At 42.6% G+C, this 288,358-nt stretch overlaps 3 protein-coding genes and 1 pseudogene across 6 annotated transcripts; 2 read left to right on the plus strand and 2 right to left on the minus strand.

Annotated features, from left to right (window-relative positions):
* Positions 1 to 13,481: 13,481 nt before the first annotated feature.
* Positions 13,482 to 22,195, plus strand: PTH (parathyroid hormone). The gene is made up of 3 exons (XM_068989408.1): positions 13,482 to 13,572; positions 21,724 to 21,814; positions 21,934 to 22,195. Exons 1-3 carry the CDS (start codon positions 13,482 to 13,484, stop codon positions 22,193 to 22,195), a joined length of 444 nt encoding a protein of 147 aa, XP_068845509.1.
* Positions 22,196 to 44,256: 22,061 nt separating this feature from the next.
* Positions 44,257 to 118,316, plus strand: BTBD10 (BTB domain containing 10). 3 transcript variants are annotated; one of them, XM_068988423.1, is made up of 9 exons: positions 44,262 to 44,381; positions 69,003 to 69,157; positions 96,729 to 96,925; positions 98,977 to 99,262; positions 101,610 to 101,712; positions 103,188 to 103,308; positions 111,304 to 111,501; positions 113,896 to 114,006; positions 117,361 to 118,316. In XM_068988423.1, the coding sequence occupies exons 2-9, from the start codon at positions 69,057 to 69,059 to the stop codon at positions 117,669 to 117,671; spliced, it is 1,428 nt and encodes a 475-aa protein (XP_068844524.1). In that variant the 5' UTR covers positions 44,262 to 44,381; positions 69,003 to 69,056; the 3' UTR covers positions 117,672 to 118,316. The 3 variants fall into 3 exon arrangements, with proteins under 3 accessions (XP_068844525.1, XP_068844524.1, XP_068844523.1); XM_068988424.1 differs by lacking the exon at positions 69,003 to 69,157 and having other exon boundaries at positions 44,257 to 44,381; XM_068988422.1 differs by lacking the exons at positions 44,262 to 44,381; positions 69,003 to 69,157 and adding an exon at positions 73,693 to 73,817.
* A 976-nt stretch (positions 118,317 to 119,292) lies between these two features.
* BMAL1 (basic helix-loop-helix ARNT like 1) lies at positions 119,293 to 227,561 on the minus strand. 2 transcript variants are annotated; one of them, XM_068988658.1, is made up of 21 exons: positions 227,475 to 227,561; positions 194,454 to 194,526; positions 154,838 to 154,966; positions 151,880 to 152,004; positions 151,033 to 151,179; positions 150,475 to 150,495; positions 148,762 to 148,800; positions 148,227 to 148,268; positions 146,774 to 146,931; positions 144,930 to 145,009; positions 140,067 to 140,159; positions 138,887 to 139,004; positions 136,174 to 136,323; positions 133,496 to 133,742; positions 132,053 to 132,159; positions 130,560 to 130,710; positions 129,692 to 129,780; positions 128,085 to 128,193; positions 125,024 to 125,117; positions 120,844 to 120,946; positions 119,293 to 119,888 (listed from the first exon to the last, which is right to left on the minus strand). In XM_068988658.1, exons 5-21 carry the CDS (start codon positions 151,170 to 151,172, stop codon positions 119,728 to 119,730), a joined length of 1,902 nt encoding a protein of 633 aa, XP_068844759.1. In that variant the 5' UTR covers positions 151,173 to 151,179; positions 151,880 to 152,004; positions 154,838 to 154,966; positions 194,454 to 194,526; positions 227,475 to 227,561; the 3' UTR covers positions 119,293 to 119,727. The 2 variants fall into 2 exon arrangements, with proteins under 2 accessions (XP_068844759.1, XP_068844758.1); XM_068988657.1 differs by lacking the exon at positions 150,475 to 150,495.
* Positions 227,562 to 237,645: 10,084 nt separating this feature from the next.
* LOC138093344 (small nucleolar RNA SNORA70) lies at positions 237,646 to 237,792 on the minus strand (annotated as a pseudogene).
* Between the last annotated feature and the right edge of the window lie 50,566 nt (positions 237,793 to 288,358).

The following is a 288,358-nucleotide window of genomic DNA, read 5'->3' on the forward strand; positions in this document are numbered from 1 at the left end:
ATGTTGTTGATTTTGTATCCTACAACATTCCTGAGTTTATTTATTAGCTCTTAACAGGTTATATGTGCATGTGTATGTTTGTGTTAAAAATTTTGAGAGTTTCTATGTACATGTTATCCATGAACAGAGATAATTTTACTTCCTTTGCAATTTGGATGCCTTTTAGCTCCTTTTCTTGCCTAATTGCTCTGGCTAGGACTTCCAGTACTATGTTGAATAAAAGTAGCAAATGCCAGCTTTTTTTTCCCCCCCTATTCTTAGAAAAAATGCTTTCTGTCTTTCATCTTTGAGTATGATGTAAGTTGTGGTTTTTAATATGTAACCTTCATTATGTTGAGGTAATTTCCTTCTCTCCCTAGTCTGTTCAATGTTTTTATCATGGAAGGGTGTCGAATTTTGTTAAATGCTTTTTCTGTATCAATTGAGATGATCATGTGATATTTTCCCCCTTCATTCTGTTAATGTGATATAGTAGTACATTAATTGATTTTTGCATGTCAAGCCATCTTTGCATTACCAAAATAAATCCCACTTAATAATGATGTGTAATTGCACTTTTATTTTTGGCTATACTGGGTCTTCATTGTGGCATAAGGGTTTTCTCTAGTTGTAGCTTAGTTGCCCCCAGGAGTGGGATCTTAGTTCCCTGACCAGGGATAGAACCTGTGTTCCCTACACTGCAAGGCATATTCTTAACCACTAGACCACCAAGGAAGCCCTTGAACTCATTTTTAAACTAAATCAAATTAAGGATTTTTATGCCCCTGCTAACTAGCTCTTGAGGAGCTCGAGAAGATCAAAATAATTTTAGAGATTAGAGAAACTGATTTATAAAGAAGTAAACACACTTTAATATACTATTCAGTGTGTATGTCTCTGTGTATTAGGGAGGGTAAGTGGACAGTATGTTACAGAACTCAGGTTCAGCTGCTGGCCACTTGGAAGGTATTGTTTAGAAAGGAAAGTTCACTTTATTTAGGTGGCTGGCAACCTGGGGAAAAGGAGGACTCATGCTCAAGAACCAACTCCAAAGATTCTACTTGACCAAGAAAAATTTTAAAGGGAGAAAGGGGGAAGTTAATCGCAGGGGAGGAGGTCAGAGTCTCTCACTTCCACTGTAGGCAGACTTTTTCGCTTCCGCTTTAGGCAGACTTTCTTCTGATAGGTTGGTGGGGAGGTAATGGAGCAGTGTTGAGCCTGCAGTTACTGTCCTCCACCGGGGTGGGGGCCTTAGTTCCTACAGAAGGAGTCAAAGATATTGTTATGTATTTCCCTTGAGGAAGAACTAGAACGCTGCTTTATCACTGCACTATTATTTCTTGCAAAGAGATAGAGGAAAACAATAGAATGGGAAAGACTGGAGATCTCTTCAAAAAAATTAGAGATACCAAGGGAACATTTCATAGATGGGCTCGATAAAGGACAGAAACAGTATGTACCTAACAGAAGCAGAAGATAATAAGAAGAGGTGGCAAGAATACACAGAAGAACCATACACAAGAGATCTTAATGACTCAAATAACCATGATGGTATGATCCCTCACCTTGAACCAGACATCCTGGAGTGCAAAGTCAAGTGGGCCTTAGGAAGCATCACTATAAGCAAACATGGTGGAAGTGATGGAATTACAGCTGAGCTTTCTCAAATCCTAAAAGATGATGCTGCTAAAGTGCTGCACTCAATATGTCAGCAAATTTGGAAAACTCAGCAGTGGCCACAGGACTGGAAAAGGTCTGTTTTCATTCCAATCCCAAAGAGAGGTAGTGCCAAAGAATGTTCAAACCACTGCACAGTTGCACTTATTTCACACGCTAGGAAAGTAATGCTCAAAATTCTCCAAGAGAGGCTGCAACAGTATGTGGACCGAGAAATTCCAAATGCTCAAGCTAGATTTAGAAAAGGCAAAGGAACCAGTGTGATCAAATTGCCAACATCTGTTGGATCATAGAAAAAGCAAGAGAATTCCAGAAAAACATCTACTTCTGTTTCACTGACTACACTAAAACCTTTGATTATGTGGATCACAAGAAACTGTGGGAAATTCTCAAAGAGATGGGAAAACCAGACCACCTTACATGCCTCCTGAGAAACCTGTATGCTGATCAAGAATCAACAGTTAGAGCCTGACATGGAACAAGAGTACTGGTTCCAAATTGGGAAAGGAGTACGTCAAGGCTGTATATTGTTACTCTGTTTATTTAACTTAAATGCAGAGTACATCATGAAAAATGCCAGGCTGGATGAAGCACAAGCTGGAATCAAGATTGTCAGGAGAAATATCAATAACTTCAGATATGCAGATGACACCACCCTTATGGTAGAAAGTGAAGAAGAACTAGAGTTTCTTGATGAAGGTGAAAGAGGAGAGTGAACAAGCTGGCTTAAAACTTCAACATTCAAAAAACTAAGATCATGGCATCCAGTTCCATCACTTCATGGGAAATAGATGGGGAAACAATGGAAACAGTGAGAGACTTTATTTTCTTGGGCTCCAAAATCACTGCAGATGGTGACTGCGGCCATGAAATTAAAAGATGCTTGCTCCTTGGAAGAAAAGCTATGACCAACCTAGATAGCATATTAAAAAGCAGAGATATTACTTTGCTGACAAAGGTCTGTCTAGTCAAAGCTATGGTTTTTCCAGCTGTCATGTATGGATGTGAAAATCGGACCATAAAGAAGGCTGAGTCCCAAAGAATTGATTCTTTTGACCTGTGGCATTGGAGAAGATTCTTGAGAATCCCTTGGTCAGCAAGGCAATTAAACCAGTCAGTCCTAAAGGAAATCAATCCTAAATATTCATTGAATGCTGAATCTCCAATACCTTGGCCACCTTATGGCAGAATGCAAAAAGATGCAAAGAGCCAACTCATTAGAAAAGACCCTGATTCTGGAAAAGATTGAAGGCAGGAAGAGAAGGAAATGATAGAGGATGAGATTGTTGGATGGTACTCAACCATCAATGGACATGAGTTTGAGCAAGCTCTGGGAGATGGTGATGGAAAGGAAGTGCTGCTGTCCATGGGGTTGCAAGGTCAGACAAGACTGAGCAACTGAACAATAGCAACAACATTATTTCTAGACTGCTCCTCCTTTGTTTCTGCGTTTCCTCCCTTCCTTGATTTGTTGTTCAGTTGCTCAGTCTTGTCTCACACTTTGAGACCCCATGGACTGCAGCATGCCAGGCTTCCCTGTCCTTCACCATCTCCCAGAGTTTGCTAATCATCTTCCTTGATTGGCAACTGTTTAAATCTTTCCTTTGGAACTCAGAGAAGGTCAAGGAGGCTAAATAGAAGCCTGTTTTCTACAAACAAGAAATAGAGTCCACAGAAAGGATTTATACTGGAAAGGGCCCCACAGATTCTCAAACATAATCACTCCTCTATAATCCTGTCCACTATAGTTTGGTAACCCCAGACAAGTTTTAAACTTATTTATGTTTCACATTTCCTCAGTTGTAAAATGGGTTAAAACAGTCCTATTTTAGGACTGTTGTAAAGACTAAAGATACAATGTTTATAAAGCACTTAGAATAGTTCCTGGAGTGCTAGTAAGGGCTCTATGAACACTGAGCGAAGGTTGCTCAGTTATGTTTGATTCTTTGGGACCCCATTGTAGTCCATGGAATTCTCCAGGCCAGAATACTGGAGTGGGTAGCCTTTCCCTTCTCCAGAGGAACTTTCCAACTCAGGGATTAAGCCCAGGTCTCCTGCATTGCAGGCGGATTCTTTACCAGCTGAGCCTCGAGTGTAGCCCAAGAATACTGGAGTGGGGTAGCCTATCCCTTCTTCTAGTGCAGTGTAACTATTATTATACTGTTACATTCTGACTAATGAGACATGGGAGTATTTTGCTGAAATTCAAATTTAAAGTCAGATTGCCAGCTAAACAATTTGGTGGAAAGGAAAGCACTTACAGCTAAAAAAACTATAGGCAGCAATATTTACACTAGATAAAAGATTGTCAGCTTTATCATTTGTGTGTGTCATCTTATTTATATCTGAAAAGAAACCAAGATGCCTATCCTTCAGTGTTCCTTCAGGTGAAAAAAAGTAATCTTCCAATCTGCAGAGATTGCATATAAGTGGAGGAGTCTGACCTTGAAATTTTTTACCACCAGAAGGAATGAGATTGTGGGCACATTCAAGAGCTACCTCTGCCTCCCCTTCCCATTCGAAATGGACCTGCTATCATTGTAAATTATAGTTGTCCGTCAACCACTGAGCCCCCTAACCCTCCCCACCACCAGCACATACCTAAGGTCAAGGTTCATGCCTGGCCTTCTCTATGATACCATCCCTTCCAACATCTTAGCAGACATGTTCTGGATTTAACTCCCTTCTTCCATTCTATTCACCTTTTATTCTCTGTAATCTGACAATGAGGAAAAAGCCATGGATATAAGAGATGTAGATTTAAATTCAAGGCCTCGTTCCTACACTAGCTGAGTAAACTTGAACCAGTAATTTCATAAGTTCAAGCTTCAACTTCTCACATAAAAGCTAGAAGTAATATTAACCTCAAAGATAATGTGAGACCCAAATAAGACAATGCATAATATAAAGTGCTATGAAAAGTGATAATAGATGAAAAAATAATCTTATTTGGCTGAATTTTGTGGTATCAAGTCGCCTATCTAGCTCTCAATTTACTTTCTAAACTTTTTTTTGCTTAAATTACCACTCGTTTATTTATCTTGGCCTGCCATATCTCCATGCGCTTTTTAAAAACTATTAGACTTTGAGAACTTCCTTGGTGGTCCAGCGGCTAAGATTCTACCCTCCCAATGCAGGGCGCTGGAATTCGATTTCGAGTCAGGGAACTAGATCCCACATGCCACAACTGGGAGTAACTAAGAGTTCACCTGCCACAACCACAACTAAAGATTGATCCTGCATGCCACAGTGAAGATCTCTCACGCTGCAAATAAGAGCCAACACAGCCAAATAAATAAATAAAAGAATTTAGGACTTTCCTGGTGGTCCAGTGATTAAGAATCTGCCTGCCAATGCAGGGGACATGGTATCGATCCCTGATCCTGGAAGATTCCACATGCCGGGGGCAGCTAAGCCACTACAGCATGAGTACTACGGCCCAAGTGCTGCAGCTACTGAAGACTGAGCGCCCTAGAGCACGTGCTCCGCAACAAGAGAGTAGCCCCTGCTCTCCGCAACTGGAGAAGGCTTGCGCACATTCACAAAGGCCCAGTGCAGCCGTAAATAGATAAATAAAATTTAAAGAGATTATGTTAAAAATTAATGGACTTTACTTCTTTAGAAGGTTTAGATTTACAGAAAATTTAACCAAATAGCAAAGGAGCATTTCCATAAATCCACCTCTATGCACAGCTTCCTCTATCATTAGAGTATTATATTAATATAGTACATTTGTAATAATCATGAGTCAGTATTGATGTTTTTATTAATTAAAAGACATAGTTCAAAATGTATCTCATTTAAACTGAATGATTAAATTATTTTTGTAATTTTGTTGGCATTTAGTAGTATCCAATTCTCTCACATTATAAAACCCATTGACTTCTCTTTAATAAATACAGTTAAAGAATCCTCCGTTTACTTGATGCATTCAAATACTTTCTAAAGAAAATGTTCCCAAAATTCTTATTGACTTTTAAAATACACCTTGAATGAGGCTTATTTATTTTTATACAAGTTTTCAATATTTCTTTAGCAGTCAGATTATGCAAATTAAAAGAAGAGCAGCAGTATTATTAAAGTGCTCCATTGCTTATAGGAACTTGTTAAATACGTTCAACAAAAATTGATTAAAAAAAATGTTTCCCTTTAAGAGTTTGTTCTTAAAAGGGATATCATTACTTATGAATAGGAAAAATAATTTTAACTTGAAGTGGACAATAATTATGGTACTTGCCATAGCTATCTTTTCCAGTGGATTTCATCCCTTAAAGGATTTGACTGTTTACATGAGTAGTCTAAATACTTATCCAGTATGGGAACAAGTGAAATCATCATGTGTAGACTGAGCGACTTCACTTTCACTTTTCACTTTCCTGCGTTGGAGAAGGAAATGGCAACCCACTCCAGCGTTCTTGCCTGGAGAATCCCAGGGACGGAGGAGCCTGGTGTGCTGCCGTCTATGGGGTCGTGCAGAGTCGGACACGACTGAAGCGACTTAGCAGCAGCAGCAGCAGCAGTGTTGAAGAAGAGGGGAATCAGCACTGATGACAATATTCTTTTTTGTCAGTGGATAAAAATTTTAAAAGTCATTGATCAAGAGATGAAACGTCATTCTGAAGAAAGGGAAAAGTAGTTCATGTGATGAAAGATGGTACCAAAAAAAGTAGTTCACACCATGAGCAAATTTGAAGAGAAGTTCCTGGAGTTTGTTTCATTCCTGTACAGATTCAGGATCCCCCCTTATATGAAAATCTTGAGCATTTTTTCTCATTAATATGTGTTCAATCCAGAAAATAATAAAATAATTTGGATGTAGTCACTATAGAAGCTATGTAACAATGTAGCTGGAACATAGACTGTAACTGCAAGAAATCGTACAAGCAAATTCTACAAAATAGAAACTATTAAGAAAAGCCAAATCATAAGGGAAATATAATTAAAGAAGGAGGTATGGAACTCAGATATTTATTTCAGATAAACACAAATAATTTTTACTACACACATGCCCCATGCAATATCCTTTTAAATTTCAGTATGCATTTGCATAGGTAATTAGAAATAATTCAAATTTAACTGGTTGTCCTGTGGATTTTTAAGTTCCTGTGTTGTTGTTGTTGTTAAATTTTTGGCCATGCCACGCAGCTTGTGGGATCTTTGTTCCCCAATCAAGGACTGAACCTGGGCCCTTGGCAGTCTGAAAGTTCAGACTCCTAACCACTGAACTGCCAGGGAATTCCCTAATTTTTTTTTTTTAATTGTAGAAAAATCATTTAACAGGAGATTTAGCCTCTTAATAAAACTTTAAGTGTAGCATACATTATTGTTGAGTGGTGTTCCTGTGTTTTTATTTTTGAATCTAGTGATCCTACTGATGTCAGGGTCTGAATTCAAGTCTTCTGACTCCAAATTTAGTGCTTTTTCCTTCCTTATAATTGATTTTATAAAATAACCAGCCACACGAATATATTTGGAACTGTTTCACAGTGACTTTTTCATAATTTACTGGTGCCCTGGACATCTGAAGAATGTCCCTGGCAGGGAAATATAAAATCTCATTTTCATGCCTCTCTTTGTACCCATTAGATTATTCTTCTGGACAGTTTGTTGAGTTAAACCATGCTGAAGATTCTCTTCATTGTTGAACGATGAAGTCAATAGCATTCTAGGTTAAGCCTTTAGATAAGCTCTGTGATGTTTGAAATGTCAGGCAATTAGCTTAAAAGGGGACACCAAAGCTGCAAACTGGAATTACACGACCTTAAAAGGATTTATAAAAATAATTATTGTTATTAATAGTTGTGATTTTAATCAATACCAGGTAAGCAGTTGACAAAATGCATTCATTATTCTATGTGATCCTCACAATAACATGACTTATCCTGGGTTTTACAATTAATAAGTGCCAGACCTTTGCCCTCATCTTCCATCTTCAAGTCCTGAGTGTTTTCACTGCATAGTGTTGCTAGATGGATGGATATGAGAAGATCATAGCTTCTAGGGCTGCCTGTCAGTTTAACTTGTGTTGGAATCCACTCTTCAACATTTTGTTGTACATTTTGTTACCAACAAAATGAAGATATGCTTAGTTTTTAGTTTAAATTTTACAATTCCTTGTGCAATTCGCAAATTTAAAATGAAATGTATGAACACCACAACCAGCTACTGCCTCAGAATTCTCTGCACTTCAGGGGGCTGGGCTAGTGGATCTTGGTGGAAGAGAGCAGATTGACTTCAGGAACTGAACACTGTCCATGTTTACTACTGGGGACTCCCAAAATGAGGCTGGATCTATGTGAGAGAATGGGCAAGGGACACTTTCCTTCCAGATTTAGATTCAATATGCATTTTTTGAATGCCAGTTACATGTAAAATACTTTCACATAAGATAGCTCATCTCTGAACGGGAAGGCAGTGTTCTACTTTGAGATGTTGTTGAATTTGAGATCTGAGAAAGTTAAGAAGCTCCAACTTTAAAAAAATCATGAGAAAACAAAGTTCAGGGAGAAGATTGTGATCAGGGAAATTGCTACTGTTGCTTAACTAGTTGATTTTAGGTGCTCAACAAATCTTTATTATGTTGGATTGAAATGGTAATTTAGATTGACATGTTGGCATTCCTAACTCAGACTCTTAAAGCTTCACTAATGAGAAATCAATACCCCACTGTCCTGCTATATTTCCCCCACACTATTGTAAAACATAAAGAAGGAATCAAGGTAGACAGCCTATTGGCTCCAGTTGACTATCGGGAAGGGATGTGAAAGACACTGTATTTTTTTCCCCTGATATCGTAAATTGTGTATGATATTCTACCAAGAGTAAAGGGAAAGTGGAGTGAAACGAAGAATCTATTTCAAGGGAAAATACACATTTACTGAGGAAATACTATATTTCTGGATTACTATAGCATTGTCTATACTCCAAATAAGAACCTTTGATCTGAAAAGTGTGAGTAAATTTATGAGATAATACAAAAAGAATATTTAGAATTAGCAGTGACATCAGTGGTCTTGTCAGCTCACTGAAGAGAGTCGTTAAAAATGTGAGACTTTACTTCTCCATTAAATTGTTATGGTTATCCAACTTCCTTATGGTTCCTAAATAAAAACCCTCAATTGAGCCTACATTCCCCCTACATCCATTTCTTTAAGAAACAGAGATTAGAAATAAATTAAATCTCAGGGGGCTTTGGAATGAGGAACACTCAAGGACTTGTTCTAATCTTTCACAAAAACATTACAGAGGTATCTGCACAACTAGAAATCTTTTCAATCAATAAAGATTCAAAGACTTCCTCAAGTGACACCCTGGTTTACACTGTGACAAGACAGAGACATTCCTCGTTGTATTTAGAAAAGCTGTCTCATCCCTGGCATCCAGAATCTTAGTATTTATTTACCCTCAGCCCCCACCTGTAGAGATGCCTCTTTCTGACTATGAAAACAGGGCATATCATCTTAACACTCCTGCATTCCAAATAAACATGGCAAAGGCTGTAAACACTTGCAGGGATGCACACTCACTAATAGAATGAACAAAAAGCAACAGCAGTATTTTATAACATTTGTGAAGGTAGCTGTACATTTCATTTGTGAATGGCTACTCAGGTATAATGGATCCCAGGGTTTATAACAGCTCATACATATTAAGGGATCAGTGGCTTATTAAATGCTGCCTATCAGAGAACCACACTCACAATATCCATCAATACAAGGTTATGGAAAAAGAAAAATGAAAAACTATTACCAAAAAACACATGGAAAATCCAACAGTTGCTATATGCTGTCCTTTAAAACATTTTTACTCATCTCTAACAGCAGAAAGTCTGGGGGCTGGTAAAGTAGGAGGGAAGAAAGTTGTTTCTGAAAGATCAAGGGCTCAGTGGCTCAATATCCCACAGGCAAGCTTGAAGCAAAAGAGTAGGTGAACTGTTAAGATAGTCATCATCTGATCTGTCAAAAACATGGAATTAGGAGACCTATAGTATTTTCTAGCCCTGGAAATTTCTTCTTGATGTTAAGTTCCCCCATAGTAATTCCTACTGAACAAACAGAAGGAAAAAGTATCAGTCTTAGATTAAACCTCTCACAATGCAAGAGGAAATAACACATGATCCTTTGTCCTTCCCAAATATGAGGAATACAGTAGGTTATCTGACCCAGGCTTCAGAGAATTTGAGAGCATTAAGAAAGGCTGAGCTTTTCAAAGGAAAAAGCTGTGCTCAGCTTTCCCCTGTCACTGTGACATCAGCTTCTTGTGCCCACATAGCCCTTAGCCCTCTTATTTCTAAATGGTTTCCTTCTAATGTCTGCAGTCCCAAAGGTTGATGGTTCAGATAAACTATGAACCAAATCATGGTAGCTATATCTCTTCTTTGTGGGAAGGTCAAAGTTATACTTTACATGTAGTAATTGTATGCCAGAGCCACTCCAGTATTCTTGCTTGGGAAATCCCATGGACAGACGAGCCTGGCAGGCTATAGTCCTTGGGTGGCAAAGAGCTGGACACATGAGTTTAGAAAGGACTACAAAATAAACCCCCTAGGCACATCACACAGAAGCCTTCCACAATTTGCACCACACTTACTATTTCAGGGTCATTACCATGTCCTCTCTCCTGCCATTAGCACATATTCAGTCCTCATGGCCTCCATGCCTTTGCACATGCTATTCCTTTTTTCTTTTCTAACTTTCTGTGATGGAAAACTCATATTCCTCCTTGAGAATACTTTAGCTTTTCAGTAAAACAGCTTCCAACAGCACCAGGAAATTAGTCACTTCTTCCTCTGTGCTTTTTATAAGCCTCTGTTAATGTGACTACTATAACACCTATTATATTATATTCTAATTTATATGTCAAATTTCAGGGCAGGGATTGTGTCTCAATAATGTAATGACTAACACAGTCTATGGCAGATATCTAGCAATGCATTTTTTGAATGAGTAAACCTTGTCTGTTTTCTTTATTTTCCTGTAAAACTAGTTTAATAATGTGATTGTCTTCAATATGGCAATTTATTCTTAAACAATTGTAATAAGAGGAAGACAGTGAAAACACTGTTTTCAATATTCCTGAAAGGTTGTCAATTATATCAAACTCACCCAAATAAGCAGAAAAAAATCTCCAAATTACAATGTTAAACGTGGCTTTATAATAATAATGAAAAAAATGTGCTTATGAAATCATTTGTTTTCCCAATTCTTCTTCTTCCCAACAGAGTATAATAAAAAACGATACACAAACATCAGGTTTAGACTTTACATCAGAAGACTTTTAAAGGACCAAAACAATAGTTTTTTTTTGTCAGTCAAAAAGGACCTCTTGGTTATCTAGTTCAATTTTCTGCTCTGTATGAATCTCTATGGTATCTCTGATAAATGCTTACTGAGCTTCTATTTGAATACTTTCAGTGATTGGGAACTCACTATTAGGAAGGTATTGATTCTTTATTTTAACAATCATAACATCCACGTTGAGCTCAAATTTGCCTTCCTGTAGTCTTTAGCCATTGGACTCAATCCTTCCTTCTTAAACCACAGAAAATATCCCTTCTTCCTTATGGAAACCCTATGAAGAATTAAAAACAGCTATATATATCATCATTCCAAGTCTTTCCCAGTTTTATTCAATTCCTTCTGAGATGTCATGTTTATCAACATTTTCACCAGCCTGGTTCATATTCTGCAGACATGTCATAGTAAGTCTCTAACTCTTCTGAAATGAAGCCTGGAACAACTTCAAGTGAGATTTGACCAGTGTAGAGGATTTCTCAGAGCAGCACTAACATGTGCCTTTCACTGTAGACTTTGTACAGGTATTTTAAATTTGGATTGGCTCTTCCTTGATGTAGAGTCAGACCTTGGCAAGAGTCAGCAGGAAAGAGGATAAATGAAGTAGGTGCACAGCTAAGAGAACTGATCCAATTCTGGGCCTTTTGTTGGGAGGCAAGCTGCCTAAATGAACCTTAGACATACCAAGGGGATTCAAGGGGTTTTGGTCAATAGATGGGAACCAGGCTGTAGCAGTATTTGAAATTAGACAGGTGGCCTCCATAGGTTTTAGAGCAGGTCCTCCATCAACAGGTGGGGAACATGAGAAACAAGACCCAGTTCCTGTGCAAAGAGGCTGCAAAGGGTTGGGCAAATTAGAGTGAAGAAGACTGGGGTTCAAAGAAGGGCTATATACTTTTTTTATGTTTTGTTTTTAATTGGAGGATAATTGCTTTACAATGTTGTGTTAGTTTCTGCTGTACAACAATGTGAATCAGCTATAAGTATACATATATCTCCTCCATCCTGAGCCACCCGCTCCATCCCACCCCTCTAGATTATCCCAGAGCTGAGCTGCACTCCCTGGGCCACATAGCAGCTTCCCCCTAGCTGGCTATTCTACACACGGCCGTATGTAGACGTCAGTGCTACTCTCTCAGTTTGGGCTACATTTCTAAGGGGAAACTGAGGTAATAAGAATCAAAATAGCTCTGGAGTCATAAAGACTTTGTTGAATTCTATCTTCTCCACTCTCCAACCCCAGTAGTTTCCTCAAGTGAAAATGGAGCTAATAACAGTATTTACTTTAAAGGATTGGTATGAAGACTTAGTTGGATAATATATGGAAGGTCTTGCATATGGTTATTGTTGCTTATTTGCACAGTCATGTCTGATTGTTTGCCACTCCATGGACTGTATCCTGCCAGGCTCCTCTGTCCACTGGATTTCCCAAGCAAGAACACTGCAGTGGGTCTGGGATACAGTTACTGCTTTTCAAGTGTTTTTATTGAAAACTAAAATTAAAAGGGATAAGAATATAAGGTAAATGAATTTAAAAATAGTTTTACTTTTGAAGCCTTTAAAATTATGTACTGAGAGCATATTCTCAAAATATTTTTAACACTTCCTTTAAGAAAAGCACTATACATATTTTTTTGAAACAAGATCAGGAATGATACAGACTGGTCCAATATGGCTTGTAAAGTAAGCATAATGTAATATGATTCATTATATCCTCATAATAATTGTGCCAATGTTATGGCTGTAAGAAATATACTTATTTTCAATTTCACTTTCAAATACAATAAAATGATGTGGTGGTGGTTTAGTTGCTAAGTTGTGTCCAACTCTTATGACCCCATGGACTGTAGCTTGTCAGGCTTCTCTGTTCATGGGATTCTCCAGGCAAGAATACTGGAGTGGGTTGCCATTTCCTTCTCCGGGGATCTCCCCGACCCAGGAATCAAACCCAGGTCTCCTGCATTGCAGGCAGATTCTTTACCAAATGAGCTACGAGGGAAGCCTGCAATAAGATGATGACTTAACCATAAATTTTTGAAATCTGACTTTTTTTTTAAATTTTGTTGCTGTTGCTCAGTTGCTAATTCATGTCCAACTCTTTACAACCCCATGGACTGCAGCACACTAGGCTCCCCCATCTTTCACTGCCTCCCAGAGTTTCCTCAGATTCATGTCCATTGAGTCTGTGATGCTATCTAACCATCTTATTCTCTGCCACTTCCTTCTCCTTTTGCTATCTTTCCCAGCATCAGGGTCCTTTCCAATGAGTTGGCTCTTCGAATCAGGCAGCAAAAGTATTGGAGATTCAGCATCAGTATCAGTCCTTCCAATGAATATTCAAGGTTGATTTCTTTTAGAATTACTAAAGGAATATATATAATATATTCCTTTTTGGAATATAGAGTCATTAATCCAATCAGAATTACAATTTACTATTTGTTAGAAATCTTTGCATAAACACTTTTCCCAGCCCATGCTGTTTTGCTTTTAATATCCAGTTATCTAAAATTTAAGAAGAATGAACACCGCCCCATGGGAGTGTATGTGCTGCTCTCTGATCCTATAGTTAAAATTCAGAGAATGGGGAGTGACGTCATCTGTAACAATAAAAAAGCTTCTCAGTGTGTGGAAGACATATATATAAAAGTCACATTGAAGGGTCTACAGCTCAACTTATCAGCTTTCTCAGGTTTACTCAACTTTGAGAAAGCATCAGCTGCTAATACGTTTGAAAGAAGATTGTGTCCTAAGACAGGTGGTGAGTAATTTTTATTTTCTCTTTTAAGTTTCCATGAGTTATTTTCTTACAATCAAGTAGTCATTTAATGTGTACCATTTCCTACTAATATCATGCTGTTTGTTAAAGGTAAAATGTTAAGGGAGAGTTTGAATTATATTTAATATTAAAATGCCACAATAAAAAATAAATTTATGCTACTAAAATATTGTTGAAACACTTGCTTTTGTGATTAAAGTATTTTGAGAGACCTTGCTATTTTTTTTTAACTCATTTGCAATTACACGGAAATAATTAAAATTTGGCATGATGTGCTTTAATGATATCTTGTTAAAATTTTGAAATAAAGCAGCCTAGTGAGAAATGAATAATCCTGATTTAAATAATCAATGTAAATTTATGTCTCTGAGTTAAAATTTCATTTTTCCCACATAATATCCTCACAGAGAGCTCAATCTGTGTACTGTAGTTGGAGAAACTGTTTTACTGCTGAATATTTGGTCCCTTTACATAAAACTTTCTCTCATTTTCTATCTGAAAACTATACATGAATTTTAAGGATGTTTTACACGTTTCTAATGACCTTCTTGTAAGAAGCTCACCTCTCAGTTAAGAATAGGAAAGAAAGACAGAGGCACTAGGTGTATGTGACAGAGCTGGGACAAACTCCTGTCCTCTGGCTACAGTGATTTTTTTCTCATATAAACCAAAAATGAAGAATATCCATTTGGTGCTCCTCCAATAGCTTATATTGCACAGTGAAAACAAATATAGTAGGTTATAATGGCCGTTATGCTACTTCTAAATGATGGAGTTTCCCACAGCCACCCTATGTGTATGTTAAAATGGAGAACAAGTATTAAGAAAAGGTACTTCTATCATGAAAGCTTTTGCAGTTGTTGAAATGCAGACTAAGGTAAGACTTGTCTATTTTGCGATAAAAAGCTTAAAAGCAAAAGACAAAATTCTAAACATTATACTCAAACAAAATTGTTAATAAAATGAGCTGAAAAGATAGAGACAAGCATTTTATATGGAATCAAAGCTCTAAATTTGTATAACAAGTAATTAACTAGATGATGCTTAAATGCTTTGACACATTCTTTTTAATGCTAGAGAGAACTCTGTGTTGTTAGTAAAAATCTCCAAATCAGAATCTATTAATTTGGCATTTATAGTTATCATGACATTGAAAGGAAGTTTACTTATGAAAAAGAAATTTGCTAAGTAAACAGACTCTGTTGACAATTTACCTAATTAAGAGAAGTAGCCATTTTCAAGCAAATTAGAAGCATTTAGTCATAATTAACACAAAATGTAGGAGGAAATTCTAAACAGTGAACTTTTTGATTCTTCACATAGCTTAAAATTCATATAACTTGCACAAGAACTCTCAAAAAGATACCTAAGAAAGTAAAACTCATCTGTCTCATTTCTAAGCCAATTGGGTTATACTTACTATATACTAATTATGTGTATATATATATAATTGTTGTAGCCACACGTTCCGGGAAACAAACTCACTCAGAAGGACAATGCAGATAGTGGAGTGCAGTTTATTACACCGGCGGGCCCAAGGCAGAGTCTCCTCTTAGTCAAGGACCCCGACCAGCATTTGTGAAAATCTGTTATACCCCATGTGTACGTGTCTGAATCCACCACTCCAAATTCCTGGAGACTTACATAAACCAAGGAAAATACAATCCCAATAACCCATCATTCACGTGCTATGTGCTCATGTGCTCAAACAGTCAAACAATTAGCCAATAATCAATAAACCTGAGGTTACACTCTGATAGACACAGAAAAATTTATGGCCTGTCTGGAGGAAGGGTGATTAGTGTATGTTTTCTCTTAGGCGATGAGTAACCTAGATACGATCTTCAAGGTTCCCCTGTCTGGAGGGGGTCTTATCCTTCTGTTGTTGTTTTCATAGGCACTAAACACAGAGTTCAGAGCCCATTGGAAAGGTGGCCGAGCATGATCAGCATGAACAGGCCTAAGATGGAGTCCAGGCCCTATGAATTCCTTCTTCATTCCCTCCTCTTAATGCTCTTAACTCATATTATGAGCACATTCATAGGGATATATTGCACCCTGGCTCTCCGACCGCCAATTTGGGAGAATGACATCAACCTTCGGGTTACTAAGTTCATAACACATTGTAAAATTCAGGGTCCACAAAGCAGAACTATCAAGACAACTATAACAGTGGTAAATATAGTTTTCCACCCTTCACCCAAGATAGAACCGAAGTCCAGAAAGGAATGTTTTCATTTGACGTTGCTTTTACCTGGTTTTTCATGTCATCTAAAGCAGCCAATACATTACCAGATAAGTCAGGAATGTATACACAACATTCAACCTTAATTATGGCACAGGTCCCTCCTTGAGCAGCTGTGAGTATGTCCAAAGCCATGCTATTATGAATCACCGCTTTTCTCATTTGGATTTGCTCTTCATTTAAGGCTTGGATGGCTTTTGTTCTATCTAGGAGGGCGTGTTGTGTGAAGTTAGTCAAGGCCTCTGCTTTAATCATGATATCTGTTGTCCCTATAGAGGATACGAATAGGCAGCAATAGACTCATACCATTGAAATACGGATCTTGTCCACCTTGCATGTAAATAAGGTAGATTTACCAGGGCTACCGGAGTAGATTTACAAGCAGGTTAGGCTTTTGTTACACTGGCATTTATAGCAAATGTAACCCCATGACCTGAGTCTATTGACTGTAGGTCTTACATCAAAAGAGCAAGGAGAGGTTATTCACAAAAGAGAGGAAGGTCTCTTTTTGTCATCCCAGAAAAGAGCAGAGTGGTTTAAAATCTCCTTGGCAGAGCGGTGACACCCACCAAGGAAGTCCATCCATCATTGACAGAGGCACAGCCCTACATAACCAGAAGCTGGGAGTGTGGAAGTCTGTGTGGGAATGTGCCCATGAGATGAAAACATTGTCCTGAGTTGAAACGGAAGTTAAATTCAAAATCACATTGATGAGGCCAAGCAGCAGGAGTTGGTTGTGCGGCTTTATCCTGAAGGGGCTCCTCCAGGATCTTCTTTTCCTTCTTCTTAAGGATGGTCTTAGTCTCTCGAGGGTCAGCGGGGTCCCTCTGTGTAGTCCATTCAGTGTTTTTTGGGTCTGCGTGGTATGTTCTCTTCACCCTCATATGATTGATCCAAGGGACAATACCTGCAACTTTAACTGCAGTAGGGGTAGTTAGAATAACATAAAGGCCCTTTCACCAAGAGGCTAGCAAATCATGTTTCCAATCTTTGACCCATACTTGGTCACCAAGCGTAAACTCATGAATCTGTTCCCGAGGGGGAACGGCACCCTTTCTTGTACAAACCTAGTTACCCAATTTATTACCTTACCCAGTTCCATCTGCTGTGAAATCCTATTCCCCCTTACCTGAGGCAAATTTGTTGATACCTGTTTTATTATCGGAAGGGGCCTCCCATTACAATTTCGTATGGAGAATAGCCTTGGGACTGTGGGGTCATCCTGAGTCTGAGCAGAGCTGTCAGAAGCAAGTCTACCCAGGAGCAGTCAGTCTCTATGATCCACTTGGAGAGTCTCTTTAATGTCCAGTTGGTTCATTCCACCATCTCAGAACTCTGGGCCTATATGCAGTGTGCAGTTTCCATTTGATGTTTAAAGTTTTGCTTACTTGTTGTACTAAATCAGCTACAAAAGCCAGGTCATTGTCTGAACCAATGCTGGTAGGAAGTCCAAATTTGGGAACTATTTCCCTAAGCAGGCACCGGGCTACTTCTGATTCTCTTTCAGTCCAGGTAGGAAAAGCTTCTACCCATCCCGAGAACGTACATACCATCATCAGCAGGTAAAGGTAGTGTCGGTGAGGTTTCATTTCAGTGAAGTCCACTCCCAGGTGTTCAAAGGGCAGCATGCCTTTCCGCTAAATACCCAGAGGTTTTTGTCTGAATACCCGAGAGGCAGCATTAACCTGTGAGCAGGCAGCATGGCCTAGGTGGGTCGCTTGGTATGTTTGGCTTACCAGATTGTGTGCCAGCTCCTCTGGTACCAATAATTTGCCACTTGGCAATTCCCACCATCCCTTTTCAGTCTTGTTGGCCCCTTCCGCTTTGGCTAACCTGACAGCCATTGTCCTTGTTTTATCAGGCTAGTGCCATCAGTATACAGGACCCAACTAGGGTCTGAACCTTGTGTCCTTCTTTAAAACAAACCCCAGATACCTTACCTCCTCCTTGCAGATCTGTGCCTTCTTCTTCAACACCCGGTAACCTGCTTCCATCAGCAGCTGGAGCAGTGCTTTTTTCCCTTTCCAGCATTTTTCCTTGGTCTCGGCAGCCAGCAGCAGGTCATCCTCGTAATGTAGGAGCCAACATCCATACTCTTCCGGATGGAATGAGTTCAGGTCAGAAGCCAAGGCTTCCCCAAAGATGCCTGGGGGGTTCTTAAACCCTTGTGGGGGAGTCCAGATGAGCTGTTGCTTGGTGCCCCCGACTGGATCCTCCCATTCAAAGGCAAAGATGGGCTGTGACGCTGGGGCGAGGCGTACGCAGAAGGCACCCTTGAGATCTAGCGAGTATAAACTTTAGTCCTCGGCGGGAGGAGGCTAAAAGGCATAGGGGTTTGGAACAGTGGGGTGTAAAGTCACAGTAGCCTGGCTGACTAGCCTGAGACCCTGTACAGGCCTACAGTCCTATCCTCCTTCCTTTTTGACTGGCAGGATCTCTGTATTCCTAGCCGACTGGCACTCTACTAGAGTGCCCACTTGTTTCAATCTATTGATATGGGGCAGTATGCCAGCCCAGGCCTCTGTCGGTAGCGGGTACTGGTGCTTTCTAACCAGGATGGTGCCTGGTTTGAGTTCTGTTATCACTGGGGCTTGATAGCCAGCCTGGGTGGGGAGCGGGGTTTGTCTTTCACTCAGACCTCAGGGAATAATTGAGTTAGCTCTCTCTCATGCTCTTCCGGCCCACCTGGTTCTTCCTTCGGAGGCTCATGCAACCTCCACTCATCTTGGGGTGGTATTGAGAGAGAGAGAGAGCAAATAAGTCATAGTCCATCCAGAAGGTGGGCCTCTCCTCAGGGGAGAAAGTCACTTATACTCCTAGTTTGGAGAGCAAGTCTCTTCCCAGCAGGGGTACTGGGCACTCAGGAATGTAGAGGAATTCATGAATCACTTGGTGCCCCCCATCTGACATTTTCTGGGCTGGCAAAATGATTTAATCATGTCTTCTCCCCATACCCCAGTTACAGCGGTAGTCTTTTCGGACAGTGGTGCCACAGGTTTTGTTACTACCGACAGTTCTGCTCCTGTATCCACCATGAAGTCAATGTTTTGGTCCCCCACTTTTAAGGTTACCATGGGCTCTCGGGGACCTGATATCTCTGAGCCCTGGCAGCCCTATTTAATTTCCAAGCCAGCAAGCCCCACAACTGCGGAAGCTTCCTCTTCCTTCCTTCCCTTAGGGCATTCATTCTTCCAGTGGCCAAAAGCTTGGCACCAGGCACACTGGTTTGGCTGTAATGGGGCCCGGGGCCTCCGTTGGGACCGGCTGAAGGATTGTCCTGTCCCTGGGGCAGAGGAGGTTTTCCGGAGGGCCCGAGATAGACTTTCCCAGAGCAGCAGCTAGCATTGCAAATCTCTTGTCTGTTCTCTTCCATTTCCTCCAGCTCTCTGGTAGAGCACAGTCTCTGCTTAATTCCAATGTCTCCCTCCCCTACTTGTCAGTACTCACCGGGAGAGATGGGTATAGCTTGGGCGGTTTGGCTGGAGCCGGATCCTGGAAGTGCTGGCCAGAGGCTCTGTCACTGGGATTGGAGCCTGCTGAGGTGGCAGCTCTACGACCTTGGGAAGAGCTGGCGGAGGAGCAGCGGCTGCTGCAGGACTTCACCTGACCCTGGACTGGGCATTAAGCCCGCCTCCAATCCTGGTGGAGCACTGAGGCAGGAGCGTCATTATCCAGTATGGGGGAGGGGTCAGGTCGTCCCGTCCAAATCCTGTAGAATTTCCTTTTTTATCATCAGTAAATTTTTGTGCCATTAATGTTTTCCCCTTTCTCTTCTGGATACAGAACCTTGTCCAAGCAGGAGGGTCTTGAGCTAACCCTAGCCATGAGTCAATATATGGATATCGATCCAGGTGCCCTGGCCCTCCTGTGACTACTGTATAGACTGCTTCCATTATTTTTAAGTTCATGGTGTTCTCTGGTGGCCATCCTACTCCCATAGGGGGCCATTTGACCTCACAGATTATGTGGAGGCTGTTAGGCTTCATCTTCACCCCATAGTCTCCTCCTAATCCCTTCTCAAAATTTTTAATCCTGCACTCCAATACAGTTGCCTTAGATTCACTCCTCCCACCTTGCTTACCTTCTCGGACCTTCTTCTACTTTTCCTTTTCGTTCTGTCTACGAAGTTCTCAGTACCCTCTGTACTTCTGATATTTCCACTCAATGACACTTAAACTGCCGTTCTGCCTCCTTCCTAATTGGGGTGAGAAGAGCCTTACCTGCCAGATCCCAGAGGGAGAAGGGATCGGCGTGCCTTCACCTTCTGGTCAGCACAGCCGAACCAGAACACCACGTGGTCCAAGACTGTTTCTCCCTTAAAGTCCGTTCTGCCTTGGTGGGCTTGATCAGGTGCAGATGAAAACACAGATGGGTTAAATATACCATGTACCAGGCCATCTCTGGGAAAGCCAATTCATACTCACTTATGTATCCCCTTCCTTCTAGCCTAACAATTCCGAGGGGGTCAAGAATTTCACAGCAGACGGGACACCTCCTGGGGGAGGGCAGAATATGAGCATACAAGGACAAGTTTCCTATCCTAAAAATCCCCTGGCAATTGCTGGTAGTAATATTCCCTGAGATGGCGTGGACATACCTCCTAAATGACCTTCACAAATTACCTTCCTAAACCGTAGCACGCTCGTTCACCTGTGTACCAAGCAATCGCTGCTGCCTGCCTATTCCAGGCCCCTGTGGGTCCGTGCCCCTTCTAGTCCCTCCCAGGGGGGTGATCAGGCCCCCTTTTCCACCCTGCCGGGTGGGTTCATCCTCATCTGAGCGCTCAGTTCCCTTGCTGCCATTCACTACCTGCCAAAGCGAAGAAACCTGGCGTTGAAAGGCTGAATTCTTCCAGAGGGGCGAGGCGCCTTCCCCCCTCTAGGAGATTGAAGCCACAAAGCCTCGGGGCGGCCTCAAATGAGACCTGTCTCCTCAAAGTGAGGAGTTTCCCAGCAAACACACCAAATGTTATAGCCACGCATTCCAGGAAACAGACTCACTCAGAAGGACAATGCAGATAGTGGAGTGCAGTTTATTACACCGGCGGGCCCAGGGCAGAGTCTCCTCTTAGCCAAGGACCCCGACCAGCATTTGTGAAAATCTTTTATACCCCATGTGTATGTGTCTGAACCCACCACTCCAAATTCCTTGAGACTTACATAAACCAAGGAAAATACAATCCCAATAACCTATCATTCACGTGTTACGTGCTCAAACAAACAGCCAATAATCAATAAACCCAAGGTTACACTCCGATAGACCCAGAAAAATTTGTGGCCTACCTGGAGGAAGGGCTGACTAGTGTATATTTTCTCTTAGGCGATGAGTAATCTAGATACGATCTTCAAGGTTCCCCTGTCTGGAGGGGGTCTTATCCTTCTGTTGCTGTTTTCATAGGCACTAAACACAGAGTTCAGAGTCCATTGGAAAGGTGGCCGAGCATGATCAGCATGAACAGGCCTAAGATGGAGTCCAGGCCCTGTGAATTCCTTCTTCATAGTATATAGTAATTATGTGTGTGTGTGTGTGTATATATATATATATATATATATATATATATATACACACTTATATAAACTGTAAAATAAAGAGACTGATTCCAAAAGTCTCTCACAAAAAAGAAGCCAATTAGTCACTGTCACACTCTGTGCAAACTTGTATGGTTATAAATATAAACTACTATAAACTTAATTGTACAGTTTGGAATATTAAAAGTATTTTTAAATACCTCCATTTTTCTTTTTCTTTTTTAGTTAATATGATGTCTGCAAAAGACATGGTTAAGGTAATGATTGTCATGTTTGCCATCTGTTTTCTTGCAAGATCAGATGGGAAGTCTGTTAAGTAAGTACTATAGCCTATTCTGCATGGTGAGGTCAGGGGAATTGGATTTTTAAGGTTGGCTTTATGATTTGGAAGAGGGGAACTAATGGAGTGATCCTCTCTGATTCTGTTCCCTCCAGGAAGAGAGCTGTGAGTGAAATACAGTATATGCATAACCTGGGCAAACATCTGCGTTCCATGGAAAGAGTGGAATGGCTGTGGAAAAAGCTACAGGATGTGCACAACTTTGTTTCCCTTGAAACTTCTGTACCTTACAGAAATGGTAGTTCCCCGAGACCTCGAAAAAAGGAAGACAACGTCCTGGTTGAGAGCCATCAGAAAAGTCTTGGAGAAGCAGACAAAGCTGATGTGGATGTATTAATTAAGGCTAAACTCCAGTGAAAACAGATATGATCAGATCACTGTTCTAGACAGCATAGGGCAACAATATTACATGCTGCTAATGTGTTCACATGCTATTAAGATTAAGTGCCAATATTTCTATGACAAACCTTTATTGCTAGCTGTGATACCTACAATTTTAATTGAGTATTTTGATTCTATTTTATTCATCTAAGAGCTCTTTTAATAATTCTATTTCCATTGATTCCAAATAAATGAAGTTAAGTATTTCTCACTTGTTATAAAAATGTCTTTTGGTTATGAGTAACACCAATATGTTAAAATTGATCATGACTAAGAGCAACAACACAAAATGTTTTTTTAACCATATGTTTCACGTTCTGATATTTTGAAATTATTCTTTTAATCTTATCAAAGTACCAGCTCCCTGAATCATTACTAGCTTGATACTATTGTCCTCTTCACTTCAGGAAAGGAATTGAAATGCTTGGCAAGGAGAGGCAGAAAGTGGTCAGAAACATGGCGAAAGCATTTGCCTATACACAAAGCCACTGAGCATATCCCTAGACTGGAAGTCAAATTGCAATAGAATAGAATTTTTGTATTTAAAAGAATATAGCTGTTCATTTGTCCTTCCTCACATGCATTTTTAATACAGTGAACTGACTTTACCAAAGACAATTTAGAATATCAATGGTCGTTATGGGGAACTTTTGAAATCCCCAAACTCAATCTTCTTAAAACCAATTTGGATTACTATAGCGCTAAGATTTCCAAAACTGAATTAAATGCCTATTTTGATTGGTATTTTGAAGCCTCTGAATATCACCAGCACCCTAAAATTGCCTCTTTACAAAGTAGGATTTTAAGATTAACTGAAGCAAACAAGCAACTAAGGAAAGATAAAGTGACTTCAGAAGCCTCATGCTCCTCCTTTTGGCTCCTGATGATCAGGCTTCACCTTCCCTTCTGTACTACGCACACCTTCTCCACACCCTCAGCTCCCCCATATTAATTCTCTCACTGAACTGTCCTATTTCTTTAAAACACTCCCCACTCCCTTTTCCTCTGAATTTATCAGAACCTGTCCTCTTAAAATTAAGCCTTCTGAGGACCCAACGGCTAAACCCTGAATTTCTTATATTCCCTGGACTAAAGGTGAATTATAAGCCATAGTCAAAGATTTTCCCAAAGTAACTGAAGATCTTCACAGATTTGCTGAGGAATTAAATATAGTTTTTCAAACTTGGCAATCTTGTTTCTCTGACTTAGTTCATATGCTTGCTGGTAAAGGCCAGGCCCACCCAGCACTGTGAAAATTGCTAATTGGAAAAGGAGAAGGAAGAGAAGGAGGAGCGGATGAGAAAGAGGAATAAGAATCCAGATTAGCACCCTTGGGAAGTCAAGGCTGTGGTGGGTAGAAGAGCGCACTTAAGGCTATTTCGGGTTGTCCGCCCTTGGAAATGAGCCCCAAGAAACAGGGCATGTAAAGCAGAAGACTACTCAGATTCCTGAAAAATAAAGTTTTTTGTTAAAAAAGAAAGAAAAGAAAGAAAATTCCCAATTGGAAATATCCTGAAAGGTCTCTAGAATTGCAACTGGAAGACCAGCTGCTAATTCATTAAAAGATCAGGCTTGGACAGTTGCTGAGTAACTTCATGGAGCAATTCCTAGGGCTTTTCCAAAGCCTGTTGATTGCAGCAAACTTTAGGTTTGCACAAAATATCTGATGAATCTGTTCATGACTATTACAATTGACTTCAGATTACTTTAAAGAAAATTCTGGTCTTCCTTCAGATGTTTATTCCATATTCCACCTGGGTAGCTTTAACTTTACGTTTATTAAGGAGTTGAACTAGAATCTTTCCTATCTAGTAAAAAGGATCAGGATGGAATGGGAAACTATGTCCACTCCAGCCTTACTTAATCTGATAAACTTGCTCTCTTGCACTCTAGATGATTCACCTAAAAGAAATACCGCTAGGGAGGGAATTCCCTGGTAGTCCAGTGTTTAAGACTCAGGGCTGCTTCCTTTTCCGGTAAGCGGCCTGAGGTGACTCCTAAAAATGGTGTGCTATTCACTTGACCCAGAAAGCCCCACAAAATCATGCAAATCAAGAGGTTCAAATCTTCGTGTACACTTTAAGAACACTCATGAAACTGCCCAGGCCATAACGGGTATGCATATCTGAAAAGCCACCAAGTACCTGAAGGATGTCACGTTAAAGAAGCATGTGTGCCATTCCGCCGCTACAACGGTGGAGTTGGTAGGTGTGCACAGGCCAAACAGTGGGGCTGGACTCAGGGTTGATGGCCCAAAAAGAGTGCTGAATTTTTACTACACAGGCTCAAAAATGCAGAGAGTAATGATGAACTTAAGGGCTTAGATGTAGATTCTCTGGTCATTGAGCACATCCAAGTGAACAAAGCCCCCAAGATGCGGCGCAGGACTTACAGAGCTCACGGTTGGATCAACCCCTACATGAGCTCTCCCTGCCACATTGAGATGATCCTTACTGAAAAATAACAGATTGTTCCTAAACCAGAAGAGGAGATTGCACAGAAGAAAAAGATATCCCAGAAGAAACTGAAGAAACAAAAACTTATGGCCCAGGAATAAATGCCACAAAAAATAAATGCAAATGAAAGTTTTGAAAAAAAAAAAAGACTCAGGGCTTTCAGTGCCATGGCCTGGGTTAGATCCCTAGCGAGGGAACTAAAATACTACAAGCCATGCGGAATGACCAAAAAAAACGAAACAAACAAAGCAAAATTAAGATTAATTTTTAATCTTCAAATCCAGCAAACAAAGACTCTGTAAACAAAACCCTTCTAGTTTCTATTATTGCAAAGAATTAGAACACTGGGAAAAGACTTTCTAGGTGGCACAGTGGTAAAGAATCTACCTGCAATGTAGGAGATACAGGAGACGTGGTTTTGATCCCTGAATAGGGAAGATTCCCTGGAGAAGGAAGAGGTAGCCTGCTCCAGTATTCTTGCCTGGGAAATCCCACTGACAGAGGAGCCTGATGGGCTAATACAGCAACTAAACGACAGCACCATACATTTAAGTGTTTCAGGCACCTTTGGCCTTCTGACAAGTCTTTCCAACATCCTCCCAGTCCTTGATGGTGGGGCTCTGAGCAACTACAGGAGCTTTTCCCAAATATCCATCTTAATCTGCTAGGAGAAATGTTTCTCCAGATTGGGTATAAATTTCTTCCAGTCCTAACTGACACCAGAACCACACTCTCTGCTGCTCAACTTCACTAATATAAAACAGCACCTGCCTCAAAGTACTAAATCAGTTCAAATGGTGGGGGGCGGGGGGAATCACTATTCAGCCTCAAGAGATACCTGTCTCCGAACCTGTTTCCTTTTGTTTGGCCCTTTGAGAGCTATACTCCCTTTTCTTCTTATTGCCTCAACCCCATTCACATATCAGGCTTAGATTTCTTAGAGAAGTATCATGCTGGAATTTCTTTCTTCCAGAAGGATAAAGGATAAATAATTCTAGAACTTGACAGTTGTCATTAAAGTAACCAACCAGGTGAATTAAATAACCCCTTGATAGCTCAGTTGGTATAGAATCACTTTCAATGCAGGAGACCCTGGTTCAATTCCTGGGTTGGGAAGATCCACTGGATAAGAGATAGGCTACCCACTCCAGTGTTCTTGGACTTTCCTTGTGGCTCAGGTGGTAAAGAATCCACCTGCAATGCAAGAGACCTGGGTTCAATCTCTGGGTTGGGAAGATACCCTAGAGAAGGGAAAGGCACCCACTCCAAGTATTCTGGCCTGGAGAATTCCATGGACTGTATAGTCCATTGGGTAGCAAAGAGTTGGACACGACTGAGTGACTTTCACTTCACTTTGATGTCTTTTACAGGGTGGGTGCTTATCCAGGACCTTTGACTAATAAACAGCTTTGTTGTCCCAACACTCATACACTGCTAATATTCATTCCTGCCGCGGCCAGCACAAGCAAGAGTCGCACCTGCAAAGGGAGAGAACGGAGCGTCCCCACGTGGAAAAATAAGAGAGAGACAAAAGATGGGGTTGAGAGGATCAGACCCACTATGTCTGATGCCTTCCTTTATTAGGCCACGGTATTTATAGGGTAAAGTACGTGACTTAAGACATGTACAAGGTTATTCTTTAATCTCCAAATACAATCACCAGACCCCTACCATTGTGTACAGAATTCAATAAGATAATCTATCTTTTATGATACGTGTATAAGATAATCTATCTTCTAGGACATGTTGCAGGAACAAGACATCCTGGAGCAAGACGACCTGGAGCCTTAAGGGCTACAAGAATTCTTGAGGGTGGCGGGACAGGGAGCTTAGGACAACGCCTAAGGCTCTGCATACCTGCGGAGCAGCTCCCAGGACTTAACCCTTCACGGGCGGTCCCCCGCAGCTCCCCTCTCTTTATTATTATTATTTATTATTATTATTATTTTTAAAAGCTCCATAAGGTGTCGGTGTTGCAACATGTTTTTATGTATCAGAATTTTTATGTGTAAGAATTCTTTAACAATACTACGAATAAGACAAGGAGCCAGACAAATCACGATAAACACAACAATCAAAACCGCGCCCATTGTAATTATGCTTCGCCATAGTGATTGCAGGCTAGGGAAGTTAGAAAATAAATTTTGCACAAAATTGTTAACAGCATCAGCAATATTTAAAGTAGCTTTAGGAGAATTTTCAATATCAAGAATTTCATTATGTAACTGCAATAGATCTAGAGAGACATTAGTATTAAACCAAATTCCTTGTAGATGTTTTTTCACCTTATCCCAAGGAAAGTCGGATGTATTATAAGCCTTTTTAGTAACACAGATCCATTTATAATTAGCATGACATTGAATTTTCATGCGAAAGCTAATGCTCTGAACTTGTTCTCCTAGAACTCTAACCACATCATATAAAGCTGATAATCTATCTTCTATTTTTCTATCTATATCTTCTTGTGTTCCCATTACTTTAGTAACATTGTATGATAAGGAATCTACAGTATGAGCAGCTTGAATGGATTGTGCTAGAGATACAGAAGCAGTAACAGCAGTTGCTATAAGGGTGATTAAGGATACTATACCCAGAATAATAATCAGGCTCACACTTCTTTCAGTGCGGCTAAGAGCCGTGTTAATGCGTTGTAGCAATTCTAAAGCAGTCTCGTCATACCAAGCTTCAGTTATTTTAACAGGTAACATTACAAAAGCAGGTTGTTTTACTATTAAAACTTGTACTCCTTTTGCAACACCTCTTATGCAATTGGTAAGTATGCAATTAGAACAATTTAAATGATAAATATTTGATGACAATGTTATTTCCATATGGCCTTGTATCAACATGAATGGGTAAGGGACACAAGCTCGGGGATATAAAAACCCCGTAACTCCTACATTACCATATTTACTCCCACTGATATTGGGTTGCAAATATAGACTATTACCATGACCAAAAGCAGCCAAAAGTTTCCACAGTTCTGTTTGAAATATCTGAGCAGTGTTTACAGAGAGAATGGGTGGATACTGTCCTCGATATTTAGGAAAATTAGGCTTTCCTCCAGGTGCCCAATCCCATAGAAAAGTGGTATTGGCATTGTTGATGTTGTACACCGACGCAACCCGGGCTCGACATAAAGTCCAAGGAGTGTCTATTCCTATGCGGATGCTTAGATGTTTGTCACAAAACGGAATGTCGAGAGGTCCCGCCCCGTCACGGTGCGATCTTTTCCCGGTTTTTTCATCGATGCCAGAAATAGTCACTCGAGGATATGATATATCAGCTGACACCTGTATACAGTGAGGATGCATTGATGTGCAGTTCAAATTCTGGTCGTGCCTCGGTAACATTTTGCACCCAATAGGCGTCAGAGGACCCGAAACCTTTGTCCTGACGATCTCGGTTAATTGTTCTTCCTTGTATAACTAATGGAACTAAAAGGAGTTGAGCTATACGTTGTCCTGCATTAATTACAATAATTTTATGAGGAGCGGAGGCTAATATTTTTATCTCTCCGGTATAATCAGAGTCAATTATACCAGGATGAATAAGTATCCCTTTTAAAGACGCACTGCTACGCCCCAAAAGCAGTCCAGCAGTTCCTGGAGGTAAAGGCCCAAACACCCCTGTAGCAAGGGTTTGAACCCCCATCTCCGGAGTTAATACTGTGTAGGAGGTGGCACAGAGGTCCAATCCCGCGCTGCCTCTTGTGGCTCGATAGAGGTCTGCAATGGTTCTTTGGGAACCTGCAGTGTTGCCCCATAACATTGTTTCGGGGCCAGGGGCTGGCCCCTCACCCAGTTTCCCGAAAGCGGAGGTAAGGGATTACCTTGAACATCCGTCTTAGAACGACAATCTCAGGCCCAATGCTTTCCTTTTTTACATCGTGGACATGGAGTAGGAGGATTAGCAGGAGTTTGTTGCTGTTGTTTTTGGGGGCACATTACGGCCCGATGACCAAGTTGGCCGCAAACAAAACAACCTGAATTACCTGGCTTTTGATATCCTTTTCTGTTCTTGGCTTGTTGCTGAAAAAGTACCTCTTTAATGCCTTTTCCTTGTAAAGCCGCTGCCATGGCGATGCCTTGCATGTAGGAGGGTCCAATGTCAGCACAAATGCGAATATAATCAGACAGATCTGCCTTCTTTCTATAAGGTCGTAAAGCAGCTTGACAAGCAGAGTTAGCGTTTTCAAAAGCCAATTGTTTTGCCAATACTATCCCAGCCTTTTCATCTGACATTATCTTACCTATAGTATCTAAAAGTCGTGCCACGAAGTCCTGATAAGGCTCATCAGGTCCCTGTCGGACTTTTGAAAGATCTTCTGTCTTAGTACTGGAGCTAGGAAGTTTTTTCCATGCCTGTCTGGCTGCGTTTGATATTTGTGGATATGCACCAGGCAAAAAATTAAGTTGAGTATTAGTAGCCTGGAAAGTGCCTTCACCAATCAACATTTCATAGGAGGTTTGTATACCTTGCTGCCGATTAATATCGGCTATGTGGGCACACTGTTCAAAATATTCAGATTTCCATAATAAATAATCTCCCCCCGAAAGACAAGCTCTAGCTATTTGTTTCCAATCATTTGGGGGTAGATTCTGAGTACCCAGATTTTCTATCATAGCAATAGTGAATGGAGCGGTAGGACCGTATTGTGAACAAGAGACCTTTAACTCTTTCAATTGCTTGAAAGGCAGTGCTTCATAGAAACGCTGGTTATTATTTTCAAAGACAGGAAAAGCAAGGGAAAAATCGGAGACAACCTCACCAAGTCGTTGTGCTTGTCTCAATGCCTTTTGTAGCGGAGACACCATCTCAGATGGAGGAGGAGGAGGAGGCCCCGGAGCGGGATCGAGACCAGCAACAACGGAAGGAGCATAGGCAGGAGGGAGAGGTGGAGCAGAAGGGGATTTTAAACTGTTACTAGGAAACTTAATTCCTAAGTTCTGCAAGGCAACAGTGAGATTTTTTATACATTTAACCAAATCATCTTTAGATGTTGACACCCCCTTTTCTTGTGCCAAAAAACCCCAATCTTCTTGATGGTATTTAGCAGCCTCTTCATCTAATTCTGCCTCATCTGTGGAGGAAAGTGAATCATCATTATCTGGCGGACGCGACAAGTTACAAAAGGGAGGGTCACCTTTAATTCCCTTGGGAACAGCATACGTGGGCTCCGAATCAGGAACATGAAGAGGATTTTCTTCCTGTTTTAATAAATTTCCTAAACGTTTTAATTCATCATTATCAAAATCCAAGCAATCCCGAATTAGTGTCCAAAAAGATAAAGTTTCTACAGGAACCTTTTCAGGGCCATGTAAAGTATAATGAGCCCGAATTTGTTCCCCTACCTTTTTCCACGTCTCTAAGCTCACCGTGCCTTCTCTGGGGAACCAAGGACAAACTTCTTCAATAAATGAAAGAAAATTGGTTAATTTAGGTTTAGAAATAGTAATTCCCCGGTGTTTTAACATTACAGATAGCATATGTACAAAGAGTTGACGACTATGCGTCTGTCCCATATTTATACTCTCAACGATATACCTTACTGCTCCTTCCTTGATAGTCGCTAGTATACTTATATACTCACTCTTTTCGACTTAATATGAGCAGTGGCGAGGAGAAGCTGTCGATCTCGGGCCCCACGTTGGGCGCCACCTGCCGCGGCCAGCACAAGCAAGAGTCGCACCTGCAAAGGGAGAGAACGGAGCGTCCCCGCGTGGAAAAATAAGAGAGAGAGACAAAAGATGGGGTTGAGAGGATCAGACCCACTATGTCTGATGCCTTCCTTTATTAGGCCACGGTATTTATAGGGTAAAGTACGTGACTTAAGACATGTACAAGGTTATTCTTTAATCTCCAAATACAATCACCAGACCCCTACCATTGTGTACAGAATTCAATAAGATAATCTATCTTTTATGATACGTGTATAAGATAATCTATCTTCTAGGACATGTTGCAGGAACAAGACATCCTGGAGCAAGACGACCTGGAGCCTTAAGGGCTACAAGAATTCTTGAGGGTGGCGGGACAGGGAGCTTAGGACAACGCCTAAGGCTCTGCATACCTGCGGAGCAGCTCCCAGGACTTAACCCTTCACGGGCGGTCCCCCGCACATTCCCAATGGAAGTGGTTTCTTTACTGTAATTGATTTATTCAGTGCATTCTTCAGTAGTTCAGCTGATGAAACTAGTCAACACCTTATTTACTTCACTTGAAAAACAATTCACATGGACAATAATGCCTTAGGACTTACCTATTGCTCACAAATGTTGAAGACTTATCCAGGTGATAAAAAGTTCCCTAGAAGTTCTATTTTGTTGTAACATGTGAATGAAATCTCTTTGCTCTCCTTCTCAAGCCTCTCCACAGGAACAGGCTAAAGCTTTCAGCTTTAAAGGGACATACAGTTGCCAAGGAAAGAATGCAGTTTGCCCAAACCCAGGTTTGGTATTTAGTTGGGCTTCCCCGGTGGTGTAGTGGTAAAGAATTCACCTGCCAGAAGACCTAAACAGACATTTCTCCAAAGAAGACATACAGATGGTAATAAACACATGAAAAGATGCTCAACATCGCTCATCATTAGAGAAATGCAAATCAAAACTACAATGAGACATCACCTCACACTGGTCAGAATGGTCATCATCAAAAAAATTGCTCCATTCATCCCACCCTCTCCTTCCCCTTTGTGTCTACAAGTCTGTTTTCTATGTCTGCATTTCCACTGTTGCCCTGAAAATAGGTTCATCAGTACCATCTTTCTAGATTCCATATATATGCATTAATAAACAATATTTGTTTTTCTCTTTCTGACTTACTTTACTCTGTATAATGGGCTCTAGTTTCATCTACCTCATCCGAATTGACTCAAATGTGTTCCTTTTTATGGTTGAGTAATATTCCATTATATATGGAATATATGTATCTTTATCTACAACTTCTTTATCCATTCATCTGTTGATGGACATCTAGGTTGCTTCCATGTCCTAGTTCCTTTTTCTCCACACTCTCTCCAGCATTTATTGTTTATAGAATCCGCCTGCCAATGCAGGAGAGACAAGAGATGCAAATTTGATGCCTGAGTCAGGAAGATTCCCTGGAGTAGGCAGTGGCAATCCCCTCCAGTATTCTTGCCTGGAAAATTCCATGGATGGAGGAGTCTGGCGGGCTACAGTCAATGGGGTCACAAAGAGTGGAACATGACTTAGCAACTGCACAACAACCTTTGATCCTAGTACTCTTCTCTCCACCACCAATGACATCCCTCATGACTGCTTAACACTGATGGGTCACCTCCTGACTCCTGGTGACAATCTACAGGCAATTCCTCTATGTAACACTGGTTTCTCATGGTTCACTGATGGTTCTTATTCAAAAGATGGCAGTGGCAAACATTGCGCTGCGTAGTCTATCGCAACTCCTTTTGATACTGATGAGTCTAGACCTAGACTTTGGCCCAACAGCCTGAATTGCACACTGTTACCCAGGCTTGTGCTTTAGTCAAGGGCAAAACTTCTAATATGCATACTGATAACAGAGATACTCTCAGAATAGCTCATAGCTTTGGAATGTTTTGGAAGCAACATGGCTTCCGTACTTCTAGTAGATATGAAATGTTAAATGGTCCCTTTGTTCAAGAATTGTTGGATGTAATACTTTTACCTGCCACTTTAGCTACTATTAAGATTCCAGGGCATTCTAAACTTGACTCTCTGGAAGCTAAGGAAAATCACTTTGCTGACATTTCCATAAGAAATGCTGCCCTTAAAGGAACCAAGAGAAATCAAATCTCTGTCACGATCCAGAGGGATATTTCCCCAAATATTGTCAGATTAGGCAACTGACTAGAGAAGCCCAATAGTTGGCCTCAGAAAAGAAAAAACAAGATTGAAAATACACAGTTTTTGGTTTGAAAAAAAAAAAGAGAAATCTCTGATTCAAACCAAATAACATCCTAGTCCTGCCAGAAACTCTAAAATTCCCACTGCTAACCACTATACGTGCATTAAACGATTGCTCTATTCACAAAATGATAGCATTCATGCATCATTGTTGGTGAAGAAACATTAACAAAGCTACAAAAAAGTCCCTACCCTACTTGTCCCACTTGTTCTAAATACAACCCAGGAACATTTTAAACTGCCTAATGGACCATTTGAGTTCTGGCCAATGGATTTAATACAGCTTCCTCCATCTCATGGATATACATGTTTTAGTAATGGTCTATATGTTTTTCACACTGGACTGATGGACTACTGCCTGTTCTGTGGCTAAAGTCCTTTGGGATAGGATTATCCCTACCTAGGAAACTGCTCTTGAACTTCATAGTAATCAAGGGACCCATTTTATTGGTCAGGTACTTCTACCAGTCTGCTCTGTTTGGCTGGTTTTGTAACAGCTTCATTGTGCTCAGTCCTCTCATTTGGTTTAATGTACACAGTGTTATTAAGATTCAATTGACAGGGACTTCTCTGGTAGTCCAGTGGTTAAGACTCCAGGCTTCCACCAAAGGAGGGGATGAGTTTAATCCCTCGTTGGGGAACTAAGATTCCACATGCCACCCTCACTCCCAATTCAACTGACAAAATTTGTAGAGGTCCTCCAAAGACCTTGGCCAAAAGCATTGCTGGTGGTCCTTCTAAATCTCAGATCCACCCTTTTTGGAACACATCAAATCTCACCCTTTGGGACAGTCACAGGATACCCAATGCATTTGGCTCCTGCCTCTTTTGACCCACCACTGATGAAAGGAAAGATACTCCAATATTGCAAAGATCTAGTTGCTTCTATTACAAATAATCACAGAGCATTCTTTTCACCACGCATTCCTAGAAGAGGAAGACCTTAAGCATCATACTTTGCCAACTGGAGATTTTGTCTATTGGAAAAGGCATCTCCACGAAGACCCTCTTTAACCTTGCTGGAAAGGCCCCTATCAGATACTGCAAAACCAATCTTTGTGCTACCAAACTCCAGGGAAAAGACTTGGAGATTCATGTGACACGTCTAAAGAAAGCACTGACCAGACCTGCACATTATCTAGTGATCTGAAAGTAAAGATTCCTGGAACTGAAGCAGACAACTTTTGATGAGATAGTTTTCCAAAGCTATCTGGACCACGCCTGTTGGAAGTCTGTCTGCCAAACTTGATGATGACATAATGCTTCAGGTGATCTCCAATGCCTAATATCTTGATAATATATAAACTTCAGAGAAAAAGTGCCTGAAAGTTCTCTCACTTACATTCTTTATTACTCAAATGTGACTTCAATAGGTTTCCAATTTGTGTACTTTTTCTGAGATGAGACACTATACTCAGGAAAAGTCTTTCCTGACATTGAGGGACAGGGAGCTGATAAAATCAGAAAACCTGACCCTTGATCAGTGATTTTTTTCACGGAGAGATCAAGATTAAAAGAGGAAAATGTTAAAAAAAAAATTAATAAACAGAAACGTCAAATCATCAGGAGACCAGAAGGGGGAGCTCTAATGCCCTGCTTCCAAAGCAGGGCCCAACTGGCAGATCTTTTCTCTCCTGCCAACAACTTGGCCAATGAAAAGTTCTGGACTGTTTATTATAGCTCTCCCAACTTCCGTTTCCCTTCTGTGAAAGGGTTCTCCTTCCCTTGCTGTGTGAAGACTTACATGTTGCTCACCATGGTTGCAGATCCTGAACTGTAATTCTTTTTTTTTTTGCTGGAGAAATGACTAACAGTTTATTTATTTTAGGTCAACACCTTAAATTATGAGCCTCTTGGGTTTAGTTCAGCTTCATCCCAGGCAAAGCCCAGTATTTAGACTTAGGTTTTAAAATCAATTATTTTGTTTTAGCAATTCTTATCCTAAGGCTTCATTTTCTGTTTAAAAAAAAAAAAAGATAATTTTCTCAATCATGTAAACTCACAGTAATATCAAAAGAGCTTGGGGGCATATGATCCATTATTTTCATGCTATACACTTTTCTTTTGGGATAAGAGATCACATATCTCTTTGAAAGGACTATGGCCAAATTTAAATATTTGTAGCTTTCTTGGCACAAATCTTCACAGGTTACATGTTTTTTTCCTGTCTTGGGATCCCAGGGGAAAAGGGTGGGTACAGGAGGCTCCAAGATAAGACATATTTGCGAAGATGTATAAATGAGAACCATCAGAGGCATTGAAGAATAAAATGGCTTTCAGGTTCCAATCCAGAAAAATCCTCATCTTTAAGTTTGAGCTCACATGGAGAATAGTCCTGGTTTCTGTACTGGCAGTGACGTAATGTCTCTGCCTGGGGCTCACAACTCAGAATCCCAGACCTGATAAGGTCATTCATGATATGCAGATTCCCTGCAAACAACCACAGACAATTTCAGCATTTATTCAACTTCCGCCTCCTAATAATGACAGCCAGAAGTGAAGCAGAACAACCGCAGGACACAAGCAGCAGAAATATATGTTTTGGCATCCGCTGGTGGTCTTGTCTGAAACTACCTCCTTCAATGCTCTGCAAGTCATTAAGAGAATAAGAGGAAGTTACTGTTTATAGCCAGATTTAGAGTCATTCTCACATAGAATCTCAGCACAGGCATCACCGCTTTGATCTCAGTCATCAGTTTCCTCAAGGCCATGTTGGTCTGGATTCTCTGGGTCCTGGAGATGTCCAGACACTGGAGTCAAGAGAACAGGCTGTCCTGATTACCCATCTCCAAGTGCCAAGGCAGGTAAGGCATAAATTCTGTTAGCAGAATGTCAAACAGGGATCTGGTCTTTTTCTAGTTTTTTTCTGCCATGGGCACATTTCAATACAGCTGTTATTGATTTTGTGCTTCTCTTGGGTACTGAGGGCTTCCTTGGTGGTTCAACTCGAAAAGAATCTGCCTGCAATGCGGGAGACCTGGGTTTGATCCCTGAGTTGGGAAGATACTCTGGAGGAAGGTATGGCAACCCACACCAGTATTCTTGTCTGGAGAATCCCTTTGGACAGAGAAGCCTGGCAGGCTGCAGTCCATAGGGTAGTAGAGAGTTGGACACAACTGAGCAACTAAGCCAGGGTACTGCAACTTCTTAACTGGATCCTAGACTTCTCATAAAGATACTTTGCTTCATATACTACTGCTAAATCAGTGTTTCTGTGAGGAACCAAGGGCTAGGACTTTCTATTCCACCATATTGTTGACTTTGCTAACAGAGGTTTATTTATTTATTTATTAAAGATATGTGTATTTATTTATTTATAGCTGCACTGGGTCTTTGTTGTTGCACATGGGCTTTCTTTAGTTGCATGGGCTTCTTGTGTAGTGGCTTCTCTTGTTGTGGAACATGAGCTCTAGCACATGCGGGCTCAGTAGTTGTGTTGCACAGGCTCAGCTGCCCAGTGGCATGTGGAATCTTCCTGGACCAGTGATCGAATCCATGTTCCCTGCATTGGCAGGTGCATTCTTAACAAATGGACCACCAGGAAAGTCCAACATAGGTTTGTTTTTGAATTCTATGTATTTATTGTTATATTGATGTATTTGCCTGTTCCTGCATACTTTATGTACACGCACACACATATTCTTCTTTATAAACCTCTATTTTACTATTCAATAGTTACACTGAGTTTGAGTTCTTTTCTAAAAAATCCAGCTGCAGTTTTATCTGGATTGTATTAAAATTAAATGTTAATTTTAAGAATTGTCACTTTATTATATTGTCCTATTCATCAACATAGTAAATGTTTTCACTCATTCTAATCTACTTTGGTGGTGGTGGTGGTTTAGTTGCTAAGTTGTGTTCAACTCTTGTAACTCCATGGACTGTAGCCCCCAAGGCTGCTCTGTCCATGGGATTTCCCAGGCAAGAATTTCAGTTCAGTTCAGTTCATTTCAGTCGCTCAGTCATGTCTGACTCTTTGCAACCCCATGAATCACAGCACGCCAGGCCTCCCTTTCCATCACCAACTCCCGAAGTTCACTCAAACACATGTCCATCGAGTTGGTGAGGCCATCCAGCCATCTCATCCTCTGTCGTCCCCTTTTCCTCCTGCCCCCAATCCCTTCCAGCATCAGAGTCTTTTCCAATGACTCAACTCTTCGCATGAGGTGGCCAAAGTACTGGAGTTTCAGCTTTAGCATCATTCCTTCCAAAGAACACCCAGGCTGATCTCCTTTAGCATGGACTGGTTGGATCTCCTTGCAGTCCAAGGGACTTTCAAGAGTCTTCTCCAACACCACAGTTCAAAAGCATCAATTCTTTGGCTCTCAGCTTTCTTCACAGTCCAACTCTCACATCCATACATGACCACTGAAAAAACCACAGCCTTGACTAGACGGACCTTTGTTGGCAAAGTAATGTCTCTGCTTTTGAATATGCTATCTAAGTTGGTCATAACTTTCCTTCCAAGGAGTAAGCGTCTTAATTTCATGGCTGCAGTCACCATCTGCAGTGATTTTGGAGCCCAAAAAACTAAAGTCTGACACTGTTTCCACTGTTTCCCCATCTATTTTTCATGAAGTGATGGGACCAGATGCCATGATCTTCGTTTTCTGAATGTTGAGCTTTAAGCCAACTTTTTCATTCTCCTCTTTCACGTTCATCAAGAGGCTTTTTAGTTCCTGTTCACTTTCTGCCATAAGGATTTAATGAGAGACCTGGGTTCCATCCCTGGGTCAGGAAGATCCCCTGGAGAAAGAAATGGCAACCCACTCCAGTATTCATGCCTGGAAAATCCTCGGACCAAGAAGCCTGGTGGGCTACAGTCCATCGGGTCGCAAAGAGTCAGACACGACTGAGCGACTTGACTTGACTTCACTTCACTTCAAATAGAGTTTAAACATTTTTTTTGTAGAAAAATCTTATGCATCCTTTGTTAATTGCTAAATTCTAAATGTGAAAGGTATCTAAATGTTTATTATATTTTCTAATTGGTTAATTTTGGTATAGAGAAACATTGTTCATTTTTCTAATTTTCTTTTATTACCAAGAAACTTGCTGAACTGTCTTATTAATCCTAATATCTTACTTATATTTGTTATTCTATGTAGATGATCACATAATCTCAAAAAATGACACTGTTCTCTCTTTTCTCCCTATGATTACACCTCTTTTGCTTTTTTTAATATTATTATCTGGTACTTCAATACCATGTTAATGAATGAATGTGCTTCCTTATCATATTCTGGACCTTAATAGGAATATACATATAATTTCTCAACAAGACAATGGCCTTTAAATATTGATGACATTCCCTTATGTAACTAGTTTTCTAAGGGTTCTTTTGAAATTATAAAAGAACCTTATAAAATGCTGTTGCTCAAAAAATATGTAACTTTTCACCTTTAGTTCATTAATGTAATAAATTAAATATTTTTGCATGCCTGGAATAAAATCTACTTTATATTGATGTGTTTTTACTTTTTAAAATAGTAAAATTTATTGTACATAGAAAATTTATTGTACATATATATAGATTTTTAAGGAAAAAAAATTTACTCACTATTTAGATCGGGAAAGAGAATTGTTACTACCTCAGAAATTCCTTGTAAGCCCTTCCTTAATCACATTCCCTTCATCCTCACTTTATCATTATTCCTTTGCTCTTCTTTATAGAAAATCAATATCCCTTAATTAGATTGGATGGTCTAATAAATATTTTTCATATTTATGGTCTGCATAGCAAAGGTTCTATTTTTCTAGCCTGTGGTGTCTATTTTCTCACTATCCATTATGGCTAAGCCCTTGCTCCATATTGTTAGGTTTTTACCAGTCACCTTTTTATCCATTTAAAGGTACTCATCTCTGAATTGGTTAGGGTGAGCAAATTGCTCTAATAGATCCCAAATATACACCCACCTAAATTAAATAGTATTTTATTTCTTGTTCACATAATATTACTGAAATGTTATACTACTAGGCAGGTGAACAATTCAGTAGGATAGCCAGGAACTCAACTTCTACCATGGTAGCCCTAACGGTCACCTATTCAGATAAGTGGAAGTGAAAAAGGAATGCCACGTGGGAAGTTTTTACTGGTCAAGCCTGGGAAGGTGACATCATCTCTTCATATTTCACTGATTATAATGTAGTCATGGAACCATACTTAATATTGTAAAGAAGGGTGGGACAGCTGAAAAATTAAGTCTCTGACTGGGTAGATGCTTCCTAGTAACAACTCTTTATTTTTTGTATAGTATGGTAAGTCTATATTTAACTTAAAAATCTCCCGAAATTTTTGCAAAGTGGCTGTAATATAATTATGTTCATGCCAGCACTGTATAAGGACTCTTCTCCCTATTTTCATCTACACTTGTGTCTGATATATTATATGCATTCCAGTGTGGATGTAGTATATTTCATTGTGGTTTTGATTTACTTTTACTTAATGACTAATGACATTTAGCACCCTTTCCTGTGCTAATTAGTTAGATATTTGTATGTCTGCATATAAATGTCTTTGCAAGTCTTTGCCATTTTTAAATTGGGTTGTCTTATTTATTAGCGAGTTGTAAGAGTTCTTTACATATTATGAGTACACATCCTTTGTATGATTTGCAAACATTTTCTCTCAGTCTATGCTTTGTCTTTTCATCCTCTTAATACTATCTTCTGAAGCATAAACTAAAATTCTACTTTAGTGAAGCCCAATTTCAATTTTTTCTTTTATGCTTTGTGATTTTGGTATCATATCTAGGAATTCTTTGCCTAAACCCAAACTGATCAAGATTTTCCCTCTAATTTCTTTTAGCAAATTTATAGTTTTAGTTTTTATATTTAAGTCTATGTTCCATTTAAAGTTAATTTCTTTTTGAAATAAGGATCTAAGTTTTTGTTTTAGTTTTTTTTTATACAGATATCTAACTGTCCTGGCATCAAACACCATGATTTTAAAAAAGCTATCTTTTCCTCGTTGAAGTGAATGGTCTTGGTGCATTTGCTGAAAATCAATCAACCATAAATGTAAGGGTTCATTTCTGGACTCTCAGTTCAATTCCATTGATGTATTTTGTTAGCTCATTGCCAATACCACATCATAAAAAAATTTTTTTTATTGTAGTACAGTTGATTTACAATGTTGAATATCACACTGTCTTGATTCCTATAGCATTGTAGTAAGTTTTGAAATCTTGAAGTGTTAAGTTCTTCAGCTTTGTACTTTTTCATAATTCTTTTAGCTATTCTGGAACTTTTACATTTATACATAAATTTTTGAATCAGCTTGTCAGTTTCCACAAAGAAAGCCTGAAAGCATTTGTCAAAAACTGTGAAAGATCTGAGATTTCACTCTATCACCAGCTAATAAGTTACAGAAAAAGTTAATAAACTTTTACTTTTAATCTAACATTCCAAGGTCTTTTTGTCCCAATTTCAATCTTCTTATTCTTTTTAATTGCTACTGTTCTCCCTACATAAGGGCTTTCCTGATGGCTCGATTGCTTGGCAGTAAAGAATCCGCCTGCAATGCAGGAGATAAGGGTTCGATCCCAAATGGGGAATATCCCCTGGAGGAGGGCATGGCAATCCACTTCAGTATTCTTGCCTGGGAAATCCCATGGACAGAAAAGCCTGGTGGGCTGTGATCCATGGATCACAAAGAGTTGGACATGGCTAAAGCATGCATGCTACTGAGGACCCTACAAAACATTGAGTTTAGCTATTTATATGCCTTTGTTGATCTTTCCATAGGAATGCCCTTTCCTACCATAGCTTCAAGCCAGACTCCTATCTGTTCTTTACAACCTCTAAGACAAACATTCTTCTTTTCCTCCCCTTTTCTGCACCTTTTTCATATTTTCAGTTGGAAATCATCTTTCCTATTTCTGACCTCCCATAGTGCAATTTCTCTATCTCTGTATGACCCAACTTGTTTTCCTTTTGTTATTTAATTACACATCTCTTTTTTTTTCAGTAGAACCTGTATACTGATAATGTCTGTCATCTCCCCTTACATTCTTATACACAGTCTTGATCAATAAATATATTTGCTGAATAGAGATACAGATTTTTTGTGTGTATGATTTTCCTGTTCCTGATGTTAGGTGACAGTGCTTAAATAGTACAAAGAAATCTAAGACTTTAAAGTTAAATAGGATTCTGGGTATGTGGCTTATCATTCATTCTCTGAACAAATATTCAACTAGAGGTCTACCTTATCTGCCTTGGAAACAACCTTGTGTTAGCATGCTATGAGGTACGATAATATAGACAACTGAAAAAACTTGTCTGTTCATTGTCTATGAAATTTCTCTATTTCTGTTTTGACCTCTTTGATATATAGATTGATATTGTGGAAAGAAGACTTGTATTAAGGGTCTGTACCTTAGCTCATTCAGTCAGCTAGCATTTATAAATTATTGTACAAAAGTTTTTGATCAATAGCATTATCTACTAGGTATAAAGCTGCTACTATGCCCCAAAAAGTTGCTTGTTTTAAAAAAATGACAATGATAGCTTTATTAGATTTTCTTTCTTTCTTTTTTTTTTTTTAAATAACAGAGTAAAATGAACTGTAGGTCCTTCAAAGCAAGGTAAAATGACTTGACCTGATTCTAAAATGGAATAAAAGTTCCATACTTCATCTGAAATCTTTCACTAATTCTTCCAGTGTTCTCTGGAAAATTCCTAGAACTTGGAATTGTTACTGTTTCAGTCATCAAGTCATGTCTGACTCTTTGTGACCCCGTGGAAGCCAGGCCTCCCAGTCCCTCATCAACTCCTGGAGTTTGCCCAAGTTCATGTTCACTAAAGTGGTTATGCCATCCAACCATCTCATCCTCTGTCACCCTGTTCTCCTTCTGCTTTCAATCTTTCCTAGCATCAGGGTCTTTTCCAGTGAGTTGGCTCTTTGCATCGGGTGGCCAAAGTACTGGAGCTTCAGCTTCAGCATCAGTCCTTCCCATGAGTATTCAGAGTTGATATCCTTTAGGACTGACTGGTTTGATCTCCTTGCTATCAAAGGGACTCTCAACAACTGTGTGAATTATGATAAGCAGAGCCCCTGACTGGCACACACAAGAGTCTGAAGTACTTTTTCTAAAATTTTTAACTTAAAAAATTGAGGTATAATTTATATTATTTTCAGGTGTATAACATAATAATTCAGCATTTGTTTATGACTTAGGCTTATTTGTATGGAGCGTAGGGTGAGCCAAATATATGTATAGTATACATATACATGTGTGTGTGCTCAGTTGCTCAGTTGTGTCCGACTCTTTGTGACTCTATGGACTGTAGCCCACCAGGCCCCTCTGTCCATAGAATTTTCCAAGCAAGAATACTGGAGCGGGTTGCCATTTCCTTCTCCAGGGTATCTTCCCCACTCAAGGATCCAACTCGTGTCTCCTGCATTGCAGGCAAATTCTTTAACCTGCTGCACCACCTGGGAAGGTTGGATAGTATGAAAATAATGTCTAAAGGGAGATTGGCAGAAATACTACAGTAGAATATCAGGGTCTCTCTTTAGGAAACAAAAAGTGAAAACTATTCAGTCATGTCTGACTCTTTGTGACCCCATGAACTGTAAGTCTGTTGGGCTCCTCTGTCCATGAAATTCTCCAGATAAGAATATTGGAGTGGGCAGCCATTTTTTTCTCCAGGGTATCTTCCTGACCTAGGGATCAGACCCAGGGATCTAACCCAGGTCTCCTGCACTGCAGGCAGATTGATTATCATCTGAGCCACCAAAGAAGCCCCTCTTTAGGCAATGATAGCTTTTATTTTGATACAGGGAAATAATTCCTGTTTGACAGATCTCACGAACCTTAACTTGGACTGTAGAATTTCTTCTCTTGATCTTGTCTTACAGAAGAAAGCCATGGGAATACATAAAGGTTAATGGGGTGTTTGTTGTTGTTTTGTTGCCTGAGGGTTTTCTTGAGGTTTCTTCATGAGATATACCTGTATTACAAAACTATTAGATTTTCTTTCTTAGAAATCTTTGAAGATTTCCACATTAGCAGAAGGTGGCAATGATAATTTGGTGTACTATGATAATAACCTGTTTCCCTGGTGGCTCAGATAGTAAAGAATCTGCCTGCAATGCAGGAGACCAGGGTTCCATTCATGGGTTGGGAAGATCGCCTGGAGTAGGGAATGGCTGCCTACTCCAGTATTCTTTCCTGGAGAATTCCATGGACAGAGGAGCCTGGAGGGCTACAGTTCATGGGGTCCAAAGAGTGGGACACGACTGGGAGACTAACACAACTATGACAATAACCTGTTTCCCTTAGGTCTCTCATATGTAGGTGGCCTGAGATGTGGAGGAGGATGTGCCCTATCCTCTACTGTGCAGGTCAACTGCTCATCTCCATGAATACTCGTTTGAAAAAACATTTTTGGTACCACATGAAGGAGTCACGGAGTTTTCTCTTCCCAACTAAACAGTGATTAACAGGTTTTCAACAAAGTTCTTTCCGCAAAATCTGTTTTCATAGCAAATTACTCAAACCCGGTCCTCTCCCTCTTCGCTTCCTCTGGGGAACGAATGCTCCTCCCACTCTTCTCAGAACTGGGGAACTCTTACCTATCCTTCAAGATTCAGCTCAAATGTCATTCCCTGGTGGAGATTTCCTCAACATGGCAGTCCAAGTCGGTTCCTTCCTCTCACAGCTTATAACTTGGCCTTTACCACAATTTAACATAGGACTTCCCTGGTGGTTCAGACGGTAAAGCTTCTAAAATGCGGGAGACCTGGGTTCGATCCCTGGGTCGGGAAGATCCCCTGGGGCAGGAAATAGCCATCCACTCCAGTACTATTGCGTGGAAAATCCCATGGACAGAGGAGCCTGGCAGACTACAGTCCATGGGGTCACAAAGAGTCGGACACGACTGAGCGACTTCACTTTCACAGTTTAACAGGATTATCTGTTTCAGGGTGGGTCTCGCTCCCAGGGCGTGAGCTTTGAGATCAGAGACCTTCTTTCATTTTTTTCCATTTGTGTAGTCCAGCATTTGAGAGACAGTAAAGATGAGTGACCGAAACCCTATGACTGGCAACCTTCTGCCGCAAGGAGCAATATGCCATCCACGTTGCTATAGATGTTCCATAGAGGCCCAGCTGCACAAGTTCCAGCTAGTACACGGATTCCCGCTCACCCAGTGTTTAAAAACAAACAGCTGCGGACGATAGGAAATAGAGGATGGCTCTGAAGAAAACCGTTCTTCCTTAAGTCAGATCGGTTAATAACTGCCAGCTGAGCCGGCAAAGGCGTTCGGAGTTCACCCAGTTGAGGAAAACGCCTTCCTTGAGTAAACTCAGAGTCCTTAGGTATTTCTCCAACTCTGGGATGTCCGCTTTTTTCTAACGGTAACAAGAAATCAAGGGAAAATGTGGTATTGAAAGATTTGGAGGTGACAGCTCGCAGCCACTCAGGCTCGAGGATCGCAGTAGATTCTGACGTCTGTGGACACAAGCGCTTCCCATTTTGTGGCACCAGCCCCCAGGCTGAACGCCCACCCCAGGCTGCCACTCCCTCAACCGCCGGCACCCTCTGCGCCCCGCCCAACTACATTGGGCCCCGCTCCATTCTCGCGACGACTCAGCTAATCTCGCCTATTCGATCTGAGGGATCTCGCGAGAAGCAGCCTGGAGCCGGCCTGTAACCTGCTGGGGCGGCTTTAGTAGCCGCAGCCGCTCGAGCGGCCGCAGCCACAGACACCTCTCTGGAGGGATCTAGTTGGGGAGGAAGCGAAGGTGTCGCTGGCCCTGGCCTGTGCCTGGACACTCAAAGGGGACTACAGGTTCGAGGGTGACTGGACTCAGTTGGGGAACTCAGTGGGGGCGGTGCCGGAGCCTGGGCTTGGTGGGGGCGAAGGAGGAAGGGGGCGGAGGACGAATCTGGGCTTGAGAGCTCAACTGCTGTGGCGGTGGTCTGGGCGTCCCAGATCCTGCTGGGAGACCGTGGGTGGGTTTCTGGGCTCCGGCCGCTGGCTCCCAGTTCGGAGATTCAGCGAAGGGACTTGGGTTTCGGGGGTGCTGTTTTTGGGTTGGAAGTTCTGAGGCCTTTCCCCAGAGATGAAGGCGATACCCTCAACCCTCTTTCCCAGGGCAGGGGAACCCTGTGCCCCGCCCCTTTTCTGTCATTCTGGGTTAACGCCGCCACATCCTGAGGAGGGCGCATCACAATAGGGGCTAAGTTGGCCCCAGTCTCGCTTTGGGTGAAGAGGAGTGAGACCCCAATAAGGTGTTGCGTGGTTTTATGCTGTAACGATATGACGTGCGGTAAAGATTTGTTTTCCCAAAATTCGCCCAGAAAAGCTGCTTATTTTTTTCTTCTTTAGATACAAGTCTTTTGACACCCTTTATCTTCTTGAATGGTGTGCAGGGAGGTTAGACATCACGTAGTAACTTGTAAGTGTGGGGACAGTATGACCATCATTGGGCCGCACAGATTTCCTGCTAATTTTTCTCTTTAGTACTTTGAGTCCGTGATGAGAAGTCACTAGTCCAAACATGCTAGAGTATTAGTCTCTTGTCGCTTTATGCATTTAACATACACAGTTTATTTAAACTTTTTTTAACTCTTTAAGAATCTTCATTTTTATTTAAATTAATATCAGAAAACTAACAGTATGTTGATTTTATTTGTACAACTGGTATCCCCACCCCCTTACACAAATTTGATCAAGACATTTTAGAGAGGGGGTTATAGATAAATTTTGAATGAAATAGACTGTAGAAATTGGAATAAGAGATATAATAAGGAGTGCAACTGTAAGGGCCAAAAAAGTTTCTATACTGGAGAACCCATCTAGGACTGAAGCCCAGGCTTTGAAAGTGAGGACTATAGTCATTAGAATACAAAACAGAAAACCGTAGAAATAACTCGGGAGAGGATTTGATGGTGAATAAAGACTATTAAAAAAGTGTGTGAGGAGAATTGTTTTTGAAGATGTATATGTGTTTTCATAAATTTCTGTTACATTTCTCAGAGTTTATGGCCTAACTGCTATTGTTATACATAAAGAGAAAGTGGGAAGGGAGGTTCTGAAGCTTGGAGTGTGACAAGGAACTGGAGTAACATAGGTTCAATTAGGAAAGCTTTCAGTGTCTTGACAAATGTTTTTGAATTTTTACCTTTTTTTTTCCTTCTAGAAAAACTTTCAGGTGGGCTTTTTACATTCTGTGTTACCCTTCCACCAGTCTGAATTTTTTTCTTTCTCAACGTTTCTTCTAAGTCTTGTAAAAAATTTTTTTATCGTTAACTGTGAAGTTGCAAACGAATATGTCCTGCTTTGTTGCTTTATACATTAGGTGACTTGTTGAAGTGATCTGGAAAATATGCACCTTTCAACAAACTTACATGCTTCAGATACTAGAAAATAAAAATGAGTGAAATACACTAGAGAGTTTATGCCTCATGTAGAGAGGAATATCCAGTTCTCAGGTTCACTTGATTAGTGCAGTAATGAATTTGGGCCCAGTCTTCAACCTTCTCAAGAGAATACAGGAAATCTAGATTTTTGCTTGCCATTCTCCTGACTTTTAAAAATATTGACAACTACTTGAAACAATTAAAAATAACTTCATGTGGCTCAACCAAACCAAACCTGTCAGTTATTGTATCCTGCTCTCTAGGTTTGGAGCATTGTTCTAAGTAAAAATTAATAATTGTACAACTAAAAAAGATTTTAAAGCAAGTATGCCAATTAGTTTGCAATTTCAAAACCAGGAGTACTTGGGGGGAAAATACCAGTTCTAACTGAAAGCAGTTAAGTTTAATAGCCTTTAAATATGGTTGGGCAAGTTGAACTGATGCTTAGTAATATTTTAAATAATTTAAATTTTTAAATATTTAAAAACATATTTCCTTGTATGGAAATAAGGGAAAAACTCTCAGTATATATGGTTTAATAACTGAGGGTTCTGAGCAAAGCTGATTTGTAGGTTTCTTGAATTGATATATTGAGAGGCTTTTTATTGTACTTGTGATTAATACATAAAATCTAGGAGACCCTCTACTCATCTGTGGTTTTGAATGTTTATTGTTTCTACCATCACTTGTTGTCTTCCCAGTCACTGACTTTTATTGTAAGCAATATTGATTCCTGGAGGATGGGGTAGGGAGAAGGGGCACTGAGATGTGAAGAAATGGGAAGAGAAGAGTGTGAGGTGAAGCAGGCACTCACATGCTTCTCTTTTACACTGTCCATTACAAGATTGATTTAACTAGTTTTCTTGTAAGAAGAATAGGTACTTTGATTAAACACATGGTGCCTTGTATGTAGTAGAGCAGAGCTTAATGATATTTGTGGAATTGAACCCTGTGGATTAAACCACATTTACCCATTAGAGGGAAATACTTTAATCACATAATCTGATTCATAGTTAGTTGGACTGTGGGGAATGGGAGTTTCGAGGTCAGTTCTAAGAAAGAAGTGAACCTCAGACATAAAGAGGGCAAGGTGAAGGTCTTCGGAGGGAGTAAGGTTGAGAAAGGCTAGGTGAAGGAAAGAGTTTTAAAAAGGAAGATAAAATGGTTAAGTACTACTTTATCTTCTGTGCAGCTTTACAAAGAGCTCTGCCTTTTACAAGACAGAGTTATTTATCATAACTTATGCAAAGACTGCATAGAATATTGGTTTTCAATCAGGTCTACTTTGGGAATTGGCAGACTTAGTTTTCTTTCTTTAGCCCAGTCTTTTTAGGTCAAGTTAGTCTAACACCTCTTCACCCAATCCCTGCCTCTCTCTGGTGCGGGAAGTGAAACAGGAGAAGATGGTATGTTTTCTGTGAGGTGTTCCTCTTTGAGAGTTTAAAAAACATCCTGAAGAATCTGTTATGTAGTTTTGGAGATTATGTTTGTTGAAGGAGGAACCATCATTTTCCTCTCTCCGTGTATCTACATGACTTGTAAAGTAAGGAAGTTCTCTCTTGGAAGTATTTTTCTCCTGTCTTTCAATTCCTTGAGTGAGATGCCTTCCCAAGGGAAGATTAGATGAGGCCTGTGAAGCAACTGAATATGCTTTTGCTCAATGCCTTCTGGTTCTATTTTTAGAGCCTTCAATTCTTAGGACATAACACTCTCTACTCCTCTGTATGGTAGATGCATCTAGGCAGGCTGGACCCTATGAGGGAGAAGGAAACGAAACATCTACAGTTCTAAGTTTAATTTACAATGAAGTAATAGGAAGCTTTTTTAGCCACTCATTTCAGCTGTATTTTTATCTTTGACTCGCTTTTTTGTTTGTTTTTTGTTGGTTATGAACCTACAGTAAGGGAGAAAGATGCTCATTAATGGAGGAAGAACTACTTTGAAATGTTTTCTCCTCTTGGATAGAATGTTTATTAGGGCTTAAGCTAATGTTGTGTTTTCCTACTATGGCTTTCTCTTGTTTGCTTTGTCATAAACTGAGTCTTGGCTTGTTAAGGAAGCAGAAATCTAGAGCTCAGCTTTGGAAGATAAGCAGTCAGAATTCAAAGAGATGCTCTTTGGGAGAGGATTAAGAAGTTGGTAAATGTTCCATGTAGAAATAATAGAAACTTGACATTAAAGGGGAAAGATATTATTTGGAATATGTGACCTTATGTCACAGATTTTTGAAGATTTGTAAAATGTTAAAAGTATGCCAATAAAAGAAAGCATCTTTACTTATCCTAATAGTTTAATTATATATTTCTGTTTAAAAAATGTAAGATATCTGATTACATGGTACTTGTTTTTATTTTTTTGTAGTTGAATGACCTATTAGTACTTTTGGTCATGAACTGAAATTAACATTTTTGATATTTGGTTGAGGGTGAGAGTCTGTCATAGTGAAATCACTAACTGAAATACTTGATTAGAAACTATTAGTAACACTTTTCTAAGCTCATTTAACATTGTAATCATACTTTTCTACTTGGAATACCTTATTTGGGATCATTTAGATCTGTATTTAAAGCTAACTGTTAGGTCTATGACGTAAAGGTTACTTAACTACTCGTTGGCTCACATGAAAAATGGAGGTTGAACATAATTGTCAGGAGTTTAATAATGAAATAAATTATGTAAAAGTGCTGTGTAAATAGTAAAGGGAATATAACTTGTTAACACTTTATACTGTGTTTATGCTCAGAAAATAACATACCTTCTGGTAATCTTAAGACACATCAGGGAAATTTATATTTACATCTAGCTGTCTCATTTGTACGGATAATATGGCAGTTCTGTTTTTAATTTTTTGAGAAGCTTCTATACTGTTGTCCATAGTGGTTGCACCAGTTAATATTCCTACCAACAATGTAACTTTACTGAAATTATTTGGTTAGTGGGTTTTAGTATTGTATTTAGGATTTTCTGTGCTTAGTGTCATATCATCTGTAAACTGGGACAGTTTTACTTCTTCCTTTCTAATTTGGATTTCTTTTATTTCTTTTTCTTGTCTGGTTACTAGGGCTAGGACTGCCCAACACTATGTTGAATAAAAGTGCAAGAGTGGGCATCCTTGTCTTATTTCTGATTTTAGAGGAAGTGCTTTCAGATTTTCACTGTTGAATATGGTGTTGGTTGTGGTTTTGTAATATGTGGCCTTCTTTATTCTTCAGCTTGCCAGTGTGGTATATCACTTTGATTTGCAGATTCTGAAAAATCCTTGCATACCTGGGATAAATCCCTCTCGATAACAGTGTGTGATCCATTTTATGTATTGTTGAATTTAGTTTGCTCATGTTTTGTTGAAGATTTTGCATCTGTGTTCATCAGTGATATTGGCCTATAATTTTCTTTTTTTGTGATACCTGTCTGGTTTTGATATCAAGGTGATGCAGGCCTTGTAGAATGAGTTAAGAGGCATTCCTGTTTCTTCAGTATTTTGTAATAGTTTAAGAAGGATGAATGTTAGCTCTTCTTTAAATGTTTTGAAGAACCTACCTGTAAATTCTGTCAAATCTGTAAAATCTACCTGTAAAATCTGGTCCTGGATTTTTGTTTGTTGGGAATTTTTTTAAAAAATTGATTCAATTTTATTATTGGTAATTGCTTTACTCAGATCTTTTTACTTCTTCCTAATTCAGTTTTTGAAGATTGCATATTTCTAGGAATTTATCCGTTTCTTCTAGGTTGTCCATTTTATTGGAATATATTTGTTCTTAGTAATAGGGTCCTTTGTGTTTCTGTGGTGTCGTTTCTATTTTATTTCTTTTCATTTCTGATTTTATTTATTTGGGCTCTCTTTTTTTCTTGATGAGTCTGATTAAAGGTTTATTAATTTTGTTTATCTTTTCAAAGAATTACTAATAATTTTATTGGTCTATTATTTTTTTAAGTCTCTTTCATTTACTTCTGCTCTAATCTTTATTATTTCTTTCCTTCTACTAATTTTGGGTTTGTTTTTTCTTTTTCTAGTTCCTTTCGATATAAGGTTAGGTTGTTTGAGATTTTCCTTGTTTCCTGAGGTAGGCCTGTATCACTGTAAACTTCCCTCATAGGGAGAGAACTGCTTTTGATGTGCCCCATTAGATTTGGATTGTTGTATTTCCATTTTCATTTGTTTTCAGGTATTTTTTCATTTCCTCTCTGATTTCTCCAATAAACCATTGATTGTTTAGTAGCATTTTTTTAATCCTTCTCATTTTTGTCTTTTATAGCTTTTTTCCTTGTAGTTCATTTCTAGTCTCATGCTGTTTTCAGAAAAGATATATATACTTTTACTAAGAAAAGATACTTACAATTTCAGTATTCTTAAATTTATTGAGAATTGTTCTGTGGCTGAGGGGCTTCCCTGGTAGCTCAGATGGTAAAGCAGCTGCCTGCAATGCAGGAGACCTGGGTTCGATCCCTGGGTCGAGAAGATCCCCTGGAGAAGGAAATGGCAACCCACTCCAGTATTCTTGCCTGGAGAATTCCATGGACAGAGGAGCCTGGTAGGCTACAGTCCATGGGATCGCAAAGAGTCGGACACGACTGAGTCATTTCACTTCACTTCACTTCTGTGGCTGAACTTTTGATCTACCGATTTGCACTGAAAAGGATGTGTATATTCTGCTGGTTTTGGGTGAAGTGTTCTGTATATATCTATTAAATCATCTGCTCTAATGTATTATATAAGCCCAGTGTTTTGTTACTGATTTTCCATCTGGATGATCTGTCCATTGACATAAGTTAGGTTTTAAAGTTTGCTGCGGTTACTGTATTACTATCAGTTTCTCCCTTTATGTTTGTTAATATGTCTTATATATTTAGGTGCTCCTACGTTGAGTGCATGTCTATTTATAATTGTTTATATCTTCTTATTGGATTGATAACTTTGTCATTATGTAATGGCCTTCTTTTGTTACAGTCTTTGTTCTAAAGTCTGTTTTGTCTGATATAAGTATTGGTATACCAGCTTTCTTTTCATTTCCACTTACATGGAATACCTTTTTCTAGCCCCTCATTTCATTTTGTGTATATCTGTAAATCTGAAGTGACTTTCTTATGTGAGCTTATGAAGTTAAAGTGTTAGTCTCTCAGTTGTGTCCGAATCTTCACGACCCCGTGGACTGTAGCCTGCCAGGCTCCTCCATCCATGGGGATTCTCCAGGTAAGAGTACTGGAATGAGTTGCTGTTTCCTTCTTCATGGGATCTTTCTGATTCAGGAATCTAACCCAGGTCTCCCGCATTGCAGGCAGACTCTTTACAGTCTGAGCCACCAGGGAAGAGCATAGGAACATATATATGGGTCTTTTTTTTTTTTTTCCACATTTCATTGGAGCATTTAGTCCATTTACATTAATTATTGATAGGTTTATACTTTGCCACTTAAATTATTTGCTGATTGCTTTCGTAGTTATTTGTAGTTCTTTTGCTCTCTTCCCTTGTGATTTGATGACTGTCTTTAGTGTTATACTTGAATTTCTTTCTCTTTTTTTGTGTATGTATCTATTACAGAGTTTTGGTTTGTGGTTACGATGAGGTTAATAAATGTATACACACATATATGGTTGTTTTAAATTGATAGATCTCTTAACTTTGAACAAATTCTAACCACCCTATATTTTTATCCCATATATATTTATTATTTTTGACATCATATTTAAAATCTTTTTGTATTTATTATGGCCATACATTATTTTATTACCTTTGTCTTTAGCCTTCCTGCTACTTGCTGCTGCTGCTGCTAGGTCACTTTCCTGGTGTTATAAAGCCAGTATATAGTAACTATTCTGGTTCTAAAATTTGCAGTCTCAATCATGATGCCATCCTGTCTCCAAATATTTGATTTTCTTTTCACCTTAGATTTTTAAAAAAATGAAACTGTTCTTTAGTGTGCCTTGTTAATTGTATTAAGGAGAATAGATGTCTTTCCTTAATACTTTGTCTATAAATTAGCTAGAGAAAGTAGGTTTGGCAAGGTAGCTAAGTCACTTTAGTCATGTCCAACTCTGTGCGACTCCATAGATGGCAGCCCACCAGGCTCCCCCATCCCTGGGATTCTCCAGGCAAGAACACTGGAGTGGGTTGCCATTTCCTTCTTCAATGCATGAAAGTCAAAAGTAAAAGTGAAGTCACTCAGTCACGTCCGACTCTTAGTGACCCCATGGACTGCAGCCTACCAGGCTCCTCCGTCCATGGGATTTTCCAGGGAAGAGTACTGGAGTGGGTTATAATGGTTGATCTATTACCTTTACTATATGTTTATCTTTAAAGTTGTTTTTTTTCTTTCATAATTTTCATATTTCTATCAGTGGACCTTTCTTTTCTACTTATAGAAGTTCTTTCAACAATTCTTATAAAGCTGATTTAGTGAGTGATGCTGACCTCTTTTAGGTTTTGCTGATCTCTAAAGTCTGTTCCCCTTCAAATCTGAACAATAACCTTGTTGGGTAGAGTATTCTTGGTTGTAGGTTTTTTTCTTTCTTCAGTTTGAATATGTCATGTCACTCCCTTCTGGTGTGCAGCTTCTTCAGAAAAGTCAGCTGATGGTCTTTCGGGAGTTCCTTGTGTGTGACTAGTTAGCTTTTCCTTCACTGCTTTTAAAATTCTCTTATCTTTAACTTTTGCCATTTTAATTATAATTTGTTTTGGTGTGATTAAAAAAAAAAAAGACCCATATATATGTTCCTATGCTCTTCCTGGTGGCTCAGACCGTAAAGACTCTGCCTGCAATCTAGGAGACCTGGGTTTGATCTTTGGGTCAGGAAGATCTCATGGAGAAGGAAATGGCAACCACTCCAGTGTTCTTACCTGGAGTGGACGTTCCATGCTTCCTGAACCTGAATGTCTTTTCTTTTCCTGGGTTAGGGAAGTTTTCAGCTATTATGTCTTCAAGTTCTCTGCCCCCTTTCTCACTCTGTCTTCTCCTTCTGGGACCCCTATAATGTTAGTATGCTTGATGTTGCCCCAGAGGTTTCTTAAACTATATCCTCATTTGAAAATTTTCCATTCTTTTTTTCTGTTCAGCTCAGGTGATTTACAGTACTGTGTCTTCCAGATTGCTGATTGGTTTCACTGTATTTTTATTTCATTTATTCTATATGCTTTGTTGTTCTTTGTATTTCTAGCTGTTAAACTTCTCACCATGTTTTATCATTCTTCTGATTTTGTTGAGTATCTTTATGATCACTACCTTGAACTTTTTTTTCAGGTAGATTACGTTTCTTCATTTAGTTATTTTTCTCGGTTTATGTCTCATTCATTCATTTGGAATATAGTCCTCTATCTCCTTATTTGGCCAAATCTTTGTATTTCTTTCAATGTCTTAGGTGGGTTATTTATGTTTCCTTATCTTGAAGTGGCCTCATGTAGGAGATGTCCTTTGGGGCCTGGCAGCACACTCCACTCTGGTTACCAGAGCTGTGTGCTCTAAAGGTGCCTTTTATGTGAGCTGCATGAACCGTTATGTTGTTCTGGAGCTGAGTACTGTGAGTGTGCTGCTAGGCAGTACTGTCCTCTGTCCAGTTAGCTGTGCCTTACGTGGTGACTGCAAGCCTCCTGGAGGGCAAGATAGGCTTCTTGTATGGCTCTTTGCAGGGCCTGGTGGGCACAGGGCTGCTGCTGGCTCATTGGAGGGTCGTATTAGGTCCCTGGCACTAATAGACTAGAGAGGACATTCCAGAATGGAGATTGCTTGTACTAACATTAGCATGGTAGGACCAGCTCCCCCAAATGGCTGTTGCCATCATTTTCTCCCCCAAGGAGTGTCCCATTTGCCTCCTGTCTCTCTGGGAGGCTCTCTAAGATCAGCAAATGGGTCTTGCCCAAGCTTCTTTCAAACTACTGCCTTTAGTTGGGGCTTGGAGCATGTTGAGATTTTGTGTGCTCCCTTGAAGAGCAGAATCTCAGTTTCCTAACGCCCCATACCTGCCTCTCAGGCTCCCAAACATAAGTTTTCCTGTTTTCAAAGCTAGATGTTCTGGGGACTTGTTTCCTGGTGCACAACCCCATGGACTGGGAAACCTCTTGTGGGCCTTGAACCTTTTTCCTTGAGGATGACCAGTTGTAATGTTTCTCCTATTTGTGGGTTGCTAAGCAAATGATGAGGGTCCTGACAATACAGTGTCTCCACCCTTCCTACCTTTCTCATGTGGTTCCTTTATGTCTTTAGCTGAGGAAAATCTTTTCTGCAGCAAGTTTCCTGCAGCAATCTAATCTTTAAGTTGTTCGTTTAGATAGTTGCTCTGTAAATAGTAATTTTGATGTGTCTGTGGATGGAGATGAGTTCTAGGTCTTCCTACTCCCACCATCTTGGCCACCTCCTCTATTTTCTGTAATATGAATGCCAGGTGGAAGGGTAGAGAAAAGGGAAAAGAGAATATACTGTAGAGAAAAATGGCATGACATTTTAAAAATCATCTCTTTGTTGACTACATTAAAAGTAAATTTTAAGCTCAGATACCTAAGGAAGTATTTCAGGTGCATAATTGTGATCATATTATTCAGGAACCCATTCTGGTACTTACTGGTCATTGCTTATTATTCTAGCATAGATGGTAGTTACAGCCACATTAGTTTAGTTCAGTTGCTCAGTCGTGTCCAACTCTTTGTGATCCCGTGGACTGCAGCATGCCAGGCTTCCCTGTCCATCACCAGCTCCTGGAGCTTATATGTCCATTGAGTTGGTGATGCCATCCAACCATCTCATCCTCTGTTTTCCCTTTCTCCTCCTGCCTTCAGTCTTTCCCAGCATCAGTCTTTTCCAGTGAGTCAGTTCTTTGCACCAGGTGGCCAAAGTATTGGAGTTTCAGCTTCAGCATCAGTCCTTCCAATGAATATTCAGGACTGATTTCCTTCAGGATTGACTGGTTGGATCTCCTTGCAGTCCAAGAGACTCAAGAGTCTTCTCCAACACCACAGTTTGAAAGCATCAATTCTTCGGTTCTCAGCTCAGCCACATATTGCTATTCAAATTTAAATGAATTAAAATGGAAAATTAAAAGTTCATTTCATTGGTTGTACATTTCAAGTGTTTTATAGCCACATGTGGCTAGTGGCTACTTTTTGGACAGTGCAGACATAGAACATTTTCATTATCACACAAAGTTCTATTGGGCAATATTGCAGTCGAGAGAGCTTGAGTCCTGCTTAAGGCCTTTTCTGTCTTATTCAATTGAGGGCAGTTAAATAAGCAAACATCTGAAAGGAATGGAAGGTAATGGAATAATGAATGGGTCAAAATGAAACAGCATAGTAAAAGTTATATGAAAAATATCATGTAACTTATTTTTAAAACCTCTCAGAGGGGAAAAAGAAGACATTGTTTAAAAGTTTGACTTTGTTTAAAGGATCATTGAGGAAAAAATAGAACATTGCTCAAGTCTGCCTTTGTTTAAAGGGTTCTTAAGGAATTGAATATAATCTCCTTTGATTTAGGTACTTCATCAGCTTATTGGAGATTTGCCTATATTAAATTTTATGTCAAGGTGATTTGCTTCAACTGAGATGTTTCTGGTTTTGAAGGCAATGCTATTTAGTCATAGAAGAAAAGGAAAAATAGGGACATACACATAGAAAATAAAACATTGATACTTTTTTAAGAAAATTAAAAAAAAATCATATATGCCTTTCAGTGAGTTTTAAGAATTTAGCACTGTAAACAGCATCTAGTTCATTATAATGCTAATTATGTAATATAGGCATTTAGAAAATGCCTAAGATAGAGACAGATTCTTCAAACATTGATTGAGCTGTTAAAGATGGGAAAAAAATAAATGGTTCTTGAAGTGTTAATGTCTTAAGAAGTTAGCAAAATTTCAATAGAAATTCTGTAAAAGTGATAAAATCAGTTAGCTCAGAGATTTTATCTGCAGGTCACCTCTGGAAGTTCAAGGAGTGAATATGAGCTGACTTTGGAAGTCTTACATTTTGGTGGATTTGATAAAGAAGTCTTTCAAATAGACAAAGTACCCTACTTTTAATGGAAAATTCATGCAATTTTATTAAATCTGTTTGTTAGGGTATCCCTAGCAGTTAGCAAATGCCAGGAAAGGTACTGAGTACTCAATGAATAGATTTTGAATGAAAACATAAGTCAATTGAATTTGATATCCTGAAATTATTTACATAAAATTTAGTCAGATATAATCTAGTATAAAAGTACCTGAATAAAATTCTCAGTTTTATTTACTTGCTTTATTTTAATTGTATCAAAATAAGAAAGAATGCAAGTCTTGACAATTGAAAGTGCTTCTGTGAGATTTAGACAGGCAGCTTTGAGGAATCTTTTGGGGAATATTAGGGGTCATTTGATAATATCTTTAAAAATGTTTACGGGAATGTTTGTTATGTTCCATCCTCTAACACCACTTTTTTAGTGTATAGTTCCTAAAAGTGAGTATTGGCATCAGTTAGTTTTTGCTCATTTGAGGGTAAAATTGGCAAGAGTGGTGGGTATGATTGTACAATACAATTCCTTTCAAAGATAAGGAACTAAGTTAAACTAAGTTAAAGTGAAAGTTACTCAGTCATGTTTGACTCTTTGTGACCCCATGGGCTATACAGTCCATGGAATTCTCTAGGCCAGAATACTGGAGTGGGAAGCCTTCCCCTTCTCCAGGGGATCTTCCCAACCCAGCAATTGAACCCAGGTCTCCCTCATTGCAGGCGGATTCTTTACCAGCTGAGCCACAAGGGAAGCCCAAGAATAAGTAAGTGTTAGTCACTCAGTCGTGCCCAACTCTTTGTGACTCAGTGGGCTGCAGCCCACCAGGCTCCTCTGTCCTCAGTCCATGAGATTTTCCAGGCAAGGATACTGGAGTGGGTTGCCATTTCCTTCTCCAGAGCCCAAGAATACTGTAGCCTATTCCTTCCCCAGCAGATCTTCCCAACCCAAGAATCAGACCGGAGTCTTCTATATTGCAGGCGGATTCTTTACCAACTGAGCTCTCAGGGAAGCCTAAACTAAGTTAAAGACTCTCTGTAAATCTTCATAGTAGTGTATTGTGTTAAATGAAAAGCGCTTTAGCTTCCTTTTATCTTAATTTTATTCATTAAAATATTTTGTAAAAGCTTACATACAACATGTACTAAGCTGTGGGAACACAAATATGAGTCATACTTTGTTCTTGCCTTAAAGGAGTCTTACAGTTTAAGGGAAGATGTTGCAGAAATATATTCTACCAATGCATAATGATGGGGTTCAGAACATGCTACCCCAAAGTATGGAACCTTCATATATGGAATATTTTAAGCTGAAGGAATTAGAACAACAGCATATACTGGAGGAGCTTTCTGACCTGCCTCTAAAGCAGGTTATAAAGTCCTCATGAGAAGTTTCTTTCCTATTCCCAGAGGAAAGGAGCATCTTTAGCTCCAAAGGTAAAGGAACGTAGAAATCTGAACAGCAGCTAATACTAGTAAGTTCACTGTACTCAGCTCATCCTCTTTGTCCTGTTGTATCTTTCCATGATTTTCTGCTTTTCATCAAACTTGGCATGAGAACACTCAGGTTTAATTGTTTCTTCAGGTGTTCATTTCCTTATGAAGGCTCCAGTGTCCAGTATTGGGTTGGCCAAAAAGTTTGTTTGGTTTTTTTGTAAGATCTTAAGAAAAAAAAACGGATGAACCTTCTGGCCAACCCAGTAAAACTTATATTAAATAAATTTGTATGCTTTTCTCTTGTTAATCTGTCTTGTTACAGGGCTCCCAGTTGAAAACTTAGGAAGGGTAGGGGAAAAAGATTTTTCCTCCCCTACAATATGTATTGACCATATTTAAGCAGTCAGAAACAAAAACGGAATTATAGGTAAGCAGTAAAATTAAACAAGACAGAAAATTTCTGTAACAAAGCCATCTCCAAATACTTAATCCCCCCTTTTCCAGTTTTGAAAACAATGTGTCAAATAGTATAAGAAGTACAATGAAAAGTAAAGTGTTAGTTGCTCAGTCATGTCTGACTCTTAATGACCCCATGAAGTGTAGCCTGTCAGGCCCCTCTGTCCATGGAATTCTCCAGGCAGGAGTAGTGGAATGGATAGCCATTTCCTTTTCCAGGGGACATCCCGACCCAGGGATTAAACCTGGGTCTCCTGCATTGCAGACAGATCTCTACCGTCCAAGTCACTAAGTCTCACTTCAGCCTTTCCTCAGAGGCAACTGATTATAAGTTTTATGTGATACTGCTAGACATTTTAAAAATATAAAAACATGAGTGAGTGTTTGCATACATATTTTAAGGCTATATTGCAGTGCACAATATGTATCTGTACCATGCTTTTTATTTTATTTATTTTTAAAAGGATTTTTTTAAAGATTTATTTTATTTATGGCTACGCTGGGTATTCACTGTTGCACATGGGCTTTCTCTAGTTGTGCTGCATGGACTTCTTATTGTTGCATAACATGAGCTCTAGGATGCTTGAGCTCAGTAATTATGGCTCATGGACTCTAGAGTACAGGCTCAATAATCGTGGCACACTGGCTTAGTTGTCCCATGGCATGTGGAATCTTCCTGGACCACCGATTGAACCTGTGTCCTTTATAATTGCAGATGGATTCTTTACCACTGAGCCACCAGGGAAGCACTGTTCTGTGCTTTTTAGCTTACCATTATATCTTGGAATATTTTTCTTATCAGTATCTATCTCATTTTTACTGGCTTCATGATATTGTGCAGATTTTTAACCAGTTCATTTCTGATGGACATTTAGATCAATTCTAGGTTTTGTTATGATAAATAATGCTGTGAAGTCAAGGAGATTAAAAAATGTGTTTTGTGTTAGTATAGTGATATTATAGTTCAGTTGCTCAGTTGTGTCCAACTCTTTGTGACCCCACGGACTGCAGCATGCCAGGCCTCCCTGTCCATCACCAACTCCCGGAGCTTGCTCAAACTCATGTCCATCAAATTGATGATGCCATCCCACCATCTCTCTGTCGTCGCCTTCTCCTCCTGCCTTCAATCATTCCCAGCCTCATGGTTTTTTCCAGTGAGTCAGTTCTTTGCATTAGGTGGCCAGAATATTGAAGCTTCAGCTTCAGCATTAGTTCTTCCAATGAATATTCAGGACTGAAAATTATTACAGTTAGCACTATACTAACACACGTACACACAAAGCACATACATTTCTTTTATCTCCTTGACTTCACAGCACTATTTGTTACAGCAAAAAGTGGTAGGTATGTATAATTAGAGGGCTTCCCAGGTGGCTCAGTGGTAAAGAATCTGCTTGCCAATGCAGGAGACTCCAGAGACATGGGTTCAGTCCCTGGGTTTGGAAGATCCCTTTGCATGGGCATTGTCAAGCCACTCCAGTATTCTTGCCTGGAAAATTCCCTGGAGGTCACAAAGAGTTGGACACAACTTTGCACACACACATGTGTAATTAGAAAAGGCTGAGCACACTTTTAGTGTTATAGTAAGGTAGAATGTTTTGGACAGTGTGGTGACAGACCCTAAGGTAGTTCCATGAGCCCTGCCTCCTGGTGTTTGTGCCTTTGTATAATCCCTTTCCCTAAAGAGTGAGCAGAATAGATGGGGAAACAGTGGAAACAGTGTCAGACTTTATTTTGGGGGGCTCCAAAATCACTGCAGATGGTGATTGCAGCCATGAAATTAAAAGACGCTTACTCTTTGGAAGGAAAGTTATGACCAACCTAGATAACATATTCAAAAGCAGAGACATTACTTTGCCAACAAAGGTCCGTCTAGTCAAGGCTATGGTTTTTCCAGGGGTCATGTATGGATATGAGAGTTGGACTGTGAAGAAAGCTGAGCGCTGAAGAATTGATGCTTTTGAACTGTGGTGTTGGAGAAGACTCTTGAGAGTTCCTTGGACTGCAAGGAGATGCAACCAGTCTGTTCTGAAGGAGATCAGTCCTAGGTGTTCTTTGGAAGGAATGATGCTAAAGCTGAAACTCCAGTACTCTGGCCACCTCATGTGAAGAGTTGACTCATTGGAAAAGACTCTGACACTGGGAGGGATTGGGGGCAGGAGGAGAAGGGGACGACAGAGGATGAGATGGCTGGATGGCATCACTGACTCGATGGACATGAGTTTGGGTGAACTTCGGGAGTTGGTGATGGACAGGGAGGCGTGGCGTGCTGTGATTCATGGGGTTGCAGAGAGTCAGACACGACTGAGTGACTGAACTGAACTGAACCAAAAGTATATGCTAAAGGTAATGTAATCACTGACTCAATGGACATGAGTTTGAGTAAGCTCTAGGAGTTGGTGATGGACAGGGAAGACTGGTGTGCTGGAGTTCATGGGGTCGCAAAGAGTTGGACGTGACTGAGAGACTGAACTGAATGTAAAGTTACTTCCCTAATTATGTTACATAAGAGTCCATTTTACTAGCAGACTTCCTATCTCTACATCATTGGCTTTGAATCCTCATGCCATAAGGAAATGAATTTGTTACAATCTCAGTAACCTTGGAAGTGGATCATTTCCCAGTTGAACCTCCTAATGAAAATTTAGTTATAGTTGACACCTTGGGTTGTAGCCTTGTAGGAGACCCTGCTAAACTATACTGGATTCCTAATCCGCAGAAGCTAAGATGGTGTTGTAAGCCACTGGATTTGTGATAATTTGTTATGTAGCAAGGAGGCTGTTACATCCCAATGAGAGAAAAAATTTAAAAATTTTAAGCTTCTTGGATACAGCAAGAATATGCTGATTAAAAATAACTGAAGGAATTTTCACAGAGGTTAGAAACTAGGATAATAGGTCTATTCTTCCAGAGATTACAATGTGCTTTTTTAAGCTAAGAGTATTTGTTTTACAGCATAGTTACTATAGGAACGATGTAAGGTTTTGATTTAGCTCCTAAACTGTTACCAACTATGATATCATATTCATCTTTTTATTCCAACCATCTAGCACATTACAGATGCTCAATAAATGCTTAGCAGCTATCTGGGAATTCTTGTTTCCAGTGATCTCAAAAGGCAAATAGAAAGTCATGAATGAACTAATGAAATATTATGCAAAATTTGTAATAAGTAGTCTACAAGAGAAATTCAGCAAGGTACCCAGCACTGTGTTACTATATAAGGTGTCCTGTCTCATTTATTCTTTATAATAATTTGATTGGCAGTTATGTTAGTAATAGATAAAATAATGGTAATGAGAATTGTATTTTCATCATTTCACATTTAAAGAAATTGAGCTTAGAGGTTAAGAAGCTTGTACCAAGTCATATAACTTAGTTTTATCTGATTCTAAAACCTTTTCTGTAAGTCAGTTATTATTGTGGCAGAAGTAGAAAAATTCTCACCAGTGTTTATGATTGAAAATTTGTATGTGTCTTCTATGGCAGTGGGAGGATGGTAAGAGAGGCAGTATGATGTGGGGGTTTTGATCAAAAAGCAGTTTAATGTCACGCTAATATATTTGATACTTGATTTAAACATCTCTGCTGCTGTTTTTTTTTCTTTTTAAATTTACACACAATAAAATTCTAGTGGGCCGTTCTCAGGAGTTTTGACAAAGACATACAGTTGTGTAACTGCCACCACCACAATTCAGATACAGAATAGTTCCATCGCCCCCCAGAATTACTTTGTGCTATGCCTGTGTAGTTCCCTCAGCTCTGACCTCTGCCTGTTTTATCTATAATCCCTACAGTTTCGTCTTTCTGTGTTATATAAATGAAATCATATGGTATGGAATCTTTAAGTTTGGCTTTTTTCACTTACCATAATGTTTTTGAGATTCCATTTTGTTGAGTATATTAGTAGTGACTGTAGTTACTTCTATGCTGTATCATTAGATGCTGTCTCATCTGTGTTTGCAGAGCTGTTTTTCTTTAATCTTTCTATTCTGTGGGTGGAGTGATTTCTGATGCTCTGTTTTTAGGTTACCTGAATTTTTTGTTGTTGTTCATTCCATCTGCTGTTGTGCCCATCTATTAGATTTTTCATTTTAGTTCTTTTCAGCTAGAGCTGAATTTTTTTTTTTTTCTTTTTTATTTCACTTCTCTATTAAGCTTACCTTTCTGCCACTCAGGGCCATTTTCTTATTCTGTACTTTGTATATACTTTCCTTAGATTGTTTACATTTATTTATAATATATGCTTTGAAAAGTCTTAATTTGCTAAATCCTACATCTAGACCTGATCTTGGAGAGGCAGCAGTGAGCAGTGGCATGAAGTAAGATCTTAATTTCCTGGCCAGAAATTGAACCTGGGTAGCCTGGATGAAAACCAGGAATCCTAGCCACCACACCAGCAAGGGCTAGAGGCTAGAAACTATTTTTCCCTGGCTCTTGCTCCCAGTGAAAAATACATTTCTCACAGAGGCAAAAACCATAATTGCAGGTACAAAGTTTATTATTAGAAACACAGCATAACAACAAATGACAGAGCACACAGAAACTGTTAAGATAGAAACAAGGCAGAGAGGCACATCCGGAAAGAAAAAGTGTGTGCGGCTTTCCTAATGAGTGCAGTACAGAGGTGGTTACATGATTTATATAGGGCAGTTCTTCTGGGTCTTTGCCTTTGGCCGATTATCTATCTGGTTTCTTTTTTCACACCTGCCCTTGCCCTAGGACCCTCCCCAATGCGCGTGTGCAACTTTTTTCCAAGATGAATTCTAGCCCAGAGGCCTATGGGACAGTCTTCGCATCACATATTATGGATTTTATGGGGTGGTGCCCCCTCCCTGCTTTTTGACCCCTAAGGAGCCTTTCTGCATGTGCAGTGTCTCCCTTACCCAAGAGTGTTCCGGAAGTATATGGCATCTTAATCCTTTACTCAAACAAGGTTTAGCCCCTCTCTATTCCTGCCATGACTGTTACCGTAAGGTATCCACAGGAGACAAAGCCTGTCTATTTACCCTGTTTCTGTTGTTGCTTTCATTTTGGAGGGCAAACAGGAGGCTGATTATAAATGCCTAACCTGGAGCCCACCTATCTCCTGTCTCAGAAAATGTAAACAAGAGCTAGTTGTATGTGTCCAGCCTGAAGCCCTTCTTTCTCTTGCCCTTAGAAATGTAAACAAGAGGTCAGTTGTAAATACCTAGTCTGGGGCCCAACTATCTCCTGCCTCAGACACACTTGGAGTCAGTTTCTATTGACTGCCTTTTTACTGTCTTGTTTGTTTGGATCTCATAATTTGGGGTTGAAATTTTTGGTGTTTTGTGAAGATTGTTGGGTTTTTTGGTTCTAGTGGACCATTAACTTGCCTGGACTCAATCTGCAAACTTTGTTTCCTACGCAGTGTGAAAGGGAAAGTGTTAGTGGCTCAGTCGTGCCCCGACTATTTGTGATCCCATGGACTGTAGCCCGCCAGGCTCCTTTGTCCATTGGATTCTCCAGGCAAGAATACTGGAGTGGGTTTCCATTTCCTTCTCCAGGGGATCTTCCTAACCCAGGGACTGAACCCATGTCTCCTGCATCGCAGGCAGACTCTTTACGGATGAACCATTGGGTAAGCTCACATTGTATGAGACAGTTGATACCTGTGCTCAGTTCTTTCTTTCAACTACTTGTCTTTTCACTTTGGTCTCCTAGAGAGTAGGATAAGGGTAGGGTTCTCTGTACCTGTGTAATTTGGTGGTCAGCTAAAAATTTGGGCAGAGTTTATAGTCAAATTTTGAAGCTCACCTTCTCTGTGGTTTCCTACTTCTGGGGATTTCCTCCTAATACCTATTTTGTTTGCCAGTAGTAATCTCTGTCCTCTGACACCTCCAAGCCAGTAAGGGCTTCAGCTTTCTGCTGCTTGGGCTGTGTATGGTTGGGGAATGCATTTGGTTTAAAAAGCATCAAACTTATATAGATCTTACGCCATGCAGCTTTCAATTCTTCTATGGTCTACTGTAGAGACTACCTGGGGTCTCCTCCGCACCCTCCCATTCATGTGTAATCTAACTGAGCAGAGTTTATGCTCAGATTTTTATGCTCTTGTGGTTCTTCCATTCCTGGTAAGTCTACCTTAAATTTCTAGCTGCACTTCAATCCCTGAACTGTTTTGTCTACCACTTTGAGCTTTGTGACTGCCTTCACCTTATCTGTCGGGGGATAGGAAGGGCCCTCAATAGAAAAACTTCAAGTTGATCTCATGATTCTGTTCCCTTCCATTTGGAGTTTTTCAAGAATAGACTCTTCTTTTGCTACTGTGTATTTTGGGCACTTTCCAAAAAATCCTTTAAAACAATTAAAAAAAAATTTATCCAGGTTTAAATAATTGTTAATTGCAGGAGACTTGCATGATCATTTCTCTCAACTGTGCAGGAAGTTCCTTTTCATCCCTCTGTTTCCTTTTTTTTTAAAGTTGCTTCCACCTGTTCTTTTTCTTTCACAGTTACATCTATATTATGTATTTTGTGCCTTTTAGATGGTACAGTCTCTCTTTTATGCCTATAAGAGGGAATCTCATCAAATGATCCCTCAAGTTTCTGGCCCTTCAGAAATTGTTCTTACATCTAGACCCCTCTGAATATGTCAGTGTTTAGGTGTTCGCTCTTTCAGTCTGCCAATCTCAAATGACTCATTTGCCCTGTGGGACTGTCACTCCTTTTGATCTTTTCCACCATAGGAAAGGTTACCTTAGGACATTTTACTAGCTCAGGTGCCTTCTTGACTGCCTTTTATTCAGTCTTTCCCACCATACCTCTGGATATTTGGCTTTCTGTGCAGCTGAAGACAGTCCTTGGTGATTGCCCTGGGTATCACTGTGTGATTCCGTTCTCTTCACTGGTTTCTTTCTCTTTAAGGTCTTCCTCTCCAATAAACACCTCACTTGAATTAGTTTGTTTGCAGAATTTGAGAGATAAAAACAATTTCACTTAACAGAAAAGCTCTTGTATAGTGTGACCCTATTTGGAGTGAGATCTCAGTAGTTTGGGAAAAGCCACAAGATGGCTGCCATTAAAAAGCTACATCTGTTAGCAATAAGGAGCAAATATATGAACTTCTGTGTACTTCGCTTATTATGTTGGAAAGAACATGGGCTTTCAGTTAGGCTGAGATTCTCATTTTAGCCCTAACATTTCCTCACCTATGAAACGGGGTAGTAATTTTGGGTTGTTTTGAGCTTTAAATAGGAGAAAGTATATAAACTTCCTAGCACATTGATAATAGTAAGGACAGAATAAATTGTATCCATATACCATCATGATTTTTTTTTTTAACGCTTCTCTGGGTCATTGCTGTCAAGTAATGCCTGGAAGTGGTGTCCTAGGGAGTGCTTACTTATGATACTATAGTTGTAAAGATTCTGGTTCCCTCCACAACTTTTTTTTTTTTAAAGATACTAATATCCAAGAGGAGAAGCAGTTGAATCACTTTTTTTCGCAATTGACTTTTGGCAGTGTCCTGAATGCATGTCTTTAGCCAATAGGCCCAGTTGATCTATACAGTTTATTTCTAGTTTATTTAGAGTTTACATTATTTCTGTCATACCTAAAAATAGTAATGAATTTTGTCTATTTGTTTCCAATCACCTAGTAATTATTTTTTCATGATTACAAGATCCCAACAAGGTCTTTATTTTGCCTAATATGAAGTAGACATTGGGGATGCAAATGTCAGATTTTAAAGAACTTTTTATGGTAAAGAATTTAGATCAGGAAATAAAGAGCCATTAAAAGTTTTTAGAAAGATAATTGTGATTACAGCAGAGCAAATGTGGAATTGAATGAGATAAAGAAGTCAACTAAGAGGTTTATTGATAGATGTTAAGGATTTAAATGAAGGCAACAACCTTATGATTGATAAGAGAAAGAAGGAGTCAAAAGAAGAATTTGAAGTTAGATTTGATGGTAGGAAAGGAGAGGTCAAGGATGACTTCCGGATTTAATTCACGTGTGTAAAACATGGTGTTTTCAAGGGTTTGATTCTTATTTCTTTGTCTGCTGTCTTCCTGGACCTAGCAGATGAAGATGGAATCCCAAAGAACATCCAAGATTTAATGAGGTTGAAGAATTGGGGTGATGGCACAAAATTACTCAGGTAGGAGAGATACAGGAGTAAATGGTATAGAACTGTTAGTGGAGTCTTTTTTCCCCCTACTACAGTGAACTTTTTGAGCACAAGAACAACGTCCAAGGGACTTCGCTGGTGGTCCAGCGGTTGGGAGTCTTCCTGCCAATGCAGGGACCTTGGGTTCAATCCCTGGTCTGGGAAGATCCCATATGTGGCAAAGCAGCTGGGCCTGTGCGCCACAACTACTGAGCCAAAAGTAAATAAATAAAATTTAAAAAAGAAAACAAAAACAACATCCAACTTGCTTTAGCATCTGTAAATTTCTTAGCATATCATATTAGGTGTTCAGTAAGTGCATGAATGAATAAATGAAATAAGATAAATATAACTTCATTGAGTATGGCACAGAGATTGGTTAAAATATAAAAGATTAGCATTTGAAAATATTAATAGTATATAATGTGTCATTTGCTTTTTTATCTATTTCTAGTTAAATCTGTTCAGTTCAGTTCAGTTCAGTCGCTCAGTCGTGTCCGACTCTTTGCGACCCCTGTAGTATTTAAAAATACGCTAACGTGTAGGCAAACAGGCATATTTTTTTCCAACTTCATTTATATATTTGTACCCTTACTATTGGGAATGAGAAGTGGAGGTGAAATCCTTCACATGGTGATACTCAAGTTTTATTAACAAATGAAATGTAAATATGATTTTTCAATTGACTTTTTCAGTAGCTTCATCTGAACATTCTTTACTTTCTTGTGGCTGGCTGCAATTTACATATTGTTAATTTCAGTAGGATTGATTTGGAATATATACTGATATTTTCTTGCTACTAGATATGTGCTTCCCTCTATAAAATAGTGGAAAATAAGAGTCAAAATTTACCTATTGATTCCTTGGGGTTGTATTTTGTAATCAGTGTCTCCCATGGCTTAGGATTGTTCTTTTTGTTCATTTGTTTTCTCTGCCATGTGGCATGTAGGATCTTAGTTTCCCCTGCACTGGGAGCATGGAGTCTTAACCACTGGCCCCCCAGAGAAGTCCAGGCTTATTATTACTTTACTCATTGGCCTTCTGTGGGTTTCCAGAAGGGTGTGTCTTATATAGTTAAGGGTTAGAAGCTAATGTGCCCCTTGAAGGAAATGCTAATAGCTGAAATAGCTTCCAGGAAAACCAGTAAGGAGAAAAAGCTCTTAAATCTCATTCTACAGATCGTGCTAAGCCTCTACATCTTTCTTTCCCCCCTTTATCAGTTTTCCTTACTATTCTTTTCTACCTTTTGGGTCTCTTTTGATCTGTGGCCATTATTTCCTATCTGAGTTTCTCTTTTATCTGATTTGTCCTCTTTTACATTTCTCTTTTGCCTCATCTTTTCAGTACAGATACCTAACTATAATACCAAATTGAAGTTTAAAAAAGTTTATTTAGTAAATACATTTTAATTTTTCTGATTAAAAAAATCAAATGAGTTTTTTTGTTTTCATAACAATTTTGTGGTTTTTATATTCATATATGACTGATTTTTAATCATTCAGCAATCTTTCAGGAAACATTTTCTTTTCCAGAAGTATTAAGCAGATAAACTGTGTGTCATTTGCTGAGGAATTTGAATTAGCTGTTGTATAATTTTATTCCTTCCCCCTTTACTATTTTTATTCCACTGTTTGAACTCTTTATTTTCATATTTATTATATTAACATGTTCATGTATTATTAGGTTTTTTCAGTTGTTTTAGAAAGAAAGTACTAGGTAACTATGCAGAAGAAAATTAAAACATAGCAAAATAGTTTCTTTAAAATTATCTCTTTTAATGAGCTCTGAGATAGACTTAATACTTTTCATGAGTTTATCTTTGGCATTTTTGGTGAAATTGTACTGGAATAGCCTATACAATTCAGTGAGGTACAGTATTTCCCCAATTCTGGATTCCCTTTGCCTTTGTTTGTTTGATGGAGAGTATGGGCATCCATCCCACTACCTCTCACCCCTTGTCTTTTACGCATAACTCCTACTTCCCTCTGTCAAATCCGACTCAGAAAAGTGTATACAAAGCATGCAGGAGTGGGTGTCTGGAAACCTGGATTCTAATCCAGTTTATATGACTTTTTAAAAATTGTTTACCCTTATTTGTTTTTTCTTTTGGTATTTGTGCAGTCTTTGAGTCAAATCTGACCTACTATTTTTAAACGAAATACTCCAGTCTGAGCGTTTGAATGTTTTTCCATCTTTCAGTATCAAGACTTTATTCTGTGTAGTAATACATTCTCATTGTTCTTTAGAATCCTGCCGTTTACCAGCATTGTGACCTTTGGCAAAGTTACTAAACTCTTTTCTCTTCTGTATTCGGGGAGTATAATGCCATCTTTGTAAGTTGATTGTGAAGATTAAATTGGATAGTGAATATACTTTAAAGTGCTTTGTTCAGGTATTTTGTAAAGCTATTGTTAAATGAGTTTTCTTATAATTTCAGATGACTGTAGTAGCACTAACAGTCATAAGCCTTACATATGAAAAGGCATAAAATACAAGAATCATTGATAAAATGTTTTTTGATAATTGCACTGTAAGGAAACATTAGGATGTTTACATACTTAATAGTTTTGAACAAATATTAAATTTTTATTCATGGTCTTTAACTTGGTTTAAGAAATAACAACATTGTCATCTTACTAGGTGTTTTGTTAAGCATCTTAAACTTTTAAGTAATTAAGAAATGTATTCCAAATGAAATTTTGTCTAAAAGAATCATTCTTTTGTGAAGTTGCTTTTGTCTTTTTGGTTGTATATTAATGTTTGGAAACATGAGGCATAAGGTACTAAAATGGCAGTTAAGTATATTTGCTAAATACAAATGGCATATTATTAAAATGTTGTACAGGAATGACACATTTAATCAGATAATCAAATGAAAAGTACCTAAAATGATGTTGGGTTTATTTGAATCTGATTTGTGACATTTTGTGTGTCTGATGTTTAATAATCCTGTTTATCACTTTAAAAAAATCAATAATATCAGAAAATATATACAGTTCTGTGACTGTTTGATTCTGCATGGAACAGATTTAAAGGCCCACCTGCTCTCTTGTGTAGGTGTGGGCTGCATGTGTGCTCTCAGAGCAGTAGTGTGAGGAAGCTTGCAGTGGGATGGCAGGACGGCCTCACCCCTATGACAGTAACTCCAGTGATCCAGAGAGCTGGGATCGGAAATTGCATAGTAGACCTCGTAAACTTTATAAACATTCAAGGTAGGTAGAAAATATGTATTTCACATATCAGAACTCTGCTAAAATTGATTTTTATGAATAACCAAGCTGTGTTTGGTTGTGGCAAAGCTTGTCAGAGGATGGGGGCCAATTTACAAAATACTATGAATATTTGCATTTCTCTTTAAATAACTTTTAGGGAAACATCTTCCTTTTAATTTTCTTAATAGTTCTCATTTGTATTTTTATGAATTTTTGTTTCTGTTTCTAAACAATGTTAAAATATCCTTAGTTGACCCCATTAATCAATGCTATAGTTAATCGGGAACTCTAGCAAGACAGAGTAATTCTTTGTATTTAAAACTCTCTAATATGAATTTATTTTATGCTCTAAATATATTGTGTATGATAATTTATAGGCTTTTGTCAGTCTTTGCCTCTGTACATATTTAACTGTGTGTATTTATGTTGGGTTATCATCCTGATCCTAGTGATAGAATCAGTCTATCTGCCGTGACTCACCTGGTTTATTTAAAGTTTGATGCATTAAATGAAACTCAGTTCAAAAGTTTCAGCCCTTTTATATATTATTTTTAAAGCTTTCTTTTTGTGCTGTGTGACTTAATGAGAAACAGTTCATTTAGAACACTTTATGATCTGATATTTTAAGGTGTTAACAACTCATAAACCTCACATAATGCAGGTATGTAAACATTGTTTTCATAGAGAGTTGTGCTTTATGAATATTTACTTGAGGAATATTATTAAACATTTAACTTACTTGAATGTAAAATTATCCTGATTAGGATAACGAATACCACCTTTCTTAAAGAATAAAACATGCAGTGATATTGAAATCCTTTTTGTAATTTTAAAGAAATGATTCAGCTACTTTTAAACCATACACATGGCTAGAAAATATGAGTGATGAGTACTATTCAAGTCTCCTGACAAGATGTATTTTTTATTGTGGGCTTTTAATGTGGTGAGGTCTAAAATGAAGATGTTGAAGATGTTGAGTTGATTTTAATTATAAAGTTCACACCAATGGTGTGAGTGTTTTTTGGTTTGTTTTTTTCGTGTGTGTGTCCTTCAGTTGGTGCTCTAGTTTTCTTTCTGCAGCCTGTTTACATGGATATTTATTTTGTTTTTGAGGTAAAGAGATACTTGTTTTATCTCATTAAATGTGGGGCTTTATTTATAGCTGATATATTGTATACATTTTTTTTCAGGTGATTTTCAACTTATCCTTGCTAGTTCTTAATATTTTTCTGATGTACAAAACTGCATTGTATATTAGGTGGTGACAAGGTAAAAATGAGCTGTTGTTTGCTTTATAAAAAGCAAATGTGCAAACAGTGGGAAAGATTTATTAAAAACAGTAGTTTTAAAATTCCTGTTATTTAACTTCAGTAACAGATATAGCTCTTCCTGATTTCTATAACATCAATACCTTTCTGATGCTCTTAAATATGATTGCAATAAAATTGGTTGCTTATGTGAATACAAATTTATTGATTTTTTTTTTAATGGAAAGATGAGGAAATCCTTTGACCTTATTTTAACTTCATTTGTGGAAAATCTGCCCGTGGGAAAACAGTTTACTTTTTGGGAGCTTTTGTTTCTATGTACTTATAAACATATAACTTAGGATGCTTTAAAAAATACTTCAGTTTGACTTTTTTAAAGTGGTAGTTTTTTAATTAATTGTAAATTTATTGAGCAGTATTAAAAACTAATAGTACAAGTATTGTTGAGACCCTGTGATCAGTTCTGGAAAGATTCAGCAGTTTGTCACAGTACAATCATGAAAGACTTTAATATCCAGGTATGGAACAGTTAGAGGACAAGAGGGCAATAAATTGTGGTAATGAGTTGTAGTAAAATAAGAGTTCAGAGAAGAAATCAGTGCCAGCCTGAGCAGGTAAAAATGAGACTTGAACTAATCCTTGGATAATTGGATAGATAGAGGGCATTCCTGCCAAGGACCTTCTGGAAATTACCTTGGCTAAATCTGAAGGTTGAACTCTATGAATAGTATTACTGTCTCCAATTAACAGATGGAAAAAATGAGGTCAATAAACTTGTCTAAGACTATCAAACTTGTAGATTACAAAGCTGGAATTTATAAACAAGCTGCTTATTCTTTTTATTTTTAAAAATTTTCAGTAACTTATTTTGGTGCATTTAAAATACATGTAAGAGAAAACAGTTATAATGAACCCCTATGTACTCATTCGCCAGCTTCAAGTTATCATTTCATGGCTAATTTTGTTTCATCTGTCCTTCTACATATTTTTGCATCTTTTTTTTTTTTTTGAATCTTGTGTATTTTATTTAGGGATATTTGAGTAAAAGCCAGAGTAAGCACTGGCTTAAGTTAGGGTGTTATTTTTTTTGTACACAGAAGTCTACAGGGAGGCATCACCTGATGTGGACTTAGTGTCTTAGTATCCTTAAGGATATTAAGGTCAAAGATCTTTGATTTTTCTCTTGTTGTTTCCTCATGATCACAAAATGGCTTACTATACAGTTCCAGCCATCATGTCCACCCTCCAGACAAGGAGGAATGGAGACAGGGATAATGGGAAAGAGGTTTCTTTTATATCAGGAAATTAAATTTCTCAAAAATTTCTAGCAGGCCTCTGCTTATAAATTATTGACTAGAACTATGTCATATGGTCATCTCTAGATCATGGAGATAGAAATGTAAGTGCTCACACACCTCAAACAGAATTGGGGATTTAAATCTACAAAAACTAAATGGCTCAGTCTGTTAGGGCTGTTATAACAGAATACCATAAACTGGATGACTATATTATAAACAGCAGAAATTTGTTTCACATAGTTCTGGAGGCTAGGATGTCCAAAATCAAAAGGCTGGCACATTTGGTGTCTGGTAAGGGCTTGCCTGCTGCTTCAGACTTTTTTTTTTTTCCTTCTGTGTTCTCACATGGTGTAGAAGGGACTGGGGATCTTTCTGGGATCTCTTTTGTTAAGGTATTAGTCCCATTCATGAGTGCTCTTCCCTCATGAGCAAATTACCTCACCTACAAATATTGTATCAGTATGTGAATTTTGGAACTAAAAACACTTAGACTTTAGCAATAAAGAAATAAGCATATTTATTGATACAGTTTTTGCAGTTTTTCTACAAAGTTATCTTTTTACATATTGGAATAGCCTGCTTTCTGAAATCCTTTTCCTTTGATTTTTTTTTTTTCTCTACTTTTCCTAACTGGCAAGGATAAAAATACATTTCTTGAATTACAGAAGTAGCAATAGTAATTACTATATTCATATGCTATGTTGGAGGTTTGAGGGTTTGGTGAATATTGAATTATGATTTCTCTTTTACCTAATACAATTAATAATACCTAATAATACTTTTCTTTTGTGAAGTTTCTTTGAATGTAGATTTCATAGGTATAACACTGATATAAAAGACAAGACAGGGAAGCTGATCTGGACATGGATGAAATTCAGGGTCCCTATGATTCCTCTGCAAGTGCATACAAGTTAGTTGAAAAATTACTCAACTTTTCTTTCTGACTAGTAGTTGTATAGTTATTACTTATATTGGGGAGTTTGGTAGCTTGCTGAGAAGTCAAAGATCATTTCATTTGAAGTTTATTTGGCCTGAATTGTGACACCTTTCTTTAAATTATAAATTAGAGGAGTTTTTGCTATTTAAAAAGGAAAAAGAAAGAGCACCTTATCTATATAACCAATGTTAAAATGCCCTAGAGTGACAACATGCTAAAAGCTCTTGCATGTTTGAATTGGGTCGAATACAGCTATTTAAAACTCAGATCTGCAGTCTGCTCAGGTTACTAAAGATAAATGCATCATACATTCAATATCAGACTTTGCCGCAAGGGTTCATTCCCACATAGAAGTACGCATGCTCCTTTCTTCTGCATGAAGATTGAGCTTTCCAGTTTCCTTTTTAAGTCACTCTTTAGTCCTAGCAGCAGTTTAGAAATGGAAAAGTTGGGTTGCTTTAAAGAGTAGTTCTTTTAGTGAGTCCTTAAAGTACAGATAATATTTTCTCTTTGGTTTTAAAGAGAAGCTTTATTGCCCAGAAAAGGTACATAATAAAATATTGAAAGGAAAAAAGAAAGGTAGCTGCCTCCTAGTTTTTTAAAACCTAGCAAGCTGGCAGAGCTAGAATTAGCTTTACAGATGGTATTTGGCAACATATCTACATATCACTAACCCTCATCTCCTGAGTTTTCTTCATCCTGTCTATCAGTTACAATATCCAATCACTGCACAGAGATGGAGAAATGGGATGATCACAGCTCACACGATGCTGTTTGGTTAGAAACGTCAGTGCTGCACAACCCACGGCTGAGTCAGTGTCTGTGAGAAAATGAACTGAATTAATACAGAGCGGGGGTTGTATCTCTGAATATTTAAGGCCAAAATAACTGCAATAGCATTATTACACAGTAGAGGGAGGAAAGCTAAAGGAAGTCTGTAGACAGGTGAGGTAGGGGACTAGGATATTTTTTCATTGTTCAAAGGATTTCTGAAGATGATGGAAATATCAGATGTGCTAAAGTTTCCTAGTAATGCCCAAGGATGCTGACCTGGCTTTCAGTGCTGCATTGTTTGAAAAAGCAGAGTCCCTTTATTCTCTGATTTCAAAATTTTTTTCTTGTTTTTGTGTGTCTGCCTTGGCATATACTAAAGTAAGGTGTGTATTCATTTATTACATGATAATATGCTGGGTTATAATTTTATAGATTTATAAATATGAGAGAGGTGGAGAGATATGTTTGGCTTTTGTTTCATTATGATCATTTATGTTTTTGAATGTTAAAGATCATATGTCTTGATTGTCAGTTTAATGGCACGTTATTTAAAATAGTATGTGTTTTTATTATATTCATGGATTTGAGGCTTTGTTTCCTATTTCATTTAAAGTCTTAGTAGAATCATGTAACTTGAGAATGCATTATGTTTGATCTTGTTTCTTATGAATGTCATACAAAATTTTATTTAAGGAAAAGCTAATTTTGAAATATTTTTTATATATTTGAAAATGAAATTCAAGATAAATGAAATAATTGAAATAATTTCCTAAAGAAGGTGAATGTAGTTTTACTTTTGGGTGAATTAAGGATTAGTTGATCCATTTTATATGTATTTTATAGAAATGAATGTATTTGAATGATAAAGTTTTAACTGGTGAAGATGACTTTTTTCCCTAGTCTTTTAGAACACGGACGCTGAGTAGATGATCTAGATAGTGCCATTGAAAGAGTAAATCAGATAAGTTTTAGGATTATTGCAAATTGATTTTCAATGAGAAAAACATTCCTAAATAAAGAGAATTATTCTTCCTATAAGATTTTAAGTCTTTACAGGTGACAGTGCTTACTTTATTAGGAAATTTTGGCACAATTTAGAATAATTTGATTAATGGTATTTTTCCTTTTGTCTTCATTATCCCTATCTACTGAGTCTTCATTTTGTAGAGATTTGGTGGGATATACAACATTTTAAAATTATTTTAAATGTTATTAAGTAGTTTGTAACATTCTTTTACTTGAAATGTGAGGAAGTTCTTGTGACTTTCCCCATTTAATTTCTGAAAGTGTGAACAATCGTTAAAACTTGTTTGTTTAGTTAGACTAACTGGTGGTATCTTGGTTTGGCCTTTTTTTTTTTTTTCTGGTTTGGTGTCCAGAAATGTTTTTCTAAGCTTGCTCAAGTATAAAGTTATAAAGGCAGAAGTCTCATGTTAGACTTTTTGGTCTCATACTTTATAGAATTTTTTTTTCTCTAGTTTGGCTGATTTTTAAAAAGATAATGCCTATGTTATTATAAGAGAATACATATTTATTACATAAATTTGATAAAGAAAAGCACATAGAATAAAATACAAATGTTATCAAAAGAAAAACTTTAAATATTTTTGTATATAACCTTTTTTCCTGTGTATATATAAAAATGTAAATTCATATGTATACACTTAAAAATGATTTAGGGATATTACTACATGTACCGTTATATAACCCCCCTCCTTTTTTTTTAATGAAAAGCAAGCTTAATCATGAACATTTCCTGTGTCATGGGGTAGTCTTCTATAGCATAATTCTTAAGAATTGCATAGTGTTTTCTGTATATATGTTTTGTAATGTATTGAATTTGAGTTTTTCTGGTTCTTGGTAAAAGATCAGTTTGATTTCACAGCATAAATTTCTCTAAAAAAGAAGAATATCTTAAAGAGTTCAGTAAAAATACAATTTTGATACTTTTCAGAAGGAAAAAGATCCTTAATGTGATTATACAATGAATTCTTTAAAGATATGCACATTATTTTTAAAACAGAGCAAATAAGATTGCCATAATAATGTATAGAAAAAATTTTTTAAACATCAAGGAAATGAGCTGAGACTTTTAAAAAATGCTATGGCCAGCCAAAAGAGTTTCTTATGTTACACTTTCAAAAGGTTATCAATGAAAGTGTAATACTAGTGAATGGGAAAGAGAGAAGAAAAAAAAAATCCATCAACTCTTATTTAGGAGCTTCTTTGGCAGAAAGGAAGAGCAAACTACCACCATCATCAATAATAATAGCAAACACATTTCTAGTAAAGAATGAAACCACCATTAATATAGAGATAAGTAATGTATCTGGCTAAATGAATTGTCTTCTGGAACATCTTATAGTTAAAAAAGAACCTGACTGTAAAATCTTAAAATTATTGATATTATTTGTAGTCTTTAAAAGGTTTTAGGAGAATACAAGAAGTACTAAAAGATGGGAGATCCTAGGCCTGATTTTGAAAAAGATAGGAGATTTTAGAGCAAAAAACAAAAGATAGTTTATGACTAACTTGAAGGAAAAAACAGGTTAAAAATTATCCAGAATGGGTTTGCTAAAAATAGATTGTCAGAACAACTTTAATTTTTCTCTGATGCAGTTGGTAGTTCAGTAGCAATATATATTTGTACTTCACCTTTGTTTTAACTTAGTTTTTGGTGAAGTCTTTATATATATCTCCCCTTGGGTGAAGAAAAATGAGTTAACCATTAGTAGATTGTGTTAATCAACACAGTTTTCATTTTGAAGGACCCTGTTCAGAGGTTATTGATATTAGAAGGTGGCTGTGTTCATTGCTTTGTCTTATTGCTTATGGAGAAGGAAAGTTCTTAAATTTATAGGGAACAGTGAAGAAAGGATAGTAAATAAAAACCTAATGATCCAAAGTGATTTCCAAATCTGATTTGTTGAACTAAATTAAAATGAACTTCTGAAGAATATAAGTAAGAACTGAAAAGCAAATATATATTGTTAGCAGGACTTTATAGCATCACATTTGGAAAAGAGGGGTAGGTAGTTGTTGGCAATAAACTTGATATAAAACAAAAGTACAGTATGGCTGCCATCATCCCATCTTTTCCCCTACCACCGCTCCCGTTAGAAACCATCATAATGAATGGGAAAGAAGGTTAGAGCCACTTCATTACACCAAAGTATTGTCTTTAGTTCTGTGTAAATTCAGAAGGAAGGATGTGAGTACACTGGATGCCTTATCAGCTTAGGAAACTGAATTTTCAGAGGTCTTGGGGGCAACTGTGATAGATGTTAAGGAACCTCACAATAAGAGTTGTGTCTTCAATATGTGAAGGTGTCTTCAATATGTGAAGTTGTCTTCAAATACGTGAAGAATTGTCATTTGGAAAAAAAACTAGACTCACATTTGAGTCAGACTTGGTTAAGGTTAAAAGCATGAACTCTAAAGTTGTGCTTCTTAGGTCACATCTCAGACCTGCCACTTGCTTAGCTACATGATTTTAGGTAAGTTGTTTAGCCTCTAAACCATCATTTTCTCAACTGTGGAAAGAGGATGGTTTTGTGGATTAAATGAAAATATGTGTAAAGTGCTCACTGTTGTGCCTGACATATTCTGAAGACTCAAATGTTAGCGTTGTTGTTATTTGGTCCTAGAATATAGAATAAAAACAATGGTTCTCAACCAGATGGGTAATGGTTTGCACTTCATTGAGCACTTGGTTTAATCTTTAATTTTATCAATCTAATTGCAGTGTAGTTCAGATTTTAAATTTTAATTCTTAAAATTTTAGTATGAAGCATAGGAGGAGGGAATTTAATGGAACAAGTTAGTTTGTGTTTTCAGAAGGCCATTTAGGGGACTTCCCTGGTGGTTCAGTGGTTAAGACTCTATGTTTCTAGTGCAGGGGTGCGAGTTTGATCCCTGGTCAAGGAACTAAGATCTCACATGCTGTACAGCCCCCATCCCCCCAAAAAAAGGCCATTTGAAAATGAGTGATTGTGGGATTGCTTTGATTTCTCTCTAGAATCTTGGTTTGTGAAAGTAAGCTTTGTTAAAATATTCATGGTCATGATAAATATTTCTAAAACTAAGTATTGTATTTGTACTTCATATATTTTTTTCTATTGGTTTTACTTTTTAGTAGAAAAAGATGCTCCCTAGGTCTTAAAAAAGGAACTCTTCCCCTCCTCTTTTCTGAAACTGAAAGACATGCAGGATCTTAGTTCCACAGAGATCTGACCTGTGTCCCCTTTTATTTGCCCTGAAGTGATGGGACCAGATGTCATGATGTTACTGTTTTGAATGTTGAGTTTCAAGCCAGCTTTTCACTCTTCTCTTTTACCCTCATCAAGAGGCTCTTCAGTTCCTCTTCATTTTCAGTCATTAGAGTGGTATCATCTGCATATCTGAGGTTGTTGATATTTCTCCTGGCAGTCTTGACTCCAGCTTGTGTTTCATCCAGACTGGCATTTCAAATGATGTACTCTGCATAGAAGTTAAATAAATTGGGTGACAATAAAGGAGTATACAGCGTTGTATACTCCTTTCCCAATTTTGAATCAGTTCAGTTCCATATCCAGTTTTAACTGTTGCTTCTTGACTTGCATACAGGCTTCTCAGGAGATAGGTAAGGTGGTCTGGTATTCCCATCTCTTGAAGAATTTTCCAGTTTGTTGTGATCCACAACAGTCAAAGGCTTTAGCATAGTCAATAAAGCAGACTTTTTTTTTTCTGGAATTCCCTTGCTTTCTCTACAGTTTAACGAATGTTGGTAATTTGATCTCTGGTACCTGTGCATTTTCTGAATTCAGCTTGTACATCTAGAAGTTCTTGGTTAACATACTACTGAAGCCTGCCTTGAAGGATTTGGAGCATATCCTTCCTCACATGTGAAATGAGCACAGTTGTATAATAGTTTGAACATTTTTTGGCATAACCCTTCTTTGGGATTGGAATGAAAACTTGACATTTCCATTTCTGTGGCCACTGCCGAGTTTTCCAAATTTGCTGGCATATTGAATGCAGCACTTTAACAGCATCATATTTTAGGATTTTAAATAGCTTAGTTGGAATTCCATCACCTCAACTAGCTTTGACTTCACACTCCAGGATGTCTGGCTCTAGGTGAGTGACCATACCATCATGGTTATGTGGGTCATTAAGACCTTTTTTTGTACAGTTCTTCTGTGTATTCTTGCCATCTCTTCTTAATCTCTTTTGCTTGGTCCTTGCTGTTTCTGTCCTTTATCATGCCCATTCTTGCATGAAATGTTCCCTTGATATCTCCAGTTTTCTTGAAGAGATCTCTAGTCTTTTCCTTTCTATTGTTTTCTTCTATTTCTTTGCATTGTTCATTTAAGAAGACTTTCTTATCTCTCCTTGCTATTCTCTAGAATTCTGCATTCAGTTGAGTATATCTTTTCCTTTCTCCTTTGCGCTTTGCTTCTCTTCTTTTCTCAGCTATTTGTAAAGGCTCCTCAAACAACCACTTTGCCTTGTTGCATTTCTTTTTCTTTGGGATGGTTTTGGTCATTGCCTCCTGTACAATATTGGGAACCTCCTTCCATAGGTTTTCAGGCACTCTGTCTACCAGATCTAATCCCTTGAATCTATTGTTTCTTCACCTCCACTGTGTAATCATAGGGATTTGATTTAGGTCATACCTCAATAGCCTAGTGGTTTTTGCTACTTTTTCCAATTTAAGCCTAAATTTTTCAATAAGGAACTCATGATCTGAACCAGTCAGCTCCACGTCTTGTTTTTGTTGACTGTATAGGGTTTCTCCATCTTTGGCTGCAAAGAATATAATCAATCTGATTTCAGTATTGATCATCTGGTGATGTCCATGTGTAGAGTCATCTCTTGTGTTGTTGGAAAAGAATGTTTGCTATGACCAGCATGTTCTCTTGACAAAACTCTTATTAGCCTTTGCCCTACTTCATTTTATACTCCAAGGCCAGACTTTCACCACCAGACATATCCACAGCTGAGTGTCATTTCTGCTTTGGCCCAGCCTCTTCATTCTTTCTGGAGCTGTTAGTAATTGCCCTCTGCTCTTCCCCAGTAGCATAGTGATACCTTCCAACCTGGGGGGGCTCGTTTTCTGGTGTCATATCTTTTGCTGTTTCATACTGTTCATGAGGTTCTCACGGCAAGAATACTGAAGTGGTTTGCTCTTCCCTCCTCCAGTGGACTGTATTTTGTTAGAACCCTTCATTTTGACCTGTCCGTCGTAGGTGGCCCTGCATGGCTTGGCTCATAGCTTCATAGAGTTACACAAGCCTCTTTGCATGGCAAGTCTGTGATCATGATTGTGTGTGATCTGTGATCATCAGTTCAGTTCAGTTCAGTCACTCAGTCGTGTCCGACTCTTTGCGACCCCGTGAATTGCAGCACGCCAGGCCTTCCTGTCCATCACCATCTTCCGGAGTTCACTCAGACTCACGTCCATCGAGTCCGTGATGCCATCCAGCCATCTCATCCTGGGTTGTCCCCTTCTCCTCCTGCCCCCAATCCCTCCCAGCATCAGAGTCTTTTCCAATGAGTCAACTCTTCACATGAGGTGGCCAAAGTACTGGAGCTTCAGCTTTAGCATCATTCCTTCCAAAGAAATCCCAGGGCTGATCTCCTTCAGAATGGACTGGTTGGATCTCCTTGCAGTCCAAGGGACTCTCAAGAGTCTTCTCCAACACCACAGTTCAAAAGCATCAATTCTTAGGCTCTAAGCCTTCTTCACAATCCAGCTCTCACATCCATACATGACCACAGGAAAAACCATAGCCTTGACTAGACAGACCTTAGTCAGCAAAGTAATATCTCTGCTTTTGAATATGCTATCTAGGTTGGTCATAACTTTCCTTCCAAGGAGTAAGCATCTTTTACTTTCATGGCTGCAGTCACCATCTGCAGTGATTTTGGAGCCCACAAAAATAAAGTCTGACACTGTTTCCCCATCTATTTCCCATGAAGTGATGGGACCAGATGCCATGATCTTCGTTTTCTGAATGTTGAGCTTTAAGCCAACTTTTTCACTCTCCTCTTTCACTTTCATCAAGAGGCTTTTTAGTTCCTCTTCACTTTCTGCCATAAGGGTGGTGTCATCTGCATACCTGAGGTTATTGATATTTCTCCCGGCAATCTTGATTCCAGCTTGTGTTTCTTCCAGTCCAGCATTTCTCATGATGTACTCTGCATATAAGTTAAATAAGCAGGGTGACAATATACAACCTTGACATACTCCTTTTCCTATTTGGTTATGTGATCATAGTGATTATCAATTTTTCAGAAATATTATATAATTTTCTATGGTAGGGCTTGAAAATACAAAGTGTATAATGGTTTTTAATTCCCCAATTTTTATCTCTAACCTGGACTTTTCCCTATACTTTAGACTTGTATATCTAACTCCATATTTGATATCTCCACTTGGATGTCTAATAAGCATTTCAGTGTTAATGTGTGTAAAAAGCATTTATACTTTTCAAACCTAATCCTCCCACTGTTATTCTAATGTGGGAAAATAAGTCAGAATCTGAAATGTTTCAGTTTTTCAGGCCAAAATCAGAGTCATCCTTGATTCCTCTGTCTCACCTCTTACTTTTAATCTATCAAATTCCAAAGTCTCGTTCTTCAGAATATATAGTCTAGTCCAGTGTTTGTCATGTTCACTGCTACAGCCTTGATCCAAGTCACTTTGGCTGTCGCCTGGATTATTTGTAGTAGCCTCCAAAATGGTCACTGATCCTACTGTTACCTTCTTTCTTTCTTTGTCTGCTTCATCTAACATAAGTTAGATCATGTAATTCAAATTTTATTGGTACCTATTTCACTCAGATCAAAAACAGAAAAGCTTTGAACATTCTTTGAAGGTCTTTCATAATCTGGTCCTAGTCTTATCTCTGAGCTCATCTTTTAATACTGTCCTTCTTGCTCTCTGTGCTCCAGCTGTCCTAGCCTTCCTGAATGCCTTTAAAAAGCCAAGGATTGCTTTTGGCACAAGATCTTTTTTATCTACCCTTCCCTCAGTCTCATAGTTTTATGTTTTACTTTGTTTTTGCTCAGACATCTTCTCCTCTGAGAGTGCTGCTTTGACCACTGTGTGAAATAGAACCTTTCACCTGAAAATGATGACTCTGTCCTCTTAACTCTGCTTTATTTTTCCTCATGGCACTTACCAGCATATGATATTTAATATATTTATTATATATGTTCTGTGTTTTTGTACACTTGAATGTATAAATTTTAAGGGCAGAGACTTTCTGATTTATGTCCACCATGGCTAGAATAATAAGTAGCATATAATAGATATTCAGTGAATATTTGGTAGAATGACTGCATGATAAAACTTAGAAGCATTGCTAGAGGAGGGAGTAAGAATAATTTTAGTTATTATGGAGTATAATTGTTGTATGTTGCAAGTACCTAATGCTTTATTGATGAATTAAAACCATGATTATTTTTTAGAAGTAAAAAAATTAGCAATGTAACAATTAGATGACTTCTTTTCAGAGACTCATCATTTTGGAGAGGTTCTTTCCTAGCAACATCTTCCTTTATTAAAAAAGTTCAAAATCTGAGAAACCTCTGTCAAAAGAAACCTTTATTTTAAAGTCAAAAGAAACCTCTGTCACTGTCCGCATGAAAATAATTTTTGTCAGTTAGGAAAGCTGACAGTTACCTTGATAGTAAAGTGTTAAATGTTTTTGACCAATAAGAGTTCCTTTTCCAGTGACAGTGCTTTAAAAAAATCAGTTAATCCTTCTAGACAGAGGAATCTATAGAATCTAGAAAAAGCTTGGGGGGGAAAAAAATGAGTATCTGGAACTTTTCAGGCTATAAAATTGCCCTGAAATATCAATAAATATCTTTTCATATAAAAAAAAAGAGTTCCTTTTCTGTCAGAGTTCTTAGGATCTAGGTCTTCATTTCACTTCAAAGCAAAGATACTCTTAGAGTAGTCATACAACAGTATATAAGGCTCCCTTGCTATTGCTACTGCTTGTGTAGAGTTGCTGACGTGTCTGACAGTGAGATTTTAAGAAGAGAAAAACTAGTATTAAAACTTTTCTTGAGCTATATTTGTTGTCTTTTGGCGGCAGGGGAGGAGGGGAAAATCTGGGACTTAAGTATGGTTTAAAATATTGATGGACAGTATGCATCAAACAACATACTAACAGATGGCCTTTTAGAGCATAGCCCCTTCTTCAGTTGAGAACTGCCTTTTCAGTGATTAGTTTTTGTTGGGAAACTGACCATAAATTAAGAAGAACAAAAAGCTTATAGAAAAGGCAAACTGAAAGAAAAGGGAAAGGAAGGGAGAGAAATTTGCATTAAACCTGTTGAAAATAGATTTAAAAGTTTAATTGCATTTCTTATGTCATCACAGTTGCTGACACTTAACGTGAGGATCAGCAGAGTTTTCTGTAAAAGGCTGGATAATGAATGTTTTTGGTCATGTGGGCTACAGAGTCTGTCAAAATCACTCAGTTGTGCTATTATGGAATGAGAGCAACCATAAGCAATATGTAAATTAATGGGCATGGTTGTGTTCTAATAAAACTTTATTTATAAAATGAGATAATGGGTTGAATTTGGCTTTGCAAACTCTTCACCTAACATAAAAATCATATGCAAATTGATTGCTTAAAATATATTAATATAAGTTCATTTAAATGGTTTAGTTAAATCTAAAACATAATATAGAACATAGTAATAGAAACACCTTTTCTTCCCTCAAAATAATATTGCTTCTTTAATATGGACAGACTAATTAAAAAATGGATGGAAACATCTAATATGAAATTTACAAAGATGCTTACCTTGTTTTTAAGAAAAATGATGCATTTTTAAAAGAGTAAATGTTTAAAACACCTCGTAAACTGTAAAGCTTCATATCTGTATCTCTACAGACACAAATACATATACATGGAAATATTTGACAAGGAAAAAACTGTTGATATGGGAAATGCTTAGATGTTATATATCCTGAAATTTCAGCTAAATTCAGCAAACATTAATAAGATGCACCAGGATATGATGTTGCTGGAAGTATTTAAAGATAATTCCTCAAAACAGGAAAGTGATATCATATAAGGTTGTATTTCCCATCTGTATACTATATAAGGGGACCATACATATATAAGGGGACCATACATAAGTGGGGCTTCCCTGGTGGCTCAGAGGTTAAAGCGTCTGCCTGCAATGCGGGAGACATGGGTTCGATTCCTGGGTTGGGAAGATCCCCTGGAGAAGGAAATGGCAACCCACTCCAGTATTCTTGCCTGGAGAACCCCATGAACAGAGGAGCCTGGTGGGCTACAGTCCACGGGGTCGCAAAGAGTCGGACACGACTGAGCGACTTCACTTTCACTTTCATACATAAGTGAGTACCGCTCACTTTGTAGATATTTTAGTTTTGTGTATTTGTTACAATATTTTCTAGCAGCAGTGCTGGTAATATTTATTTTTGGAAATTTTTCGTGTATTATTTCTTTGATAACCCACCTCTTTTCTCTGTTCTGTGTGGAACATATATTATTTGAATATCGAGTGTCTTCCTCTATTGAGGGCTTCCCTAGTGGCTCAGAGGATAGAGCGTCTGCCTGCAATGCAGGAGACTTGGGTTGGGATGATACCCTGGAGAAGGAAATGGCAACCCACTAAAGTATTCTTGCCTGGAGAATCCCATGGACAGAGGAGTCTGGCGGGCTACAGTCCACGGGGTCGCAAAGAGTCGGACACGACTGAGCGACTTCACGTTTTCTCTTTCACTTTCCTCTATTCTCACCCTTTCACTTTCATTTTTTATTTCCTTTATCACCAGTTTTTTCTTTCAGCCTTCTTCTAACTTTTAAAAATGGCTAAGAACTCTTTTCCATTCTCTTAATTAAAAAATTCCTGTCCTTGTTTTATGGATACATTTGTTTATAGCTATTTCAAATCCTGAAAGATGATGCTGTGAAAGTGCTGCAATCAATATGCCAGCAAATTTGGAAAACTCAGCTGTGGCCACAGGACTAGAAAAGGTCAGTTTTCATTCCAATCCCAAAGAAAGGCAATGCCAAAGACTGCTCAAACTAATGCACAATTGCACTCATCTCACATGCTAGTAAAGTAATGCTCAAAATTTTCCAGGCCAGGCTTCAGCAATATGTGAACCATGAACATCCAGATGTTCAAGCTGGTTTTAGAAAAGGTAGAGGAACCAGAGATCAACTTGCCAACATCTGCTGGATCATGGAAAAAGCAAGAGAGTTCCAGAAAAACCTCTACTTCTGCTTGATTGACTATGCCAAAGGCTTTGACTGTGTGGATCACAGTAAACTGTGGAAAATTCTGAAAGAGATGGGAATATCAGACCACTTGACCTGCCTCATGAGAAATCTGTATGCAGGTCAGGAAGCAACAGTTAGAACTGGACATGGAACAACAGACTGGTTCCAAATAGGAAAAGGAGTGCATCAAGGCTGTATATTGTCACCCTGCTTATTTAACTTCTGTGCAGAGTACATCATGAGAAACGCTGGACTGGAAGAAACACAAGCTGGAATCAAGATTGCCGGGAGAAATATCAATAACCTCAGGTATGCAGATGACACCACCCTTATGGCAGAAAGTGAAGAGGAACTAAAAAGCCTCTTGATGAAAGTGAAAGAGGAGAGTGAAAAAGTTGGCTTAAAGCTCAACATTCAGAAAACGAAGATCATGGCATCTGGTCCCATCACTTCATGGGAAATAGATGGAGAAGCAGTGGAAACAGTGTCAGACTTTATTTTGGGGGGCTCCAAAATCACTGCAGGTGGTGACTGCAGCCATGAAAGTAAAAGACGCTTACTCCTTGGAAGGAAAGTTATGACCAACCTAGATAGCATATTCAAAAGCAGAGATATTACTTTGCTGACTAAGGTCTGTCTAGTCAAGGCTATGGTTTTTCCAGTGGTCATGTATGGATGTGAGAGTTGGACTGTGAAGAAGGCTGAGCGTTGAAGAATGGATGCTTTGGAACTGTGGTGTTGGAGAAGACTCTTGAGGGTCCCTTGGACTGCAAGGAGATCCAACCTGTCCATTCTGAAGGAGATCAGCCCTGGGATTTCTTTGGAAGGAATGATGCTAAAGCTGAAACTCCAGTACTCTGGCCACCTCATGCGAAGAGTTGACTCATTGGAAAAGACTCTGATGCTGGGAGGGATTGGGGACAGGAGGAGAAGGGGACGACATAGGATGAGATGGCTGGATGGCATCACTGACTCGATGGACGTGAGTTTGAGTGAACTCCAGGAGTTGGTGATGGACAGGGAGGCGTGACGTGCTGCAATTCATGGGGTCGCAAAGAGTCAGACACGACTGAGTGACTAAACTGAACTGAACTTGGTAATAGCATTAAGTTAAGTGGGCCTTACAAAGCATCACTATAAACAAAGCTAGTGGAGGTGATGGAATTCCAGTTGAGCTATTTCAAATCCTGAAAGATGATGATGTGAAAGTGGTGCACTCAATATGCCAGCAAATTTGGAAAACTCAGCTGTGGCCACAGGACTGGAAAAGGTCAGTTTTCATTCCAATCCCAAAGAAAGGCAATGCCAAAGACTGCTCAAACTACCACACAATTGCACTCGTCTCACATGCTAGTAAAGTAATGCTCAAAATTCTCCAGGCCAGGCTTCAGCAATACGTGAACCATGAACTTCCAGATGTTCAAGCTGGTTTTAGAAAAGGCAGAGGAACCAGAGATCAAATTGCCAACATCTGCTAGATCATTGAAAAAGCAAGAGAGTTCCAGAAAAACATCTATTTCTGTTTTATTGTCAATGCCAAAGCCTTTGACTGTGTGGATCCCAGTAAACTGTGGAAAATTCTGAAAGACATAGAAATACCAGGCCACCTGACCTGCCTCTTGAGAAACCTATATGCAGGTCAGGAAGCAACAGTTAGAACTGGACATGGAACAACAGACTGGTTCCAAGTAGGAAAAGGAGTATGTCAAGGCTGTATATTGTCACCCTGCTTATTTAACTTATATGCAGAGTACATCATGAGAAACGCTGGACTGGAAGAAACACAAGCTGGAATCAAGATTGCTGGGAGAAATATCAATAATCTCAGGTATGCAGATGACACCACCTTTATGGCAGAAAGTGAAGAGGAACTCAAAAGCCTCTTGATGAAAGTGAAAGAGGAGAGTGAAAAAGTTGGCTTAAAGCTCAACATTCAGAAAACGAAGATCATGGCATCTGGTCCCATCACTTCATGGGAAATAGATGGGGAAACAGTGTCAGACTTTATTTTTGTGGGCTCCAAAATCACTGCAGATGGTGACTGCAGCCATGAAAGTAAAAGATGCTTACTCCTTGGAAGGAAAGTTATGACCAACCTAGATAGTATATTCGAAAGCAGAGACCTTACTGTGCCAACAAAGGTCTGTCTAGTCAAGGCTATGGTTTTCCCAGTGGTCATGTATGGATGTGAGAGTTGGACTGTGAAGACGGCTGAGCGCCGAAGAATTGATGCTTTTGAACTGTGGTGTTGGAGAAGTCTCTTGAGAGTCTCTTGGACTGCAAGATCCAACCAGTGCATTCGAAAGGAGCTCAGTCCTAGGTGTTCTTTGGGAGGAATGATGCTAAAGCTGAAACTCCAGTACTTTGGCCACCTCATGCGAAGGGTTGACTCATTGGAAAAGACTGTGATGCTGGGAGGGATTGGGGACAGGAGGAGAAGGGGACGACAGAGGATGAGATGGCTGGATGGCATCACCGACTCGATCGGCATGAGTTTGAGTGAACTTCGGGAGCTGGTGACGAACAGGGAGGCCTGGCCTGCCTGCAATTCATGGGATCGCAAGCAGTCGGACACGACTGAGCAACTGAACTGAACTGAATTTATTGATTATAGGGTTTTTGTTTTCTGTGTCTACGTTGTCTTTTGCCTTTTTGTTTATGTTTATTAAACTTATTGTTAAAAATTTTTATAAGAAGTTAAAAAAAATTGTACTGTGAGTTCCTGGGTACTCTTCATCCAGCTTCCTTCTATGATAACATCTCACTTAAGTGTATCAAACTGGGAAAATGACAATGATACAATTCTGTAACTGACTATAGACATCGGTTTTTATATGTACTCTTTTTCTGGTATTTATTCCTTGATGTTTCTATCACATACAGATTTGTGTAACTACCACTACAATCAGGATGCAGAACTTTGTATCACCATGAAGAAACTTTCATGCTGCCCCTTTAGAGTGTTACCCTTTCCCCGTCCCTAACTTCTGGCAACCTCTGATTTGTTTTCCATCACTGTAATTTTGCTGTTTTGAGAATAATATGTAAATGAAATCAGATAGTATGTAAACTCTGGGGTTTGGGTTTTTTCATTGAGCATAATGCGTTTGAGATATCTACCACGTTGTTGAACGTGTCAGTAGTTCATTTTTCTTTTAAATTTTTGAGTAGTATTCCATTGTATCTATGTGCCACACATTATCCATTCTGAGAGTGGCATGGGTTTTGTTATAAACTTTGAAATATTTTTGAATTTAAAAATATCTCTCTATATATTACTTTAGTTTTATTACCCCCAACCCCTGTAGGAATCGATCATTTCACTGTACAAAATGATAGAGACTCTAATATTTCTCTTTGTTAGGAACTTGTCTATCATTGGAAGTTGTATATATATATAGAATTTTTTAACAAATTAGGTGGCAAAGTCACATGTGTAAATTCATATGAAACTAATATTCCAAAGTTTGATATAAATAGATACTTGCTTCTGAGGGTGACTGTTTTAGTAAGATTTAAAAACTTTTGGAGAGACTTACTGCCTGTTGATTTTTATGTTAAATGAAAGTTGGTATAAGATGAAGTCAGAAGCTCATAAAGTTGTAAATTTTAAAAGTGAAACTTTTTTTGCAAAAAAAATATTAGGGTTTGTATTTAAGATAGGTTTGTTTACATATCTACAGGTGCTGGAAGTATTCTTTTTTTAAAAAATTTTTATTTATTTTTATGGATACACTGGGTGTTCGTTGCTGCATGTAGGGTATCTCTAGTTGTGATGAGGAGGGTTACTGTCTAGTTGCACATGGTCTTCTCATTGCCGTAACTTCTCCTGTGGTGCATGGGCTCTTGGCTGGAAGCATTATTTCTTAGTTAATAAAAATTGTGATCTTAGAGGATTCATGATTAAGGGTTCTTATTTGAGTTCTGTATTAACATTATTAGATAGTAAATTTGATCTGTGAGATTTTCAAGTGGTAATCAGTTGGAGATGGTAGTTGGAGATGGTAGTCTGATGGTATAAAAACTTGTGGTTTCATGAGAACAGGAACCATTTTAAGAGGCGGATGCAAGAATCTATGTAGTTTTGTGAAAGATAATTTATAATTTAATAGGAGAAGAAAGGCATGGCTTTTTTTACTTGTGTGTAATTGAAATGATTAAGTATCAGCTTCCTGGAAGAGTAGTCTTAATTGGGCTATGTTTGGCGAAGAGGCCAGTTTTGGTGTATAGTTTGGTAAGTTTTGATGTATGTATGCACTTAGGAAACCTCATCACAATCAGGGTAGTGAACAAATCGATCACATGCAAGTTTCCTTGGGGTCCTTTGTAAGCTTTTCCTCCTTCTTTGAACTTCCATACTCCATGCCTGGACAAACCACCAATCTGTTTTCTGACACAAGACATTAGTTGGTATTGCCTAGAGTCTGATACAAATGTACCGTGTTTGGGGAAGGAAGGGTATTTCTCTTCTTTCACTGAGCTTAATAATTTTGTATGTGATCCCTGTCATAACTTGCATCAGTAGTTCGTACTTCTGTTGTTGAGTAGTATTCCGTTGTACGGTATACCACAAGTTATTATCCAGTCGCCTGTTCATAAACATTTAGGTCATTTCAGGTTTTGCTTTTTTAAATGATGTTGTTTTAAAATTTAGATTTCTGATTGTTTGTTGTTGCTAGTATATAGGAATATTGTTTACTTTTGAATATTGATCTTCTATGACCATAGTAAACTCACTCTTCAGTTCTTGTAACTTTTTTGTACTAGAGTCTATAAAAGATGATTATCTTCTCTGTAGATCAGGACAGTTTTGCTTCTTTTTATAATCTGGATGGTTTCTATATCTTTTTCTTGCCATATTGCTCTGGCTAGACTCTTCAGTATGCGGGAGAAGAGAAATGGTACAAGTGGACATCCTTGTCTTGTTCCTGGTCTTAGGTGGAGAGCATTTGGTCTTTGACCACTAAGTATAATGCTGGTTGTAGGTTTTCCATGGATATCTTTTATCCAGCTGATGAAATTCCATTGTATTCCTATTTTATTGAGGGTTTTTGTTGTTATTTGTTTTTTAAAATCAGAACTGAATTTTGGATTTTGTTAAATGTATTTTCTTTGCATATTGAGATACAAGTTTTTCATTAATGTGTTAATATGGTGAATTATATTGATTGATGTTTGAATATTTAACCAATCTTGCATTTTTGATACAAAAATCTATAGATCATGATGTTTTGACAGTTTTGTATATTGTTGTATTCAAATTACTAAAATTTTGTTGAACATATTTGAATCTATGTTCTGAAGGTTGTAGGTTTATAGTTTTCTTGTAATATCCTTCTCTGGTTTTGGTATCTGGGTAATGCTGGCCTCATAAAATGAGTTAAGAAATATTATCTTTTCTTTAGTTTCTAGAGGATTTTGTGTAAGATTGCTATTATTTCTATGTTAAATGCTTGGTAGAATTATCAGTGAAGCCACTTCAGCCTGGAATTTTCTTAGAAGGAAAGTTCTTAACTACAAATTCAAATTCTTTAATAGACATTGAATTGTTCATTCCATCTATTTCTTCTGGAATGCAACCCTATGAACTGTAGCCCACCAGCTTCTGTGTCCATGGAATTCTCCAGGCAAGAATACTGGAGTAGGTAGCCATTCCCTTCTCCAGGGAATCTTCCTGACTCAGGGATCAAACCCAGGTTTCCTGCATTGCAGACAGATTCTTTACCCTCTGAGCCACCAGGGAAGCCCAGTTTAGCTAGTTATTTTATCAATTTTATTGACCTTTCCAAAGAACTAGCCTTTGTTTTCAGTGATTTTTTTTCCCAATTCTTTTTCTATTTTCTATTATTTTGATTTTCACTCTATTCTTTAATAATTTTTTCTACTTTCTTTAGGTTTATTTTGTTCTTTGTCTAGTTTCTTTAAAAAAAATATTTATTCAACTGCTTTGGGTCTGGGTCTTAGCTGTGGCTTGCAGGCTCAGTAGTTGCCGCATGTTGCCTTTCTAATTGTGGCTTTAGGGCCTAGTTGCTCCGCAGCATGTGGGATCTTAGTTCCCTGACCAGGCAATCAAACCTGTGTCCCCTGCACTACAAGGTGAATTCTCAACCACTGGACCACCAGGGAAATCCCTGTCTAGTTCCTTAAGGTAGAAACTGAGGTAATTTTTCTTAGACCTTTCTTCTTTTCTATCATAGGCATTTAAAGATATAATTTGCTTCCTAACTAGTGCTATAATATCATGCCATTCCACAAATTTTGATTCATTGGGCTTTTTCCCTTCAAAATTTTCTCTTTTCCTTTCTAATTTCTTTTTTGCTCCATGGGTTATTTACAAAGATGTTATCTAATTGCAAATATTTGGGAATTTTCCAGGTATCTTTCTGTTACTGAATTTTAATTCACTTGTAATCAGAGAACATATTTTGTATGAATTTTTTTGAAATGTATTAAGACTTGTTTTATTGCCCAGAATATGGTCTGTCTTGATAAATGTTCTATGTGCATATCAAAAGAATGAGTTTTCTGCTCTTGTTGGATAAAATGTTCTGTAAATGTCAGCTAGGTTAAGCCAGTTGATAGTGCTGTTCAAATCTTACTCATCTTTACTGATTTTCTGTCTGCTTGTTCTGTTAAATATTTTAAGAGGGATGTTGAAATCCATTACAATAATTGTGGAGTTCTCCTTGTAATTTTATTCCTTTTTTTGCTTCATGTGTTTTGAAGCTCTGTTACAAGGCAGAAGAACTTTGGGGACTGTTAAGTGCTCTTAAGGGCTTCCCTGGTGGTAAAGAATCTCAGCTGGTAAAGAATCTGCCTGCAGTGCAGGAGACCCCAGTGAATTTACCCCTTTATTCTTATAAACTGCCTTGGTAATATTCTTTGTATTGAGGTCTACTTGGTCTGATATTAATATACCATTCTTGTTTTCTTTTAACTAGGATTAGCATAATTTGTCTTTCCTTATCCTTTTATATTGAACCTCTTTCTACCTTTATATTTAAAGTGTGCTTCTTGTAGATGGGGCATACTGTTTTTTGGGTCTGGTTTTTATATCCAGTGTGATAATCTCTACCTTTTATGGCTTAGACCATGTACATTTAATGTGATTGTAGATATGGTTAAGTCTGTCATCTTGCTGTTTATTTTCTGTTTGTCCCATTTGTTCCTGTTTCCCTATCCTCCCCTCACCTTTTGCCCTCTTTTGGATTGTGTCTTTTTTTATGATTTCATTTTATCCCCTTTATTGGCTTAGTGACTATAATTCTTTGACTCTGTACTTCAGTGGTTGCTTTAAAGCTTTTAATATGCATCTTTAGTTTATCACTATTTACCTTCATTATATTAAATAATTCTTGTGTCATATGAGAGCCTTATAATATTGTACTTCTGTTTCTCTCCTCCCAAACTTTGTGCTATTTCCAGTATTCTTAATTCCTTTGTGTAGGCTCAGATGGTAAAGAATCTGCTAGCAAGCCCTGGGTTGGGAAGATCCCCTGGAGGTTCAATCCTTGAGTTGGGAAGATCCCCTGGAGAAAGGCACAGCAGCCCACTCCAGTATTCTTGCCTGGAGAATCCCATGGACAGAGAAGCCTGTCCGTCCATGGGCTGCCATCCATGGGGTTGCAAAGAGTTGGACATGACTGAACAATTAACAATACCATATTTTCACCTGGAGTTATTTTTTTCTTCTGCCTAAAGGATGTTCTTTAAATTTTCTTGTAGTGCAGATTTGTTCATGATTAATTCATTCATCTTTTTCTGTGTGTGTGTCTAAAAATGCATTTCCCTTTTATTTTTGAGAGATATTTTTACAGGATATAACAATCTTAGGTTGCTAGCCGTTATCATTTTGGGTTTTATTTTTTATTAAAATGTGTTCGGGATTTGTTGTGCATGTTGCATCTGTGGGTTTGTAATTTTAATTACATTTCAAGACATTCTTCAAATGTTTTTCTTTTCCTCACCTTTCTTCCTTTTTGGACTCCATTTATACCTATATTAGGGCTCTTAAAGTTGACCCATAGCTCACTTATGCTTAATTTATCCTTCTATAATGAATAGGGTATTCATTTGGGTATTTCCTACTGCAGTCTTCAAATTCATGAATCTTCTGTAATGTATACTCTTCCATTAATTCCAGATGAATGCATTTTTCATCTCAGATACAATTTTTGTCTCTAGAAGTCTGATTTGTATCTTTTTAATATTCTGTATTTCTACACAACTTTTTGGAGGAATATGGTTATAATGACTCTTAATGTTTTTGTTTCTAATTTTAAGATGTGTGTCTAATTTTAAGATTTTCTTATTTTAAGATATTTGGGTTGGTTTTAGTTGAGGTTTTTTCCTTCCTTTTTGCTTGCCTGGTAATTTTTAACTGGATGCCATATATTGTGAATTTACCTTGTTTGGCTGATGGATATTTTTGTACTCCTATAAATTTTCTTGAGCTTCATTTTAGGATTTAGTTTACTTACTTGGAAACGATTTGATTCTTTCACATCTTGCTATTAGCATTCGTTGGATGTGACTAGGACAGTACTCAGTTTAGTTTAGTACTCAATTATTTCCCACTTCATAGCCACAGATTCCCCCTCTAGTGCCCTTTTATGAGGTTTTCTAGCCTCACTGTGGGGAGAGAGGGACAGGCCCCTTTCCTGGCTCTGTGCGAGTACTGGGCAGTGTTTTCTCTAATTCTCTGAGTCCGTTGTTTCTCCAGCTTCATTAATGAGGTTTCCTCATGTGTGTGTTAATTAGTACTGGACTCTGCAGATTGCTGAGGTTTTCTCTGTGCTGCTCTTCCCTCTCTGGTATACTCTTTCCTTAGAACCCTGCCACCTATTGTCCCCAACCTCTCAGCTCCTCATCCTTAACTCAGAGTCCATCAGCTTCTGCCTGGGTTTTGCCTCTCTTGTGTTTTACTCGAGAACTCTTCTCAAGGTAGTAATTTGGGACAGTGGTTGGCCTTTGTTGTTGTTTAGTCGCTAAGTCGTGTCCAACTCTTTGCCACCCCATAGACTGTAGCCCTCCAGACACCTCTGTCTGTGGGATTTCCCAGGCTAGAATACTGGTGTGAGTTGCCATTTCCTTCTCCAGTGGATCTTCCCAACCCAGGGATTGAATCCATGTCTGCTGCATTGGCAGGCAGATTCTTTACCACTGAGCCACCAAGGAAGCCCATGGTTTGCCTTATCTGATTTGTTTTTTCATCTTCCAGGGATTACTCTCTTTTCCAAATGTCCTATGTCTTGTCATTGTTTCATTTATTTTGCTTTTGGGTAGTTTCAGACAGGAAGGTAAGTTTAGTCCTTGTTTCTCTGTCTTGGCTAGAAGCAGGTGTTGGGGCTGATACACTTTTCATCTCCTTTCCTGTTCTCAATTCATGTATCCCAAACTCTTAGATGCAACATGAAGCAGAGTTATCCTCTATGAACTTGCTTGTCCTCATTTTCATTTGCACTTGTTAATTATGTTTGCCCTTAGAGTGCTTTCCTGATCTAAAATTATTTAATTAAATAGAGTAGGACATAATTAGTCTTCCATGACATCTGATTTTGAAGGTCTCATTCAGAGTACATTCCATTTGAGAATGAAAAAAAGGAACAGGAATATATTATGACACCTTTTGCATTTGTTTAATGTCTAAACAGTTTAGAAATGAAGCCAGTATTTAAGCAAAATACTTAGTGGTATTTAATCTTTCAGCTATAAAGATGTCTAGTTGAAAGCCTTTTTCAATTAATCAGTTGGCTTGGTCCTTACTGAACATTTATCCTTCATTTGCGTTAGTTGTAATTGTGTTTGTATCTTATCTGTTATCAATTAGATTCATATTTAGAAAATGTGTTTATTAGTACATTTAAAACTTAGCTAGAATAATTTGAGGGTTTTTTCTAGTATATAATGCTTATTCTATTATTGTGGATTCCTTTCTTTTTCCTACTTTAGGAGATGAGTCAGAAATTCCATTGTTCCTGTTGTAAGGTTTTTAACTTAAAAGTATGATCTTTGGATTTGTTCTATTTAAAGAAAAAAATTATGTTCCAATGATGTGATCCTACTCTGATCTTTTTCACTGGAAGGAAGGTGGGAATAGAGGGTTGTTTTGTTCTTTTTTTTCTTTCTGTAGATTTATGAGAGACAGATGACTGATAAAAACTGGTCGATTGCCTTTATTTCTTTAGAAATCACTCTTAGGGTAGATACAGAGTCAGCCTTATTTATTGTGTTTTTAGTCTGTTATAGTGAGATGATAACGATCTTCATAATGAAAGAAACCACTCAAATAACAGTGTTACAGCTAATAAATCAGAGGAGATGATCCCTGAGCACTGACTCATCAAGATTAAATTTTTAAATAATGTAGTTTTGGTGAAGGACAATAAGGTAACATCATGGAAGAGGCTACTGGAATAAATTGAAAGGATTAGCTTACAGTGTTATGAGCATATCTACTAAAATTCTATGTGACTCAGCACAATCTTGTGATTTTGAACTTTAATGTCATCGCCTGTTAAAATTAAATAAAGTAACATTTAGTGGGTGATTCTGTTGTGCCAGGCACGTTATTGGTCAGTTTACTGATTATACTTCATTTAATCTTCATATTAAACTTAGAAAGTCAGTAGGATCTACCATTTATAGATGAGGAAACTGAGGTTCCAAAATGTTAAGTTAGCATTCAACATGTTGAGCAATTAAGTATTAAAAGACAATTTGATTTTAAGTCTTTATTACGCTGAAGCCATGAAGTTCCTTCTATTCCTGTCTTTCTCCTGTTTCTGAAAAGCACTTAACATTTTAAAATGATGAACTATGTTGTTTGCTAATAAGATGGTAAATTTTCACCTGCCTTAGGTTAGGCTCTTTCATTGTTGTTCCTATCAGTTGTCTTACTTGCAGTGTACATTGATTATTAAAATCTTAGCTATTTGTTTGTGCCAGGTTCACCAGCTATTTACAGTAACATCTTCTTGTGAGATCTTAGAGCATTTATTGTCTGTCATTCATTTATTAATTGTATTTGAGATACATTTAATTATTTCATATTTTAAATTTGGGATAACATTTGAATTGTTTACATTGTTTAAATGGAATAATTCATGTATAGCTGCTGCACTTAAATCATAAGCATTCTAAGGAAGCTAATTCTGTCCTGGCATGTAATAGCATTGTGCACATAGTACATATAACTTAATAAATAATTGTATGAATGAATGCTATCAACTAGAATATCTTAATCATCCTCAGTTTTTCACTTCCCATGGGCAAATTTGTTCTATGTAAGATGTTTTAAAATTTTAGATTCTGTAACTTTATTTAGTCAGTGCTATTAGCTTTTTAGAAAAATGCTTTTCAAAATTTCAGAAATGCTTTTCAAAGAGAGTTCAATCAAAATGAATTGATTGGAGTTAGCATGTATTCTTTTTTTTTTTTTAATTTTTTACAATGTTTCATGGCATGTAGAATCTTAGTCCCATGCTCCCTGCATTGGCCTTGGGGGGAGTCTTAACCACTGGCCTACCAGGAAAGTCCCTAGCATGTATTCTTATTTTATTTGGCAGCAAGACCAATTACTTTGTCCCATACCTCAGTGTTTAAGAGATCCAGAAGCTGATGCTCACCCTCTCCTTTTCCGTTACAATCAGAAAAACCAGGAGAACACTTGAGTTATGTTTAAGAGATTTGGATGTTGTCTACTGCTATTACTACTGCTGCTAACTACTAATGCTACCTCTTCTACCATGCTACTAACTCAACAGTCAGTTAACCTTTCTGGGCTTTAGTTTTCTCATCCTTAAAAAAACTGAATTGGAGTGTGTGATCTTTAAAGACATAGTCTTCCAGAATTTATAAAACCTGCAAGTTTAAAATAAATTAGGTTTCAGAATTGTTAAGTATAATAGCATTTGACTGTTGCACTTCAGAATATTAGTAGTTTTATATTAATTGGGAGTTTTTTTGGAAAGCATTTGCAATTTCATGTTCTACTTCTATGGTTAATTTTCTTTTCTAATTTATCAGCACTCCCTCACGTGTTGCTAAAGGAGCTGTCGACCACACCAAAATGAGTCTACATGGTGCTAGTGGGGGACATGAGAGATCAAGAGATAGACGAAGGTCAAGTGACAGATCACGAGATTCATCTCATGAAAGAACAGAATCTCAGCTCACTCCTTGTATTAGAAATGTTACTTCTCCAACACGGCAGCACCATATTGGTATGTAAAATCAACTAAACTTCCCAACAGGTTTCAAAAACATGCATCTACCTTTTTTTCTTTTTCTTTTTTTAATTTGGCTATACTGCATGACTTGTGGGATCTTAGTTTCCTGACCATGGGTCAAACCCGGGCCCTGGCACTGAAAGCGCTGAGACCTAACCACTGGACTGCCAGGAAATTCCCAGTGCATTTACCTTTTTAAAGTAGTGATAACAGTGAATTATGCCTAATTCACAAGTAAAATTAACATCTTGCTTCTTTTCAGTTGCTTCTGTTTTAACTTAGCTTGATTCTTGCTTTTTTAAAAAAAATCTTATTAAATGAAACTTTAAAGTGAATTTTTTTTTTCAGAGTTTGGGACAGTCTTAGAAGTAATTTGAACAGCCTTTACAACTGTAATATGTAGATATAAAATTTTTTCAAGTAATTTTTATCTTGTGAGATATATAGCAGTGGTTTATTTAAAATAATATGTAGTAAATTATTGATAAGAATCCTTGTTAATCATAATAAAAAAGGAAATGAAAGAGTAACCATCATGGAGTCATTTATCTTGATTTTTGACAGTATTTTAAATTTAATTAAAAAACAGAGAAGAAAAAGGGGGGTAGAAGTAGGGTTTTTTTCCCCCTTGACAGCTCAGATCTTTATTCCTCACTACTCTTTATTATAAATGAATGCTATTCCTCCAGGTAAATACATTGTGTGACTATAAAGCACCACTTCTTAAGTAGATGTACATAAACAATGTGAGCTTGCTGATTTTTATTTTTCCCTCAGAAGTGGCAAATTAAATATTTTGACTTACTATTTGAGGCAGTTTCTGATTACCTCATATAAATCAAAATCATATATATTAGGTCTAATTATATGGAGAGGTTGTCAGTATCTAAGTAGGTCTTTAAAATCAGAATAATACTAATAAGCTAAAAACCAACAAAAGTATAAATAAGAGCTGGACAGTTTGTTATATGGAAAGTTTAGTATCTGGGAAGAGAATAGGAGATATAATAAGTTATTTTATTGCTTTAGCAAATTTTACTTTTAGGGTGCTACCAACATTGTAGAAATAGGCACTACAAGGGAGGTGTCAGGGTATCTCTGGAGATACAGCAAGCCTAATTATATAACCAGTAAAGCTGTACAGAGTGTTCTAAGTAGCCTGAGTCATGAAGGAATTTGGCAAAAGCTGATGAAACTGATGAGATGGAGGTACATTTTTAGGTCACCTTTAAAGTTTAGTAATCTAATCTCTAAAGAAAACATCACAAAATCTTAGTTTTAATTTCTCTTTTGTAGACTGTTGGAACAGCTAAAGAAAATTTTCTGAATTTTAACAGTGTTTCTTTATATTAAAATTGTAGGTAATAATAATATGATCCTATAAAATTTTTAGCAGTGCTTTTTTCAAAAATGAGAGTGAGAAGAAAGCAGTATATCATCAGCTATTAAACTAATTTGGTAAAACATTAAAAGTCATTTGAACACATAAATACTTCTTAGCGTCTGTGGTAAAAATATTTTCTTCCTTTGGTACCTTCCTTTTGTGAGATAAATTGCTTGTTTGTGGGTTTCCTTATTAATTTAGTTAAGAGACCAAAGTTTGTACTTTGTGTTTTCAGAATAGTATTAATACTTTCAATATTTAGGACAGTTAAAATTATTATTAATCTTTTACTGACTTTCAGTGCTTGCTTATTTGACTTAGAATATTGTACTCCTTTTGTTTCTGTATATTTTTAAGTAGAGCAGTAATATAATTCAGTTTAATTTTGATCTTAGTCTGGGTTAACATTGGTTAGGTAAACGTCTTTTTTAAAAAGTACAAAATTAATTGTTTTAGAAAACAATGTAATGTTTTAGGTTTTATTTCTAGAAAATAAATGAAGGTTGATGATGTTCTCTGAAAATGTTATTTGAAATAAAAAAGCAGAATTGCTATGATATAAAACTACTTTTCTAAATCACTATTTTCAAAAGATATATATGTATCTCTTGTATATTTTAAAAGAAAATTTGCATAAATTTGTTTAACCTCTTTATTTCAGAACGTGAAAAAGATCACAGTTCCTCTCGTCCAAGCAGTCCTCGTCCTCAGAAAGTGTCTCCAGATGGATCCAGCAGCAGTGCTGGGAACAGCAGCAGAAACAGTAGTCAATCAAGTTCAGATAGTAGCTGTAAGACGTCTGGGGAAATGGTATTTGTGTATGAAAATGCAAAAGAAGGAGCTCGGAATGTAAGAACATCAGAACGAGTGACACTTATAGTGGATAACACTAGATTTGTTGTAGACCCATCCATTTTTACTGCACAGCCAAATACAATGTTGGGCAGGTTTGTATTATTGTGATTCTTTGTATTATTAATAATAAGCACTTTTCCATTGCCTTTTTCTTAAATTTAAAATTTTACAGTAATTCTCTAGTAGAATACAGTGTTGCTGTTGAGCTATGGAATTTAAATAACTTGTTCAAGTTAATCCAGCTAGAAATTGTAGAGGCAGATCTTGAGCTTGATTTGATTTTGAATAATGTTTGCTGTACCTAGAAATAGCAAATGCAGTAGTTAAATGAAGACAGGATACTTAAAGATCTGAAAACATCGATTGTATTTGACAAGATGAATTTAACAGTGATAATGTTTCCTTCACTTGCGGCTTCCAAATTAAATCTTCAGATACAGCAGGTATCAGCATTTGGTAAGCTGAAAAGTCAGCATAAGTTATCAGTTTGATGTATTTACTTTAAAGAAATAATGTTAACAATTAGTCAGTAGAATGAAGGAGAAATAATTGTCTCTTAATCTGTATTGGTCTGGAGTAATAAATTAATATAAAATTTGTAGTTAAGGGAACCACATTCTAGAATTGGTAGAGACAATATGGGCTGTAGTTATGGGAACTTCAGTATAGAATTGATTTTCAAAGTGTTCAAAAGTAGGATCAAACACCTTTTAATTATAAAATTAGTGCCTTTTTTCTATTCATTCTAATATAAAATGAAGGAGACACATAAATGAAATGGAAGTTTGCATGAGGTTAAAAAGGAAAACTAGAATTTTTTGCTTGGTTGCATTTGAGGAACTATTCAGGGTACCTGTGTATGTGTGTGTGTATGATTTGTAAGTATCTCAGAATCCAGAACAAATGCCAGCATGTGACACTGTTTACATTTTGGGTAGACAAATATTTCCTTTTAACATTAGCTCTAGACTTTACATCTGTAAGGAAAAAAATGCTTGTACTCTATAGGCTTTTACATATTATTAGAAGCATAGGAAAGGCTCTTTTTTAAAAATCAAAGCATGTTTATTTATTTCTAAGACATTAGAACAAACAGTAAAACTTTAAGGAAAGATTGTTCATGGGAGATTTTTAGAAGGATAACTTGACACTGATCATATTTTATATTTTTACCTAAAACAGTTGAAAGGCAGAAGTAGGTATTTGAAATTTTTCTTCAGCTGATAGGCTACATTTTCTTTTAAAAATAAATTCAGAAGATTTTTTTGTTTGTGATCCATATTGATCTGAAAAGTAACTTTCCTTTTTTGTAAAAAGTTCAAGTATTTGAGAAAATTGCATGACATTTGATTCCTGAAAGACTCACTTCTTTTTTTTCCAAATCAGTGAAGGCTTCTTTTCATGTCAGTTGACTAAAGCATGTCTTCGGGAATGAAAATTAATATTCATGGGAACTGTAAAAAGCAGTTGGCATTCTTTTGGAAACTTTGAAATAAGAAAGCTTTGTTCTTTATAGGTTCTGTGTTATAAGAAAAGAGGGAACTATTTAAATTGGGAAATTGTTGAATAGGAAACTTAGATCAGCTATATTGACTTTAGTAATGATGTTGTCATTGAATTTAGAGATTCAGATTCTTTTAATCACACTTTAAAAATTTGCTTGGAAGTTAGGCATTCAGCTTTTTGTTTTGAAGGACATATTTAGCAGATTGCTTTTTTTCTAAATATTTACTGTTAAAGGACCAACAACATGACTTGAAAAAATAGAAATTCATTTGCATCTTATTTTTGTAAAAATTAATATTATGAGCTTGTTACTTATTTAGAATTTTCATTCTTTTCTTCATTCCTCTCTACCCCAGTATTTGATTGCTTAGTTTTGAGTTCTAGGATGCCAGTGTAAGAGTTCTGTGCAGGATTTGTTACATTTATAGTTTTGTGAAAAGTAAAATAACCTAATCTGCCTATACTTATTTTACTTTTTTCTAGTTTAGATTACCATACATGCTACTTAATAGACTAACTTTGCATTGAAGGTAGTAGTTTCCACTTTCTCCCTCTCTCCCTCTTCTCTCTCTTTCATTTTTTTCTTTGTCTGGACAAAATTAGTATAAGAATCTCTCCTAGATTGATTTGTTGGGTTTTTTTTCACCCCTGAAGAAAAGGGACTGGAAAGTTATTTAGGTTTTGAATCTTATTAATTGATTTTATTTTCTCATGGGGAATCTTTACTACTGTTTCCTCCCACAAAAAAAATTTTTTATAATCCTTCATTTATCACATTTGCCAGAATAAATGTCTGATAAATATTCATGGGCTAATTTAATGATATAATTTAATGCTAAACTTATAATTCCTTTTTACTTTTGTACATGAAAACAATTTTCTCTTTTGAAAGGATAGCCTATTGATTTATTTCTCAATTACTTGCTACCATAGGATGTTTGGATCTGGCAGAGAACATAACTTTACACGTCCTAATGAGAAGGGAGAGTATGAAGTGGCAGAAGGAATTGGCTCTACAGTATTTCGAGCAATTCTGGTAAGTGCTGTTTCTTGTGTGTATTGATTGAGTCAGTTGACCCTTTCTCGGTAGGTACTTAGACTGAAAGCAGAATTGTATTTGGATATCACTATGGAAGTATCCAGTGTATTTTTTAATATCATTTAATTCATTTTCTTTTGGTATGCAAATACAGCACAATAAAAATAAAGGAATTTTATAACTTTTGCAAAAATAAGAGGGGATAATTCATCTCTTAGGTCTGCATAGGCAGCTCTTTCAAGGGTTTAGTGGTAACATTTCTATAGTCAGACTACTCCACTTTCCCTAATTCTATTAAGTACAAGAAGTTGATAATTTTTTGCTGTCACAATAAATGTGGCTACTGGAATTCTAATGTTTTGTTGCATATAACTAGTGGTGGACACTTAGGAACATTTGAAAGTCAGCTCTAAAATGTATTTCCTATCATTTTTGTATTAAAACTTAATTTTTTTAACCTTTTATTTTGAGAAATATTTGAATTAGTACTACAGTCACTAGTTGTAATTTTAATCAGTGATAAAGGTTTGATTTATAGCGTGTGACAGTTTATTTCACAGTTTGAAAATATGGTTTCCTTAAATAGTTTTGTGGGAAGAGGAGAGGGAGAATCCTGAGGTACAAGAGAGGAAAAGTAGTTGATCATGATCAGTACTAACAAGTACTGGAAAAGTACCAGAAGATGTCTTGATTGATTCATGTAGCAACTTCAGAAATGGTGTTAACTGTGGCTCTGAACATCAAGAAGCTTGAGGCAGATCTTAATTTTTTGAGAAGTGCTTTTTCAGTTGCCCATACTTCCATTTGTCCCCTAATGGTATTGACCAGTTACTCCATGACTCAGCTATGGAGTAACTTATCTGTAGCTCTGGGCCAGCCCCTAGTAGCGTTTCAAGTAGATTTTGGAAGTAATAGCTGTTATTGTTTGTACTTATGTGGGAAATACCAAAGAACAGTATTTGGAAGAAGAATAATTGTGTGTTCTGTTTCCATATATTTGAATACTTGGAAATGATTTTGAAGTTCCTTACTAAAAACCTTAAGTTTTGCTCAATTCTCTAGGTAATATTTAAGGTAATGTAAAGTATATCATTTAACTTCCTTAAAATTTCTTTTAAAAATATATGGTAGGTATGTAGACAAATAACTTGTAAGGGGGGAATACATGTGAATTAGCATGGTACAGTAGAGAAAAGAGATGCATAAATAATGAGGAGACACGGGTTCTAACTTTATCTCTCTTGTTAAATAATTTAATAACTGGATGAGTCAGTGAATCCATTTGGACATATTTTTCCTGTCAGTAAAGTGAAAAAGTGGTTAGCTGAACTGAGGTCCTACCTAACTTTAAAATTCCACAATTCAGAAATCTCAAGAGTATCACAATTTTAAAAAATTGCATCAGCCCAATCTTAAATATACGTTTTGTTTACCTTGTGCATTCTTTTATGCATTCTTTATTTTTTTTTCAGGATTATTATAAAACAGGAATAATCCGTTGTCCTGATGGCATATCTATTCCTGAATTGAGAGAAGCTTGTGACTATCTTTGTATCTCTTTCGAATATAGTACTATTAAATGTCGAGATCTCAGTAAGTATGTTTTGTGTGTGAGTGGTTTGTAGAGTTACAGTGTATTGGAATGAACTACCTGAAATAGTGCTATTTACGTAGACTTCAAGTATTTGTTTAATTGAATTCTAAAACACAAATACCGTGAAGATTATTTATGAAAGTCCACAGAGATCATTGTTTGGTGCAATTTTCCAAAACTTTGTTTCAACTTAATTTTTTTGTTTGTAGAGTCTCCCATATTTATGCTTCTATTTGTTCTTCCTCTGTCATTTTTTGCCAGTCTGTATCTTCCAGCTTGGTAGCCCTGACTTTGTCCAAGTGTGTATTTGGCTTCACTCCTCAGATCACATCAACCAAGAATTTATAATTTTTTCTTGTATTTGCCATGTAATATAACATCCTAAGCAACTATGGAATATACAAATCATTCTCAAAAAGAGTATTTGTCATTAAAGATCTTAGATTGAATACCAATTACCAGCCCTCATTTATACAAAGAATTAAATAGCTTTATTCAGGAACTTCAAATATAGTCTTAGAGCAAGTCTAGGACTTTGGAAATCCTAACTCTTTGATTGATATTTTCCTGTCATGCTACCCCCCTGCCCCCATGCCCATCCCCTTTACTGTTATATTATGCCTAAGAAAAAAGGTGATTATACACAGAAAATTCAAAATGTATATGAAAATTATCAAATGTTGACTTGGTTATTAAGCGGTTGGAAAAGCTCAGAAGAAGATGTCATTGTGGGCTAGTAGGATTAGGGAAGAGTTCAGAGGAGACAGGTTGTAAAGAGTGAACAGGAATGATTTAGCAAGAGTAGAGTAGGAAGGTTAGGGGATTACAGACATGAGTGGTATACTTTGGAAATAACCTATATAAGAGAAGGAGATGAGAATAAATATGAGGGCCAGATTGTGAAGGTCTTAAAATTAATATTACATTTTATGCTGTATAATGTGGGAAGCCATTGTAAAACTTTGCTACCTGTGGTTATAGATGTATGTTAGTCCCAAGTATATGGTTATGTTTACTTCATTACCTAAATGTAACAGTAGCTTAGCAAAGTGGGGCCATACTTTCTGAAACATTGGTGTGTTAGAAATTGGAAATGGGAAACTTGTAGGGCATCTATTATATGTTTAAATATAGCTGTCCTTCATGCTTAATTATGGTCTAACTTCTTGAAAATGAGTGGTCCTTATTAGGTCTGTCAAGTACCAGTTTTTCTTTGTTTGGCCAAATATCCTTTTAAAGTCTCCATAAAAATATCAGTAGGTGAGACAAAGAAGATTAGATGGTCCACCTCTGAGTCCATTTCTATATAAATGATATTTAAAAGTTTAAAACCAAATAGTTGGAGAGCTGAAGCATACAGCTGTAAAGTTGAACAAATTTGCTGTCTTTTCACATCTTAAAAAATGTTTTTTGTTGAAATCATGAGCATTATTCTAATTTATAAATTCTTGACTTCATAAAACCTTCTATAAAGGTTTTGTGTTTTTTAATTCATGGGAACATTTTGATTTAATTGCATATGACTAAATGTTGAATTTTGGTGACTGTCAGATTTAAAAGACACTAGAATTCCTTAAAGATAAATGGATTTTAGTTCTGTAATCCTTTGGACATTGTTTACCTTGTCATCACTATTAAATATCATTTACTTGTTACAAAATTAGCAATTCTCATAGACTTTATTAAAAGAACACTATATAGAATCTGAAGAGATAGAAACGGTCTTGTAAAATATGAAAGTGTACTGTAGGAGTAGACTTGAGTCCAAAAATGATTTTTATCCTGCAAATATGTGCTTTTACTGAATATTGTAATGGTACTTTACACTAAAATGTCTGTTTATCTCTTACTTAAAATTATAAAAGTACTCAGTGTATTGAATATATTGAATACAGCATCCTGGATTTCTTGGGCAAGTTACTTAAAACCTTATTTCTTAGTTGCCTTATCTTTAAAATGGGAGACTAATATTACTTACCTCACAGGGTTGTTTTGAAGATGAAATGAATAGTGCTGGACACATAAGAGCTTTCCAGGTGGTTCAGTGGTAAAAAAAATTTGCCTGCCATTGCAGGAGAAGGAGGAGATGTGGGTTCAATCCCTGGGTCAGGAAGATCTCCTGGAGGAGGAAATGGAAACCCACTCTAGTATTCTTGCCTGGAAAATCCTAGGGACAGAGGAGCCTGGTGGGCTACAGTCCATGGGATTGCAGAGTCGGACATGACTTAGCGACTAAGTGTGCATTCACGCTTGACCCATAGTGTTAAATAAGGGTTTGCTTTAACAAAAAAAGAGCAAAATTAGGAAATAAGGTAAAGTAAAATAAAAATAATAAAGGATCATATCACACATTCTGTTTTGTATTTCCACATGAAATATATTGTGAATAACTATATTAGAAGATATCCTTTAGTAACAACTTATTCAATGGTTTACATAGTTATTGCTCATTTCTACATTTTCATTGAATGCTCATTTTATACCAAATACTAGGTATGTAAAAGGCAACAAAAAAAGACAAGATCCCTTCTCTTGTGATGCTTGCAATGTAGTAGAAAAAGCAGATAAGTAAATTATATTGTGTTAGAGGAAGAATGGGGTACTAGATGAGCATGTATGAGCTGTATTTAACTCAGGGCTTGAGGAAGCTTTCTGGAGGAGAGGGAATAGGAAGTGTGTTTCAGGCAGAAGGAATGCTATGTTTGGAGGCAGCTAGGCTTTGATTTCTTCATTGTCCTCATTATCTTCCCAGGCAAGCACTGTAATCCAGAAGAGGTTTTGAGAACCAGGGCTGAACTCAGGAATGAAGGCCTGGGGCTAAGAGAAATGAAAATACAATGTCCCAGGTGAAATTGGTGTTTGTTCAGTCTCTAAGTTGTGTCCTACTCATTGTGACCCCGTGGACTGCAACACGCCAGGCTTCCCTGCCCTCCACTGGATTTTGCTTACATTCTTGTCTGTTTCGTTGGTGATGCCATCCAACTATCTCATTCTCTTACACCCCCTTCTCCTACTGCCCTCAGTCCTTCTTAGCCTCGGGGGATTTTCCAATGAGTTGTCTCATCACATCAGGTGGCCAAAGTATTGGAGTTTTAGCATAAGTCCTTCCAGTGAATATTCAGGGTTGATTTCCTTTAGGATTGACTGGTTTGATCTCCTTGCTATCCAAGGGACTCTCAAGAGTCTTCTCCAGCACCACAATTCCAAAGCATCGATTCTCAGTGCTTAGCCTTCTTTATGATCAACTGTCACATCCAAACACAGCTACTGGAAAACCTTAGCTTTGACTATTCGGACATTTGTTGGCACGGTGATGTCTCTGCTTTTTTAATACCCTGTCTAGGTTTGTCATAGCTTTCCTTCCAAGGAGCAAGCATCTTTTAATTTCATGGCTGCAGTCACCATCCACAGTGATTTTTGGTGCCCAAGAAAATATAATCTGTCACTGTTTCTACTTTTTCCCCACCTATTTGCCATAAAGTGATGGGACTGGATGCCATGAGCTTAGCTTTTTGAAAGTAGTGTGGAAAATGAAATTTTAACTTTGCAAAAGGACAAGTTCAGAAGGCCTAGGAAGAAAGGCACCATGCTTGTGGTGGACAGTGGGATTACAAATGAACATCAGAAACTGAAGTTACATTTAATTTAGTTTAAGAAAGGATATTAAGAGGCAGAGACTACTTTTGGAGTCACAGAAATAGAGACACCGAAACAACAGACACTTGTATGTTTTCTCTTTGTCTTTCTCTGTCTTGCCCTTATTTTCAGTTTATAGCATTAAATCAGTTGAATTTGAGGATGGGGACTATACCTTTTCACTCTGTCTGTAGTGTCAGGCACATAGTAAGGACTCAATAAACATTTGTTGAATGAATAAACTCTCTTATCCCCTCATGCATTTATAAGACACTTTCCCCCTTATTGTCTTCTCTAGTATCATTAGTCTTTCCCTCTTTATAGAGTAATCCTCAGGCTTAAACATACTCCAGTCTGACCTGTGTCTGTTGTAGGCATTCAAAAATACATCATTTGAAAATTTTTGAGCTTTACATTGATTCTTTGAAGTTATTTTTTGGTAAGAATTAGCAGAACTCTATTAGCCTTTGCCCTGCTTCATTTTGCGCTCTAAGGCCAAACTTGCCTGTTACTCCAGATATCTGTTGACTTCCTACTTTTGCATTCCAGTCCTCTAAGATGAAAAGGACATCTTGTTTTGGTGTTAGTTCTAGAAGGTCTTCTAGGTCTTCGTAGAACTGTTCAACTTCAGCTTCTTTGGCATTAGTGGCTGGGGCATAGACTTGGCTTACTGTGATATTGAATGGTTTGCCTTGGAAACAAACTGAGATCATTCTGTTGTTTTTGAGACTGCACCCAAATTCTGCATTTCATACTCTTTTGTACTGTATCTTGCTCTTTGGAAGAAAAACCATGACAAACCTAGACAGCATATTAAAAAGCAGAGATATTACTTTGCCAACAGAGGTCTGTATAGTCAAAGCTATAGTCAAAGCTATGGTTGATCCCAAGACCAAGGCAGAACCACAGGTCATGTACCCATCACCTCTGCTGTGCTCCCCTAGTTACAAGCAAGTCAGTATAACCAGCCTAAATTGAAGGGGAGAGGAATTGGACTTCTCCCACTGGGAGGAAATATCAAAGTCCCATTGCAGAAAAGTATGTGGCATGAGAAACTTTATAGCTGTCTTTGGAAAATAGCATCTTTCAGAGAAAGAAATAGCACAGTTCAAGATGTATTTAAGAGGTGGACTTAATAGGGCTTGAGGAATGGTTAAGAGATGAAAGAGGAATCAAATATTCATTTATTTTACAGATATTTACAAGACTGTCATATGACTAATATTCATCTGAGATGGTTCTGAGAACTTGAGTGCTTGGTGATGCCATTTACTCATTTGAAAAACTGCAGAGAGAGACTGAAATGATTAAGTTCAACTTGGAATATATTGAGTTTGAGATGCCTGTGAAAGGGCATCCTAATGGAGATTTCAGGAGGCAGTTGAATACAGTGCATCTGGAATATAGCAGGCAGAATTAGTAGAATAAATTTGAGAATTGTCAGTTTAAGGTGAGAGAAAATAAAGAACCTACCTAGAACTTCCCTGTGAAATATCAATATATAATGGCCAGCTAAATATTTAGGAAATATTTAACCTAAATATTTAGAAAATATTTAGATAATTTCCTAAAGGAAATCAGCCCTGAATATTCATTGGAAGGACTGATGCTGAAGCTCCAATACTTTGGCCACCTGATGTGAAGAACTGACTCACTGGAAAAGACCCTGATGCTGGGAAAGATCGAAGGCAGAGGTGAAGGGGATGACAGAGGAGGAGATGGTTGGATGGCATCACCGACTCAATGGACATGGGTTTGAGCAAGGTCTGGGAGTTGGTGATGGACAGGGAAGCCTGGTGTGCTGTAGTCCATGGGGTCACAAAGAGTTGGACAAGACTGAGCAACTGAACTGAATGGCCAGCTAGAGGAGAAAAAGTTGAAAAAGGTAACTGAAGAACAGCAGCCAGAAAGGAGAAAGAAAACCAGGGATAATGATACCAAATCTTAGTGATGAGAGTGTTTATTAGAGAAATGCAAATCAAACTATAATGACCTCACACTGGTCAGAATGGCCCCCTTTAAAGTCTATAAATAATAAATGCTGGAGAGGCTATAGGGAAAAGGAGACCCTCTTAACAGTGTTGGTGGGAATGTAAATTGGTGTAGTTAGTACGGAGAGCAGTATGGAGATTCCTCAAAAAACTGAAAGCAGAGTTGCCATATGATCCAGCAATCCCACTCCAGGGCATATATCCAGACAAAACTGTAATATGAAAAGATCCAGGTACCCCATGTTCATAGCAGCACTGTTTATGATAGCCAAGACATGGAAACAATCTAAATGTCTATCAGTAGACAGCAATGGATAAAGAAGATATGGTTTGTGTGTTCTTATGAGCATATAAACACACAATGGAATATTACTTAGCCATAAAAAGAAAGAAATAATGCCATTTACAGCAACATGGATGAACCTACAGATTATCACATGAAATGAAGTAAGTAAGATAAAGACAAATACCATATGATATCACTTATTTGTAGAATCTAAAATAGGACACAAACATACCTATGACACAGAAGCAGACTCAAGACATAGAGAACAGACTTGTGGTTGTCAGAGGGGAGAGGGGTAGGGAAGGAAGGATTGGGAATTTGGGATTAGTAGATACAAACTAATATACACACACACATACATACATACAGGATAGATAGATAAGAAAGAACTACTGTATAGCACGGGCTTCCCTGGTGGCTCAGAGGTTAAAGCGTCTGCCTCCAATGTGGGAGACCCGGGTTCGATCCCTGGGTCAGGAAGATCCCCTGGAGAAGGAAATGGTAACCCACTCCAGTACTCTTGCCTGGAGAATCCCATGGATGGAGAAGCCTGGTAGGCTACAGTCCACGGGGTCACAAAGAGTAAGACACGACTGAGCAATTTCACTCACTCACTGTATAGCACAGGCAACTGTATTCAATATTCTGTGATATAATGGAAAATAATTTGAAAAACATTATATGTGTAACTAAATCATTTTGCTGTACAGCAGAAATTAACATTGTAAATCAGTAAAATTTTTTTACTTCAGTAAAATTTTTTTTTAAAGATATTCATTTTCTTTAACAATCCAGAGGTCATTTGGAGACTATATAAGAGAATGTATTTATATGTATAAGAATTTACCTATAAAGGGAATTTAAAAAAATCATAATGGAAATATGCAGCCTAGAGAGAGACATGGCTAAATAATAATAACATAGTTAATTATTTAATTGTTTATTATATTAATAGTTACTAAGTAACATTTGTAGAGAGGAAAAAAGCTCTGATTTGGGAGATTATAGATTTGAGTCTTAGTGTCTTCTCTCACTCTCCTGGTAGTTCCTGAGGTAATAGATCCTTAGATAAGAAATTGGACATTGCCAATGAAATAGGAATAATATAAAAATGATTAGGACCCACTCCAGTGTTCTTGCCTCGAGAATCCCAGGGGCGGGGGAGCCTGGTGGGCTGCCGTCTATGGGGTCACACAGAGTCAGACACAACTGAAGTGACTTAGAAGCAGCAGTAGCAGGTTGGTGCAGGTGAGTTTGTGACTGTGTATTTGGAAAGTTGAAGTTGTTTGTTATGTCAGAAGAAAGGTCAGGTGAAGTGTATCTTTCATTCCTCTCAGTTCTAGGGTCACATAGCTATGTGATTCCTGCGTGCTCACTCGTGTCTGACTCTTTGCGACCCCATGAACTGTAGCCCGCCAGACTCCTCTGTCCATGGGATTTTCCAGGCAAGAATACTGGAGTGGGGTGCCATTTCCTTCTCCAGTGGTAATTCCTGTACCATGCTGTATTTTGCTTGATCTTTTGCCATCCTTATTCCCAAGTCAAGTGACCCTTTTCATCTCACTCTGCTTCCTACACAGTAATATCAATGTTGTTTGTAAATAATTTTCTGAAAAAGAAAATGTGGGAAGTGGACTGTGGGGACTATTTTATTTCATATGGATAATCTGCAAAAATATCCTTAGAATATACTTTAAAATATAACCACATACATTGATTGAAGACAAAATGATATAGTGAAAAATAACCTGGACTGAGAATAGAGTCAAGAGGGTGGATTTAATTCTGTCTTTGAAAATTAGTTTTGTAACCTTAGGCAGATTGCTTCATGATGTGTAAAGTGAAGAGGCTTTTGTTGGAAGACTTTAATTGGCCCTTCTTGCTATAACATTCTGCAGTTCCATAAGAACTCTTGCTGAGAAAAGTTTTAGTGACTAAAGAATAACCATTGTATTATCTACAGGGTCCCGAAGTAGATTCTGAACTAATGTGGTGTTTTGTTTATGTGTTTGTTATTTCTGCTCTTCTTTTACTTATCAGTCACCCCTAAAGCGAAGTTATTTTTGTGGGTTTTATTTCAGGTGCCCTAATGCATGAGTTGTCAAATGATGGTGCTCGCAGACAGTTCGAATTTTACTTGGAAGAAATGATCCTGCCTCTCATGGTAGCCAGTGCCCAGAGTGGGGAACGCGAATGCCACATAGTGGTGCTTACAGACGATGATGTTGTTGATTGGGATGAAGAGTATCCACCACAGATGGGAGAAGAATATTCACAAAGTATGTACTGTGGTATATTTTCTGTCTCTTAAATCACCACAGATTTTCTCTTTATCGTTTATAATATTGATTAAAGGACAGTTTTTGTAAAGAAAGTTTTCTGAACTCTTTCTTATACCAGGAGTGGACAAACTACAGCCTGTGGGCCAAATCCAGCCTTTTGCCTGTTTTTATGAATTAAGTTTCATGTATTGTCTATGGCTGCTTTTGCGCTACAGTAGCTGAGATGAGTAGTTGGAATGAAGACCGCATGGCTAGCAAAGCCCAAAGTATTTACTATACGGCCCTTTACAGAAAAAGTGAATTCACCCATGTCATGCACAGAAATGGTTTGCTCTTTGTTGAGTATCCAGACCTTAGTTTTTTTTGTTGTTGTTGTTGTTTGGCATTTAGAAGCATCCAAGAGAAATAGATCCTGGAATAGTAGATAATGCAAAATAAAGCTGTTTCTTATAGAGATGAATTTTTATTTGTATATAAAATAAGAAGCTTCAACTCACTGATAACAAGGATGACTTTAAGTTCTAAGACATTCCTTTTTTAATGTCACGTGTTCTTGGAGAATACATGACTCTTCTGAAAGCTTTGTGGAACTTCAGGTATTTTTGGTCAAAACAGCACAACTTGAGCAGCAGTGACTTTTTTCTTACTGTACTTCTAAACTTCTAATTAGAACCTTTGATTTTTTTTTTCTGTTAGAAAGTATATCTCATATTGATTTTGTTTGTTTGAATGTTTGTTTTTTGGTGAGCCCAATATAGTATTTTTGAACAGTTCCATAGATTGAGAAAAAAATTACAGGTAAAAGGATGATTCAAGAACAGGATTTGTATGAAGTATTAGCACCCTTTAAGCTCTGGTTTTTCCATTTTATTTACCCTTTTCTAAAAATAAAGCAGACTTTCAAGTGGTATGCTTTTTTAATTTTAATTCCAAAGATTTTCAGTTGATTATTTCAACACAGAGTATGGTAGTAGTTTTCAGAATTTACATTTGAAACGTTTCCTTTGCATGATAACACTTGAATGAGTACTGTGATTCTTTTGTGGACAGTTGCAGTAATAAAATGCTGCTGTTTCCTCATTCCTAGGCTTTTTGCTGTCCATGGTTTTCTAAAATACGTGGAATAAAAAGTTGAGCTTTAGTTTTCAGAAAGTTTGACTTCAAGAGAGGAGGGCCAACCACAGAGCACAGAGTGACATTATAGTGATAGAAGAATAATATTAGACCTGGCTTTTCCTTTTCAGTTATTGAGCTTTTCATTTCAGTGTTTTTTTGGTTTGTTTTTTTTTGTTTCTTTTCTTGAACTTTGAAGTTTAAAAGGACTGGAAACATTTTTATTTAATTTGTCTAAATATGTATCATTTTATGCCAAGATGTTCCAACCTAAAGAAGATAACATTTGAGGAGATAAGAGATAGCCTATTTCTTCAGGCTGATTTTCCTAAGAGTGACATACACTACCCATTCTGAAGTGTCAAAAAAAATTTTTATCTTAAAGTATCAGTAATCTTAAGGATGTGGTAATAATCACAACTTTTACCCCATGAATAGCTTCTGTGTACGTTTTTTCCTTTTATTGGCTCTTAAACCAGCATGTTTGGTTTGTGAGTGTGTTTTTCTGTTTTTGAAAAAACCTTTGCAGTTCACCTTTTAAGGGAGATAACTCCACCTGAAAGAGAGAAGGCGAGGAAGGTCCATCAGTCTAACTCCCTGAAGTGCCCAGCACATTTGGAAGACTCAACATGTTGTCAGTGGAGTGTCTGTCCTTTGCAAAACCAGTTTGCTCTAAACAGACTAACCTAGGCAGAACATGCTCGAATCTGCCATTTTTAACATCAGTATTAAATGGGGCTGTTCGCCTGAATGGAAAACAATTTGTGGGGAGGGTCTTTGCCTTTTGGGGGAATTATTAATAGTTGCTCAATCCATGAAATGTAAGATGTATCCATTTTGTACTTTCTGACAAAGCAGTTTTTTCCCCTCCAGATGAGCCCTTGTAGGCATCCTAGCAAAGTCTTTTACTTTGCCTGCTTGATAATGATGTGATACTGATACCTTTTTTTGATTCTCTTTATTTGAAAAAATTGGGGCAGACCCCATTCCAGTAAGTCTGTGTATGATATATCTTTCAGAAGGAGAGTCTTCCTATGGATTGGGTTACCTGATTGGTTATTAAAGCTTTTCTTGTTTCATCTTATGTAGACATTTGCTTCTATATTAACTGTACTGAATTGTCCTGTCATGTTGGCTAGTCATCCTTTGGCATCACTGCATCCATTATTTGGGCTTTTAGGGTTGTCAGGCCCCTTTGATGATCAAGATAAATAAGCTTGAGTCATCTCGAAGTACTTTGATTTTAATAAGAAAATATTTTTGTCTCTTTGTTTCCAGTTATATATAGCACAAAATTATATAGATTTTTCAAGTACATTGAAAACAGAGATGTGGCCAAATCGGTTTTGAAGGAGAGGGGTCTTAAGAAGATTAGACTGGGAATAGAAGGTAAGACATTTTCACTTTTTTTTTTTTATTAATTATCTTTTGGAACCAGCAAGGTTTAAAAGCTGGATCCCATTGAGATTATATTTTGAATATTTTGAGAAAATTTCAGACAAATGATTACTGAATGCTCATGCAGTAAACAAATAACAAAAGTCAGCTTTCTTTATCTGAGAAGAGAAATAGAAGGCCCTTAAAGATCAGTGTTTATTCTGTAAGATTCTCTAGCAATATAGAAAGATGAATTTGTCTTTTCTGCCATCACTCTACTTAATGCATTTTTCACTAAGGCAATGTAGTGTGTTTGGCACACGTATGTATATTCCCGTAAGAGATGATAGGACTGTTTGCCTAATAGTAATTGTGATCTAGCCCAACAGAACTAAAATCTAGTACTTTTTTGAAAATTCATGTAAAAACTGGTGGTGGTGGTTTAGCCACTAATTTTCCAAGATTTTACCTAGAAAATCCTATGGTCAGAGGAGCCCGGCGGGCTCCTTTACAGTCCATGGGTCGCAAGACTCAGACACGACTTAGCAACTAAACCACCAGCATCACTCTTTTTACATGAATTTTCAAAAAGTATTAGATTTTAGTTCTGTTGGGCTGTGATCATGATTACTATATGTCTTAAGGTGTCTTAAGGTATGATAATAGCTTATTTTCAAATTGAATTGAATGTCCATGTACTTCATCTTACTTAAATGCAAACTTTTTAGATTGCTTTTTACCTTGTGATTTAAATGAATTTTTACAGATGCTACCCTCAGATCCTTCTTTTATTTTAAAGTGCCCATACTAAAAACAAAATATCTTCCTTGGCCTAGAGTAATGAGTAAAGGTTCTGGAGCCAGATTGCTTGTGTTCAAAGCCTATGATTTAATAGCTGTATGACCTTGGACAAGGCACTTTACTTTTTTTTTGCCTTTGTTTTCTCATCTAAAATGAGAGTATTAATACATACTTTATAGGGTTACTGTGAGTGTAGAATGAGTTAATCCATGAAGAACACTTTAAATAGGGCCTGGCACATAGTACTTTCTGTGTTTGTGATGGTGATAACAAAGATTACGGTATTCAGATCAGTGATCAGATGAGCTGTTGGAGATGATGATGAGAGACTCCTGAGACATACAGGGAAGAATGACCAGAAATGAGGTCTTTGGAGGAAGGGGAGGGGAGGAAATTTGGGGTTTAAAAAGAGTACACATTAGCTTCACCAGTATATGTCCTCTTCTGTCATTCTGCAAACACTGAGTTTTACCTGCTTGGTTTCAAAGCTAAAGAGACTATAACTGGAGGGGGAATTACTTTAGCAGGCCCCTAGCAGGTATTTGAACTGATAGCAAGTGGGTTGGAACTGTGTTTTAAAAAGCCTGATACACTGTGCTAAGGAATATGGACCTTCCCCTTTAAGCATGAAGAAACCATTGGTAGTTCTAAAGCAAGGATGTAATATGATTATACTTGTGTTAAGAAAAAAAAAAGTGGTGATTCACTGTGGAGAAGAGATTGGAATACAATGAGATGGGAATTTAAAGACTTTCTAACAGTCCTGGAGCAATCAGGGACAAGGGAATAGAGAAAGGGAAACCTTTCTGACCTCTGGAGCTGCCCTTCAGATGGTAATTGGAAATAGAAATGAAGAAGACATTCTATAGTAGGTCTTTAGAAGGTGTTGCCCCTGCTTGCCCCTGTGCCTCCCTCACCTCAACCACACACCCACACACCCACCCACACACACACACTCCACACATGGCTAAATATACTAGCTGCCAGTGATGCCTGCATAACAAACTCCTATGCAGGAATCCTTAATTGAACCCCGACTACGTGAGGCCTGTGTGGTTTTTTTTTTGTTTTGTTTTTTCTGATTTTAACTGTGGCCCATAGGCCAAATCCAACTCACTACCTGTTTTTTATAAATTAGGTTTTCTTGTAACATACTCATTGATTTATGCATTGTCTGTGGCTGATTTCATTTTATTATGGCATAGTTGAAGTGTGATAAAGACCATATGGCCCACACGCCTGAAGTATTTACTGTCTGGCCCTTTATGGAACATGTTTGCCTGTGCTTGGTCTAAACTAGCAATTCATGCTAGTAGGAAAGAGAAGGAACTTGTGATAGCATCTAAGGAAGGTGTATCCTTAGAGAAACTGCCATACTGGTGAATGACTGAAATGTTCCCAAGACTGGGATGGCTGTTACCAGTTGTTACTCTTTAGTGACTATGATTTAAGAGAAGGAAGATGTATAATTACTGGGGAAAGCTGTGTCTACTGAAAAAATGTGTTGTACAACTTGGAAGTTCAGAATTATGTTTTATTTAATGGCCTTACTGTCAATTGTAGCCTTGGATATAGCCTCTCAGATTACCCTGAGAAACTGTTCCAAGGAGGTAAGGGAGGAGCTGGGATATGTAGGAATTTTTGCTGGGACAAGAGAAAAAAAATGATCAAAAGATTACTGCTAATCACAAAAAGCAGACATCTCAAGTATTGATTTTAGTGCCTCTCTACCTTTGGGGAAATGCAGGAGTCTGGGCTTGTTGAAATTATTCCTTTGATACACATCTTAACTATCTAGGGCTATTTTTCCACCCTGAATTCCCCTCAGCGGCACTGTTGAGTCAGGGGTGGGCTGCAGGGGCAGATGACTTGATGGCCACAACATTTCTATTTACTGAAATGACAGGCGACTTTTTTCTTTTTTTTTTGGTCCATGCTACTTTGGAATTGCCAGTCTGAACGAACTTGATTGTTCAGAGTAGTAACATTTAAATGATATAGAGGTTAAAATATTGGCTTTGTTGACCTAGACACAGAAATACCTGGAATCAGTGAAGCTGGAGATCGCTACAGCTTCTCGCCACTTGAACAGTAAAAAGGAAAGAAAAAACCCAAAATGATGTAAAGATGAGATTTAGGTTTAAAGAAAGTAGGCGGCTTATATGGCAGTAAATTGCAAGTCCTAAGGCCAAATAATTGTGTGGGGAAGAGATCAGGGATATCAAGGTGCACAACCAGAGCCCATGATACACTGGATTTCTTCCCATTGTATTAGGGACCCAGCCCCACTATGCTCTCTGAAAGTTTTTCTGGTGGTTGGTGAGAGGTTTTGTGAATTATATCAGTAGGATTTCAGTTTCTTGCTGTTGAACTAATGACCAAAGAGAATATTGGTTTCCTTCTTTATTTTAATCTATGTTTTGTTCAAGAGCTATAGTAACCCTCTTTAGGTTAAATTGAATGAGGAATGTGGGGACCTGTGTGTGTGTGTGTGAGTGCGTGCACACACACGCGTGCATAGGTGTGTGTATGCACATCCCGGTTTTAAAAACTTCTCTCCTTCAGGTTATCCTACCTACAAAGAAAAAGTAAAGAAAAGGCCTGGGGGCCGCCCTGAAGTGATTTACAACTATGTCCAAAGGCCCTTTATTCGAATGTCTTGGGAGAAGGAAGAAGGAAAGAGCCGGCATGTAGACTTTCAGTGTGTGAAGAGTAAATCTATCACCAACCTTGCCGCCGCTGCCGCAGACATTCCCCAGGACCAGCTGGTAGTCATGCATCCGACTCCACAAGTGGATGAGCTGGATATTCTACCTATCCACCCCCCTTCTGGCAACAATGACCTCGATCCTGACGCACAGAATCCGATGCTGTGACGGTGATGTTTCTTGAAACCATAGCATGCTACTCTTCACAGTGATGCTGTACTCTCCTCATCCTGCACTGCAAGGCCACTTTCTTCATTGTGAGATGCACAGAACAATGTTTAGGATATTGCAGTGTAGGCTTTTTTTAAAGACCAAAGGTAGCTGAATGGTTTTTTAAATGAGTACAACTCTAGCATCTTGAGGTTCCAGTTATATAAATGTATTTGTTTACCAGTAGGTTTGTGAAATTGGTTCTTTGTATGGGGGACAGTCCTTTTTCACACATCTAGATCTTTCCAGAAGTGGTGGAAATTGGCAGCTGGGGTACTTTGTCTAGATTGATATTCATCACACCCCAGATAAAATGTAGAACATTATATAGTTGCACTTTATAAATGGTGGTTAAGTGGAACTGTTTAAGCCATTTTTATAGTTGTGATGCACAATATAATTTAAATAAGTGCTTCTATCAAAGTATTCCTTCAGTAAAATGTGTATAGTTTGCTGCCCATGATGAGCAAAAAATGAGTATCACTGGGCTTATTTGAATGATGAGGATGAGATTCAACCATATCTTATCAGTTATCTCAGTGCCGTTTTCATCCTTTTCAAGTGTCACATGCAGGGAGTGTGAACATCAGAGGTGGGTTATTATCCGGTCTGCCTTACCCTTAATCTGTTCACAGATATTTATTTACTAATGATTTTTTTGAAAGTTATGGGATAAGAAAATGAAGTGTTTGCTCTTCATTTACTAAATGATTGTAAACTCGTTTTTCATCAAAATAAAATTCCATTGTTTTAATGTTTATGATCTTTATAACCATCTTGACCAGACTTTCAGTCTTATATTTTGCAGATTTCCTGTTTTATTGGTGTCAGTATAATTAGAAACCAGGAAGTAGCTCAAGGAACTCCAGTTTGATACATGTGTGATGAGGCACTTATATTCTCCACTAACTATAAAATATACTATAAATCCCAAACATCATTAGAGCTGAAAAGGGAATATTTTCTAGTGCAACCTGATACGAAGATAAAATACGTTTACTAGGTTCTATAGTAACCTTAAGTTTCAGACCCAAATTCTGATACTAGTTCAGTGCTTTCTTCATTATACTGTGCTATTCTGCCAAGCAAATTGTTTATGCACGTTTTTGCTTTGTTTTTTAATATTTTGTGACTCAGTTCAAGAAGAAATCAGAAGTATTTAGATGCTTTCAGTCTGGGGTCACTTAATGTCTGAACCCATACAACTGGTAATAGAGAAGAGTTGTATTAGAGAAGCTAGTTTGTTCTTTCTAATCTTGAGTTTGTAATTTCAGAGGACTTGAAGTTTGTGTTTAAGCAGTAATATCTTTGTTCTCACAGAAACTAAAATTACAGTACAGCTAAACAAGTGACATAGGAAAATTATGTATGTCCTAGAATTTCTATGAAGACCAGAAAGGCACTGTAAATGTTTTTGCTGTGGATCATCCATAAACACCCACCCTGGAAAATCAATGATCTAGCCCTATAGCATTTTTTCCTTAATTATGTGAAATGTGAACAATATTTATAGAACAAGGGAAACATTTATTAAAAATATTTAACTAATACATTATACTTTAACCCATATTTATAGTAAAGGATTCTTACAAGGAAGAATAAACGGTTTTATGATACAATTAGTATAAGAAATATCCACATGGGGAACTTCTTTGTAGTGTAAAAACACCATACATCTGAAATGACCATTTGCATATAAAAGCTACCAATGATGCTTCTGTGCACAATGATTAAAAAATTCAACACAAACAGAATCCAAAATATACAATTAATGCAAGCTATCCACAGCTAGCCCAATAATCAATGATGAGGAAACACTGGAGCAGGCTTTAGTTCCACTTTTTCTGAAGTTACACATAGTTAAGATTGACTTGTATCAATGGCTCTGAGATGGCTTTTATGAAGACAGTACATAAAAGCTGTTCTCTCCTTATCCAGTAAGCTTCACAGACTGTATAACTCCATCAGTAATGCACTTTGATACTGTAGCTGTCGCCAAAGCAACATATAGTGTTTACAGCGGCCATGGCAAGTCACTGAAGTCAACAGGGCCACCAAGTCCAGCATCTGCTTCCAAGAGGCTCATTATGACAGCCATTGCTGCTTCATCATTACTGGGACTACTTGAGCCTTGATCGTTGTCTATCATGTCTATGCCTATGTGAGGGTTTTCACCTGTGGGAGGAGATCAAGACTGGTGAGTGATACTTTAGTAAGTGGTTAACTTTAGTAAGCAGTTCCCAAGTACACTTTTAATAAGAAAGTTAAACTTAACAGTAGGGCAAGAAAGCTGCTTTGCCATTTTTTAAAAAAATATTCGTGTTTTTCAGCTGAAAGACCCAACTTTTTAAGAAGGAACTACTTAAATTCAATAAAAATTAAAAGTATGAGCTGACCTCATTTTAATATTCTGATATAACCAGTTATAAGGAGAGAATTATAGAAGGAAACCATGCAGGAGACCCTGGTTTGATTCCTGGGTCAGGAAGATCCGCTGCAGAAGGCATAGGCTGCCCACTCCAGTATTCCTGGGCTTCCCTTGTGACTGAGCAGGTGAAGAATCTGCCTGCAATGCAGGAGACCTGAGTTCAATCCCTGGGTTGGGAAGGTCCCCAGGAGAAGGGAAAGGCTACCCACTCCAGTATTCTGGCCTAGAGAATTCCATGGACTGTATAGTCCGCAAAGAGTCGGACACAACTGAATGACTTTCACTTTCAGAGATTAGAGGGCAAAGATCTAGAAAGAGAGGTAGAGAAAAAGATGGGTCGAGTGGGAGAAGCAAACTCTTCATTGCTTAGTTTCTTTCAATACCTTCTGAAATGCTTTTTGATCACCCTTTCAGAGGTTCTGTCTGAATCTGCATGAGCTCTCCCTCTGAAGATACTATGTTCCACACATTGGGAGAAAGCCTGTGTCCAGGCTGCCGGAAACCCCTCTTGAATTCTAGAGACACCCCCACCAGAACCCAACCATTAAACTTAACTTTGAAGTAAAGATTTAAATAAGTTTTAAACCTTTACTTTGTTCTTAACAAGTTTACCTAGAACTGATTTGTACATTTAGTTCTTAAAACTGATGTCATGCCAGATGTTTTTTGCATGCTCACTGCAATAGAAATAATGCTACTTACCAAGAATAGAAGAGCTATCAGAATATGGATAACCTGGGTTCTCCTGAGCCTGCCCTGGTAGTAGGCCACTGGAAGGAATGTCTGGAGTCCCTCCATTTAAAATCTACAAACAAAAGTGAAGTTTTCATGTCATCAACAGTTTCAATCGGTATTTTACACAGTGTCACTAAGAAAATGAATTGTGTTGAAAAGAGGAAGATGAGGAGAAAAAGCTTCAGGTGGCTTTGGTTTCTTATTGAATGATTTCATACCAGAGACTGTTAGGAATGGTCACAGTAAGGAGAAAACCTCTCCCCCACACTAGTATTCTCTACTCGATTCAGCCCACACAAGCAATTTAAAGGCTGAATAAAATCCCTAGAGCACTCATTACCTTGGACTAAATCCCAATGAACTCAGGTGGGCAGGGCCCCTCCCCTGTTAGGGAGTAAGATCCCTTATAGCAACAGATGCTGCTGAAGAATCAGTAAGAAAGGGTGGTTATACTGGGAAGAGACACAGCTCTGAGGAATCACAAATGAACAACAGAACACTAGAAGTAGATGATCATTAGTTGTCCCACAGGGGCCAACATTAGTAACCAGTGGCTTAAGCTCAGAGAGGCTACTGAGAAATACTGAATATTACTACCACTCCTCAGTAGAAGAACTCTGTCTTCCCTCAACTGTCTACCCCCTTCACCCTCCCATGACCGATTCTCACAGAAAAGCGCCCCTGAGAGGTATCTGGATGTGGATGAGGAAACTGGTAGCAGCTAGATTTCAGGAGAGGCAGCGATTTCAGGCCTTGCCAGTAGGTGGCATTACAACTTTATCTCCACAGTTCAACTTTCTGAAAAAGTGTTAAAAACCTTTACACTCTAAAAATGATTAAGGACTCCAAAGAACTTTTGTTTATATAGGCTATATTTTATCAGTATTACTATATCTGAAGTTAAAACCACTAAAAGTTACAATAAACTTTTTACACATGAACATGAATAGCATTTTAATGAAAAAAATGATTTTCTAAAATAAAAGTTGGAAGTATCATTTTATATATATATATATACACACACACATATATTTTGCAAGTTGAATGTCTAGCCTAACAGAATTTAATTGGATTCTCACTTGCTTCTCCATTCAGTCTGTTTAGGTATGCTGTCTCAAGTACATAGCTGAAGAAAATCTGACCTCTCAACAGGCAGTTGGAAAAAGGAGGCACTTTAATGGCCTTTTTAAATAACCGTGGTATTCTTCTTTGATATTACATCAGAACTCAGCAGGTGGAGGTTTCTTAAAAGATAAGGCACAATGTGGAATCTGAAACCATATCAGTGAAATTTTGGTACTCTCTAAAAATCCACTGGTGCATATTAGTATTTAGGATGGATCCTTTTTACCTTCACACGATTCTGAAATATATTGGCCATTTGGAAAATACTGGCTTACTGAGTTATGCAGATTTTCCAGATGTTGACACACTTCATTGTATAACATTAAAACATCACCACTGTTAATATTACCTATGATCAGAAATATCTTAAGCTTTGGCAAGCAGTCAAGCTCAAAGCAGCAGACACAAGTTTTCTCCCAAATTCTAACTTTTGCTTGAAAGCTAAAATGTTCTCACTGGTCAGTTGTTTTTCCTTGAAGCTGCAGGTTCACTCATTTTCAAGAAAATGTACGCTAAATACCCAAGTCTGCAAAACCATAGTTTGCGATAGTAAAAATGGTGTCCTATGAAAAAAGTGATTGATTGGTTCAGTTTAAAACTTACACCGTCGTACAAGCGCTTTTTCTTGATTCAACCATCATACTTTGTGTGCAGCATAAGTGCTTTAAGCACATGTCTCATTCTGTAACTATTAAAAAGATTTACTCAAGGATTTTATAAAATTATTTTACTGCTTTATTAAGGACATTCTTAAATGAAACTGGTCTTTAAATTTATTGTTTTTTTTAATTGCCGGTATATGGTGGTGAAATACAGTGACTGTCAGTACAGTTTGGTGCCACAGGCTTAATTTCTTTTGCAAAAGCACCAGCAGTTTTATCCAACATTGCTTTTGCACTGTCAGTTCACATAACAGCACAATCAGAAAAAACTTTTAGCATTGTTACGAAAATACTTTTGACCACACAAGACCCCTGAAAAGATTCCCCCTCCCTTACCCCCACCAGAAGACCATAGATGATGTTTAGGAAACTTCGGCTTTATCTGACCCTGCCCTGGTGCCTCTGGAGGTCCAGAATCTCCTGGAATCTGAGGCTCACTAACCTTACCCCTTTTAACTTGACCTTAATTAAAACAACTGGCAGGCCAGTTGACTCATTTTTGGACCTGCCCAGTCTGAAAGTGACTGGGAAGTGTTGGAAGCCTGGGCCCACCTTTAGTCTCGTGGCTTTGGTATATAGCTAACGCTGTCTTTTAAAATTCTGTCTTGTTTAGATGCCCTTCTTATAAGTTCTGCTGCTGCTGACTCAGAATACATTCAGAATTCCTTCTCAGATCCACTTTTATAAGTCCAAAGGAAAAGAAACATTTTCCGTGAACGCCTCAAAAATACTTGGGCTCTGTGATGCACAGTATACTTTCAGATCTCTGGCAGTTGTTGGTATGAAGAGAATCAGAAGTCAAGACACCTGAATTTAGTTTGGGGCCATACTTATTAAATTCTGGGCTAGTCATATACCATTTGGTAGCCTGGATTTTGCCACCTATGAGGTTGTGAGGATAAAATGAGAGATTGTATATGAAAGTTCTCTGAGTAATATTTAAGCACTGAAGTGATGACCTTCCAAAATAGAATAGTGGGATTCTTGGTAATACCAGAAAGTCAAGTGCCTAAAAGTTGAATTGAGACCCAGAGAAAAGGATACCACACTAAGATGGTGGATCCAGTATGGAAGAAGGACCTAGCAGTGTAACGAAACATGGCTAAGAGCTCAGCCTATGCGCAGTGGCAGGGGCTGTGCCCAGGCCAGACTTCATCTGTGGATGCAATACTCAAGTCAGTACCAACCAGGCACTTCCATGTATATTCTCTCATAACAGGACTTCATGTGCAAAGATGCTGGCTGCCCTAGCCTAATATTAGCCTCATTATAGAGAAATCAAGGGCTTAAAAAATTATACAAGGCCACACACCAGTGCATGGCAAAGGCAGGCGTCAAACCCAGGTCTCTCTTCCAAATGTGCTCTTCCCCATTAATGGCTTTCAAACCTTTTTCCAAATAAAAATTGTTATGGAAGACTCACACATCATAAAACAGAAATAAAGCTACCCTGGTAGAAGCAGGAGTCCTGACCTTATCTTTCCCATCAGCTGGCCCCCTTCCAAGCCCCACCCTACCTAGCAGCACCACAGCTCCTGGTAACCTGAGCCTCTGAGAGGCCAAGTTTTGAAAACCCATGCCCTGCTTTAGATACAATTTGTGCCTCAGGAGTCCAATCTGGGTAAATTCTTTCTTTGTGTCTATGTTTTGGGAGATAGGGGAAGGAAGACTTTATGTCTCAAGATGCTGGCCTCTGGGTCATCCTAACCTGTTAACATCAGACACTATATGATTTATGATTTACAATTAACATTGGCCTAGGCTTGCAAACTCTCAGCTCCAAAAATGAAAACAGATTACTGGTTTCTGAGACTATTTATAATGTAGTCTTCTGGTCAGTTCTTCATTAGGGCTGGCAACAGATGAACTACTTATACTTAATGCTGTCCCATCAGAGAAAACCAGACAGATCCCTAAGTATTCTGCAGCTGCACAGGCATGACTTGCCTTCCAAAGCACCACTGGCATCACTGTTTCCAGGGCGTGCACTAGACACTAATGATACTTTCTCCCTTGAAGACTCCTGGCAGAGAACTAGGTAATTTTACATACCCGTGAATCCTTCCTTCATGGGAGCTCTTGAATTCCTCCTTCCATGCAATGGACTAACAGCTCTCTAATCCTTACAACGATCTCTTTCTGCCTGCCCTCTAAGGATAAACCCTCTCAGGATGTCAGCAAGCCTCCCTGGTCCACTGGTGTGTTTTGTACCTCACCTAACACAGATGCATTTACTTCAAGGAGGAAAAAAGGGCCCTACTTGTTTCAGCAACCACAATTACATACTCCCAGTATTTCAGAACTTGGGCAAGAGCTCTCTACATGTAGAAGGGCCTTAGTCTAAGAGTCATCAGCCCTACCTTCTTGCCTCCTGGAGAAGAGGCATCAGGGGGAGGTGTACTTGTGATGTTCAATGGGCTGGAGCCACAGCTGGAAGGCGATGACCCTCTTATCCTGTCAGAGAAAAGAGGAGTTAGTTACATTGCCTTTCCTTTTTTTCCAGTGCAGTGTGTGTGTGTGTTGAGGGATGGGGGTGAGAAGATCTAGAATAGGGATTTGGCAAGCCTTCAGTAAAGGATAGGAGAGTAATTATTTTAGGCTCTGTAGGCTATATGGCCTCTGTCACAACTACTGAACTCTGCCACTATAGCTGGGGAAAAAAAGCCAAGACCATATGCAAACGAATGCGTGTAGCTGTGTTCCAATAAAGCTTTATTTACAGGTGATAAGCTGGATTTATCCCATTGGCACCTGATCTAGAAAATCCTGGAGGCAAGCTTCTTACTGACAAACCCCTCCGATTAAGGTTTGGATTTCAGGTTTGTTGAATTTCAAGTAGGTGGCCAATTTCCTCACAGCCAGATCTCAGAGTGGATTGGCAGAACTTTAGAAGTCCAACTTTTATCTCTGATAGATGGACTAGACTCCACAGCAAATGATTTATCCTCTAATCTACAAACAGTGCTTAGCTAGTGAATACTCAGGAGATGGAGGGTGCTGGGGCAGCTCAGCCACGCCTAGAAACTAGCCTTACAGTCGCAGTCGTCATCGCCTAAGGAAACAGGTGATGAAAAACGGGTTCAAGCCCTTCTCAGCTAGCTTATTTCTCAGCATAGTAGGTTTACAGAGGGGAACCCTTGTCAAGCTGAAGAATCTCAGTAAGGGAGACCTTGGCCTAGCACCACAGCTAGAGTCTGACCTGAATGGCAGCTGTGTGACTACCAGGCTCTTGGCACCTGCATGGATGGATAAATGCAGCTGCTGGGTGACCCTGGTCTCCACTGCCCAGGAGACTTTTGGCTCTTGGCTGTACTGCCTAGTTCTGTAATTGCTGAGTGAACAAGATCTCTCTCTCTCTCTCTTCCCTGGACCATAAGCTCCTCAAAGGCAGGATACAACTATACACCAGGTATTCTTCACTCACATGGGTGACTACTAATTGCGTATTGAAAAAATTATTCAATGTCTCCTACTTTTCCCCACCTACACCTGTGGAACCACTATTGCCCCAGTTTCCCTATCTTGGAATTGCCTTTTCACCATTACTTACTTCATCTTCAATATCTAGTCCTTAAATTACTGGCTTCTCTCTTCGACACAATTATCACTCTAGAGTGGGCCTCATTTTGAGTCGTTAAGCATGCTCACCTTCATCTCTTCCTATTCCAATCCAACTTTGAGGCTTATTAACATAACATTGCTCAGGACTCTACAATGCACAGCGTCTTCACGTTTTCTTCCAGTCTCAACTTCTCAGCATCATTTCTTAGAATTCTTCGCAATCTCCCATCACAACTCTGGTTCTTGCCTACAAAGAAGCTGCCCAGGCACGTGGCCTGCCTTTTTTTTTTTTTTTAATCCTGAATATGCCACTCACATGCCCATTCGAGCGCATGGCTGTCTTTTCTAGAAGGAATGCACAGTTCAGTTCAGTAGTGTCTGACTCTTTGTGACCCTGTGAATCGCAGCGCGCCAGGCCTCCCTATCCATCACCATCTCCTGGAGTTCACTCAGACTCAAGTCCATCGAGTCCGTGATGCCATCCAGCCATCTCATCCTCGGTCGTCCCCTTCTCCTCCTGCCCCCAATCCCTCCCAGCATCAGAGTCTTTTCCAATGAGTCAACTCTTCGCATGAAGTGGCCAAACACCTTCATCACAAAACTCAGCTAAAGCCAAGTTCAAACCCTTCCTCGTTTGCTTCTGCCCAAGGAATCTTCGTTTTTGCTTTTATCATGAAGAAAATAGAATTCGCAAAGATTCAAGGGCTGTTTTATACTATTCTTGGATGGTTTTAAGCAAAGCACTGGATATGCACACAGTGGCTGATCAGCACCACATTATCTCTGCACACCACCCCACCCACCTCTCCTTCCTGAAACAGACTGAAGCAGCTACATCCATCCTTCCTGAAGGGCTGCAACAGAACTGTGCTACCCACTGGGATAAGAGCCCCTCTGCGGCCAATTAGAAAACAAGGCCAGCTTCCAGTTTTCCTCAGAGGATCAATCCAGTGGCAGCAGGGATCCTCTGATTATGTCCCATTAAGTGTGCATTCCCAAGGACCTGGTTTCCACCCTCTCCTTCTCTAAATTCAAATGGACTGATAATTACTGCTTCCCACTCTGACTGCTCTTAAAGACTTAGATTTAATTAACAATTTTTGAGCACTCACCACATGTCAGTTTCTGTCGCTACATGACACCACATGTCAGTTCTAGGAACTTTCCTGAGTTCTCTCACAGTCCTAGAGCAATCTGGGGGAGACAGATAATTGCCTTCCTTTTATGGTTTAAATCAACAGAGTCCAAGAAGTTGAGTGACTCTCCTAAACAGAGGCCCAGGACTCAAACTCAGGTAAACTACTTTCTCTTTCATATGGAAAAGAAGGCCCACCCACACAAGTTTCTATTACAAGCTGATTAGCTTGGCCTCTATTACTAATTCTAGGCAGCTTTTTGACCGGAAGTGTCAGGCCCAGATCATGGCAGTTCAGGGCTCTGTTTCTGCAGCTCTGTGATGTTAGTGCTCATCTATCTGCTGGAAAGCTCCTTGGGTGGTACACAAAGTAATAAAGTTGAGCCTCCTAGAGTTCCCTTTAGCTCTGACCTGTTCGGGTTTAGCCTTTTTAAAGGCACTACTTCTTAATCCCAGCACTACTTCTTAATCCCGACACTACTGACATTTTGGACTGAAAAATTCTCTCTCAGGGGTCAGGGGTTGGGAGGGCTGTCCTGCGTCCTGTAGAATGTTTAGCAAGCACCATCCCTGTCCTCTCTCCCCTGGATGTTTAGCAGTAATCTCCCACTCAGCTGTGACAACCAAAAACCATCTCCAGATCATCCCGGGGGCGGGGGGGGCGGGGGACAAAATACCGCAGCATGGAAAACACTGGTTTAAGGGAACAGTTAGGTGTTACTTGCCTGTGGATTTCCATGATTTCCTCAGCAATCATTCGACCTATTTTTCCTGCCCCAGCCCTGGTTCCCCCTGGAATCCCTGGAACAGTGGGGTGGATCCTCTTCGGGCCACCTACAACAGAGGAATCTGAGAGTCGGAAAGGGGAAAACCGAGGGAGAAGACCCTATTTCGTGTTGAATTAAGACAAGTTCTTCCCATGATCCACTGAAGTTCAACCTTAGGGTTGTTCCTGAAGGACACTAGAGCCATGGCTTTTCAGGAAAGGGCATTCCAGCAGGAAAAAGCTCACGTTTCCTTCCAGGATCAGACATGTTGATATATAGCCTCTACTTACTCGTGCACGCCACATACATTTACTGAACACCACTGTGCTGCAGGCCAGGGGGACAGAGATTAAGTCGGCATCCCTGCCCTCAAGGAGCTCACAGTCTAAGAGGGAGACACGTAAGACAGACAAGGGCTGGAGCACACTGTGTTAACTTTGACAGGGCGGCACCAGGCATTCAGGGGGGCCAGGTGCAATTTCCTGGAAGAGATTAACTGAGCTGAGTCTTGTGAGAGGAGTACAAATCAGGGTGGCAGAGAGGAAAGGAAGGGAAAGCATTCCAGGCACAGCCACCAGTGTACACAAGAGCACTGAAGAGGGTACAGCTTGGGAGACGACACCAAGAAACTCAGTGCGGTGATGACGGAGTGAGCAAGCGATGAAACGGAGAAGCAGATACCGGTCAGACCAGGAAGGGCCCTGGATGCCACCCTAACAGATCTAAGCCGTACCCACGAGGGATAACCAAAGGACTGCCTCAGATGGGGGTTACTGAGAAGTTCAGAGGAGCTGCATAGGACCGAGCTGTAGTGGAGGACGGGGGCGCAGAGTGGGGAGCGTGAGACTAGGGCTGGGAAATTACCTGCAATAATCCAGGCAACAGATGGGGAAGGTGGTGATGGGGAGGTTTAAAGATAGAAGGGGCAGGATTTCGTGTTTCCATATAATGGGAGAGCGGTAGGAGTCATGGCTTCTGGCTTAACCAACCAGGTTGGGGGTAGGGGGCTGCTGTTGCACCGAAAACCGACGTGGACATGCTGAGTTATAGGTGCCTCCTTTGGGACTCCAGGAGGCAGCTGGAGGAACAGACCTGGAGGGACCGGATGTAGGATTCATCGATGAAGAGATGGGGACTGAAGCCATGCAAGCAGAGGCAGGCCCAGGAAGGACTCAGGTGCCTGGGGCGGCGGCCCGGCACGGCTCACCCCGCGGTGCTGGCGACACCCTCCTCCCACCTCAGGAGCCAGTGGCCGTGACGGAAGAGCCCTTCACATCACAGCTGCTGGGCAGCACAGTGGGAGGAAAGCGCACACAGCCAGGAGCCGGCCACTTCATGGGCTTCCAGGGTCCAGGCAGCCTCAGGAAAGGCAAAACCAAGTTTCCAGCATTTCAAGCTCAACAGAGAAAGTGAGATGACAGCGTCCTTAGTGATCACTCCCACGAGGGTCCCCCCTTGTTCCACAGAATATGGTGGCTGCGGACCCCAAACACTGGGGGCAGGGGGTGGTGGCCACAAGCAGCTCCTCACGGGCAAGCCCCAGCGCCCCGGTGGCACATAGTTACCTTCTCCAGAGGGCAGCATGCTGTCCATGCTGTGGGGGGACGCTGTGAGCTGCGGGAAGCTGGGGTCCCCGCCTTCCAGGACGTTGGCTCTGTGAACATCCCAGCAACAAGGAAACGTGAGTCAGGCCCGCCCAGAACTGTGCACCTTTCACCTTGGCCAAGGTGTCCGGTGTCCACTCTGGACCTGGACAGGCCAGAAAACGAAGTGTCTGAGCGGCTTAGTGCATCTCCTCGCTGTCAGAGGACACGGCAGACAGCGTCTGGGGCTCTGGCCTTCCTAGCGCACGCGGGGTGCGGTCCCGCGGGGGTGGTGATGCAGCGGCCACCGCCGCTGCCACGAGGCTCCTCTCCAGGCGGCCAGCAGGGCACCGACCGCAGCCCCTCAGTCAGCTCTACCTACGGGTGGGGGGTTGCACATCACCAGGAAGGAGATGCGGGGAGCAGCCGGCAGAGAGGGGCTTTCCCTTCCCTGCTCGCCCAGCAGCTGGCAAGCCTTTGAGGTGGCATTCCGCAGCGGTGAGTGCTCAGGCCACCAGCCTGGGGAGCACATATCCCCATCCCTCCTCCGCCAAGGCCCGTATGGGCTGATGAGCCTTTGAACTCAAAGGCTGGCTGCTTTGTCGGAAAGGAAAGGCTGCTGTCTCCGAGAGCCTTTCCAGCAGCTGGGGGCCTGAGAGTTCTGAGTACTGAAGCGTGTCCTTTGTTAGCCACCTTCTGGCTTCTGCCAGTCCTGAGGCTTCACAGGATATTAGCAAGATGACAGTAAAGGATGGGATACTGGCTGTTCCTGTACCGCCTTTCCCAGGTAAGGGGCCCAAGGCATTCCTCCTGGAAGCAAGGGAGCTTCTGAAATAGGAAAGACACTTACAAAACAACGGTGTTCGTGGAGACAATGTATTCTACTTCCTTGGTCCAAGGGTTCATGAAACTGAACCACCGACTCCGCAGTGTGATGAAAGAACCATCTTTGATTTTAAACTTGTAGCAATTAGTGGTAATCTTTTCTCTTGTCTGTAAAACTGAAAATATAAAGAAACCAGGAACATTGCTGTTTCCTCAGAACAATGCATTAAACTAACCAAATACTAAATGTGCTCAGGCTTCAAGGCCACCCCATCTTTAATAAGCCATGGGACGTGGCACCTCAGAGAAGAGGGTGTTTCTGAGGGCCTGATTTCTGAGCCTTCCAGTTGGGTTGTGAACCTGTCACTATTCAGAGTGTATGAAATAAAGGAAATAACAGTGCATTCTAGACATCTAGCTGGATTCATCTATGAAGTGAATGCCACACAAGAAGGCTCAGTCCACAGGGACCATGTAATCTCCCCATCATAGAGCCTGAGGACATCCGGATTCAGACACCATCTCACCCATGGAAACCTCATTCTTTCATGTAACAAACATGTAGCAAGTATGCTTCATGTGCCAAGTACTGGAGATAAAAGAGGGGACAGGATATGACTTGCACCCTCAGGAGAGGAATGAGGGACAGCTACGCAGAGGAGATCAGAGCCTTCAGGGGTGAATACAAGTTTGCCAAAAGGAAGGAGGGAAGAACCCAGTGCTACCCGAGGAGTGGCAGGGCCTGGGGTGGGAGTGGGAACAGTGAGATATCAGTGCGTCTGGAGGACAAAGCCCCTGCAGACAGGGATCGGGTCGGGAGGTGAAGCTGGGGAGGTGGCTCAGGGCCAGGACGTGGAGGGTCTTGAGCATCTGTCAAAGGTGACTGCGCAGGGGGTTTTGAGCACAGATGTGACTGTCAGGCTCAGTCTGTCAGAGCATAAGCGGGACAGCAATAGAAGATGGATTGGCGGGGCAGAGCCAAGTCCATCACAATCATCAGGTGGGTACCAGGGCTGCATCAGGGGCTTGGCAGAAAGGGGCCTCCTTGGAGATGCATGGCTGAGATGAATGAACAGTTCTGACGGAGGAAAGAGTAAAGGAGGGAGTCAATGTTGGCTACTGTCTCAGGAGGCTATGTATGTGGCCACGCCATTAACCAAGAGGAAAATGCAGGAGGCGGTGCAGGGATTTGTAGGAAATTAGATCCGCTTGGGCCACACTAAATCTTTACATAGTCCAGGGAAACCCTCTGAACCAGAGATGCCTTCCAGAAATTGCTCCAGCCCGCGTAGAGATCTGCTAGGCAGTCGGGGTGGGCGGTTATCCGGAAGGGGGTAGGTAGATGAGGCCTGGGGGAAAGAGCAGCACCCTCTCCTCCCAGACATTCTGGCCTGCAGGTCCCTGGGCTGGCTGACTCCCACCTCACAGGGGCAGATTTCTCTGCAAGGGTCCATGGACATATCTAGAAGGAGGGGGACACTTGAAACTTCAGACCTGGTGTAGAGCCCAGCAGCTTACCTTGCCTATGACATTCTGCGAGATGTCCTATGTCATCTTGGTGGAAATACTCATAACACGACGTGCCTAGAAGTTCTTGTGGTAGATATGCCAAAATAGCTGTTGCCCTAAAAGGGAAAAAAAAAATTTTTTTTAAATAAAAGAACATTCAGACAATTAACAGATCTCTGCAGTGGATGACTCCTGCTACAGCCAATGAAAACAAGGTCAAAGCTGGGTGGGTTCAGAGGGCTTATTACATGGGTTTTGTTCTTTCTCATGAAGCTGACTTTAATCAGGGTTATAAAAACAGAGAGAGAAAGCAAAGACTTTCAAAGGGGCTGTTAGCACAAGACATCAAATTTTAGGTTTAAAAGTAGTAACTTTTAGATTAAAAAAAAGTGATAGGACTCTAAACTCCAGGTCAAAACTTCTCCAATTTACTGCCTGCTTTTTATCAGAGTGACCAGAAGCCCCAGTCGTGGGGCCCACAGGGACCTTGAGAAGTGGCTGCCTCCTCTTCTAGTATTTAGTGACTGGCTATTTCCAGTAGCCAGAAAAATTGCTAGCCTGTGGATACTTGTAAGGAAGCAGCAGAGAGCAGTGGAAATTTGGGTTCTTAGCCCAGGTCTACGGCCAACGAGTTACGAATCTCAGAGGGGGCTGGTCTTCAGGCTGAGCCTCAGTTCATCAGCCATAAAGAATGAGACCAGACTAGATCAGTGTTGTCCAGCAGAACTTTCTGTGAAGACAGAAATGTTCCGTTCAGGTACCATTAGCCACTGTTGCTGCTGTTTAGTCGCTAAGTTGTATCCAATCCTTTGTGACCCCATGGACTGCAGCCTACCAGGCTCCTCTGTCCATGGGATTTCTCAGGCAAGAATACTGGAGTGGGGTGCCATTCCCCTCTGCAGGGGATCTTCCTGACCCATGGATTGAACCTGCATCTCCTGCATTGGCAGGCAGATTCTTTATAGCTGAGCCACCAGGGAAGCCACATGTGACTACTGATACTTGAAATGTGGTTAGTGAGCTGGGGGAATTTAAATTCACATTTTATTTAACTTTAATTGATTAAATATATGGGGTTACTATAGCCAATGACTACTGTATTGATAGCTCAAGACCAGATAATCTTTTCAAAGTCCCACATCCCAGAACTCACGTTACAGTAATTAATGGAACACTCCATAGATTCAGATAGCATGTTATGCCTATTATTTCTCTTTTAGCCATGGACATCAAGCCACCCCACTTCACTGTCTCTACCTGCCCAAGAATGACATGGTGAAAATTTCTGTATTGATGATGATAACCCACTAGGTCTCATTTTTCAGCAGATCCACCCATCACTTCCTCCTCTCTGTCCTTAAGAAAGGCAGCCAATGGCCCAGTCTACTCTGCTTTACTCAAGGTTGAAAATCTGCTGCCAAGACAGTCCTAAGGTAACGTGCAGACTCTTACCTCTGGTCTACAAAAACAAACTTCCCATCTATCGCGTGCCGGGAGACATATTCCATTGACTTCACCCTGATTTCCCCGTTTGCCGGTTGTGGAACCATGTGAGAGTGCAGCCGTCCGATGGCGACAAGGCAGCTAAGATTACACCCCTCATTGTCTGGTTCGTTGTCTTCATCCAGCCCCATCTTTGTGGGCGGCCAGCTTTTCAAATAGCCTGTGCTGTGGATTGTGCAGAAGCTTTTTCGATCTGCTGGAAAGCAAAGTCCGATGTCAGTGGGGCTTTGGGGCCTGGAAGCACAGGCAGCCTATCAGGCACTGAGATGTAGGGAGGGACTGAAAATATAAAAATCAAAGCCTACTGTTCAGAAGATAGCATCAAGTGAAAGAGAAAGACAGAAAGATCAGGCATGATCCAGCGTCACGTGTGTTTCGTAGCAATGATGACACCAAACGGGCATCACGTACACCAAGGAAGTAGCAGCACAATCCCCCTGGCAGAGGAAGGCTGCCCAGAAGCACTGTGCAGGAGGAAAGCTGGGAGGGATGAGCACTGGCTAAAGGACCAGAATGTGTGAAGGCTGAGAAGGTACAAAGACCCAGAGGGGCACCCTGTACAGCAAACAGCAGAGCGCTCCGTGCAGGTGAGGTGGAAAGGGAGGTGCTGGGGGTAAGTGCTGGGAAGGCAGGTTGGCAGCATACTGCTGGGGCCTTGGATCATTTGCTCACAAAGGTGTTAACCTTTTCCAGACTGGAAATGGAGAGTTTCCAAGGGCACTTACAGTGGGGAAACAGCAAAATCACATCGTGATTTGGATGCTTTAGTGACGGGGGGCGGTGGGGGACTGGAAGACAGTAAAAGCCAGGAGGAGGATAGTAATCAGCCAGAGATGCCGGGGACTCACGATGGCAGTGCTGTGGAGATAAGGGGGAGGCAGGAAGGACGCAGGGGAATTTCTGAGCTGAACTTTTGGGATCTGGTCTGAGTATCAAATATTTGGGATGAAAAAGGAAAACACAGATGAGTCCAACTTTTTCGGATTGAGTGGTTACAGGTACAATTTGTTGACTCAGGGGAGAGAATACAGAGTGTGTCTTAGAGGAGAGGGAGAAAAGATTTCATTGTGGGACACGTTAAGTGTGAAGCATCCGTGAATTTCAACAGTACACATTTTTTGTTTTTTTGTCGGCGGGGGCGGGCTGCCTTGTGTCGCAGCTCGCGGGATCTTAGTTCCCCAACCAGGGCTCAAACCTGTGCCCCCCTTGCCATGGAGGACTGCCAGGAAAGTCCCAGTAAACACATTCTTATGGAATGTTTACCAAGCATCGGGTCTGTGCTAGTTACTGGGAAAGAGTGGAAAACAAGTCAGGCACGCCTCTGTGGAATTTACAGTCTAATGGGGGAGAGGTACTGTAAACAAATAATCGCACAAATGACTCCATAACTGCAATGGGAAGCAAGTGTTACAAGGACAACCTGCAGGGTTTGCCATGCAGACAGAAGGCAGTCTGAGGGACTGAGCACCAGACATCGAGGTCCACTCTGAAGGGCGGTTTGCAGAGAGCCAGGGAGGGGAGCCAGTGGCAAGTAAGGCATTTCCTTCAGAGGTGACACCACACGCGCAGATGCTGAGTGGAAGGGGTTGGAGGCATCAAACGGAGGTCTGCTCGGCTCAAACCTATGGAGGAGTGTCAAGGGAGAGCACTAGAGGGTCACATTAAAGATTTTAAACTTTTCTTCAAGAGCAATGGGAACCAATGAAGGGTTTGAAACAGGGGACGGATACAAAGATTTGCTTTTAGAAAGGTCACTCTGGCCATGGGAAGGGCTGGAAAGCGTGAGGAAAGTACTTCAACAGACTCATGAGACCCAGGACAGCCTCGATCGAGTAATGGCAGTAACAAACACACTTCTTCAGGGGTGATTCATAGCAGCAAGAACCCTAGGTCAGGGTGGAGGGAAATGGGGAGAAGGTGTCTCCCAGGCTCTCAGCACACACAGCTAGATGCGAGGAGCTGCCGTAACATTCCAGAGGAAGCCTGGGTGGTTACTTCTATGCCTATCACCTATGAGATGCTCTTGAGATGTCCAAGCAGGTAGATTAAATAAGCAGTTAGTTTACAAAATCTGGAGTTCAAAAGAGCAGTGTGGGCTAGAAATATGAACCTGGAGATTACTGGCATATAAATGTCATTGAAAGCTACGTGGGTGGGTGACATTACCTATGGACTGTGTATGTATCTACTCCTCTTAAGAGGGCTGGAAAGGAACCAACAGAAAGAACTCAGAGGAGAGTTCAGAGTGGGAGGGGGCAGCAAGGTGAGAAGAAACACTTCACCGTGGAAGAGAAATGGCATGTCTGCTGCTCCTAGCCACCTGTAGGCACCGGTGAACCTAGGGTAACTCTGGCAGGCGCTGGGGACACAGGGAACTGTGACTGAGAATACTCTTCCCCAGCCACACGAAAACGAACAGAATTGAAACAGAGGAAGCCTTTCCACGAATCTGTCAGGGCTTCCCGCCTCCCCGTGGCTCCCCAGCTGCCCTCACAGAAGCAGGGCCACAGAGGTCCTGGCTGCAAACCTGTGACCTGCCTGCTCTGAGCCCACACCCTACTGAGAGCCCCTCTGTGGAAAGGCCAGCCTCACCTGTGAAAGGATTTAATGAACTCTTAAGTGGTTACCTTTTTTCTTGGAGCAGGTAGAGGGGAAATCCTTGTCTTCCACTTTTACTGAAGGCCTGTTACACTTCATCCTACAGAAGAAAGAACGCCGTGCTCCAGAACATAATCGAGATGGCCCAGGGGTTATATCTGTTTTAACTGGAAGTCCAGCTGCAAATCAATACACAAAACGTGATAAACTGAGGGTCGTGTTGTCCGTCAGGCAGGGGAGCATGCCCTTGAAGAAAGCCTTTTCTTTCCTGCCTCTCTGTTCTGTAACAGGGGCCTGACAGCAACACTCCTCCTCACAGGCTTGCACAGATGCTCTGCACATGGGGTGCTGTCGGCCTGCCGGTCTTCTAGAACATGCAGAATGCAGCTACTGATGGACGGACTACGCACTCTGGGGAACAAAGAAATACACACGGGACCCTCTTCTCAGCGGCAGCTGAGAGGGGGAAATGGAAGCTGACCGGAAGGACTGTGCTCATGCCACACACGGTGTATGACTGAAAAGTGCCAAATAAAGGGCAGAAACAATCGGTGTTTCCCAGAGGAGGCAGAAAGTGGGCCGGGACCTGGAGAGTGGGCAGGGTCTGGACACTGGAATGGAACAGAGGCAACAGGGTTGGCTCGAGTTCTCAAGCCTGGCTGGACACCAGAACCCCCAGATGCTGTATCGACCTGAAGATGCTTGAGCCCCACTCTAGACCTGTGCCGCCCAGTGCAGGAGCCACTAGCTACATGCAGCTGCTGGGATCTTCAAACTGGAAGCGTGCTGAACATGTGAATATACCCAAGATTTCAAAGACATAGTGCAAAAAAAAAAAAATCAGAAAGACTTCCTTTTGGATTGAGTGTTAAGTAAAAGATAGTTTTAAAATAAGTTTTGCATTTATTTTTACTTTTTCAAATGTAGCTATCAGAAAATTTAAAATCATATATGTGGCTCATATTTGTGGTTTGAATTGTAGTCTTGGACCAACTGAATTACAATCTCTGGAGAAAAGCCTGACTGTTATCCTGATAGAAACATGGGCTACTTGTCAGCACAGAAGCCAGGGATCTGAGCCTGCCCCCCGACCCCTCCACCCTGCAGTCCTGCACTGCGTCCTCACGGGGACCTGAGCCTGCCCCCCCGCCCCTCCACCCTGCAGTCCTGCACTGCGTCCTCACGGGGATCTGAGCCTGCGCCCCCGTCCCTCCACCCCGCAGTCCTGCACTGCGTCCTCACGGGGATCTGAGGCTGCGCCCCCGCCCCTCCACCCCGCAGTCCTGCACTGCGTCCTCACGGGGATCTGAGCCTGCCCCCCCGCCCCTCCACCCCGCAGTCCTGCACTGCGTCCTCACGGGGATCTGAGCCTGCCCCCCCCCGCCCCTCCACCCCGCAGTCCTGCACTGCGTCCTCACGGGGACCTGAGGCTGCCCCCCCGCCCCTCCACCCCGCAGTCCTGCACTGCGTCCTCAGGGATGAGAAGGTCTGTGTCGTCCAGCCCTCCCCCTCCCCTGAATGTTTTTCTCCCGCAGCACCAGCAAACCCCAGCACCACCCTTCTGCCCCCATCCACCAATCATTTCTTCTGCTACTCTCCTCCCTTCATCACCTGGCAAATATTAATCCATCTTTTCAAACCCACCTGGAGCTGTCACCTACTCCATGATGCATGCGCCCACACCCACATGGGGATGAGTCATCGTTCTCTGTGGCTGGTACTACGTCTATGGCTGCACTTATTATACACGGTGCTGTCTCCTCATCGCCCTGACTACATGGGTAACAGCCTTAGAGGCAAGGACCGAACAGCATTCACCTCTTCCTCCTGAGGTCACTAAGACAACTGCAGGACCAGACTATAAAGGGGACCAGGTGGCAGGGACTACATTGTACTTGTAGGAAGATGAGGAGTGCCTTAGTGAAAAGGATGACTTAAAGGAGATTCCACTGGTGGTTATTTCCTTCCAGAGACTATAATGGAGAGCCTGGGAGCAGGAAGCTAGTTAGGCTATGACGGCACTGGGCCAAGGTAAATACAACGTTGTGCTTACTATGTGCTGGAAACAGTGTGCTGTATGTTTTTAGCATATTAAATCCTCACAGCAACCTGATGAAGTCGGTGATACTGTGCAGGTAAAGAAGCTGAGGCACAGAGAGGTTAAGTAACTTGCTCAAGGTCACGCAGCTAGTAAATGGCGGAGCCACGATTCGAGCCCTGCCTCTGACCCCAGAGTCCACGCTCTTCACTGCTGGAGTGCAGAGCTCCCCGTGGGACTGAAGGGGGAGAGAGCTCCTGGCAGGCAGGGGGGCAGGAGCAGGAAGCCGGGAAGGACATGAGTGGTGCCCCACCACTGCCACGAGGAAGCAGGGAGGCAGGTCGGGGGGTGGTGGGGGGAGGGACCTCAAGAGAAACCACTTTGGGGGGAACAAATCAAACTGATGTGAACCCTTTTAACTCAGGAACATACAACTGGGGATTCTAGATTCTGAAAAAAAAAACTGACTAAAAATCAGAAAGAATCAAATTAAAACGGTTGTTTTTCCCCTCACGAATTTGGACATTGAAGTTTTTTCTTCTTTATGTAAACCAGAATAGAAACAAACACGAAGTAATATAATAATTTCATTCAGCCAAAGAGCACTTGTGACCCAGATAAAGGGCAGAGAGGTAGGAACCCAGCCGCTGAGGCCGACAGAGCACAGGCCGCGCAGCCTGGCCCTCGGCGGCTCCCGAACTCACTTTTTGCATCTATGAGCCGCTCCCGGGGTGCGGTGTCAGAGGAGGAGAGCTGCTCCTTGACTTTGGCGATATCTTTAGGATGCAGGTAGTCAAATAAACTCTGACCAATCAGATCATTCTGTGGGAATGCATCACCAAGAAGGACAAGTCAACAACGGCATGCGGAATATAAGGGCTTTGCCTTTACTCGGCACGTTCAAGCATGAGAATCTCAAGTATTTCACACGTTAACATGGACACACGTCCAGGCACTTTGCCTAGATAAGGACACCATGAATGAGGCACTGAGAAGAAGGGACAAGGGCTCACCCACATCAACAGCTCACGCTCCTCTAAGGCAAAAGCCTTTCACAGCGTGTATCCCTTTACTTCCCATGCCCACAGATTCCCTTCCAAGACCTCAGCGGGAGGAATGCAGGGCGTGGGCTCTGACTCTAGCTCCATTAGACCTCTGTTCTTAAACAAGTTGTGTCATACTATATGCCTCACCAGCCTAATTGTTAGCAGAGTTATAAATACCTTCCTCCACAGCTTTGCTCTAAGACTGAAGAGAGCAAAATACGTTGGAAACATGAAATTTACATTAATTTATATAAATGTTATTTTGATACTGCAATTCTTCTGCTTTACCAAATTTCCATGCAAATACCGGTATGAGCATGAGTGAATGAATGAAAAAAATGAATAAAAACTCTAGGGACAAAACAGGTGATAAGCTCTTTTCTAGAAGCTTTTATTTAAATAGTTATATGATTCTACAAACAGTCATAGAATGTATGGATTGTTACAATCATTTTATAGAGGATGCTGAGGTTCAATAGCACTAATGAGTGATACATCATTGTAGATACAGTACGGGTAAATTCCCATTTTTCTTATTCCCTGGCATTGTACTGTCTGTCTTCCCTGTCAAATAGCCCCTTGTCTCCCTACCCCTACACTTGCAGCAGTGAGAAAGTTACAAGGCTGATTAAGGTCAAACTTCCCAATGGAAGCATATTAAAGGAAGTTTTCTAAGTTTATATTCATTTCTGTGTTAAGAATTTTCTGGAAGAAGGATGGGGCTGGGGAACAATAGAAGCATTTCACGTATCACTTGTCTATTAGTTATTCTGAGAAGTGGGGTAGCCTTTTTGGCCACTGTAAGGCTGCCCACCACCAGTGGGAACAGGGACAGTACCTGGCTATAGTTGAGGATCTTGAAGACAGACTCTGACACAAAGAGGATCTTCCCTCGGTCACATCCTACGACAAACAAAAATCCATCTGCTGCCTAATCAGGAGAAATGGATAGTCAATTTATCACACTTTAGGAGACATGATTTATAATCACTCTGATAGCAAATAAGGATTTATTTTCTAAGTGTCCAAAGCATGGGACTGCAGTCACTGACAGTTTCACAGGTGTCCTGAGAACAGGATGCTTAGAACAAATACCTTCTGAGAATGGTAAGATTCTCTCCAAGGCAGACATACACACATGGATCACTAATGATTACCAGGGGAGTCCAATTACAGAGAGTTTTGTCTCGAAGGAGAACTCAGTGTAAGATTTTCCCTTTGACTGCATGAAGGTCCAGAGAAATCCATTTCATTGTTCTAAGTATAACAACACTATAATATCACAGAGTCTGAGACTAGAAGGAAACTTTAGGGTCAAAATTCCCTCTCAAATATTGAAGCCACCATCTGTCCAAGACTTGAACACCTCCATTTCGAGGGAGCTCTCTGGAACAGTGGGCTCAGCACCTGAAGCGTGGTCTGCTTTTGTTGTTTTATGCTGATGGCACGGAGCAGGGCCGGATCACTGGTAGGGCTTTTACCCCCTCCCCTACGTATCCCCACCCCAAAGCGATTCTAATGTTCACAGGGCTGAGAACAACTACTCAAGTTTTATTCCCTGATGCAGAGATGAGCTGTTTATATCCTAAATGAGACAAGAAAAGCCAAGCAAAATTTTCTCCTGACATTCTTTCACCTCTTCACTTTAAGTACAGGCAAAAATCCAAAGTGTCAACAAAGACAGCTGTGGAGACAGGGCAGTATTCGTTGGACAGACCAAGGCAGATAAATACTGAAGCCATGGAACATGAGAGCTTAGGATGTTTTGTGCAAATGTGACTGAAGCCTACCCAGGGCTCTCCAGATGGATGACCCCTAAGAACCCCTGCTGGGGCCTTCTGGGGAGGGTGCTCCCCGCTCTACCATGCACTTGCTCTATGCTCAGGTTGCTGCTGTTCAGCGCTCAGTCAGGTCCGACTCTTTGCAACCCCACGAACAGCAGCACGCCAGGCTTCCCTGTCCTTCACCATCTCCCAGAGTTTGCTCACACTCATGTTCGTTGAGTATACTCAGCTACCACAGACTAAACCACATGTATCATTATCTTCTTTATTTGCGGGTCCTCGGTCTGTTCTTTGGAATAGACTACTAAAGAACCTGGGGCTTTCCCAATGGCTCAGATCTGCCTGCTCATGCAGGAGACTCAAAGAGACACAGGTACGATCCCTGGGTTGGGAAGATCCCCTGGAGAAGGAAATGACAACCCACTCCAGTATTCATGCCTGGGAAATCCCATGGACAAAGCAGCCTGGCGGGCTGTAGTCCATGGGGTTGCAAGAGTCGGATGCGACTCAGCACACATACACACGCTAATAAAGAACCTACTCCCTTTTCCACAAAAGGGCCTTTGGGATGCAGTTAAACTCAAAGAACTAAGGAAATGAATTCACGCACCAGAAGGTAACAGAATGGCACGCGCACTTGTGCTGGGATAAAAGACGCGAGTGAGAGGGGAAGAGACTCACTACTGCTGTGAGAGGGCCCGGCAGGCCACCTGCCAGAAGGAGGCTGGGGCTGATCCTTTCCTAAGTTAGGCCTCTGTGCTGGCCTGGGGGCAAAGGATGACAGTGAGGGGGAAGCCACTTCCCAAGCACCATCTGCTAGAAGCCTCATTCTGTCAAGAAAAAGAGGGTATTAATAACTTCCTCTTTGCCTTGCAGACAACCTTATATCTCAACTAGAGAAGAGAGTATTTTGAGGCTTTTCATTAATGAAGTGATGTGGCTCAAAAGGTGCTTGGAAAGAAGGTGCCTGGGATATCCTGGAAGAGATGCTGAGCAGACTCAGGCCCAAGCTGATGACAAGCGGAGAGGATTTCAACACATTCAGGGGAGGGAGAAGGTTCCAGAGGCCAGTGAATACGGTCAGTGTAGCGGAGGCACAAAACATTCCGACTCCGCTTCAGTCGGGCAGATGAGCACCAGCAGGTGAAGGAGCCAGGCTGAGGGCCAGCCAGAGAGCAGAGGGGTGAGAACAGGAGCCCCCAGGGCTGGGGAAATGAAGGCAGGCTCGGCCTCAGGGAGAACGGTGCCAAGTTAATGAGTGACACGGAACCCAAGGGGCTGCCTCACTTTCAAAGCTCGGCAGGTACAGGTTCCAGACGCCATAAACTGGTCAAACTCACTGCTCCTTGACATGCCAGTCATTAAAGGTATTTTTGAAAGCACTTGTTAAGGAAAGCAATTAGTCAGATTTGCACTGGTAAGGGAGACTGAAAGTCCAGGTCCTGCGGCCAAACGGTTCAGACATCATCTGAGTGGACCCTGCTGTCTCCTGAAGCTAATTCCCAGGGGCTCAGCATCCAGAAGTGGTAAGGAATTAGACAGTGCTTCCCAGCCACTGAGACGGGGCAGAGAAATGAGAAAAGTTCCATGAGAGAAGACAGATCACCACTGACGTTGTATGTGAGAGAGGAGCAGAAAAGGCAGGGCCAAGATGAAGTCTTTCACTTGAACAGCATTAAAACCCTTATTCCAGACCCTGATAAGTATGAGCATCTAATAGAGAATCATTTAGAAAAGCAGCAACAATTACTAAACACTTGTTGTTGTAAAAGGAACTTGTTTTATATGTGTACATGCATATATGTATTTCTTTAAAAAACACCAAATTACCAATATGGTGATCAGGACCAGTTACATAATTAGTGGGGTCCAGGACAGAATGAAAATGCAGGGACCCTTGTTTTCAAAATACAGTCTTCAAGATGGCGGCAGCAGAGCATTAAACCAAGTACCGGGTCCTATGTAGCTGCAAGGGTTGCACGCCTGTGAAGCCAGCCCTGATGGCTTCTCTGGAGATGCTGCAGATACAGTTCATATCTTAATCCTAGTATGTCCTCCCTGAGAACAGGGACATTTTTATGAAAAGGATGGCAAGGTGAGGGCAGCGCTGAGTCCTCTGAGTCTGCCTTGAGAGGTAACCAAATGACCATCACTAACTTGCTGAGAAGCCTCGCCCCTACCCTAAGGTGTTAATCAGTGATCGGATGTTCGTAGGACAGTGCCATGCAAAACCCATTAAGTACTAAAATGTTTGTTGAGTCAGTGAACAAATGAAAATGGAAGACAGAGGCTATGCCTATCCAATCTACAAGTCACACAAAGCTCTGAAGGATCGCTAGTGAGAAGCTGGAATGTGGGACTAACCAATAAACAGATTGACAAAGAAGTTCAAAAAGACCAACTGTACCTACACAAGATGTAAAAACCCTTGCCTAACAATAATTCATGTACAAGAGAGCCGGGGAGGGTGCTGTGACAGCTGTCCCAGATGTGGCACTAATGAGATGGCTTCTCCTGCAAGGAGGCACCAGCCCCACCCGACCCCAGGCCAACCAGACCACAGCTGCAGTTCCACACCGGGTCATGACTTTAAATCAGCCACCACTGGAGGGAAATCCAGCAGACGGATGTGGCTCTGGAAAGAACGTGTGCCATCTGCTGCTCCTGACCCCTCTTGTGCCTGCTTCTCCTCTGGAGGCTGGAAGATCTAGATACCTGTGCTGCAACCTGCTTTGCACCTCTGGGGGACCAGGTGACATTTTCAAGATAAGCTGAAGTCTACTCCTGTGCTTCCAGGAAGGCATGCCTTTTCCTGATACAAAGGACAGCTGGCCTGGAGTCTCCCCTGCCCTCTTCCTGGCTGGTGAGCTACTGAAACCTGGCATAGCCATCTCCCTCCAAGGTGAAAAATCTGGCTCAGCAGGGTGGTGCAAGAAAACAGAGAGGGCCTGGCTCCTGCTGACCTCCCTGAACCTCCACAGCAGCCCCTCACTGCCTAACCAGGACTGGCTATGCTCGAGAAATGAAGCTCTGTTGACTCATAACATCCTGTTCCTTGCATTTAATACAGCATGTCACAAGGGGATGGGCAGACACTATTGGAATGAACAGGGAGGCCAGACTAACAGGGGGCCTGAAGCCAGGGTGAGCTGAAAATGGGTAGTGAAGATGGAGAAAAACAGAGGGACTACCCTCTATGCTAGGGCCTTGCAAACTTTTTGCTCAGAAATGCAAGGGCAGCCCTGGCTGGGGGGAGATGGGGCAGGTATTCCTCCCTTAAGTTAGGTTTCTCTGGTTTTCTTTCTACTATTTGCAAGAGGACATGTCTCTGAATTTAGTGTCTCTCTCTTAAGTTTCCAGGTGAAATCTTGCTTGGCCCAGAGCAGATCTGATTCTGCACAGAAGCCAGGTTCCCACGGCGCCACCCCAGCTGCCTTCCTGCAGAGGCCAGCCAGAGGAGCGAGTGCTACCGTCAGGCAGGTGGAAGCACCTGCCTCCTCCACTCATCTTCCTCCCCAGGGCTGCGACGTCTTCGGAAGCTTTGTTGTTTTGATGGAATTTTAGTAGAAAGGTTTTAGGTGGCTGTTTCTGTGCTAGTGGTCAAGTGAGGATGAGAGAAATTCTCAATGGTTATTAGTTTCAGTCCCTTTCTAAAACCTTCACATGCAGGAAGGGGATTCTTGATTACCTCCTATTTTTAACAAAATTCTGCTCTTCTGATTTAAAGTCCCTAGACCTTCCATTTTTGTTTGAGTGAGGGTAGAAGAGGAGGGTCCCGGGGAAGAGATGTGAGGCCTGTTCAAATAGTAAGAACAAGGTGGAGACCCTGACAGAGGAAGTGAGCCTAAACAAGTTCAGTGTTGAGACATCAAATTCCCACACACTTGTGTAAAAACAATCCCGTAATTGCAACATACCCTGAGAATAAGGTGTTTCAATTCATCATCTGACAGAAAAGTCGGCTTGTAGTTTGCCTCTGTGTATGGATTGGTGGCACCTTCCGGGGGAGAAAAAGAGAAAGAGTTGGAACACTTTATTTTCAGATAATGTCTCGTTTCACTTGACTGCCTCAAGCCTTCCAGACACAGCCTTGCCCCTACCCCCTGGGAGCTACATTTTATCTTCTCTCTCCTTGGCGGAGATAAGGCGAGCTCTGGCTTTGGACAGAAGCCTCTGACGCCAAAGAGAATATCATCGAAAAGTGAACACTGTTGACCACAGGAGACTTAGCAAGCTTGTTTTTGTCACCACAGCAAAAATTCAGGAACTAACAGAAGTTTAGAAACTGCTTCTAATAGAGAAGGAGGCTCTAGAAGCAAACTGGTCGAGACTCCTGGGATGCTCCCTCCCCACAACATCTATATTAAATGGGTTGTCTAGCGGGTGCTCAAATCACCACTCTAAATGTTCTTGGGAAGTCATCCAGTCTGCCAGGCCCTGAGTAAATACACTGTGGAAGGCGTTTGCTGTGAGTTCCTCTTCATCAGGGTTGAGTTAAATGAGCTTGGCAACCCAGAGAAATGCATTACTTCAGTAAATGCAACTCGAGCTCTCAGGACTGAAAGGGCATAAGACTTATGTTTAAAAGGCTGTCAATCTGGCATCTTTTGGGAGAATAACTCAGAGAAGAATGCCAGCAGTAAACAACTTGGAATCTAATCTGCAGAACGGTTAGTAGCACAGTGAAGAAATAAACCAAAACAGCTCATGACAATTCCAAAGACCACCAGGAAGGAGGGAAACAGAACCTGTCTGTGATTTTCAAATGAACTAACAAGGTGCATATTACTGATCACACCCCTGCATTTTAGGATCACTTGAGTTCTGCCACTCTTTTCTTTCCAATGAAACAGAAATTAGTTGTAATGATTTAATCTCTATCTTCCCTAACATGAATTTTAAAATGCCATTCTCCAAGCCCAGGATACAACACTTATATTTTTGAATCAAGGTCAAAAGACAAAACCAGCTACTTCTTATTTCTGGTGGCTTTGTAGAAATATAAAAGACGTAATTCTTTTTACCACGCAGGTCAGAGATCTGAGTGAGCGCCTACTTTCCAATTTCCTCAAATAGTCCAAGTCTAGCTGTGGAAAATTCCAGGGACGGCCTTCCCTAAAATGCCTGCCACAGTTCAGATTTCTCCTGTGGTTTGGATAAGTCACTTCCACGTTTCTGCCTCTGTTTTCTCACCCTCCCCACACTCGGAAAAGAAGGAAAACACTGCCTCCCTTATAAAGAGTTGATCTGGTTTGGGAAAATTCCAGGAAGATGAAAATATCATCAGTGTTCACTCAACAATAAAATGTAGCAAGTGCCGTCAACCAGTGACTCACTCTTCAAAAGGAACCAGGACGAATTTTTCCTCTTAAAAACTGGAACAGAGTTTCCTGTGTCATGGAGGGCAGCTACATTTCTGATGTTTATCATTGTATGGGCAAGGTCCAAGCACCACGTATATGCAAGATGGGATGTGCGCCTCTCTGTATGTAACCTGGGTTCGTACACACACACATGCATGGCACTCAGCCTCTACCCTCTGGGGATGCAGAAGAGCAAAACTGCATCTCGATACCCACAGAAGCTTGCTAATGCCGATGTCATTTGGCATAATGTCTGCTGCTGAAAATGACTGGTATACTCCTCAAGGTTGCATATTTGCAAGTAATAAACATTGGCCTTAGGGGGGCAGGGATATTCTAAGTAAGGGTGGTAACATTTGTGAGCAAGGGCGTAAAAAACAATAAAGCCGGGATCTCACCTCGTAATGTTTTCATGTGCTGAACAGCCATCCTCAGCACAGTAAGTTTATCTAATTTCCTAGACATCGCGTTGCACGTTGGTACCAAAGAAGCCAGTTCATCAATAAAACTGTTCATTTTATCCCGACGCCTCTTTTCAATCTGACTGTGAGCTTCCCTGAACAACAATATGAAAAATGATTTCTGTAAAATGTAACAGAGCATCAAGGAAACAATGATGAAAATAACTGTTTTCAATATTCATCTGACAAGGCAAATTCAGAATCTGAAGAATGTTTCAAACTGGGCTTTTCTACTAAAGTCACCCAAAAAAGTGCAGCTCACTGCCAAGTTGGTATTAGTTTTTTTTTTTAATGCTTACCTTATCCTTAGAATTGAGAAATGTTACAAAAATTGTCTTTTCACAGTCAACTGCGCTTTTAATTTCTCATTTCTATTCTTCTCAGCCCCAATAAAGTTGGATTTTAAGATGGGGGAGAAAGAAAGAAAGGAGATAGAGGACTTGAAGGGCAAAGCACCCAGGAACAGACATCAGTGAGGGCCCCAGGCTGAGCTGTCTCTGAGGTCTGAGGGGAGTCTGCCATGTGGTCTGTGGGAGACAGACTGACTGAGACACCAGGTAACTGATGCTGCGGTCCTTGGATCAGCCGTGACCCCACCCAGACGCAGCAGATGCTACATCTGTCCCCAAGAGTCGCTGCCCGCCGAGCAGCATGACACGTCCCACGGCACATACTCTTTTCCTGACTGGTTTGCACCTGCTGTTTGTGACTGTCCCCCAAAGAGGCGTGTCAACAGTGCCACTGCCATAGCAACACAATCGTGCGATCTCTCGCCAAAGCTGGTCCATGAGGGGAAAGCCAGCAGTTTCAGGTCCTTTGAATTCTACAGCCCTAGTTCTGTGACAGGACACAGCATCAGATGGCCCTGGGGTTAATGGCAGGAGAGCGGAGGACCCCCATGGAAGGGAGTCAGCAAGTATGGCTGGAGGCAGGAAGAGGGTAGTCAGAGAATCTACTTGAGGGAGCAGGGCCTCCCCAGGTCTGGCCTTCAGCCACACCTTGCAGAGCAATAAAGGCCCTTTTTGAGGCCAGGCAAGGCTGGGGAACTGACTCCCTGAGCCAGGTCTCCCCAGAGGGCCCTAAGGCAGGAAGGAGGAGCCTGCTGAAGACAGGGAAAACCTTTAGCCTTGATTTATCTTTGGCTCCCTCCAGAGTACCCTTCAGATTAAACACGCGTAGACAGCAAAAAGTGAAGGCAGCTCAGCCTGGAGGCAGTGAGGGACAGAGGCCACATCAAGCCGGGGCCCCCCTCCCTCTTCCCATTCCCTAAGATCACGACAGTACCAAAGACTGTTCGACAGACAGGGAACAGATATTCAGAGCCTCCTTGACTGCACACTAAGCAACCAAACCAGGATGGCTTATATACAGAAAGAAGGTCCAAGCTCACCTTGCATTTTTGATTCTTCCTTGGTGCTCTGTGTATTCTAACCTGGAAAACAAATAAAAAGAAACATAATCCCCTGGAGATTGACAGCAGAGTTACACGTCCCTTTTCTTCCCTGCCTGATCCCTGTCCTCTCTACATGACACACAAGGGCTCTGCCTGTTAGCAACACAGAGTGGGGCATGTGTGTGTGTTAGTCGCTCAGTTGTGTCTGACTTTTTGTGACCCCACGAACTGAAGCCTGCCAGGTTTCTCTGTCCATGAAATTCTCCAGGCAAGAATACTGGAGTGGATTGCCATTCCCTTCTCCAGAGGATCTTTCTGACCCAGGGATTGAACCCTGGTCTCCTGTATCACAGGCAGATTCTCTACAGTTTGGGCTACAGGGTGGGGTGTAGAGGGGAGACAGTTCTGAGCCCACAAGCTCACAGCCTCCTTGCTTATCCCTAATCAAGGAGATGGGTGGAACCTACACATTTAATTATGCAAGGAAAATGACTCTAAGGATGCTGAAGTTCAAATGACTAATTCATGGTACCTTCCATGAGGGTCATCTTTGTCTGTGTCCATGCTTTCTCTGAGAAAACAAAAGAGAATATAACTGTTAAGACATACAAAATCACTTCTCACCATAATACAGAAGGCCATCATTTATTTAGAAACCCAACCAACTAGAAAGCTCAAAGAGCCACAGCATTGACTCCTGATGTATAAAAGTAAAACCAACTTGAACCTAATATAAAACCAGACTCATTTTCCAGTTTATCAAATGTTATATATACCACTTCAATAAAGTTTGTGTGTTCGTGCATTTTACTATATTGATTGCTTGAGAAAATTGGGAATACATGGCATTCATGGAAACTTAGTTAACCAGAGTATCCAAGTAACCATAATATCTCATTTCCCCAACCCCCGTCACTTTGGATAAATGGAGTTTATTCATTTGTAAAATGTATCAAGCATCAAACGTACATGGGCATATATACTGAATATATGCCTGGTGGTAGGTAAGGTGGGGAGGGAGCATCAAAGTGCCCACGGAGGAGCACTGAGCAGAACCCAAGCCAGCTCCCACCATTGCTGCCCAGTGCTCCGCTTCTCAGCTCAGGGGAAACCCTGAGCCCCAGGGAACTGGGACAGATGGAGGCATGGGTCGGGGACCACAGAGAGTCCTGGGGTCACAGAAGGATCTGCCTTCCCTTCATGGACTCCGGAATCCAGTTTTCACAGCACACTGTGGGTTCAGTAGAAGACAGACTGAAATCCTCTGAGGAAGGATTCTAAATCCCACAGGTGAGCTGATACCTTCCTCCAATCCCTAAAGCACTCAGGACAGACTACCTACCCTCTGGGCCTCTCTCCCTTCTCCAACCATGGCCCTACAGACGTCATCATCACCAAGAGCAAAAGCAACTTTCTCAGGAGCACTGAGGTATGCCGCGGGCACTCAGAACAGTGGTTCCCAACCAGGAGCCCTCCATCTCCTCATAGGTGGAGACTTTCTCTACCTGGTCCTGAAGTTCAGAAGCAAGTCTACAGGCCACAGGGGAAAATGAAAAGTCCCTCTCCCTTCTGTCTAGACTCGTGTCTGCTCGCTGAGGCAGGCGATCATCTCAGGTGAAAAGAAGCTCTGCCCTAGGGTAGGAGTTTGGTACATTAAGCTGTTAGGAAAGGGATGACAGGTGCTTAATTCACGGGGTGTCCATGAATTACAGAAGCCTTGCAGACTGGGGTCCATGCGGGAAACCTGGAAGTCCGGAGTGGTGACAAGGGTGGAAACCACAGATCCAGACAGCAGAGGTCTTAGAACACGTCAAGGGCTCCATCAGACAAAAGCTCCACAGAAAACGTCTGGTTTCCCTGTCGTGGAGTTAGCGCCATGGAAGAACACCCTCTTGGTCCTCACATCCATTCTCCATCCCCTGGGCAGCCGCTCTCTTAATCATCTGGGATCACTTACATATTACTCATAGCACCTCCTAGTGGGCATCTGACCTCCAGCCGCTATGCTCCCCCAATCTGACCTGTGAACTGCAGCAGAAAAGGACTTCTGCTGTAAGGGGGCACAACTCCTTGGAGATTTTCTCTCATTAAACAGAAGAAAACTCTCCAATGGACATTTGGGCAAGATTCCAGGCGGTTGCCTCTACAAAACAAAGTGTGCCTTTTGGGTGTTCTGTGCCGACGTATTCCCTAGATGTCTGTACAGATGCAGAAGAGTTGACTGTAAGTGTGAAAATTTACTTACTCCAAAGAAAAGCCATCGAGTCTTTAAAAAAAAAAAAAAAGGTGCTATTTAATGTAAGAGGAACACTAATTCAAATAACGTTTCAAGGACAATGTCACTGCTCCTATACTGTTTCCAGAGATGACCTCTACTTGCTCATTCTACAAACATTAAGTAACCCACTGATGTCCTCCTCTAGAGAGGTCCTTAGGCAAAGTGCTCTTTGGAACCACTGAGGTTAGATCCATGGACTTAGCCATCTTGCTCAAAGGAGCAAAGGAAAATGAAGAGAGTGGTAAGAGGTGGAACTTGGCTTTAAGGCTATTCTTTTTCCCTCAAAAATCTGGGGACCTAGGTGGGGCGCACAAAAGGAGGGTAAATGGCTCAGCTGCATGGGAGGCTCCCTCCTGCTTGCAATCCAAGGGAAGATAAAGGGAAAAGTCAAGTCAGATCTTTCATTCCAATCCCTTTTCATAGACAGGATCCCTTCTTCCAGAAGGAACAGTAGGGCCCCTGGACGTTCATGCCCGTAAGCTGCCACCAAGTTTAGCCAGAGGGAAACAAGCCCAAAGGCCTTACTGGTAGTCTGTGGAGCTGCCCTTGCGTTTCCGGTTGCAATCCACGCCACCGGTGCCCAGAGGGCTGGAGAGGAGGTCGGTGGCACCTGGGGACATGAAGTCACTGATTGTTGAAGAAATGTCCATTCTCTGGTCCGCCATTGGAGGTCTGAAATAGGTACAAGGAGACAGAGGCACAATTATTTCCACGAGCTTTTCTAAGGTGGCACTGTGGAAGGACAGGGACTTCATGACAGTGCCGACATCTCTCTCACACAGCCAGCTGGGACGAGGAGAAGGCACCGCCAGAAGGAGCATCATATTTACTCTAGGAGTTATTATAGGTAATTTAGGCTCATCTGCTTGTTTTTTCTGACAAAGACACAAAGCTCAGAGAAATTAGGTGGCTTCTCTTAGATCCCTGCGCCAGGGCATGAAGAACTAAACCAGAGCCCAAGGCTCTAGTAGGCACAACCCATGTTCCACCCACGGAGGTGATCAAATGTCCCAGATGTTCTCACAGTGCTAACTTAATTTTCTTTCAATCAAATCTAATCAATGAAATAAATATGATCTACTTGTTATCTCTGTATTTTTATTACAGCTTTTATCAAAGTTGTAGGAAAGAATAAAATATCCTTTCTCAGCCTCTAAGTCCCACTTGGGATTCAAAAGAGCAGTCCCTCCCCATCACTGGTCCAGGCAAAGTCTGTCTAGTCTTCTCTGCCTGTCCTTTTGTACTTGGGATTCCACTGCAAGGAAAACCTTGCGTAATGAAGTAAAAGCATGGCAAACCTTTGCAAAGCATTTTGAGAATTCATATCTTAAAGTGCAAAGCAAGTCAGCTCAAAAGAGAGACTGGCAAGTACCTTGCAAGAGACTCCAACTCCAAACCCAGGTGAAGGGGGCCGTGCACTGCCCACCGTTGGGGTCTGAGCTCCAGGCGACGTGGCTGGGGCTGTCACTCCCTCTCTCTGGGCCTGAGTTTCCTCATCTGCAAAGTGAAAGGCAAGGGTGAGCTTCTGTTTCCACTGTGTCCACAGATTAGTGACTGGAGCCCTCGTGGTCACTCTCACCATCGTTGCTAGAGTGAACACTGTGCATGTAGCTCCGTGCATCCGAGCTATTATCTCTTAGTATAAACTTCTAGAAGGAGGACTGATGGGCCTAAAGGGGACACACATTGCATGTTTTGTTAAATACAGAAACACTGTGCTCCAGAAGAGCACAATACCTTTTATCCCCAATAAAAGCTCTTGTCAATCTGAATGAAAAAACAAAACCTCACTATTTTTACTTGTATCTTAAAATTATTATGGATGGTGTTTCTGTTTATAGGCATGTCTTTCTTTGATGTGGACCTTTTTTTTTTTAAGTCTTTGTTGAATTTGTTACAATACTGCTTCTGCTGTTTATGTTCTGGTTTTGGCCATGAGGCATGTATGATCTTAGCCCCCCAACCAGGGATTGAACCTGCCTCAGAAAGCAAAGTCTTAACCACTGGACCACCAGGGAAGTCCCTATAGGTGTTTATTGGTTACCCCTGGTGCCCACTCGTGTCCTGTTTTCCTACCATACTGCCGTTAGCATCGATGGGTCTCCTAACTCACACTCACCTGGGCACCTGAGCCTGGTGGAGAAAAGCACACAGCAATCCCTGACTCCCCTGCTCTGTGACCACACTTGCGCTTTCCTCCTCCAATCTCCAACATCTCGATTTTCACCCTTGGCCGATAAGTCCGCTTTCTACGCCACTGAGAAAAGAAGCCAGTGACCGCTTCTGCCAGCAACCTAGACACTACTGGCTCAGACCCCACCCCAAAGCAAGCTGCGCCCTCCTCTCTCATGCGTGTGGACCATCCACCCCAACCCTGCATCATCCACATTCCGCATTATCGCTTCCATAAGAACACGAACACATTGCAACAACACTCATCTTGGGGGGTTGGGCGGGGAACAAACTCTTTTGAACTAGATTTCCTTCCAGTTACTGCCCTATTATTTTGCTTTCAATTGCTTTTCTCTTCCTCACGACAAATAAACTCAAATCAGGCTTTTGTCCCCATCATTCCAATATATCAGCCCCTGCTGGGTTCATTAATGACCTCCTCACTGCTAAATCCAACAGCCAGTTCTCCATCCCCTCCCTTGGGGAGGGGCCTATCAACACATCTGATAGAGCTGACCTCTCTCTCCTGGCTCTCAGCTTCACCGTTCTCCTACTTCAGTGGTCACTCCTCTTTCGTCTCTACAGCTGTTTCCTCTCATCTCCCTCACCTCTAGGTGAGCGACCCATGGATGCTCTTGGACCCCTCTCTGCCTACACTCCCTCCCTGGAAGATCTGCCTAGTTTCACTGTTTTAAATAACTACCTACACTATGACAACTCTCATATTTACATCTCCAGCCCAGACCCGTTCCTGAGTTCCAAAGCATCACCTTGACATCTCCCCTTGAACATACAACAGAAAAATATGAAAAATCCATAACCAATCCCTGGCTGCCCGCAAGCCCAGCCTCTTGGTCATGCCCAGGTCAGTAAGTGGTACTTCAATCCTGCTTGCTGCTTAGGCCCCAAACCTAGAAGTCACCCCTGACTCCTTTTTTTTCATGACCTGCATCTAATCCATCAGCAAATCCTATTAGCTAAACAGTCCAAAAAATTCAAAATTCAACCACTTCTCCCCTTTTTCCTTCATATTTCTGTTCAAATGTCCCTTTATCGGTGAAGTTTGCCAGGATAACCATATAATACACACCCCCACAACTCTTTCTAACCACCTCAGTCCTGCTTAATTTTTTTTCCATTGCCCTTATCCACATCTGGCCAGCAATAACCTAATTTACCAGCTGTCCTCTCCATTAGATCATAAGCATCAGAAGAGTACACACTTTGGTTTACTGCCTGTACCCTTAGTGCCCAGATCACGTTTCAGCACATAGTAAGCACTCAATAAATGCATATTGAAAAATAAATAAATCTGTATGTTAGGAATATTAATCTTTGCTGATCATAGATGCTGTAAATAATTTTCTCCCCTTTTTTTCTTTTATCTTTGCTTATGGTGTTTGCATGTGATACTAAAAGTGGCAGGTTTTAAAAACTCTTTTCTCACCCCTAAACAATAAAAATATCCTCTTTGCTAACAATTTTGTAACTTTAAAAATTCAGTTTTAATCCACTTGGAAATTATTTTTGGTGCACTCCTTAAGGTTGGGAATTTCTAATTTCCCTCCAAAGAATACAGTTATTCCAACACTACTTACGAGGTCTACAATATCCTGTTACCAGTCACTAGAAATGCCACTTTCCTTGACTCATTTTTTAGTCTGAACTTTCTATTCTGTTCCTTTGACCGGCTTATTTCCATTCTGGCACCACATTGTTGATGACTATGGCTGTAAAATACATTTTAATATCTGATAGAACAATTTCTTTCCCTCTTTGTACTTTCTGTTTTCAGACATTTCCTGGTTAGTCTGATTATAAAATACTCTTTGAAGAATACATCATTTAATCACACTAAAGGCCCTGCTGTGGCTGCCGTTGCTGTTATTATTACCAGTACTACTGACATTAAGAGAAGCAGGTCAGCTGTGAGCAGAGCCCTACACTTAGGGTCTCGGTGACCATCTGGGCCACATGTCAGACCTGGGATGCCACCTCCACCCCCACCGCTCTTTCTGAACAGCCAGACATTTGCATGAGGTGGAGTATTCCAGGTTTCAGGGATTTGGGGAGAAACCACACTTCCTAAATGAAGAACGACCGTCGGAGCTGCAATGATAGTGTATCGAGGTGGGGGTGGGTAGGACAGGATTGTTACCTGAAGTTACGGTTCTTAAACTTCAGATCCACCTTGGGAGAAGCAAGGGGCTGCTGGACTTGTTGGTCACCTCAAAGCGATTTTCATGTTTTGTCGCTTCCTTTCAGGCAGTCAAGTTCTTCCAGAAACCTGCAGTGGGGCCCATAAGAAAAAAAAACCCAGACAGGTCACTTTCAAGTAGATACAGTTGAAAGTCTCACAGCGGCTGAGGGAGATGAGGAGCTCAATCATGACTCCCAATTACAGGGAGCAATGCTGAGCTCACCATCCCATCCTTCAGCTGCCTGGTCAACTCAACTGCAACACATGAGGAAATATGCCGGGAGGTATTTTCTGTGAAAAACAATGCCTTTAAAATTACTAAACGTAGATTCTTGGACACGGCCTTAAGAGGAAGAAGGTAATTATATTTTTCATTTCTCCCACTGGGTCAGGCAATAACAACAGTGAACGCTGACTGAGCGTGTACTTGGCATCGGGCACTGTTCTTACTGCACCATGTAGACCCTACGATAACTCTGAGGTAAGTATTAATACTACTGTTTCCACATTTGACCAAGGAGAAGATTGAGGCAGAGGGAGGTGAAGAAACCAGCCAAGGTCACTCAGCGGGGGAGAGCAGTGGGGCTCTGGGAGCTACACCCGCCCCTGAGGACACCACTCAACTTGTCCCAGCCAAGTGAGTTACCTAAATGCACACAACGTGGAACAATAGAAAGCAAGTCTTCAGGAAACATTAAGCCAAGACGAAATGCCATCAGGGCCAATGCCTGAAATGGCTGGGAATGAGCTAAGATGTTTAAAGAAAATGTCCCTGAATTTAAGTACGTCTGGTAGAGAAATCAGTTCTGAAAAGCTGCTGACGTCAAAGGGGGGGGGGGGCGGGTGGTGCTGCCCTGCCCACCTCCTGCTGGCAGGATACAGGGTCTCCTCCCTGTCCCTGTGAACCCTGAAAGGGGAACAGGCTCTAAAGAAGCCCCCTTACTCCTTCCCTGCTCCGCCTTGAGATGAAAAGACAGGGGCTTTAAATGGGGTTTTCCTGACCTTTCTGAAGCACAAATCCTGGCGCTTCATATTCCGCCGGCTAGTTCTGGCCTCTTGGATAACCTACCTTGCCTAGATCATTACAAAGGTCTTCAAATGAGTATCCAGGGAATAGAAAAGATCGTGTCCTTCCCATTTACTCCTCTTTGCAGCCTGGTTCAGAACCCCTCCCTGTCTGACGCTGGTAACCCCATCCCAGCCCCTGCAAAGATGTGTCCAGGAATTCGGGCTTCAGTCCCTAAGCCTTATGGATACAGTAGTGGCACAAGGATGCAAAGTTCCCAGGGTAAGGCTGCTGGGGGCGGGAGGTGCTTACCACACAGGACCCCACCTAAATCAGACCAGCATCCAGGTCCCACACTATCCTCCCAACCCCAAACAAGCAACTCAGGATCCACCCTGGGCATAAGCCCCTCTCCTTCCAACACCCCAGAGCTGCTGCCTGGCCCTTGGATAGGAGGGTCCAGCCACTTCCCTGCTCCAGCCTTGTCCTGTCCTCACTGTGCTCAGAGGCAGGACACCCCCTTGCTTAAAGCATTTCAATGGCTTCACTGCTCGCCTAGGCCCTCCAGCTGCTGCTGCTACTAAGTCGGTTCAGTCATGTCCGACTCTGTGCGACCCCATAGACGGCAGCCCACCAGGCTCTGCTGTCCCCGGGATTCTCCAGGCAAGAACACTGGAGTGGGCTGCCATTTCCTTCTCCAATGCCTGAAAGTGAAAAGTAAAAGTGATGCTCAGTCGTGTCTGACTCTTCACGACCCCATGGACTGACGCCTACCAGGCTCCTCCGTCCATGGGATTTTCCAGGCAAGAGTACTGGAGTGGGTTGCCACTGCCTTCTCCAAGGCCCTGCAGGTAAAACCCCAAACACCTAGCAGGAAACACCAGGCCTCCACAGCGGGCTTGCTCGTTCCCCAGCCCAAGCTGCGCATCCGCTGCCTGAGGAGCCAGGCCACTGAAATACTTCAGTTCTCAAGAGCACGAGGCCTCAGCTGCGTCCACTTTGTTTTGCAGGGAGCAGGCGTGGCTCCCTTTGCCCACTCGGTCACCTCGTGAACTCCTGCGTGCCCTTCAACTGCCCTCAGGTGTCCCCTCAGGGAAGCCTTGGCTCTCCCCAGCTGCCGACCCTTCCCTCCACCCGCTGCGGCCCCGCCCCCGCCGTCCCGCCCGCCCCGCCCCCTGCACCTGGATCTCAGGGTTCCGCATCTCCCAATACCGTGCCTCTCGTTTTCTCTTTCCTCCACATCCCTGAAATTTAGATAGAGGTCCTCAGGACCAAAAGCCCCACGAATTCTCATCTTGATCATTTTTTTCCAATGCTCAGATTTCCTTTATAGAAATCGTAAATGCTAACAAACATTTTAGCACTCTATTTTGCAAAATCTAAACTGTATTTCTTATATGCTTGGACAAGAAAGCTGAATCAGTTGTGACAAATATTTTTTGGAAAACTGTTTTCTCTCCAGGAAGGTGTTCTTAGATATAAGACAATAAATGAAACAACAAAAGAGACAAAAGCCTTTTCTGTGCTAATTACCTCTTAATAGACGTTTGAGCCAAGGAAGGGGGCCCCAAGAGACCAAAGGTACCTGGGAGGGGGGACCCCAGCTGAGCAGGGGTTGGGCCAGCCCTGGTGATGCCATCCAAGTGACACATACTGAGGATGCTCTGGGGAGAGCCCGGCCCTGGTCCTAGAGTGGGTGTCACATGTGTGCCCACTTCTGAGCTAGAGATTTCCAATGGTGGGAAGGAGGCTCTCTGGGTGGCCAGAGAAAGCCAGGCATGAAGGGACCTGGGACTTGTGCCTTGGAAAAGCTTGGAGGCCCCTCGTCCCACCTCAGTCCCCTCGTGGTCCTCAGAGCCCAGGAAGAAGATTCTCTGTGGCTCCACACAAAGGAACAAGGGGGCTGGACAGGCGGGCATATCAGCCACTGTTAGACACCCAAAGGAGATGACCACTCCTTCGAGCACAGCAGGGCGAGGCTAACCGCCCCTTAAGAAGCCCGCACACACACTGTCCACAGGAAGATGGCCACAGGGAGCCCTCCAATCACAGACCAGGCATCTCTCAGCTTTCCCTCTCCCTGCCCCAGCACCCCGGAATGACAAGAAGAGAAAGCGAAGTGTGCAGATTATACTAAGGTTCAAACCTATAGCTCCTCCTCTGTGTGGGGAGTCAGCAGGCTGCCCCATGTCAGGCCTGGCCAAGTGACTCTCCCGGACAGATGAACATGAGCGGAGGGGACAGCAGCAGCCTTTGAACTGGCCCTGACTAACTACCCCCTTACCAAGAGACCAGTGACCGCCACATAGAGCCTCCCCCTTTAGCCAAGGTCTCGGATGGATGGTAGTACCAGCAAGAAGAAAACCTAGGCCACTGTAAGCTCCAGAGATGCTGAGATTTCTACTAGGGTGACCAGCTCTTCACTTTGCCTCTGACCTTCCTGTTTGAGCACTGGAAATCCTGCATGCCAGGAAACCCCTTTGTCCCAGACAAACCAGGAGGGCAGGTCCCCTGCTTTTCTCCGCTGCATCACTCATCCTGAGCCGACTGACAGAGGCACGAAGAAGGAAAAACCAACTCCGATCCTGGAGCCACAGACCAAGCCTGACCTGGGAGGAGGGAGAGGGAACAGTGCAGGTCACACTGGCAGAGTCTAATCTTCACAGTAACCTATCTATTCCTCGTGGTCATTACCCCAGTTTTCCAGGTAAGGAACTCAGTATTGAAGAGGTAAAGACATCTTGCTTAAGATGACACGGTTAACAGGTGGGGACTGAAATCCATGTGTGTCTGGCTCACTGGTGGTTCTTCTTTCTTCTGCCACATCACTGCCCATCCAGCCCCCAAAGCCATCCCCACAATGGAAAAGACAAACAGCCCAAAACAAGCACTCCCAGAGAAGGAATCAGGGAAGCGATGAGAAGAAGCAGTCCTGGTTCAGGAAAGCTACAGAAACTGTCTCTGGGATTCCTGGCAGCCAGGGCAGAGAGGGAAAGGCTCAGCCCTCTTCCTTCATTAAGGTTACCAAAGAGGGGTACTTGTCTGGGAGACTGTGGGACATGAACAATGCTATGCCAGTTGGCTCTGGGAAAATAAGCTTTGAGAAGGGACAGAGGGCTTCTCCTTTTATAAAATAGGACCCTAGTAAAAGCATGTACCCTCTCCTGCCCCCACCTGCAAGTGTAACAGCTAGACGGAGCTCTATTGAGACCACTTTATGAAGTCCCAGATGTCACTGGGGTACTGGTTTTTGGTGATGTGGCTTAATAAAAGGGCATGGCTTAGGAAAATATGGATGATAGTGAATCAATATCCTTGCTTACCCTGTCTAGTCAGCTGCATGCTCACTGATGGACTTCCCCACAAAACCCCCAGCTCCCTGCAAGGACCCCTGTGTGGCCACCTCTGCCTCCCCACAACCTACAAGGAGCTGGCCCTGGACACAGCACCTGCTCCAATTCTCCATCATATTCTCAACTTGAGGTTTTACTGTGGGGAGGAATGTGGAGTTGCTCAGGTCTGTTCCTATGGTGGTGGCCTTTGAGCAGAGATGACAGGCTGAATGGTCTCTGGCCCCACTGCAAATCCCCCTGAGACCCTCTGGTTATTCTGACAGCTTGTGGGGAGTTTGGTTGCCTTCCTTTGCAACAGATGGATTTAGCGATCATTCACCCACAAAACCAGGTACCTCAAGTCTAAGGTAACAGGGGCTTGCACCAGTATCATTACGCAAGCATTTCTTCAGCCCAAGTGGAAGCCAGGGCACCCAGGACACAGAGGGGAATGTTTGCTACTACTGCTGCTGCAGCTGCTAAGTCACTTCAGTCGTGTCCGACTCTGTGTGACCCCATAGACAGCAGCCCACCAAGCTCCCCCGGCCCTGGGATTCTCCAGGCAAGAACACCAGAGTGGGTTGCCATTTCCTTCTCCAATGCATGAAAGTGAAAAGTGAAAGTGAAGTCACTCAGTCGTGTCTGACTCTTGGCGACCCCATGGACTGCAGCCTACCAGGCTCCTTCATCCATGGGATTTTCCAGGCAAGAGTACTGGAGTGGGGTGCCATTGCCTCCTCCGAGGGGAATGTTTAAACCCCTCAATCCTGATCACTGCAATAGGCAGCGCCCTGCTTGCAGTTGTGCGAGCAGCTCCCTACCCAATGCCAGTATGCATCTTCACTTCTGTTAAGTGGCAGAGATTTGTAGAGCATTTACCCTAAATTTCCAGCAGGTGGTGGTCAAGTGTCTTGAGGAAGGAGTGTCTTTTTTTCTAGCTGTGGGGTGCAATGTAGCTGAAGTATAGGAGCAGAACAGAAGAGAAAATGGTTAGCTTATTTGATGGTGTGTGTAGGGTAATGGAAGGAGGAGGGACCAGGGAGGAGGTGAGTCTTGAACCAGGTGTTGTAGATGTTTGCCTGGCAGGTTGGATAGCTGGAATGATGTTCTGAGCAGAGAAGAGCATATTTGCAGTGGCTGTCAGGGACCTGGGGAGAACCCCGTTTGTGGCCCTTGTGTACCCAGTCCTGCTGGAAGCTTTAGATGCTTGGGAATCCTGAAATCAAACAAAAATCAAGGAGCTTGCACTTGGAACTACAGGACTTGAAGGGCCTGTTGAGATGGTCTCACAAGGGGCAGGGGCTGTGAATTCTGGATTAGACTGTGAACAAGGCTAGTTGATGCAGAAAAGATCCCCAACACCATGGACAGAAGAAAGTCCACAGCACTCCAGTCTTGAAGGCCTACTGAGGGCTGTGAGATTCTGCAATCTAATTAAGAGGCACAATACAGGGCATACTCCTAGCCTAGCAATGGCACTAAGTAAATGTTTGCTGAATGAGTGATAAAAGGGATGCCTTCTTAGACCTTTACCAAGTCTATCACTGAAGTACAGGAAGGAGAGAAGCCAGAGAAACAAGCTACAGATCCACAGTGCTTTCTGGGAGGACCCTTGGTCCTGGATAGGGATGCACAGACCACTAGCGGGACCAGTTTGAAGACTGGCCCAAAACTGGTAGACAGTTGAGCCGCTGCCCAAATTGAGGTGGATCAGCATAAGAAGGCAAAGCAGAGAGGTCATAAGAGAAGGGTCATAACTTTTTTGGACACTGGTTGAAGGAGAATTTTTATTTTATGTGCAGAAAACAATGAGTGGGCAGGCAGATGCAGATTACCCCTTTAACAGGTTTAATAAGAAAGACTGCAGAGTGACGTGGAGTCTCAGGAATGACATATCTCCCGGTAGATACCCATGAATCCCCTGAAAAGGTAACGGATATTCCTTAGTGCCTTCAGTGCACCAGGCCCTTTATGACATGGTGGTTTGGAGCATGCTCTCTGCTGGGGGGTGACGGTGAGGCTTCAAATCCCGACCCCACCAGGTATTAGTGCCTGGGGTGCAAATCTCAGTTCCAACATACACACAACCCTTAACTTGGTGTGTCATGGCCTCCTGACCTGGGAGATATGCATGACAATATATCCCGCCTCAGAGCTGTGGCGAAGATGAAAAGAGAGGCAGAAAGTGCTTAGTCAGATGTGCGGACCCAGAGCAAGCCTTGCCACCCCAGACATCGAGCATCTCCCCCAGGCCCTACGCTGGGCACCTGGGTGCAGAGGAGAACGAGGCCTGGATCTTCCTGGGGGAGGCAGTACTTGTGAGCCCCCCGGCAGCTTCAGATTCCATTGTATTTGACACATAATAAGCCCTCCAAGTGGAAACTATCATTATTTTCTCATTTAACCATCACAGCAGCCCTGTTAGGTGGCTAGTGTTCTCCCATTTTAAAAATGAGGAAGCTAAGTTTCAGAGAGATGGTTAGGTAACCTGAGCAAAGTCAGAGATTTCACAGGAAGGTAGACGTAAACCCAGGTCAGTCCTGTCTAAAGCCCATAGTCTTTCCTCTATGTAGCAAGGCCTCCATGCAAAATAAGAAGTGGGCACATTCCAGAGTATGCAGGGATTGAAAAATTCTCCACAGCAGCACTTCCCAAAGAGCTGTCACAGAACATCGACTCTGTGAGATTTAAATGCAAAGACATGGGAGGGGGGGAACCCATGGTCAAAGCAGCGTGGGGAATTCTGGTTAAAGGCTGCGTTTCTCCTCTGCAGGGCTTCTAGGAACCTTAAACAGGGCCCTGCAGAGGGTGACGGTTGGGGAGCAGCAGGGCCTCCATCTCCCCACAGGCGCTGGTCCCCACGCTCTCCTGCACCCAACATCTAGTGGCCGGAGCTTGGGTGGGGCACGTTAAGGGGACGCTTGCTCTGCAGGATCACTCAGGATGCAGCGATCCTGCTGTCCCCTCCTTCCCTGCCCACTTCCATGCCAGAAGGTGCTTGGCAAGGCTTTGTCAGCTTCTCGGCTCCTCTGAGACGAGCCTGAGGTCCGAGGTCTCTGTCCCACCTGTCCCTGGCCACCTCCTCCACCCAGGGCACGCCCTCTGCTCCATTGTGCCCTCTGCCTCTCAGCACCCACGTGCATTCAGCCCACCCGCCGGCCAAAACCCAGGATTTCTCCACACTCCCTGGAGGATGGCAATGGAATCTGAAGTTGCTGGGGGTAGGGGAGGGGTGCCTGCCTCAGAAAGATCCAGGCCTCGTTCTCCTCTGCACCCAGGTGCCCAGTGTAGGGCCTGTGGGAGAGATGCGCGATGTCTGGGGAGGCAGGGCATGCTCTGGGTCTGCACATCCTGTCAGCTCTGGGAGGCAGGCTCCTGAGGGCAAAGCTCTCTTCCTGACCTTTAGCCCTGACACACCCCTGCATTTAATGATGGCACAGGGATGACCCCTCCTGCCCCCCACCAAGAAGGGTCATTAACAAAGACACATCAGCCTGGCTTCATGTTGTTGCTGTTTCTTTTCTGTCTATTCCCCCCTCCACCTTTTTTAAAAAAATGCTACAGACTAAGAGAATAGAGCTTGGCCCTAAAGACTCAGGGAATGACCACTCTCCCCACCAAAGAGCCTGCTGCCTGAGGTTGAAAAAAAAATTATGGAAAACATCTGCATCTTGTTCTAAAGGAAACAAAAGGATACACTGTTGTTACTTGGTGATAAAGAGAAGGAGGGGTTTCCCAGGGGGAGCTAGTGGTAAAGATCTCTCCCCTGCCAATGCAGGAGGCGGGGGTTTGATCCCTGGGTTGGGAAGATCCCCTGGAGGAGGGCATGGCAACCCACTCCAGTATTCTTGCTGGAGAGTCCCATGAACAGAGGAGCCTAGTGGGCTACAGTCCAGGGGGTCACAAAGAGTTGGACATGACTTAAGTGACTTAGCACACACACAAAGAGAAGGACGTTGGTGTTGAGGGGAAGCAGAAGCAAAGATGGGGCACTGAGCGATATTATATGGCTTGAGCGATTATATTATATGCCTTGGCAGAGAACAAGGCCAACTGCAAAGTGGGGAAGGACCTGAGGAGCAGCAGAGCTCCCTGGTGGGCAAGGTCATGCAGTGCGCGTTTATCCAGAGATGGTCAACCAAGCCTGTGACTTCCCCTGGCTCCCCAGGCTAGAACAGAGGAAGAGCCAGGGTTCCCCTCCTGCCAAGCGTCAGGCAGGGGGGTGGACAAACGGGGAAGGGCATGATGGGGACAGGAAAAGAGGATGGGGCAGTGGTCAGTCCTCTGAAGCCAGACAGCCTGGGTTCAAATCCCAGTCCTGCCGCTGACTAGCTGTGTCCTGAGCCAGTTCCATGACCTCTGGGAGCTGCAGTCTCCTCGCCTGTAAGAGGAGGATTCCTCTTTCCAGACTGAATGAGGCCAATGCACAAAAAGCACTTAGGATGCCTGTTGGGTTAACTGTGGTTACCAAAGTGCTGAACTGTGAGGTGAGACCAGGAGCAGAAGGCCGGGGGCTGGGCATAAGTATGGAGGTCACAGAAAGCAAGCTTGGACTGCAAATCTGCGGTGAAGGGGCACAGAAATGGTGGGAGGACAAGCCTCTGGGGGAGAGGGGAGGACCTGGCCAGTGGATAAGCTCTGGGAGTAGAAGGGAGAGGATGAGGGTGATGGGGAAAGGCCTGAAAAGGGACCTGGGAGTGGGGCTGGAGAACACTCTGGAGGCCCGTGTGCTGCAGTGGGCAGCGCGGAGAGCGCCTCTGAATCTGAAACCGAGGATGCTGCTTTGAGAGTCCACCCCTTTTGTCCTACGGCCAGTTAAACTAAAATCAGAGAAATAACTACCATGGGAAGCTGGGAAGACGATAACGAGAAAGCCAGATCAACAGGTAATACTAACAAAACTGGAGAGTCACCAGGAAGATGAGACGGTGAAAGCAAAGGACGATGACCTCCCTGCAGAGATGGGGATGCAGGGGAAGGGCGGCCAGCAGCTGACAGTGCCGCCAGAACCAGGATGCACGGCGGGGAAGCGGGGGGACGCCTGGCTCAGAGGGGCTTGGGGATACCGTCCCGCCTGCTGCAGGGTTGGGCTGATGGGGAAGCAGGCCTCGGATGGCCACCACGGCCCCAAAGCCCCGAAGTAATGCATTCAGCAGAACTTACTAGGCACCCCTGTAGGCCAGGTAATTTCTACAGTGAAAGAACTGGTCATCGGAGTAAACTTCCACCACAGATTGCCCGTGGCAGTCAAATTTCAATTCGGGACAGTTTTGTAATGATGAAGACACTATGCGTGTGCGGTCCCACAATCCTTCATGAATCTTTCAACAGATATTCACTAAAAGCATCCAGGTACCATGCACTGCTCTCCATGGCAGGGCTGGTGTGGGGGACACAGACCCTTGTCCTCCTCTCATATACATTCTGGTGACCAAGGCCAGCAGAGGGATAAAGAAGTAAACAATGCTGGGAGGTGGGAAGTGCTGGGGAGGAAAGTCAGCTACAGGGCAGGAGGAGCGCTGGGGAGGAAGGTGGAGACGGGGGGAGCCAGAGAAGCAAGGAGTGTTCCAGGCGAGAGAGGAACCGGTGCTGTGGTGGAGGCCACAGGGTGCTGGGCCAACCCGTTAAGGACCTTGGCTTTGATTCTGAGTGAAAAGGGATGGCATGACCCACCTGGGATTTAAATCTGGCTGTGGTGCTGAGAAGCGAGGTGGGGAGGGGGGACCCTGTGAGGGCAGTGCTGTGCATATAGCCATGCACAGTGATGGAGGAGCTCTGTGTGTGTGTGTGCGTGCATGTCTGTGAGTGTATATGGTGGGTGATGTGTGTGTGTGTGTGTGTGTGCGTGCACGTCTGTGAGTGTATATGGCGGGTGGTGTGTGTGTGTGTGTGTGTGTGTGCGTGCATGTCTGTGAGTGTATATGGTGGGTGATATGTGTGTGTGTGTGTGCGTGCATGTCTGTGAGTGTATATGGCGGGTGGTGTGAGTGTGTGTGTGTGTGTGCGTGCATGTCTGTGAGTATATATGGCGGGTGATGTGTGTGTGTGTGTGCGTGCATGTCTGTGAGTGTATATGGCAGGTGATGTGTGTGTGTGTGTGTGATAAAGGTAGCAGCATCACCAGTGAAGGCCAGTGAGGAAACATCTAGAACAGTGAACAGTCAGGAAAAGATGACACAACTCAGGCCCGGTCTGAGGAGTGACTGAAATAATTCGAGGTATATTTTCAGGCAGGCTGTGCGGATGAATGGGATGTGAGGTCTAAGAGGAGCTGGGGCTGGGTGGCCATGGTGGGGTGGTGAGAAGCTGCTGAGTGTTGGATATACTGTGAGGGAACAGCCGGTGGGATTCCACATGTTTTTCTGGCATGAGGGCTGTAGCCCTTCCATGAACAGAACAAAGGCCCCCAGCCCAGGGAGCCAGTGGGAGAGAAGATCCCCCCTGAACTCCCCCTGCTGGGCCATGTGCCCGTGTGACGGCTGGAGGAAGAGGAGCCTTCCTGTGGTCCAGCTAGCAGGGCAGGAGCAGACAGCTGGGGACATGTTGAGTGGGAGGTCTGCATCACAGACTACACTGTGGTCCATGTACCTGCCGCCTGCCTTCCTGGAGCAGCGCCCAGCTCCCATTGACTGAGCATGACACATGCTGAGGATGGTGCTAGCCCTTACCCAGCTCATTTGGTTCACCACCACCTTTTGGGGAAGGTATTATGATCACCATCATGTAAAAAGATGGCATTGAGGCTCAGAGAGGTGTAGCAACTTGTCCAAAATTACACAGCCAGAATGGGGGATCAAAGACAGAACCCTGACATGCCCAACTCCCAGAGCTGGAACTCTACATATGCTTTGTTGCTGCAGAGACTCAGCAAAGAAAAGCAAAAGTGATATCCCACGTAGGAGGAAGAGGGCAGGGCTGGCTCTCGCCCACCTGCCTCCCGCCTCTGGTTCAAGGATGCCCAAACGGGTCACAAGGCTGTGAATCGACCACAGTGCTGGCGGCACGGCTGGTGTGTTTGATTAAACACTAAATCAGATGGTCCTTCCTGTTCCAGTCTGAAATGCCTGGGAACCTTTCTGAAATGTACTTGTCCACTTGCCTGCCCTGGCAAACACAGTTTGAGGGCGACGATTTAACTGTATGATGAGTGCCAAGGCCTCCTGCCAGTGCCCCAGATCTCAGATGTTCATCTGAGTGTTTCCTGACCCCAGGAATAACCCTGCAAGTTCCTCTTTTAACTAAAATGGAATCTGCTTGTTTTCTTACACTGGTCTCTTTCCTACACGAGGAATAAACAAAATTTCAGCGATTTCAGTTTCATTTTTCTGAGCCTTAGTAATAGCAAGTGAGAGTTATATGTCTAAGAATCTCAAACAACATGAGTTGTAGAGCTCAAGATAATTTTTCTGAGAAAAATATTCAGTGCAAGAATCACAACAAAAATGACGACACAAAAACTGGCAGCAGAAACCACGCACTGAGCTTTTATTTTGTGCCATGCAGTGTTTTTTCATCTAGTTCTCAATTAGAAGTAACTAATCCTCAGAGAGGTCAAGTAAACTGCCTGTCAATTCTTAGCAAATGAGCGGGAAAGCCAGGATTCAAACTCAGGGTCATTTGACTCCAGAGCTCTGTGGCAGGTAAAGAAATATTATCCTTTCTGAATTAAGTGAAACAAAACAAAAATAAAACCTGCTGTAAATCCATGAAAAGGCAATCACCTCAGTGGAAAATAAAGCACGTGAATAGGTAATTTGCAAAACCTGTACAGTCCATTTGTTCAGGCAGAGGTCACAAAACAACAAAAACAAACTTGGTAAAAAGCAAGGAGGCTGCCTGGTTTTCCCTTCTGAAAAATCTACACATAGATGGTAACACACACACACACACACACACACACACACACACAGATGGGAGTGATGAAAAAAACAGAGATGGCCAAGCTGAAAAAAGCTGATGATAAAAACTGTGTTTTAGACTCTAAGATTATATATTTTCTAAAAGGGCCAGGGGAGACATCAAAACACTTTATTTCTCTGACAAGGGATGCAGTTAAATTCTGACTTCTATTACATATCCTTATGTAAAAGGAAATTTCTAAGTGAAACCATTTCTTTTTATTTCAAGTCTATCCTAAGGTTTCTCCAGCTGATTTATAAGCTAACTAACACACACAAACTCTCCCCCCTCTCTCATACTTTCAAAGACTCAATACAGATATTTTTAATATTCTTTTCATTCACTTGAAACAAAATTTGTAAATCATATAACCTGCCAACACTTAACAATTTCAAGACAATCAACATTGCTGTAATACAAAGAAGAAAGAAAATAAAGTTAGTTAAAGTAAAATAACACATCCATCAATACGCAGAGGTTGGGCACAGCTACTCTCCAGACATAGTGAAAGATGTAATGAGATGCCTGTAGCTAGTTATAACAAATAGGTAAACCTCATATACTTTGGTGCTTGTGTTCCTGGAAAATTCAGTATATATTAAAAACATGCAAAATTTATTTTTGTTTATATGTAAAATGAAGTCAGATTCCAGGCCCAGGTCATTACATACACAGTTTCACCTACACGAATGCCCTCTGAACTTTAGGAAACTGGGTGGGATGCTGGACAGTTCTTTGTTCTCCATGTGCTAATCCAGCATCTCTGCTGCCCTGCCCCGCCAGGCGAAAGCCCTGATCCCCACAGTGACAGCCCAACCACCTTACACATTCCCAAGATGTCCTATAGGGGGCGCTACGCACTCATTCAGAACCAGTATGTTTCAACTTGTCTGCAAAGAGAAGGGTCAAAGAGAGGGGTAAGATAGTTAGTTACTCAAAGCCATATAAGAAATCAACAGCAGAGTGGATGGCGGAGAAGAAAGGGGATTGTTATAATGTTACGCCATCGAGGATCTCATCTGATCCTCCTCCCACCCTGTGAGGTCAGTTCTATTACTCCCCCCAGTTTTCGGACAGAGACACTATGTTTCAGGGAGGCTAGCCCAACGGTCAGGGCCCCGTTTTCAGTAATTACAGAACCAGATTTTATTGAGTCCTGTTTATATTGCTTCAAGCTGCTCTCCTTCCAGATTTCTGGGTCCAGACCTCAGAAATCAGGTCCCTCACTTGGCTGCTTACCTCTAAAAAATAGTAACCAGGATGCATGCAATCTAAAAAACAACTGATGAAGAGAAAGATGGTTCAAACCCCGTTTCCCAGCACTTCTGGCTCAACCCGTGTGTGACAACCACCTGGAGCAGAAAAGCCCAGGGACACGTGAGCACAGGAAGCAGGCTCTTGATGAATCACCTTTTCCTGGACTCTTGGGGCAACCTGGCCTGAGCGTTGGGGTCAGGGCAGGGTGACCGATGTGGCTGCAGGCTGGGTCTTGGGGATGGTTACTGCCCCAGAAGACCCCACACCCCCACAATCCCACTCCATGCCTCACAAGGCAGTAGGCAGCTGAAGGGCTGGGGCCCATGCTAAAAGCAGGAAGGGCCAGACAGTGAACGAGGGTTTGAGGTATCACGTGGGGGAAATGGTCTGAAACAACCACTGCAGCTTCATGGCACATCTGCCTTTGCTCATTTAGCCTAAAAGAAGCATCCTTAGGAAAAGACACTGTTACTTCTGTCTTACAGAAGAGGAAACAGAGATCACGAGTGACCTGTGCCTAGTCGCACAGCTCGGGGACACAGCACTCAAGTCCAGTTTGGACTGGCCTTGACATGCCCTTTCTCATCTCCCTCACCTGCGCTTCCAAAACCCTTCCTGATGCATGCATTTCAGGAAAATGTATATTTGGCACCTGCCATCCCAGCTTTGGAGGGTAGGTGGTATCGCATCTCTCCCTTCCACAACTGCTGGGGCTGTTCTGGGAGAGTGAATGCTGAATTAGGAACTTGAAGCTATGGTCCAGTCTTAGAAGTCTTAGGGACTTTTCTCTCTCTGCTTTATGGCCACCAAAATCATGATGAGGCATTCTGAACACGAAACCTATTGCACTGGGCTTCATGTGCAGGAAAAGAAAATACTAAGAGCCCACGTTTGTCACCCTGATCAAAACCCACTGCACCATGAACTCTGCAGGGCCTGGCAGAGTTTGGATGAACCCATTTGTTGGTGACAAGGCAAAGGCCTCTGGACTGCAGTAGTTCTATCAAAACAAATTCTGAGGATGTTTCATAGGAAATGATTCAACTCAGGCTCCCTCGAAATGATTCCTTGCAAAATCAAAGTAGGGGCCAGTCCCAATCTAATGCACCATGGGCTTACTTCCAGCGTTATGGCTATAAGATAGTATGGCCCCACAGTTGAGGGCATGGGCACTGGAGCCCGACCACCCAGCTCCAGTCTTCACCCCACCACTTCCTTGTGTGATTCTGGACAACATTTGACCTCTGCTCCTCAGGTTCCTCATTGGCAAAATGCAGCTATTGGCAGTACCCACCTCATAGGTGATTGTGAGTAGTAAGAAAATTCATGTGAGGAGCTTAGGACAGCACCTGGCCTGTGAAAAGCACTCAATGAATGTCGCCAATCGTTACTATGGACTGCCATGTTGCACAAGGGCAGTGGAAGGAGCTGGAGAACAGAGACACTGGGGAGGGAGATGAGAGGGTGGGAGGAGAAAGCAAGGGGGCCTGTGAGCACGAATTCCAAACTCTACCACGGACCGCCTATGGACCTTTGTTCTGTGTTGGTACGAAGGGCAGAACTAGGTCAACAAGGAAAACAGTGCCAAGAGGCAGATCTGGATTAGAATAAAGAAGGATTTCCTAACAGGCGAATATACCCAGAAGGGAGGGAGCAGGAGGCTGGGCGTGTGGGCTCCCGGGGGGACCCGGGCCTGACTGTCCTGATGAGCACAGATGGGGTCTTCCTGCACAGGAGGGTGGCCACAGGAAGTGACCCCTGGATGCCCTTCCCCTGGACCATTCTGTCACTCTGATAAGGAGCAAATAAGTGCTGATAGCCAGGGTGTGGCTCATCCAGCCAGAAGGATGGAGGGTGGACTTTGGACAGGTCTTAACATTCACAACCCTCAGGACTTTCACTTGAAGCTCTCAGTACTCCAGGTGGTGGTGGCCGAGGCTGCAGGGCCTCTGACCAGCAGTGGCTCAACGAACCAGAAGTGTTTCTTGAATGCCAGCTGGGTGGCTGGCACAGTGATGCAGAGAAAGTGAAATGACAAGAGCTGCGGCCACGGACCACGAACACTGCCTTCCTTTCGAGAATTTAAAGCTGGCATCAATTACGAATGCCATTGCTACACAGGGGACACATAATATGAAGCAACCAGGCCTGCTAGTAACTCCGTGGGCTGGGACGCGGACAGGAAGGCCACAGGCAACTTCCCAACCTCTTCTCAGGCGAAGGTTTCAGGGTTCTTTATCCCGGAACCTTTTACTGACACAGCCCTTGACCTGGGTTTCCTTGGTCTCCTGGGCTGAGCTGCACACAGAGAAAGATGCTGGGACACAGTTAAATGCCAGGAGCAGGATGCAAGACAGAAAGGGGAGAATCTGCTCCTTGAAGATTGGTTCAGAGGTGGGACGCACAGGAGGAACCTACCACACTAAAATCGTGTTACCTTTATAAACTATAAAAATGAAAATTATTTTATCAATCAAAATATTGCTAGGTTGTATTAAAACTACAACACGCATCTGAGAAAAAGTATGAACGTCTCAAACTAAAATGCTTGCCCCTTGGAAGAAAAACCTAGACAGCATATTAAAAAGCAGAGACATCACTTTGCCGACAAAGGTCCATACAATCAAAACTACGGTTTTTCCAGTAGTCACTCATGTACTGATGTGAGAATTGGACCATAAAGAACGCTGAGTTTCAAAGAAGTGATGCTTTCAAACAGTGGTGCTGGAGAAGACTCTTGAGAGTCCCTTGGACAGCAAGGAGTTCAAAACAGTCAATCCTAAAGGAAATCAATCCCGAATGTCCATTGGAAGGACTAACGCTGAAGCTGAAGCTCCAATACTTTGACCACCTGATGCAAAGAACCGACTCATTGGAAAAGACTCTGATACTGGGAAAGACTGAGGGCTGGAGAACGGGGTGACAGAGGATGAGATAGTTGGATGGCATCATCGACACAATGGATATGAGTTTCAGCAAACTCAGGGAGGTAATGAAGGACAGGGGAGCGTGGCGTGCTGCAGTCCATGGGGTCACAAAGAATTGGACATGACTTAGCAACTAAACAACAACAAAAGCTTATCAGCTATTTTCCAGGTAATGGAAACTGCTAATTTATACATTCTTAACTCAAAAGCAGGTGAGTGGCTGTAGGTATCAAAAGAATAACTAAAAAAACCCAACAAATTATGGAGGTGACACCAAGGATATTCCATGTACTGACTTTATTCTTTGCCACATGGAAACACCTGGCAACATGTTTGAGAACCACTGTCCAGAGTGGGAAGGAGCTCACTGGGCAGGAAGACAGACTCTCTGCTCAGAGAAGAGTGTGCTCAGTAACCCAAAGGCCCAGCCTGAGTAACTCGGGGCAGGCCTGCTGTGGCCCCACCTCCTTCCTTTCCACCGTGGACTCCGAGGTCCCAGTGTGTCACTGTCCCTCCCTCTCCACTTGGCTTTTTGTCTGTCTGTAAGTAACTCCCACAGCTTCTTCTGGCCTGTGATCTCTTCCCTCCCACTCACTCCTCTCTGCGCCGCCCGCTACAACCTCAATTGAAAATCACTGCCCTCCATTGCTACAAGAGGAGTCTACCCCAGAAGCTTCCACAGCCCCTCCTTCCTCAGAAAGGCTTCCTCAGCCTCCTCTGTCCCCTCTCAGACTCAGAAAGAACTAACACCCAGGGCCCACTCGGCCCAGGCATCCGGCGGGCATCGGTCCAGGGCAAGAAAGAGACACATATTCCAGCTCCCATGCTAGCCCCAGTCCATAGATACTGGCCGCCCAGAGAGCTACACAAAGCAGGATCCTGAGGGTCAGAGAAAAGGACCGCCATGATCTGCTATCACCCTTTATTCAACCTGGAGGTTGGAGGGCTGAGAACAGCACTCACGCCCCTCCCCCTCACCGTCCCAGGATGGGGCAGAGCGTCCCACAGAACTTAGACCACCCACCCTGGCCTGCACCCCAGTCCTTCATTCCCTTTCGAGTTCCCTTGAAGTCTCCCCAGTGATCCACTCCCAGGCTCTCCAAAACTGCAACATTTATATCCCCTCACTAGCACCCACGGATGTACCGCACCTCCCCTCCTGCAGCAGCCAGCAAATGTGCTGCGCCTTTTTGCATCAGAAACTTCACGGCATCTATAAAGCTCTGCCCAAGCAGGTCAGAGAGCAACTGATTTTACCTTTGTCTTGGTATCCAAACACACAGATTCCAAAACAACCCCATTCTTAACCATCATCTCCTCCACTCACTAGCTGGTTTACTGTACATATAACTTGGTTCACTCATGCACATGATGATTATTCGACCATCTGTCTGTCTGTCTGAGACTGTGAACCCTGAAGGGCAGAAATCAGGTCTGTTTAACTCATTAGCTTCAAGCTCAGTAAAGCAGAGACTGTCAGAGAAAAGGGTAGAGACTATGGCCTCAGGGCAGTTCTGCTGCGACTTGCCACTCTGCTCTCTGAGCCTCAGCTTCCCCAACTACAATAAGATGTACTTGAACTAGAGGGTCTCTGAGGTCTCATCCAGTTCTGATGCTCCAGGAGGCCAAAAAGCACTGGAATCACATCGTTTCATGACATACATGGGTAATAATTACTCAGGGTCGGGCTCAGCGAGATACCACGATATAGCTCCTCTGAGAAGAGTGGATCCACCATCACAATGAGTGAACAGCCCTACAGTGGATATTTAGTGCAGTGGAGTATAGGCTTGGATGGCTTAAGTATGATGGACAATGAAGAGTGATTTTTATTTCCCTTTGAAAACATAAGTATACTATCCTATATTTATATCCTCCATCTCCTAATTTAGACAGCGTAGAACTTCTGATCAGCACTCACTTGCCAATAACTTCCCTCTACATCTAAATGAAGAATGGGAGTCATATAAGTTCACAGATTGAATGGATGGTTGATTTACAAAGCCCTTAAAACGTGGCTGCAGGCCGACGCTGGCAACCCCATAATTAGATATGGCATACTCTGCGATGATGTATTTTTTTACTGTTTTTTAATAACTCAGTTCTCCTTCTGGGATGAGGGGAAAAATGGAATTTGTTAAAAATAAAATGAGATTTAGTGGCTTTTGAGCTTCTGCTGCTTGTTGCTCACAATACTCTATAAATAAATGAAGCCCTGCCCTATAGTGCACTGTAAACACCCACAGACCCTGGAGCCAAATTCTTCCAATTATGACCCTGTGCCAGTTGCCAAGCTACTGCAAGGACCCACTTGAAAGGCGGCCATCTAGGCCATTTCCTGATTAAGTTGCCCAGTAGCAAGGAATCAAGGCCTGCTGCCTTGGCATCATATCTGGTCACAAAGAATTGCCCAGTGTTCTTGAAATTAAACCTTTTCCTTGTGATCGAATTACCATTCAGAAGTAAGCGAAAAACTAAACTACCCATCCATCCGTCCATCTGCCTGGGTCATGTGTGTGGTTAAGATTCTGGGCCATCACATGTTAGACTTAAATCATCAGCAGGAGTGTGTTTACAACGGTGTCTTTAATTGTACTGAGCAAATCAAGGTCAAACAAAAGTAGGTTAGCAATGATTGTGACAGGTGAGTCAGAGGCAGCCTGCCCTTCTGCTCAACAGCTTCCCTCGCCAGTTGGTTTGGGTCACTGTTGCCCAAGATAGAGGCTGAACAGTCATTTAAAAAATGCATACTGCGGCACTTCCCTGGTGGTCCAGAGGCTGGGACTCTGTGCTTCCACCACAAGGGGGAGTGGGTTCAGCCCCTGGTCAGGGAACTAAGATTCCACATACCATGCAGTGAAGCCAAAAAGTAAATTAAATATATTTTTAAAAATCAGTAATATTTTTTAAAAGGCATACTACACATGAGAGGGGCGATGTGGTAGGCATGGGAGGTTGGGCTGATGGCCCTGTGGTCCAACATACAAGTTGGGGTGGCCCAGCTTTCACATGGCCTCCACAAGCCATTTAAAAACTGCATGCAGAGAATCGGGAGACTGCAGCATGAGAGCCTCCCAGAGAGAGAATCGGCCACCAGCAGCACTGGAACAAAGTGGGCTCTGGTTAGAAACGGATCACCCTCCCTCCCAACACAGCAGAGGCTCTTCATTCAGTGTCAGCTCCGCTGGGTGAGCAGGGAGCAGTGCTTCTCAAGCTCGCCAGAAGGCGTTCTAAAGGCCCTGCAACAGAGCCCCAAGCTCAGGAATGGGGAGCCAGGTAAAGGAGAACCTGCATGTGCTCACCGGTCAGATCTTCCAAACTTAAAACCGGGACCTACCCCTAGAGGGCAGAACTGTTCACACTGGGTGTCCTGGAAAACGTGGGGCCCACGGGTCACAAAGCAGTGAGCCTCTCCTCCAGAGACGGCCCCAGGCATCCTTCCTAGGGCTAGCAAACCACCTGGGTCAGGGGGTTCTAGCTTCTTAATTTCTGAAATGGCCTTGAGTCTTTGTGTCGCCTCTGATTAGAATGTGTGCTTCACTGGAGCTGAGGCCCCCTCTGTCTCGTTATTGAGTGTTTCCAGAGCAACTAGAATGCTGACTGGTTCGGAGTGAGTGCTGAATAAAACAGTCACTGCGTCAAAGAATCCACGCCAAACCTCTGCAAATGCATCCTATGGACCGATCTCCCTGAATTCTTGCCACAGTGTTAGGAGGTGCAACTCTTCTTTCTCCAGCACCAGGAGAAAACCAAGGCTGCAGAGAGCGTGTGCATTTTCCCAGGCCTGCACATCTAATGAGCTGATGGAGCTGGAATTCCAAGCCAGGCGTGAAGAGTTCTAATCCTGGCTTTGAAGTGAGCATCTGTTGCTTTTACAATTTAGAAGAAGCAAAGAAGAAATACTTTAAAGAAAAAAACTACGCATCAGAAAAAGCTTTCTGGCAAATGATCTAATATGTGATGAATTCAGTTCCTGCACCGGAAATCCAAGTCCCACTTCTAACTGCAGAGGGCACTGGCGCCGTGGCCTGAGCAGGACGAAAGATTCTGGGGCTTCCATTAAGGAAGGTTTGTTCCTGTTTTTCCGGAGGACCCGAAGAATGAGCAGGGAGGGGAGCAGCCACCAGGAGCCACACCTACAGTCTCCGCTACTGCTAGAAACAGCAGGCCTGTTCCACGCTTCACTGGAAAGGCTCCAAGGACAGGCCGACAAACAAGTCAGAAGACTGAAGATTTAAGGTGCTTGGAAATCAGACCCCCACCTTGAAAACTGGAATGAAGAAAGGGGAAGAAGCATACTTTTTAAGACTGAAATTTCAAAAATGAAGTTAAGTTTAAAAGTAGAGATTTACATTTACCTGAATCTAGACCAGTAAACCCTACTGAAGCTAAGCTCATGCACCATTATCATCTATATATCATGATAAATGGAGAAGGAAATGGCAACCCGCTTCAGTATTCTTGCCTGGGAAATCCCATGGACAGAGGAGCCTGGTGGGCTACAGACCATGGGGTCGCAAAAGAGTTGGACATGACTTAGCAACTAAACAACAAAATTACGATTAAATTCCTATTAGTCTGATGTGTGCATGTGCTAAACCCCTTCAGTTGTGTCCGACTCTGTGACCCCACAGATTGTAGCTCACAGGCTCTTCTGTCCATGGAATTCTTCAGGCAAGAATACTGGAGTGGGTTGCCATTCTCTTCTCCAGGTAATCTTGCCGACCCAGGGATTGAACCCACGTCTCCTGCATTGGCAAGCAGGTTCTTTACCAATAGCACCACCTGGGAAGCCCATTAGTCTGATTTTTGTGGCCAAAAAACCCCTCTCCAGTTGGTCTGCTAGGTACAGGTTATGGCTTGAATTTATGTGCAAACCAGCAGGTTAGTCTCACCAAAATGACTAGGTCAGTTCTAAGGCATGGATACATTTCTCAAATATGGGAAAGAAATGAAAATGGAAAACCATATCAGTAAAACAGGTATTTCCAAGTGCTACCAGGATGGCCCAACAGCCTTCGAGTACAAACAGCCTATAGACACAGAACAGCCTACGAGTATGTGAATTAACCTTCTGAGTCTGAATTTCTCAGCCAGGATCCCTGGGTGGGCTGTGGGGAAAATGTTGGCCTTATCATGGCATTTTTTCTGAAGAGAGGCTTCATAAATTTCACCAGATTCACAAAGTAATCAGTGACCCCAAAAGATAAGGACACCCACCAGCCCTTTCTGCTGCCACACCTGTTTTCTCTGGATAATGCTACCGATATAAACAACCACACAGGAACCTCCCTCAACTTCCCAGCTTTCACAGCAGACAACACAACACTGACGATCAAGGAAAACTGTCCAAGCACTTTGCTGAACAGTGCAGCCACTGGGGACGCCCAGCCAATGACTGAAAAGAGGTCACTGGCTGAAGCGACTCAAGGTCTGCTGAGCCCTGGCTTGAGCCTACTGTCCAGATGGGAACAAATGGGACAATCAAGAAGACCAAGAGAGCAAACTTACGGACCAGAGAGTCTCGGACAAAATGAACTTGAGAGTGTGCGACATGGGGAAGAACGTGGGCTCTGCAGCCAGGCAGGGTTAGGTTCAAATCCTGGCTCCATCTACTTACTAATCCTGTAGCCTTGGGATGGGGATGATGGTACTGATGCTGAAAGCAGTATCTACAATGAGCTGTTATTTACTGACAGCATGAAGTCCAGCATTTAGTAAGCAAGTACTTGTATCTTCTGAAATAATATATGTAATATTATTTAATTTTTCACAGCAACCCCGTGAACAATTTCCATTTTACCTTCACTTCACAGGGACAGCAAACAGGATTAGGAACTTTGGACCAAGGCTTAAGAGCCTGGGATGACTTACTCCCCCTTAAGGGATAGAGTAGGGACACCTCAGCAAGATGGCCAAGAATGTGTTTCTAGATCTGGGAAAAAGAAGGTTAAAAAGATTAAGTAGCATTCCCAAGGTCCACAGCTAAGTGGGATTCAAATCTGGGTCTATTTGACTCTCAGCCCAGACTCTTAACAACTAAACTTCACTGCACTGCCAAGCCTCAGCTTCCACATCTGTGAAAAGGACAATAATACTCGCCTCTGCAAGGTAAGAATCTGCCTGCAACGCAGGAGACCCAGGTTTGATCCCTGGGTTGGGAAGATCCCTTGGAGAAGGGAATGGCTACCCACTCTAGTATTCTTGTCTGGAGAATTCCAGGGACAGAGGAGCCTGGCGGGCTACAGTCCGTGGGGTCACAAAGAGTTGGACACGACTGAGCAACTAACACTTCACTGCAGGATAAGGATTAGACAGAATGCATGTGAAAGGCTTAACACAGCACCTGACATGCAGGAACCTCTATAGTGTAGCTATTAATGTCATTCCTATGATACCTAGACCTTTGGAAGAGAGGAGAAGATGTGGGAGGTGGCATCTGGCCACAGAGATGGGACAGCATTTCACTTCACAGGATTAGGAGCTTTGGACCAAAGCTTAAGAGACTGGGATGACCTTGTCCCCCTTAGGGACAGAGAGGGGACACCTCAGCAAGATGGGTAAGGATCTGTGCACTCAGAGATGAAAGGCTTTGCGTCAAAACTTGAGGTGGACTGGGGATTTGGGGAGAAAGAAATAATTCAAGCTCAAGAAGACATTCTCAAAAGACAGTGCCAGAGAGCACGACTCTGCCTGGTCTAGGAATGTGGGCCACTGTTTATCCGACTCCCTGACACCCTGACACCCAAAAGAGGAGAAGAGTTCCTGGGCGTGTTTGTCATAAGGGAGATGCTGAGCCCCTAAGTTACCAGTAACCCCCACCTGGAAATTGAGCAGAGCCTAGGAATTCTTAATGAAACAGAGAATTTGTTACTGTGAGTCTCCTTTGGAGTTAAATATAAAGACATGTACCCATTGCAAGAAAGAATCAACCATTTATTGTGGCTCGTAATGTGTAACATCAACCCATCAGCAGAAAGAAGTATCAGTCTTACTGACACCATCACTGACTTACTGACAACTTTCCTAGTGAAAGACTCAACAGGGAGTTTGGAGCAGCAGAGTCTCTCCTCCAAGAGATAACTGCACGGCCGGGGACGTGCACCCGGGCGCTGACATCTACCTAGGGAGGAAAACTTTATGGAGTGTCACTAGCCTCCCGCCCAGGCCAGCTAGTCCCCTCCTGTTTGTCTTTTAAAAGGATTGCTATACCAAGTTATTCTGGTAAGAACCAAAGATACTCAAAGGTCTTCACCACCTGTCATCGGTCCCCTCTTTCCCTCTCCACAGCGCTACGTAGGCCTCAGCATCAATTTCCTGGACCATTTTAACTGCCTCTAGCTAGTTCTGCTGCCTCCTCCAGTCCAGCCTCCACACTGCCACCAGCTGGCTTTCTAAATAAAAGCGCTGACCACGTCACTCACCTCCTGAAAGATGTCTACTAGATTCACACTGCCCACGGAATAAACACAAAAGTCTTAACTTGCATTTGTTCATTCATTCATTTTTTTGGATTACCGACCTAATGTGTGATGATCACCTACTGTGTGCCAGGCTCTGTTTTAGGGCCTGGAGATAGGGTGGTGAATGAGAGAGATAAGACAAGGGCTCATCCTCATGGATTTACATTTCTGCGTGTGTGTGTGTGTGCACATGCTCAGTCAGGTTCAACTCTTTGCGACCCCATGGACTGTAACCTGTCAGGCTCCTCTGTCCATGGAATTCTCCAGGCAAGAATACTGGAGTCAGTTGCCATTTCCTACTCCAAGGGATCTTCCCAACCTAGGGATCAAACCTGCATCTCCTACATTGGCAGGTGGATTTTTTTTTTTTTAACCACTGTGCCACCTGGGAAGCCCAAAGGTATAAGACAAATGATAAAGAAGACAGATAAATATATAATGTAAAGCCAGTGCTACTGAAGAAGAAGAAAGCAGAGTAAGAGAAAAAAAAATGATGGTGTAAAGGGTAGGACAGGACAGGGCCTTTTAAACAGAGGAAAGACCATGCAACGCTGGGGGTAATCCAGGCAGAGGAGAGCCAAGTGCAAGGGCCTTGAGGCAAAAAAGAAGGACAGAAAGAAGGGATAGGGGCTGGAATGGAGTGAGCAAGGCTGAGTGCTAAGAGATAAAACCAGGGAAGTAGGAGGGGCAGGCAGGACAGGGCAGGGAGTTCAGATTCTATTTCAAGATGCTAAGAAGCCATGGGGTGTTTTGAGCAAGGAAGTGACACAATATTATTTATTTTTTAAAAGGTCATTCTGCCTGATTGTGTGAAAGGCTGGTGGCAGTGGGGGCAGAGTAGAAGCTGGGAGACCAGCTGGGAGATGGGAGCCCTCTGGACTCGGGTTGGGAGGTGTGGCGGTTTTCAAGATATACTGTGATGGAACAGCTGGCAAGACTGCAGACAAAGTGAAGGGTGAGGGAAGGAGCAGAGTCAAAGATGACACCCACGTGTGGGGCCTGAGTAACCAGGTAAATGGTGGTGCCACATAACATGGGGGAGCCTGGGGAGGAGCCGGGTTAGGTTTCTGTCTAAGACTTCTGATTAGTTCTATTGCTTCTGGGGTGCCCATCACACGTCAAAGGGTGGATGCTGCGTGGGCAGTGAGTGTGTGGGTTTTGGCCTCGGGGGAAAGGTCCCGAAAGGTCATCAGTGTGCAGATGACTAGCAGGACGTGGCCACTCAGGTCCTCCAGCCCTTGGCCCTGGCTCCAGACAGACACCCAGTGTCGCCTCCCCTAGGGCTCTGTCTGGACTTGTGCAGCGTGGACTCCTCACTTCTGAAGATCTGCTCTTGTCTGCTGGGTGCCCAGGAGAGTCCACTGGGTCCTCTTCTCCCACAGCACCCTAGGACATGCCTAGGTGATAGCACAGCTCGTGTGTCATACTCTCTGCACCTCTCCCCTGGGAGCTCGAGGGCAGCGTCTGTGAGCTGGTCCCACCCCTCACCTGAAGCCTGGGCACAGCGAACACTAGCTAGCTGAATGGCATCCTCCTCTCTGCAGAGAGATGCAAAAGAAATGATAATACATACAGGCAACTGACTCACGCTGCAGCTGCTGTCTGCAGGGCAGACGGGCAAGAAAGGAAGGCGCCGCCACGGAAACAGCAGCAGAGCTCAATGGGCTGTTCCCTTCCTTTGAGGAGTTTCTCAGCCACACAAATGAGCTTCAAGAAATCCGGGAGATGAGAATCTCAGGGTGCTGGAGGTGTGATAAGCACTGCACCTAGGGAAGGTGTTTTGGGTTTCCACTGCGGAAACACTGCCAAGTCCCCAGTCAAAGCACTTGGGAGGCGGAGCCAGAGGGAAGAAAATGCCCTCTTTCCCATGGACTCCCATCATCCAGACAGTGAGCCTGGAAGTGAGTCCTACTTGCGTTCCTTTACAGATGCAGACAACCAAGAGTCGGAGGGGTTAGTCGGTCTGCCCAAGGTCACACAGCTGGGCAGATTCACACTCAGGGCTTTCTGAAACCAAGACCTGGGTCCCTTCTGGCACATTCCGCAGGCCCACTCCATCACAGGAGTTCCTATGGCAGCGGGCAGGATAGCTGGGGAGCACCTGCACCCTAGATCACACTGGGGAAATACGGCTGTAGAGAGAGGATGAAGGGTTCCCACAGTTACCGGGGAGTCCCCAGCAGGACAAAGCTGGAGCCTCATCCTCAGACGTACAGGCTGGGTCCTGCATGTACCCTGTTATCATTCCTTAAGTGGAAGAGACAGAGCAAGAGAGAAAGTTTAAGTCAAACCTAGCTGCTTATAAGCAGCTCAGAAATAAAAGCTAGAGGAATGGGAAATTGTGGTTTTCGTCAATTATTGCTGTTGCGTGATTCGGAGAGTCCGGTAATAGGTAGGAAGCTGTGTGAGGAGACTTGGCACCACACCAGGTGGGTTACAAAACCAGCAGCACAAAAGCAGGGCAAGACCCAGGGCCAGGCAGCAGAGAACGATGGGAAAAGGACTCCAGAGCAGAAATACGGCTTCATGCTTGTCAGATGTCAGTATATTAACCTCTCTAAGCCTCGGTTTCCTCATCTATGAAAAAGATCCAACAGTCCTCGTTTCACTGCGTTGTTCTGGCTACTAGATGGGATGGCACGAGCCCCTGTATACAGGTGTGATGCAGAACATAGTGAATAACTGGTAGTTTGTTCACTGCTGAGAAAGCAAAAGAATTTGCTCATAGTATAGAAAAGAGGAATGGAAAAAAAAAAAAAAAAACTATGCCAAACTCTTATAAAAACTTAACAGGGGGAAAAAAAAAAAAAAAACTTAGAGTAAAATGGCATCTACCAAATGGCATCTCTGAGGATCTACTAAAGCATACAAAAACTTGTGAAGAAATTGTTAGCAGCTGAGGTCCTTAATTGTCCGGAGCTGTGGTGTTAGAGAAGACTCTTGAGAGTCCCTTGGACTGCAAGGAGATCCAACCAGTCCATCCTGAAGGAGATCAACCCTGGGATTTCTTTGGAAGGACTGATGCTGAAGCTGAAACTCCAATACTTTGGCCACCTCATGCAAAGAGTTGACTCATTGGAAAAGACTCTGATGCTGGGAGGGATTGGGGGCAGGAGGAGAAGGGGACGACAGAGGATGAGATGGCTGGATGGCATCACCGACTCGATGGACATGAGTTTGGGTAAACTCCAGGAGTTGTGATGGACAGGGAGGCCTGGTGTGCTGCGATTCATGGGGTTGCAAAGAGTCAGACACAACCAAGGGACTGAACTGAACTGAAGACCTTAACGTATTGTAGGAAGGAGAGGCAGAATGGGAGGAGAAAGGAAAGAAATGGAAAAGAGAGTGGATGAATTTGAATATTTCAGTGTATTAGTAAGAGTCAAAAGAAGTTAACATATATACATTTAAAAATGCAACTTTATTACTAATGAATAAAATTGCTTATAACTCCTATAAAACCTTCAGTACCCCAGCTGCTTGATGGCTTCTTTGACCCGCTTCCATCCTCTTCCACCTGGAGTTTAATTACTCTTTCCTCTGATAACTGATTCTTGTCACTGCACAAATTACACCATCTCTGCTCACTGAGCTCCCCTACCAAATAGTGAGCTTCTGAGGGTACACACTCTTCAAGATTCATTTTGGGGCTCATGTGGTGGCCTTGTCCTGGCCGCAGGATCCCCAGCTAGCAGCTACCAGTATGGAGCATCTCCAGAGAAAAACCTTCTTTCTATAGCAGGAAAATTTGAGACAGGACTCACATTTATAAAGTGTTGAACATCTTAGAGGTACATTTCAAATCTTAATTCATGTATTTCTCGAAATGTCCTTATGAAAATCATTTTCCCTATCTTGCAGAAGAGGCTACTGAGGCTCAGAGAGGTAAGATCAGCAGTCAAAGGTTCTCATTGCTAGTAATAAAAGTAATGGGGCCAGGATTTGAACCAACTCCAGATCCCTGTTTCCACTAGACCAGATGACCTTGCATGGATCTCATGCAGCTGACAGCATCCTGGAAGGATATGTGGGGGGCTTCCCTGGTAGTTCAGACGGTAAAGAATCTGGAGGGTTTGATCCCTAGGTTAGGTAGATACCCTATAGGAGGAAATGGCGACCCACACCAGTATTCTTGCCTGAAGAATTCCACAGACAGATAAGCCTGGCGTGCTACAGTCCACAGGGTCACTACAGTTCATGGGGTCATAAAGGGTTGGACATGACTGAGCAACTAATACTTTCACCAAATTTACCTTCAGGCTCACAACTGAGGTTAGGGCTAAGGAACTTTGGCCAATACAGGGTAACCTGTTAGCAAGTGCCAGACAACAGGTCAGACAGGTAGAGAGGAAGCCTCCGGAGAAGATGGAATTTAAAATTTCACATGCCCAAAAGTGACCACAGGAAGTTGGGGAATGTCACTTCCCTTTCTTGTCTCCACCCCCAGCTCAGTAAAGGAAACTTCCATGGTGTCCTACAGGCAAAAAGCTGCCTATCAGCCTCACAGGCTCCAACCATAGTTGGAGTCAGAAGACCTGGCCCAAGATATTGACTCTCAGTGGCTGTGTGACACTCACTAAGTCAAACCTTTGAGCCTAAGTGGCTCCAGATGTAAACGAGGGGTGAGGGGAGTGTCTGGTTCGCAGGGAGGTCATGCAGACACAATGAGAAAATACAGGTGGGAAGGACCTATCCATGTGAAATGGCTTTATATGTCAGCAGAGAATGCTGGAACACCTTGGATACCTCAAGACATCACCTGCCATCTCCCCATGCCAAAGCCTGGCACTCCTGTTTAAATGCTGACCTGACCTTTGCCCTGAGGGCTCAGACCCTAATAGAAAAGACAAGCCAGGCCTAGTAGAGCAGCGGAAAAGGAAGACGTGGCTTATTCTCCCAAAGGCTCCCTGGGACAACTAAAATCCTCACACAAGTATTTAATAATTAAACTGATAACAACAGTTGGAGGACTGTAGGATGATAACTGTCACCAAAATCAAGGTATGTAAATCATTTAATTAAGTCTATAGATGTATATTTTGAATGCTTTTCTACAACAAACGTGTGATTTTCATGGCATTATTTGTGAGTTTTTAAAGTTTACTTTTCTCATGCATGGTGAAGTGAAAACTGGATTACTGGAGCCATAATTGGATACTCTTGAAAGGACTGTGAATTAGTACAGCTTTTTCGGAGGGCAATCAGACAATATTGATTCAGTTTGTAAATGGCAAACTATTTAAGCCAAATGTCCTACTCTCAGGAGTCTATGTGCAAGGAAATCTCATGCAGAAGTTCACAGGTGGGTGTAACAATTTCCACATCAGCAGTGATTGTAATGGTAAAAAATCAGCAACAAATCGAGTGTCTACCAATACAAGGATGATTGGATAAGTTTCAAAGGTACCCATACCATGGATTACAACTGTTATACATCATAAGGCACATTTATCTGTACATGTCAACTTGAAAAGAAAACCATAATTGAGAGTTGGCTAAAAAAAAAAAGGAAAACTGTAGGCATAGAGAAGAGTCCATTTCTACAAAAGTAAAAACATGTATGTTGGGCATGAGGGCAAAGGGAATACAAGGGGATACAAAGGGGTTAAGGGGATACAAATAGGTTAAGGGGATACAAGCAAATGAAGAAGTCCAGGACTATACCCAACAAAGCCTCAAGAGTGCCAATCCTGGGGGAAGGTGGGGAGGGCAGGTGTCACAGAAGACTTTCTTCCTGTATGTTGTACACTTCAGGGTTGTCCAAATTTCTTACAAGTGTATGCTTTCTCATGATAACAAAACCCAAACAATGTTGATGCTCATAGAATAATAATAATTTTAAAATTGCTTGCAAGGACTCCCATTAAGTAAACACTGTGAGGCCCAGCACCCCTTTCCTGCATGTGGCCCCCAGACCTGTGTGTGCTCACTAGCTGGAAGAGGGTGAGGGCCTGCCTGAGAAAAACTGATGGATAAGGATGATTTCCACGACTAAGAATCCCCAGCTTCTCACCTCTTTCAATAAGGATTCTGCTAAATTACAACTATTTCAATGAGATGAACTCAACATTCAAAAAACAAAGACCATGGCATCTGGTCCCATCACTTCATCACAAATAAATGAGGAAGCGATGGAAACAGTGACAGACTTTATTTTCTTGGGCTCCAAAATCATTGCAGACAGTGACTGCAGCCATGAAATTAAAAAATGCTTGCTCCTTGAAAGAAAAGTTATGACAAACCTAGGCCACATATTAAAAAGCATAGATATTACTTTGCCAACAAAGGTCCATATAATCAAAGCTATGGTTTTTCCAGTAGTTGTGTACAGATGTGAGAACTGGACCATAAAGAAGGCTGAGTGCCAAAGAATTGATGCCTTCAAACTATGGTGTTGGAGAAGACTCTTGAGAGTCCCTTGAACTGCAAGGAGATCAAACCAGTCAATCCTAAGAGAAATCAACCCTGAATATTCATTGGAAAGGCTGAAGCTGAAGATCCAATACTTTGGCCACTTGAGGCAAAGAGCTGACTCATTGGAAAAGACCCTGATGCTGGGAAAGACTGAAGGCAGGAGGAGAAGGGGACGACAGAGGATGAGATTTGGATGGCATCACCGACTCAATGGACATGAGTTTGAGAAAACTCCAGGAAATAGTGAAGGACAGAGAAACCTGGCATGCTGCCGTCCATGGGATTGCAAAGAGTTGGACATGACTGAGCAAATGAACAACAACAACGAGATGACCAACAAAAAGGACTAAGTATCTTTAATTGTTCAAATTTGCAACATCATAAGTTACTAAATTAAAGCAGGTAACTTGTATTGAACCTCCCATAAATAGAAGCAATCAAAATTTATATCTGGCCTTAGCTAACATTTTACATTGACTTGTAAATCTTGCTAAAGACTTCTCAAAAATTATCAAGGACAGAAACCCACAGGAGGAGAGAGGTGACTGTACTAAACCCCAAAGAGTCTAAATAAAACACTGAAGCTACTTGGCTCATCACAAAAATGACAGCTTAGCAAGTGAAACAATCTTCCTCTCTATGGTCAAAGTTGCGGGTGAAAAGAATTCTCAGTTGATGCACTGTGTCTAAGAGGTGTTGGTTACATTTAGCACAGACTACAGATTCAGTTACCTACAGGCCATGTACAGGAGCAAGGGCTGGGAGGGGCTGGGCAGCTGGAGAAACAGGTCCTTCTAAGAGGGATGCCCATCTTCATCGACGCCATGAGGGTAGATGGACCCAGTGCTGCCAGATCTTCGGATTTTCACGAAGATCTAGAAATCCAGATTTCTAGATAACATCTCTCAATTTTTAAATGCTACCCACATTTAAATGTTACTCGCTAATTTAAAACATTGTGCTGCTGAATCGCTTCAGTAGTGTTCGACTCTGTGCGACCCCACAGATAGTAGCCCACCAGGCTCCACCATTCCTGGGATTCTTCAGGCAAGAACACTGGAGTGGGTTGCCATTTCCTTCTTCAGTGCATGAAAGTGAAAAGTGAAAGTGAAGTCACTCAGTAAGTGTCCGACTCTTCGTGACCCCATGGACTACACTCCTCCGTCCATGGGATTCTCCAGGCAAGAGTACTGGAGTGGGTTGCCATTGCCTTCTCCGAGCACTTAACAAAATACATATGCAGGCCAAAAGCAGCCAGTGAGTAGAAAATTTTCAACCTCTGTCTACATGTTTGATTTTTGATCAATTTTATTTTTGGAAGGATGGGTGGAGGCAGTGAAATGGTATGGGATGGAGATAAACACCAGCGAGGCAAACCTGTTGATGTTAAGAAAATATTCCTAACATACTTGAGAAAACAATGGTAGCTGTCTACATCTAATGCTGAATAAATTGCTTCCATTTCTTCAGCTATATTGGGTACAAATCTCAAAGAGTGCGTATTTCTCAAGCAACTTCTCAGAAATTTGTCCTAAGCAAATGCCCACAATTTACTGTCAATGAACTTTACAAAAACTTAACTATACCACTACGTATTAAACGCTTATCATAAAGATTTAAAATAAGATGAGCAACCACAGAATCGCTCCTCTGTGCCAGGTGCTATTCAGACATTTGGCACCTGGCATCACCAATGTAGGTCACACAGCCTCTGGGCAAGATTCCAGTGAAAGCCTGTCTGACAAATCTCCCTCCAAAACAAACAAAAATAAATAAAAACAACAAAGAATTTACAGTCCACATCATAAAGTTGTGCTCAGCCATTTTTTTCCAAGTCAAAACGATAAAAGAGATATTTGTGTTAATAGTCACATCCAATAATAATAATAACATGCTAATAATAGTATCTGCACAAAGTTTGCAATTCACAAAGTGCTTTTCCTACACTACCACTTCATTTACTCCTCACAACCTTTAATGGTGCATTTTAGACTTCGTATGTTGTCCAAACAACATTAAAATAATAACATATTCAGCATTTTCTACATACTGTGTACCGTGCTAAGCACGTTTTCATCTCACTCTCACAAGAACCTCACAGAGGTGATTAGTATGGTCATTGTCCCATTTTACAGGTGAGAAAACTGAGGTTTAAAGAGCATGGGTCCCCACCACTAACAGGCAGAGTCAACACTGTGAGGCACGTCTGCCTCATACCAGCATCCTGAGTGTCCCAGAGGCCATTTCCCTGTGAGCTGACTTCTCTTTGTTGTCAGCACGTCTGGAAGCCGCAGCCAAGTCCTCCTGCTCCTCGTCCCCACCCCACCCATGCCCACTTTCCCAACTTGGTCAGAAGCCATTTTTAATTTTTATGTTTCCCACTCAAAACCAGCATGAGACACTTGGAGCTCAGCCAGCCTGCTCCTGGAGGGCCCTGGAGGCCTGGTGAGATGCCCCGGGAGACCAGCCTTCCCTGCTGCGAGCCAATGCAGAGTAGCCTGGCGCCCTGCTAGCCTGCTGGGGTCTAGGTGGGGCTTTCACATCTCTGTCGCCTGAATGGGGTCTGGGAAGGGGGTCCTGATAGTCCTAACAACCCCATGAAATAGTCGCAGGGTTATCAGAGCGGGGATGGGGAAAAGGCGAGGTGACTTCGGCTAAACGGAGGAGGAGAAAATCTATTCAGCCGACAGCTCTGTTGTATCTGTTATTCCGAGCCCCACATCAGACCCCTGAGACAGGGAGGCATGGTCTCTAATGTGCACAAGGATAAATTATGCGAGCAAAAGCATCAAGCAAGAAACACACATACACAGTCACCAGCACAGGCACCCACACACACTTGGAATCACGGAGCAGCTGCCTGTAGGGCAGTAACTCCTGTCCTCTTATCCCCTCTGTGGCCCCCTCAGTCCTGACTGTACAAGATGCTCCCTGCCACAGAGGCCACACCAGGGATGGTCCCAAGTGGCTGCAGAAGGGCGAGGAGGCAGGCACACAGGTCAGGAAGGCCCGTGGTGGTCAGCGCCATCCCAAGTGTGCGCAGGTAGGTCCAGAGGAGCAAAGGAAGGGCGAGGGCTCTGTCCTAGGGGAAGAAGGGGGTTCACTCTCTTATACAAGGATGAGGGTGGGTTCACAAGGTGGAAGAAAGATGAAGGGACAGACCCTGCCAGGAACAGATGCCTCCTTAGCACCACTGACTAGGACATGGAAACAGGAGGGGACAGTGCGGGCTAAACTGTGAGGACCCCCAGGGAGTTCATGTTCACAGCCCAGACTCTTGGGATGCAAAGGGCAAGAAGATCCAGCAGGTGAGTGGCTACCTGAGCAGGCAGGCTATTGGTCAACTCTGTGCTGAGCTCCTGCCTAGAAGTCGAGGCTTAACAGGCTGCCCAGTGAGTGAACACAACTTTTATTCATCTATAACCAAACACATACATGTGAAATGGTCTGTGGGATGAGGGCTGAGAATGAGTAGGAGGATGGGCTGCCGAACACCTGGAGAAGAACGGGCGGGAGCAAAGACCCAGTCAGGCTCCTGGGTGCAAACCCTGCTCATGCCTCCAACTGATCTGGACCTCTGGTCCTCTGAAAGGTATCTGCAATAATAATGCTAACCCTGACCTCAGCACACACTACTGAGGCTCTAATACTAAGTGGTTACCCACCCGGCACTTTGACAGTGCCTGCCCTGTGGTGAGCAATCAATGAGCAGCATAAAGGGATCACAGTAGTGGTGATGATAAGACCCAGGTTCCTTATCGAGGAGGGCAGGGAAGGTTTCCTAGGAAGAAATGAATCAGCTGATATCAGACGGGTGAATGGGCATGAACCAGGCAGGGCAGAAGGAAAGCATTCCATGCTGAGGGAACAGCTTCTGGGAAGTCCCTGAAAGGGCAAGGGAAAGCAGCAGCAGCATCAGTGTTTCCAGGAGAGGAAAGCAGCCCAAGCGCCTGCTGGAGCACTCTGGTTGGCAGGACACCTCTGGGCGGAGGAGGACTGCTTCTTCAAGGAAGCCTTCCCGGATTACTTTAAGCTCCCAAGGAGAAACTGCATTCTCGGCATAATTTCCTGGTTCTGTGGCAGAACTAGAGGTGAAGGAGAGGCAAGAGCATGAAGTTGAAAGCCCCAAAGGAGAACATGAGAATGTAGCAGCCAGCACTGAGGTGTACTGCAGGAGCTCCCAGGGTGAGGGCACACAGACGTGGCCCTGGCATCCCTGGGCTCATAGCTGCTTCCTGTTAGCTAGTCCTCAGTATTCACTGGGCAAGGTCCCTGGTGGCTCAGTGGTAAAGAATTCACCTGCAATGCGGAGATGCAGCAGGAGCCGCGAGTTCAATCCCTGGGTCGGCAAGATCCCCTGGAAGAGTAAATGGCAGCCCCCTCCAGTGTTCTTGCCTGGGAAATCCAATGGACGGAGGAGCCTGGTGGGCTACAGTCCATGGGGTTGCAAAGAGTTGGACACGGCTAAGTGACTGAGTGTGCACGTGTGCACACACACACAGTATTCACTGAGGACTTTACAAGGTTCCAAATGAAGATAAAGATGCCATTGGGCCCCTCTAGAAAGGACCACTGGCCTTCCTCATCCCCCAGCCAGAAAAGCACTCTCCGCTGGACTGCACAAGGGAAAAGCTGTCAGTGGTTAGCAAGAGTCATTACTTTGGCTAATTTAGGAAATTTGGGATCTGTCCAGAAAGCTGGGTGGACCTCATTCTTCAGCATTCCGTGATGGACTATTTTTCATTTTGAATTGCTTTCCTAGCCCATCAACAACAGGAGTTAAAAATACAAAAGTCAGGGGCAAAAAATATAGACAAGTTATGTTCCCAAAGCCTCCACAGGTGGGGAGATGCAATAGGCAACCACAAACCCCAGCCCACACCAACCTATCCTGCCATCAAAACTGAGAAGCAGGGGGGCCCCACCCAACTCAATAACCAATGAAACTCCAATTTCAAATACATCTGATCATGTTATAAATGTGCTGTTTGGCTGCACAAACAGACTCTGCTATCCTCACTCTTTCAACAAAGACTTCCTGAGCCAGGTGTTCTGTGCTGGCACCAAGAACCCAGAGATTTTGTGGGTGTGTGTGTGGTCTCCACCCTTAAGGAGCTCAGTTTTCTGAGTGTAACAGATAGTAAATCAACAGTTACATCAACAAGTGCTTTGGGAGAAAGAGCAATGCAGGGTGTTCTTGGAGCCAGGAGGAAGGTCATGTCCAGGGCATAGAGAAGTGCAGGGTTGGGGGAAGGTGTCCAGAAGAGCAGAAACCTGAGCTGAGTTACTGAAATGGGGAGCAGGGGAAGGGTCATTCCAGGGAAAGAGCCCAGCTCTGGCCAAGGCACCAAGGGGTGACGGCTAGGCTGAGGTTAGAAATATGGGCTACGGAAAGAGTGAAATGGGGAAGGTGGCTGAAGGCCAGTTATGAAAAGACTACAGGCCTGCTGAGGGGGCTGGGGTTCTCTTCTACAAGCAATGAGGAGCCCCTGGAGAGTTTGGGAGTTTTTTGGCCACGCAGTGAGGCATGTGAGATCTTAGTTCCCTAATCAGGAGTTTGAACCCTTTGCACTGGAAGCCTGGAGCCTTAACCACGGGACCACCAGGGAGGTCTTGCCCCTAGAGAGAGCTTTCAGCAGAAGAAAGCCTCGATAGATGTGTGAGTTAGAAACTTCATGCTGCGAGGAGATGGGGGTGCAATTAGGAAGACAAAAGCGGCCCCAGGAAGGCCAATGGAGAGGCTATTGAAACAACCCAAAGAAGGAGTCCTAAGTGAAGAGGTGGGGAGGGAGAAGGAAGGAGGGAGGGATGAAGGAGAAGATGGGCTTTTCCAGATGAGGTAACGTGTGGAAGATGACAGTGCAGGGAAAGGACAAAGCCAAGGATGACTCCTGCAGCTGGCACGCCTGAGGGGGTTTAAGTTACACCCACGGCAGGCACCGAAGGAAGACAGACGCACAGGGTACCAGGAGAGGGCTGACCGGAAGTCCCCGCGGACCATAGCTCGGACGGGGGTGGGGGCGGGGTGGGGGTTTGGAGAAGCTCTGGGCATTTTCCGGCGATTTCAGGATACAGGTGAGCAGTGGATGAGCTCGGCGGGGAGGAATACTGGGGCTGACCCGAATGGGATCAAGCAAAACCTTATTAAGCTAAAGACAGAAAAAGACAAGCGGCACAGCAGGCTGCGGAGGCCAGGTCTACAGAACTGCAGGGAACCAGGGGGTGGCAGGGCAGACAGAAAGTGAGCAGAGGAGGGGCGCGAGAGCGGAGCGCTCAGCCCCGCCAGAGGCAGGAGGCCCCTCTGACACCCAGGGGGCGCTCTCGCGGCGGGGAGCAGTTAGCTGGTATCAGCAACCGCACCAAGCCTAGCAAAGAGAACAGTGTGGAGGTATTCGCAGTCATCCCAAAGAGCATTATCACCGCTTTCTTCAGAGCCTTATCCTGCCTGTCTGACCTTAGATCTCACCCCCTCTACTCTGTCTGTCCTGCTCATGCATCTGCCTCATGAGGACAGAACTTGTCTGGTGTCTCCTCTATGACCACAGTGCCGAGCTCAGTGCCTGACATACCAAAGGTTAAGCACCTTGTCCCAGGCTGCCTGGTTCACTAAAAACAACAAAATCCAGTGGGCACATGCTACACACCTGATACCAGCCTGGATGCTGGTGGAGATCAAGACAAAACAGGACTCTGCCTTTGGAACCTGAAGTTGGAGGTGAGCAGAGAGAAACTCAAGTATTTCAATAAAAAGCAGATTATCACTGCCACAGAGCTAGGACTGGAATCTGACTGTCACGCCTTCTAGTGAGATTTCCTTTCCAAGCCCAAGAGTGCTGCCTTCTCCACCTAAAGGGACATTTCAGCTGGGGAAACAGTCAAGTAAGTGTTTGAAGTTTGGCCTTAGTCCCACACTCCTGCCATCTTAATAGACTCCTAAGAAGCAGGAACACCCGTTGTAGCTCTAAGTATTTAACCTTAAGAGCTCATGCTGACTCCAATCCTTCTACATAAGACAGAGGAGCAATTCCGGATTTAGGTGGGAATTAGGTGGGAAACAGAAAGCAGTGCAAACCAGGGGTCAGATACTCTGGGTTCAAATCCCTTCTAACCTCAGGCAGGTTACTCAGTCTCTTGTGATTTGATTTCCTATTGCTGAAGTGGAAACACTAATGCCTCTGTCACTGGTTGTTGCAAAGATGAAATTAAAATGATACCTACAGAGCACTCAGCACTGTGCCTGGAACTCAGTGAGATTTCACGAAACAGAGGCTACAAACCTGTTCCACCTGTTGCTTTAATGACTCCATCTCTAACTGATATATTTGTGAAAAGTGAGCCAAAAACTACTCAGAATTCAAACCCAAGGACATACACTCAAAGTGTTCAAAACATAAATCGCTATCTAGTTGAGTGACTTGAGGAATTGTCTCAAATTCCCATACTTGGGTAGACTCTGCGGTAAGGAGTTTCATTTCCATTTCTTGCTCTATCCTACTTTCTCCTCCAATTCAGGCAAATGCAACAATTTCCCCAACAGATCGCATCTTGTCTCGTGGCAGGGGTCCAGACACGGACTGGATTCCACGGGTGCAAGTTGCAGCAGAACTCGGAATGCCACACCTCAAACAAAGCGTAAGAACACAATCGCAGGCCCAAGGTACATACAAACTCCCAAACACACTTGGCTCCAGAGGACAGGAGACCGGTCGCAACATGCTTTGCTGGCCTCAAAGCTAAAAAGCTTATTTTGGCATTCAGATGCTGAAATCTTTGTATCTCCTTTCTTTTACCACTCAAACTCTCCATAACTGGTCTCTTTTTACTAATGTCTCTGACTCTTGATCCCTCGTTTATGATGGACCCTGTGCAACCTCGCTGCCTTCCCCCTTCTGCCTCCCCGCAGCATGTTCTCAAGGCCAGCTGTAACCACCTTATCACTAATACAGCAGCCTTCCCTCAGGTCCCTTTCTCCCTGGTCTCTGCTGCCCCATCCTCTCTGCTTCCTGAGACTCTCTCCCCCTCGGCTTCTGGTTCTCTCCCAGTTTCTGTTTTTCCCACCCCAGAGTTATGCACACTCACTAAGGCTCCGCCCTCGGCACATCACGGGGAGAGCGTATTAATCCTATGCTTCTCTTCTACATCTCCAGGCCCACCCTTCCCAGCCCAGGTGCTGACCGTGTATCTCCAGTGATGTATTAGACACGTCCTGTGGATGTACCACTGCCACCTCGAATTCAGTATACCTAAAACTGGGTGCACCAACTATCCTTCTCCACCCCAAACTGCCACATTTTGGTCAATGGTTATGAACTATCACGTTTAAACATTCATCTTCTTTGGCTCCTGTCTTTAAAGTCTAAGAATACCATAAACCCTGCGTTTCTCCCTTTGCACTATCTCTTCTTTTGGTCCTTTGCTCCATCTTAACCGTCGTTAGCCACGTGACTTCATGCCTGGACTGCTGCTGCTGCCTTGGAACAGAGTCTATGCTTCTTGTCCAGAATGCCCCTAACATGTTACTTCAGCCATTTTACTTCTTTGCTCCAAATAACTTCAATGGCTTCTTGCTGTCTCCAAGTGCCTCAGCCTAGCATTCAGGGTCTAAAAAGGGGTGGGCAAACTATAGCCCACAGGCCAAATTCGGTCCACTATCTGTTTCTGTAAATAAAGTATAACTGGAACACAGCCACACCATCACAGACATATTATCTATGGCTGCTTTCCCGCTACAATGGCAGAGTTGAGGAGCCATGATAGCGACCATATGGCCTAGGAAGCCGAAAATATTTACCATCTGATCCTTTACAGACAAAGTTTGCTGACCCTGGTTTAGAGTAATCAGCCACCAGCAGATCCTGCCAAACTTCTTACTCACCACTCCTTTGGATGAAATTTTTGTTCTCGTGGGTCTTTTGCTGAGTCCACTTTCTTTCCATCTTATACCCACCTTCTCAAGCCAGAGAAGCATATTCCATCCCCCAGCTGGACTTGTCAATCATTCAGAACACAGTCAAGCTCTGCCTCTCTGTGAGGCCAGCTTTATCTATCCTCTGCACCTGGGATACTTCCCCTCTGGCCTCTCTCTCTGAATCTACCACAGAAACATAAATTGAGATCCCTTCTCCTGCAGATCTTTTCCACCTACGCTGTGGGCTTCTCCAGAGTACAGGTGCAGTACCCTTCACAGAGCAGTACCAGTGATAACGACCTTGCCCTTCATTCCAAATACCAATCCTTGATAGCATAATTCGGTAAGAAGGCATCAAACAAACTTACCAATGAAGGCCTAGCATTCCACATTTGAAAAGTTAAGCTTGGGTCCAAAAACATGCACGTTAGACAGCACCACCTAAAAGCCAATGAAATAAGAGTTTAGCTTTAAAAGAGAACATTTCTACATTTTCTTTAAATTTACAACTCCCAGTGAGTTGTGATTCACTGTCCTCCCAGGCTGGCCATCTCTGCCTAGAAAATACTGCTCATCCTTCAAATCCACCAGACAGTCTCTCCCTGGAAGCCACCCCGGTGTCCCAGACAGGCCAAGCACCCCTCCTGTCAGCTCCCGGGAACTCTGGTGAGACATTTATGGTAACACAGGGTACAATGTAGCATACTTCTTATTTGGGAACAGGGTCTCCTTCGACTGTACACTTGTCAAGAGGAGAGATCTGATAAATTCACCCCATCCCTTATCCCCACTGCCTAGAGTACTATGGGCATTTAGATAGTTCTCAATAAATATTTGTAAAATGGGTGGAAAAGTTAACCCGCTCAATTCATAAACACATGCCCAGGTATCTAAAATTCTGCTGGACCACAACTGTCATCCTAGAAATGCATGCTTCAATCTCACTGCTTTTAATAGGCAATGGTTTAACAGGAAGGATTAATGAGATTAATCTTCTAAATGCACACCTTTGGAAGGCCACTTCCCTGAGCAGAAACCTTTAGAGGCTCCCAGAACCTAAGAAGGCAAGCCGGACTCCACAGGCGGGCTGCCAGGCCTACAACAACTGGCCCAGCCTGAGTCTGCAGCCTCAGCTCGTGTGGTCTCCCCCAGTGGACGCCTCACTCCAGACAGAGGACTGGTGGCCAGTCCCTTCTCTCAGCATTCTTCCTCCCCTTCTTGCCACATTATCTCCTTCTATACTGCAGTGACCTCCATTTCAACATCTTGTTCCAGACCAAGGTCATGGTGGGGCCCAAGAAGGTTTTTTTCTCCTTTAGAATTACGTATGTGTGTGTGTGTCTGTGTGTGTGTGTATGTGGTAGTGGTGATAAAAAACATAACAAAATTTACAAGCTTAACCATTATTAAGTGTGCAGCTCAGTGGCATTACATACATTCACACTGTTGTGCAAACACTACCATCCAGCTCCAGACTCTTTTTTATTGTCCACAAAACTAAAATAACAGCTCTACTTTCTCCTTTCCTCCCTGTCCATGGCACCCAAAACGTTTCTGTGGAATGAATGAATGAAGACATGAATAAATCTGACCTCAATCCTCCCTACAAAAGCCAGAAGTACTGTCTCTTTCTGCTGGACTCCCATGGTACCATCTTTACATCTTTCTCAGACCTATTTCCCCCAATCTTAAATGACCCTTTTTGCACACTTGTATTCCCCTTCAAGGTGGGAACTACTACTTATTGGGAAGGCTGTGCTTGGGTCTAAAAGCATGCGTTTAGCTTCTCCTCCACGTTATTCAATCTGACGGGCAGGTCTATGTCTTCCCCATATAGCTCTTGCAGTCAGTGAATCACTCCCTCTTGTTGACATCTCTCTTCACTTGGCTTCCAGGCTAGCGTTCTAGGCTTTCCACCCACCTCACTCGCTGGCTGTTCGTTCCCTTTGCTGGTTCTTCCTCGTCTCCCCACATCTTAATGTCAGAAAGCCCCAGGACTCGAATCACAGTTCTCCTTTCTGTATTCCTTCAATCCCCCCCTGGGTGATCTCACCTAGTCTCCTATACATCAAGGATGCCCAGATTTCTCTCCAAGCGCAGGTCTCTCGTTTGGACTCCTGGCTAGTATATTCTACTGCCTGCTTTAGGGAAGATGTCAAGTGGAGAGGAGGTCTCTGTGAGATGTGTTTGCTGGATCAAACTTGACACGTCTCACATAGACCCCTGACCTTCCCCCAGACTTGCTCTTCCCAGAATCTTACCAATCTTAGTTTAAAGGCATGGTCTCCTGGTCTTCTAGTTGCCAGGGTGAGAGGTTTGGAGTCATTCTCATCTCTCTTTCTCTCTCCAATCCTCACCAAAACTGGTTTTTACCTTCAAAATAATGGGTTGGTCAAAAACTTCGTTCGGGTTTTTCCGTAACATCTTGGTTAAAATCCAAATGAACTTTTTTGCCAACTCAGTATATTCAGAATGTGGCCATTCCTCACCCCCTCCACCCTCGCCACCCTAGGTTATTGCCAGAGCCTCTAACTGGTGCTCCTGCTCTCTTTGCTTCTGTGTTTGGTGTCACTGCCACCTCCACCCATAGCCCAGTCTCAATACAGGACAGAGTCTGTTATGATGTAAGACACATTACGTCACTTCTTTGGTTAAAATTTTTGTAAGCTTTCCCAGCAAGGACAATGCCCAAGGGACAAGTGTTTCCAAAGCAGACTGGCGGGCCCCAGGGTAGGCTGATGGGCAGGCGGGGTCTTCCAGCCAGTGTCCCTGGCAGTGCTGATATATCTCCTATTATCTGACTCCTTAAAGAAAAGATACTTCTTAAAAGGAGAAAAATATAATTAATCAACTTACTTTCCCAGTTAGGATACCACAAGAAGCCATTAACATTCACATTTCTTAAGAATTCATAAGAAAGGCATGTTGAGTCTGCCACCAATTCATAACTTGTTTCCAAAGAGAAAGTCTGGCCTTCCGGAGAACAGCTGTTACCTGCTCGGTGCTGGTGGCGAGTCCTCCTGAAGCTCCCTTCACTCACCATGCCCTGTCTGCCTGACTGTCTCCTCCAGACTCTATCTCTCTCCTTGGCGCGCCTGATGCTGTGGCTGGAGGTGAAGTCCGAATGAAATAAGAATCGAAGGACTGGAAGTAGCTCAGGTCTTATCTGTTCTCCTCAGAACAACAGCAGCAGCCTCTCAACCAGTCTCCCCAGATCTACCCATTGATGGTTTAGCTGCAAGTTGGGTCCAGCTCTTTTGCGACCCCACTGACTGATTTTCAACCACAACCTCATACAGTGATAATTTTTAGAAAACCTAGATTTGATCAAGTCCCCTGCTTTATAACTTTCCAAAGAGCTCCTGGGCTTCCCAGGTAACACTAGTGGTAAAGAATTCACTTGCCAATGCAGGAGACATAGGAGCCACAGGTTCGATCCCTGGGTTGAAAAGAACCCCTGGAGGAGGACATGGCAACCCACTCCAGTATTCTTGCCAGAAGAATCCCATGGACAGAGGAGTTACAGTCCATGGGGTCACCAAGAGTAGGACATGACTGAATGTCCCAGCACACACAGAGTTCCTACACATTGCCAAATGATAAATTCTTCAAAATATATTACAACAAACCATAGTAAATATTTTTTTTTTTTATCTTCCCTAGATACTTTTATTCTGCTTTCTTTTTAAAAAGGTCTTGCTTGACCCTATGGGGGGTGGGGGTTGGGGGGGGGCGGTGCGGGTAGGGTAATCCATCCAGCTCAGATCAGAGCAATCTTCACCCCTCAGCAGCCAGTTGTGCTGTAGTGCTCCCAAAGGCCACGCACATCACCCAAGCTGGGCCATCCAGAGCCATTCTCTAAAACTGATATATGGATGCAGAGAACGGAGTTCTCCCTTCGCTGGAATGGCTACACTGGGGCTATCAGCAGTGGTGCCTCACAGGGAGGGAGGCCTGTCTGCAGTAAGAAAGAGTGATGCTAACGCACAATGAACCGGAGGCGCCAGATGGATCCCCAGCAGTGTCAGCTCCTATTCCGGAACCTCCTGCTTTTGTGAACTCCTACAGCATCCAGCATCCTTCCCAGTTATGGAACCAGTAACTACCCACTCATGCCTCGACGAGCTGGAGTCCCAACAGGCCCCCTGGGACGTTTCCTCTATCCGTGCCTCTCTCCACATTGGTTCCTCTGCCTAGAATGTGAGCTCCCTGGGTTTTTACACAGCAGCCAGGCTTCCTCTGTGAAGTCAGCCCTGAAGGCAAGCACAGCAAGTCCAGTCTTACTGACATGCTCTAAAAGGCCTAGAATATACCCACTAGGTTACACTCACACCCCTCCCCTGCCTTCCCAATCTCCTAGCTAGTTGCCCAAGCTAGAAATCTCAGACTCACCTGGTCTTCTCAGACTTCCTCAAGGCCCATGTGGACTCCCCCTTCTTCTTTCTGCCCCATGTCTGCTGTCACAGTCCAGAACCTCATCCTCTCCTCCCTGAGCTCAGGTACCAGCCTCCTGGTCTCTCTGCCTCTCCCCTTCCCCATCCCTTCACACCATGGCAGAGATGACCTTCCAAGAGCCCTTCTACCGGCTGCAGAGTCAAAACCCTGGTGTGAAGGCCCTTCACGTACTGGCTTCCACCCAATCCTCTAGTCTCTCTAACCACTTCCACTTCCAGGAGGATGAAGAAGACACACTCTCCGCTTTCCACCTTCTGTGTACAACGAAAACTCCTACACAGGACACACAAGGCAAACGCGAGAAGACTCCGAAGGCAGAGTGAAGAAGGCAGTCCAGCGAGGGGCCTCAGGCCCCGAGGAAGGACACTGTGGCGAGCAGCCCACAGTTGCTTTATGTCCCACTTGGAATGGAAGAACCTGGAGATGCCAACAAGCACAGACCAAAAAGGCTCCAACGAAAGCTTGCTGCCTGCAGCAAGACAGACAACTTTTAGATCATAACTGCGCTATATCAGCCAACACCACAGAATAGCCCATGGTCCCACCCATACCCATACGATGAAGGGCAAATGACATCTGTAAAAGATATCTACAGCTAACCGTGCGCTTACCGGTGAAAAGACTGAACGCTGCCCCCAAGATCAGGAACAGACGATGCTGTCCACTCCCAGCACCCTCCCTCTACCAAGTGCTCCAAGTCCCAGCCAGCACCAGAGGCCACAAAAGCAAACAAAACAAACAGACCGGAAAGGAAGAAATAAAACTGTCATCTCTATTTGTAGATGATATGACTGTCCAGATAGAAAATCCTGAGGACTATAACCAAAAAAGAAAAAAAAAAATGCCTACGACCAATGAGTGAGTTTAGCAATGATGAAGGATACAAAATAAAAACAAAAACTCAACTGTTTTCCTGTATACTAGCAATGAACATGTGGACACCGAAATTAAGAATATAGTATCATTTACAATCACTAAAGAAAAAAAAAAGGAATACTTGGGTGTAAATATGATTTCTTACAGCAAATCATTCTAGTCTACTCTGCCAGGAGGGCAGGAACAGTATATAGTTGTTTCCCTCTCCAATGAATCCAAAAAACTGAGCCAGTGCCCAGCACCTAGAAGACAGGCAATATTTGTTGCCACAGCTCATATTCTGCTCTGTTTAAGATAGACTTTCTTTCCCTTTATGCTCCTAGTGGGAGCATCGTCCACTAAAAAATTCCCTCTCTCATTTCTGCCTTGGCAGGTCATGATTGCCAAGGAAGAACCAGGGAAGCTGTTTCTGCTCCCACTCCAAAACACAGTTATATTCTTACATTACACACAGCATGGACTGGAAATGGCCTCTGCAGGCTCTTCTCTATCACCCAGAGGGAAACTGGGCACCTTCCACATCAGCCCGAGGGAGGAGCCCTGAGGCTCAGCCCGAAGACCCCCAGTAATGACATGAGACCCCTGACAGTGCTGTCCCCTCCGGACTCTGTGCTGAGAGGAGCCACAGATGTCCCCCCAGTCCTGCTGTCTAAAAGCTCATTGTGAAAAAGAACTGCCTATCTGTGCTGAAGGAAGTACTGTGGAGGAGAAGAGGCTATGAGAGATAGGTCAGGCCCCAGAGGGTGTCTGGATACCTTTTTCCAAAAACTCTTCCCCTCTTTTTACTTCTAAGGGTTGAAAGTTGAGTCTAAGTCATTAAGCAAAAGCCACAATCTCAGAACCATCCTGAGTCCTCTCTTTCGGTCCCACCCCACCACCCATTCCACAGCAAAACCTGTTCCACCTTCAGAACAGAGCTCAAATCCAACCACTTCCCAGCATCTCCACCACCACCACCTCCACTAGGGACCTAGCTGCTCTCATCACTCACTGGGTAATGCCAACACACTCAACTTCTCTCCCTGAGTTCTCCTTCAACACGGCACCGTGAGCCTGTCAAGATATGACTCAGATCATGCCATTCCTCTTTCAAAACGCTGAAGTGTTCCTGGCTCTCCCTGTCAGTCACAAAGCAACCAAGTCCTGACGACGGTCTCAGTGGCCTGGCCCCCTTACTTCTCCGCCCTCACTTTCCACCACGTCTTCCCCTGCTCCTCACTCCACTCCAGCCACTCTGTCCACCCGCTGTTCCCAAGGCTGACTCTCTCCCCAGTTAGACCCACGACTAACTTCTCCACCTCATTCACTATACACTACACTAGGAGTTTACCCATCTTTGTGAGCCTGTCAGACTCCTCTGTTCAGAGGATTCTTCAGCCCTCTGGGCTCCTCTGTTCACGGGATTTTTCAGGAAAGAATATTGGAGTGGGTTGCCATTTTCCTCCTCCAGGGGATTTTTCCAAACCAGGGATCGAACCCGCATCTTCCGTGTCTCCTGCACTGCAGGTGGATTCTTTACCTGCTGAGCCATCAGGGAAGCCTGCATGCTATGAGTTTACCAAAATCCATTTCCTTTTACTAGTAAGCACATGGCTGGACTACATTTCCCAGCTTCCCTTGCAGTCAGGAGTACACATGTGACTGAGTTCTAAGTATGAGAGATGCAAGGCTTCTTCCACACTGGCCTGTGAAAACGTTCCCAAAGTCCTCGCTCTTTTTCAGCTGAATGGAAAGGAATCTGAGGGCCTTGACAGAGACACAAGATAGAAGGAGTGTGGGTCCCTCAACAACCATCAGGAAGGATGCCTGCTAACCAGGAGCAGCCCCACTGGAACTTTTCTCTATGAGAAATAAAAGTTTTCTTGAGTTGACACACTGAGATTTGAGATGTCTGTTTGCTGTCTGACCTAACAACTCTGTCTCCTTCTCAACGAGGCCTTCGATTACTCTATTTAAAATCCTCCCAACACTTCTTAGCTTACCACCTTACTTTGCTTTTCCCCATAGTCCTTATTACCATACAGCATACTGTATATTTTGTTTTTTGTTCCTCTATCTCTCCAAATATGAATGTAAGCTAAAGGCAGGAATTTTTGCTTTTCTTTTTCTCTTCTTGTATCCCCTGGGTCTAGAACAGTGCTTGGCAAATTGTAACAACAATCCTGTGTGGTTGAATGAATGAATAAATGAATGAATGGGACTACATGGGCTCCAAGGTCAGAAAGGCCTGGGTGGAGGCCTTCTCTGCCATTTACTGTGTGACCTGGGGCAAGTTACTCTCCCTCTGCGAGACTCATTTTCTTCATCTGTAAAATGGGAGGAAGTAACAGTACTTTCTTTATGGAGACTGGAAATAATTAAGATCATGAATATAAATCTTTTAGTGCAGTGCCTAGAAATAGCTCAGGCTCCATAAATGCTAATTACCAACATTGTCAACTCAAGGCCAGAGGACAAGACTGGTTGTCAGGCGCTCACAAGGTCACTGGCAGGGACATCCGTCAGAGAGGAAGGAACTGAACAGATATTTACATGCACAAAGTCTTCTGGAAGAAATCGTGGCAAACACCTAGGTAGTGAGATTCAACGGAGAAGGCAATGGCACCCCACTCCAGTACCCTTGCCTGGAAAATCCCATGGGCAGAGGAGCCTGGTAGGCTGCAGTCCATGAGGTCGCTAAGAGTCGGACATGACTGAGTGACTTCACTTTCACTTTTCGCTTTCATGCATTGGAGAGGGAAATGGCAACCCACTCCAATGTTCTTGCCTGAAGAATCCCAGGGACGGGGGAGCCTGGTGGGCTGCCGTCTATGGGGTCGCAGAGAGTCAGAGACGACTGAAGTGACTTAGCAGTAGCAGTAGCAGCAGTGAGATTCAAGAGCTGCCTGAAAGTTCTCAGTAAATTGCAAATGATCAGAAAACATGACAACTGGTGTCAGGGGTGATGAAAAATGTGTGCAGAGTCTGCAGAAAAGCATTGCTCTGGAGAGAGCACCACCCCAGTGATGAGAGATCACTCTGTGCCTTTTAAGAAATAATTTTCACAGCAAAGCTTGAGGAGAAAGAGGCCTCTTGCATCATGAGGACAAGGTAATAAGGCTATAAAAATGGAACTCAAATAAACCACACACAGAGCCCACATGGGCCCAATTTTCCAGGAAAAACAGCGATTGCTGCAGCTTTCAGATGAGGCAGTCACACTTATGCCTGAGCATAGCAAATAGCTTTCAGAAATCATTAGGCTGCAGAAAAGCCACTGGGTTTGCCAAATTAGCCGTGCCAGCTCTCACCTGCCCTCTCTGTCACGACTGCCTCTACCAATAAGAGGATACAGGCAATGATACCCAGTGCCAGCACCTGCTTTGCCATCTTCAGAATACAGAGCCTCCTGGAGCAAACAGCACCGTAGTCAGGAGAGCCTGGGCTGATGCTCCTGTGTCTGCAGCCTGGCTGCCCCCTCCACACAGACCCTCTAGGCTTTCTGGTTGGCTCAGACATGCCCTCAGATCTCACCTCCTGGAACTCTCTGCCTTGTTAACAAACCCCTCCTTGAAGCTCCTTCTTCCTGAGGCTGCTTCCACAGCTCTCATCAAACTCCCCCAAACCCACCACAGTGATCCCTTTCGTGTCCATCTCTGGCCCCTCTCCCGCTTCTGCATCTCTAAACATTGATACCCCAAGCCTCTAAAATATGGTGTCTACCCACCTTTCTAATCCGAGTGTGTTCTTCCTCTATATGGGAGGCAGGACAGCTTTGTGGTTAGAAGCAGATATTCTGGAGCCAGACCAACTGGCTCTGATCTCAGTTGTATAACACTATGGTCTTAGGCAGTTAATAAACTGTTTTATGTCTATCCATTCATCTGTAAAATGGAGATGATTATCAAAGACCTCATTTGGGTCACTGCAGGGATTAAATGAGCTAATAGAGAGATAAAGTTCTTAGAACCATGCCTCACACCTGATACACTCCATAATGTGCTGGCAGTGACTGCTATTACACAAGCCATTGTTTAAGCCAAACCCCGAACATATACCCTGTCCTTCTGCCTCAGTTTCCTCTACTCAGGCCTTTTATCTTCACTGGAGATGTCCAGGCGCTATCTCAGCCAGTCCTTAAGGTGCTGACAGGAGTAACCAGTATTAAACACCTTTCTGTAATCCCCCACCCCAGCTGTCCAATGAGATGGAATACCTCCCTTCTCTAACAGGGTCGGGCTGACTTCTCCCAGGACCCTCTTCTCAATCTCTCTTGAGTAACCATTAATTTTATTTTAGTTTTTTTTAATTTTTATTTACTTCTTTCTGGCTGAGATGGGTCTCTGTCACTGGCACGTGGGTTTTCTCTAGTTGTGGCAAGCGGGGGCTACCACCCTCTAGTTGCGGTGAGCAGGCTTCTCACTGCAGCGGCTTCTCCTGTTGCAAAGCATGGGCTCTAGAGCCACGGGGTGGGCAGTTGTGGCGCACAGGCTTAGCTGCCCTGAGGCATGTGGAATCTTCCCCGGCCAGGGATCGAACCTGTGTCCCCCGCATCAGCAGGTGGATTCTTAACAACTGAACCACGGGGGAAGTCCGAACAGTCATTAATTTTAGACTTGTCTTACCTTCCCACCCTCAGTTCATAAGCTCCTCAGAAACAGGGGTGCACTGGGGTTATTTTTTCCCAAGTTTTTATCCCGTTACTTTATTCACTGTAAAGACTCAGTCAACATTTGCTGGATTATGTGGAAATGCAAAGCCTGGAGCCTGGGTCTACATAACAATCAACAGAGACCAAATCAACAACCGATCAGCAGGACGGAGGAAGCCGTCCCCATCACCCCAATACAGATGTCAAGTTAAAAAGAATACGAGGGACCAAGTGAGTGACATCTGTTTCTCTGTTTCATTCTAGCCATTTACTAATGGCCAACAAAAAGCCAAAACCTTTTCAGGAAGTTGGCAATCTGCTTCCACTGCGAAGACGACTTCTCTCCCTGACAGGCTCACTCTGTCTTAGGGAGACATGGTTTTTCCCTCAAAAATCCTATTTACTTTTTCTTGTTTTAGGCTATTTCTCTAAAACATCCTCAAGAAGAGATCGTTGTTTATTTTGTTATTGTTTTAAACAAAATGCCAAAAATACACAGACACATAATTCTTCAATTTTCCACAGGCAGATTACTCCTTAAGAGGATGTATGGGGCTCACCTCCACACTTAAGAACAAACAAGCCATGTATTACTTGTAAATACACAGCCTTTTCCTTACGTCTAATCTTACATTACCGTTACCCTGCTTCTTCAATCATGGAAAACAGGACAGAAACCTTCCTAGCATTTAAAGTAAAATTTGAATATATCCTCAGGATATTCTTCTTGGAAAAAAAAAAATCTGATTCTTTATCTAATCTTGGGCCATCGCCATTAGCTAGATAAATGCCAACCTAATGAAACGATTCTGTAATACACAAAGATGGCTTAATGCAGCATTAGCTGAAAGAGCAAAAATTAGAAGTAATCAAAATGCCCCATAACAAGCTCATGTCTTAATGAAGGCATTCCCTTGATAGAATACTACACAGCCGTCTTAAAGAAGCATGTTGGAATGAGGGAGCCATGTGGAAAAAGGCTGAAAGTATTGTCTTAAGAGGAAATGGGATGCTAAGTGTAGGATGTGTGTTCTTGCCACTAAGGTTGCCCCAGCTGGGCAGACGAGGCCCAGAGTTTGAAGTCAGAAGCAAGGAAAGTTAAGGGAAGGCTAAGAGAAAATCTCAGTTAACAGGGCCAGTGGGGCTGGTGATAGGAAGATGAGAAGCTTGTGTATGGGGCAGGATCCCTGCTAAGGAGTAGAGAACAGACGAGGGTAAAGGTGCCCCAAAGCCAAAGTCATTTCAGGATTCCATCCCAAAGCAGGCGAGGGGAATGAGAACGGGAGCCCTTCCATTGCAGAATGAATCAATTCCTGGGTGAGACAACAACTTTCAAAGCCCTAAGACGCTTAAAGTCAAGCCTTGGCCTTTCCACGGGGCTCCCACCAGAAGGCTCAGTCCGTCCCAATCCTCTGAGGCTAATCCTGCCCCAAGGCAGGAGGGATTTAAGGGGCTCTAGCCTAGAACCCAGGGATTTAGCTTGTTTGCTGATAGCCTGGCAGATAAAGAAATTGAGCCCCCTGAGAACAAGTATCTTAGCCAAGGCCACACAGAGAGTTAGGGGCTGAGCTGACACTTGAATCTAAGCCTGCCTGTCTCTGGGTTTACAGCTCTTCCGCAGAGCAACTTGGTGCCAGACAACTGACAAGTCAGACCAACTGGCCTTGCACGATGACAGAGAAGCAGTGGATTATGACCAGGTGAGCCAACCAGATCAGGGCAGGAAGACCCCAGGACACCAACAACAGTCCCCAAAGAGGGACATGAAGAGGCCCCCAGGGGCCACACTGTGGAAAGGCCAAGGCTTCAGGGGTTTGAAAGTTGTTCTCTTAGGCAGGGATTGATTCATTCTGCAATGGAAGGGTTCGCATTCCCCTTGCTTGCTTTGGGATGGAATTCCTGAAGTGACACCCTGGCTTTGGGGTGCCTTTCCCATCTTCCATTCTCTACTCCTTAGCAGGCCCCTGCCCCGTGCCCAGGCTTCTCATCTTCCTACCACCAGCCCCTCTGGCCCTGTTAATTGAGACTTTCTTAGTTTGCCCCCGCCCCGTACCCCAACCCATGCCAAACCCCTGCCCCTAAGCCCTCAGCCTCCTGCACGTTGTTGGTCCAGCTGCAGCTCACTGCCCTGTGGGTGTCACTGCCGGTTCCTGAAGCCATGCCTTCCAGCACTGCTGTGCCACCTTGTGGGTCCCCCAGGACCATCTCTGGACACGAGAAAAAGACTCCAGAGCTCCTCCCCACAGCTACCATCCCCCTTGACTCCCACCCCTACCTCCACTAGAATCCCCAATCTGAACATCTCCTGCCAATACAAGAAACCAAACTCCCTGCCTGGCATGTAAGGTCTCCCTCGTGGAGCCCAAACCACCTACCTGACCAGGCCTCCTAAGGCACCCACCCCCTCCCCAGGCTAAGCAGGGGCTCGTTCCTTATGCCACCTTCAGAAGGCATGCACCCCTTGCCACCCCAAGGCCCCTAAGCGCCAGCTCAAGGTTTCTCTCATCTTTTTCTTCCAACCACACTGATCCCCACTGAAAGAACCCAACCTTCTGGGGTCTAAGTAGCCAAAGAGCCAGGCTCGCAAATATGGAACATGCAGCTCATCCTGACACCGTCATCCAAAGGGCTATGCACAGGGGGGCCTTCTCTCCCCAAATCCACTTGTAATACACCAACAGAGAGTCCGTCATTTAAGCAGTTGTCAAATTATCCCTTGACCCTCACCTTGGGAATGGATGCGAACGTTAGGCAGTGATGCTGGAGCCAGGACAGCTGGTAAGGATCCTGGCATATTCAAGAGCATCCCACTTGCAGTAAGCACTTCCTGGGCTCCTATTCTGTGCCAAATGGCAGGCAAAGGGCACAAAGACACAAATTCAGACACACCAGTCATTGCAGGAATTCAAAGTCAAACAAGGAAAGGAGTGAGATAAGCCTCACTAATGCAGCATGACAAAAACCACCCAAAGAGAGAAGGCACAGAGGGAAGAAAAGCAAGGAAGAGAGGCAGCAAGGATTCAGTTCAGCCGAGAAAGGGGTGGGGAAGGGCTCAGAGAAAGCCTAATGTGAGCCTGATCCCTGAGGGGTACTCAACAACAGCCGTCCCCACGTACTGGGCGCTGACTGTAAGCTGAGCACTGCGCCAGACACTTCACTTGCTCTGTCGCAAACTTATCCATTCATTCATTATGGACCGGACTACCTGTCAGGCTCGAATTTAGGCACTCCAGATAAATTCAAAATAAACACAATTTGTGGCCCTCAGAACCTAGATCCTGTTGAAAACCGGCAGACAATAAACCAGATAAGTAAAATGTATTATATGTTAGATGGTGTAAGAGCTAAGAGGAAAAATAAAGCAAAAAAGGGAAAAGGGAAACATGGGGGTGGGGCAGTGCACTGGGTGGTACAACTTTACACAGAGTGACATTAGAGAAAAGACCTGGAGAAGCTGAATGAACAGCCATAGGGGTATCTGGGGAAGAGCATTCAGGGCACAGGGGCGCTCACTGGCAAGAGCTTGGACAGGAAGCACATTTGGTGTGTCTGAAGAACAGCAAGGGCTCCAACGTGCCTGGAAAGAAGCGAGAGGGGGCAGACAGGGTCGAGGCGGACAGCTGCACATGTCGTGCACTGCACAACTCAAGAAGGTGCAACTCACATGCACCACGGTGCGCCATGCAGAACCCAGTCTGTTCAAATCCTCACCAGGCCCTGGGGTGGGAGATGAGGTGAGAGAAGTACCAGGAAGCCCTGTGGGCCAGGAGAAGTCTTTTCCTCTGAGTGAGATAGGAAGCCGCTGTCAAGAGGGTTCTGAGCCTGAGGCATGACCTGAGCTGATCTCGTCTTCACGGGATCATGGGCCAAGAGCACAGTCAGGAGGCAGGCTGGAAGCAGGAGACCGCTTGGGAGGCTACTTGTAATAATCACACTCAACTATGTATCTCACATCCTCACAATCCTGTGAGGCCAGTGCAATGCTCACTCTTTCACAGATGAAGAGATTAAGCTCCGGAGAGATCTGGTCACTAGCCCAAGGTTCTGCCCTAGGCAGTGGCAGATGGGCCAGGAGTGGGAAGTGGGGGATGTGAACATTCCAGGGGGAGTGAACAGCATCAGCCATGGAACAGGAGACTGGCAGGGCTGGCATACTTGGGGAAGGACAGGCTCATGGTCCGGGGAGGGTTGAGGCAGGGCTGGCACATGGGGGCAAATAGCCAGGGCAGCTAGTGAGGCCCGTCTGTGCCCTGGCCACTCCCACATGGCTGCCTACCAGCAGTATCCAAGCCAGCACCACTGCCTGAACCAGAACCACCACCTCCCAACCCATCTCCCTCTCCATGACAGCATCCCTACCTAGTCTACAGGCAATCAGAAGAGTCCGTGAACAACAGAGATTAGATACTAGCTGCTTGCTCTCTCAGCACTCCAGCGGCTTCCCATTGTGCCAGGCGACCAGCAGACTCTCAGCTGATGTCGAGTGAAGGGATGACTCCCTCATCCCTGCAGCTTCATCCAGGCCTGGCCCTGGAAGGTGGAAGATCCCTTCCTCCTCCCTCTTCAGCAGGTGTGGCTAGTGAGACCCTATTAATCAATCAACATGCAAGAGGAGATGGCAGCCATTCAGACCACCTGGGGGCAGCTTTGAGATTCAACTTTTTAAAATAATATTGCTTACTTCAGAGCAAACTGGAGTCACTTTACCACGCTGTGGCCAAGGAGAAGGAGGTCTGCAGATATGCCCAGGTTGGAAAGACTGTAAGAGGTGCCTTGTCCCTGAGTCCCCAGCGCTCTGGACAACATTCTTCGTGTGGATGATGTCTAAGAGCTGTGTAAGCAGGACAGAACGGCATGCACTAGGCAGGTAGTGAAAGGCTTTCCTCCCTGAGACTGTGAATTCAAGGGGTGGAGCCAATGACTGTATTCTTTCCTGGAGGCCTAATACAGTGGATCCAACGCTATCTCAGAAACTAGGGAAAACTATGAAGCTAAGGCTTAAACAAAACTTTACAAAATGTGAGCCAGCCAGGCCTCCTGGGGCTCAACTCACTGCAAAGCCCTTTGTGATGAGTAGAAGGAGATACATAAACATACACACATGCATGTATGTAGGTCTATTTTTAAAGGGATGGTAACAACACCAAAAGAATGAGAATAGTAACAAGCTCTCCCCCACCCACCCACCCAGGAAAACTGAATTTAGCAACAAAGAGCCTCCCAAGGAGGCCCTGGTAGGAGTGTTAGCTGAGCACTGCATGAATGACTTGTTTCTCTGGTTAAAAGGCACCACTGTGGGTGGGAGAGGGCGGGGGGTGCCCTGGAAGCCAAGTGAGTCCCCAGACCCCTTCAGAAGGGAGATAACCTCCTGGTTTTCTGTACTGCATCAAACAGGTACGAGAAAAGCTTCAAAGGCTTTGTTCTTTGTGCAGGAAGATGGGAGAAGTAGGGTCAGAAAAGCAGTCCTAATGTCTGTAGAGGAACGAGGCTGAGTCTCCACAGGGGTGAGGGACCTGTGTGTCCCGGTTTTCAAAGGACGGGACACAAAGAGCAGGACGAATGGCTGAGTCCTACCCTGACAGAGAAATCAAATATAAAAGACAACTCAACAAGGATGTTCAGGGAAACTGCTTTCACTTGCCCAACTCCAAGCATTTCTGGGCAGTCTAAAACCAAGCGTGTAGTGAGGCAGAAAGATCCTGCGAGAGTTGGACATCAAGAGTTTCAGAAAGGGCAACAACGGCTCAGTGAATTCTTCCAAATACATGCAAAGGTCAGACTCAGCCATTAGCAAAAGGACTAGGGGGTGCTGGATGACGGGGAAACCCAATGAAGTTAACTGAAACCAGTTTCCTGGAGGTAAGAGCCCAATGTTCCACTGAAGGGACAACGAGAAGCTGGTCCTCATTCAAAGTTGAGAATTATGGAGAAAATGTAAGCTTGTCTTTAGACAAAAGTTCAGGCATGCATAAATCTAGACTCCTGTGTGCAAACTGGCTCATCACTGTTCAGAAAGGATGGACATGCACTTGGGTAATCCAGACATAGGAAAGGGGAGGGGCAAAAGAGCCAGCCCCTAGTTCATGCCTTCAACTTTTGCTTCCTCCACCTGTGGACTCTGGCTGGCCCAGGCTGACAGAATGGGAGAAGCAGCTCAGAGGTCTCAGTCCTCTCCTCCTTCTGCACCAGTAAGAACTGAGGATGCAGAAAGGGGCAGGCCTTGGAAGCATCCCAACACCGGACCTTCCTGCTCTACTACAAATGGGGGCACCCCTGGGGCTGTTCTCACAATCTGTAATTATCTTTATCGCTTATTTCTCTGTCAACTGTTTCTCCCACCCAAATGAAAGCTTCAGGGACCAGAGGCCAGGTCTGCCTTGCTCATCATTGTGCCCCCAGCCAGCATCTAGAGCAGTGGCTACCACATTGCAGGACCATAGCCGAATGCATGGCTTGGGGACTGCCTGGCTTCAAACACCAAGCACTCATCTCGAAGAGCTGCGGCTGAACCTGTCCTGCCTGGAGTGGGCTAAATGCTGGATGGATCACTTAGTGCCTCCCCCAAAGCTCTCAGCTAGCTCAAGGCCCCCACTGCGCCCTGGCCATGCCGACTCATCCTCCCCACTGCACTCCAGGAGCACAGCTCAGACCATGCACCTGAGCCACAGGGAGAAAGAGGAAGCCGCTACAGGGAAAAGGGTAACAATCACTCTTTAAAAATGTTGGTGGAAAGAAGCCACAACCAAATCTACAAAGTCATGAGCAGATGGAGGGGACACTAGAAACGGAAGGGTCCTGAGAGAACACAGGACAGGGTTGCTCAATTCCAGAGTAATAGCCTCAGAGGTACCTGAGGCACACAGGAGTACAGGGCAGGAAAAAAAAAAAAAAACAGTCACACAGCGAATGGGAAACCTGCAAAATTCATCTCCTTTGGTGACTATAATAAAGACCAGCTAATTCAAGGAAGAGCATTACTCAGGACATCTTGCCTAACACATTATAAACACTTAGCTTTGTATGTTAATTTCCAGAAGGAAAACATCCTCTCTATAACAAGTTCCTAAATGCCTCAGTCAGAAAATAAGCTGGATAGGTCTGTGTTAATTTGATTTGGCTGGAGAGTATTAATTTGTGGGACTAATTTTTAACTGGCCCTTTATGACTATAAAAGTAATACATGCTCATTGTTGAAAAATAGGAAACTGCAGAGAAGATGATGAGAATAAAAATTACCTCTAATTCCACAAGATGAGAGCCACTGTTAACACTCTGGTATGTTTCCCTCCTTCTATGAATGAAATTTTAACACAGTTGAGGGCATACTGTGAATACAATTTCAATTCCTGGCTTTTGCCAGTAAAGTTCATTAAAAATACTTCATTGGGTTCCAAGAAAGAAGTCCACCCTCAGTGAATATACAAATTAAAAACACAATGAATAAAAGTTATTCATTTGTAAAGTTAAAAAAAAGCAAAACTGATTATTTCATTGAGTCCCCATTTCCTTACTAGTAAAGGAAAAAAAAAATCACAATTATTAAGATTAAAATGGCCCAAAAGATAGAAACATTAAATTCATCTTTATATCCTCTTACCTATACCATATTTTCAAGAAATGGTTTTTTAAAGCCACACATTTTTTCAAATCAACAGAAGAATTTTATAACTGGATCTTATTATTATGAAGCAAAAAGTCAAGTTTAAGTGGTGTTGGTAAAGTTTTATCTTCCAAACTGCAGGTGAATGAAACCATTTAAAAATGATCAGTTCACATTCATGGACCGTGACATCCAAATGAAAGTCTTATCTCCAGTTTTGCTATATTCTGTGACCTAAACTGTGGAGTAAACAAATCACCCTGCAAAGGACATACTATGTGTCATACGCTTCCCGGTTGGGAGCTGTCCTACTGTCTGCCTGCATCCTGGTAAGGTACCTGGTTTTACATGTAGGTCCAAGGTCTTGGCCAGTGGAGAGTAGAAGAAATGTTCCACCTAGCAGAGAAGACCGTCCAAGCTCAGGAGCTCTGTAGCACAACACAATTTTTCCCACCTCTCATACTAGTTCACACCTCACTGAACAAATGTGTCCATGCCAGGCACTGGGCTGGATGCTAGGGACACAAAGGTCAATAACACAGACGCTGTGCCCGCTGCCATGGCGCTGCAGTCTGCGGCACTTCCGCATCCATCATCCTCACACTAAGCCTGGGAGACAGAAAGGTCACCACCACTGTTCCCATATTCTAGACGGATAAACTGAACATTCACTGGATTATTTTATCCCAGGTTATGGCATGGAAGAGCTGGACTCAAATCCCAGGGTTTCTGACTCCTCATCCAGGGCTCTTTCTGCTGGTGAATTTCTTTACTGTCAACTGAAGTCTTCTAAATTACTCATATTCCCTCCAGCACCTGGGTTCTACCTGGCCGCCCAGTGTCTGAGCAATGCGTTCCCCTGATCATTAAATGGCTGTGTGTATTCTGGTTTCCGGGAGTCTTCTTAGATTGTGACTCTGGGCTTGGGTACCTTTCCAGCTTTCCTGGTACGAGCTGCAGACCCCACTCACTCCTTCCCACAGTGTAGCACACTGCTAGCCTCCTCCATTGTTCAGTCTCCTTTCCACCCAAAAAGTTGATTTTCCTGTACTCCTGAGAGCTTTCTCAGCTTCCTTTGCAGGTAAATGTAGCCATTTGACTAAGTTCTGGCCACTGGGATAAAAGAATGTGTGACTTCCAGGTCTTGCCCTCCTTGATCCTTTTCCCCTGGGAGATGGCACAAAGCGAGGCTTCCACCTTCAGCCACCAAGCGGAAGGCACGCGCTGAAGGCAGTGGGACTGGACCACTATCTACTCTAAACTGGCACGTGAGAAAGAAGCCAGCTTCCACCCAAATTCAGCCAACATGCCTGTGGGTCTCCCTAAGACAGGAATGTGCTCTGTGTCCCGATCGATACAAAAAGCTTGAGTGAAATCAGTTCTGCATTCTCTTGGCAAAGCCCTTTGTCTCTGATGAAATACCTTAAAGGGGATGTTCAAAATTGTGTGGGTAAGTATTGTATTCAGGTTTATTTCATGGAAAACCTTTCAAAAATGAAATTATTTCAAATGAAATTACCTCAAAGATGACTTATGTTCAGGTCACAGGAAAATCGAGAGGGCCCAGAAAAACAAACCTGCCTCCTGTAGTAACAGGAGGGGAGAAAACTCTAAGTGATAACACAACCAGTCCTCTCTCCTAAAACAGTTCACTCCATTCCTAGAAAAGGCACGGAGAGCTGAAATCACGTGAATCAAGACTCATTTCTCCATGGAAACAATGTGATAATGAGAGCGTGTGTTCCCAACCAAGAACTCGATGGTCAACTTTGTAAAGAAATTACGTAAACTCCATGTTTTATCATCTCTTAAAGCCTTGGGACTTCTAAAGCTAGAAGAGCTGATGGTCCAATAATACACCACAGAAGATCTATGTGTGTTCCGTACCATTGAAAGTAGGTGCAAATCAATTAAACCAAACACAACAACCAATCACATGACTGTCTGCTTATTAGGATTCAGTAACAGCGGAGTGTGCAACACAACATATTTCACCCTGATAATTCCTGCTGGCCTCTGAATACAGTAAATCAGAACATTTAAGAATGACTTCAACAGAGTAAGTGAAGAGGAACTTGGGAAGAGAGAAGAAGTTGTCAGAGAAGTGGTGTTTAAGCCTGACTCTGCCACTGACTAGCTTCGGGACCCTGGACAGTAGTTTAAGTTCTTTATATATTTCTAGCGTGCAAAATGGGACTTTGTAACACCTGTCCTTGTAGGGTTGTGTCCTTGTAAGACAAGAAAACAGAGGTAAAAACTGCTTTGTAAATCACACATGAGTGGTGCGTGGCATTGTTATCAGGACCATGACTTCGGGATAGGCTTTCATAAGGAGATCTTGACGAGCATCCACATGAAAATGGAGTAGGCTATCAACCACCCTGTCACTTTCTGAGAAACTGACCCAGAGCAACTGTTTCATCATTCTTCTCTTCCCCCAACACACCCCCCCCCGCCCCGCCCCACTACCACCTCTTGCACTAGCCAGCACAGTTAGTCAATCCAGCGCATTCATCTTTGGCATCCTTTGCTCATAAGCCACAGGGCAGTCGGCAAGAGCTGCCAGATGCCAGCCATGGGCTGTGAAGGAGGGAGAGCCATGGTGAGCCAAAGTCACTATCAACCAAAAATGCCTTCCAAAGACCTACTGTGCTGTCAGAAACCTCAAAACCAGATTCAGGAAGCATTTTAGGGTCCCAGGAAAAGGGCGGAAGAAGACTGCAGCAGGTAAGAGGGAGAGTGTTCTGGGTTTGAATCTTGGCTTTTCCACTCACTGGACCATCAGAGGCACTGGATCTCGGTCTCCCTAACTAGAAAGTGGGAATCCACTTGACAGGGCTATTGTGAGTATTAAATGAGAAAAGTCATGTGAGCTCTTAACGTAGTTCTCGGCAGATGGTAAATACTCAGAGGTTAAGTACTGCTATAATTATTATTATGAATAATAAATACATCATGCAATACTAACAAAAATTAAGACTCAGCAAATCTCCAATCCTTCATGTCAAGACTCTGCCACAAGCTTTGTAACCAAGTATTATCAGGGCAGCATGCTGGCTCACCCACTAATTTTCCAAAGTAATCAAGGTTCTTCTGGATTTCTGCCTATGGCCCCAGGACAGGTGAAATATCTAAGAATGCCCAACCGGCCAGCTGGCTGGATCCTGACACTGGTTTTCCCAGTTCACAGCAGCCCATCACTAACCTGAGTGGTGTGCACAGAGGAGTATAGATTAACTAGCATGTCTGGCCTAACTTTTCTATCCATGCCCAGGCTGGTTCCCCTATTTCTGAGGGTGAAATATACCATTATCTTTAAAATATGGCCCTACCCAGCAAAGTGAGGCTAGTCAGCACCCATCTGGTGGACAGCGCCGCATCCCTAAACACACCCTGGAGACTGGAGAACTTCTGTGCCCTTCACACCTTCACTATTAAAAACACAACTTCTGCTCCCTACAACCAGGGAGCAAGTTTACAGCTCTTATCTTACTCCAGCATTAGAACCACACTGTAAGGGGCTGGATAAGAATTTATACCTGTTCCACAGATAAGGATCAGCCACAGCTAGAGACATTAAGCTTCTGGCTTAGGCTATCCGGGGCTTCCCTGGTGGCTCAGGGGTAAAGAACCCGCCTGCCAATGCAGGAGATGCAGGTTTGATACCTGGGTCAGGGAGATCCCCTGGAGAAGGAAATGACAACTCTCAGCAGTATTCTTGCCTGGGAAATCCCACGGACAGAGGAGCCTGGAGAGAGATAGTCCATGGGGTCGCAAAAGAGTTGGACAAGACTTAGTGACTAAATAACAACAATCTGATGCTTAGGTGTTGGAAGCAGCCTAGAATGCAGGTTATCCCATTTCTAATCAGGGAATCTTCCTGGCAAATGTGGGTATTTGTTTTTAAACATCTGACTTCCATAATGGTGCTTTGCTTCTCGAGAAGTCATTAACCAAGGTGTCACAGTCACAATACACTGCAGATTCACATACTTGAAAGCCACTCACACAGGCAGATGTTCCCCACACTCTAAATTCTAAAGGGCAGCTGAAAACAGCCATGCCGATTAACATAATTGACAATTAATTCCCAGTTCTGGCTCCACTCAGCTGAATCTCTGTCTGGATTCAGCTAGTAGCCTCCTACCCTGTCTCTGCTGCAGTCAGTCCCTCTGCTCCAATCCAGCTGGAACACTCACACTGGACTAATGTTTACGTGTCAGTTGCTTCGGTCGTGTCCGATGCTTTGTGACCCTATGGACTGTAGCCCACCAGGTGCTTCTGTCCGTGGTATTCTCCAGGCAAGAATACTGGAGTGGGTTGCCATCTCCTCCTCCAGGGGATCTTCCCAACCCAGGGATCGAACCCACGTCTCTTACATCTCCTGCACTGGCAGGCGGGCTTTTTACCATAGCGCCACCCGAGAAGAATGATTTCACGTCACTAAAAACCATAACCATAATGAAACCACCTCACTGGTTCTCTACCAGTCTCTACCTCACCAGGTAAATGGTGACTTGCCACTGAAGGTTGCTGAGTTTCTTCTACAAAATGAAGGAGTAGACTAGAGTCTTGTCCTTTACAGCTCGTGACTCTAAAACTCCCAACCAAACCCAAATCCTGCATCTGGAGGATGGTGGGAGACAGCGGCTTCCATCGGTCAAGAGTCTCCACGGCCTAGTTTTTAATCCTGGATCCGCTGCTTCTTGGCTATGTGACCTTAGGATGGTTACTAGATCACTCTGTGCCTCAATCTCCTCATCTCTGAAATGATGCTAATAATAGTATCTCCTTCATGGGCTTTTGTAGGCATTAGATCAGATAATATATGTGAAGTACGAAGGACATCATAAGAACTCTCGATGTGTTAGTAATTATTATCGTCTGAAATTAAAAACCCTCCATTCCACCACAAGTCTGTGTCCCTGAATACAAACTGGCCATCCCTACCTCGATGCTTTTGATATGCTATGTTCCCACCTACCTACTCCCTGGAAACACCTGTGCTACGCTTTTCTGTGAATCTCAATTCTACACATCCTTAAAAGTCTGTATTTGATCACGTCCACGAAGTTTCCTCCCTACCACAGCAACTCAAAAAGAGCTTTCTTGTCTCTGAAATTCTGTAGCAATTACAGATCTTCTAGGCCACTTTATTGGCATTGTATGTGGCCTTGGGTTATCCTCTATATGCAGATAAAACTGCAGGCTCCTTGGCCATAACTATTTCTGTTCTTCCTCTGGGTCTAGCATTGTGCCTGGTATATGGCCCTTCAGCTATCTGTCAACTGAATAAAGAAATGCATAGTACTACACCCAGAGAAATACACAGGAAGTTTTCTTTAGTTGATGTGGCCCAGCTATTGATTTGCTGTACTTTGGAGCCAATTAAAGATAACATAAAGATGAATATCTGCAGGGCAGGGACAACCACGGCCAGGTAAGTCCTGATCATCAATAAAAGATACTGGTATCTGGCCACACTGAAGAATAAGAAAAATACAGACGGCAAAAGAAAAGGGAAATCTAACATCCAAGGTACCTCGCAAGACCAAGCACATGAGCCTATACTATCAGACAAGGTGGGAAAGCTGAGGTTTTCCCAAGCTGAACTCACTCAATCAGCAGCTATTTATCGAGTGGTTACTCTATGCAGACACTTTCTTAGAGGCTGGGGATACAGCAGAGAACAAAACAGACAAAATTCCTGCCAGTATTCCAGGATTCAAGGAGGAAAGCTGGGTATAACACTACCCTCTAGCTCCTAAGTGAAATCCACACAGAGCAATAACTTCTTGCACCAACTCCTCTTGCTATGCCTTCAAGCAAGGGAAAAAGAAAAAAATGGAACATACCATTCACAAGTAACCAAGCAGACGCAGCGCTCAAAGTGCACCGTCACTGCCAATGAGGCTCTCCTCATTCCAGAATCTACTGGGGAAGCCATCACATAGCACTCTGCACCCTAAGAGAGCTGAACTCTAAGCCTCTAATACCCTAGGTCCCAGCTGAGCCCCGAGACTAGCATTTGCTTAAATATCAAACCTCTCAAACAGCAAATGCCACTCTTGAGGCCAAAAACAAGACTTAGAGCTGGGAGAGGAGGAAGGGAGGGGTGGCAGGTAAAGAACTGGGTAGTTTTCGTCATGGTAAAACCTGAGGCTCTTCTCCTTCAGAGCAGAAACCTCTTCTATCATCTAAAGCCTTGAAAAAAAAATTTTTTTTTCTTCCAGCAAGATACTGAAAATAGCTTTGCATTTAACATTTAAAATTGTTTTTGATCCCACACTCCTTCAGCTCTGCTCTCTCCTGCAAACTCGTTCCATTCCCTAAGGGCACTTGCAAGTCTATTTCAAAAGCAACAAACCAGAGTCACCATTTTTATCCCTAAGAGTTAAAAAGAAAAAACGATTTACATAATTATAGGGAAGATAAGTTGACCAGGAACACAGGAATCTTATCTGGACCGAAAGTTCTAGGACAGAATTTCTTTCAACTGGTCAAGAGAGATAGCAGATCAAAGTCAAGGTTCATAATGAAGGCATTAACTGTTGAGCACTACACATGAGAACTTACTGAGTTCCTCATTATTTTGTATTCCACCTGATTCTTCAGTAAGAAACTGGAGGTCGCTATTGGAGGGCAGGTGTGAACAATGTATGTATGTTTTCCTGTTACACTGAGAAAACAGGATTTTATAGCCAAGACCTGGCTATGGTTTTTCCTGAGGTCATGTATGGATTTGAGAATTAGACTGTGAAGAAGGCTGAGTGCCGAAGAATTGATGCTTTTCAACTGTGGTGTTGGAGAAGACTCTTGAGAGTCTCTTGGACTGCAAGGAGATCCAACCAGTCCATTCTGAAAGAGATCAACCCTGGGATTTCTTTGGAAGGAATGAAGCTAAAGCTGAAACTCCAGTACTTTGGCCACCTCATGAGAAGACTTGACTCATTGGAAAAGACTCTGATGCTGGGAGGGATTGGGGGCAGGAGGAGAAGGGGACGACAGAGGATGAGATGGCTGGATGGCATCACCGACTCGATGGACATGAGTCTGGGTGAACTCCGGGAGTTGGTGATGGACAGGGAGGCCTGGCGTGCTGCGATTCATGGGGTTGCAAAGAGTCGGGCACGACTGAGTGACTGAACTGACTGACTGACTGACCTGAGAAATCAAAGTTCACTGAGGGCAACTTCACTCAGGAAGCCAGTTGTTGGGCCGAGACTGGAGCCCAGGTCTCTCCCAACTTCCAGCCCACAGTTTCCCATTTTTCACACCATTGTCTCACTTATAACACAAGAAATGAAATCCTAAAGGCACAAAAGTTAAAAAAAAAAAAAATCCCTTTGATAAAGCTTTTCAGACTAGAAAAATTGCAGGAGAAGTGGCTGAGTTCAATAAGTCCCATGAATGCTAAGAGTAAATGATCTTTAATGTTATATAAATGGGGGTCTGGCTTTGGAAGGCTTAATTAATGCTGATAATGCTTTAGCACTAAACAGTATAGTTTCAGTTATCATAGAATCAGCATTAAAAGGCTTTTATGGGCTTGCTTGGGAACTAAACCACCATTTAGTTCACTTTTTTCCACAGAAAAATTTATCCCGAGTTTCCATCAGCTGCCTTTTCCATTCAACTTTTGGAACCAAACCTGTTTTTAAGATGGCTGTGCATGTAAAACAGAGTTCTGAAGTCTGAAGCTTTGCACTAGATGTAATTAAAACAGTTAACAGTGATAAATGCTAAGAGTATATTTATGAGAAAACTCATCAAACCCTTAATTTGTTTATATGCATGCAATATAATGTTTTATTAAAAGCCTCTGAACAGAATATGGTCAACTGCTATTTATACAATGTATAATCAAGGGCAAATGCTCCAATTGTGAATGCAAGTATTTACAGGGCCTTTTAGCACTGGGCTAAGGACTGTTGTGGTTGTTGTTTAGTTGATAAGTCGTGTCCAGCTCTTTGCTACCCCATGGGTTGTAGCCCACCAGGCTCTTCTGTCTATGGGATTCTCCAGGCAAAAATACTGGAGCGGGCTGCCATTTTCTTCCCCAGGGGATCTTTCCAACCCAGGGATCGAACCTGTGCCTCCTGCATTGGCAGGTGGATTCTTTACCACTGAACCATGAGGGAAGCCTGGACTGAGGATTAGAGGGAGGATAAAACATCTATCTTCAAGGAACTCATCATCCAGTTTCACTGGCCTGTACTTTCCTCAAAAACAATCAAGCTGCTTCTAATCTCAGGACCTTGGTACTGGTTGTTCCCTCTTTTTGAGATACTTTACCCGTATCTTCCTTCAGCTGAGCTCTAACGTCACCTCTTCACCCAAGGACCCAGCTACAGCAACCTCCTCCATCATCACTGCTGTTTTACCCTCTGGGGTTGCTTACCCAGCGTCTATCACTACAAGGAGGTAACATGCTTAGGTATTTTCTATCTGTCTCCTCCCCCTAGGATTCTGTTTTGTTCACTGCTTTATCTTCTATGCCTAAAACATTACTACGCACATGGTAGGCATCCAAGAAACTTCATTGAATGAGTGAGTATAGGTGCAGGGTGGGGAAGTAAGGACAAGGTAATTATTCATGAAACAACTAAAAAATGAGAGCACTGGCCATCCTGATTGAAATTGATATGATCAATATGCTAATTATGTAGTACCAATGCTTCTGAATGAATGGCTGGCAATCAAAAGTAAAAAAGAAAGAAAGAACAAAAGCAACAAATGTCATCAGAGGAGGCTTCACAAAGAAGAGAGTCAAGGCAGGCTGGGGTAGAGAGGAGAGGCCTCTCTAGTCAAGGGAGAATCCAAGAGCAGGAGAGAGTAGGGCACAGGGTGGCCTGGGCAGGGACAAGCAGAACTGCACTGGCAACCTGCTCGGCGCGGGAGTGGGGGAGGGGGGGGCCGCGGGGGGGGGTGGGAGCAGGGCTGAGGAGGGGGAGCATGGGCAGACTCTGCAGAGCCTGGAGAACCGGACACAGGGGTGTCGACCACGGGCCACTGGCAGCAGGGCTGCTCTTGGGAGGCAAGGTTGGATACATCATGTGGGAGGAACTGAAGGAAGCAGAGGGTAGAGCAGAAAATTTGTTAGAGGATGACCTTGATGGTCTGAACAGGAAGGAGACAAAAAGAGCCCCTCCCCTCTGCTTAGACATCAGAGAGATGCAAGTGAGCAAGGAGCACTCCCCCAGTTTAAAAAAAAAAAAACAGACAACTTCCAGAGTATTTCCCAGTAGCATTCCATGGCAGATTTGGGTCAAGTTCCCAAACGTCCTGTCTATACTTGGAGCATTTAAGAAGAGGAACAGAGGTTCAAAATGATAACTCTGAGGGCAGGGCATGTCTTTCTATGCCTTTCATATCTGAGATTAATTACCTTCAGTAAGCCTGTGTTTACTGTCTTTTTATTCTTTGGGGAAAAAAGTAGTATTTAACTTCACTGTGCAGTATATATTTGAACATTATATAACACATTTTTATGTAACAGGTTCTTGACATAAAACAACATTTTCCTTACTATCTAAATGTATTCAGGGAACAACTGGCATTAAAGAAATCTATCTATATATACGTACACATTAAGGCTGTGGACATCTGTCTTTGGGGTAAGGCGCTGGGAAGAGGAGGGGAAGGTGAGAGACTTTACAAAAGTTCTCCTCCCAGTGATGGCCACGTCAGGGGGCAGTGGTAATGAGTTCTGTTCATCTCTCACAAGCTGCCTGGGGAGGGGCTGACTGAGGCCCATGTCAGGGCAATGCCACAGGGAGGCAGGGGGGAAGCAGGAGACACACACCCGAACGTAAGGAGCATGCCCACAAGCCCCTGTGAGTGCCCCTCGGGCAATATCCAAATGTGCACCCCTTGTGCCCCCCTCAGAGGACTCCAGTCCTGTTTAGCAGGAGGCATGCACCACGCTTGTGAACAAGAAGTGAAGTGCAAAGTGAAAGTGTTAGTTGCTCTGTCATGTTTGACTCTTTACAGTCCCACAGACTGTGTAGCCTGTCGGGCTCTTCTGTCCATGGGATTTCCCAGGCAAGAATACTGCAGTGGGTTGCCATGCTCTCCTCTAGGGGATCTTCCCGAACCAGGGATCAAACCCAGGTCTCCTACCTTGCCAGCAGATTCTTTGCCACCTGAGCCACAAAGAAAGCCCGTCAACAATAACACCGGTTACCAATCACCGAGGGCCTGCTTGGCTCGACACTGATCGAATCCAGAGATTCCTCCCAGCCAGCATCCACCGCTGCGTTTAGCGAGCAGACTCTGACCCTCCCCCTCCCCCTGCCACAAATCCAGCCGGGCCCCATCCCAGCTGGGCAGTTCACAAAACCACCTCACTTGTAAAATAAGGATAATCGCTCTACCTACCTCATGGGGTTATTATGAGGATTGAACAAGTTAATAAACATAAGGTGACTAACATATCTGCTGGCACTCAGAGAATGTTCAATAAACATTAGCTGCCCTTACCATCATTATTATTATTTCTATTTTGCAAATGAGGTAAATCAGACTCAAAGAAGCTAACTAATTTGCCCAGGTGACACATTTCAAACAGCAGCTGAACACATAAACACTTGTAAATGTTTTACTTAGCATATGTACAAAATCTAATGGGTAGAGTATTAACCAGAATATTAAATTAGACGGACCATCCATCCCCTTCTTTAACCAGGCTGGCTAAACATGAGTTTATCCTATTTAAAAGGACAGCACGTACTAATGTAAAAATCATTTCCCATCATATGCCAGTACTCCACGTTCTCCTGAAGCAAAGATGACTAAAGCTTATCCAATTTCGTCTCCCCAACTGTAGTTCCCCAACTCAATCCTTCCTTCCACTTGGACTTAATTACTCATGGCCACATCCACTGGTGCCCCCGTTTCACTCCCTCATCTCATGCCCCACCTCTCCACAGGTGGACCTCCTTCCCTCCTGTGCGTAGTCCCTGAGTGCCTACCCCACCCCATCTCCTCCTCCTCAAGATCATTCACTGGGATTGGACAAACATGTCCTGAAGCTCCCTGGGCCTCTAATTTGGGGAAACCAAGACTAACGCTCCAAAAGTGATTGGCCTGGAACCTGCAGGTAAGATATTCCCAGAGACAGCCCAACACGATATGGGGTGCAGCAGTACCTAAAATAATCAGCGCTAGCGAGATCAAGGGCTGGGGAGACACTGCTGCCCAGCAAGAGAGCAGGAAAAACACAATGAAGGATAGCTCCAGGAGGACTAAGCATTTGAGCTGGAGCTTAAAGAAGCCTAGGATTTGGACAAGGGAAGGCTGAGGCACAGAACAGGCCAAGGGCTGGTCCAGGGAGCCGACAGTCCCGTGCACACTGCCAGGCGGGCTGGGTATGGAAAAGGAAGAAGGAGCAGCAAACCTGACAGCTAATATCCGTGAATGCTCACTATGATTCATGAAGTGCTTTATGTATTTTTCATTCTTTAACTCATTGAATCCATACGGCACTCTGAGGTAAGGACTAGAAAGTGAAAGTGAAGTCTCAGTTGTGTCTGACTCTTTGTGACCCCATGGACTGCCAGGCTCCTCTGTCCGTGGGATTTTCCAGGCAGGAATACTGGAGTGGGTGACCATTTCCTTCTCCAGGGGAATCTTCCTGACCCAGGGGTTAAACCTGGGTCTCCAGCACTGCAGGCACACTCTCTACCAGCTGAGCCACCAGGGAAGCCCAAGGACTCGAGTAATTCCCATCTTATTGATGAGCACACCAAGACAGAGAGCAAAGCAACTTGACCACAAGTCGTAAAACCAGTAAGGATATAAAATCTGGCTCCAAAGTCTGCACTTTTAGCCACCCAACCAAAGTCCCTTTCAGGACAGCCTGATGGTGAAGCGGTACAGCTATCCTGAGGATGAATGAGACCATGTGTGCCAGTTGTGTGCAACCTGTTACGCCAAGGTCACCGATGCTGGCAACAGGCTGCAGTTAATATCCACGATGGATCTGCTAGCAGCTGAAGCAGGAGAGACACATCAGGACAAGAAACGGGACCCAAGCCAACAAAGACAGTGTGAAGAGCAGAGACCTGGACAGACACCTACCTTTATGGTGTGTAGGAAGAAAACCCAGAGGCTGAGGGAGAAGGGGATTTCAGGAAGGAAGAAAAGACAAGTGGGTAAAAGCTGCAAAAGGGCCAAGATCAACAACTGAGGACTAAGAATGGGCGCCTGGAATTCAAGACTTAAAAAGTTTTTGGAGATATTTGAGAAGAAATAAGAAGGATGGTAGAGAAAGAAGCCAGAGGGCAGGAGCTGAGGATGGAGCAGATGAGAGAGTCGAGGGGGTAAATGTTCATAGCCCTGGGAGCGGCTGCTGGGCAGGGAGGGGAGAGAGAGGCAGAGGGACCCAGGAGCACAAGCGCACATATGTAAAAGCTGCCCTCTGCACAGCAGCCCACAGTAGGCCTGTTTCCTCCTCTTCCATCCTTCCCTCATCAGTCAAGACAAGGGCTTTTCTGGGGTTGGTGAGGAGGCTGAGAGAAAGAAGCACGAAGCAAATTCTAGTGGCAGCACCCTGGCAGTGCTAGGAAGGGAGTGCAGCAGGCACTGAGGGAGGGCTTTCCTGTGTACCTGGCATCTTACACGTTATCATCTCCCCTGATCTTGGGACTCCAACGGGCAAGCACCTTCACTACACCACTGAGGCGGAGCCTGCAGTCAGGGGAGTCCAGCACTTGTCCAAGGACACACCATCCAACCCAAGTCCTAGGTCCTGCTACCAGAGACCAGGCTCCTGCCCAGAGGCTCCAAGAGGGAACAGGAAAGAAATTCACTTGCTTTTTCCAAACTAAGAGGCGAGGAGGAGAGATGAGGGAAAGAGACAAAACATTTTGAGCAGAAAGGAAGAGAGGCTGAGGGTGCTTAAGTCAGAGCAGGTCTTGTTTAGAGAGAGGAGGAGGAAAGCCAGGGTGGATGTTAGGAGTAAGTCTGAGTGTTATGATGAAGCGGCAATGAGGAGAAAAAAGACTGTGGAGAAGGGTGACATGCCTGCATTTCCAGGCTTTCAATTAAACCTCAAGGTTTAAAAAGAAAGTAAACAATTACTTCCCTTCGTTTGCTACCATGATGTTAATTCAAATCACTGCCTGTGATTGTAATATCATTTGGGGCAGAAAATGTTCCTTTAATATGTGACTTTCTCCAACTACCATGGGAGTCGACGACAGAATCACAAATAGAAGAAAACCCACAAAAGGAAGGCAGCCCTTATACCAAAGAGAGATACTGAATATTTAGCTTTGACATATGCATATGCATTTTGTTAACGAGTCTTTCTACAGTGCCTGTCCCTTGTTTAGTATATATAAATGGCATATAGATCATTGGTATGAAGTGATAAATCTGAAAGTAGGGCCACTTCCTTTTCCTCTCTTTGGTAGGCAAACCTCTTCTGCAAATAGCTGACAAACTCCTGAATAGTCATCATTTTATAAATCATTTGAAATGGATTCTTTAAAACACCATCTGTTGATCTGTTTAAGTTTCCTATGAAAACAGGACGTCAGCTCAGATATTCTGGAGGTTCCAGCAGGTAAATACCAACCCGAATTCAGCCATATTAAATATTTAGAGAAGCACAGAACTTTAGAGCAGAAGGAACTGTTGAGATCACCTCGGTCTCCTGTCTTACTTTCCATCTGAGGCAAGTAGAACCCAGAAGGGTTCTGTGACTTGCTCCAAGTGGCACAGCCGTGAAAACCCAAGTCTGGGCTGGAACCAGGAGATTCTAACTCTCAGGCTAGCACTCTTCCACCACCCCTGCTCTTTCCTCTCTCCCTCTTTCTAAACCTTAGGGGTTGGAATAAGGTATACATTTAACTATAGTTTTAACCTATTTATATTATTCACCAGCTACATCTACAATCAAAACAAAAAATACGTCTACAGATTCAGCTTTAGATATACAGGCAATTTCAAACCCTGCCCGGGAAATTTTAAAGCCTTCCAAGTATGTTCAACAAAGTGTTTTAAAGACTTAGCAATAAAGTGAACTCAGTAATAGATCATGGAGTGAAAGACTGAACTTTGTATTAAGAAAACATTTTGGAGTTTCATTGATATGGAAATCGAAATTAACAGCAGTGATTTTTTTTTTCTTTTTTTAAGTCTTGCAAGCACGGAGAGCATGAGATTATTCAAAACTGCTCTGGAGCAGCAAAGATTATTTTAAGCTCATGATTCAACCAGCACATTAATTAAAAACTCTACCAACCCAAATCGACAGATCCTGATATCAATGGGACAAGAAGAATTAAAATAATAGTTGTCACATAAAAATAGATTAAAAGAGGGAACAGCGGCGGATGTCAGAAGGGCAATGACAAGCAAGCGTTGTGGGAAACTAGATGCAGCTAATGGGCAGCTTTTATGGATTTTTTTTTTTTTAAAAACGAAGATCCTAGAAATACACGTACAGTCAAGAAATGCTTCTTTGAATCTTGTTTCTGGAAGCTAAGTGATAAAACTTGGCTAATAATTCCTTGCCGAGGAGTAGCTATGCAAGCAGGGAGAGGAGACCACAACCGCAGAAAGAGACAAAACAGGGCTAGGTGATCGGAAGGGGCCAAAGCAGGGGAGGGAACAGGGCATTGAGAAACGTGAGGTGAGGGGGCACAGCCTGTTACTCCACCGGCCAGCACCAACTTAACAACAGACGCCTATGGCCAGTAGTGCCTTTCCTTTCCCTGCGTCTGCCCTCAGCTCTGCAGCCGGCTCCCACGACCCCTCGGGGTGACTGACTTGATCCCCACAAGGTCGGCATTAATTTCTATTCTTCCACTTATTCCTCCGAGCAAACGAGAGCTCTCTCGGCTGTCAACGCCCGACAATCTCGAGCGGGAAGCTTTTTCTTTGACATCTGTCAAATCCGGTGCTAAAGCCAGCCTCGCTGCGCCCTCCGCGGGTCTCCAGGACTCCAGGGCGGCCGGCGGGCCCACACCTGGGCACCGGGTGACATTCCGCCTGTCGTGGAGCACCTGCTCGCAGACCCACGGGGATCCTCCCCGGACTGCCCAGGACCCAGACGGCGCAGGCCGGACCGAAGTTCGCATGCTGGGGTCGGCCGCATCCCCGGGCCGGGAATACCAGGTGCAGCCCCAGCACCCGTGAAAGGGTCAAAGGGGTAGGGGGTGGCTCGGACTCCCCAAGCCCGGCGGAGACGCCCTCCCCGCCCCCACCCAGCCCTGCAGGCTCCCGAAAGGAAAGTAGAGGGAAGAGGGAGGAAGGGCAGAAGCCGCATCTCTAACCCAACGCCCTTGGAGTGCAGCCGTCAAGGATGGTCCCCTCGGGGGTCCCTGAACCTTCCGGGGATACATCCTAGGACTAGCCCTCAGCCGGGTCACTGATCCCAAAGGGTGGAGCTGTCCCTTTAAGAGGCAGCTGGCTGCTCCTGCCACCACCACCACAACCGCCCCCCCAACCCCAACCCCGCCACTTCAGGTAGCTATGCCCGCGGAGGGGAGATGGGTATTTCCGCGGACTCTTTCCCGGTCCCTTTAAGGGTGCCTGCGGCACCTCTGCCCGTTCTAGTCCGCAGCGCCAGCCCCCGCGAGGGAGGATGGGGGCGGACGAGCGCGGCGCCTTTAAGGGGCGCAGCCTCCCCGCGGCCCGGGTGGGGGCAGGGAGCGGGCACGGGCCCTTTAAGGCCGGCAGCGGGCACGTCGGGCAGGGCTCCCCGGCGGCCGGGCTGCGCCCCGGGCGGCGGCGGGGGCTTTGAGCCTGCCAGGGTGCTAACGGCCCCGACGGGGTGCCCGCGGCCGCACCGCTGGCTGCGGCCAGCCCGACACTCACCGTGGCTCGCCGGGAGCGCCCGCGCCCGCGCCCCCACTCGGATCCCGCGGCGGCGGCGGCGGTGAGTCCGGCGCGGGTAAACAGGCACCTCCGTCCCTGACCTACTTTCTGCCTTCCCTAAATGTCGCACCACTAACCTACTTTCCGACCAATCCGCTCCCCGCCGGCCCAGGCCCGGCCCCCCGCCCACCAATCGCTGTGCCCAACCCCCCTTCCCCGCCCACCAATGGAGGAGTCGCGGAGCCCGGATACCTGCCTCTTCCCTCCAGCCAATCCTAGAGCCCGAAGAGAGCCGGTCTCGGCGGCCACCCCCGGCCAATCCGCGCGCGGCTGGGCGGCCTAATAGCCAGTTGTGTGGCAGCAAGAGAGGCCGCTGACCAATGGCGAGGCGGCGAGGGTCGGTTTACCTGCTACTTTCCCGCCACCAATCGCTTGGCGCACAGAAGCACACGCCCCAAGGAGAGGACCAATCGACGCGTTTTCCCTGGATTTCCTCGCCCCTGTCCTCTCTCTTTCCCCTGGTCTCCCGTTAGCCTTGGCCACTGCGGGTGCAGACGCCGCACTCTTTGCAGTCGCTTGAGATGTCCTTCTCTAGGTTCCTGACTTGCTTCTGGGTCACGGCTCTCACTACATCTCCTTTTTTCACTCGGGGCATCCTGACTAAAGCAACATTTCCTCGTTCCCCTACCTCCAACTCCATCTAGGAAAACAGTTTTAGGAACACAGAGTGCCAGACCCTACCCAAAACATCCTGGTTTGCCAACGTCCAAACGAGAGAAGAAATACTTGGTATTTCTAGAAGGTTTTTCAATTCAAGTGTCCTTACGTTCTTTTCGTTCTTCCTGACCTCCAAGCATCCGATTGGAGCTGTCTTTCCTGTTCAAAAGAGAAAACTCTAGCCTGGAGCGATTCCAGTGCTTTTCCTTTCAGTGGCCGCACTACTGTGTAGCAGACAACTTCCCAGTGGCTCTGTTTCTACCGTAGAAAAGCTGTCCAAGGAGTGAGACGGAAGGAAACAAATAGCTGCAGAAAATAAATGTTTCATAACAAGATACAACTTGAGTACTGAGAGGAGGAAGAATCTTATTTTTGCATCTCAAGCACTTGACAGAGGGCCTTTAACACAAAGAGCTCCCTACCCTTTTAGATGTTAAACTCCCTAAATGAAAGGACCTCGTCTTTTTTGTTATACTCACCCCCTCACCTTTAGCACCTAGCTGGGAGTGAGAGGGAGGGATGGGGGCAGTGCCTGATTCCTAGCATGTTTGTTGACTGGCTATGGGAACAAATTGATCTAAATCAGTTAGCTCAATCTTGTGACCCAGACTACTCTCCAAGACACTAGATTTCTAGCCTTGTTCATTGAACACAGAAACTGCATTTTAAATATTGTAAAACGGTAGCCTGTCCTCAGTTCACTGCCAGGTACATAGTGGTTGTCTAAGCTCACTGCCAGGCACACATAGTGGTTGTCCAGTACATGCTTGTGGCCTGAATGGTGACCATTTGCAAGGTTAGCCAACTTCATCACTAGCTTACTACTTTTCTGACCTTTACCTGCAGGTGGAATTTGATTGCTGTTTACTTTGTCTCTGCCCTGATTTCATGAGGTGACCACACTATGTAAGTGGGATTTTAGCAGTACTTAACAAGATGTTGTGGACAAGATGAGGAACTATAAATCTAGATTCTAATGTAATTAGTTGGATAAGAAACTTGTATACTAACCATTACCTAAAGATGCTGATTAATGAACCCCTGTCCACCTGAAAGAAGAGCAGAGGTATAGCCATTTGTGCAGCATCTACTGTATGCTAAGTGCTTTCCCTGTATCCTCCTTCTTAATCCGGACAATCCCACTTTACTAATGAGGAAACTGAAACTCAGAGTTTAACCAGCTGACCCAAGGTCATGCAGTAGGTGGATCCATAGAAGCTTGACATTTAAAGCAAGATGGGGTTACAGTGCTGCCCAGGGTTGGTCATTATACATGTGGAGTATCGTCTCCAACAAAGGCCTGGCAAAGAAAAATCCTCTACAGGCCCAGGAGAGGGACCAGGATGTAACAAGGCTGGGAACTATGTCATAGGAGGAAGGATTAAAAGAAGCAGAAGGTTTTGCCCCAGGGATACAAGATAACTGTCTTCGTACATTTGAAGAGCTGTCAAATGGAAGAGAAATTGGACTTACTTTTAAGGACCCCATAAGGTGAAAGGGGGACCTATGGGTAGAAATTCTAGAATGACTCAATTTTCTAATAACTAGAGCCCCTTCTGCCCTGATAAGTTGAGTTTCTTGTCACAGAAAGTGTCCAAGTAATAACTGGATCCGCACGTTATTTAATATAATCTTCACATCACATTGGCCCCAGCAATTAATATGATGGCTCTCCACACTTGCTAGGTAGACAACTTCTATCCAATAACTTAAACCTTTTTTGCATCCCATATAGGGATAGTAGAAGTATTAGTCACTCAGTTGTGTCTGACTCTTTGTGACCCCATGGACTATAGCCCACCAAGCTCCTCTGTCCATGGAATTCTCCAGGCAAGAATACTGGAGTGGGTAGCCATTCCCTTCTCCAGCGGATCTTCCCAACTTAGGGATTAAACCCAGTCTCCCACATAGCAGGTATTCTTTACCATCTCAGCCAGCAGGGAAGCCCCATATCTACTTCACAAGATCGTTGTGAGAGAGAAGTGAGATAATAGACAGAAAGCCCCTAGCACAATGCCTGGAACACAGTGAAGAGTCAATGTGTATTAAATTAAAATTCTATGAAATAGATATTTACTGCATCCATTTTATAGATAATGTTAGTGAAAACAAAGTAGCACAATCCAAAGTAATCCTCCAAACTCTGATTCAATAATCAGATCCACTAGAATTAACTGAAGAGTTGTTTTTTTTTAATACAAATTCTCAAGCCCCAGTCTAGAAGATTCTGCTAAATATCTTTGGGATTGGAGATGTAGTCAAATTTGGGAATGACTGATTTAATGGAATAACCACAGGCTCTGAAGTCAAACAGACCTGAGGTCAAATTCTAGGACTGTTGGATTGAATGGAGAAGCTAATGACAGGACCAGGAAGTTATGCAGTCTGATGTCTTTGGAAAGAAGTTGAGAAATAAGCAGAAATGTGTTGTATAAATGGTAGCATGACAACAATATTTACTGCAGGTTTACAGTGAGTCTGGTACTCTTCTAAGAGCCTTATTGCATTACCTCAATTTTCACGAATTCCTATAAGGCAGTTACTTCTACTATTCCCATTTTACAGATGGGGAAACTGAAGACATCAGGCTATTTAAATAGTCTGACCCCAGAGCTCACACTCTTAAGTACTTCAGTAAATTACCTCTTCTTTTTGATGATTCCTTTGGAAAACAAAGAAACTTCATACATTAGAGACGTAAGTTCAAGAGTCACCAATTCAAAGGTGGTAAGCATTTTTTTCCCCCCAAATGATTAGGGTTTCATGTAGAAGAAAAGAGAATGCACAGGAGTATGCCTTAGAGATAAGGATGTCATCTCAGACTTAGGAAATGCAAGAAACAGAAGCCTCTCAACTAACTTAGTCCAAAGAGGGAGATTTCTCTGGAGGAGACAATGGTAGCTCATAGACTCCTAGAGTAAGAAGCACAGCATATCCTTATAGAGGATTAGAACTGGGATGTACCAGTTAGGCATGAAGCAGTTCCCATTTTCTCCTCTGGGGTCGTGTGGCCTCTGGACTGGTCTTTTCTCTATCTGCCTGATGATCTTTTTTTTCTGTAGCTCTTTATTCCACCCCATTTGTACGTGGTCCTTTATGGATGCTCTCAACCCCTGAGAGAGAGAGAAAGAAATAGGAGAGATTGTCAAAGTGGGGCATGGGCTGAGCAACAGTCCCCAAAGGTGCCTATTGAAGTGAAAGAAGAATCAGAACAGGAGAAAATACAGAGTAACAAGAGAAAGGGAAGGAGAAGCAAGAAAGTGAAAAGCTGCATTTGAAAAACTGGAAGAAAATCTCAACAGGTGTGGAAACAGGATGCTGCTGCTAAGTCGCTTCAGTCGTGTCCGACTCTGTGCGACCCCATAGACGGCAGCCCACCAGGCTCCTCCGTCCTTGGGATTCTCCAGGCAAGAACACTGGAGTGGGTTGCCATTTCCTTCTCCAATGCATGAAAGTGAAAAGTGAAAGTGAAGTCGCTCAGTAAATGTCCGACTCTTCACGACCCCATGGACTGCAGCCTTCCAGGCTCCTCCATCCATGGGATTTTCCAGGCAAGAGTACTGGAGTGGGGTGCCATTGCCTTCTCTGAGAAACAATATAAGGGGAACTTATACTTGAGCAAAAGGTTTTGTTACAACAGCAAAGAAATTTGACTATAAAAAAGCTGTTTTCCTGAAACTGCTTCTAGAGTCAGATCAATGTAGGATATTGGGAAAATCGAGCATTAAAAAATCAGTGAAGACAACGTGTCACCAGTGAGTACAGATGACTTTTTGAAGACGTTTATCATTTAAGGGGAAATTAGGAAAAGAATCATCTATCACAGCAGCTGATCCAGTTGAGAGTGATTTATGATGATATGTGTAGGTGCACTTTGATTTTTTTAAACTGAGGTGGACATATCTGGGTGTACAAAAATGGGAACTTGAAACAATCAGGCATTGACGAGTTAACCAGAATTTATAATACTTTCAGTTGATTTTCTTTAATGACCTTCCTTGACTCTTTTTTGAATAAGATAGTTCTAGCAGCTCAGAATGGAAAAGCAGTAATACCTTATTTGGAATGTGTCCTAGACCATGTAATTAGGCTTTAGATTAGATCTTGTTTGCAGACATGGCCAAGATTTCAGAGATGCTGGTGATCAGATGTCAAAGGGGCTTTTCCATTTGCCTGAGGGGTGTTTGCTAGAGGGAGCTAAAGCACCAGTAACCGCATTGCTTCCCCCACAGAAGCCTTGAAGAACAGACACTGTCTTTATAAAACTGGCATAGGTTTTGCCCTGCTTTGCTAGAGTGAGCGTCACTAAAATTCAGGCTCCAAATTTAAAAAAAGAAAAAGAAAGTTTCTAGTTAGTAAAGCAAAGTGAAGTGTTAAGTCAAACCTTTTAAGTAGTACATTAACTTAAACAAAATCACAATATGCTTTTGAGAAAGAAAAAAGGGGATAGATTGGGAGGAATTTGACCTAACACATTATCAAAGCACGCTACAAAAGTATGGCAATTAGTGTGGAATTGGTTTAGAAACAAACCAATAAGTGAATGAAAAGGCATCTAGAAATAGACCCAATGGATGTGAAAACTGAGTATAATATAAAGGTGAATTTTAAATTATCAGGGAAAAAAGATGGATTTTTCAATAAATGCTATTAAAACAACTAGCTAGCCATGTTGAAACACATAAAACTTGTTCTTTACCCTAATCTTTACAAGAAAATATAACCAACCATTATTTAGGATTTGAATGTAAGAAGTGCAATCTATTAAAAAACATTAGAAGAAAATGTGAGTAAAATTTTTATAAACTTGAAAGGCCTTTCTAAGCTTTACACAAAATTCAGAGACCATAAAAATAAAGGCTGATTATATAAATCTATGTGCACACCTATAGACCCACACACACACCCACACACATCATGAGAAAAAGAAATGGGACAACCAGCAAACAAGCCAAGAACACACTATTAAGAATGCATCAGGATTTCCCTGGTGGCACAGTGGATAAGAATCTGTCTGCCAATGCAGGTGACATAGATTCGATCCCTGGCCTGGGAAGCTTCCACATGCTGAGGAGCAGCTAAGCCCAGGCACCACACACTACTGAGCCTGCATTTTAGAGCCCACGGGTTACATCTGCTGAGTCTGTGTGCCGAAATTACTGAAGCCCAAGCGCCCAGAGCGTGCGTTCCACAACAAGAGCAGCCACGGCAACAAGAAGCCCATGCACCGCAACTAGACGGTAGCCCCTGACTGCTGGAAACTAGAGAAAGCCCGCACAAAGCAACAAGACTCAGCGCAGCCAAAAGTAAATAAATAAATGATGCACCTTGCATATTCCAGTTAAAAGGTCAGAAGTTAGGATAGTGAGACATAAGTGATACTTCTGGGGGTATTATTTAAACCTGTCATTTGTAATAGAAAAAATACTCTTTTTAAAGCATTATTGCTTATAAAGCTGTCCTTGTTTTGGCTTTCCGTCTCTTTTTGTTTCTTTAAAAGTCAGTAATCTCCTTAGAATGTATGTATGTGTATAACTGAGTCACTTTGCTATACAGTGGAGATTGGCATAACGTGGTAAATCAACTATACTTCAATTTAAAAATTGTGGAAAAAAAAATAATCACCAAGCACTATCTCAGGCAACAAAGCCTTTTGGATTCTCTGCAGTAACTCTGGGTCCTTTACTCCATTCGTAGGAAAGCTACTGATTCTATACCTGCCTAAGGAAAACTTTCATTTTGCACACAGATGTGTGTGCATTAAGTGAATGATTGCTACTCAAATCTTTCCTTTTTCTTTGCAATTAAAAAACAAATGAAGGAACAAGAAGAAAAAGAATATCCATTGCTTTTCTCCCCCTGATTATAAAACTAATACATTTTTGTGACAAAAAATTCATAAACATAAAATAATGTATAATCTCACTAAGTGTATATAACCCCCATTAAAATATTGATGTATTTTCCTTGTCGAGTTTTCTTTATAACTATGTTATATTATAATCTAACTTTTATCACACTGAAATTTTGTTTGGTATCCTTCTTTTTAAAATTAACCTGTTGTGGGACTTCCCTGGCAGTCCAGTGGTTAAGACTCGCACTTCCAATGTAGGGGGCCCTGGTTCCATCCCTGGTCAGGGAACTAAGATCCCACAAGCCTCATGGTGTGGCCAAAAACATTAAAAAATAAAAGGAATCTATTGTGAACATTCAGCCATGTCATTAAGCCTTATTCTACAATATGATGCCTAATGGCTACAGGCTATTTCATTGTATGGAGTCACCATACACCAACAAGCAAAACCTTCACATTGTCTCCAATTTCTTTTATTGTTAATAGTTTTTGTAGAGTATAGGTTTATGGAATGGGCCCACAGCTTCCTTACCCTACATCATTACCCCATGGGGTTCAAAGAAGTAGTTGGTATAGACAATGAATACCACATATATTTTCTTGTCAGGTTTTGGGTTTGTTTTTTTTTTTCCCCCTCCTGTGACTATTTCTCTCTCTGTCATAAATCTTATGTTAAAGATACAAGAAAATTTATATACAGTCCAATTAAAACAAATCAGGAAATGATTATAGCTTGATAAGTGGTCTTTGGAAAATTTATTACCCCAATCCTATGTTTCAAAGGGCACTCCAGCTATCAAAAGGATTGATTGACAATAAAACATACTGTAAATAAAGATATTCAAATCTTGAATATCAATAGAGTCATTTAGTTTCAGTTGTATTATTTTTGCCCCCATGCTGAGTCTTTTTCTTTATCTGCTGCCAAATCGTTTCTTTGTGCATTTGTACATCTGCCAGAGGGAGGCAAGGAAATATGGTTAAATGATGTTATTTCTTAGACTTTGAGAGATTGGATAGGAGACAAAAGTTGAAAGTTATCAGCAAAACAATGTTGTACACTGACTCCTCTGCTTGTAAATTTCCCTCACTCTCAGTGCCTCTGTTCATGCTAAGCTGGCTCACACCTGCTGCTCCAGTTTGAAGGTCACTTCCTCGGGGAAGACTTCTCTGACCTCCAAGGCATAAAAAGCACCCTGTGCTTCCTCTCTCAAAACATTAGTACACTTGTGATGTCTTGTCTTCCCATAAACTCTGTGAGGCATATACCACACCTCTGTGGTTCTCTCCTATCTCCCACAGCTATCAAAATAGTACTTTCACAAAATCAAATATTGTTTGGATGAGTAAATAAAAAACAATGAGGAGATGTGAAAGTGTACTGCTTTTCCTCCATGGATATATAACACCTCCTCCCACAGAAACACGTGGGATTCAATTGTTCCCTTCAATTGCTCCCTCATCCAAAAACTCCCCAGACCACCCTCCTCATTTCTCCCAAACTCATCACTCTCCAGGTCTCTGCCCTTCTTGGCTTTTCTTCAAAAACTTTTTACTATCTGACGTTCTGTTATGTATTCATTTATATATTGCATACCACCCTCAATGATATGTGAGAGAAGGGGTATTTTTACTGCTGTGGCTCCCACACTTAAACTCTAGCATATAGTAGGTGTGTAAATATCAGTTGAATGAGTGAATGAATGAATGAGATTCCAGAACGCAGAGCAATCGGGCCATTTTGGCTTTTAGCATGGTTATATCAGACTTCAGCAAAATCCACTGCATTATAAACAAATAAATTATCTTTAATTTTCCCTTTAATTATTTTCATTGTTCTATTATTTGTCATTTTTAGATGTGCCACTATCAAATTTTTATGGTTTATTACTTGAGTGAGTTGACAATATGTTCTCATAAAATATTTCATTGGGTATAAATAGAAACAAACAACAAGCTTTTCCAAAAGCTATAGTAGAAACAGGTTTTTTTGTTTGTTTGTTTGCTTTGGAGTTTTTATGTTCAGAGAGTCTGACAATAAGGAGTAAGAAGTTTGATTCACCTTTGAGAAAAATAATTTATCAACTGGTTATGATATTATGTTATAATATGTTAACATGTTAACATGTTAAATAAAATAGTTAACATGTTAAATAAAATATTAGACCAGAACTATACAGAAAAAGTCAAAGAAAAATATAAAATAATGCCACATCCAAAATAAAACCCCATCATATCAGAGTGAATAAAAGTAAAGATATGTGTACATATGGACAAAGTTGTAAATATTCATAGAGAAAAAGCTATGGGTAAGTTTTCTGCAAAGTTGTTTACAATAATCAAAATAATTTTAATATGAAACTAGGAGAGCCAAGTGCCCCAGAACACTTTATGTGTTCTCTGGCACCACTTCATGTTATTCTGGTTTTGTCTCCTTATTAAAGTCACCAGTTATCCACCTTCAAATTGGACAGCCTTTGAGATAACTTGCCGTACTGGGCTGGGATCCCTGGAAAATTCCAAGGTACTCTGCTCTTTGGCCTTGAAACCCCTTTTTGTCTCAACATAAATTAACTGAGAAATACCAAGAGCCGCCTTGTGAATTTCCAGTTCCAAGGTGCATGCAAAACAACTTAAACAGTGTACTAGTAGTGCTTAGTGTTGTTTTTATTTCCAAATATTCTCCAACTTCAAGCCCTGCTTCTGGGGAAGACACTTTGCTGCCCAAGAACATTCGGAGCTAAGGAACCACCACAGTGTAATACCAGAACCTTGTATCCCACACCATGTCATTGCCTTGACTGAGGGTCCCAGTATGGACCCAAATGAGGGAAGTATATTTTTTTCTCATTGACTTCCTGCTTCTTGGGAACAGCAGGTTTGAGAAAATGAAGGTGACTAGGTGACTATATTGCTAGGTGTTCTCATATGACCCCTACCTCTTTAACTCCTCTCTCCTTCCTCTTCTCCCATCACAGAATGCCATATTGGCACTTGGTTGGTTGGCCTCAAATCCTGGTTTATTACAGTGTTTATGAGTTAACCTTTGCAAGTAGGTGAAGCTTAAATAGTTGGCAACCTCCCCCCCCTTTTTTTTCCTTTCCACCTACCAAATGAAAATTCAGTATTAAAATCAAAATTTCAAAGTCTTCCTCCCATACAGCTTTAATGTAAGAAAAAGTAGACTTTCATTTTATTTTAGACAGGAAAGTAGTATTTATTGGTGGGTGAGAGTAAGCAGGGGACGGCATCAAGGCTTTTGTGAATGCAGGGCACAACTGGGGATGTATTTGACCCTACAGCTCTCCATCTGGCATAAGCTACTTTTCTGCCCCCGACTTTTCAAATTCATCCACGTTAAACTTAGCAAAACCGCACTTCTTGGAAATGTGGATTTCTGGCAGCCAGGGAACTTGAACTTGGCCTGCATAGGGCCTCAGTCACCTGCTCCTTGTTCTGCAACTTGGTGCCAATGGACATTATGACTCTGCCAATGTGGACCCTGGCCACTGTGCCCTGGGGCTTTCCAAATGTACTGCGCATATCTGTCTGGAGCCTAGACTAGGGACAGCATGCCAGACATGAATGTCCACTGGAAAGGGCTGTCTCCAAGCTTCCTTAGGGCAACTCATACAAGCAATTGGCTTCTTGCATTATGCTATTGCATAAACACTACATTACTGTCTGCAGCCATTGCACAGCAGGCCCCCATGGGGTAAACAGGCAACCTACCTTTTAAAATGACATTCCCACCACCATCCCTGCCTAGTCCTAGGAACTAAGGATCTATCTAATAAACAACAATTTTGTTATACTGCAATAGCACCCCACTCCAGTACTCTTGCCTGGAATATCCCATGGACGGAGGGAGGAGCCTGGTAGGCTGCAGTCCATGGGGTCGCTAAGAGTCGGGAACGACTGAGCAACTTCCCTTTCACTTTTCACTTTCATGCATTGGAGAAAGAAATGGCAACCCACTCCAGTGTTCTTGCCTGGAGAATCCCAGGGACGGGGGAGCCTGGTGGGCTGCCATCTATGGGGTCGCACAGAGTCGGATACGACTGAAGCGACTTTGCAGCAGCAGCAGCAGCAGCAGCAGAAAAAAAGAATATGTTAAGACTTTCAGTCTACTTAATACTTCAGACCAGGTTTTGGGCATCCAGCTGTCTTCATTTGCAAGGCATCACATATTTTCATATTCCACAAATGGGGCTATTGAACAATGATGAATGAATGAAATACAATGCAACTATTTTTAGTATAATAATTGTAATTAAAGGGCAGTGGAATGATAATCTTGCCCAAGCATGTCTAAGATCTCCTTTCCATTTTCTCAAAACAATACTTTCCAGGTCTGACTGCAGAGACTTGTTGCTTGTTTCCCTTCTGGTGAAGAATAGGTAACACGACATTCTTTCTAAACCAAGCGAACTTGTGGTTTTTGGCTAGACACAATCCTCTTTTCTCCGTTTCTCCATTTGCACATTCTGGAGGATGAAATTTTCTTTTCATACATAGTGATAAATTGCCATAAACCAAATTAGTTTCTTAGGAAAGTAACCCTATTATCTACCTATAGTTTTTTCTTAGCTTGAGATGATTTGTTATGATTATTTAAGAGGCAGAAAGCACACATAATAATAACACTTCCATAGTGGGTATCATATGCCAAGTGTTATTCTAAACACTTTCTGTATAGTGACTCAACCCAACACATTCCACAAAACAACTCTAGAGATGACATTTTTAAAATTTGTATTTATTTGGCTGTGTCAGATCTTCATTGCATCATGCAAGATTTTTTCTTGTGGTGCAGGGATTCTCTATTTGCTGCACATGGGCTCTCTAGCTGTGGCACCAGGCTCCAGTAGTTGCAGCATGTAGGCATGTGGGATCTTACTTCCCAACCAGGGATAGGAACCCGCATCCCTTGCATTGCAAATTCCTAACCACTGGGCCACCAGGGAAGTCCCTTTTTCTCATTTTATAAAATCAGGAAGTTGATGCATGGAGAGTTAAGCCCTAGGTTCCTAGCAGGTAAATGGCGGAGCCAGAACGCAAAACTGGTATTTGGCTTGAGAATCTCTGCTCCTAATCCATGTGCCGTCCTCACAGCAGCAACCCAGGGATCTGACCATTATCCTCATTTTATGGGTGAGGCCGCTGAGGCCAGGAAAGGTGAAGTTACTTGCCCAACATTGCAAAACTGGTAAGCAGCTGACCTAGGATTCAACCTGGGCTCAAGCCTCTTTGGTTCCAATGTCTGTGTTCTTTCCATCCCTTGAATTGCACTACCTAGGCTACAGTCCATGGGGTCGCGAAGAGTCGGACACGACTGAGCAACTTCATTTTCACTTTTCACTTTCATGCATTGGAGAAGGAACTGGCAACCCACTCCAGTGTTCTTGCCTGGGGAATCCCAGGGATGGGGGAGCCTGGTGGGCTGCCATCTATGGGGTCGCACAGAGTCGGACACAACTAAAGTGACTTAGAGCAGCAGCAGTAGCAGCAGTACCTTTTGGGCTTCCCTGGCAATGGCACCCCACTCTAGTACTCTTGCCTGGAAAATCCCATGGACAGAGGAGCCTGGTAGGCTGCAGTCCATGGGGTCGCTAAGAGTCGGTAACGACTGAGCAACTTCCCTTTCACTTTTCACTTTCATGCATTGAAGAAGGAAATGGCAACCCACTCCAGTGTTCTTGCCTGGAGAATCCCAGAAACGGGGGAGCCTGGTGGGCTGCCGTCTGTGGGGTCGCACAGAGTCGGACACGACTGAAGTGACTTAGCAGCAGGTGGCTCAGACACTAAAGAATCTGCCTGCAATGCAGGAGACCTGGGTTTGATCCCTGGATCAGGGAAGATTTCCTGGAGAAGGGCATGGCAGCCCACTCCAGTATTCTTGCCTGGAGAATTCTGTGGACAGAGGAGCCTGGCGGGCTACAGTCCATAGGGTCACAAAGAGTTGGACACGACTGAGTGACTAACACTTCACTTTCACAGTGCTTTTTATTCCTACTGTCCTTTTAAGTATATCTGGCTTCTAAATTTGTGTGGACTAGGGTGAAAATCTAGCCACTGTAAAGAACTTTTTCCCCATTAGAAAGTGATTTCAGACCTCCAAAAGCTCACCTTATAATTGACTACCTGCAATTCATTACATCTGAAAATTATGGATTGAGATTAGGAAATAAAATTGTAAAGTATCAGGTGCCACACGCAGTCTTTTGAAAAGGTAGACAAACATTCCATTTTGTTTCTTAATCTACAAAGGGTCTATCAAGTTGGTTGCACTAGAAAAATACATTTTCTCTAAAACAAAACAATGAATAGAAAAACAAAAAATATATAAGTAGTACTTTTTTTCTTGATTAGTTACTATTATGCTTCTAGATTTCTTATTCTTTGCAAAGCAAGCAATAAGAGGCCATTAACTGCAAAGCAAAAAGTTCTCTCCCTCTCCAAGCTTCCCTCTCCAAGTTTCTATTTGCAAAAAAGTCCTTGGTGCATATTCAAACACACTGAGGGGAGTACTGTAGATGAGCTTGCCTGAATCTTAAGATAAAAGCTCCCTGGAAAAAAGGAGTCAAAACTGACTGTCATAGAACTCCATCATTTATATTTTCTTGTAAACATGAAGACCCAAAGGGCCTAATGTATGTTTTTATTTCTATTTCAGCAAATTTTCAGCTGAAGTGGGACTTCCATGTTCAGCATTTATTAGGCTTTTGCTGTGCTTTCAAATTTGCTATCATCTGTTTCCTGTGCATTACTGTTTTTGAGACCAGCTCAGCCAATGAGAGTCCTGCTTGCTCTCTCCTGCCTTGGTATGCAGAACCTGATTTATTGAACAGTGTTCTTCTCACAAGGTGCAGCCCATTTTTAAATATTTATCCTTTAAAGCAGCAACAACTTGTTTGAAAGAATAGGCTTGGGAATCCTTTGGTAAAGAAAATGTCCTTGGAAGGAAATACTAAATGAGTTATGTGTATATTTGAACATTTGCTTCACAGAACATAGAGGAAAAAATTGTAGGACTTTAGATTTAAGAATTTCTGTTACTTTGTGTTAAAATCATTTTGAATCTGGTAGATATATCATGTGTGTGTGCTTAGTCACGTCCGACTCTTTGTCGACCCTATGCACTATAGCCTGCCAGGCTCCTCTGTCCATGGAATTTTCCAGGCAAGAATACTGGAGTGGGTAGCCATTTTCTTCTCTAGGGGATTTTCCCAACCCAGGGATTGAAGCTGCTCCTCCTAACTGGACTTGTCAAATGGTTTTTCCTTAGTCTTCAGTCTCCTGGACTTGAGGGTAACACAAATGGATGGAGTTTAATGTTAGAAAAATAATTATCACAGTTAATTTGACGTATATTAAGTGATAAGTAAAACAGTATTTTGCTGCTTAGTAATTGGAAATAAATAGAGATTTTAAGCAAATATTCTAAATGACTTTAATTGACAGTGGTAGTTTTACCCAGATCAATCAAGTTTCATTTTTCAATTGTTCTTTTTGCTTTATTTTATCAAATACTTTAATACTTTAAAAATATTTTATTTAATATTTTCTATGTGCAAACACCATGCTAAACATTTTAGGCATATTATCTCATTTAATCTTCACATGCTAACATTATTGACCTTATTTTACCAATGCTAAAACAGAGGCTCAGAATGATTGATTTATCCCAGATGATGTGGCTAATGATGGAGCAAAGATCTGAGCCCATCTTTGTGAGACATGAAAGTACCTGCTCCTAGTTCTCAGTGAAACTGAAAGTGAAGTTGCTCAGTCATGTCCGACTCTTCGTGACCCCATGGACTGCAGCCTACCAGGCTCCACTGTCCATGGGATTTCCCAGGCAAGAGTACTGGAGTGGGTTGCCGTTGCCTTCTCCAGTTCTCAGTATCTACACACAATATCAATTGTGATCGTTTTTTCCTGGCACCACATTCATTTTAATAACTTTTAAACACATCCATTTATCCAATTGGTGTGGCAGACAATAAATATTTAAGTGTTAAGTGAGATACCAAAACAAGACACAGTCTCACCTATCTAGGAATTTATGGTCTTGTAGGGAGTATGGGTCAATAAAAAATTCATAGTCCTGTAAGACAGTTATCATAATAGAGAGATGTATTAAGTGCTATGAGAGTGAGGAATGGCCAAAATCTGCCTGGGGAAATGAGAAAGCTGTCAGAAAACAGCCTTGATTTGAAGACCGACTTGAAGGACACGGAGAGGTTTGTGGGCAGAGAAGAGGTGGACTGGGGTCCAAGGCAGCTTGGCTCCAACAGCTGGGAGCTGAGTTTTCCATGCTTTCAGATTCCTCTGGAATGTGTGCACTTACCTGAAATACTAGCCAGCTAGTTCATCAAGGAGAACAACATATCTTAGAGATAAGAGATATCCAGTTCTTCTGGCTTAATGTTCTATTAATCCTCTGTTTTCCTTCCTCTCTAATGTTTTATTCCAATGGCTCTCAAAGAGTGCTTGTTGCGCCACCAGCAGCTGCTGCATCACCTGGGAACTTGATTGAAACGTAACTTCCTAGACTCCACTCCAGGTTTAGGAATCAGAATCTCTGCAAGTGGAGTCCAACAGGGTTCTTCTTTTTTTAACTTTTTATTTCATATTGGAGTATAGCAGATTAACAATGTTTAGATTGTTTCAGATGCACAGCAGTGACTCAGCCATCCATATCCATATATCCATTCTCCCCCAAGCTTCCTGCCACCAATGGTTTAACGAGCCGTCCAGGTGATTCTCATAGGTGCTGCAGTTTTATATGTCTTCTCCTCTGTGTGTATTCTTTAGCACAGTAAAGGTGATTTCCCTAACAAACTGAAGTGTAGTGCCTCTGTTTTGTTCACCCCTGCACATCTATCACCCAGGCCAGCGCTGGAAACATAGTTGCTGCTGCTGCTGCTGCTGCTAAGTCGCTTCAGTTGTGTCCAGCTCTGTGCAACCCCATAGACCGCAGCTCACCAGGCTCCACCGTCCCTGGGATTCTCCAGGCAAGAACACTGGAGTGGGTTGCCAAGTAGGTATTCAATAAATGTTTGTGGAAAGAACGGATGAATAATTTAAAAATGAATCCCACAACTCCCAATATCCTTAGAAGAGCTAACTTAATTGTACCACAATCTCAATGTCTGATCAGAATGAGTAAGGGCAGAAAGGGAGAGGCCTTGGGAAGGAAAGAGAATTAACATCTGCCCAGGGAGGGACTTTTTAAGCTGCTCTCTAATATCTTCACAACAACTCTGGGAAGCAGGTGTCATCCTCACCCAAAAGATGAACAAGCTGTGGCTCGGAGAGGAACTGTTCCCAGAGTCACAGGTGCTGGTGGTGACACAAACCCAGGGTCCTCTTGTTCCAGAGACCTTACCTTGGTGTTCTCTCTGTGGCACCTCTAACGACCACTAGCAACCTGTGAGGGGACAAAGAGAGACAGAAAGCCCTGAAGGGAAAGACAAACATAGTTTACCACAATATTGCTGGTCCTCATCACCATCACCTCCACATTGTTCAAGCCACAGAGCTAAGGAGAGTCTTTCCCTATCAGCAGCGTGTTCTTAGGCATGTTATACTATAGTTGGTCTCTTCTTCAGAAGCCTCCTTCTCACCCTTGGCCCTGATGTCACACCCTGGAGACATCAGTTTGCTGATCTGTCCACGTCTGGGCTGGCTGAGATTTCCCAGGCTGGGTCAAATTAGGCTTCTGGCGCCACTCCTGATGCTGCTTTTCACGAATTCCTTTACATTTCGGTTTTGCAATCACATTACCCCTGGAGCCTAAAGATTTGGGTTCCCAGAAGTAGCGTCTCTTTTTTTCTTCCTTCTCTACCCTTCAAAGGTTTCTTCCATTCTGTGAGATTTGCTGATATTTTCATGACTCTCCAGCTGGCAACTCCAGCCGGGGCCCTGAGTCTCACTACAGCATCCATCTACCTGCTGGATGTTTCACTTAGGTATCCTGCCTTCACTTTAAATGTACCATATTTGACCCTAACCCTGAACCTGTCAATTTATCCTCCAACTTTAATCTCTCTCCCAAACTATTACTGTTTTTGCTATAGGCACCACCTTCTCCCAGGCATCAGGCTTTTAAAACCTACCCATTTGAGTACTTAGCCTTTCCCTTCCGTTATGGTTTCTTCTCCATCTCTCTTCCTTCCTTCTTCTCCCTTTCTTCCCTCCTTCCCTTTCTCTCCTATACCTCTTTCCACAAATATTTATCAAGTACTTACAATGTGCTAACCCAAGCATTGTCTTTGCCTTCCTGGAGCCTACATTCCAGAAAAGAAAAAAAACCAACAAGCAAGAAAATAAAACTGTAGTTTGTGATATGTACAATGAAATAAATACACAGGGGGCTAGGTAGAGAATAGGGGGAAGGGTGTCCAGAAAGAGTCTCCTTCATTTAAGCTGAAACCTTGAGGAACAGTGAACATGGGAGGCTGGGGTAAGGCCACTGCTGATGCAAGGCCCTGTTGGGAGCCAGAGCTTAATGAACTGGCGGGAGAGTGGAGGAGCCAGGACAGACATGGGTGGGGGCAGGTCATGGAGGAACAAGAGAATAAGAAGGAGTATGACTTCATTCAAAGGGAGCCTTCAGAGAGATTCAGATTCACAAGCCAAGTGGCCTAATCTAACTTACACTTGGAGGAAGTGTGGAATGGGCTGCAGTCTTTTGAGCTGCTCTCTGGAGGAAAGAGTTGGAGAAATACAGAAACCTGGGAACTGACTTTTATCTTTCAGTGTCTTCCAAATAGAATGCCATATTCTAATTAGGACTGATACTCTCCCTTCCATCAGAAGAATGATGAACCACTCAATAGTTATGTCTTAGAGGGAGAGGTTCTTGGGCATTGGTAATAGGCAACATCAGCAACAGTAATAGAAAAGCTTACTGAATGTTACCATGTGCCTGTGATATGAATACTTACACACATGTTTTAATGTTTAATGCTGTAAGGAGTATATGATTATCTTCATTTCACAGATAAGGACAGAGAGGTTAGTTAATTTCCCCAAAGTCACACAGCTGTTAAGGCAAAAAAGAATAAAGAGACCATTTCCAAATAAACATGGTCAGTCTTTGTTTCTTGCTGTTTTCCATATTCACTGTAGAAAATTCAAATTGTACAGAACTATACAAAATACAAAGTTAGGGTTCCCTATAATCCAGCCCCTAAGGTATGAGGCGGGTCTATCACCAAGGTTTTACCCCTAGCAGGGCTAATCCTTTATGTTGGCAATGCTGAGAAGCTCTCCAACACAATCCCCAAGTCCTCGGAAGTGGCTGTTTCTCTCTCAAGCTGGTTTAGAAACCAAGGGACATAGAGCCACTTTCTTACCATCTCTGCTGCAGGAAGTGGACGCCAAACTGTTCTGGTTCCAGAAGGAACCACACCCGTTTGGGGTGAAAGAACTTCAGTAAGTTTACATCACTGCTTAGAAAGACAGGCCAAAAACAGCAGAAGAGGACAATGAGCGATTCCCTACACCAAAACCCAACAAGAAGAATTCAGAGGTGAAATTGCGTTGTTTACTTCTCCACATTTTCACGTCTCATTAAGACAGATCATTTAGGTTTCCTTTGTAACAACAACTATAACTTCAGCAGGAAAATTAATCGCAACAAAATGATATTCTGGTGTCATTTATAATTCCAGTAAAAGCCTGGAGGTGTTCACATTTCTAAACCCTACAGAATAAAAGGCAGTTTTCCAAGCGGGGGTAGGCCACACTAACTGTTGAAGAGGAAAAGTAATTAGCATCCTGTGTGAATTATCTTGTCTTTTTTTAGGACCGGAAATCAAATGGGAAGGGTTCCCTCCTGTTCCAAGTGAGTTCCAGAAGAATTACTCATGCTCCTTAACCTATGAGTCACACAGGAGTCTAGGAGAGTGTTTCCAAAACAGGCCGACAATAAGATAAACAGAGCAATTGATATGTGACAGTCTGGAGGGGCAGGACTGCAACTGACCAAAGCAAGTGACTGAGTCTAGAGCAAGAGGACAGTCAGCCTAGGATGCCTGAGCTTCCCTGGAGAATCTGTGGACAACCAGACCTCAGCGAACCAAATCAGAGCATTTCCTGAAAATGAACGTCCGCCCCGAGGTTTGTTTTTGGATCCTTTTTTCAATTTCATTGACTCAGTATCATGGAATTATAGCATCTTTCTCCCTAAATGACTCCAGGGGCTGACTGCCACCACACTGCACTGCTGGCTTTCCAAAGGCTTTGGCTATCAATGCGTTTTGACATCTCACAGCACAGGATATTAATCATTTTGGGACTCTGGGCCTGTTCCCAGTGTCCATATTTGCCATTGTTGATCTGCAGCCAGAAATATAACTCCTAAATGACAAAGGCTTTCCCAAATTGAAATATAGAGTCATTGCAAAAGCTCCACTTAGGAAATAACCAGCATCGTGCTGGACTGTCTCTTGGGCACATAAAGGATGAGCTTCCTCTCTGCTCCCTCTAGGAAGCAGTCCGAAGCCAGGTCTCAGCTCTGTCTGAGCCTGTCAAGGCCTGCAGGCGTCTCCTCTGCAGGAGGGTAGCCTCATGCTCCGAGCCTCCTGAGGATGCCGCCCCACCTGCTTGTTTCCTGCCAGCCCCAGGGAAAATGGCTGGGGGGTGCTGCATGGTCCGCCCAACCCGGGAGGAAGAGCTAGGACTGGCCCATGCTTTTCTCCATCCCCCGTTAAAACCATGGGGGTACAGAGGTCAGGCTGGGGTGCGGGTACGGTGTCTGTCCTCCACACAGTCAGAGTGATATCTAAACACTGCTCTGATCACTTCTCTCCTCCTAAAAATCTTTGAGGTCTTCCGCCCTTTCCCCTCCACCTACAGGAGAAATTCTAAAGTTCTTCGTAGGCCATTCAAGGCCCTTCATTCCTTGATTCTCTGCCTAACTTTCAGCTTCATCACCAGCCACTCCCTGACCTTCTCACCACAACTGCCTGCTAGTTATTTCCTGAAAATACTGTGTACTCTCAGCTCTGCTTCCTTTCTTCACGCTGCTCCTTCTATGTGGAATGAGATTCCCCTACTTCTGTCCCACCCCAACATCACCTCTTGTTGCTAGAGGCTCCTAGTCCCGCCCTTCACTGAGTGCTTTGCCCCCTGATGTGTGTTTCCATTGCAGGCAGGCTCTCTCCTAAGTTACTATCTGCGTGAGATTGTCCCTGGGTCAGTCTTTCCCACTTGTCTGCGAGCTCCCTGAGGACAAGCACTGTGTTTGCTCTGAGACTCTTAAAAATCAACAATGTTTAATTGAATGAAAGAGAGTTTTGCATATCAATTATTATACTCTTTGCTATTCAGATAATAGCCAGAAGTTTAAAAATGCTGTACCCCAGCTCCTTGCTCTTCTTCCTTGAAGCTTTTTGCAATTTCAATCTGACTTTCAGTAACAATTGGCTTGCATGATGAAACTTAAGGTAATCAATTTCAAAGAGTAATGGTTTCAGAGAGCACTGATTTCTGTGTTTAATTGTTTAAAATAGAGACAGATCGCATACTTATATTTCAAACTTCCCACCCTCTTTCTCTCCGTCTGTCTTTGTCTCACACACATACCACAAATATAGAAATTCCTATTGATATGTGAATAAAGGTTACAGAGACTTCCCTGGTGGTCCAGTGGTTAAGAATCTGCCTGCCAATGCAAGGGACATGGGGTCGATTCCTGGTCTGGGAAGATCCCACATGTCAAGGGGTAACTAAGCCTGTGTGCCACAACTACTATGCCTGAATGCCTAGAACCCGTACTCTGCAACAAGAGAAGCCAATCCAATGAGAAGCCGGAGCACCATAAGGAGCAGTAGCCCTTGTTCACCACAACTCAAGAAAGCCTGAGTGCAGCAATGCAGACCCGGTGCAGCCAAAAATGAATAAATCAATTAAATTAAATGGGGGGGGGGAGCTTATAGTACAAAACTCAGCATTAATAAGAATTTTAAATGCCACTTAATACAAAAAGCTGATAAGTTCACAGATATTTCCAGGTGTTCAGTGAGCTCAGTTCATGGTGTTATTTTGAAAAAATAGTCACACTGACTTATCTTCCATTTTCAAATAAGCCTTTTCTCTGCTTAGTGTTGTACATGCTATTCTCTGCCTAAAAGGCCTCGGCCCCTCCCCTCCAGCCCCTTTATTAAGTGAGTGCTCTCATCCTTCAGGATTCAGATCAAACACACCTACCTCTGAAGGGTCTGCCTAGACCCAGCCTCCTCATGGTCACCATTTTAGTACTGTTGACATTTTCTTCAAAGCCCTTGCAAACTATTTTTATTTTATTATTTTATTTAAATGTGTTTGCTGTCTTCTCCCATTAGACTGAGAGCAGCTTGAAAGAGAGGGTTCATATGGGTTTTATTTATTATTGTATCCAGAACACATAGTAGGTGTTCAATAAATACTTTTGGGTGAATGAAGGTACAGTCAACCCTCAGTATCTGTGGGGAATACCACTCTAGATACCAAATGCCACGGATGCTCAAGTCCTATAGTTGCCTCGTGCATCTCTGGTTCTGCATCTGAGATTCAACCAAACAAGGAAAATGAATACAGTACACAATCTGCAGTTGGTTGAATCTGAGGATGCGGAACTCTCAGATACGAAGGGCCAACTGTAGTTTTTTAAGGCAACATTCCACTTGTAATTTAGGGTAGTTGCTTTAATCAATCCAGTGCCTTTTCTTGCCTGGCCAGCTCCCTGGCCCACTCCCCCTAGTCTCCCAGGTGTTCACTCCCTCATCCTGGGAGTGTCTTTCTTCACTTTCTCCTTTTAACACATTCTTGTTCACCTCACAGCACCGTGTCAGCCACCATCTCCGTTGTGACACTTTCCCCAAGCTGTTAGTCACTCCTGTGTCTGGGCTCCTAAAATACTTTGATTTCTTCCACATTTTCCCATATTTGTTTCTTTCACCGCAAAATTAGAAAATGCTCCTAGAAAACTCAAGCAAGCATCACAGAGGTGTATGAAGTCCAAAGCAAAATCCTCCCTTCCCATTCCTAGACTGCCATTGGTACCACTGAGTTCTTTTCTCTGCATTTACAACAATACATTAACTTCTTTTCATTTAAATAAAGAAAGGAAAGTAAAAAATGGATCATACAATAATACAAGGGAGTGACACTTTTCAATTACTCTCATTTTTCTTTTCACGTTGGAAGAGAACAAGCTTGATCTTTCTGTGGCTGATTATTGGTCCATTATGTGCTTGTACCATCATTTAAAACATCAGTTTCTTGATGGCTCTTTAGGAAGCTCCTAGTTAGAAGGAAATGGCAACCGACTCCAGTGTTCTTGCCTGGAGAATCCCAGGGACGGGGGCGCCTGGTGCGCTGCCGTCTGTGGGGTCGCACAGAGTCGGACACGACTGAAGCGACTTAGCAGCAGCAGCAGCAGCAGCAGCAGTTTTTCTAAATTACAAGCAATACTGAGATAAATCCCTTTATACATTTGAGTGGCTCTTTCTATGTTATTGTACCAAATGGCATCCCATTTTGTACTTTGATAGACTGTCTGATTGTCTTCTTAAAAAGCAGTGCCCAGTTACCCTCCCACCATGGCTGGTAAGAATGTCTGAATCTTCACAGCCATGACTGGATATTATCAGTGTTTCACCTTTGTTATCTAATTGGTCAGAACTTTTCCTGCCTTTGATTGTTGTTGAAATTGAATAGGTTTTCATACTTAATGACCACTAGTGTCCTTTGTCTGTAAGTGATTATTTACATCCATTATTCATTTTCCCATTGAAGTGTTCAATTTCACTTTTTACTCATTTGTAATGGCTTTTTAAAAAACTATGGTAAAATTCACATAACATAAAATTTGCTATCTTAACCATTTCTAGCCTAATTTATGTCTTTCTTTTTTAAATTAATTAATTAATTTTTAATTGGAGAATAATTGATTTACAATATTGTGTTGGTTTCTGCCATACATCAACATGAATCAGCCATAGGTTTACATATGTCCCCTCCTTCTTGAACCTCCCTCTCACCTCTAACTCTATTCTACCCTTCTAGGTTGTCACAGAGCACTGGGTTTGAGCTCCCTGTGTCATATAGAAAATTCCCACTAGCTCTCTATTTTACATATGGTAATGTATATTTCAATGCTACTGTCTAAATTTTTCCCACCCTCTCCATCCCCCACTGTGTCCACAAGTCTGTTCTCTATGTCTGCATCTCCATGGCTGCCCTGCAAATAGGTTCAACAGTACCATTTTTCTAGATTCCATATATATGCATTAATATATGATATTTGTTTTTCTTTCTGACTTACTTCACCATGTGTAATAGGCTATATCTTCTTCCACCTCATTAGCACTGACTCAGATGCATTCCTTTTTATGCTGAGTATATTCCGTTTTATGTTGAGTATAGTCCATCCTTTGTATCTACCACAACTTCTTTATCCATTCATCTGTTGATGGACATCTAGGTTGTTTCCATGTCCTGAAAGTGAAAGTGAAAGTGAAGTCATGTCCAACTCTTTGCGACCCTGTGGACTGCAGCCTACCAGGCTCCTCCCCACATGGGATTCTCCAGGCAAGAGTACTGGAGTGGGTTGCCATTTCCTTCTCCAGGGGATCTTCCCAACCCAGGGATCGAACCTGAGTCTTCCACGTTGTAGGCAGATGCTTTCCCATCTGAGCCACCAGAGTGCTGCAGTGAACATTGGGGTACATGTATCTTTTTCAATTATGGTTTCTTGAGGGTATATGCCCAGTAGTGGGATTTGGGTTATATGGTAGTTTTATTCCTAGTTTTTAAAGGAATCTCCATACTGTTCTCCATAGTGGCTGTATCAATTTACATTTCCACCCAGTGCAAGAAGTTTCCCTCCACACCTTCTCCAGCATTTATTGTTTGTAGATTTTAAAAAAACAAATTAATTTATTTTAATTGGAGGCAAACTACTTTACAATGTTGTAGTGTTTTTTGCCAAACATTGACATGAATCAGCCATGGGTGTACACGTGTCTCCCATTCTGAGCCCCCCTCCCACCTCCCTCCCCATCCCATCCCTCTTGGTTGTCCCAGTGCACTGCCTTTGAGTGCCCTGTTTGATGCATCAAACCTGGACTGGCGATCTGCTTCACATATGTTAATATACATATTTCAATGCTATTCTCTCAAATCATCCCACCCTCACCTTCTCCTACAGGGTCCAAAAGTCTGTTCTTTATATCTCTTTTGCTGTCTCGCATATAGGGTCATCATTACCATCTTTCTAAATTCCATATATATGCATTAATATACTGTATTGGTGTTTTTCTTTCTGACTTACTTCACTCTGTATAATAGGCTCCAGTTTCATCCACCTCATTAGAACTGATTCAAATGCATTCTTTTTAATAGTTGAGTGATTTTCCATTGTGTATATGAAACATGACTTTATTATCCATTCATCTGCCAATGGACATCTAGGTTGCTTCCATGTCCTAGCTAATGTAAACAGTGCTGCAATGAAGATTGGGGTACACGTGCCTCTTTCAATTCTGGTTTCCTCAGTGTTTATGCCCAGCAGTGGGACTGTTGGGTCATATGGCAGTTCTATTTCCAGTTTTTTAAGGAATCTCCACACTGTTCTCCATAGTGGATGTACTAGTCTGCATTCTCATCAACAGTGTAAGAGGGTTCCCTTTCCTCCACACCCTCTGCAGCATTTATTGTTTGTAGACTTTTTGATAGCAGCCAGTCTGACCAGCATGAGATGGCACCTCATTGTGGTTTTGATTTTCATTTCTCTGATAATGAGTGACGTTGAGCATCTTTTCATGTGTTTGTTAGCCATCTGTATGTCTTCTTTGGAGAAATGTCTATTTAGTTCTTTGGCCCATTTTTTGATTGGGTTGTTTATTTTTCTGGTATTGAGCTGCATGAGCTGCTTGTATATTTTTGAGATTAATTCTTTTTTCAGTTGCTTCATTTGCTATTATTTTCTCCCATTCTGAAGGCTGTCTTTTCACCTTACTTATAGCTTCCCTTGTGCAAAAGCTTTTATCTTTAATTAGGTCTCATTTACTTATTTTTGCTTTTATTTTCATTACTCTGGAGATAGGTCATAGAGGATCCTGCTGTGATTTATGTCAGAGAGTGTTTTGCCTATGTTTTCCTCTAGGAGTTTTATAGTTTCTGGTCTTACAGTTAGATCTTTAATCCATTTTGAGTTTATTTTTGTGTATGGTGTTAGAAAGTGTTCTGGACTCATTCTTTTACAAGTGGTTGACCAATTTTCCCAGCACCACTTGTTAAAGAGATTGTCTTTACTCCATTGCATATTCTTACCTCCTTTTTCAAAGATAAGGTGTCTGTAGGTGCATGGATTTGTCTCTGGGCTTTCTGTTTTGTTCCCTTGATCTATATTTCTGTCTTTGTTCCAGTACCATACTGTTTTGATGACTGTAGCTTTGTAGTATAGTCCAAAGTCAGGCAGGTTGATTCCTCCAGTTCCATTCTTCTTTCTCAAGATTGCTTTGGTATTTGAGGTTTTTTGTATTTCCATACAAATTTTGAAATTATTTGTTCTAGTTCTGTGAAAAACACCTTTGGTAGCTTGATGAGGATTGCATTGAATCTATAGATTGGCTTGGGTAGTATACTCATTTGCACTATATTGATTCTTCCAATCCATGAACATGGTATATTTCTCCATCTATTTGTTTCATCTTTGATTTCTTTCATCAGTGTTTCATAATTTTCTATATATAGGTCTTTTGTTTCTTTAGGTAGGTTTATTCCTAAGTATTTTATTCTTTTCATCTCAATGTTAAATGGAATTGTTTCCTTAATTTCTCTTTCTGTTTTCTCATTGTTAGTATATAGTATTGCAAGGGATTTCTGTATATATTCTGCAACTTTACTATATTCATTGATTAGCTCTAGTAATTTTCTGGTGGTGTCTTTAGGGTTTTCTATGTAGAGGATCATGTCATCTACTGTTTGTAGATTTTTTGATGATGGTCATTCTGACTGCATCTTTACCATTTTTAAGTGCTCAGTTCAGTGGCATGAAGTACATTCACATTGTTGTGCAGTCATCATCACTATCCATCTTCAGAGCTCTTCATCTTGCAAAACTGAAACTCTGTACTCAGTAAACAATAACTCTCCATCCCACTTCCCTCCAGTCCCTGGCAACCACTATTATCTTTTCTGTCTCTATGAATTTGAATACTGACATGGCTTTTAAAATAGTATGTATATAAAGTTTTGTTTGTTACAGAGGTTAAGCATTTTCCAAATATTTAGTTTTCACTTTATAAAGCCTTGTCATATAGAAGGTGTGCATGTTTTCAAGGTTTGCATTTTTATGTCAGTAAATATGACCATCATTTGCTTTATGGCTTTTGAGTTTTAGGTTTTTCTTTGAAGAACTTTCTTTCCTTGAAGTAATCAAGTATATGCCTGATTTCCTCTAGTAATAAAAGTACTCTGGTCATACTTATAGCTCAGCACTTTTCCTTTTTTTCCTGTTTCTTATTTTATTGAAGTATAGTTGATTTACAATGTTGTGCCAATCTCAGCTGTACAGCAAAGTATCTCAGTTATACACACATATATATTCTTTTCCATTATGGTTTATCACAAGATATTGAGTATATTTCCCTGTGCTAAATGTTGTTGGTGTTATTTGCTAAGTCATGTTTGATTCTTTGTTAACTCCATGGACTGTAGCCCGCCAGGCTCCTCTATCCACAGGATTTCCCAGGTAAGAATACTGGAGTGGGAAGCCATTACTTTCTCAGGATCTTCCCAACCCAGGAATTGAACCTGAGTCTCCTGCATTAGCAGGCAGATTCTTTAGCACTGACCCACCAGGGAAGCCCATGCTATACATTAGGACCTTGTTATCTATCCATTCTAAATGTAACAGTTTGCATCTACCAACCCTAAACACACAGCCTATCCCTCTCCTCTCTCCTCTCCTCATTGGCAACCACAAGTCTGATCTCTATGTCTGTGAGTCTGTTCCTGTTTTGTAGATAGATTCATTTGTGCTGTATTCTAGATTCCACATTTAAGTGAAGTGATACCATATGGCATTTGTCTTTCTCTTTCTGACTCATTTCACTTAGTATGATAATCTCTAGTTGCATCCATGTTACTGTAAATGACATTATTTCATTCTTTTTTATGGCTGAATTATATTCCACTGTATATATTACCACATCTTCTTTATTCATTCTTCTGTCAATAGACATTTAGGTTGTTTCCATGTTTTGTCTATCATGAACATTCAGCATTTCTCTGTTTTATTCTAATATTAATGACTAGCATTGATGAGAACTGAGTTCCAGGCTAACTTCATTGTATGTTATCATCTTGTTTAATTTTCATACCAAGCCAGTGAGGTGGGGCTTATTCTTATCTCCATTTAATGATGAGAAAATTGAGGTTTAGAGAGTTTGAATAACTCGTCTACTTCAAGTGGAAAGCAGCAAGGTTGTGATTTGAACCTAAGCCATCTGACTGTACTCTAACCATGAAACTACAGATCTGTTTTCTCTGTTAAATAGTGGTTCTTGAGAAGGCGAACTGCATCTTATCTGTATTCTAACTGAGCACATAGATCCTCAACAGTTATTTTTGGAGTGAATTAGTCCCTATAACTTAAACTCAGCAGCTGGAGCACAACCTCAGATACTGCTATTCCTCTCTCTTCTATTACTACCTCACTCCTTTATGAATTCAGTCTTGACTTTCTAAGCCCAAAGAACTTCTGCTTTTGCATAAGGATGAGCTTCCCTGGGTTGTCAGTATTCTCCCCAAGCATTACTGCCACTGTCTCAAGGGAAGTTGACTGCCTTCTCAAGACCCTGCTTTCTTTTCTGAGTTCTCCCCAGAGGCCACTCATGCTCCACCTCCCTGTGCTCTCTCTTCTTGGGGGAACTGATAAGCACATGCCTTTCTTGCTAGATCACAGACCATAGGCTTATCCTTGTCTGGTAATGGCCTTCCCTCTTCTAAAGCCCACTCCATCCATTTAGCATTCCCTCGTGCCATGACTTGGCTTCCCAGTGGCTCAGTCATAAAGAATCCACCTGCCAAACAGGAGACACAGGAGACCTGTGTTCAATCCCTGGGTCAGGAAGATCCCCTGGAGAAGGAAATAGCAACATACTCCAGTATTCTTGCCTGGAAATCCCATGGACAGAGGAGCCTGGTGGGTTACAGTCCACGGGTTTGCAAAGAGTTGGCCATGACTTAGCAAGTAAACAGAGACATAAGCAAGGTACCATGACTAACTGCCTTCTGGGCATGTCCCCTTCCTTCCTCAATAATTTCCCCACTAGGCTTATGGCCTTCACTTCTCCAGCTCCTACTGTCTCCCTGAAGGATTCTCATCCTCATATTAATGATTTTTCCACTGTGCTGGTCTCAAAACTTCATTTTCACAACAAAGATCCTTTCTCTTCTAATGTCTCTAACATCAGCCCAGTCCCGACCCTATACTCAGTCACTGCAAAAATGCTGCTCCTTCTCTGGCTTTCTTGTTTTTCTGCCGCAGTTTCCTCATTCACCTCCTTGCCAACTTCTGCTGCTGCTGCTGAGTCGCTTCAGTCGTGTCCGACTCTGTGCGACCCCATAGATGGCAGCGCACCAGGCTCCTCCATCCCTGGGATTCTCCAGGCAAGAACACTGGAGTGGGTTGCCATTTCCTTCTCCAATGAATGAAAGTGAAAAGTGAAAGTGAAGTCACTCAGTCGTGCCCGACTCTTCACGACCCCATGGACTGCAGCCCACCAGGCTCCTCTGTCCATGGGATTTTCCAGGCAAGAGTACTGGTGTGGGGTGCCATTGCCTTCTCCGTGCCAACTTCTAGGCCTGGACAAGCACTTCCCATTGCATCTACTTCTCCTTGTTGCTGAGGAAGTTCAGGAAACTAGGCTGTTTGGATCCACTCCAAGTTCCTTTGGTGCAACTTCAGAAGGACCCTCTCTGCTGCTTGGCCAGCCCCTCATCACCTGCAACTCACTTCCTCCTTCACTTGCTAGGAAATCTTCTAAATCTTTCCAACCCCTAGAGCTGAGCTCCACTTTCCAAATTTGCCTCTGCCTCCTCCTTGACTGTGGAGGACAGGCCATCTTGCTGGAGCTCTCTCCACTCCCCTCTCCTCCTCCATGTTCCCTTCTTTCTCATCTTAGAGGGGAAAATCTTTCTCTTCCCCTTCACCCTTTGGGGTGCGTATGAAGAATAATGGGAAAATATGGGCATTGAAAACTGACCACCTTGGACCTGAATTCCAGCTCAGGTATCAAGTAGTCTTGTGTCCTGGAATACTCTACTTAATGAACTCTTTCTTTCCTCACTCCTAGGTGAGCCTGATAATAGTATCTGCTTCAAAGGGACTTATAGAAAGCCCTGAATGGATGGGAGCACGGGCAGCATGTGACACCTGCCTAAATTTTCTGAGTCTTCTCCCCCAACTCCCACCTTCAGCTTTTCCACCTGAGTCCCCAATCCTGTTCCTCTTCTCTTCGGGTGCTTTGTCCCTTCAGTTATCTCCTACTTGTTTTCTGATATTTTATCTTTCCCTTTGACTATTTTCTACTGAGATAAAAACATGAAGTTCCTTTACCCCCAGATTCCTTCTTGCGACTCTGCTAAGAATTCCAGCCTCCATTCCCCCTCTTGTCTTAATTTTGTCTCCCTGGAGAGTAGTCTACACTAGCCGATTCTGTTTCTCGCCTCCCCACGCTCTATTTCATCCCTCGCTGTCAGGCCTCACCACCTTGTCTCTCTCCCTCATCACTGTACTTAAATTGGGTTACTAAAGCCATGACAATATAGGCCCTTGGATTCTTCGTTTTCCTTTGCCTTCAGTCTGCCATCCTCAGCTGCAGCCCTGGACAGTGCCAGTGCCCTGTTCTGCTCGAGAAATCTGCCCTGACTGTACTGTACAATTTTGGTTCTCCTCCTATTTCTCTTGCTCCTCTTTCAGTTCATTTATTCAGTGTGTTTCAATTGAGGATTTATTATGAACCACAATGCTGCTAGGTGATGGGGACACGGTGATGACTTACACAGGCATCATCACTAGCCCTCTGGCCCCTGAAAATATATGGTCTAAGAGGACAGACATCAGACAAACACTCATCTATTTTCTTTGTATCAGTTACCTGTTGCATCTGTGTGTGTGTGTGTGTGTGTGTGTGTGTGTGTAGCCATCTACTTACCAGAGTCTTACAAAAGAAAAACAGGGAGGAAGACAGAGAAGGGAAGCCAAGGAAGGACAGTTTGAGGAAGTGATATTTAAGCTGAGATCTGCAGGATGAATAAGTGTCAGCTGGGTGAGGAGTGGAGAATTTGGAGGGGTAGCTTCCAGGAAAAAGAAGGAAAGCTGTGAAGGTTTGGTGAGAAGGTGCTTGGCAAATTCAAAAAACTGAAAGCAGGCCAGTGTGGTTGAAGGTGGTGGAGAGATGAGGCAGGAGCTATAAAAAGAGGGACATATTGAGCAAGGTCTTGCAGGACATGAAGAGGGTTTGGGATTTACTCCCAAGAACAAGGGACAGCTAATGAAAACCTCTCTTCCTCTGCCTGTTTCCTCATTTTGGGTGTGCCTCACAGATGGGTCTTTGGCACATTCAGTCTCATGGCTGAGTAATCACTTCTTTGTGGTTAATTCCTGAATCCTAATACCCTCCTGAATCCCAATCCTTTTCCCATATAATCTTAGATTATATACTGGGGTCTCTTTCTGATACTGCAGGTTAAATGTTGGAAACTGAATTCATTTTTCTTTTCAGAATCCTTCCTTCTCCTGTATTTCCTATCTTGGTCAGTGGTGCTCCTACTATTAACCCAGACTGGAAATACTGGTGTCTCCTTGACTTCCCCCTTTATTTATCTGTACACTGATGCTGAGGATATAGCAGGGACTCAGACTGAAGGAACTTGCATCCTAGTGGGATGCCCAATGGTAAACACATCAACATGTATTACAATGTCAGTTAGTAAATGATAAGTGCTGTCAATAAACATAAAGCAGATAAGAAGTGAGGGGTGGAGATACTGCTTGTTTTCATTACAGAAGGAGTCTTTGAGGAAGTAGCTTTGAGCAAAGGCCAGAAGGAGGTGAAGGATCGAGCCATGCGGATATTGGGGAAAGAATGAATCGGGCAGAGGGAACAGCCCTTGAGATGGTCCAGCGTGGGAGCATATTTGAGGAGCAATGAAAGCTCAGAGGCTGGAAAGCATCGAGTGACAGGCTGAAAGTAGAGACGAGGTCAGAGAACCGGTACATTTAGACTGTGCTGGAAAGGGGGGTGGATTTAGTTCTAAGTGTGATGAGAGCCTTTAGAAGGTTTTGATCAGGAAAGTGATATGTTCTGGTATACAAACACCATAGGGTCCCTCTGGCTGTCATGAGAAGAATAAATTACAGGGGGTAAAGTGAAGACCACACAGGAATCCATGTCCTCCCCACATCACAGGGTCTTGCCCACATCTATCCCTCTCTCCCATCTTCATAGCCACTGACCTAACTTAACCCCCTCCATCTCAATGTGAATTGCTGTTGTGGTCTCATAAATGATCTTCCCATCCTCCCAGAGCATGCCTTTCCCTGGTTTTCAGGCCTTCAGTTGTTCCTCGCCCCACATATATGAAGTACAGCTTCTTCAGTCTCATACTCAAGACCCCTCTTGTCTCCCAAACCTATCTCCCACTGCCGCCTTTCACAGATCCCATGCTAAAATCACATAGAACTAATCAGCTTCCTATGTAAGCTTCTTGCCTTTTCACCTCCAAGTTTTTGCCTAACCCGTCCCATCTTCCCATGAAGCATTCTTTCACCATCCTTCATCTCTGTAAGTTCCAGATTTCCTGATCCTGATTCCAGATTCTCTCCTGATTCTCCCAGGCAACAGGGATTCTTCCTGCCTTTGGACTCGTACATCTTTCCAATTACCCTAATCATTCTCTATGGTGTTATGACTCTTTATTGTACACATCTTATCTTCCTCACTAAATCGTAAATTTCTAGAGGTCAGGGTCCAAACTTGATATATCTGTGCACATACCATCTACAAGGCCTAGCCCAATGCTCATAGTGAGTACACTGCAGATATTTGTCCAGTGAATGAGTTCCTGGCACCAGGGTATTTAAACAGTCTATTTGGAGAGACACAACCAAGCCATACAAGTGAAGAATAGAAGACAGTATATAAAGGAGGGATAAAACAACAGACTGGTTCCAAATTGGGAAAGGCTGTATGTTGTCACCTTGCTTATTTAACTTATATGCAGAGTGCATCATGTGAAATGCCAGGCTGGATGAAGCACAAGCTGGAATCAAGATTGCCAGGTGAAATATCAATAACCCCAGATATGCAGGTGACACCACCCTTATGGTAGAAAGCGAAGAGGAACTAAAGAGCCTCTTGATGAAGGTGAAAGAGGAGAGTGAAAATGCTGGCCTGAAACTTAGCATTAAAAAAACTAAGATTATGGCATCCAGTCCCATTGCTTCATGTCGTATAGATGGGGAAACAATGGAAAGAGTGACAGACTTTATTTTCTTGGGCTCCAAAATCACTGCAGATGGTGACTACAGCTATGAAATTAAAAGACGTTTGCTCCTTGGAAGAAAAGCTTTGACAAACCTAGAGAGCATATTAAAAAGCAAAGATATCTGTTTGCTGACAAAGGTCCATATAGTCAAAGCTATGATTTTTCCAGTAGTTAGGTATGGATGTGAGAGTTGGACCATAAAGAAGGCTGAACACCAAAGAATTGATGCTATTGAATTGTGGTGCTAGAGAAGGCTCTTGAGAGTTCCTTGGACTGCAAGGAGATCAAACCAGTCAATCCTAAAGGAAATCAACCCTGAATATTCATTGGAAGGACTGATGCTGAAGCTGAAGCTCTAATACTTTGGCTACCTGATGCGAAGAGCTGATGCATTGGAAAAGACCCTGATGCTGGGAAAGATTGAAGGCAGGAGGAGAAGGGGACAACAGAGGATGAGATGATTGGATGGCATTACCGACTCAATGGACATGAGTTTGAGCAAGCTCCTGGAGACAGTGAAGGACAGGGAAGCCTGGTGCGCTGCAGTCCATGGGGTTGCAAAGAGTCATACACAACTGAGGAACTGAACAACAACAATATCAGGTGGCATATAGTCTATGGCCCATAGGAATTCAGAAGGAAGATGAGTAAGAAGTGGACTTCTCAGGGAAGACCTGATACCAGCTGATGGTTCTGGAGTACTTATTCTATGCTGGGCTCCGGGTTGAATGCTTTACAGGCATTACGTTATTGTTCTTATCTACCCTGTCCTATAGGCACCAACATATAAGTAAATGCCTCATCTACAAATAAGGAAACTGAGGAAGGGAGGTGAAGTAATTTCCTTGCAGTCACAGTGTTATAAAATCTACAGACTTGTAATTTGAACCCATGCCTGTCTGATAGGCCAGACTACAGCAATCACCCCACCATCCTGCCTTAGAGAACAAAGGAGAGACTTAGCTGTGAAAATAGGGTTTGCATTTTATTTCCTGTCTCATTCCAAAATGAATCTATAGCTGCTAAATATGAGCTAAGCTATGCCTGAGAAGATGACTAGGATTTAAGGATGAGGTAGGTGTTTCAGGTTAGGAAAGCAGCTATTTGTGGACTGTAAGGCAGACTTGTTCCTGGGCAGAAGCAGTGAGCTGACTAAATTGGTGGATGGATCTGGAGTTGGGTTAGATGGGTAAGTGGATACAATGTGTGGAGGCCGTTCAGTGCCAGGGAGAATTGTTGAGTGTCGATGTGCTAGAACACAAGGAGAGGCTGAAGGGTATATGAACTGGTCAGGACATAACTTGATTAAAAGAACATTCATGGGGACAGATTTAGCACTAAGCAGATGAATGGAACTGTAGGATTTCTCCCTGCCTGCTCTGGTACCTCTCAAACAGCTGACAATCCTCTGAGACAAACAGCACATTGGATGCAAACAAAGCACAGTGGAGACCAAGTTGGGAAAGAAGAGTTTATTGTTGTTGGTTTTAATTTTTATTTATTTATTTGGCTGCATCAGGTCTCAGTGGCGGCATGCAGGATCTTTTGTTGTGACGCATGGACTCTAATTGTGGTACATGGGCTCAGCAGTTCGGGCTCACAGGCTCAGAGGTTGAGGCACGTGGGCTGTCTAGTTGTAGCACATGGGTTCCAGAATGGACATACTGAGTAACTGAGGTGCACAGGCTTAATTGCTCTATGACATGTGGGATCTTAATTCCCCAGCCAGGGATTGAACTGGCGTCTCCTGCATTGAAAAGCAGATTCTTAATCACTGGACTATGAGGGAAGTCTCTCAGAAGAGTTTTAATGGAAGATCGAGGGTAATTTCTAGGGCTGCGGTGTTTGGAAGAGGGCTTACAGACTACTGGGGATAGAAGAATAGAAGAGTGTGGCCACTCCTGGGACTGGAGGAAGGTGGTTTTGAAAGAGCATTACCCCGGTGATCACATACAGGCTGGACCATTAAGCAGTCCCTAACACATTTCAGAGGAAGAGAAGCACTGTAGGTCAAAAATCCACCTGCGTAGGAAGCAGCACCGTGGAAAAGACTTGGGGGTCTTAGCCGTCATCAAGTTCAATGACAGAACAGAGCTGCTTCACAGTCTAAGAAGCTAAGGTAAGTGCCTTAAAAGATGCAGTATCTTAGAAGTGTTGCACATTCAGCTCCAGACTCTATCGTGAGAATTTGTCTGTTTGGAGGCCAAGCTCTACACCTAGCACTCCACAACTGGGGGTGATTTTGACCTGCATTTGGTCAAAAAGGGGACACATGGCAAAGTCTGGGGAGAGTTTTGGTTGTTGCACTGGGAGGGAATGCTACTGACATCTAGTGGGTAGAATCCAGGGTTGTTAAACATCCTACACAGCACAGGACTACCCCTGCCTCTCACAACAAATTCCAGATTATCAACAAATTATCAATACTGTCAAGCCTGAGAAACCCTGCTCTAGAGGATGAGGCAACCAGGGCATGGTTAGTTGTGGTGACAGTTTTTACAACAATGTCATTAAGAGCAGTTGAAGAGAGTAGGAATGTTTTTCCTGGAGAGGATTTAGAGAACTGGGAAATAACTCAGTGACGTGGGAAGAGCTGAACTGTCCAGACCAACTGTCTGAATTTCCACCATCACTGACCCTAACTATTGTAATGAGAGTTCAACCAGACCCAATGCTGGAAAATTAGGAAAATCAGAAAAAATATTGTAATAACAAGCACTTACATACTGTTTACTCTTCCACTCTTCAGGCACTCTTCTAAGAGCTGCACATATACCAGCACATTTATTTGTTACGACAAACCCATCGTGCCTATTTTATAAATGGAGAGACTGAGGCACAGAGAAAAGGGTAAGTGACTTGCTTAAGATCACCAAGCTTAGCGAGCAGCAGGTCTTAAACACTGTATAGTATTGCTATGCTGCATTGGAAAGAGACAGATCTGGGCTCAGTCCCAACTTTACCACTTAGTAGCTGTGTAACCGTTGGCCTGCTACTTCACCTCTCTGAGCCACAGTTTCTTCATCCGGCAGAACAGGGATAGGAAGATGACAAATACTTACTGGTTCTTTCAAAGAGTGATGAATGTAGTTCTCACTGCAACTTAAGGACAGATACATTTATTACCCTCACTTTATACACACGAGGATTTTGTGGCTTAGAGAGCTTGAGTGACATGCCCAGGGCCACACGGTGAGGAAGTGGAGCGGCAGGATTTAAATCGACATTTGTCTAACTTCAGAACCTGTTTTTAACCACAAAGCCATTACATTTGCAAGCTTGTGAAGGGAGCATGGCAAAACATACAAAATTGCCTGGAACATATTAAGCAATCAACGATAGCTATTTATGATTATATTAGAAATCATAGTTATTATCCTCATGACCTGCTCAACCAGGTGCGCTTAAGGCAGCACAGTATTCTACACAAAAGAACAAGATCAGCAGAAAATGAATGATATAGTGGCTTGTGTGCGGATCACAAACCCTCCACCAGCTATTCCATAATCCTGAGCTTCAGCCTCCCCGGTAAAGCGGTGTCACGATTGATTCATTTGTCCTGCTCTCAGCACAGTCTACTATTCATAGCACAGGAGTGGGAGGAGCGGGGACAGTGTGAGGCTAATTTAATGTCAAGGTTTCATAGCCCATACATTTCACAGTCATAGAAAAAAAAAAAAAGAGGAATGTAGTGCCTTGTGCAAAATGGGAAAAGTCACCACATACTCACATGCTCCACTGTGAATAAAACTACAGCTCACCTGATGGTTAATTCCACCGGGAAAGGATTTTGTTTTAAAACAATTGCCTGATTTCATTGTAGGGAATGCTGTGTGAGTGTTTCCCACAGAGCGAGGTGGCATCTGCCTAGCTGGAGGGCTGGCAGCACACCGAACCTGCCTGCAGTGGATTCTGGAACGTGGAACTGTGGCTAGTGGGATGTCAAACAGACTGAGAGCTGCTTGCCATGATGGAGGTAGGTACCGAGGGCAATGGGAGCCCTGTGCAGGAGACCATCAACTGCCTAGGTAGGGGAGAATGATCAGAGTGATCCTTCACAGGGAGGGGCTATTTGAGTTGGGTCTTGAGGGATAAATAGGAGTTTGTCAGGTGGAGAAGGGGGGAAGGTATACAGACCAGAGAATGACAGCACTGCCAAAGGTCTGTGTCCTGGGAACTCATGGCCGCTCCTAAAATATTCCATGGCTGGTTGTGGCAGGAGCTCAGGGAGAGAAGGCTGTGGAGTGAGGGAGATAAGGTTGGATATGTGGGCTGAAAGCACCTCATAAAGGGCCTGCAGGAGGCTTCTGGGCAGTGTGCTACAGAGGAAAGGATTCCTGGCAGTGTGAGTAGAAACGTCCTGGGGTTTGGAGTGAACTGACTCTGAGCTCCATTACTTGTTGTCTCTATGCTGATACCTCTCTGAGTATCAGCATCCATGTTTATAAGATGAGAAAATAATGCCCAGCCCAGGGCTGTTGATAGGATGAAACAAGATGAAGTATAAATTCCTGGCACAGTTACAGCATATTGTAGGCTCTCATCAATGTTAATTCCCCTTTTTTGGATAGGTGGCGGGGGGTAGTTGTTTCCCACCACAGAGATTTCATCCCATTTCTCTCTTAGAACAGTAGCTCCAATAGATTGTTGTAGAGATAGACTAGAGGCAGAAAGAGGACTCCACTCAGGAGGCTGCTTTGCTGGTCTTGAGCTATTCATATTGGATTTTAATAGCTTCAGTTTCAGGGCTTTACATTCTCATTACCAGGAACCAGATCCTGGGCTACCGCCTGTGGTTCCACCATTTGGACCCCTCTGAGAAGACTGGATAATGAATTGTCTGAGCTTCTTTAGTTTTTCTAAGGTTGAAGGTATACAGTTTAAACAAGTTCAGATTTATTTGGCCACATGCAAATTGTCTCACTCCTGCTCTCCATTTCATTCATTCAATTCACTTGTTCATTCACCAATTTATTTGTTTGCTCATTCCTTCATCAGGCAAGCATTTATTACATGTCAGCCAATACCTGGGTTGTGAAGGTCTGGAGACACAATTGCCCACTCTCCGATCTGGTTTTATAGGTCAGAATTTGAAGAAACAGTAATGGCATCCCCTCCCAGGGCCCACACATCACTGAGGCTACCCTTGGGTTAGGTGGACTCATTCCTGGCCTTTTTGGAAGATAATTATTGCTCTGTGCCACACTTTTTCAAACTCCCAATTTTCTAAAATCTCAGCAAGAAATTGTAAATCTGAGATGAGATATCCTGAACTCTTTCTGAGAAAGAGGTCAGAAAAAGATAGATGAAAACAAATAGCTGGCGGGCAACATGGGCTTCTTACTCCTAACTGGACTTGAGTAAATATACTCAGAGAATAAAGTGGATTTCTCAGTTTGATAAATCAGGGAATCTTATCTCAAGTCATGAAAATTTAGAGAATTAACCAAGAAAAACTAAATGGATGTGGTTAAACAATCATGCTATCACCAAATTTAAAGGATAAAATCTACAATGTTAAAGCTTCCACATCTCATTAAGAACTCCTCAAACACTTCCCTTTCCTCCCAAACCCAGACCACCGTCTCCTCCTCTTGCGGGCCGTTCCACAAGCCTCCTCACAGGTCTGCAGGCTATGGTGCAGACACCTTGCTGTCCCTTCTCCATGGTGTCCTCAGAGTGCTCTCTGAAGACAGAGAGAACCCTGGCCCTCTCTGTTCAGGCCTCTCTGACTCCCAGTCTCCCTCCTGGGGTTCAGGCTGCCCCAAGCTGGCCTCCCCTGCAGTCCTCCTCTGACTGCTCTGCTTCTTCCTTCCCATCTTTATTACACAGTGGGATGAAACTGGGACACAGTGCTGTGACTCTCTAGCTGAGAGTTATTTTCTTTTCCATCCCCATTTCCTTAAAGTCCAGCCCAGTTGCCACTTCTTCCTAGCACCTTTCTCTGCCTCTCCCACCAGAGGCAGTGCCCTCACCTGCAGGGTCACCTCTGTACTCTAACGCCTCCCGTGTGGCATTTTCAATGCTGGGTTCTACTTTATTGGACACTGTGTCTTTCTTACCTGCAGTGACCTTCACACATAAGGACATGGACTCTGCCTTCTAGTTCCGTGTTTCTCCACTGCCAGGCACAGTGCCCAGCACATGATAGACAACTCCATATGTGAGGTGGTTTTTTTTTTTTTTTTGAGTTGAATTAAATGATGAAATGGAAGGGAGGGGAACAGGTGTTCTAAAATAGAAGACAGGAAATAAGACCGACCAAATCTGACTCCTCAGCAAACAGTCAATACCCCTCTATTATGGGGGCTTCTTTGTACAAGGGGGTAGGAACTGGGCCCTGATAACCACCCAGTCTTTGCCCTTGTGGCCTGTTGCTTTAGACTGTGGGCTTTGGAGCCAAACAGGCTGTAATGCCAGGCCTGAGACTTTCTGCATAATTGGAGGCAAGCGACTTAACTTTCCATACCTTGGGGTTTTATCTGTAAAATCAGGGCAGTGGTGATCCCTAAATATAAAGGTTTGTCATGAGAATGAATGAAAAAGTCCTTGTGAAGCATTTGGCCCAGTGGCTGGCATGATGAGCATGGGACAAAATTCAGCTACTATTACAGAGCTCACTATCAAGCAAACTTGGTCACAGGACAATCAAGAGCATCATTATTGAAATAATACTATGTTCTCGGTGGAATGTGCACACACATCCACAGGAAGACTTTAGATTTGCTGGGTAAAGTTTTTGATGAGATGCTCAAGGATGTGGCTTTGATACCAGAGGCATGATTGGGCAGTAGGTGTGGTGGTGGAAATGTTCTAGGATTAGCTAGCTCGAGATCAACCCTGGGATTTCTTTGGAAGGCATGATGCTAAAGCCGAAGCTCCAGTACTTTGGCCACCTCATGCGAAGAGTTGACTCATTGGAAAAGACTCTGATGCTGGGAGGGATTGGGGGCATGAGGAGAAGGGGATGACCCAAGATGAGATGGCTGGATGGCATCACCGACTCGATGGACGTGAGTCTGAGTGAACTCCGGGAGATAGTGATGGACAGGGAGGCCTGGCGTGCTGCCGTTCATGGGATCACAAAGAGTCACACACGACTGAATGACTGAACAACTGAACTCAGGATATTCAAGGCTATGGCTAGATCGGCATTACTGGAAACACAAAAAGGGATGGGTCTGTGGGAAAGAGAGGAGGTCAGACTATCAGTATCCGGGTAGAGGGCTTTGGCAAGGAAAGTGAGTTTTCAAAGCTGAACTTCGGAGCTACTTTTCTATAAAGTGTGTGATACAGCCCTCTCCTTGACCTTCCTAAGAGGTCCTCAATGGAGTTCACTTCACTCTCATTGCTGTTGGAACTTATGTGCAGAGTACATCATGAGAAACGCTGGGCTGGATGAAGCACAAGCTGGAATCAAGATTGCCCTGAGAAATATCAATAACCTCAGATATGCAGAAGATACCACCCTAATGACAGAAAGCAAGGAGGAACTAAAGAGCCTTTTGATGAAGATGAAATGGGAGAGTGAAAAAGTTGCCTTAAAACACAACATTCAAAAAAATGAAGATCATGGCACCTGGTCCCATCACTCCATGACAAATAGATGGGGAAACAATGGAAATAGTGATAAATTTTATTTTCTTGGGTTCCAAAATCACTGTGGACAGTGACAACAGCCATGAAATTAAAAGATGCTTACTCCTTGGAAGAAAAGCTATGACGAACCTAGATAGGTATTAAAAAGCAGAGACATTACTTTGCTGACAAAGGTCCATGTAGCCAAAGCTATGATTTTTCCAGTCATGTATGGACATGAGAGCTGGAGAATAAAAAAGCTGAGCACTGAAGAATTGATGCCTTCAAATTGTGGTGCTGGAGAAGACTCTTGAGAGTCCCTTGTACTGCAAGGAGATCAAACCAGTCAATCCTAAAGGAAATTAACCCTGGATATTCATTGGACGGACCGATGCTAAAGCTAAAGCTCCAACACTTTGGCCAGCAGATGTGAAGAGCTGACTCATTTGAAAAGACCCTGATGCTGAGAAAGATTGAAGGCAAGAAAAGAATGGGATGACAGAAAACGAGATGGCTGGATGGCATCACCGACTCAATGGACATGAGTTTGCATAAACTCAGGGAAATAGGGAAGGACAGGTAAGCCTGGTGTGCTGCAGTCCACGGGGTCACAAAGAGTTGGACATAACTGAACAACGACAAGGAGGAGGAACGTGAAGTCTGGGCTCCAGATGGTTGGTGAGAGTAGTGATGTCCCCAGGAGGCTAGCCACATCTGGGCTACAGATAATGTCAACCTCACATGAGAGGTCCAATGAAAAGGGCACATTGGGTTCACAGAGGCCAGAGAGGCAAAGGCAGCCTTGGTTGCAGGTGCAGAGGATGAAGATCTTGCCATTGCTAAATGTAGAGTGGAGCAGTACAATAGAGTCAAGTTCGAGTATGTTGTGACTGCCCTTCAGGAGTGCTGGCAGTAGATAAACCAACAGGAATCACTAGGCGTCTCTGAATGAATGAATGAATCACTGAACATCCCTCATATTGTATCTAATTAGGCTGTTTCCAGCTGGGGCAGGTAAGGAACATGGCACTTGCCCAAAGACTTGAAGTAATGGCTCTGTGTGCCTGAAATGCCAGATGGGACCAAAAGACACAGCACTGGTTTAGTTTGTTCACTTCCAGATATCTAACTTTAGGTACTTACTACCTGCCAGATGCTGTGCTAAGTGCTTTACTTGCATCCTTTCTTTTCATCTTCCCTAAAACTTAAGTTTGGTAAAATTATTAGCTCTCTGCTACAGATTAGAGCTTCCCTGATGGCTCAGCAGTAAAGAATCTGCCTGCAATGCAGGAGACACAGGACATGTGGGCTTGATCCCTGGGTCAGGAAGACCCCGTGGAGGAGGAAATGGCAACCCACTCCAGTAGTCTTGCCTGGAAAATTCCATGGACAGAAGAGCTTGGCGGGCGAATAGCACCGTAAAGAGTTGGACATGACTGAGCATGCATGCAGGCACTACTCAGAAAACTGAGGTTGAGAAAGCCTAACTGACCCAAACAGGGTCACACAGTTTGAAAGTAGTAGAGCTAGTCTGCATTCTATCAGGTCTCTTGGAATCCAGAGCCAGAAAACTTAATAACTATGATAACTGGTTTGGGAGGGATCAGAGATTATCCAGTTCAACTGACTGTAAACCTAGAGGGAGAAACTCTTAGTTGGAAAGTACATGGGACCAGGAGATCATTTTCACTCCGTTGAAGGCACTTCTGTGTGACACTGGGCAAGTCACAGAACCTTCCTCAGCTCCAGTTTTCTTTTCCAAAAGTAGGGAAGAGAAGAGTTCACGTTCTGTTTACTTTGCAGGTTTGTTTTAAGGCCTAACATACGGACTGGAACAGGATGAAAGCTACCATTTTGTCTTAAACAGACAGCAAGCATATTCTAGTCATCTTTTGTGGAGTAGCTACTTTCTGGTACATCTAGCCAAATGTGATTAACAAGGAAAAATTTAATATAGAACCACTCCCTTTTCTGACTCACTAAGAAAATGAGATAATCTTGAATATTGCATTAAAATAAATAATTTAAAAGTTGGGTTTAATTTTTGGCTGTTATACGCTAAGTCTTTTCATACGCATTTAATCTCCAGTAAAACAAAATGAGGCTCCCAGATGGTGAAGTGATTGTCTTCAACCACATAGCTAAAAAATAGTGAGGACTTGAACCCAGTAACTCCAGTACTTTGGCCTCCTCATGAGAAGAGTTGACTCATTGGAAAAGACTCTGATGCTGGGAGGGATTGGGGGCAGTAGGAGAAGGGGACGACTGAGGATGGGATGGCTGGATGGCATCACGGACTCGATGGACATGAGTCTGAGTGAACTCCGGGAGATGATGATGGACAGGGAGGCCTGGCGTGCTGCGATTCATGGGGTCACAGAGAGTCGGACACGACTGAGTGACTGAACTGAACTGAACTGAACTGAAGTGCCTGGTTTTATCTCTAGGAGCTTTTGCATTCAGCAAGGACTTAGACCAGATTCATTCAATTTGCTTATAGAAGTGAACAAGTCTGTCTTCATAGAGCCCCACTGTTTCAAATGAAGTCACTGTAACTGCCTGGGAAGGCACCTAATTTCTCCAGGCGCCCAAATGGAAGAGTTTCTGTTTTATCCTCTGCATGTCAAGGTCTAAATGTTTAGCAAAATCCAGCCTCTGCTAAATAAATTAACCAGCTCTAAATCATAGAGGATCCAACAGAAACAGAAGACATAGGTATCATTTGCTGAGGGATAACTTTCATTCCAAGAGATGGAGAGGGACAGGGAGGCTTGGCCAGCTGCAGTCCATGGGATCATAGAGTCAGACGTGACTGGGCAACTGAACAACAACAGCTTTCATAGCTTTGAGGTAAAGGAAGAATTACATTTAAAAAGATGATGAACTATATTGAGTGTGAAGCATTCAAAACAAAACAATGACATGGAATGAGCATGTAAACAACAAAGTGAGAAAATAATTCAACCAAAAATGGCTGAACTTTCAATTACATGATACATGCACGTTGTTGTTGCTGCTTGGTCCTTAAGTCATGTCTGACTCATTTGTGATCCCACCAGGCTCCTCTGTCCATGGGGTTTTCCAGGCAAGAATATTTGAGTAGGTTGCCATTTCCTTCTCCAGGGGATCTTCCCAATCCAAGGACTGAACCCATGTCTCCTGCACTGGGGAGTCTCACCGAGCCACCAGGAAAGCCCCATACATGCATATGAAGGAGCAATTCAAACTTGAAAAGAAAAATAAAACCCAAGGTCTCACTAGGTCAGTGACCTAAAGACATGAAGAGAAAATTTACAGAGAACAAAATACAAATGTTAAACACTTATCCTGACAAACAATTTTTCCTGAATAATAATCAAAGAATTACAGATTAAATAAATTTGGTCATCATAATAACATATACTATTTTATAGTTCTTAACATTTACTAAGTGCTTAATATATACAAATTTTCTTAATCTCAAAAATCTTCTTAGGAGATAGTGCTATTTCGATTTCATAGATGCAGAAACTGAGGCCAAGTGATGTTCAGTAACTTGCTCCAATCAGATAACTAGTTAGGGTATAACTGAGGTTTAAACCCCAGACACTTTGGTTCTTACATCCAGGTTACACTTAGGAAATTAACAAAAATAAAAATACTTAAAAGTATTTTTACTTTTTAAAATATTCAGTGCCAGTAAAGTTCTTGAGAGAATCAGGGCTGGTTTCTTCATAAACTGGTACAACTCTTTTGAAAAGCAACATAGCAATAGCTAGCAGTAGCCATAAAAACACGTTTTATCATGGAAACAACCTAAATGTCCATCAACAGTTGACTGGATAAAGAAGATGTGGTACATCCATACAATGGAATACTACTCAGCCACGAGAAAGAATGGAATACTGTCATTGGCCACATCATGGACACAACCAGATTATCATACTAGGTGAAGTCAGAAGGAAAGACACATATTATATGATATCACTTACATATAGAATTAAAATATGGCACAAATAAATCTACCTATAAAACAGAAACAGACTTACAGACATAGGGAACAGTTTTGTGGTTGCCAAGGGTTGGGGGAGGGAGAAGGATGGACTGGGAATTTGGGGTTGGCAGATGTAAGCTGATCAGGTGTAAATGGACCATGATACCAAATAGTGAGGAGAATGGTTTAGAAAATTAATGCATATTAGCCTCTGGAGTTATATAAAGTCATTACCAATAGTAATAACTAAAATCCATAAAAATATATTAAATATTTATTCTTTCTTAAGTAACAAATTTAATAATATAAACTATTAGTTTAGTAGATATTTAAAATATGTCTATTGCAAACCATGGATGAAGAAGAATGTGCAAACATTCAAATAGTTGCATTAGCAAACTGGGATTTAAAATTGATTTGTCAAAAAGTTTTTTTTGTTTAAATAGACATTCAACATTTATTTCTATTAAGAGAATTTTCTAAAAAGAAAAAGGACAAAGAAGGAATATTTCATATAATACACAAGTATTTGGAGATTCAATTTTCCATGTTTTAAAAGCTGTATACCCTAATAAATTTCCCATACTACTTATCATATGGGTTTACCCACACTTTGGTATTCTCCTGATAGAGAATTTGGAATTTGAGATAACTGATCTTTTTTTTTTTTTTGATAACTGATCTTTTTTGTTTGCTTTTGTTAATGTTGTTAAAGAGTTGACTTACTTGAAAAATCATTCATTCATATATTGAATAATATATTTTTTGGACAATGTGATGTTAGGACCATGGCTCATGTGTTGTAATATATTTAATACACATTTTATAAACTGTATTTCTTTTCTTTGGCCTATGAGCTACATTGAAAGCTGACCCAAAGATGCCCAATTTTCCTGTGGATTTCTAGAATCAGAAATGAATGAATAAAATTCTATTTCAGAAAAAAATATAGAAAATTTGCTTTCAGTTTTCATTAATATATCTAGTTCAGAAATAAAAAGATAAATGGATGAGTCTGAAAAAGAAGAATGGCTGAAATTATAAAAGTGATTCTAGAATGGAAACCATATTCCATCCATAATTCAAATTGATTCTAGAAATGTATGGGTTAGGTAAAATTAATGACTGGATCCTGAACTTGGAGAAGCAGCCACTTCAGAAGAAAGGTCATGAGTGTGGGGTCAGAGAAAACAGTTCTTTACTTTCTACTACTTTGGGGAATTGCATCTTTGCATCCATATCTGTAGAACTGAAAGGCATAATCTCAAACTCATAGGTAAAGAGGATTAAGTAAGAGCACCCACTTCATCATTCATTGTGCCCTCTTATTTTACAGATGAGGAATATAAGTCCAGCATGGTGAAAATGGACTTGGAACCCACATGTCTTGCTTGAGTCAGTATTCTTCAAGCACAAAAGGTGGGAACCCGGGTTCTGGAGTTGGAGGGCTCTTACAGTTTTGGTTCTGCCAGCCTCTGACACCATGACCTTGAGCAAATTGCATACATTCTCTGTCTCGGTTTCCATACCTGTAGAGTGGGGACGGTAACTGTCTAATTCAAGATCAAGTATGGTAATTAAAAAGTCAGACTAAGGGTGGTATCTGGCACATTGCAAGCTCTCAGTAACTGTTCCCTATTATAAGCAGTGGTCCCCAAACCAATTCTTATGATTGTCTTTATTCGATACTCAGTAAATTTTTACACTTGGACCATCACTAGAGGGAGGATTGGCAAATTATATCTCAGACGTTTTGGAGCAGGGAATTTCTGCAGTGGGGGAGGGCTTAAAAGGAAGAGAAAGAGGAGATGGGGGTTGAGGAAAGAGCTGGGCATGGAGGTGTGGTTCTGACGGGGGAGACTGGCAAAAAGTGAGCATGAAGGCAGTGCAGCACCCTGGTAACAGCATCGTTTGTTGAGCACTTCTTGTAAGACATTCCCTGGTGGCTCAGACGGTAAAAGCGTCTGCCTACAGTGCGGGAGACCCGGGCTCGATCCCTGGGTCGGGAAGATCCTCTGGAGAAGGAAATGGCAACCCACTCCAGTACTCTCGCCTGGAAAATCCCACGGATGGAGGAGCCTGGTAGGCTACAGTCTATGGGGTTGCAAAGAGTCGGACATGACTGAGCGACTTCACTTTCACTTTCTTGTATGCTAGGTTCTATGCCTCATCATTATTAGATTCTGCCTCTGAAAAATGGGAGTAATAATTATAATACTTCCTTTATAAGAGTTGTTGGGAGTACTTTGTGTGATACTATGTGTCAAAGTACTGCCAGTTCTAGATCTGGGAGACAAGGGCCTAAAGAACTATGGATGGAGGTTTGCAACATTGTACAGGAGGCAGTGACCAAAACCATCGCAAAGAAAAAGAAATGCATGAAGGCAAAGTGGTTGTCTGAGATGGCTTTGCAAATAGCTGAGGAAAGAAGGGAAGCAAAAGCAAGGGAGAAAGGGAAAGATATACCCAACTGAATGCAGAGTTCCAGAGAATACCAAGGAGAGATAAGAAGGCCTTCTTAAATGAACAATGCAAAGAAACATAGGAAAATAATAGAATGGGAAAGACTAGAGATCTTTTCAAGAAAATTAGAGATATCAAGGAAATATTTCATTCAAGGATAGGCATGATAAAGGAAAGAAACTGTAAGGACCTAACAGAAGCAGAAGAGATTAAGAAGTGGCAAGAATGCACAGAACTATACAAGAAAACTCTCAACTACACAGATACTAAGCTATTTAAAATCCTAAAAGATAATGCTGTTAAAGTGCTGCATGCAACATGTCAGCAAATTTGGAAAACTCGGCAGTGGCCACAGGACTGGAAAAGGTCAGTTTTCATTCCAATCCTAAAGAAGGGCAATGCCAAAGAATGTTCAAACTACTGCACAATTGCACTCATTTCACATGCTAGCAAGGTTATGCTCAAAATCTTTCAAGCTAGGCTTTGGTAGAACATGAACTGAGAACTTCCAGATGGGAAGTACAAGGTGGGTTTCAAAAAGGCAGAGGAGCTAGAGTTCAAATTCCCAACATCCATTGGATCATAGAGAAAGCAAGGGAGTTCCAGAAAAATATCTACTTCTGCTTCACTTTCTATGCTAAAGCCTTTGATTGCGTGGATCACAACAAACTGGAAAATTCTTAAAGAGCTAGGAGTACCAGAACACATTACCTGTCTCCCGAGAAACTTGTATGGAGGTCAAGAAGCCACAGTTAGAATCTTACATAGAACAACAAACTGGTTCAAAATTGGGAAAATAGTACAACAAGGCTATATATTGTTACCCTACTTATTTAACGTCTGGAGAAGGAAATGGCAACCCACTCCAGTATTCCTGCCTGGAGAATCCCATAGACAGAGGAGTCTGGGAGGCTACAGTCCATGGGGTTGCAGAGTCGGACACAACTGAGTGACTAATACACACACACTTTTTTAACTACTCTGCAGAGTACATCATGCAAAATACTGGGCTGGATGAATCACAAGCTGAAATCAAGATTGCTAGGAAAAATATCAGCAACCTCAGACAAGCAGATGATACCACTCTAATGGCAGAAAGTGAAGAAGAACTAAAAATCCTCTTGATGAGGGTGAAAAAGGACAGTGAAAAAGCTGACTTAAAACTGAACATTCAAAAAACTAAGATCATGGCATTTGGTCCCATCACTTCATGGCAAATAGAAGGGGAAAAAGTGGAAACAGTGGCAGATTTTATTTTCTTGGGGTCCAGAATCACTGTGGACGGTGACTGCAACCACACAATTCAAAGAGGCTTGCTCCTTGGAAGAAAAGACATAACAAACCTAGACAGGTTTTTTCAGAGAAGGCAATGGCACCCTACTCCAGTACTTTTGCCTGGAAAATCCCATGGACGGAGGAGCCTGGTGGGCTGCAGTCTGTGGGGTTGCTAAGAATCAGACACGACTGAGTGACTTCACTTTCACTTTTCATTTTCATGCATTGGAGAAGGAAATGGCAACCCACTCCAGTGTTCTTACCTGGAGAATCCCAGGGATGGGGGAGCCTGGTGGGCTGCCGTCTCTGGGGTCATACAGAGTCGGACACAACTGAAGCGACTTAGCAGCAGCAGCAGCAGCAGACAGGTTTGTTAAAAAGCAGAGACATCAGTTTGCCAACAAAGGTCTGTATAGTCAAAGAACGCTTTCTCCAGAAGTCATGTACAGATGTGAGAGTTGGACCATCTTTATGGTCCAACTGAGGCTGAGCACCAAAGAATTGATGCTTTTGGTGCTGGAGAAGACTATTGAGAGTCCCTTGGACTGCAAGGAGATCAAACTGGTCAACCCTAAAGGAAATCAACCTGGAATCTTCATTGGAAGGACTGTTGCTAAAACTGAAGCTCCAATACTTTGGCCACCTGATGTGAAGAGCCGACTCATTGGAAAAGAATCTGATGTTGGAAAAGATTGAAAGCAAAAGGAGAAAGGGGCGGTAGAGGATAAGATGGTTAGATAACATCACTGACACAATGGACATGAATCTGAGCAAACTCTGGGAGACACTGGAGGACAGAGGAGCCTGGTGTGCTACAGTCCATGAGGTTGCAAAGAGTCAGACTTGTCTTAGTAACTGAACAACAACAGCAACAACCTGTGTCAAATATTTGAACAGTGAGTACCTGACATACAATATAAAGTTAGTTGTTACCATTATTATTATTAAATCTCTCATGTTTCAGATGAGGAATGTTTAGTAACACACAGCATGGAGCTACTAGGTGGCAGAAACCACTTGTTTTCTGACTGTGAGGCTCTAAACTATATAGAGTGCCCAAGGCAAGTAGAGTCTTCCATCCTCCTCCTTGCACGCAGCCCTGCCTCTCCACCTTCCAATGATGTCAGGATGGGCTCTGCCATCACTTGGACCTGGAAGGGAGTCTTGGCTGTGTAATCTAGGCAATTCACTTCCCCCACAACTCCTTTTGTTCATCTTTGAAGTGGAGGATGGTATATTTCATAGGAATTTCATGGGAATTCAATAAAATGTTCTGAGTACAGTTGTTTAGCCCAATTGGCAGATGAAAAGTACTCAGTGGGTATTACATTGTTATTATAAAGTGGGCTCTTGGGTTCTTCTCGACTAAAGTTCCCAGCCGCTGACATTTCCATACTTAACCTTTATACTGGAACAGTCTGTGACAAAAGGAAACTCAGAAACCTAGGCTTTGACAGCTCTCTCGCTGTCTTTGTAATATGCCATTTTAAAATTCAACACCGTGTGAAGCAATGTGGCTATCTCTTCCAGCTTCTAAATTCACTGATGGTATCAGTCGGTGATGAAATGTCAGAGCACTTGGATCCAACTGTCCCACTGCTGGTCTCCTGGCTTTCCCTGGGTGAATGGTAACATTTTCAAATGGATAAAAATCTCCAGGCAACGTCTCTCTCCTCCTCCAGAGCAGATTTATTACGGAGTGGCTGGCATTTCCACACGCTCTGCATTTGTCAGTGTCAGATTCATATGCGTTCTTAGGTCTCTATACATATACAGGCATAATTCAAATGGCAGGCGAACAAAGGCTATTTTTCTAGCTTGGAGATATTCCAAAAGATCTTTGCATTTCATCTATTTTTAAATGTTTGTGCAATTTAAAAGTATGGTAATATCAAATGGTACAGGGGAAGACTGAATATTCAGCTTACAGCAACTGATCATATGCCACGTGCCAGGCACTTTTTATGCAATATTTTACTTAACTGTGGGATGCATATGCAACATTTTTGGTCTATATAAAGGGAAACTGAGGCTCAATGAGATGAGCTACTTGTTAAAGTCGCACATACACACATATGAAAATCATACTAGTTGAGGGTGATGAGTGTGGGACAAACCACTTTGATTTTTTATTTTCTCTTTCTGCCACTTTATCATAGCTTCTTCAGCAGAATAAACTATTTACAGAGCACCTTACCATATGCCAAGCACCCTGCAAGTATCTGGTGATACAGCAGTGGAAAAAAACAAGCAGCAATTCCTGCCTTCAAGGAACTTACACTCTAGTGGACAAACAATACATTCTGGGATGTGGTGAAAAGCTCACCTTCTTTGGATAGGATGAGAAGGAAGAACAGGCAGCATACAAGGATGGCTGAGAGCGTGGTTTCTGTTCATTCCCAGATCGCACCAGAATGAGACATGTTCAGGGTAGGCCTTTGACAAAAGTTTGAAAAGAGTGATGGTGCATTAAGCTGTGACAGTTCCAACCAACTCTGTTCTCTCCCCTGCCACATTTAGATTGCTCAGGGTTCAGATGGTAAAGAATCTGCCTGTAATGCGGGAGACCTGGGTTCGATTGCTGGGTTGGGAAGATCTGGAGAAGGGTGGCAACCCACTCCAGTATTCTTGCCTGGGAAATCCCAAGGACAAAGGAGAGTGGTGGGCTACAGTCCATGGGGTCACAAAGAGTCGGACACTACCGAGCGACTAACACACACTATTGTTCCTCTAGGGCAAGTAGAGATAAAGTGGGCTATTGGCCTCGCAGGTGGCTCAGACAGTAAAGAATCTGCCCACAATGCAGGAGACATGGGTTCGATCCCTGGGTCAGGAAGATTCCCTGGAGAAGGGAATGCCTACCCACTCCAGTGTTCTTGCCTGGAGAATCCCATGGACAGAGGAGCCTGGTGGGCTACAGTCCATGGAGTTGCAAAAAGTCAGACATGACTAAGTGACTAAGCATGCGCGCACACACACACACACACACACACACACTGAGCAGCAAGCCATGGGGCGAGACATTGTCAGGGCAGTGAGGTTGGAAGACTGGGAGTCTCAGGATGCATCTCAGTAAACAATAGTGGCACACTGTGGCCACAAACACTCCTTTCCTCAAAATTCTGCAGTGGAGTAAATGGGAAAAGAACAACTCATCTTCCTGTCATTTTCAAAAGTAGTGCTACTAACTATCATTGATGCAGCCGTTTCTCTGTCAGGCAGGGTGCTACATACTCTGTGTGCAGTGTCTCATTTAATTCCAGAGGAAAAAAGTGAAATTGAGACTCAGAGAAGCTAGTGAATGGATAAATTGAGATTCAGCCCTGGATCTCTGCCACCCTACACTGAGCTGCCTTAGTTCCCCAGAAAGCTTTAAGGAGAATTAGAATTAATTCATGATTTGTTCTGTGTATTCTTATTCTTGCATCTCAAAGTGTGGTCTGTGGACCAGCAGCATTGAGATCTTGTCAGAAATGCAGGGTCTCAGGCCCCAACCCAGACCTATGTATTAAGATTTGCTTTCTGCTGAGTTTCCTGGGCAGACTGAAGTTTCAGATGCACTGTTCTGTATCTCTGCCCAAAGATATGACATAAACACTCCAGAAGATGGTGGGCACATACTTCTCTCTGCCTCCAAAAATGATCATTTCTAGAATTGAATTGATGGCTATTGTTAAATTTAATCAAGAAGTGGAAGTTTTAAAAACTTATCTGGGCATCTGTTAAATAAAATGGAAATGGGAGAACTACCGAGTGATCTAAGAAGTGAGCTGAAATATAGAGGGAAATTTTCTGTTTCAAGGATGTTTTTCTAGGCTTTCTAGGAAAGGGGTGCTCATTGTTAACGACTTTTCTTGATGAGAATTAAGATCATATAGTGGGAATTTCAGATCATATGACAGCAGTTTGGAAAATGAATAGGGTGTGGGGTGCAGCTCATTAACCTGGACATAGGATAAAATGTGGTAGGTTTGAGCTTTTATCCCAAATTTGTCCACAAATTCACTTTATAGTCTTGGGCAAGTCATCAAAAGCTCTCTACCTGGTGGTCTTGGCCTGGGAAATTCAGCACAACGTGGGAGTGTTTTTATGCTATTATAAGGATAAAAAGGGAAACCAGTTTTAAAGGCAGGAATATTAAGTAAGTTAGTATTCTGGAACCTCAAAAATTCATACGAGTAGGCTAAATTGTTAGTCCCTTTCATCAAGCAATAACCCAATCAATCAAGCCATTAAAAAGAATTTATTTGGAAAGTTGCCGAGTGCTTGGAGTACAAAAAGAGGCATACTCCTGGGGGCAGACAGCAGTAATTATGAATCACTTTCAGTCTGCTCACTGCTCCAAAAACACTAAGCACAGCCATGAGTGTAAAGGTGCTGTGACGACAGGACCTGGGCACAGGGGATTAGGTGGGTGGCTGGGAGAGACTGCTTCTTTTCCTGTTGGCTCCTGGCCTGACCCTTCTTGCCTAACATCCAGATCAGAGTTTTCCAAGGCCTGTTGAGCATCCACCCTGGAACTCGGATGGAGGTCAGGCGCCATGCTATGAAGGCAGAGAGAGTAAGGGCTTGGAGTCCCTTAGCCCTTCTCACCCTTCCCCACTCAGTCCCATTGGTCCTAACCAGTGACCTGAGTGCTTTCTTGTCTCCCTGCCCTCCACATTACATTCATTAGCCTGAGCCCTCTGTCTTTAGGCCTTCCTGATCCAGGACAGATCAGGTCCCTTGTGTCCTCAGCAACATTTAATGGCTCCTCATCAGCTTCGCAAGTCCCACTGCCTTAGCCTGGCATTCGGGGTTCTCTGTGACTCGGCCTCACAGTCCTTCTAGTTTCACTTTGTCTGTCTCTTCCCAGTCTCCAGCCATCACGTCCATATATACCATGTGTATATCCAACTCCACACCTTTGTACTAGCTGTTCCATTCTCTTTAGACTGCATCTTCTGATCCACTCCTCATCTCTCAGAATCTTCCTTCCACCTTGCGTAGGTTTACACTTGAAGTCATGGAGACTTGGTCTCCATGAAGACCTAGGAACACTTTCCTTATTTTCAACTTACAACCTTTCTGAGTCTGTCCCACATGATGATCGATGAAAATCTTTTTTTCCTTTGTCAGGCTGTGGGATCCCAGAGCATAGGAGCCTTAACTTTGTGTCCTCGGAGGCTAACCCAGTCCATGCTTTTAATTGAAGAACACCCCTGAGCAAGGGCCACTGCTCTTGGCAGGCTATAGGAATCTACACACTTAGTATAAAGAAGTACTGGAGGGTCTCTTCATACTAAGACAGACACTTACTAGTTGTGTGCAAAAGGAAAGATGAATTAACCCCTCTGAGCCTGTATTATCCGTGGTAAAATGGAAGTAGTGATGACGTCTGCTTTATAGGCTTATTGCGAGGATGACTGTAAGTGCAGGAACAGGCAGTTCTTGCTGTCTGAACATTAACAGTTCGGTGACCTTTACACTTTCTCCTCCCCAGGCCCCTTCCCTCCCACCAGACTTCTCCTACACACTCTTCAGATCCCAACTCTGAGGTCACCTTTTCACCAAGTAGCTCCCACCCTCCCCCACATCTGTGGGAAGTGCCCCTGATGTGTCTTTTCAACAAGACCCTGGCTTTCCTCCATCACTAGCTCATCTCACTGTGAGGTCATTCCTTATAGATACACCAATAACTAGGGCAAGAACAATAATTTTTATTGAACTCTTACTGTGTGCCAGGGTCCATACTAGGTGTTTTTCATGGTATCTTATTCAGTTTCCATAATAACCCTATGAAGTAAGGTTTTCCATTTTACAGGGGAAGAAACAGGATAGACTGGATTTAATAAATTGTTCAAGATCACCCAGTTAGTGTCAGGACTGGGATTCAAATCCACCTTGGTCTAACTGGGGCCCCATGTTCTCAATGCCAAGCTCAAGGCTCCCTGAACCAAGTTCCTGAATATGCTAAAGCAAACAAATCCCGAAAAGCAAAACCACAAAACAAAGCAATGTTTAAAATCAGTGCTTAGTAAATGGATAGGCGCTGTAAGAATCTCCCCCTTTTTTTTGCCCAGGAGGGTCTAGGGAAGATAAGGGAAGAGCCTCCTTCTCCGGTTTGCAGCATGGTTGGGACTGAGCTCATTAGAAACCCACGGAAGTGAATTAAAGAAACATGGCTTGTGCCAGCCTACCTAGCCACATTTTAGGTTCCTGGGGCATATGGGCACCAGCTCATTTAAAAAGCATTTTTAACAAAAGCACACAACAGAAATGTTCAACATATGTTAGAGTAGGTAGGGATTCATGGAATCCTAAATCAACTTGCTTTTTATAGCCCTCTGGAAAGGGGCAAATGAGTGCAAGCCCTTTTCTCCTTCAGGGTACGGAAGAAGAGGCCAGGCTGAGGAGCAGGGCTGGAGTGGCCAGTATCAGTGCTGTGGATTGGAGGGTCCCAAGCCCCCAGCCCCCACCCTCTGACAGGTTCCCAGCCCCCATGTCTCTCCCACCCACCTGCCACATCATTTGAAATATGCCCTTCCATGCTCATTCTCTCCAAGACAGTGCCAACTCTAAGCAACCATTCCCAAAAAAGGTTTTTAAAAGGATGACATAAGTAATATATGCTAATTAGAAAATAGGTTTAAAGGCGAAAAATCATCCTTATTCTCACTTTTTAAAAGAAAACATTTTGATGTCTATCCTTCTAGTTATTTTTGTTATTAATTAGATGTGTGCTGATATAATATGTATACAATGTTACATATATGATGTAATATATATACACATGTATGTATATATATACATATAAATATACATGTATATTTGTATTTATTTCCTTTACCAATTGTGATTATATTAAATGTTTTATAATTTGCCCCCCCCATTTAATACTACCATTTCAAGTCAATAGTATACCTTTACATCATCCTTTTTAATAGCTCTGTGGTCTTCAGATGAATGGCTTGTCATAATTTATTTAACAATCCAGTGTTGTTGGACATTTAGGTTATCTAACCAGCTGCTGTCGTCATTAACACCTCCAGAAACATCCTCATTTACTCCACTCTGAGCACCTGTCTTATTACTTCTTAAAACAAATTCCCCAGGCACCCGATCTTAAAAATAAATGACAAATTACCACTGGGTATTGTAATCACTATTTAATAGATTGCTGTGAACTTGTTCAGAGGCTCCTTTTTTTTTTTGTAAATAACAGTTATAAGCTCTGACCAAAAAAAAGGAAGCTTGTTGGGGTGAGGGTGGTTGGGTGTTTGGGAGAAGAGGGGACAGAAGGAAGAAGACCTTAGGGGTGTAAAAACAGCACTAGAGGAAGGTAGGACTTGGTGCCATTCCCCTAACTCAGAATTGAGGATCAGACTAAGGATATTGGATCAAATAAAAGAAAAACAATAACACCTCTTCTTCAAAAACAAACAAACAAACAAACAAAAACCAGACAGCAGAGATGCGAAGCCTTCAACATTTTCCTCCCTAAATTGCAGTTTTGCCAATTTTGGACTTTGGCCTGAAATCTTAGCATGACCATCATTGTTGACCTTTTGAAAAATATCTTAGCAGTTAAAGAGCCACAAAAATATTTCCACTATTTGATTCAGTAATAGTACTTCTGGAAATACATCCTAAGGAACTAACTTCAAGGAAAGATAAAGCTATGTGCATAAAGATGTTCCTTACAGGGACTTCCCCGGTGGTCCAGTGGCTAAGACTCCATGCTCACAAGGCAGGGAGCCTGGGTTCAATCCCTGGTTGGGGAACTAGAAACCACATGCTGCAACTAACACCCAGTGAGGTCGAATAAATAAATAAATATTTTAAAAAGATAAAAAACACATTATTTACAGACTTAGTAAAAGTAAAAAACTTTTACTCAATGAAATGAGTCATGGTTAAGTAGATTATGATACAGCTACCTGCCAGAGTAGCATATAGCCATCTGATACTCACTAGCTATGTGACCTTGGGCAAATTATTTAACCTTTCTTATCTATTAAATGGAAAAGACCCTGATGCTGGGAAAGATTGAGGGCAGGAGGAGAAGGGGGCAACAGAGGATGAGACAGTTGGATAGCATCACTGATTCTAATGAACTTGAGTTTGAACTAACTCCGGGAGATAATGAAGGCCAGGGAAGCCTTGTATACTGTAGTCCATGGGGTTGCAAAGAGTTGGATACATCTTGGTGACTGAACAACCACAGCAATCTATTAAATGGGGTAATAATATTTGTTATTGTAGGCTTGTCATCAGGTTTGAGATAATATTTGAAGAGTACCCAGCATGATGTCTGATACATGATAGGTGAAGGTGAAGTCGCTCAGTCGTGCCCGACTCTTTGCGACCCCATGGATAGTAGCCTGCACCAAGCTTCTCCATCCATGGGATTTTCAAGGCAAGAGTATTGGAGTGGGTTGCTATTTCCTTCTCCAGGGAATCTTCCCAACCCAGGGATCAAACCCAGGTCTCTCACATTGTAGACAGACGCTTTACTGTCTGAGCCAAGATACATGATAAGATCTGAATAAATAGCAAGGGTGTATACAAAGGATATGTCGCATTTACAGAAATTAGTGTAAGCTAATAAAAAGTTGCCTCCAAAAGTGTATACCTACTTGTCAGTCTTGGAGAATTCCTGCATCTGGAACTGAATATCTTTTTTGTCTCAGGATAGACTCTGTGGCTTCCCAGTTTCAAGACCACGAGACTCAGTTATGTCAATGCCTAGAGGTGTCAAAACTTAGAGTCTATCTTCACTTTAAATGAAATTAATGAAAACCTGGGGTAGATACTAAAGTGACAATTACTGAGAGAAATAGAAATATTTGTAGAACAGAGACATCTGTCCCAGACTATGATGCTTCTCTGCCCAGAGGTAAGGAGCTGAGGAAGTCAAGGCAGAAGGCGAAGCTGCAATGTGGGGTGAAATTACAGAGAGCAACAAACCCTAACGAGAGAAGTAACCCAAATGTCCATCGATGGAAAAATAGCTCGAGAAAAATGCGGTATATGCATGAGATAGACTACTACCCAGTGTTCAAAAGGAATAGGATTCTGATGAATGCCCCAACATGGATGACCCTTTTATGCAAAGGGGAACAAAACAGACCCGAAAGGACAAATACTGTAGGATTCCAATTATATGAGGTGTCTGGAATAGGCAAATTCTCAGAGACAGAAAGTAGACTAGAGGTTACCAGGGGCTGGGTGGGGAGGGGATGGGAAGGGGCTCACTGTTTTACAGATATGGACTTTCCGTCTGGGATGGTGGTAAACTTCTGGAAACGTGGTAGAAATGGCTGCACAACTCTGTGAATGTACTTAATGCCACTGAATCGTACACTTACAAGGGGTTAAAACTTAAAGTTCTATCTTATGTATATTTTATCATGAAAAAAATGCCCCGGGTTTAATGGGAGATCATATAGCATGGTTTTTAATAGCACGGGTTCTGATGCCAGGCTGTCCGGATTCATGTTCTGGTTCCACATTTTTACTAGCTATGTGTCATTGGACAGATTACTTACATTTTTCATTATTCATTTGCCAAATGGGGGCCATAATAATATCTACCTCCCAGAGTTGTCATGAGGATTAAAGTGAGTAGGTCTATGTAAAGTGTGTGCACACTTAGTTGCTCAGTCATGTCCGACTCTTTGCGACCCCATAGACTGTGGCGTGCCACTCTCCTCTGTCCATGGGATTCCCCAGGCAAGAATACTGGGAGTGGGCTGCCATTTCCTCCTCCAGGGGATCTCCCCAACCCAGGGACTGAACGTGGGTCGGCTGCATCTCCTGCATTGCAGGTGGATTCTTTACCACTGAGCCATCAGGGAAGCTATCTACATAAACTGCTTAGTGCTGGAACAATCCTGGGCACACAGTGTGTCCTACATAATTGCTGGCCAAAAAACAGTAACTTAGTTTTTTGTGTGAGATCAATACAATGAGGATCAGAAATACAAAGTCAGTGGGACTGGAGTACTATCATTGGGCAGCAGATCTACAGGGAGTCATAAGGTTACTTGATAAACAAGGAACCAGAAGAAAGGAGATAGCGAAATTGTGTATCTAACAGTTCCCAGCTAAGACAGCCTGATTTGATCATAGGGATTGATCTGCCAGCAACATTGAAAACACTCAAAACCCATTGACTAAAGCTCTGTATTTCCCAAGAGGGTGTGAGGCAGAGTGTCTGGGGCTTGCTTTGGTCACTGTCCTTTGTCAGCACTTCCGAGATTGACTGGCTCCTTTCCAAGCACGTGAACATGACAACTCCCTGGGCTGACCTGCCTCTTTCTGCTCCATTCTAACATGCATTGTCTCTACAGTTTAGTTCCTTGAGAGACTTGTATTTCTCTGGAAGGATACATGAGAAAAGAGAAAAAACAACAGACTGATCTCTTGGTAGTTACAGAACTGTGAGTGAACTATTTAGAGTTCTGTTGCTGGAGCTATGTGAAAGTGAAAGTCGCTCAGTCGTGTCTGACTCTTTGTGACCCCGTATAGTCCATGGAATTCTCCAGGCCAGAATACTGGAGTGGGTAGCTGTTCCCTTTTCCAGGGGATCTTCCCAGCCCAGGGATCGAACCCAGGTCTCCAGCATTGCAGGCAGATTCTTTACCAACCGAGCTATGAAGGAAGCCTGTGCTATAGTGGCTGTAAAATTTTAAAAACGGATTTAAAATAAATCATCGTTGCCTGGTACTTTCCTATTTGTAAGCGATTTTCAGCTGGATATGTCTGACTTCAGAGCACTGCATGCAGCATGAATACTGAGATGTGAAGAGGAGGATGGAGCAGGCCACTGGGTCCCATGTTCATTCCAGCCTGTAACCCATCTCTGAGCTGTAATGAGGGACTTGCAGTGTCTGAATGTGTGCTGAGCTCCATTCATTTGCTTTTACACTCTGGTACACAGCTGATGAACTTCTCCCTCTGAGTGGTTCATCCTTAGGCTTATATGGATTGAAGTGTCTTCAAAACCAGCAATGCTGTGTATGCATGTGTCTGCATGGCCACACCCCTCAGATTAAGAGCTGCTGCCGATGCTTTTAGGTTGTGATTCCCAGGTGTGGCTCCACCTGGATGAGTGGGTGCCTTTAAACCTTACCTCGTCCTAAGCAGGGGCTGGATTTCCTAGGCTGGTGTTGGAGTCTGAGGTGGTCTCTACTTCTTGAGCGTGGCTGGTGAGGAGAGGAAGGCAGCAGCGGAGCTCAGGCTTCCTTAAAGCCAGACTGTCAGTACAGTCTTTACATCCTTTGAATCTGACTGGGCTGGGGTGCACGGGTCAACCTTGTTACTATCTGTGTCTCCATGACCAAGGACTTTTTCCCCCAGAACTTCAGCAGGCTGGACGTGCTGGGGAATTAACACTCTTAGGAGAAGCCCTCAAGCAAGGAATCTCGGTAACTGGGGGATAAATATCCCAGCTTCCTCATCCCTGGGTGTGACCATTATGAGGCATGTGTTTTATATTTTCCCTGTGGGATTCGACCCCAATAGCTCACTGTGGTAACTGGCTCAATATGCACTTTCAACTTTCCCACTCCCCACTAGAGGTCCCAGAACCTCCCAAATACACCAGAGTTTCTGTCTCTAGTTCTGCTTCTGGGAGAACCCGCAGTAAGATACATGACCTTCAGAAAAGAGCACATGACTTAAAGTAGAAATCCTGGGCTTAGTCCTGACTCTGTCACATGACTTTAGGTAACTGACTTCAGCCTCTCTGAGTGACAGTTCCCATATTTACAAAAACCGGAGCTTAACATATTGGGTCGTTTGTAAAACCCGAGTGAGAATACGTAAGAGAAGGAGCTGAAGAAGACAAAGGTCTTTAGAGATGTCCATCATATTGTTCTATGTGGCTCTGCCCCTTCCCCTATTGTCTGCAGGAAGCCCCCCTAAGTATCCTCTACACTCTTCTCATCCTTATTCACATGAATATCCCATGTATAACTCAGGTGAATCAGGATGGTCATGAAAAACTTCAGCTTTTTAGTATTTTTGTATCTAATTCTTACTTTATAATTCTCTCCATCCCTATTTTTATTATGAGAAACTTCCAACATAAATAAAAGTTGAAAGAGGACTTCCCTGGTGGTGCAGTGAATGAGAATCTGCCTGCCCATGCAGGGGACATGAGTTTGATCCCTGGTCCAGGAATATTCTACTTGCTGCAGAGCAACTAAGCCTGTGCGCTATAATTACTAAGTCTGTGCCCTGCAACTCCTGAAGTCTGAGTGTCTAGAGCCCATGCTCTGCAACAAGAGATGCCACCGCGATGAGAAGCCAGCAACAAAGAGTAGCCCCACTGACCGCAACTAGAGAAAACCCGCACAAAAGCAACGAAGACCCAGAGCAGCCATAAGTAAGCAAATAAATAATTTTTTTAAAAAGTTGAAAGAATAACCCAATAAGCCCTCAACTTGGATTCAACAACTGTAAACATTTTGCCATACTTGTATTATCTCTTGGCCCATTTATATCTCTATTTTGCTATACTATTTGAAATTATTTTCTAGACACCATGACACTTTGCCCCTATGAGTTTGGCATGAGAACTCTTAACTGTGGCATGTGAGATCTACTTCCCTGACCAGGAAGTGAAACCAGGCCCCCTGCATTGGGAGCATGGAGTCTTAGCCACTGGACCAGCAGGGAAGTCCCTGCCCCCAAGTCCTTCAATATACATTTCACAAGCAGGCCAATCTCCCCCATGCACAACACCCTTCTCACACTTAAGTAAACTGGCCTTAATTTATAACATCATCTAACATTCTACCTAGACTCAAATTTCCAAGAGAGCCTGGAATGTCTTTTATAGCTTATTTATTTTTTTAGCCAGGATCCACTCTAGGGTCATTACAGAATGACTTGGCTTAGAAACAGCATCCTGGCTCTGATTCTGTGTGTATATGTGTGTGTGCGAGTGTGTGCAAACCTGCAGAATATCCTACGTTGCCCTGAACACTCTTTCTCACTGGAATGTCTCACTGGAGAAAGAGAACACTCTTTCTCTCTGGGCTTTGGGTGACAATGGGACGAACCTGAGGCTTGTCTGGATGTGTGCTCTTATCTGGCCACCTCTGTCAGCGCAGCAGAGGGTTCCGGGCAGGTGGTGCCTGCCAGAACTGCCTGGCCCTTCACGGGGCCGCAGTAACCTCCCCCGTGGCCGCTGTCAGTGGTCACCTGCCAGACATTCACACAGAAGCGCTGCCAGCAACATCAGCTGCCGCTTGAGGAAGAAGGCATTCTGCCCACTGATTTAACGAGAGATAGATTTTATCCTTTGGGTTGGGGGGTGAGGGTGGGAATCCAAACTATTTGGCAGGTAAAATACCTATTTAGACAAGTCAGTAAAAGCTCTTATTCTACATTGGCTAATGTTCCTCGGTCTCTTCCTGTCTTCAGAGATGTTGAAATAATGGAAACCAAAGGTGACGGAGCTCCGAGGGCAAGCGT

This window comes from Capricornis sumatraensis, chromosome 16 (genome assembly GCF_032405125.1).
Source record: "Capricornis sumatraensis isolate serow.1 chromosome 16, serow.2, whole genome shotgun sequence".
NCBI lineage: Eukaryota > Metazoa > Chordata > Mammalia > Artiodactyla > Bovidae > Capricornis > Capricornis sumatraensis.

Excerpts from the sequence above, each read along its gene's own strand:
- BTBD10 (XM_068988422.1), top strand. The coding sequence starts at position 73,693 with ATGCCCAAGGATGCTGACCTGGCTTTCAGTGCTGCATTGTTTGAAAAA. Across the intron at positions 99,263-101,609 it reads CCAAATACAATGTTGGGCAG|GATGTTTGGATCTGGCAGAG; the intron begins GTTTGTATTATT and ends TTGCTACCATAG. Across the intron at positions 111,502-113,895 it reads GGGAGAAGAATATTCACAAA|TTATATATAGCACAAAATTA; the intron begins GTATGTACTGTG and ends CTTTGTTTCCAG.
- BMAL1 (XM_068988658.1), bottom strand. The coding sequence starts at position 151,172 with ATGGCGGACCAGAGAATGGACATTTCTTCAACAATCAGTGACTTCATG. Across the intron at positions 150,496-151,032 it reads GGCAGCTCCACAGACTACCA|ACTCGATGGCTTTTCTTTGG; the intron begins GTAAGGCCTTTG and ends TTTTTTTTAAAG. Across the intron at positions 125,118-128,084 it reads GAAATCATGGAAATCCACAG|GATAAGAGGGTCATCGCCTT; the intron begins GCAAGTAACACC and ends TTTCTCTGACAG.
- PTH (XM_068989408.1), top strand. The coding sequence starts at position 13,482 with ATGGGAGTGTATGTGCTGCTCTCTGATCCTATAGTTAAAATTCAGAGA. Across the intron at positions 13,573-21,723 it reads CAATAAAAAAGCTTCTCAGT|TTAATATGATGTCTGCAAAA; the intron begins GTGTGGAAGACA and ends TTTCTTTTTTAG. Across the intron at positions 21,815-21,933 it reads TCAGATGGGAAGTCTGTTAA|GAAGAGAGCTGTGAGTGAAA; the intron begins GTAAGTACTATA and ends TGTTCCCTCCAG.